Raw genomic sequence first — 288,358 nt, forward strand, 5'->3', positions numbered from 1 at the left:
CATGCAGAGTGGACTTATATTACCCGCTATTTTTAATAAAAATATTTCAGTGGAGTCATATTATTTAAGCATTCATTTAACTTACACATGTACAGTCATACACTGGGACAGATAAAGAAAGAGAGACAGAGAGGAAAATTAAAAATGTATATAATGTAGACAATTTAACTTACATTCACCTCACACAATGAGCATGAATGAGATGTTCATCTATTGTTCTCCATTCACTTTCAATGACAGTGTACCTTTTACAATGCAAGCATTTCACTGCACTGAATATGGGCTCTGGTATTTAAAAATATTCTTTGCATAATATGGCCTCAAAGACCACGGTAGGCATTAAGTTTATCTAGTAATCAACTGAAAAATCAGCAATCTCCTCCAAAGCTGGAGATTAAATTGGCTGTGTTGAGCTCACTCAGCAAGTGACTTTCACTGCCACGCACTTTCTTATGAGATTTTCAGAGAAAATTTTGACTATATGTAATATTCATATTCAGAGATCATTTGAAAGCCCATGTCTTGAGCAAGATGAAATTTGTCACTGTACATTTTTTAAAACTTACTAGAAGGTACTGAAGAGCAATTGAAAAGTTACTAAATCTCAAATTAATGTTGATTTACGAGAAATTTTATTTATGAAAAGTTTCTAATATGGCTTGGCTCTGTGTCCCCACCCAAATCTCACCTCTCATTGTAATCCCCACATATAGAGGGAGAGACCTGGTGGGAGGTGATTTGATCATGGGGGCAGTTCCGCCCATGCTGTTCTTGTGATAGTGAGAGAGTTCTCATGAGATCTGATGGTTTTAAATGTGGCAATTTCCCCTGTGCTCTCTCTTTTTCTCCTGCCGACTTGTGAAGAAGGTTGTTGCTTCCCTTTGCCTTCTGCCGTGATCGTAAGGTTTCTGAGGCCTCCCGAGCCATGTGGAACTATGAATCAATTCAACCTCTTTTGCTTATAAATTACCTAGTCTCAGGTAGTATCTTTATAGCAGTGTAAAAATAGACTAATACAGTTTCCAAAACAAAACACATAGGGTTGTTTTTTAAACTGTGCTTAGGATTCCTTTTCAATTAACCTATTTTATGTTTAGTTAATATTTATTAATGTAATCCTTTGAAAGACAGGGAAATTAACACTCATACTTCCTTCCACCATTCCTCTCTCAATTCACACTTTTTATTAGTTACGTGATTATTTCACCTTGCCAAGTCTTACAGCATTATGATCTGTCCTACAGTCATAATTCCCCATTTTTGTTTGGTCTCTGTTCTGTTATCAAGCATTCCACCAGTACTCCACACATCATGACATCATCATTCATCTCTTTATGTTTGAATTTTGTCATAAAGTCAGTTTTTCAAGATTGGCTTACAGAGATCACGAAGTTTAGAATGTCTATTTTATAACTTACCATTTGAATTACCAAGTTACTGAGTTACTGGTAACTAGTGTTCCATTATCTTTAGGCACCGAGTAGTGCTATTAAGAAGCCCAGGCCAGGTGTGGTGGCTCACACCTGTAATCCCAGCATTTTGGGAGGCCAAGGCAGGTGGATCACCTGAGGTCAGGAGTTTGAGACCAGCCTGGCCAAAATGGTGAAACCCCATCTCTATTAAAAATACAAAAAATTACCTGGCTGTGGTGGCGGGCACCTGTAATTCCAGCTACTTGGAAGGCTGAGGCAGGAGAATCACTTGAACCCAGGAGGCGGAGGTTGCAGTGAGCAGAGATAGCATCATTGCACTCCAGCCTGGGAAACAAGAGCGAGACACTGTCTTAAAAAAAAAAAAAAGCCCAAGCTCAAGGCCAAACATATTTTTCCCTTGTACAGGATTTCATTGTTTGACCACTGAAATTTTCTTTATTCCTAAAATTCAGTAATTTAGCTTACATATGTTTTACTGTTAGTTACTATATTAAGGTATTTTTTGCTTTCTAGAATAAATTGGTATTTTTAATCTGTAATTTCATCTTTTTATTTAGTTCAGGAAAGTTGTCTTTTATTATATTTTTGTTAAATACTTTTGCCCCATGTCTAAATTAACATAATAGGCTTCCAATAAATATTCCTTGAATGAATAAAGATGTTTGAATACTTTTTCTGTTTTGTTTATTCTGTTCTCTTCTTCAGGAAGTCAACTATATTTATGTTGATGATGTTTTCTCTGTCTTCCAGTTTGATCACCTTTTATAATCTTTTAAATATCTTTGTCTTTTCCATTTTGTTTTTGTGATTTCTGAAGCCTATCCAGCACTCCTATCTTTAGCTGTGTTTTCAGCATTTACATTATTCTTGTTGCTTCTAAAGTATGTTTCATCTCTATAATGATTTTATTTTCTTGCAGTTCTTCCTTAGATTCTACTGGTACACTATTAACTTCCTGCTTATGTATTATATTTTCTTCTCAGAACCCTTTGAGTTCTTTTTAGAGAAAACATCATCATTTCTTTGAAAACATTCAAACTTATTTTTCTGAACTCTACCCTATGTTTTAGGGTAATTCTTCTTGTGATATATTCTCTAGGCTACTTCCTTAAAATGAAAACAATAATTCCTCTTTAAATGGGGCCAACTATTAGCTAAGGAATAATGTGGGCAAGAGGATCTAAGGCCATTTACAATGTAAATTGAGGTTTATTGTTGTGGGCACAGTTTCACCAAGTCTGCCACTACCTACGCGGTAGGCAAGAAGCTCTTGAGTATATATATATATATATATATATATATATATATATATATATATATACATGTTAAGCTAACAGTTTTAATGAGAATAAAAGGAAAGAGCCATCTGGACACCTTCATCCACCTCACAGAGATGCTTGTCTTTAACATTCTTTGCTGATAAAACAAATAAAACGAGATTGAAATATATATAGTTCCTGTTGTAGACCCAACACTCCCAGAAACAGACAGACCTTTCTCTATCTTTTTCAAGTTTCCCATAGGAGCAAAATTCATGGAGGCAACACTTCTGCTCAGTGTTGTTCAGAATCACTGTGGAATATCTCCTCTTCCCAAGTGAAATACTGAAATGGTAATGAAGACAGTTGGCAAATAAGAAACCAGGAATAAACAAGGGCAAAATTATTTAGGACCAAAAGATGTGTAACTGAAAGGGATGCTTGAGAAAAAATGGGGATGACTCATGCTGCAAATTATGCAGGAGACAGAGTTAAGTGTATAAGAAATTTTAATATTGGGATTTAGAGTTTGAGTATGGCAGCATTTCAAAACCAATCAGTGCCACTAGTCAGACAATAAATTAAGCTCTGATTACCCACATTCATCCTCTTGCTCATATTTCCAGTACCTACACAGAACAGCCAAAAGCAGAGCAGAGATTCAAATCACAGCTTTGACTGGTCTGCTCCTTCCCCAGTGGCTCCACCTGCACCAGGACCTGAGGAGCCATGGCAAGAGCAACATAGACGCAGAGAGGGAAGGCCTGGCTGCTGAGATCTGCCAGAGGGCAAGTTCGCAGATGGAGGGACCCAGTGCTTTGCCCTTGAAGCTTTAGTGCAGCTGACAATCAAGTCCTTTCTATATTGTGGGTAGATGAACATGGTTTCCCTGCTCTCCATACTGCTCCTGGTGAGATGGATCTTAGACCATAAATAGTGTCAGTGAGGTTCCTTTTTTAGAGATGCCATCCCTGCCATTGAAAATCACTAAAGTGGAACTCCACAGGGGTATTCCTCACTTAGTAACCTGAGTCCTGACACAGCCATCGATATTCTACAAATCCTTAGAATTGTAGGATGGGGCTGCAGGTTTGAGGAAAATCTGTATGCCTCTGCTGTCCTGTTCCTACTTCTTCAGGTCGAGAATACACTTTGGGGCAGGAATACCTCATAGACTGCAGGCTGGAGTTGTGGGCATTTTCTTGTTTCTTTGAATATAAACAGGCTTCTCTTTTTCCTATTTTTCATTCTTTTTATTGTTTTTTATATGTTTTAAGAGAAGAAAGAGGAGCAAAAATGCTTTTACAAGAACACACTTAACCAGAAACGCTTTAAGTGTGATTTAAACATTTAGCACATTTTGATTACAATTCACAGTGTATGTGCGGAGAAAGTTTGGTGGCTCAGAGCATGGAGTCTCAAGTCAGTTTAAATCCTGCTTCTATCACACATGCGATCTTGAACCAGTGATTTAATCTCTCTATGTCTCAGTTTCTCCATATAAAAAAAAGTAGGTAATAGGATCTTACTGATAAACTTACTTTCAGGGTTAAACAAAATAACTCATTTTAAACATCAAGCATATAGTAGAGAGCACCAAAAAAATACCATTTTTATGAATTTTCCTTAACTGTTATCTTTTATTAGAAAATGCTGGCTTAAAAAACAATGAAGTATTGGTTGATTTGCCATATCTACATCTAGGTAGACTTTATTAATCATCTAATATAATTAGTCTTATATCCAAGTAAGAAAATACAGCATCCTTTTCCCCAGAAGGAAAAATATGCAACACTTCCCTGCAGTTCTATTCCACAAAGGTATCAATGACAGGTAGTACCAACCCTTTATAAAAGTATGGCACTTTATAAGTCACTTGCATATTTATTATCAATTTTGATGCTTTAATAACACTCTGCACTCTGAAGCAGACATCTATTATTCCCATTATATGTAGATAAAAAATGAAAGTGATCTGTTTGAGATTTCACAGTAAAGGTCTCAAACTAGAACTTTTCTCTTCCTGTTCTCATCAGGACACATGGACCCTCATAAGAGGAAAGCAGCGGTGCTAAGGAAACAAGTCATCCTCTGCCTCCCTAAAGTATTGGAGGAAATAAAAAACCAAAACAGACATGGTCCACATGCCTCTCCTCTTTATAATCATGCAACTTAGGAAGGCTTAGAATAAGTTAATAGAAATTGTCTCAAATCCTACATGAGGAAGGCAGAAGCGAGAGAAACAAACCCTACTTCTGTCCTTAAAAAGCTGATAGTCAATTTTAGGCTCTCGCAGACCTGAATGATTTAGTTTAAGAATTTTATTTTATATAATCTTTGTGGAACCAACCTATAGCCATGCCTGACGTTATCAATTCACTTCAAACTTCCCCCGGTACCTAAAAAAAAAGGACAAGGCTTGAAGAGATGGCAAGAAGAGATATTAGAAATGGCAGCCTACAAATTGCTCAATGTCAGGCTGTCATTGGGAACTGTGAGCTGTGTCACTAATGGGTAGCAGCTGAGACTGGCTGGGGCAGTGCTGCACGTGAGGTAAAAAGAATGAGCTTTATTAACTGGACTTTCCTCCTTGGACTCCAAAACTCTTGACATCTAGAGCAGGTTGAGTATAGACCTAGAGCAAATATGCCAGTCACAATAATTGGAAGAGTTCTTTAATACATGACTTTATGAAGATGCCAACAATTTTATGAGAATAACTGATTCGAGTTGTAATAAGATCTGTGTACAGTTTTACAGTTGTTAACTTAAGCATATGGACATGCAGAAAATATTTAAGTAGATTTCTCCCAAAAAGATGTTCTCTCTTGCTCTTCCACCTCTGTTTAGTCCATGTACCTGAATTAATTCATTTTACAGCAGAGAGGAAGTTTTAGTTTCTTAGCTTTGGGTCAAGAAGCATAATTCCCAGATTGAGTTTGAGTTGACAATAGGCTATCACTGTTAAACATCCTCCAAAGACGCTAGCACTTTAAATGTATAACTGTCCACTAATCGTGCTCATTAATCAAGAGCAACTACAGAACTTAAGAGATAAAAACAAAATAAGGGCTCCTAATAAGGAGAGAAGACGGTTTATTACTCCAGGCCTCAAGACTAAAACAGACTTTACTTGGCCATGGAAGAAGTAGCTTGGGCTCCAGAGTAGCTCTCTCTCAGCGCAGACTGCAGTCACTGGAAGGAAATACCAGCCCAAGCGCTCCCCAGTGTCCCCTGATTCTCAGAGTCCTCCCTAGCTGAGCAACACCATGGAGTCCCTTGCACACTCACAGCATCATCTCAGTCAGTCCTTTCAGGGCCCGTCCAACACTTCCAGTCCTTCTAGTCTTCTGTGGACCATAGGCTAAATCAACCACTGAAAATAACAAGACAGGCTCTTCCAGCAGCAGTTGAGGCGTTGCTTGTGGATCCATCCTGAAGTATCTATCCCATAATAGAACTTTGAGCTGCTACTTTGTACTTGTTGTGTGTTATTCCCCAGGCAGGCAAGTGCTGCCCTCTGTGACAACTTCTGAAATCAGTACCTAGGCCTTTACTATCCCACAACTCCTCATCATTGCCACATGCATTGCTACCACCCAGTACCGGTCTTGCAGGCATAAAGCTCTCTGGAAAAGTACAAAAGTTTTCATCTTACACTAAAGCTGAGAAGCACTGAAATAGAAATTAAAAATAAGAATTCTCCTTTACGCAAATAGTGGATTATTGGTCACTCTCTTCAAGCACAATGCTAACACCAGGTGATATCTATATAGAATAATGTAAAACCAACAATAAGTAACATTTGACGGTGGGGGAGGGGGGTTACTATAGGCCAAACATGATCTTAATTGTTTTTTATGTATTATCCGTTTTGATCTTTAAAACACTCCTAAACTGTTGGTATTGTTATCCATATGCTGCAGATGAGAAAGTCAGGCAGAGAGATTTTAAAAATTGCCCAAAGTCACACAGCCAGTAGGTGGTTGGGCAGGCATCCAACCCAGGTCTGTCTGACCTCATGCCTTGGGCTCCTACCCACCATGTTTACCATCTCCCAGGGCTTAGACATACATCATGGAATAACTTTACAAAGATATTATTAATGCTTTATATTTGTGCTGCATTTTATAGTTTATGAGGCCCTTACATGTTGGTTGTCATATTTTATGTTTCCAACCCCAAGAAGTAGCCTATCTGGTTTCATAAATGCAAGTTCTTCAGTGTTAGGTCATTGAGAGTCAAAGTAAAATTGACCAGTGAATCAAAGCTTTTAATAAAATTATCAAGTTAAGCCTCAAAAGGAGCTCTTCTGAATACCAGACCAACATTTTATTTTTACTGAACCACCATGTAAAGCATGTTTTTTTACATAGAAAAAATTATAGGAAAATTTAAAGCTTTCTATTTATAATGACTATTTGATTAACACAAGGATTAGAAACTAAATACATTTCCAAATGCTGAATAATGTGCATAGTCAAGAAAGATAGTGAAATTTTGTCATTGCTTTATCTTTGGTGCCTAGAAAATTGCCAGCACAAAGTCGTTGCTCAATAAATGTTTGTGGAATAAATGAAAGAATGGCAGGAGTGGGGGATCATGGTATAGCTGCACATAATATGCTGTGAGCAGCTCTTTAGTCATGTGACAAGAAAGATCTGATGTGCTAGAGAAAAGTCCTTGAATTGATCATAGTCTGATGCAATGGGACATGGCAGCATGGCATGTTGGGAGTTGGGAGGAAGCTTGGGTTTTAAAATCTAAAAAGCAGCCTTTGACTTGCTCCTACACCACTTCCTATATGGTCTTGGGAACTGATGCAACCACTCACAACCTCTGCCTTCTTCAGTAAAAAGAGAATTTATTTAAATCACATCACATGAGTGTTTATATTACGAGTTTAATCAATTATTTAGATGTAAGGCAATGGGAAAAGCACAGAAATTTATTATTTGAATTGTGCTGCCAGTCCATTAAATAAGCATATGCACTGGAGAGTTTTTTTCTTTGTTCTCTCTCTCTTAAAATTGTTTAACATTTTCATTTGCATATAAACTGTTTATTCTATAGTGTATATTAGGGTACATGGTTATTAAACTAGTCTACCTCAGTTGAATACCTGAAACCACGTTTACTTGATGGACAATTTAAAGGATTTTCAAGATCATATAATGATCTTTTCGTTTTCATTTCATATAATGACACTAAAACTTAAACTGTATGTAAAATAGGACTCCACTAAACAAAGCTATTCAGGAGGCTGAGACAGAGAATCGCTCGAACCTGGGAGGCCAGGTTGTAGTGAGCCAAGATCATGCCACTGCCCTCCAACCTGGGCAACAGAGCGAGACTCTATCTCAAAAAAAAAAAAAAAAGAGTTTATAGATTTGGGGATAACAATTAAATGAGGTAATACCCATAAAACACTGAGCACTAGGCCAATACTCAAGAAGTACTATTTTCTCCACCCACCTCCAAAATCTAATACAAAGTTCCCTCTGTCAATGGGAATTACAAGTCTGAGATCAAACCAGTAGAAATATAGTTCATGTTCCCTTTTCTGAGATTCATTTAGGCACCTTTGCTGGAAGACTTCTCTAAAAACAACTGAGGAAATAAGCTAGAGACTGCCAATAACATTCAACTGCTTAAATGTTTCTATTGGTTGAATTTTCATATTTTTTATTTCTCTTATTATTTCTTAAGCTAAATAAACTATCTCAAAAAATAATTCGGATAGATTTCTAAATTCATGGCATGATAGACATCAGAAAATTATTCATCTTCACAACTTCTGTCTGGCAATTTAATACAATGTCAAGACAATTTCAGTATCTTAATTTCTTTCATATAGCAATCACTTAAATAATTGAAACAAACTTTCTAAGTCATATCCTTCCCTATTTATTCATAATTATCCAATCAATTTAAATATTTTCCTGTAACTTCAACATAATATAATAAGTGCTTTAATAAGATAAGTTTAAAGTTTAATCAACTCAGACTTCTATGTCTATGGAAATGTTTTAATAATCTAAATTAAAATCACCTACAATAATTCACTCACTCCTCTCAATGGTATTTGGTAGTTCAAGGAGGGGCATATGCCATGGGATTAGCCTTCAACGGCTTTGTATTGTATTAAGCAAAAGTCATTTTCTTTAAACACAATGTAAATTGCATTTTAATATCTCTATAGATTTCCATATTTGTTAAAGTGGAAAGCACAACAGATTTACTAAATAAACTTGAACAGAATTGCCTAGTGTTATTAATAATTTCACCTCCATATTTTAAGGATATAAATTTGCTTGTTTAAAAACCACCTGAGGAAATTTTAGTACTTCTATTTTGAAAACAGGTAAGTTCAATGGCATTAGAGTCTTTGATGTCACAGTAAAGGTAAGCATATGCACATTGTTTGTGTTTTAAAAATAATCCATTATGTTGCAAAAATGCAGTTAGATTGTGTGTATATGTATGTGTGTATGAAAGTGATATATAATGTCTAAAATATTACACAAAAGCCAAAGATATTATTTGGTAGTGATATGGTTTGGCTGTGTCCCCACCCAAACCTCAAGTTGAATTGTAATCCTCGGTGTTGGGCCAGGGACTTGGTGGTAGGTGATTGGATCATAGGGGTGGAATTCCCCCTTGCTGTTCTTGTGACAGTGAGTTCTCATGGGATCTGGTTGTTTAAAAGTGTGTAGCACTTCCCCCTTTGCTCTCTCTCCTGTCACCATGTGAATATGTGCTTGCTTCCCCTTCCCCTTCTGCCATGATTTTAAGTTTCCTGAAGCCTCCTCAGCTATGCCTCCTGTACAACCTGTAGAACTGTAAGGCAATTAAACTTCTTTTCTTTATAAACTACCCAGTCTCAGGTAGTTCTTTATAGCAATGTGAGAACAGACTAATACAGTAGGCAAGTAATTACAAGTAGGTTAATTCAGGCCCACAGGGTTATTGGAAGCAAAAATCTACTAAGCCAGGAAGCCACTCCTCAAATGGTTCCTCAGTTCATAATGATATCAAATACTGTGACTTGATTGATGCTTTTTTCTAATTATATATTCTATTAACACTTGGAAAATAATCAGAAAAGGAATAAGGATAATCTGAAAATCCCACTTACTATTAAAAATGTACTTATTATAATATTTTGAAAATATGAAAAAGTATAAAATGGAAATAAAAATCACCTGTAATATCAATATCCAGAGATAATAACTTTTAACAGTTTGATATATACACACACACATATATGTACATATACATACATATACAAGGATATATACATAAATTTTTAAATTGGTATTAAATTACTATACATGTAGCTTCTTACCTGAAGTTCTTCATTGGAAATTTTTTTTTTCATATTATTTAACTTTATTTCCAAAACATGATTATTGATGACCGTAATATATTACTGTTAGTATACAAGCTCCATGAGCACAGTGACCAAATCTGTCTTGTTCTTATAACCAGTAACAGGTATGCCATAATTTATTTAACTACTTCCTTAATGTTTGATGTTCAGGTGGTTTCCAAGTTTTCATAGCCATAAATGTTACAATATTATTAATGTATGAATGTTCCCTTTCTCTGACATTCCCCTTTATCTGACAGATGTTTAATTTTCATCTTTCTCCCACCCTCAAAGGGGAGTTCTGTTTTGCATGATGATTATTTGAGCTTTTGTGATGCAGATTCAGAGGGAAAGAAGTGAGGCTGGAGTTGAAGAACGAGGTATGTGGGCAGGACTGGAAGATAAATTTTCTGAGAATTTTGAAGGATAAGATGTGGGAGTAACTGTGTGAGGGAATTAGATGGGAGAATTAAAAAAGATTACCATGGTCTATGTAACCTCCTCACCGAGGTTTTTTAATGCAAGTACAGAAATTATAGAATCAAATTTTGGTTTTTTGTTTTGTTTTTGTCTGTCAAATATACACCCTTGAATATTAGGGTAGCCCCATTTCTGAAATAAAGAACCTCCAAATCTCAGTGGCTTAACATCATTACAGTTTATTTCTCATGCCTCTTTCCGTCCAATGGTGGTACAGAGGGTAGACTTCATGTGATGACACAGAGAACTCAGCTCCTTCTGTGTGGTGGATTTGACATCCTGCAGGGCCTCTGAGCCCTGCGCTGATCCTTTTGCAACCTGCCTTGAGATGAAGAAGGAAAAGGAGCATGGAGGATCTGCAGGAGTTTAATGGGCCAGGCTAGAGGTGGTGTACATCACTTTCGCCCCCATTCCATTGCCCAGAACTCAGTCACATGGTTCCCACCTAGCTGCAAGGGGAATCAAGAATGTAGTTCGTTGTGTTCCAGAGATAGTCTCTGCTATCATTTCCTATGCTATGAAATCTTGATAAAACTGTTACTCGAGGTACCTATGTTCCCTTGGCCTAATGGTAGACATAGGGCTTTGGTAAGGCTATTTGGAAGATCTTTCTCAGGTATTTGAATCTTGAGTACAGTGACAGAAGAGAGGAAAGTATTTGCAGTTGGCTCATCTTGATGGTAGCGCCCTGTAAAAATCCTTTATGTGTTCCTAAAACCTACACCCTTAGTGCAGCCTCATACTTATCTTTCATAAGGGCTATTTAGCTTTTCCTTCATGTCTGTGAACTACCCACATCCTTCCAAATAATTCTTTTTTTTTGTATGTTATCCACAATTATTCTTTGTTGCCTGTAACCAAAGGAACCTAATTAATACTGAACTTACAGTGTTTTAAAATTATATTCAGTTGTTATTGATATGTGTTTCTCTGTTCACAACACTACTCTCAGATGATGGCTTTATAAGATTTACACAAATAATGTCAAGATTAATTGATTTGTACATAAATCTTTACCCTATTTTTGATTATTTTCTTAGGCCAAATGCCCAGATCAAATGTATGTTTATTAAAATATAGTAATACTAATTATGTACTTCAGTCAATTAAATATTATTATAGAATCTTTTCATATGATACCCATTCCATTTCAGCTTTAGAAAATTGTTTTCAGCATTAATATAATAGCAAACAGAAGAAAGTATACCTGAGCACTACACAACACAGTGCTCATGTTAAAGTTACATCGATGAACCTAACTGTGCCTTGAGGAAATCTGTACAGAAATTCTAGATACAGTATGAGCTTTCCTGGAGAGTGCTGCCCTCTGTTGCAAGAGAAAGGGAGGAAGGGAAGAGTGTAACTAGATCATTAGTGCATCCTTCTGTGGCTTGTTTGGTTTCCATTGCAGTCAGTTCAGATCTGGGATTTAGCAGAGGCCATTCCGTCCCCCTTCCGCGTTGCTTGTCTCTTTTCCTCTACGTAGTAACTTCTCAGCATCCATAAAGCACCAGGCCACAACAGAATCCGTCCACATTAGTCAGTCGGGTCTTTATGAAATTGCCCATGAGGTCTTGTTGTTGCATGTAGACAAATTCAGAGAGTATTTGGTTTGTCTTCTTGGCTTAAGAAATAGGAAATTTGGGGATATAGGGATTCATGATTTTTACTGAGAGAAAAAGCTTTTTCAGCTTTGCATATCTAGAACAATTCATATACAATAATATTCAGCTGTGAAATTGAAGTAGCGTACATTCTTTTAAAATTTACCTCAGGTGTGGCCAACCTGAGTGTTTTGTTGTTGTCTTACTTGTTGTGCTGTTTGAAAAATACATCCTTTACCAAAATATTACCATATATGTTTTGAATTAATATTTAATGCTAAAATAAATATTTAAAGAAGCACAAATACAAAATAAATTAAACGAAGATAACTTACAGAGTAATACAAAAGAAAGAGTATACACTTTTAATAAGAATAGGGTGGAAAAAGTCTTAATTTGATACCAAAGCCAGAAGAAAACAAAAAAGCTTTTTAAAAGGCACCTATCAAAAAGATCTGGTAGGATAATTTTGTGAGCAAATTTTAAAGTAAATAACATTTATTTACTTATATAAATAAACTTCTCTAATGAGCCTGGAACAATTTATAGAAAAATAGGAATATTTCAAAAATGTGTCAATACATGACACTATTGCCAAATCTTATTAAACAGAAAGAGAACTACTGACCAATCTCACTTATAAATATATTGACACCCAAAATCCTAAACATAATAGTGGGAAACAGAATTAAATAAGACACTGAAAGGATTTTAGATTGCAAAAATGTATTAATCATTCTAGACTGCAAAGATAATATTATATTAGTAAGTCAATTAATATACTTTCTTAGCTGCCAACAACATTTGTCTATTTCCAAATCTATTCCTGGTTTTAAAAATAACAAACTGTGAAATAGGATTGGATATATCCTGCCTGAATAAATTTTTTAAATGCATATTGCAAATCTAAGGCCAGCACTATGCTCAGGGAAGAAATAATGGAAGTATTTCCATTAAAGTTAGAAATAAAGATGTCTTAGATCATCATAATAATTTAACATTGTTCTGAACCTCAAGCCAATGCTATTAATTAAAGAAATGAAGTAAGAGGTATACATATTTAAAGGAAGGATGCAAAACTATTTCCAACCAATCAAATTTTATATAAGTTTTAAAAATTTATAATTTTCTGTGAAGCCCTGGAAAACTTCTGGAACTGTTAAGAGAATAAGTAAGGTAGCTAGCTTCAAAATAAATATACAATAATATGCAATCATTCTTCACATACCAGAGATAATCAGTAATAAAGCTACCACATATGCAATCATAATAAACACCAAAAATACAAAGAGTAAAAACTAAAAAGAAATGTGCAGTGATAAAAATTATAAAATTTTACCAAGAAATACACAAGAATTGTCAAATAAATGAAAGACATACCTTGTTTGTGGACAGAAAGACTTGGTGTTGTAAAGATGTCAGTTCTTTAGTTCTTTCTCTAAAACAGACCATAACTTGTATGTAATGCCAGTCAAAATTACAACAGGATTATTTTAAAATTTAACAAAAATTATTTTTAAATTCATCTGCAAAGATGGTAACAAAAATTACGAAAGGACTAGAAGAGAGGGGTACACACTTTTTCTATTAGATAGTAACACCTTGTATTTAACAGTAATAACAATAACAACAGCAACAACATGAATAGTATTGGCGCAGGAAAAGAAAAACTGCCAAGGGACAGAGGATCCCAGAAACAGACAGCAGTCTCACGTATTATAAGATTTAATGCATGACAAATGTGGCATTTTAAATCACAGGGGACAGATTGATTACTCACTAAATAATTGAAGACAACAAACTAGCCACATTAGGGGAAAAATTAAATTTCATAAATTCCAGTTAGATTAAAATTCTTAATAAATGTAAAAAGTGAAGCAAAAGTATGAGTAAACACTTTTAATAACTATAGAATGGAACAAGTCTTTCTAAACTTGACACAAAAGCCAGAAGCCATCGGTGAAAATGAATTTACATACAAATTAAATATTTCTGGGCAACCAAAACAAAAACTCATAATTATTACAGACATTTGGAAAACAGAAAAAAAGTTTAGTAACACACATATTGGACAAAGAATTACTACTGTACAAAGAGCTCTTGAAAATCAATTATAAAAAGAAAAATGGTCAAAGACTATGCATAGTTGATTTACCAAAGAAGAAATTAAAGTAGATCAAAAAATAGAGATGTTCAGTTTCATTATTTTCTCAAATACAAGTAAATTAATAAAAAAATAAATCTTTTAAAACCATAAGATTGGCATCAGATAAATGTCAAAAGCCTAACACTGGCAAAAGAAAAGGAAATTTGGCATTATCAAAAACTTTTGATGGAGTATGAATAGACACAATTTTGGCAGGAGGTCGGTCAATCCATATCATAATCATAAATGTTGCTATTTTTGTAATCCATGATAAATAAATCCCATCCAATCCAACAATCTTTTAACTACAAATTCTCCACAAAGAGATAATAACACAACAGGGAAAACATAAATGCATAAATATGCCTATTATTTTAGCATTCATAAAAGCGAAATTGAAAAGAAACAACAAAATGTCCATCACTGGATGATTGGTTAAAAACATGAGATACTCTGCTACCATTAAAAAATAAGAGTGTAGGTTTTTTTATTTACTGAGGTAGAAACATGATCTCAGCATGTTTTTTGTTTGTTTATCTGTTTGTTTGGTTTTGTTTTTGTTTTTTGAGACAGAGTCTGTCTGTCTCCCAGGCTTTGGCGCATGCAGTGGCGCGATCTCTGCTCACCTCAACCTCCACCTCCCAGGTTCAAGTGATTCTCCTGCCACAGCCTCCCGAGCAGCTGGGACTACAGGCATGTGCCACCATGCCAGGCTAATTTTTGTATTTTTAGTAGAAATGCGGTTTCACCATGTTGGCCAGGGTAGTCTCAAACTCCGACCTCAGGTGATCCACCAAAGTGCTGGGATTACAGGCGTGAGCCACCATGCCTGACTTCTCAGCATGTTTTTAAGTGTGAAAAAATTAACCTGCAATGTAGCATAAACTTATTTACAAAGCATTATGTCCACATAGCTATATGTGTCTACATACATTTAGGTATCTGGAAGTTTATCTCTGAAAGGTGAGATTTTTGTGATTTTATTGTCTTCTTAGTAGCTTTTTCCGCATTTAATTATTTTGTCAATGAGTATGTCGTCTTAACTACAAAATATTAGTTTTTCAAAATAAATAGCCTTACCAACAAGACCACTATTTGCATTGTCTTTGTCCTTCCCTTTACATAAATACTACCACACCTTATCAATCTTGTGATATATTTTCTTCACATTTTCTTTCACTAGGATGCATCTTAAAATAGATGGCATTGGCCGGGCACAGTGGCTCACGTATGTAATCCCAGCACTTTGGGAGGCCAAGGCAGGCAGATCACGAGGTCAGGAGTTCGAGACCAGCCTAGCCAACACAGTGAAACCCCATCTCTACTAAAAATAAAAAATTAGCCGGGCGTGGTGGCAGACACCTGTAATCCCAGCTACTCAGGAGGCTGAGGCAGGAGAATTGCTTGAACCTGGGAAGCGGAAGTTGCAGTGAGCTGAGATCACGCCACTGCACTCCAGCCTGGACAACAGAGCTAGACTCTGTCTCATAAAAAAAAAAAAAAAAAAATAGATGGCATCTCACAATTGTTGTTGGCCAGGAGGATGTCATGACATAGTTGTCATTGCCTGTGCACATACAAAGTTGGTCATGGTTATTCATATTGTCATCAATTAATTAATGCATTATTGGTACAGTTATATGTCACCTGACAGGGACACATTCTGAGAAATGCAATCATTAGGCAATTTTGTCATTGTGCAAACATCATCACAGAGCATACTGAAACTAGATGGTATAGTCTGCCACACATCAAGGCTATACAGGATAGCCATTATAATCTTATGGGACCACTGTCATGTATGCGGTCCACCCTTGAGTTATGCAACACATGACTGTACAGCATTTTTTGAGTATAACTGGTATTTAAAATTACTTTGGTTACTACTGGTACATAACTAATTACCTCAAACCTTGGTGGCTTAAAATAACAACAAGCAGTTTATTATCTCTCACAGTTTCTGTGGACCAGAAATTTGGGAAGGGTTTGGCTGGGTGGTTCCAGTTAAGAAATGTCTCATGAGCTCTTCAATACTAGCTGGAACTGGTACAGCAGAAGTGGAGCAAGCAGGAGCAGCTGGAAACTGGCAAAGCATCTTTCATCATGTAATTTCAGGGCTTCTCCATGTAGTCCTTCTGGAGTTGGGCTAGTCTGGGCTTCCTCACAGCATGGCAGCCATAGGGTGGTCAGACAGTTAACATGGAGGCTCTGGGCTTCAGAGCAAGCATTCCAGCAAGCACGGTGGAAGTTGTATCATCTTTTCGGACCTAGCTTCAAAAGTCATACTGTACCACATCTGAGGCATTCTTTGGTTACCAGCAAGACAGAAACTAGCCTGGATTCAAGTGGGGAGAAACCAAGCCTCCCCTTTTAATGTGGATATAGTAAGGTGCCAGAAGCATGTGTGCAACAAGAGCTATTATTGTAGTCATCTTTGGGGAAAAAAAAATCTATCACAAATGTTTTCAAAAATGTTACACCATATTTAGCATTGAAATGTAGTTATTTTAAATCCAGAAAGGTACTGCAAGATAAAAATAAAACCATTTCTTTATCTGTTGAACAGAGCTCTTTCAATAAGTGTAAAATAAAAATTCTAAGTGATAAGAAAGCAGTGCCTCATAGTTCAATCACCAGAATTTATTCTTGCTTAGTAGTTGTACCAGAGATGTCTTTCATTTCCCCTTGCAGATCCACTTCCCACACTCCTTGTGAGGCTAATGGTTAGACAATGTGGACGTGCTCCTGTGCCCTCTGGCTTCACATTGGGTTGGACCAATGAGGAGGCCTGGCAGGAGATGGGAGGGAGGGGGAGAGTAAGGGCAGAGCATTGGCTGCTCCCTTGCTCCCTTGCTCCCTCCTGGGAGCTTACCTGACCCACTCAACCTGCTCCACAAAGCTCTCCCCTTCCAGGTGTCTGTAACATCTTCCTCCTCTCATTCTTTTGTGGTGAGGTAGTGACAGCTTTTTAAATTCTAACCCCAGCTTCCTGCACATTTTTTTGTGGTTCCTCTACACCTTTGTAAATAAATCCCCTGCTGGTAGAGAGGTGCACAGAACAATGCTGCATCTTACAAGTAATGACATCTTAGAAAAAATTAAGTACAGCTTTAAAACTGACTCATTCTCTTTCACTTTACATGTTAGCAAGATGTGCAGAGACTGGCCTGTCCAAGGCCTTCCCACTGTCGGGAGGTAGGCTGGTGGTAGGCGAGAGCTAAGGGGAGAGACATGAGAAAAATTCCCCACTGTAGAAGGCTATGGCTACTGGACTCAGGGCAATGATGCACTGTAGTATCTTCTATGCTGGAATTCCCTTGTGCTAAAGCACAGTTCTCATGTGTTGCAGTAATATTTTCTCAGTGTTACAGCCTGATCTTATCTATGGCCTAAGTAGGGCCTAAACCCACCCTTGCTGTGTAACAGAAATAGAAAAACAGCAAGAAGGGGGAACTGGTTACCAGACAGCAAGCAGTGACCTAAAAAAGCAGAGGATGCCTACATAAAAACACCTGAGTGAGCTGACAAGTAACGAGCAGAGTGGAATAAGGACATGAATGCTCTGCGGTGTCCCCGACATCTGGGGTGGAAAAGGTAAAAGACAGTACCCCCTTCTGCCACATATGACTCAGGGTGCCAAAGGAGAGAAGAAGGGGATCCCTGCAGACTAGGATGCCTAGGTTTCCTACAGGTTTAATCATATTTAGGTGAATGTATTTCTTGAATGCTCTTGTGCATGAGCCCATTCTTAGCCAGGTATATGCATTTTAGTGGTGGGAGCAAGCTAGAACTTTCCAAATCACCTTGAAATCTGCTTCACAGTTAGCAATTTAATACTCCCAGATACACCAGACATTCATTGCATTGAAAACCGGGCATATTCTTTTCAAATAGGATTGGAAGAAGGGACATTTTCCTACTTTCATCTGATTCTTTTGAAAGTTACCAGAAAAGAGTATCCAGACTCTGATTGGTTGTGGGAAGTTGCTTTATAAAAAGTCAGTTAACTTTTTTGAATAAAAGCATTATCTCATAGATGACTGATAAGCTAATTCCAACAAAAATGAACCCTATTTTTTCTAATATAATAATTCTAATTATTAAAATTCATCAAGTAAAATGCACTGATCACTATAATTAATTAATTAATTAATTAAAAGGATCCTGAGGAAAGCCAGAGCTTTGTCACACCATGCACAGTTTATGGTGATAGAGCTTTTGCAACTTTCTCCTTCTCTACTCTCTCCTCTTTTATTTGCCAGATTATAAACATTTCTTCTACATGCAAAGATCCTCTGACTCCACAATTGTAGTCGATACTTATCTTCTTTCACCTGTATATTTATGGTGTCTCCTAAAGATAAGCTATGATGCTATATTTTGCCAAAGGTGTTCACCTCCTTTGAATGTGAATTTCTCCAGCATAATTCTTTAGTATTTCAAACGCAAATGAGAGTTATCTGAAAAATAATCCACAAGACACCTCCCCTCATTCTGAGGCTTTTCTACTTTCATGTGTTAATGGATTGATAACATTTGTTGTGGAAGGTAAGGAAGTAGATGTTTCTTTATACTACTGGGCCCCCACCTAAAATCATGCAGGTCTCCAAAACTCCACTTACCTACGGCAGCAACCCTGGGTAAATATTACCAGGAGTCTCAATTGTCCACATGTGCAATGTTTGATGTATACACTTTATATCATAATTAGTAGGTACATAAGTATAAAATGTTACACAATACAGTCAGTGAAGCAAAATGTTCACTCTTAAAATGCAAACTTTGAGATATTAGAAATGGAAAAACTGAAGGAGCTTTTGCCATGTTTCTTTCAGTACAAGTTCTCTATTAGGCAGAATTATTTTAGTTGCTGATGTCAGAAACCCAATTCCAATTAAAACAAAAACTGAAATCTACTCGCTTGTAAAACTGGGAAAGGTCAGGGGTGATGTGGGCCTCAGGCACCATGAATTAAATGAATAACTATGGTGTTATTTGAATTTGTTCACCTCCTGACTGTTTTTCTCTGCATGGGCAGCTGACAACCTCGGCAAGGCAGAAGTCACCATGAAAGCTTCCCTTTCTCAAGTATTTACCATTCAAAACTTTACGGAAACTCATTAACATAAATGGCAATGATATTAGATGACCTTAATTTTGAAGGCAAATAAAAGGTTTTTGGAGGATGCTGTTGCATTGCTGCTAGGAATATAAATTGGTCTAACCACTTTGTAAAACTATTAGGCAGTATTTACTAAAGCAAAATATACATGTGGTCTATGGCCCAGCAGTTCCACTTCTGGGTATGTTCCCAAAAGAACTGAATGCTTGTGTTTATAAAAAGGTATGTGCAAGAATAGTCATAGCAGCATTATATATAACAGTCTACAAATGGAAACGAAACAATTATCTACCAATAATAAAATGAATAAATTGTGTTATATGCATACAATGGAATATATATAATTTTGAAAAGAAACAGCTAGTCCTACACACAGCAAGATGAATAGATCTCATAAACATTGAGAAATTAGACACCAGAGAATACATATTATATTATTCTATTTATACAAAGTTCAAAAACAAGGAAAACTAACTTATGATAATAGAGGTCAGAATATTAGTTACCTTTGCAGTTATTGAGTGGTGAAGGTATAAGTGATCTGTTAGGGTGCTGGAAATGCTCAATAATAAAGAAATGGTAGTTATATGGATATGTAAAACTTCACCAAACTTTGATGTTCTTTATTGAATAAAATATACCTCACCAGAAAGTTTAAAGAAAGGAGAAAAAAAAGGTGCTTAGAGCAATAAAAAAAAAAAAAAAAATACCTATGCCTGATATGCGATTGTCTTCTGGGCATACACATAGTACTCATCTGAGTACCCATCCAGTTATTAAAAAAAAATTCCTAAGAATTGACATTTAATGTAACTTGTATATAAAATATTTGACTTTAAATACCTAATAAATGTTCGAACATTCACATATTTTACTTTATTATATTCTTATTTCTTCTTTACAATATGTCTTAGAGTTCTAATAATTATAATTTTGAGAGCCTGTTTCTACTGTCAGTTTTTCCTTCTGGTTCTTACTTATTTCATTATGTGTTTATATGTTTACTATGTACTGATAATGTCCTTGTAACAATATTAATGGGAATCCTTTGAAGACTAGACTTCTCCAAAGAGGATTTATGTCTGATAGTTTCAGGTGCCTGGAAGTATTAGCAACACACTCTGACCCACCTCCCACCAAATTCAGAAGCTTGGGGTCCCATAGACCACCTAGACAATGTGAACCAAGCCTGCAAATCTGTTTTAGAACAGACTATGGCTCCAACTTCTCAGGAAAGTATGTTTCCCCCTTTTTTCTTCCCTCCAACCAACTCAAGACAACCCTATCCAAAGATACCAAGGGGTAGAAATGGGAATTGAGTATTAGTGAGGCTGAAGTGGCTTTAGTTGTATTTAGTTTTTTCTCACACTGCTAATAATATAAAGGACTGCCTGAGCTGGGTAATTTATAAAGGAAAGAGGTTTAATTGACTTACAGTTCTACATAGTTGCGGAGCCCTCAGGAAACTTACAATCATGGCAGAAGAGGAAGCAAACACATCCTTCTTCACAAGGTGGCAGGAGAGAGAAGAGTGAGGAGTGAAGGGAGAAGAGCCCTTATAAAACCATCAGATCTCATGCGAACTCACTATCACAATAACAGCATGGGGGAAACTGCCCCCATGATCCAATCACCTCCCACCAGATCTCTCCCTAGATACATAGGGATTACAATTTGAGATGAGATTTGGGTGGGGACACAGAGTCAAACCATACCAGTTGTGGACTTTTACCCTCGGGATATCTCTGCTCTTTAAGGTCTGATCTTAATTTGGGGAGTCTCCTATTTGACTCTCCTTCTTCGGAGATCCCTTCATTTCTGTACTTGAAGCCCAACAGAAGTGAACCCCAGCTGCCCCTTACAGGCGGTTCCCTCAGAACAGAAGAGCTTTGGGCTCTGCTTACTTCTATGGGTTGGTTTCCCTCTCTGTTTCTTTACTATGTTGTCAGGTGCTCTCAAGGTGTTTTTCTATTTTAATTTTATCCAGCTATTTTATTTCTTTTTACTAGAATTGTTGGTCTGAATAACATAGCCCACAAATTATACTTGAATCTTTCATTTATTCTTATCAACTTTGGTATTTTTCTGATACAAAAAGAATTTCCAAAATTAGATCACAGTTCATGATTCTAAACTCATAAAATAGAAGGATCCTTCTTATTATAATGAAAAGAACATAACTCTTCTAATTATCATGGAATTTCAGAATAAAGCCCCAAACCAAAGACAAGAGGTGACTGTTTCCTCCACATTCTGAAGAGGAACTGTGGATCCACCAGACACCTCCACTCAAGCTTGGGTGAGAATTAACTGGTTCTTTGACCCTGCAAGCCCCTCCATTCCCATCCTACCTAGCCCTTCTAGGCAAAATACCAAGTATGTTTTAAGAGGGTCAGGGTGGTACTGACTTCCAGGCCTTAGGGGCAAGAATTTTGGATTTTGTCCTCTCTACTCATGAAGAAAGAAAGCGCTCTCCCTTCCAGACCAAATGACAGAGGCTCCTAGAGAAATTTTAAGAAACTGGAGGTTCTAGCAATAAGGTACCCCAGCAGGACGAGAGTGAGCTGCAGAAGCTTAGGGTGGATCCAATAGGGTGTTGTGAGAGAATTTGAGAGAGCCTTACATGAGTTCTCTGGAGTGCAGAGGTCAACCTGAATATAGAGACCAGCGCCTGCCTCTGGCCTACGTCAGAGTTTCTGACACTTTAATGTGCACATGAATCACCTGGGGATCATGGTAAAAAGCAGATTCTAATTCAGTGGGGCATGGGTGGAGCCTCAGGTTCTTCTGTATTTCTAGCAAGGTTCCACATGATGCTGCAGGTCCCCGACCACACTTTAAGTAGCCATGGCCTACGGAATTCTGAAAGTGGGAGGCTGTCTAGAACAATCCTCCAAAGCAAGGTGGAAGAAAAAACAGTAGTGCCCAGTGAGGAGCCACACTTCTAGCTCTTGGCATGGCCAAGATGTGTGACATTGCCCTTGTGCAAAATATAGGTCACAGAAGTAGGTAGGCTTGAGCTGGCTTGAATGTGACACCCAGAAGGATGGCCTGTAAGAAACAGAATCCCAGTAGTAGGAGGTCATGGAGCTTAGGGGGTCTTGGAAGAAGTTATCTGGAGAGCACAGAACCCACATCAGAATGGATGTGTGTCTAATTAAACCAAAACATAACTCACAAAACATCAGCCCGAAGACACCTGCCATATCAAAGAACAACAATAACACCAGCTAACTAAAAATACTTCTGTTCCTTTTCCTCATGTGTTCCATTTCCTCTCATCTTTCCTCCTCTTCCAACCAGGGAAAAAAGTGAAAGGTGGGATGTGTGAAACAAGAGACCACACTGTCTTTTGCACAAAAGGTCCCTGAGTTAAAGACCTCAGGTTAGGGCTGAGCTTCAGACAAAGGACTTAAACTGGCTTTGGCACTGAAGTTTTCATCTGTATCAGAATGGACTTTTTAATACTTCATTCTTTATCATTGAAAGGACATTTTCTTATCCCTGAAGGTGACCAGAAAGTTTTGGGCTTTGGCCACATTTGTGTTTAGGGACCAGGAAAAGAGATTTGATGACCAAAGAGAAAAGAATGGTGAGAAGAAAATCCTGGACATATCTGTATCCTTCATGAGGTTCAGCCCATTCCATAAACCAATTCTATTAATACTTCATTGGCTCAATTTATAACCATTGCCTTAGCCAATTTGCTCATAAATCAAGGATTACCTGTATTTCAAATAATCACTGAATACCTCAAGAAGCAAGCTTCTTTCCAAACAATTTCAGGTTTAAAAGAATGAGATCTTATTAAACCAATCAACATGACCCTAGGTTTTTAGTAAAGTGATCAATTGCTTTTATTTTATATTTTTTATTCATTTGTATCAAGTTACCTATATATCTAGGCATGTAAAAATATGTAGTCCTCTTCATGTTGTCAGAAGTGTCCAGATGGTTTGATGCCTTACATGGAAAGAAAATCAGCAGTTAAATTCTAAAGAGGGAACCCTCTGGGAACAGATCAAAAATAAGAATGTCGTGTTAAGGGGAATATTTTTGGCTAAGGACTAGATTGAGAATTAGAAGAGTAAAAGAAATTTAAAGGTGTTTTCCCCAAAATAAGCTGCAAAAGCCAACATCCTATAAAAACTAGTTCCTTACATTACGAATATGTACATTAATCAATTGAAAAATGGGTGAAGATATGAGCAGGCAGTTCACAGAAGAGGAACTCACTAGTAATCAGGGAAGTGCAAACTTAAAAACACAAAGTGATAGCATTTTGCACTCTTTGGACACGCAAAAACTTAAAAGTTGACGATACAAAATGTTTGAGAAAATACGGATATAAGAGAATTCCCATACACTGTTGTGGGAGTGCAAAGTAAGGCAACCACTTAAAATGTGGCAAAAAATCTAGGTAAGGATATACACACCCTCCTACATAACAACTCCACTTTCAGCATACTGTTGGGCATCTAAGCTTTTTACACATATACTCCATAAAATAATTTTGGAAAATTATGCAGTCACTTGAAATTTTTTAAATTGAGATGTAATTTTAATAATAAATTTAAATACTTGCAAAATATATAATTTTGAAATTGTTATAAATACTGACATTTACAAAATAAAACTGTGATGCCATTCTTTCAAAAGTGGTATCAGATAACCATTACCATCTATTTTTTTAAAATACACAAGCAGCTTTTCTTTAACATTTGGAAAAATTTACCTGGTTTCCTTTTTTTGTTTTGACTTGTATTTCCATTCCACTTTATTACTGAAGTTTATAGTAACATATTTTTATGCTTAAATATCTTTTATTGACCACTCTAGCATATTGTTACAGAAATGTGTATATAATGAAAAACTGAAAAAATATTTTTCTTATGACTTTAAGATGGTGAGGATTAAAAAATTTTTCTTGATTAAAAAAATTATTATCACTTTAAATGGTAATTTAATTATTAGCAATTCCTCTTTAATTACTACTAAATTACTATTGATCAAAAGCTAAATAAATGTATTACAAAGTTTGATAAGTAATTATTAAATATGAAATTTTATCGAGAATGCATCTTTTAATTAAATTAATGAGAATTTTTCATTCATTTAGTTTATATATCCAGAGATGAACATTGTTTACTGCTAAAATGAAACCAGATTCACTGTAAATTCATAGCAAAATAAACGGAAGGAAGCTACCAGTAGTACAAGGCTTACCAACAGTATGTTAATGATGAAGTGTATTTTTTACAGTAAAATCCATGACATATACCTGTTATGTAAATTTAATAAGTACATGATAAGAATGAACAAATGAGTGAAGAATTAGTTGATGGATAACAGTGAGCAGGGACATTGAGTCCAAATAAAAAGTGTATATAGATTTATAGTATCCAATAATTTTGTCAAAGGGAATGGAAATCTTTCTCAGTCTGAATAAATGTTTAAGAAAATATAAAACACTAATTTATTTTTAATGTATGTTTACTTTACTTAAAAGTGTAATATTGATCTACAGGAGACAAACATGGACATTTTTACCTCCTCCCTTCTCAAACTTGCAAATAATGCACGTGAGCCCAGTAAATAGGAGCAGTCACCAAAGTCTTTCTCCTTTCTCAGAATAAGAAATCCAGGCTATGCTTCTCAACACACTGGTGTTTCCCAGATTGCCTTTTGCAACTCCTGAATATTCTTACATGGGTAAATACCAAAATTTTGTGATGAGTTCACTGTCCCAGTGGAATACACACCAATGCCCTCTATATTTCTTACCAGTTTTGCTCTCACAGGACTCCCCACTCAGGAGTGATGTGTACTTTAACAATCAGGAGAAGTAATAGAAGAGATCATTAAACAAAAATTGTCCTCCAACCCACTGTACAATATATCTGAATTCAGATCATTCCTTCATGGGTCAAAAGACCATTTCTAATCCCACTAGCTTTGCCAGATTTACCAAACTCACACACGCATACAAATGTACACGATGTCCAGTTAAATTCAAATTTCAGTAAACGACAAATAATTTTCTAATGTAAGTATGGGAGAAGAAGATGGCGAATAAGAAAGTGGGAACTTGCATGTGGCTCTCAGGCTGTCAATATCAGGATCTGAAAACTGACTCCTTTAACAACCATTCATACCGAAAAAGCCTCTGTGTTTGTGTGCGCATACACATGTATAGGTAGGTGCTCTCATGTGTGTTTGTGTGTTTTTGAGTGCATGCATGTGAGTGTATGTTGGCAGGGGGGCGGCGTTTTTTCAGTGCGTTTACCCTAATTTGAAGACCAATGTCCTGGGAGGGGCACGGCTTCCCAACAGGTCTGCATTAAATGGGCACATGGGTTGTGATTTATGCCACAAGATACTGACCTCCTTAGCCCTTACGGCAGCCCTGGCTTAGAGGCACAGTGACATCTGGCAGGGCAATCCAAGTGAAAAAGGTTGGGAAGCCCCATATGGAAGCTATTCTCACTAATATGCAAGGTGACACATCCATAAATGCTCACAGCAGCATTCTTTATAATTCCAAAAAAAAAAATCTGGAAATAAAATGTCCACGAGAGGGAAAATGGATGAATGAATTGCAGTGTATTCAATTAACCAAATATTATCATAAATTAAAATTGATGAACTTGATTTACATCTCCCAATTTAAAGAGATCTCAAAATCCTAGCATTGAGAAAAAAGCAGGTTGCAGGAGAATGCACACAATATGGCAGTATGTGTAATATTTACACAGTTATATAAGGTTTTGAAAGACAAAAATATTGTATATTAAAAGCATTCAAGCATTGATTAGAAGGATGCACAGTAACTTCAGAGAAGTGCCTGCCACTGAAGGAAGAAGGGAGACTGGGAAGGAGGAGTAAACACTGGCAGCAGACATCCTTCAGACATCAAGGCATCAGGTTTTGTTCTCAGTTCTTTATATTTTTATTCACTTAATCCTCTCAACAACTCTATGAGGTACTGGATAGTATTATCTCCATTTTGCAGATGAAGTATATGAAGCCCAGAAACAGGGAGATTAGAAAATTTGTCTAAGGTCACACAGCTTTCATAAAGGGCACAAAATGGGTTATAAACTGTACATTTAAATTTTTCTTTTATTAAAATAATTTGAAGTAAATATGATAAAATGATAATGTAACAGATGAGTGGGTCTTAGATGCTTCACCCATTGCCATTTGTTTGAAATATTAAATTTAAAACTCTGCTTTATTCTTTCATAAGTTCACATTTGTCTAATAAGATCATTCTAAAATTCTGGTTATGGTTTCTTTAAAAAATATACATCTTTTCCTTAACTGTCCTCACTAATAGCAGGCAAATTAAATATATTAGTGTCCTTTTTAATGTTTGCTATGGTGAAATGGAAATAAAAACATTTTATCTGTCTTTATATTAGACAATTTTGCTGTAAAACTGCATCCCACACTAGAATTCGTGTTATAATATTTAAGAAGTGTTTTTTGTCCAAAAAATTTGTACTCTGCATGATCCAAATGGGTGGATGGAAATTAGGCCAAATTTTCCCTTAATTGATTGAATTAAGTAAAGTTTTTTTTACAGAGAAATTAAATGCCAATATGTAAAAGCTTGCTACAATTAAAATTTTAAGAGCCAAGAGAATAAGTAATTTGAAGAGTAATCTCTGATTTATGTGCTCAGAAAAAATTTCAGGTGTTAATTTTATCTCCTCACTCAAAATATATTCTAATATTTCATACAAAGTTGTTGATGAGGAAATTGATGGTCACTAGAATTGCTCTCTGGGGCTGGGAGAGCAGCCGAAGCTGCCCCACAGAAGCAGATCGCCACAAAGACCAGGAGCTGAAGGCAACTGGCAAATACTTCCTGACAAATCTCAGGAAGTAACCTAATTACCTTCATTCATTTTGCTTTAAAAATACAGGGAATTCCCTCAGTTCTCTGCTCTAATGTTGGCAGAAAACAGACCTGGCCCAAGTCATGTAGATCAGTTTAGATAACAGCAGGCTTTCAGCTTCTGGGGCCCCTGGAAGGTCTGTAATTAAACAATTCTAGGATTTACAGAATCCTAGTCAAGGAGGCACACACTTTGAGCTGCTTTCTCCACGACCAACTTGTCCCATTGTGAGAAGTTTCCATCAATACTCTTTGGGTTCAGACACTGATCAAAGAAGTTGCTTGCCTCAATGTAACGATATGCCATGTAAGAAGAGGATATTGCACCTGAATGGATTCAGGTATTTGATTAATTGGCAGTTAAGAGACAGCAGAAGATAGAATGGAACACAGGGCAGATAGGTTTCAATGAGGAAATTATAGAAAGGTACACACTATAGGGCAATAGAAGTTAGGGCAGGTTATTAGGGTTTTCCAGAGAAACAGAACCAATATATGAAAAGGGAGGAGACTGAGAGATTTATTTTGAAGTATTGGCTCACATGATTGTGAAAGCTAAGAAATCCCATGATCTGCAATTTGCAGGCAGGAGACCCAGGAAATCCAGTGGTGTAGTTCAGTAGGAGGCCAAAGGCCTAGGAACTGGTGTGCTGACGGTCCCTGTCCCAGGGCAGGAGAAACAGTCAGACACAAAGCAAATTTTCCCTTCCTCCACCTTTTCGCTCTATTCAGGCCCTCAACAGATTGGATGATTCTCACCCATACAGAAATGGGCAATCCGCTTTAATGAGTGAACTGATTGAAATGCTAACCTTATCCAGACACACCCCAATAGACACACCCGGAAATAATGTTTAGACAAATATATGGGTACCCCATGATCCAATGAAGATGATACATAAAATCAGCTATCACAGGCAGGCTGCAAAAGAAATGCATAACCAGGAAAAACCATCAGGATACCCAGGAAATTGAAAAACCCAAGAATAGGATGAGGAGGCAAGAATCATAATCTTTGTGCCCTTCACAATGATCTAGGATTTGACCCTGAACTTGAGGACTCTGTCGTATTTAGTATAATAAAGAAGATATCTGAACACCCTAGAGTGAGTCTCCTCAGAGTTCAGTTGCAGATTTCCAGGTCCACAAAACCAGTCATCAACCAGTGAGATGTATTTTGCAGGAAGGAAGAATATAATGAAAAGTACAGGCTGGGCGTGGTGGCTCACACCTGCAATCCCAGTACTTTGGGAGGCTGAAGTGAAAGGATTGCTTGAGGCCAGGAGTTTGAGACCAACCTAGGCAACGTGGTGAGACCCACCCCCCCATCTCTACAAAAATATTTTTAAAATATTTTAAATAATAAAAAATCATGACAATGAAAAGTACAAGTCAGCTGAACTCAAATTTTTCTACTTACAAGTTAATGTCATGAGCTCCTTTAGCCTCAGTTCCTTCACCCATAAAATAGAGATAACAGTTTTTAGGATTGTTGTGAAGACCATCAGAATGACTGATGAGTAATAAACAATTAAATGTGAGATGCTATCATTGACATGATACACACACACACACACACACACACACATATAAAATGGTAAAAGTGTACACCTTGGCCAATGTCAATAGTTTGCACTCAATGGCTAATATTCAACACATATTTTACAAAGATCTTATCTTTGTTTTGTTGACAAACATTTGATCAGTTTCTTGGCTATAAGGAATGTTATGTATTGATCCTCATTTGACCCTGTGCTGGTGCCAATATTATTCAATTATAAGAGGGGTTGATTGATGAATACAAAAATACAGTTATATAGTAGAAATAAGATCTAGTGTTTGGTAGCACAATAGGGTGACTACAATTAATAATTGTACATTTCACAATAACTAGATGAGTATTTTTGGAATGTTCTCAACACAAATTATAAATGTTTGAGGTGATGGATATCCCAACTACCCTGATTTGACCACTACATACCTTATGCTTGTATCAAAATATCACATGTATCCTGTAAATATGTACAATTATTATGTACCCATAACAACTGAAAATAAAATAAACTTCATTAACATGAGGAATCACTGAATCATGTGGGAATTTGCCAGCTCAGCACTTGTCATAAGTTTGTTTAATATAGTTGCTGCCTTGGCATCCATTTTTAGCTTTGACATAGTTATCTGAAACCTAGTCATAATCCGTCACCACTGGCCTAGTGAAAACTTCCCCTCCCTTTGTGGAACTGTTGATCACACAAAACCTAATTGTCAACACCAGAGTCATATAAATAAGTTCCCACCCCCCCAATTTTTCAGATATTTTCTTGAAACTAGCCAATCCACAATCCCCTTGGGAAAGCCTAAGGGATAACCATGGACCTTAATAAGGACAAAGTCCACAGGTCCTCTCTCTGTCTAGCTCCCCAACTGCTGGTTGAGCTCCCTGTGACCTCCAGACTTACCATGGGCCTCCTGTCAGCACCCCTAATTCTCTGGGTCCTGTAATAATTTCTTGCTTCATGCATTTTGGTTTCACCTCCTCATTGTGCCTCACTTGACCAACACACTCCAACCTAACTTTCCCCTGGTCAGGTCTCTTCTAGAGAGCAGCTATCTTGGCTGATGGCCACCCTCAAGAGAGGCCTTAAGACCAAATGAGAAAGAAACCATAACAATAGATGTCACTTAAACATCTATATGTCTTTAAATATCATATTTGTAAACTATCTAAGGTGATCTGTGGATTATTTTCCTCTACAAGCTTCCTGGATTTTTGGTACCAACAGTAAGTACTGAGCACTAAAGGGTATGTAAGAGAGAGCTTGTGAACAAATGGTGCATTTCTTTGGCAAGATTCTATAACCATATACTAATGATTTGGATATTATTTCACACTGAGCATGCTTTTCCCCACTAACAGCACACAGAACTGGCTAGGTAATTCAGTCTGCCAGCACGTTGGGAACAGCAATTTTTAACATATGGATCCCAGACCACCTGTACCAGAATCACCTGCTAGGCTGCCGAAAAGCCGTCTTCACTCTGCATCTCCTCACCCCCACCCCTGCACCAGACACAACATACAAGAGTCTCTTGAAGTGGGGCCCAGGAATCTTCATGTTTAACAAGCTCCCTAGTTAATTCTTACTCAGAGTGAAGTTTGAAAACTGGGCTTAAGATATAAAATGATGTGATTACTTGACAGTAACATTTCAATATCACAACATTTTGCCTTCAAACTGTTGGGGACATTTTGTCAAAATGTAGTCTTTAAGAAAAATTTCATTAATATGATCATTCTAAAAATAAAATACCTTTCAAAGCATTCAGATCAGCATTATGGATACAAGTTAATTGTAGATAACTAAAGAGGAAAAACAGGAAGAAAAAGTTTCAGTTGTTCGCAGGTTCTGCTTCCTGACTGTTTCAGAGCACATACTGAAGCAGGCAGCTTCTCTGCGTCAGTACTGCAGGTGTAGTTCTCAGGCACAAGGGGTTCCTTGCGGGTCTTCACTTTCAGTGAACAATGGTCAGTTTTTGTTGTTGTTTTTTCTTCGTTATATTTGTTCTGAATATATTTATTGAAATGTAGTTTTATGTCTTTTAAATCTTCTGTATGTTTTTGCACCTCATTTTTTTTGCCTCAACATACTTCAACAAGATTTTTTGCCTCAATGCATTTTTCTTATAACTCATTTTTATTAATACCTATGTAACAGATTTTAAAAATTACTTCTTCACCAAATATTGTGTAGAGCAAAGCACTGCTCCATACCATACTCCTTTAAATGAATTCAGACAAAACACAGCTCTAGTGTTTTAGTATTTTCTTACCTGCAAAAGAGTAGAGAGTTGTATTAGATCATCCATAAGATTCTCCAGCTCTGTGATTGCCTGTGGATATGGTTATAGCTCATTTTTCCTACAACTGGATCATGTACTTTGTGAATTATGCATAACAAACTTTTATATGTACAGCTGACTTTCTGCTGCCTCTCATCACAGCTTTGAACCACTTCTCCTACTGTGAGATTGTGTGGGTTTAAAGAATAAAGAGCATTTTAATAATAGCCCAATCAAAATGTAATTAGGAAAAGGTAATTTGGTACCAAAAATATTACACAATACCACATCAAAGATAAATTTCAGATATTTCTTATCATCTGCTATTTTAGATTACCATTTTCCCCCTCCACTAGTACAGGTATAATTCTTTCATCTTGGCTTTTTTAATGTACCAAAGACTAAACAGAACTGTTAGCTGCAAATCTACTTCTGATACTTGTCACCCTCTCTCACTTTGTTTCATATCAGCCACAGTAAATTTTCTTTTACATTTTTATTGATGACCACATCATATCTCTGTTAACATGTACTGCATAAGCAGGTTTTCTTTAAAAAAAAAATGTATTTAACCCAGCAGCAACTTAAAAAACAAAGTATTTTAAATTAAGACATTATATTCCTTTTTCAGAGAACACGTAGACAAAACAAATCTAAAGGGTGATCCAATTAAATAAATTTCTGTCTCTGGGGGCTAGGACCTCTGAGTTGGTTCTCAAAGTCTGCATGTTTCACATTCAGTACCTAACAAGATATTCCTCACTGTAAGCTTAAAGTAAGCAATGACATCACAATATGCATTACTCTGAGTTGTTTTCAAAACGTGCTGACCCTCTGAAAGTTTCCAAATGGCTTCTTTGTGTGCTGTTACAGACCATCTGGCTAGCTGTAGATAAACAAGTTTCAACATATGGGCCATAGCACATACATGGCTCTGCTCCACTAGCGCAGAAAATTAAGAAAGGGATGCTCTCATGATATGAGTAGCTAACTCATGCAAGAGAAGCAGGACCATGTAGTGGAGGGACTGACCTAAGTGGCACATAGAATAGCTTAATTCCAGTTCCTTCTCTTCCACTCACTGGGCATGTCGCTGGATCACAGCAAGTCTTCTTTGTTTCCCCATATAAACATTTTTAAAAAGTGCCAGTGAACTCTTGCCTCTCTCTCCTTCCCTCCCTCCTTCTCATTAAAACATACCCATTATGGGCCTACCATATATATGTTCCCAGCATGGTGCTAGGTAATGGGCATATTGTTGAGAAAAACAGACATGGTCCCTACCCTTGAAGATTTACTGGACAATAATGAAGGCATACATCAAATAAATGAGATCAGGAAGAATATCACAAACCAAGAGGGAAAGCATGTGTGAAGGTCCTGAGATCAGAAGGAGCATGAACAATTTTTCAAGACTCCAATATTTAGAAACATTTATAGCCATTAAATTGAAAACTAAATTGACAATGAAAATGCTGAAAGGGAAATTCCCACTATCTCCAGATGGTAATTCAATTATTATATTAGCATAAACTATTTGAAAAAATTGCCTGCATTTTCCATTCATATTTTTGACCCACTGCCTGCAATCAATGAACCTAATAAAACTACATGAAAGTATGATCATCAAATACATGCACAAGCATATCAAGCCCATGACAACATAATCAGTGCTTTCAGTTATGAAACAGTTGCTAGAAAACCTAGGAACTCTGAGTGTCTCCTGTTTAATATTTACAGAATAAAACTAAATGCTAAGGCAACAGTGATTCAGTTATCTCTTACAAGTAAGTGCTTTACTTCTCAAGCATGGTTTCCCAGTACTCAGCCTTGCCAGAAAATGACAGCTGATACCCTAGAGTGAGAAGAGGAATAGTCCTTCTTGCTTGAACAGTCATTATATATAAAATGTTCATTTCAATGATTTTCCCAATTCTTAGTTAAAACAAAAGCTGTGTCTTTGGCACAAATTATGTCATATGTGAAACTGTATTAATGATTTATTTTTCTCATCCCCTTTCCATTTCTACCTTTTCCTTTCATTTGCTGCCATATATTTAAAGTACAGTATACACATGAAGCTCAGCCTCTATAGCCAGAATGAAGCAGAGAGGTCAACAGTCGGGCATTCAAGTCAGGCAGGATAAAGAACCAATATGAATCAAGAAGGTCTTAATAAAAAATTAAACAACACATTTGAAAACCTGAATCAATCCAACTAACCATAGTGCCCTGTCTTACACTACAGGAAAGAAAAAGTCACTCCCTAAAACCTGTTATAGCACTTACTATACTATATTGTGACAAACCGAGACATGTCTGCCTTCTACCTGATGGCAAACTCTTAAAAGCAAGGACTGTGCCATACCCATCTTTGTCCCCTTGATGCCAGCAATGCTGAATGTGCCAGGAGCCCAAACAATGCTCATTAATCAGATCAAGTAATGAACAGTTATTGTTTTATAAAAATAAAGTCACTAAGTGAATGAATCCACAGTGAAATGTAATTGAAACCACAGCTGTCTTAGCTACCTGTTAGGATTTTAGCAAACATGTAAAACGTCTGCCCTTTAGCCATTCTACGGACAGCAACATGTATGACATAAGACCTTTAATTAAAAATTTTTACTTACGTTGCTTTATTTCAGCTACAAATAAACTTTATTTGATGTAATGTAATAAAACATTTTCAAGTTTAACAATATGTATCTGACCATAAATAATCATTTAAATTATGAATATAATATATACGGTCACTTTAGCAAATTTGCGGTTCAGGAATTTGTACAAGCTTTGTCTGAAAGGACAGTGTCCTCCTCCCCTTTCAGGAAAGGCAGCTTTTCCCCGTGTCTGGTAAGAAGCAATGTCAATGGGAGTTAGAAGAAGTCCATAATCCATGTCGGAATTCCACTTTATCCTGTGAGAGGACAGCTTGCTTTATTGTAGGAAAATAATATTCTCTTTCAGTTCAGTCTTATCAAATAAAGAATTGCATTCATTTTTCCCCTTGTAGGTACAGGTACTCTTCTATTCTCATCTACTGTCTTTGTCTCCTTAGCTCTTAATTACTACACAGTGCCATTTAAAAAATATATATCTGCAAAGAGACCTTTTCTGTTTCCTTATCTGCCTTTCATGTCTACCATTTTTTGGTGGGTAGGGGTGGGAATCAGAGGACAGAATTGCTTAGGCACACATCTGATTTAAGATACACAGAACACAAAAACAAATTCTCTAGAAGGAACAGACTGGTGTTCTGAAGCATCTCCCAAGAGTGGTCCAGGTGACCTCACTTCACACAATTTGGTTTAATACAATGCAGCTCAACAAGAATGAACATGTTTATGCCCCATCTCCAGACGCATCACATTTCATGGAAAACCCATCATTCCCACACTTCTTCCACATAACATACAGTTATGGGCCAGCCCATGGGTGGGCCCACTGCAGCCTTGTAGAAAATGAGAGTCAAAAACATGCCAATAATCATGTTAATTACAACGCAGTTGGGTACCACTTGAGCTTCACTGCGATAAAAATCCTCACAGAAGGCATCCCCCTCCCCTCTCAAGACCCTTCAGAGCACAAGAAAAAGCTTTGCTCAAGTTGTATGCTTCTCTCCATCCTGAGACCTGTTCCTGAGTTATACCATAATAAGTGAGTTAACAAAGAAAAGTACATTGGTGGGGAAATCACAGAGACCCTGCAGAAAAGCCAAACTATTTGACAGAAGCTTGAAACAAACACTGCTCTGGGAAATCATTTGTATTAGCTGATGACTGGATTCTGTTTTCTAACATGGACATGCAACATATTCAACACTACGCTCACTGCAGTTTGCTTGGAAAAGCCTTCTGTCATACAACAAAATACATTCTGTCTTATGAATGATTCTTGCATATTCACCACAATGCCTAGACTCAGAAGCATGGGAAGTGTGCACTGGAACTTTCTCCCACTTGCATGGATTTGGACATATGCAAAGCACCAGAAACTGCTTCCTTTCTGGAACTCAGTTCTGTCGGTGTGCTTACTGCTGACATGATCTGCTATCTTAAACTGAGAACACACAATAGCACTGATCCACAGAAAAAAGGAGAAGTCACCATCTCCCTCATAAGATAGTGTGTACAGCAGATCACCCTGTTTGTCACGTTTTAGACATCCCAAGAAAGGACAGAAGCTGCATTCCATTCTGCAGTCTCAGCAAATGACTTCCTTCTGTTTCCACCTCTATTTTGCCTTGTTTATTTCATCTCCATTGTTCTGCTTTCGATCATGAATCATGACCCTTTTTTCTACAGTAGTCAGCATTTTGTCTAAAAAAAAGAGAGAGAAAAATAGAAAATAATTTAGCAGAACTGTAAATGTGAGTTTTCATTTTGTGGTGGGTGGACTTAATTTTTACAGCAGTCAGTAATTTGAATCATTTGTGGCTTTTAAGGGATTATGAGTATCCTTCAAGGGAAAGAAAAAGTGTTGTGACTCTTTTCATAAATTTTATAACTTCCACAAGTTGCCAAGGCTTTAATATATTTGCAAATTAGCCCCAAATAACCCATTTAGAAATTCACCTTTTTAATACAGCTATAGCCAAAAATGACTTTGCTCTCAAAAATCCTTGCAAAATACTATTGCACCTGCCCTACTTGAAAAGAATAATGACTACATAATGATTACCAATGAGACCTGCTCTCTCCGTCAAACCTAGGAAGGTGTTTTATTGTAAGGTATGTGTGCAGGGACCAAGAAACTTCACTTCTCTCCCTCGTTCCTAGATGCACAGAAGTGACATTAGTGATAGAGAAGTGTCAGCCAAGGGCTGAGAAAAAGTCCCTTTCTCCTGATGTAAAGCCACTCCCCTAACTCTGCACCTCCACAGGCCTCAACTTACCACACTACATCATGTGCCTAAGAGCTAGGTCTATGAGGACCCAGAGACTGGGACTGTGCCTCTAATCTCCACCTACCCACCCCATCTAAAGCACCCCCTACCCTGCCATTTGGCTGTCTTGCCTGCAGTCCTGCTCTTCCTTCTTTGAGGTCCCCCTCTCAGCCCAGCCCTTCAGATGGGTGATCAATAGATGGATTTTGCTGGAGACATGGTTTCTGGCTTTTCCCCTCAGCCTTACACAATAACACCTGAGGACAAGTACTGCACTTCAGCCCAGACTCAGCACTCTAGGCTCCTAGGTATCTGAAGAGGGGACTGGCAACCATCTGTGCTCCACAGACATGTTCCTAGCCCAGGGCCACTGTCTCTTCCCCGCACAGGAGAGACCACACTTTCTCCAGCTCAGCACTGCTCTGCTCACATAGTTCACGTTCTGAATTCCTCCAGACCACAGCACTATCTCCAAAGTCTCCCTTTCCTCGCTACCCACCTGCTAACTAGTTGTGATGGTCTGAGATTGTAGCACCCACACAGACACCCATGGCCTCTTTCCTGGTCTCAACAGCACCCTCCTTGTGCAGGCCCTCCTGCAATTTATGGCAATTCAAAGCAAATCCATAAGTAAATCAAATTTAAAAAGAAAAAAAGAATTCTTGATTATATTTCATTATCACATTTGGTTTTATATTACCAATCTGTGAATACTTGTGAAAAGGATTAAAATTGATAGCAGTAAATTAAAATTACCAGTGCAAAAGTATTCACAGCTTTTCCTCCATCTATTCACTTCATTACCCCAGGGAAAATTTTCGAGTGCCTGATGAACTCCTGAGGTTCTGGTTATGCTGATCAAGAAAATGGGGAAAAATGGGTAAATATTTGGGAGTAGGAACAGTCTTATAGGTTTATACAGGAAAGAAAGAAACTATTATGTAGGAGAATACGTAGAGCCAAGAAGGCAGAGCAAGGTGAAAAGGTAAGAGAGACTAAAAGCCCAGAAGCTAGATGGGAGGAAAAGAGCTGGAGAAAGCCCAGAGTCTGGAGGAACCCAGAATGTGCAGGGTGGCCACAAGATGAGTGAGAGCTAGAGAGAGGCAGGGGGAGGAAAGGGTTCTGATTACAAGTCTTCTACTAGCCACCACTACCTCTGCAGCCATCCCAGCACACTTGATTAAAAGCTTCCAGAGACTGCAACAGTCACTTACTCATATTTCTGCCCTACCATGCCTGGTTCCATGCTTTGTACATAGCAGACCCTCAAATGCTTCTGGGAAAAACAAGCCAATGAAGAGACTCCTTACATCCATTTTCTACCTTCTGAGTTATCCACACAGTGCTACTACATCAGTCTTGACCATTTTGATGACTCTATTCCCCTACTTGCAGATTCACTGATGGCTTACTACTACAGAGTGTCCCAAATTTAGCATTAAGGACTAGGTACTTCTTTGTTAGGGGGTGGGTGGGGGGTTGCTGGCCTGTATACTGTAAAATCCTTAAGAGCAGCCCTGGCCTCTACCCAGTAAATGCCAGTAGTGTCCCACCCAGACTTGTGACAACCAAAAACGCCTCCAGAAATTGCCAAATGTCTCCAGAGAGTTGGGATGGGAGGCAAAATTACTCCTGATTAAGAACCATTTCTCAATACTAAAAGTCCAAATTCTTGGAGCTAGCACAGAAGATCCTTTATAATTTCATCTCAATCTACTTTTCTGCTTTGATCTCTAACAGTTCCTGTACCCAAATGCTTAGCTTCAGCCAGATGGTCCTTTGCATAAGCTCCCACATTGGTGCCTTTACAAAAAAAGTCCTCTTCACCTAGAATACCATTTCTGCTCTCCTTTCACTACAAATTCTTTGACCAACTTCATAGACATGCTTGAGTTCATATCCTTCAGGAAGTCTTCTCTCATCAGGGTTAGTGTAAGCTCTGAGTTATTTTCCTTTCCTTTGAATCCTATAGTTTTTCCTGTCTCCACCTTTCCTTATTACAGAAATGTTGCATGTGCATATGTCTTAGCCTAGCCAGGCTGCTGTCACAAAATCCCGTCAACTGGTAGCTTATAAACAACAGAAATTTATTTCTTATAGTTCGAGAGGCTGAGAAATCCAAGATTAAGCCACCAGTAAATCCCACGTCTGGTGAGGGCTCACTGTCTGCTTCATAGATGGTAACTTCTAGCTGCTTCCTCACATGGTAGAAGGTGTGAACAAGCTCCCTCAGGCCTCTTTTATAAGGGCAATAATCCCATTCATGAGGGGCCTGCCCTCATGACCTAATTACCTCCTAAAGAATCCACATTTTCATAGTATTGCATTGGGAATTTGGTTTCAAAAAATGAATTTTGCAGGAGACACAAACATTCAGGCCATAGCAACATATGTCTGTTTGTGTAAGGTACATCCAACAAAATTATACGCATAAGGACATGAAAGATATCATCTGTTTTCTGTATCTTCCTCAATGCATGGCAGCCATAGTAGACATTTCCTAAAGTTGATGGATATTTTTAGGCTAATCATCCTTAATGAAGTGGGTATTCTGTAATTATAAATTCAAACTGAGAGAAATGCAAAGAAAATACAGCAGACTATAGCCTGTGGGCCAAATACAACTGGTAGCCCCTTTTTGTAAATAAAGTTTTATCGGTACACAGGTCTATCCGTTTACTTATGTCTGTGACAAATTACTCATCAGTGAGATGAGTAGTTTCAATAGAGACCATATGGCTAGCAAAGCTTAAAATATTTACCACTTGGCCCTTCACAATTAAAGTTTGCTGACCTCTGTCTTAAGCTTACAGGAAAACAACACCCAAGCCTCCAGACTAGCTAAAGATACAAAGGCAAATATCTTTAGACTTTATGTTAGCTGATTTATTTTTATAAAAGGCACAGTAGCATAGAAGTTAAAAGCACTTTTGAACACAGATGTCCTGGGCTCAAATCCAGTTCTATCACTCTCTGTATGACTGTGGGGGAAATCATTTGACTTCTCCAAGCCCTTGTTTTGTTATTTTCAGAATGGAAATGAAGAAAACTAACCTATAATAAACTTTTGTGGATTAATTGATCAAATTCACATAAAGTGCTCAGCAAAGTGTCTGAGAGTGAATCCTCAGCAAACGCATGTTATTATTTTAAACTGGAAGACCTTTTTGTGTTACATTTTAAAGATTACCATTTTATGATCTATCTGAATTATCTATGAATTATTAACTAAAATAATCAATAAAATGATTCTCAAGTTTTTTGACCCTATGGATGCATGCAAATATAGCAGTGTTTCCTTGCTCATGACTTTATCTGTTCTTTCCTACTTTATACACTGGCTGCTTAACTGGATCCTCTGCTACCCATTTTTCCCTTGTCTGCCCTCCTCACTATTGCCAGGGAGACCTTCCCATGTTACTTCTGAGAACTAAAACCAACATGCTTTCCTTTTCCTGTGCTAAAAAATGCTGGAGCCAGGCAAAATAACCTAGCTATTTGTTCTAGGAAACAGCCACTTTCAGAAGACTATATGCCAACAAAAATAGCCTACTTATCAAGACTAGTTTGCTCATTAACACTCACTTCACAGCCCTCATCTAGCTGTACTTACCAGTCTAAAGCTATTATGTCATAAACTCTGCCTAATCCTCACCAGTTCCCCACCTTCAAATCACTCAGCCCAAGCCCCAAAACTCTATCAATATCCTTGCCTTATTTCCTTCATCTGAGAAACTACTAAGACTGTCTAGGAGTGGATACCACTCATAGTGCAGTAAGTCTAATAAACTTTACTCACTTAGAGTAACAAGTCATTCTCATTGTCTTCTTAGAGAGCTTATGGCTAGTCTCCAGCTCAAAAATATTCTGAGACTCTTCACTGCCTATATACTGAAGTCACTTGACAAGTATTATTGCATAACATTCAATACAAGCATCGGGGTGATTCATATCACAGCTACCACTTAGGGACTGTGTGAACACAGGTCAGTTACTTTATGTTCCCGAGCCTTAAGTTGTTCTTCTGAAAAGTGGGGATGCTAGAAGCACCTATTTTGCAGGTAGCATGCTGCATAGCATGTAGCGGGTGTTCAATAATGGTTACCAGTTACTACTTTTATTTTTCATCTATTACGTGTCAAGCACTGTACTAGATTCTGCAGAAAGAAATCTGACTAAGACATTGTTCCTCCTCTGAAGGAATTCAGAATCTGGTGGGAAAATCCTAATGGTCAATTCAATGAACTCTTATAGGCATAGTAAGATATCTGGGTTTGCTCATACTACATGTTCTAGAACTTAAAATTACATTATTTTTTAATGCTACTTTTTATATTGTGAACAATCTCATGTACAAAAGAGTATATAGAAGTAAACATGAATGCCTGTGAAGCTACACTCAGCTTAAGAATTAGCATAGCTGTAGTCTTCCAACTTTCAGTTGTAAGATAAAGGCAGTCCAGTATAAGAAAAATGAGTAGCACCGGGATTCAGATGATGTGGAATCTAGACTTAGTTGTGACACTAGCTAAGTGTGAGACATCTCACTTTTCAGTTGATGTTCTGTTGCTCTTCTGTTAGCTCTTCTGTTGAAAGAGGTGGACAAGATGACCAGGAAGGTCCCTCTCTGCTAGAGTGGTCCCTCGTTCTCTAGTCTACTCCTTCCTGCCAGGCTCAGTGAAGAAGGACACCTCCAACATTAATCTGCTCATTCTCTCACCAGAACCTTCCAATTTTTCATTCCGAGTTTATTTTTCCCCTGACTTTCAAACGTGAAGAAATCTCCTCTACCTCACATTTAAAACAAAGTCTTCATCTGACATGTTGACACCTCTAACTATTATACTATCTTTCCTTCTTTACAATGCCAAATTTTTAACATGTGGGTCACTTCTGAAATTTCCATTTCTCTATCACCATCAGATCCTTTTTCAGATCCCAACAAACTATTTTAATTGCTTCCTTGAAAGTCACTAAGACTTCTTAGACCAATTCTTGGTTCTCACCTGCCAAAATAGGCAGGAACATTTCCTAAAAGCTCCTGTGGCTCTTTTTCTTTTATTTTTTTAGAGGCAAGTCTTGCTCTGTCAACCAGGTTGGAGTGCAATGGCATGATCATAGCTCACTGCACAATCCAGCCCCTGGGCTCAAGCTATCCTCCTACCTCAGCCTCCCAAGCGGCTAGGATTACAGAGGCGCTCCACCATGTCCAGCTCTTGTAGCTTTTAAGACCTTGCCTCATCCTGGCATCTCCCCACACTAACCACTGTTCTTTTTCCTGGGCTGCCTCCTTTCAGCCCAGGTGAATGTAACTGCATACTAAAAAGATCATTGTGCCTCCTACCTCAAAAGAAGAATTTATCTGTGAAGGATGAGGTCATCAAAAAAGTTTTACTGGACAGAAGAATAATAACAACTAAAATAATAATGTTACACAAATTCAGATGTAAGGATATCATTTGGATGTCATTTATGGAGAAAGAAGGGAAAATACCACCTGCCTTGTTGTCAATCACATCAATTGCAATTCATCAGCAAATTAGTCTCATCTACCAATCCAACTAAGTACCTATTTTTGGCTTTTGGAATTTTACTGGGTGGAAGACTGGAGTCTATACTATTGTCAATTCAAATCTGGTATGTTTAGTAAAAACTAAGCTAGCTACTCGTTCAGGAAGCCTTCTGTGATGTGCTTCAAAAAGCTGCATAAAAGGGTTTGGGGGATAAAAGGAAAATAGTGATAAATGACCTTACAGCACAAACTCAGGTCTCTCTGGCCTCTCAGCAAGCTTCAGGGCTTCATGCATGCCTGCAGCCGAGAGCTTCCGGTTGATATTCCGGTACTGGCACTGGAGCAGGCTGCGATAGGTGGTCCTCAGGTCCCGGTTGAAGAAGGCATATATAAAAGGGTTAATGAGAGAGTTTGCATAGCCTAGCCACAGAAATGTCCTCTCCACCCACAGTGGGATGCAGCTGCAGGAAGTGCCACAGATGAAGGGTCTGGCTGTCGAGAGGAGGAAAAATGGCAGCCAGCACACGGTAAAGGCCCCGACGATGATCCCCAGGGTGGTGGCTGCTTTCTGTTCCCGCTTAAAGATGGAGATGTTTTTCCTTTCATGCTTGAGGAGTCTCGAAAGGTTTGCACACTCTTCCACCTCCTTCTGGAGCTTCACTATGCCATTCAGGGCGATGACGCTGTCTGGCTCCACTCGAGGGAAGCCAGGGAACTTGTGTTTGGCAGCACTCTTCCTGGCAGCCTTGTAAATCCGGTAGTACATGAAAAGCATGACGGACATGGGGATATAAAATGCCACTGCGGTAGAGTAAATCGTATAGCCAAAGTCCTGGCTGATCAAGCACACCTTATCATCATTTACATTCTGAGCCCATCCAAAGAGCGGAGGTAAAGTGATGGAGGCGGAGAGAAGCCAGACGGAGAGAATCATCTTCGCCATGCATTTCCCATTCTGCCTCACAGGGTATGTGAGGGGCCTTGTGATCCCAAGGTACCTAGTGGAGAGATGGAAAGATAACAGATGAACACTGTGATCATAACTGGTCAACTAAGCAAGTCCTGCCAGCCAGGTACCAGAGCCAGTCCTCACAACAGCCCTTCTAGGTAGGCATCATTACTCCCATTTTGCAGAAAGGTAAACTAAGGCTCTGAGATGTTACCTCTTTTATTCCGGGTCACACAGAGGCATTGCCAGATTGTAGCCTGAGAGCCCTCTGACTCTAAAGTCAGTCCATGCTTTGTGCATGCCTTATAGTTTTTCACAATCCATGTAGTCAACAAAGTTTAAAAAGCTCCCCCTCCCCATGACCACAGCCACCAAAATCAACCAGGACAACATATCAACTCTGATGTAGGATGTTGTGACACATTCTCAAAACTTAACCAAGGTCTACCACACTCTGGTATTATACACCCAGTGATCATCCCAGCTGTCTTAATTTAGGCCAGCTTTTAATTCATTTTAGCTTTCCCTTTGCATTACAGCAAAAGCATTTCTTTAAGATCACACAGATTCGTGAGATAGTTTGGGAATCCTAGAGTGTTGAAATGGTTAGCAGAAAATGATCATTATTATTATTATTATTATTATTATTTTACCCACAGAAAATTCTCACACAACAGCAATGTCAGAGGAACAATCTAAGAAATAAAAGCAGGCTGACTTCTCTCTCCAGTTCTTAGGAGAATCACAAAACAAGGGTGCAATTCTGAAAAATGTTAGGGAAATCCAATATTTTCTCTGTGCTTAGTTCTATAGGGGGAATAAATATTACTCCAAGTCTGTGATCAAGGATTTGTAATGCAAACAAGTCTGTGCACACAGAGAAAACATATACAGAAAAGATGTTCTGCCAAATGCTTAATATTTTTCAGCTTTTTAAACCTGTGTTTTCCTCATATTTAATAGTCTTAGATTCTTTTTTGGGAAGCTAGGAGCACTTGAGAAGCAAAGACAGAAAAAAAGCTGGTCATTTTGTTGTTGTTGTTTTTACTTCCTTTATGTGTATAAAAGATACATTCTTGAAACATAAAAAGGAAAGATACAGAGAGTCCCTAACTTACCAACAGGTTATTTTCTGAAAGTTAGTCAGTTAGTAGGTTAGAACTCAAAAAACAATTTCTGCTAGAAATATCCTTTAATACTTAAATTATCCCACAGAAATCCAAACTCATATTTTCACAATGAAAATTAGCATCACTATAACACTTACAGGAAGACAACACTGAAATATAGTAAAAAATAATGATCCAGATGTTCTTACTCCTCTAGAATTCTTTCCTTCAATAAGTATTAATGGAGCTTGTTTTACTGGACAGGTTCTGTTCCAGGTGTTAGGGATATGGCAGTGAGTAGAAGAGACAAAAATCCTGCGTGCAGGCAAATGGGGAAATCATGTCGGATGAAGGGGAAAACCTGAGGCCATGGTAATGTTGAAGGGAACTTCTGATCCCTTCCAAGGACTCAGGCGTTCATGACGCTGGTTCTTCATTTGCAAACTTCTGCCTCCCTTTTCCTTAATAAAGCTGACCTACAAGCACTACCCTTAGATTTATCAGCTGTAGTTAGGATTATGATGTGGCTCCCAAACAGAATGAGGGAAGAGAAAGAGGGAGGCTTTCCTGAAAATGCAAGAATAAGAGCTAAGAAAAAGGCGGGCAGTGTGGGGGAAAGTAACTCAGAAGAAGAGAGGGAGGGAAGGAGTAAGGAAGAGGGAAAACGGAAGAGGGAGGGAAAAGAAAAATCTAGTCCTTGTTCTCAACCAGCTCCTCTGAATGTGGCCTTTTGGGCACCTTCCTTATTTCCCCAGCAGCCTTTCCCAGATGTGGACTTTGATTTCTCGTCTTTCTTTGTCTACAGCCCCAGCATAAATGCCTGCTCTCAAGCGTGAATATGGCATCCAAGACATGAGCCCAGGATGGTGCCTCAGGTTCACCAAGGAGTGAAGTCCAGCAGGTAGAGGTTACTTTACACAATTCCCCAGGAGGCCACCAGATGGCATTGTCAGACCATTTTACACCTACTTACTGGTATTGGGGGTGTTTCAATAGGGTAGATGGTTGAAGTAACAGGTATTATGTTGGAAAAATTACTCACGACAAAAAAAGTTATATTTTATTTGTGGAGTATTTAAAAAATTAGCATGCCTGGAATTCACAACCTAGTAAACTATTTTGAAGAAATTTGTTTTCTCTCCCATTTCTTCACACTCTCCTTACTAGAACTATGCCTTCCCACTTAAATAACAATCCCATCTTTTTCCTGGCTAAGTAAATAATACAGAATTCACAAAGATTAATCCTGAGAGATTAATAGAGTACAAAGAACATTTCAGAATATTAGATAATCTCATTTAAGTGGTATGTTTATTCATTCTAGTACACTTAGGCTGACACATTATATTTCAATCATGGTGATTAGTCTATATTCAGTCTGCCCCGGATGTACAAATTGTATTTCATAAACTCTGTCCTACATTAGGCACCATTCTCTAATGATTTCAAGACATCCTACAATAAGGTAGTTATATTTACTTCTTAGACTCCTCACTTCCACCTGGTGAGACATTATAAGGCTAAAATCAACTGAAATATTACTAGAAAAAAAAATGAGTGCTTGCTAAAGTGTCTGGATATAAAATAAATAAACAAAAGTTAATATTTTATGTTTTAACCATTAACAATCAGAAAATAGTGTGGAGATCATGCAATTAACAACAACTAAAAACACCTAGGAAAAAGCTTTTTAAAAATAATACCTAGAGCCTATATGAAGAAAATACAAAATGCTACTGAGGTACATTTTTTAAAATACTTAAATCCATTGGGGAAAAAACTTATTTTTTCAATAAGAAAATCTAGTATTATAAAAGTACCTATTTCCCCTCTATCTATAAATACCATATAACCCCAAATGAATAAACTGGCATGGCTTTTGTTAATGATTTTAAAGCTCACCAAGTCAACATGCAAAAATGTACAGATAATCTGAAAAAGAATAATGAAGGGATACTTATCCTATTTTAAAAAAAGTATAAAGCCACAGAAATAAAAGCCCCAAAATAACTATTCAAAAAGATATCAATAAAACAAGATAGGTTCAAATTGATTCAAATATATAAGGGAATTCAACATAAAAGGAGTCACTTTAAATCACTAGTAAAAAATTGGATATTCATGAAGTCTCACAACTGGCCAGCAATTGAGGTAAAAGTATTACTGGCTTCTTATCTTTTGATTAAATATAAATCCCACATGGATCAAAGATTATCATGTAAACAAATTAAACCCTAGGACTATGAGAAAATATTGGCAAGTATTTCCACAATCCTGAGATGACAAAGACCATTCTTAACTATAATACAAAAGCTTGAAAGTATAAAACGAAACATCAATAAATGTTTGTAACAAAATAAATAAGTGACATTTATAAGCAACATTTAGTTTAATTCAGAAATCATTCTGTGAAGAGTTAAAAGTCAAATCATAAACTAGAAATCTAAATGGCAATATCACAATATTCACAGATTTCCTACAGGTCAATACAAAACACAGCCATCCCATAGTAAGAACTTCAGAGTTTGTAAAAGAAAAAACAAAAAGCCAACCATCCCAATAAAAATATTTAAGCAACTGATCAAAGAAGAAAAACTAATGGCCAAAGCCAGGCGCAGTGGCTCATGCCTATAATCCCAGCACTTTGGGAGGCCAAGGTGGAAAGATCACTTGAGGCCAGGAGTTTCAGACTAGCCTGAGCAACATAGCAAGACCCCATCTCTATTTTAAAGAGAGAGAGCGAGAAACTAATGACGAATAAGCACTTAAATATATGTAGAACTTCATTAATAAAGAGATGCAAATTTTTAAATGACATATTTTTATCATTTGCCAATATTTAAGAAAGACAAAATCCAATATTAGAAAACTGAAAAAGCAATCATTCTATTACGTTGCTATTGGGAGTGTCAACTGAAATAATTCTGGAAGACAGTTTGGCAATTATCAGACATCTAGGATTTTGTCTTAAGAAGATAATTGTACAAATGCAAAATGACTAATGTGCAGAGATGTTATTAAACACATAATAGAGGAAAAAGAATGCAATCTAAGTATTATCAATAGGAGATTAGATATGGTATATATATATACTGTATATAATATGTATAATGCAACCATTAAAAATGATGATGTATGTCTGTATTTACTAACACAGAAACAACAGAAGAGTGGATTAAAAACACATAGCTCTTAAAGATAAGTAATAGAATATCATATGACATATATTATTAACCTTTCTATATAAAACTGGATGTATGCTTATGTGAGCATGTCTGTGTATGCTCAGATGTCTACAAGAATATCAACTAAAATATCAATAGTAGTTTTACCTGAGATGAAGAAATTTTAATTTGTCTCTATATTTTTCTAGGCTTGATATTTTTGTAGTGAGCATGTAAAAAAAAACCACTATTTTAAGAACAAAATAAAAGATTTAAGAGGATTCTGAGATTCCTAAATTACTAAATGATTCTGTCAGTAGAAACAATCTGGTTCATAAAATCTTTAGAAAGCTGATAATTAAATCTTATATTGTTTTATTTGATTAGCTTGTCAAAAGTGCTTTATTATAAGTACTTTTTTATAAAAAAGAAAAAGAACTCATTGGCATTTAAAATCCCATAATTACTATATAAAGTAATATTGGTATTCAGGGAAGTGTTTCTCTAAATTATACATTCATTCTTCCAAACCTTGTATAGAATAGGATAAATCTTACCTTCAAAGGTGAGAAAGAAAAAAAGGAAAAAAAAAACTAGACTGATTTTTAATATTCCTTAAGTATGCACGTTTAATATTTAATCACACTAACATTTTATCCTCACTGTTAATTAGAAAGCAGGATGCTTATAAAGCCTTCAAAATTTTACTGTAAAATGCATACAAATGTTAAAGTACAGTAAATCTCAGAGACGAAAGCCTAAAGTATTATATAATTGAGGAATATATGCAACTCACATTAGGGGTGCCATTGAAGTACAGGTTCAGAGAAAAAGGGGATCAGGGAGTTATAATCTGCATAGAGAGGGATTGGAAGTAAATTAACTCTGCTGCCTGTCTTCCGTTCTAACTGTATAGAAATGGTAGATAATGGTTCTTTAATTACACGGCTTCTTCTGAGTTTCACTGCTATAGAATGATAATTTAGGGAGTAAAAGAAACTGGGTAGAATTATTCTGAAATATGGTGGTTTTTTAGAGTGTTCAGCTTAAAAAGGGTTCACACACTTAGAACACCTCCTCCAGGAGATTCCTCCCTTGCAGTTGGCAAAATCCACTAGAATCTCCGGCTGAGGTCAGTGGCTGCTGAAACTGCCAGATTATCAGAATCACTCAGGAGCTTTAGAAACATGCAGATTCCCAAGCCACTATTCTCATTCAAGAATTGGAGACCTAGGACTTTGTGTTTAGGATTGACTGTTCTGGGTCTTTACCTCCACACTGCTGTCAAAGCAGCTTTCTCCCATTCAATTACAAGGACTTTATACTTACCACATGAAGGGCTTTACTTTACTGTGTATTTCGTCTGAACAGTTTGCTTCCAGTTTAGCCTAACAAAATCATTATGAATCATGTTTCCATTATCTCAGCTATTAGATTTATTTCCCAGTACTGTGCTAAATGAGATATGTGTGGTCTTTATGTTTTAATCAAGTTGTAGATTTTTCTTAAATGCATAATACACAACAAGGTTTTTTAAAACCTTTTTGACCATAGTTCACAAAAAGAAATATAACATTTTATATAATAAGCTGATATATGTGTATATTTATATTTAGGAAATTAAACAAAAGTTTCACAAATCTATATTTACCATTATAAACCATTATTTACTCTCTTCTATTCTATTTCAGACTTTTTAAATGCTGGCCTTAACTCACTAAATTGATTTCATAACCCATTAATGGATCAAGTCCTAAAGTTTGAAAATTATTCACCTTCACCAAACATATGAAAAGGTGTTTAACATCACGAGTCAGCAGAAAAATGCAGATTAGCACAATGAAATGTCACTAACAGCCATCAGAGTGGTTAAAATTGATGATGATGATGACAAAAACTATAATGCTAAGAGTTCTGTGAAGATATGAAACAATTGTGATTCTCACATATTACTGGAGGGAGTGTAAACTGATGCAGTAACTTTGGGAACCTATTTTGTAATATCTATTAAAGCTAAATAATACACACTCTATGATCTAGCAATTCCAAGTATATAATGAACGTTAACCAAAATACACATACAAAAGTTTATAGCAGCACTGTTGGTAATAGCCCCAAATGAAACTAACCCACTCTACAAAAGTAAAATTAGTATAACTCTATAATAGTAGAATAAGTACATAAACTGTGGCATATTTATGCAATGGAATTCTATAAAACAATGAGAATGAACCCACTACTGCTTGTCAACATGGATGATTTTCACAAACATAAGGTCAAGCTAAAGAAGCTAAAAAACAAAAAAGAACATACTATTCAAAACCAGGCAAAACTAGCCGCTGGTGACAGAAGCCAGAATGGCAGTTACCTCTGGGGAAGAGGGGGTCCTAAGCAGTGAGGGTGCAGGAGGAAAGCTTGGAGTTCTGAAAATGTTCTTTTTCTTCCTCTGGGTGTGTTACATAGGTATGCTCACCTTGCAGAAAGTTAAGTGAGCTATTCAGTTATGATTTGTGCAGTGTTCTGGATGTATGTAAACCAGGTTTTTTTAAATACTAAAAGTAAATTTTTAACAATACACTGAACTTATCATTTGCCATTAACCTAGATGCTGACCAGTTCTCTAAAACCAATATTACAGTGGGGTTCCAATACACTTTTAAACCATTTCCATCAGTGTTTCTAAGCTGCACTTATAGTTAGGACCAATAAACAACTTAAATTCCTTATTCTGCCCTCAGCATTGAGGGAGAGAAGTAGATAAAAGAGAGAGGGGGGAAGAAAGCAACAAAATTCAACCAAGTTTGGAAACACAGTAGCAAAGCCTCCTCTTTAATTATTATTAAACAAAAAAGAAAGTTTCCCTTAAGAGAGAAAATCAGATTTAATTAAAATAAAATAAATCACTTACTTCTAAAAGTACCTGTAAAAATTCATATATTATATTTGTTAACTGTTGCTACATAACTAATTACCACACTTTAGTGGCTTAAAACACCACCAAGGAAAACCCTGTCGCAAAAAAAAAAGAAAAGAAAAGAAAAAGAAAAAAAAGGAAAACACATGTCTATTAAAGGATTTTTAGATAATGATACAAAGTCATGAAAATGAATAGTGTGAGAGATTAGTAATGACCCCTGAATTATACTTGTTAATTACTTCAGTTGTATATGGATTCACAATAAACTAAATTTTCCCAAAGAATCTGGCCTTTTATTCCTCAGAAAAAGGGGGCAGGGGTGGCAGCAAAGAAAGAACCAAAATTTATCGGCAATCATAAAAGAAATGAATGGCATAAAACCTTAGCTAAAAACTTTTTAAAGGTTAGAGGCAGGAAAATATTCTGTTTTCTGATGGTTCTGTGTGGCTTTCAACCCCATCCCATAGAAGCAGTACTGAAGAAAGGGGGTGAGTCAATCCTTAACATTCCAAATAATACCTTCATACTGGGGAGAAGCAAATCAAGAGGGTGAGAAGACAACCTAAAGAAAAGTACTGAAAAGCCATGAAGAGCAGAAGCCCCACATACCATTTTAGCAGAGTTAAGGGCCCACAGAACTTGTAATCTTTCAGGACACTGAGCTGAACCAGGGGAGTATGCCAACTTCCAGAAGACTGGTAAATCCTGAGCTTAGCGGGATGTTGTCTGGTCCAGGACATCTAATGAGTATTCAGAGTAAAGAGTAATCCTCCTTAACAAACTTCACTCAGCTGCGGTAGAATCTACTCCCTTCCTTTCCCTGCAACCCTACACTTCTGGGCAACTGAAAAGTAGATGCACTAAATACTAGCCTAAAAAGAGAAAAAATAGCATATCAAATAAGGCAGAATATCGAAGATAATTCAACCACAGTATGTGATAACAAACATTAGGGTTTAAATAAACAACTCATTTTAAGAATGAGCAAGATTAAACTGTTAAGCAACTACACAAACATGCTCCAACAATAACAACAACGAAAGGAAAAAAGAAAGAGAACATGGCTAAGACTTGAAGAACCAAGTCAAAAGGCAAACATAACATTCAGAATAGTTGTTTTCCTAAAAATACTTTTCACTGTAAGAGACCTTAATAAATATATGTGATCACTGAAGTAGAGGCTCAAAGATGTTAAAACAGCAGAATGAGATAAAAAGAGACTGCTAAGTTAAGAAAATAAATTGAGGCCAGAACATCATCAGGGCAGATCTAATGGATGAATGAGCAGGAGCTGAGAATAGAAACAGACACACCTGGCCAGGTGCAGTGGCTCACACCTGAATCTCAGTACTTTGGGAGGCCGAGGAGGGCGGATCACGAGGTTAGGAGTTTGAGATCACCCTGGCCAATATGGTGAAACCCTGTCTCTACTAAAAATACAAAAATTAGCCGGGCGTGGTGGCGCTGGCCTGTAGTCCCAGCTACTCAGGAGGCAGAGGCAGAAGAATCGCTTGAACCCAGGAGGCGGAGGTTGCAGTGAGCAGAGATCGTGCCACTGCACTCCAGCCTGGGGGACAGAGCAAGGCTCTGTCTCAAAAAAAAAAAAAAAAAAAAAAAAGGGAAGAAAAGAAACAGACACACCTGAAAAGCAAATCAATGGCATGAAGTAAAAAGGCTTGAGGTAATCATATCAATCCATATGGAAAAATTTATTCAAGCAATTAGAAGGTGATAGGTAAGGAGAACACACAAAGATAAGACATAATAATAACATCTCCCTGAAGAAAAGAAAGTACGTAACAAGTAGGGGGGAAATTGTTTAAGTAAATAGAGCTGCAACATGTAAAAAGTATACAGTGATATAATTTAGGACATTTTCCTTGAATCAGTGAAAGAGCTGAATCTTACCAGCAAAAGGACACATAACATAGTTGGGAAAAAGCGATACAGAATTATTATCCATGATACGTATCCTAGTAAAGTTATTGAACTTCAAGACATGGGAAGACCACTGCAGGCATTTGGGAAAGAAAAAAAAAATCAGAAAATATGCAAGGTAGAAAAAAAAATCAGGCTGATTCTCAACAGCATAATTCCATGCCAAAATTTAATAGAAAATGTCTAGAAAGATTGAGTGTATAAAATGTGAAATAGCAGCCGGGCGCGGTGGCTCATGCCTGTAATCCCAGCACTTTGGGAGGCCAAGGTGGGCGGATCACCTGAGGTCGGGAGTTGGAGACCAGCCTGACCAATATGGAGAAACCCCGTCTTTACTAAAAATACAAAATTAGCTGGGCATGGTGACGCATGCCTGTCATCCCAGCTACTCGGGAGGCTGAGGCAGGAGAATTGCTTGAACCCGGGAGGTGGAGGTTGCGGTGAGCCGAGATTGTGCCATTGTACTCCAGCCTAGGCAACAAGAGTGAAACACTGTCTCAAAAAAAAAAAAAAAAAAAAAGTGAAATAGCATTATGCCTGTTATCTAAGATTATAAAGCTAAGAAGTAGACATTCTCAAACATGAAAGAATTTGAAGAGTAAAGTACCCATAAACCCTATTTTGAGGGAGGAAATAAAATCCATCCAACCAAAAATGAATCAAAATGAAGAATTTAAAACCAGGGAAACAATGGCTATTACTGAACTTGTTTAAATGCAACAGTACCACCTATGGGAATTATATTAGCATAACAGAATGTAAATTTTACAAAGTAAAAATAATACAAGCCACAAGAATCAGGAGCTGGGGGGAAGCAAGGTAGGATACAGTGTTAGAGCACTAATCAATTCAACTTTCAAAGTAGAGATCAACTGATACTGCCTAAAGTTGTAACATTTTAAAATTGTAACATATAGTTTATACAAATCCAACCTCCTGACGGCTTTCATATTTTCCCATAATCTTTACACAATCTTTCAGGAACAGATACCTCTTAAAATTAGTGCTGTACAAAGGAAAGGAAATCAGTATATCAAAGAGACATCTGCATCCCCATGTTTATTGTAGCACTATTCACAATAGCCAAGATATTGAATCAACCTAGGTGTCCAACAACAGATTAATGGATACAGAAAGTGTGGTGTATACACACAATTAAATACTATTCAGCCATAAAAAGAGGGAAAGCCTGTTGTTCACAGAAACATGAATGAAACTGGAAGACATTAAGTGAAATAAGCCAGGTACAGAAAGTTAAACACCACATGTTCTCACTCTAAAATTAGTTGATCTCATAGGAGTAAAAAGTAGGACAGAGGATAACAGAGGCTGGGAAGGGTAGGAGGAAAGAAGGATATACAAAGATTTGTTAAAGGATACAAAATTAAAGCTAGATAAGAGGAACAAGTTCTAGTGTTCTATAGCACTGTAGGATGACTATAGTTAACAATGCATTATATAGTTTCAAATAGCTAGAAGGAGAATATCGAAAATATTCCCAATGCAAAGAAATGATAAATTTTTGAGATTATGGATATGTTAATTACCCTGATCTGATCACTACACATTATATGTATCAAAACATCAATATGGGCTGGATGCACTGGCTCACGCCTATAATCCCAGCAATTTGGGAGGCCAAGGCAAGTGGATCACCCGAGGTCAGGAGTTTGAGACCAACCTGGCCAACATGGTAAAACCCCATCTCTACTAACAATACAGGAAATTAGCCAGGCGTGTTGGTGGGCATCTGTAATCCCAGCTACTTGGGAGGCTGAGGAGGGAGAATTGCTTGAACCCGGGAAGTGGAAGTTGCAGTGAGCCAAGATTGCACCATTGAACTGCAGACTGGGCAACAGAGTGAGACTCTGTCTCAAAAAAATAAAATAAACATGTACCCTATAAATATGTACAATTATTATGTGTCAAAAAATAAAACGAAAAAATAGTAGCTCTGACTGAAAGTTCTACTTCAGTTTATTTTTCTTGTTTTAAATTCAAGTAAACTTAGCTTTTTTTTTCTCTTTTTATTATTATTATTATTATTATTATTATTATACTTTAGGCTCTATGGTACATGTGCGCAACGTGCAGGTAAGTTACATATGTATACATGTGCCATGCTGGTGCGCTGCACCCACCAACTCGTCATATAGCATTAGGTATATCTCCCAATGCTATCCCTCCTCCCTCCCCCCACCCCACAACAGTCCCCGAAGTGTGATGTTCTCCTTCCTGTGTCCATGTATTCTCATTGTTCAATTCCCACCCATGAGTGAGAATATGCGGTGTTTGGTTTTTTGTTCTTGCGATAGTTTACTGAGAATGATGATTTCCAATTTCATCCATGTCCCTACAAAGGACATGAACTCATCATTTTTTACGGCTGCATAGTATTCCATGGTGTATATGTGCCACATTTTCTTAATCCAGTCTATCATTGTTGGACATTTGGGTTGGTTCCAAGTCTTTGCTATTGTGAATAATGCTGCAATAAACATACGTGTGCATGTGTCTTTATAGCAGCATGATTTATAGTCCTTTGAGTATATACCCAGTAATGGGATGGCTGGGTCAAATGGAATTTCTAGTTCTAGATCCCTGAGGAATCGCCACACTGACTTCCACAAGGGTTGAACTAGTTTACAGTCCCACCAACAGTGTAAAAGTGTTCCTATTTCTCCACATCCTCTCCAGCACCTGTTGTTTCCTGACTTTTTAATGATTGCCATTCTAACTGGTGTGAGATGGTATCTCATTGTGGTTTTGATTTGCATTTCTCTGATGGCCAGTGATGGTGAGCATTTTTTCATGTGTTTTTTGGCTGCATAAATGTCTTCTTTTGAGAAGTGTCTGTTCATGTCCTTCGCCCACTTTTTGATGGGGTTGTTTGTTTTTTTCTTGTAAATTTGTTGGAGTTCATTGTAGATTCTGGATATTAGCCCTTTGTCAGATGAGTAGGTTGCGAAAATTTTCTCCCATTTTGTAGGTTGCCTGTTCACTCTGATGGTAGTTTCCTTTGCTGTGCAGAAGCTCTTTAGTTTAATTAGATCCCATTTGTCAATTTTGGCTTTTGTTGCCATTGCTTTTGGTGTTTTAGACATGAAGTCCTTGCCCATGCCTATGTCCTGAATGGTAATGCCTAGGTTTTCTTCTAGGGTTTTTATGGTTTTAGGTCTAACATTTAAGTCTTTAATCCATCTTGAATTGATTTTTGTATAAGGTGTAAGGAAGGGATCCAGTTTCAGCTTTCTGCATATGGCTAGCCAGTTTTCCCAGCACCATTTATTAAATAGGGAATCCTTTCCCCATTTCTTCTTTTTCTCAGGTTTGTCAAAGATCAGATAGTTGTAGATATGTGGCATTATTTCTGACGGCTCTGTTCTGTTCCATTGATCTATATCTCTGTTTTGGTACCAGTACCATGCTGTTTTGGTTACTGTAGCCTTGTAGTATAGTTTGAAGTCAGGTAGTGTGATGCCTCCAGCTTTGTTCTTTTGGCTTAGGATTGACTTGGCGATGCGGGCTCTTTTTTGGTTCCATATGAACTTTAAAGTAGTTTTTTCCAATTCTGTGAAGAAAGTCATTGGTAACTTGATGGGGATGGCATTGAATCTGTAAATTACCTTGGGAAGGATGGCCATTTTCATGATATTGATTCTTCCTACCCATGAGCATGGAATGTTCTTCCATTTGTTTGTATCCTCTTTTATTTCCTTGAGCAGTGGTTTGTAGTTCTCCTTGAAGAGGTCCTTCACATCCCTTGTAAGTTGGATTCCTAGGTATTTTATTCTCTTTGAAGCAATTGTGAATGGGAGTTCACTCATGATTTGGCTCTCTGTTTGTCTGTTATTGATGTGTAAGAATGCTTGTGATTTTTGTACATTGATTTTGTATCCTGAGACTTTGCTGAAGTTGCTTATCAGCTTAAGGAGATTTTGGGCTGAGACAATGGAGTTTTCTAGATATACTATCATGTCATCTGCAAACAGGGACAATTTGACTTCCTCTTTTCCTAATTGAATACCCTTGATTTCCTTCTCTTGCCTAATTGCCCTGGCCAGAACTTCCAACACTATGTTGAATAGAAGTGGTGAGAGAGGGCATCCCTGTCTTGTGCCAGTTTTCAAAGGGAATGCTTCCAGTTTTTGCCCATTCAGTATGATATTGGCTGTGGGTTTGTCATAAATAGCTCTTATTATTTTGAGATACGTCCCATCAATACCTAATTTATTGAGAGTTTTTAGCATGAAGGGTTGTTGAATTTTGTCAAAGGCCTTTTCTGCATCTATTGAGATAATCATGTGGTTTTTGTCTTTGGTTCTGTTTATATGCTGGATTACATTTATTGATTTGCGTATATTGAACCAGCCTTGCATCCCAGGGATGAAGCCCACTTGATCATGGTGGATAAGCTTCTTGATGTGCTGCTGGATTCTGTTTGCCAGTATTTTATTAAGGATTTTTGCATCAATGTTCATCAAGGATATTGGTCTAAAATTCTCTTTTTTTGTTGTGTCTCTGCCAGGCTTTGGTATCAGGATGATGCTGGCCTCATAAAATGAGTTAGGGAGGATTCCCTCTTTTTCTATTGATTGGAATAGTTTCAGAAGGAATGGTACCAGCTCCTCCTTGTACCTCTGGTAGAATTCGGCTGTGAACCCATCTGGTCCTGGACTTTTTTTGGTTGGTAAGCTATTGATTATTGCCACAATTTCAGCTCCTGTTATTGGTCTATTCAGAGATTCAACTTCTTCCTGGTTTAGTCTTGGGAGGGTGTATGTGTTGAGGAATTTATCCATTTTTTCTAGATTTTCTAGTTTATTTGCTAGTTTATTTGCGTAGAGGTGTTTGTAATATTCTCTGATGGTAGTTTGTATTTCTGTGGGATCGGTGGTGATATCCCCTTTATCATTTTTTATTGCATCTATTTGATTCTTCTCTCTTTTCTTCTTTATTAATCTTGCTAGCGGTCTATCAATTTTGTTGATCCTTTCAAAAAACCAGCTCCTGGATTCATTGATTTTTTGAAGGGTTTTTTGTGTCTCTATTCCCTTCAGTTCTGCTCTGATTTTAGTTATTTCTTGCCTTCTGCTAGCTTTTGAATGTGTTTGCTCTTGCTTTTCTAGTTCTTTTAATTGTGATGTTAGGGTGTCAATTTTGGATCTTTCCTGCTTTCTCTTGTGGGCATTTAGTGCTATAAATTTCCCTCTACACACTGCTTTGAATGCATCCCAGAGATTCTGGTATGTTGTGTCTTGGTTCTCGTTGGTTTCAAAGAACATCTTTATTTCTGCCTTCATTTCGTTATGTACCCAGTAGTCATTCAGGAGCAGGTTGTTCAGTTTCCACGTAGTTGAGCGGTTTTGAGTGAGATTCTTAATCCTGAGTTCTAGCTTGATTGCACTGTGATCTGAGAGATAGTTTGTTATAATTTCTGTTCTTTTACATTTATTAAGGAGAGCTTTACTTCCAAGTATATGGTCAATTTTGGAATAGGTGTGGTGTGGTGCTGAAAAAAATGTATATTCTGTTGATTTGGGGTGGAGAGTTCTGTAGATGTCTATTAGGTCCGCTTGGTGCAGAGCTGAGTTCAATTCCTGGGTATCCTTGTTGACTTTCTGTCTCGTTGATCTGTCTAATGTTGACAGTGGGGTGTTAAAGTCTCCCATTATTAATGTGTGGGAGTCTAAGTCTCTTTGTAGGTCACTCAGGACTTGCTTTATGAATCTGGGTGCTCCTGTATTGGGTGCATATATATTTAGGATAGTTAGCTCTTCTTGTTGAATTGAACCCTTTACCATTATGTAATGGCCTTCTTTGTCTCTTTTGATCTTTGTTGGTTTAAAGTCTGTTTTATCAGAGACTAGGATTGCAACCCCTGCCTTTTTTTGTTTTCCATTTGCTTGGTAGATCTTCCTCCATCCTTTTATTTTGAGCCTATGTGTGTCTCTGCACGTGAGATGGGTTTCCTGAATACAGCACACTGATGGGTCTTGAGTCTTTATCCAATTTGCCAGTCTGTGACTTTTAATTGGAGCATTTAGCCCATTTACATTTAAAGTTAACATTGTTATGTGTGAATCTGATCCTGTCATTATGATGTTAGCTGGTTATTTTGCTCGTTAGTTGATGCAGTCTCTTCCTAGTCTCGATGGTCTTTACATTTCGGTATGATTTTGCAGTGGCTGGTACTGGTTGTGCCTTTCCATGTTTAGCGCTTCCTTCAGGAGCTCTTTTAGGGCAGGCCTGTGGTGACAAAATCTCTCAGCATTTGCTTGTCTGTAAAGTATTTTATTTCTCCTTCACTTATGAAGCTTAGTTTGGCAGGATATGAAATTCTGGGTTGAAAATTCTTTTCTTTAAGAATGTTAAATATTGGCCCCCACTCTCTTCTGGCTTGTAGGGTTTCTGCCGACAGATCCGCTGTTAGTCTGATGGGCTTCCCTTTGATGGTAACCTGACCTTTCTCTCTGGCTGCCCTTAACATTTTTTCCTTCATTTCAACTTTGGTGAATCTGACAATTATGTGTCTTGGAGTTGCTCTTCTCGAAGAGTATCTTTGTGGCGTTCTCTGTATTTCCTGAATCTGAATGTTGGCCTGCCTTGCTAGATTGGGGAAGTTCTCCTGGATAATATCCTGCAGAGTGTTTTCCAACTTGGTTCCATTCTCCCCGTCACTTTCAGGTACACCAATCAGATGTAGATTTGGTCTTTTCACATAGTCCCACATTTCTTGGAGGCTTTGCTCATTTCTTTTTATTCTTTTTTCTCTAAACTTCCCTTCTCGCTTCATTTCATTCATTTCATCTTCCAGGGCTGACACCCTTTCTTCCATTTGATCGCATCGGCTCCTGAGGCTTCTGCATTCTTCACGTAGTTCTCGAGCCTTGGTTTTCAGCTCCATCAGCTCCTTTAAGCACTTCTCTGTATTGGTTATTCTAGTTATACATTCTTCTAAATTTTTTTCAAAGTTTTCAACTTCTTTGCCTTTGGTTTGAATATCCTCCTGTAGCTCGGAGTAATTTGATCGTCTGAAGCCTTCTTCTCTCAGCTCGTCAAAGTCATTCTCCGTCCAGCTTTGTTCCATTGCTGGTGAGGAACTGCGTTCCTTTGGAGGAGGAGAGGTACTCTGCTTTTTAGAGTTTCCAGTTTTTCTGCTCTGTTTTTTCCCCATCTTTGTGGTTTTATCTACTTTTGGTCTTTGATGATGGTGATGTACAGATGGGTTTTTGGTGTGGATGTCCTTTCTGTTAGTTTTCCTTCTAACAGACAGGACCCTCAGCTGCAGGTCTGTTGGAGTACCTGGCCGGCCATGTGAGGTGTCAGTCTGCCCCTGCTGGGAGGTGCCTCCCAGTTAGGCTGCTCGGGGGTCAGGGGTCAGGGACCCACTTGAGGAGGCAGTCAGCCCGTTCTCAGATCTCCAGTTGCATGCTGGGAGAACCACTGCTCTCCTCAAAGCTGTCAGACAGGGACATTTAAGTCTGCAGAGGTTACTGCTGTCTTTTTGTTTGTCTGTACCCTGCCCCCAGAGGTGGAGCCTACAGAGGCAGGCAGGCCTCCTTGAGCTGTGGTGGGCTCCACCCAGTTCAAGCTTCCAGGCTGCTTTGTTTACCTAAGCAAGCCTGGGCAATGGCGGGCGCCCCTCCCCCAGCCTCGCTGCCGACTTGCTGTTTGATCTCAGACTGCTGTGCTAGCAATCAGCGAGACTCCGTGGGCGTAGGACCCTCTGAGCCAGGTGCGGGCTATACTCTCCTGGGGCACCGTTTCCTAAGCCCGTCGGAAAAGCACAGTATTCGGGTGGGAGTGGCACCCCTGGAAAGGGAACTCCCTGACCCCTTGCGCTTCCCGAGTGAGGCAATGCCTCGCGCCTGCTTCAGCTGGCGCACGGTGCACTCACCCACTGACCTGCGCCCACTGTCTGGCACTCCCTAGTGAGATGAACACGGTACCTCAGATGGAAATGCAGAAATCACCCGTCTTCTGCGTCGCTCGCGCTGGGAGCTGTAGACCGGAGCTGTTCCTATTCGGCCATCTTGGCTCCTCCCCAAGTAAACTTAGTTTTAATATTTTGTTAAAATAACATGTATAGTGTGATATCATTTTTATAATTTTTTTAATCAATCTTCTATCTACCTGTCATTGAGTCAACTAACCAGCTAGCCAGCCATCCTCCTAAGTGGACATACGCATAAAGAAACATCTAAAATGATACTTACTACATGTTGTTTATTTTATTTTTCTGCTTAAGAGTTTAGATGATTTGTTTTCTTCTTCATATTTTTTATAATTGAATTTTCATAATGAGCACAGACAGTTTTCAAAAAATTAAAGAATTATTCTAAAATACTGCAAAGCTTTATTTTTTCTTTTTGGACTGATTCTACCTTATCACTTTCTCTTTTTTAATATACATATATATTGTGAAATGATTACCACAGTAAAGTTAGTTAACACATCTATTACCTCACATAGTTACCATTTTGTGTGTGTGTGTGTGTGTGTGTGTGTGGTGAGGTTTACTCTCTTAGCAAATTTCAAGTATAGAATACACTACTGTTAACTATAGTCACCATGCTGCACATTAGATTCCCATACCTTATTCATCCTACAACTAAGAGTTTGGACCAACATATCCCCATTTCCCACATCCCCATCCCCCTGCCAACAACCATGCTACTCTCTGTTTCTGAGTTTGACTTTTTAGATTCCACAAACAAATGAGATTATGCAGTATTTGTCTTTCTCTGTCTGACTTATTTCACTTAGCATAATGCCCTGAAGGTTCATCTATGTTATTGCAAATGGCAGAACTGCCTTCTTTTGTAGCTCAAAAATATTCTATTGTGTATATATACCACATTTTCTTTATCCACTCATCCCTTGACAGACACTTAGATTGCTTCCATAGCTTGGCTATAGTGAATAGTGGGCAATTAACATGGGAGTGCAGATATCTCTTCAACATACTGGCTTCATTTCCTTTGGATATATACCCAGAAGTAGAAGCACTGGATCATATGGCAGTTAGTTGTATTTTTATTTTTTAAGGAACCTCGATACTGTTTTCCATAAAGGCCGTACTAACTTACATTCTCACCAGCAAGTGCACAAGGGTTCCCTTTTCCCCACATCCTCAAGAACACTCATTATTTCTTGTATTTTTGATAACAGCTATCCCAACAAGTGTGAGGTGATAGCTCACTGTGGTTCTGTTTATGTTTCCCTGATGATAAGTGACGTTGAGCACCTTTTCATGTACCTGTTGTCCATATGTATGTCTTCTTTGGAAAAATGTCTGTTCAGGTCCTTTTCCCATTTTTAATGAAATTTTTTAGGTTTTTGTTGTTGAGTGATTGGGTTCTTTAAATATTTTGAATATTAACCTCTCATAAGATACATGGTTTGTAAATATTTTCTCCCATTCTGTACGTGGCCTTTTCATTTTGTTAACTGTTTCCTTTTATGTGAAGAAGCTTTTTATTTTAATGTAGTCCCATTTGTTTATTTTTGCTTTTGTTGCTTGTCCTTTGGTGTTATATTCAAAAATATCACTGCCAATATCAATATAAAGGACCTTTTACCCTGTGTTTTCTTCTTGGAGTTTTATGGTATCAGATACTACATTTGAATCGTTAAGCAATTTCAAGTTAAATTTTGTGAGTGGTGTAAGATAAGGGTTGGCTTTCATTCTTTTACATGTGGATATAGTTTTTCCAGCACCATTTATTGAATAGACTATTCTTTCCCTGTTGTGCACTCTTGGCATCCTTGTCCATTATCAGTTGACTGAATATGTGGAGGTTTCCATGGATTCCATGCTGTCAATTCTGTTACATTGATCTATGTGTCTCTTTTTATGCCAGTACCGCATTGTTTTCAGTACCATTTTGTAATATAGTTTTAAATGAGGAAATGTGATGCCTCGAGCTTTATTCTTCTTTCTCATGATTGCTTTGTCTGTCTGGGGTCCTTTCTGATTCCATATGAATTTTAGGATTGTTTTCTGTTTCTGTGAAAAATGCCATTGGAATTTTGATAGGAGTTGCATTGAATTTATAGATTGTGTTGGGTTTTATGGGCATTTTAACAATATGTATTCTTCTACTCCATGAACTTGGGGTATCTAGACATTTATTTGTGTCTTCTTCAATTTCCTTCATCAATGTCTTATATAGATTTCAGTACATACACCTTTCACCTTCTTGGTTAAATTTATTCCTAAGGATTTTATTGGTTTTGATGCTACTATAATTGGAATTGTTTTATTTCTTTTTTTTATAAGATGCATAGATAAAACTTAGTCATTTTTAAATTTTACTTTGAGTTCTGGGATACGTGTGCAGAACATGCAGGTTTGTTACATACGTATACACGTGCCATGGTGGTTTGCTGCACCTATCAACCCGTCATCTAGGTTTTAAGGCCACATGCATTAGGTATTTGTCCTAATGCTCTCCCTCCTCTTGCCCCCCATCGCCTAACAGGCCCTGGTGTGTGTTGTTCCCCTCCCCGTGTCCATGTGTTCTTGTTGTTCAACTCCTACTTATGAGTGAGAACATGCGGTGTTTGGTTTTCTTTCCTGTGTTAGTTTGCTGAGGATGATGGCTTCCAGCTTCATCCGTGTCCCTGCAAAGGACATGATCTCATTCTTTTTTATGGCTGCATAGTATTCCATGGTGTATATGTACCACATTTTCTTTATCCAGTCTATCATTGACAAGCATTTTGGTTGGTCTTTACTAATGTAAATAGTGTTGCAGTAAACATATGTGTGCAGCTGTCTTTATAGTAGCATAATTTACATTCCTTTAGGTAAATACCCAGTAATGGGATTGCTGGGTCAAATGGTATTTCTGCTTCTAGGTCCTTGAGGAATCGCCACACTGTCTTCCACAATGGTTGAACTAATTTACATTCCCACCAACAGTGTGAAAGCATTCCTATTTCTCCACAGGCTCACCAGAATCTATTGTTTTTTGATTTTTTAATAATTGCCATTCTGACTGGCCTGAGATGGTATCTCATTGTGGTTTTGATTTGCATTTCTTTGATGATCAGTGATGTTGAGCTTTTTTTCCTATGTTTGTTGGCCACATAAATGTCTTCTTTTGATAAGTATCTGTTCATATCCTTTGCCCACTTTTTGATGGGGTTGCTTGTTTTTTTCTTGTAAATTTGTTTAAGTTCCTTATAGATTCTGGATATCAGACCTTTGTCAGATGGGTAGATTGCACAAATTTTCTCCCATTCTGTAGGTTGTCTGATCACTCTGTGGCTTTATTTCTTTTTCAGATAGTTTGTTGTTACTCTATGGAAATGCAAGTAATTTGTATGTGTTGCTTTTATATCTCACAACTTTACAAAATTCACTTATTAGTTCTTACAATTTTTGCCAGAGTTTTGGTACAGTTTTTTTTGGTGGAGTCTTTAGAGTTTTCTACATATAAGATCATCATGTCACCTGAAAACAGAAACAATTTTACTTCTTCCTTTCTAATTTGAATGCTTTTTATTTCTTTTTCTTGCCTAATTAGTATGGCTAGGACTTCCAGCAGTATGTTGAACAGAAGTGGTGTGAGTGGACAACCCTGTCTTATTCCCAATATTAAAGAAAAAAATTTCAGCTTTACACCACTGAGTATGATGTTAACTAAAGGGATGTTGAATTGTGTCAAATGCTTTGTATTCATCTACTGAGATAATTATATTATTTTTATCTTTCCTTCTGCTAATGTGGTGTATCATATTTATTGATTTGCATATATTGGAGCATCTTTTGCTAGTATTTATATTATGCTGAGGATTTTTGCATCTATGTTCATCAGAGATATTGGCCTATAATTTTATTTTCTCATAGAGTCCTCGTCCAACAATGGTGTCAAGGTGATGTTAGCCTCATAAAATGGATTTGGAAGTGTTCCTTCCTGTTCAGCTTTTTGGAAGAGTTTGAGAATAATTCACATTAATTCTTCCTATTATTGATTCAATTGACTTACTAGTTATTGGTCTGTTCAGATTTTCTGTTTCTTCCTAATTCAGTTTTGATAGGTCATATGTTTCTAGCAATTTACCCATTTCTTCTAGGCTACCGCTAGAAGTATCCCTATTAATTACTTCATAATTATTCATCATAGTCTCTTATGATCCTTTGTATTTCTGTGACATCAGTTTTAATGCATCCTCATTCATTTCTGATTTATTTAATTATTCTCTCTCATTTTTAGTCTAGTTAATGGTTTGTTGATTTGTCTTTTCCAAAAAAAAAAAAAAAAAACTAGCTCTGGTTTGTTAGTCTTTACTATTGTTCATCTAGTCTATTTCATTTTTTTTTTTTTTTTGCTCTGATCTTTATTATGTCCTTCCTCCTGCTAAATTTGGTCTTTTTCTATTTGTAATTCCTTGACACATAAAGTCACATTGTTTATTTAGGTTCTTTCTTTTTTTCTTAACATGCAGGTGTTTATTCCTATCCTTTCTCTTAGAAATATTTTCATGGCATTCTGCTAGTTTTGGTATGTTGTGTTTCCATTTTTGTTTGTTTCAGAATTTTTAATTACTCTTTACATTTCTTCTTTGACCCATTGGTTGTTCAGAACTATGTTGTTTAATTTCCACATAGCTGTGAATTTTCCACTTTTACTCTTGTGATTGATTTCCAGTTTCATACCGCTGTATTCAGAAAAGATACTTGATATGATTTCAATCTTCTTGAATTTGGGAAGCATATTTTGTGGCCTAACATATGACCTATCCTGAAAAATGTTCTGTGTGTGCTTGAGAAGAATGTATATTCTGCTGCTGCCGGGTGGGATGTTCTGTATATGTCTGTTAGGTCCATTTGGCCTACAGTTCTGCTCATATCTGGGGTTTCTTATTGATATTATGCTTGGATGATTTATTCATTGTTGAGAGTAGGATATTTAAGTCCCCCACTATTATTGTATTGCTGTTTATTTCTCCCTCCTCTTCTATTAGTATTTGCTTTATATACTTACGTGTTCCAATGTTAAATGCATAAATATTTAAATTGTTGTATCTTCCTGATTAATTGACCTCTTTATCATTGCATAATGACCTTCTTTGTCTCTTGTGATTGTTCTGGCATAAAGTCTATTTTGTTTGATATAAGTGTATCCACTGCTACTCTCTTTTGGTACCACTTGCATGAAATATCTTTTTCCATCCCATTTTCCATCCCACTTTCAGCCCATGTGTCTCCTTAAAGCCAAAGTGAGTCTCTTGTAGGCAGCATGCTGTTGGCTTTATCCATTCAGCCATTCTATGTCTTTTGTTTGGAGAATTTAATCCATATACACTGAAACTACATATTGATAGGTAAACATTCACCACTGCCATTTTGTTCACTGTTTTCTGCCTGTTTTGTAGTTCCTTTATTCCATTCTTCCTCTCTTGCTGTCTTCCTTTGTAACTTGAAGATTTTTTGTAGTGGTAATATACTTTCTTTTCTCTTTATCTTGTGTGTATCTACTACAGGTCTTTCCTTTGTGTTCACCATAAGGATTACATAAAATATAGTTATAACATCACCCTATTTTAAGCTGATAACAACTTAACTTCCATTGCACATAAAACTCTACAGTCATCTTTTCTAACCTTTATAGGTTCACTTTGGCAGGGAAAGAACTTCACTACTCAGTCCAGCCTATGGTTCTCGATAGGCCAACTGGTAGCACTGACAGACAGACAGAGCTTCATGTTGGGGTCTCTAGTTGAATGGGGCCACTGCAGGTACTCTAAAGCTGGTTGGGTTTGCTGCCTGGGATCCAAGGTCAAGCAGGGCCACTGGCTGGGCTCCCTGGTCTGGCAGGGCTACTAGCTGGACTCTACCCACAAGCTGTGCTCAGCAATTGGGAAGAGCCTTAGGCTGGGCTCCATGGCCAGGCAGGGTCACTGGCCAGGCTTTCTTGTGGGATGAGGCCATGGGCTATGCTCCTCAGTTGAACAGGGCTACTGGATTGGCTCTTTGCTCAGTGGGGTCATAGGCTGGGTTCCACAGATGGGTGGGGTTGCTGGCTGAGCTCCCTGGTTAGGTGGGGCCTAGGGGTAAAACCTTCTTTAAAATTACAATTTCAGCCATTAATTTCATTTGTCTGCCAATTGGTCCTTCTTTATAAATCTCTTCATGAACTTGGCAAGTTTGGAATTAACAGCTGATTTAACCATATTAATTTCTCTGAAATTTTTGCAAATTATCTTTGCACTATGAATTCTCCTTAGCTTCTTAGCTTATTAAGTAAATGTTGGGAGAAAGTTCTATGCATCCTAATGGTATAATCTCCCAATGAGCTGTGGTGGACTAAATATGGCCATATATTCTTTGCCATCCCTCTTTGATAGATAAATTTTTCTCCTTCCCTTTATTCTGGGCTGGCCCTGTGACTTGTTTTTACCAACAGAGAGTACAGCAAGTGATGCCATGTGACTTCTGAGGCTGACCCTTAAGAGATGTGCAGCTTCCACCTTTACTGCTTGGAAAACTCCCCCTGCATTTAGCTGCTTTTGGTTGGGCTGTAGGATGCTTCACTCACATTCTCAGTGCTTCCCCAATTATGCTTTCCTTCTTAGCATAGTTAGCCTAGGCTTCCTCAGAGCACGACAGACTTCTTATGTATCAGCTGGCTTCCCAGGGGGAGTTTTCCAAGCAGTAAAGGTGGAAGCTTCTTAGATTATCCCCAAATTTGGATCCCAGCCAAGACTTCCCCTTGGAGCTCCAGACCCATGAGTCGACTGCCTCCTTCACATCTCTATTTGGGTATCTTTAAAGTGTCTTATTCACTCCCTCCTCTAACAAGTTTTTATTAAACACTTCTATAAGTCTGGCACCATCTCGACATGTCCAAATACATCATCTCCACAAAACTGAACATCCTTCCATTTCCCCAACTTAGTGAGTCTGTCCCAGAAACCTGAGAGTCCTTCTCATTTACCATCTTAACCCAGCTCTGCCTATGTTACCTCCTCAATATCTCTAAAACCTATCTACTTTTCTGTCTCCATTGCCATCACTTAAGAATCATTCTCTCTCCACAAATATTGCAATAGCCTCTAAATTGGTTCCCTCACAACTACTATTCTCCTTCCTAACCCATTATCCTCACGTATCCAGGGTGATCTTTCTTTTAATGTTATTTATTTCATCAAATAAGCAACATTTTCACACACTTCGAAGATATATAAGGCATATATTGAGAAACCTTGCTTCAAATTCTGTTTCCATCTTCTTCATCCCCCACCTCCAATATGTATCACTTTTATTAAAATCCTGTGTGCCCTTCATCTTTTCTTTGTCCAAATGCAAGCAAATACAAATATATGTTCTTATCTCCCTCTGTCTTATATGTAAGATAGCATACTGGATACTCTCTTCTGCATGTTGCTTTTTTCACTTAATATATCCTCAAGATACTTCCACACTAGTGCATCAAGAGCTCCCTCATGCTTTTTTAAAACTGCAAGTATTAAATTGTGGGACTTTGCCATCATTCATTTATCTAGTAATAAATAAGCAATGGGATAAATGAATTCAAATGATATTCACATCATTCTTATTCTCATGTCCACCAATCAAGGACAAAATGAAATCCACACTTCAGATGAGAACGATCAAACATAAAGAATAAAACAACTCCAACTTCTTCCTTGGTGATGTGAACCCTAAAACTTAGTGGCTGTCAGTCCTTCAGTTGGCCTTTGAAGAAAAGGAAGAATGTTGTTGGCCAAGGCTGGTGTTCAGTTACAGAAGGTACCACTGAAACAGCACAGTACTGATGATTCCTCCCACTAGCCAAGAACACTTTGATTACTATAGCCCACAGCACTACGTTCCAAAAAAAATCCTGCAATTACTAAGGGTGTGTGTCCCAGAGCCATCTTTGCAGAAAAGAAGAGCTTCCTCAAATTTCCTCAATTGCTGAATTATTTGAATGGAAACATTATTTTACTTCTAACTGTAAGGATACCATGCATAGTAATCTAGATCCATCAATATTCAAGTTTTTAAAAGCATATAAAACTATGGCACCTGGGTAAGCTTTGAGTAAGACATTTGTCTCCATATTTCATACTTTGATAAGACCATTTCTCTTTCTTAAGGAAGTCGTATGGAAAGTTTGGGATTAAATTTACTCCATACTCTCTTTTCTATTCATTACTTTTGATAATTGTTAATTAATTTGCCCATTTCCATTAATCTTCCCCCAAAGCAATCAACTAACATGTTTAATATTTAAATGCATGTTATATGTGCATATGTATGCATATTTTCAATGTGTTTTCTTTCTGAATTAAATTGCTTATCTGATCGAGGCCTATCAGAAATGTTCATATATTTCCACTAAAATAGAGTAAAATACAAATCCTTATATACTTACAAAATTATTTTCTGGTTTAAAGTTTAAATAATAAGCTTTAGACTTTACAACTATAACCAAATATGCACTTTCAAACAGCCATGAGGATAAATGAACAAAAGAATTTTCGGAATTAGAAAATCAATTATATATTCCAACCTAGAAAAGGAATTTTAAAAATTAGACTCCAAAAACCAAAGCAAAAACTTTAACAGCAAAACCAGTTGCCAAAATAACAAACATTATTGACAAAAATAAAACTATTATTATTGAAATTACTGACAAAAATAAATAAAACTGAAAATCCCTTTTACAGGCAACAAAATTGACAGCGGCAGCAGGCAGTCCACAGCGGCCGCTGCCATTACGCTGGCTGCAGCAAGTAGGTGCGAGTGGTGGCAGCAGGAGCCGCTGCGGGAGCAGCAGTGGCGGTGGCTGGACCCCTGTGCCCCGCATCCCCAAGGCAGCTGACTGCTCTGCACCCACCCTTGCGCAGCCAGGCGGGACCTGCCCCCAGGCCCACAGCCTCCGGGACTCTGAACCCTGGCCCAGCATGACCATTCTAGCATACCGCAGCTGCGGGGAGGGCACAAGAAGGAGGCAGAGCTGGGCCCAGGATGGTGCTGTGCTCCATGGAGCTGGAGGGAGCCAGGGATAAGAGGGACCCTCTGAGAGCCTGCCGCCCTGGGGGCCACTGCGACAGGGCTGAGCTGAGCTACCTGCCAGCGCCGGAGCAGCACAGTCGGGCACGGAGGGGCAGGCAGAGAGGAGCCCAGAGAGGACCTGGAGGCCCCACCCCAGGCTGCAAGGAAGCATAGCCTGACTGCCTGCATGCTCCATGGAGAGGGTGGGGCTAGCGCCCTCCCAGGCACAGGACCTGGGGTCTCTGACTCTGTACCTTCAGGGGCCCAGAAGGCCCACCAACCCCTGGGGTTGTCTGCTCCTGCTGCCTGGCCTCTCCCCACTCCCAGTGCCTGCTCCCATCTCAGAGCAGGATTGGGGCAGAGCCCAGGCACTGTCACAGCCCAGCCAGGTGTGCTCACACTCGGGACAGCACTGACATGCCAGTCCCCTGTCGCCCCGGCCCCCTCTAGACATTGGGCACCAACAAGCACTGCAGGGAAGCCAAGGTGGGTGCTGAGGGCAGCTCAGCACTGGCCTGCAGGTGCCCCTTGGCCCAAGCAGCCTGGGTGCCATGGACCCTAGCAGGAGGCAGACAGGCTCCTGGGCAGAAGGCGGTGGGTTCCCAGTGAGGCCCCACCTTCAGACCACGGAGGGCCTGAAGACTGGGGGTCATGCCGCCAGTCCCACACAGACTGAGATGGGAACCTGTGGTGCCTTTTTCAGACCCACCCATGGACTAATGGGCACACACTTCCTCCCATCTGAGGCCCATAAAAGCCCCAGCCTCAGCCAGAGCAGAAGGGATGGCAGGACCACAAGCTGTAGAAAGGAGCTACCCTCTCTGCTGAGAACTGAACACTCATCGGAATGACCAGCTGCAGACAGGAGCTACCCTCTCTGCTGGGAGCCAAACACTTGTTGGGAAGACCTGCCTGCAAAGAGGAGCTACTCTCTCTGCTAGGAGCTGAACACTCAATGGGACACCCTGGCCTTAGAAAGGAGCTGCCCCTTGTGGGTCTCTGCTGGTTGTTCTATTGCTCAGTAAAGCTCTTCTTCACCTTGCTCACCCTTCACTTGTCCGCATACCTCATTCTTCCTGTTTGCAGAACAAGAACTCAGGACCCACCAAATGGCGAGGCTAAAAGAGCTGCTATAACACAAACAGGGCTGAAACATGCCCACTGCTCACCAGGTTGCAGGCAAAGAGAAGGAGAGAAGAGCTGCGGCCCTGTGGGGAGACCAGACCTGAGGAGCTCCCTGAGCCAGGGCTGTGACTCCCTCTTTGAGACCCTGTGATTCCTGGTGTCCCCAAGCTTCTGGGTGCCACCACAATCCCCAGTGCCAGCCAGGGAAGCTGCTTGCAGTGTGCCTGGTCCAGCCACAGCCTCCCAGAGAGCTGACGCCCATGCCAGCACCTGGAGCTGCCTGCCCCATGGCAGCAGCCAGCATGTCTGACTGCACAGTGGCCAGACCTCACATTCACTCACACACCCCTCACCACTCCACACCTGACTCACAGTCTCCCTTGAAGGTGTGGGATCCAGGCTGGTAGCGCAAGCCAAGTGCAGCCTGCCAGGCCAAGTGGGCAGAACAAGCACAGCAGGCCCAAGCAAAACTCAGGCAAAGGCACCACCAGACAGAGGTTTCCAGCCAGAGAAATGACAACCCCAAAATCCTATAACAAAATGAAAGATTAATAGGGAAAGGAAATAGAGGGAAAAAAAGTAAAAGATACCTAACTTTCAAGGTAAATTTTTTAAAATAGACTTTTTTTTAGAAAAAAAATCCCTTTTGGTCAGAACTATAAGCCATTTATGTATACAAGTATTTAGGAAGTTAGTTGAAGTAGAAAATCAATGACAAAATTACCATAAAATTTATTAAGCATACTATATTCAGACAGTATTCAAACAGATTTCTAAAAATAAAACCCTAGGTCATAGCAGCATAATTTTTACTCTTACTCACTTAATACTTTTAAAAAAGCAAATAGTCATTAGATATTGAGTTTATTTATTATCTTCTTTCATTCTAATCCTTTATCCTCATATCCTTTTGATGTTCTTCTTTTAAAATGGAATCATTCTAATAGATGTAAATAATATTCGGTAGTAGTAGCCTATATGCGCCATTAGTTATAGTCTAATAATTTCAATGTCTTACTTTTCTTCTAGGAAATAAGAAATTTATCAATAAGAGTGGAGATTTTTCTTCTCTTCTACCTCTCCCATTTAACGTATTAGCCATTAAAAAACCATACAAGTTCAGTTCAAAGGATGTTGCTATTTATCTCCTATTTCCTTGTAGTCCCTTTTCACATGACATGTCTTTAAAATAAAGCAAAAATCTTCCAGAATTTAAAATTGTAGCTAATAAACTTACCGTCCATTTCTAAGTGTGTGTGTGTGGTGAGAGGGTTATATTCTTTTACACATGTATCTACCCAGAAACCCAACTGCTTTGTCTAAGTTTAATGAAACATGGTATATATTTTCCTTTTATGCCCAGAATAAGTATTACTAAAAGCAGAACAAGAACAAAATTAATTCTGCCTCATGTTTTTATTAAATACTAGCTAACTGAGCATATGTAACATGCCAGGGTCTGGGATAAAAGCTTATCTATAGCACTGGATTCAGTCTTTACAACCATCCAGATATTGTTATCATCCCTATTTTACAAATGAGGTTTAACTGAGGCTCAGAAAGGTTTACTCTCCCACCATCACATGATTAATAAAGCTCAAAACTAGGTTTCAACATGAATTTTCTCACTCCAGAGCCTCCTCTTAACCAATACACACACACATAATCATTTACAAAGTATATCCATACACATGCTCTTCTCATATAATCCCAATTTTCCATTTCCAGTTGAATAACTTAAATTTCTAGTTGGGAAAAACTTAGAAACCCTGACAGTAATTCAATATAGAAATACCCATTTAAAGCATCCCTTGCTTTCGGTTAAACTCATACATTGACAGAGAAGTCGCAGCTGCTTGAAGCAACCAGCTATACTGTGGGATAATCACAAGTGTTTAAAAGTTCTATATTAAGTCAAGAACAAATGCTCCTTTTAATGAATTTCCCTCTATAGGTGTCACTCTTTTTTTTATTTTTGTGGGTACATAATAGGTGTATATATTTATGAAGTACATAGGATATTCTAATACAGGCATGCAATGTATAATAATCACATCATGGAGAATGAAGTGTCCATCCTCTCAAGCATTTATCTTTTGTGTTACAAACAATCTAATTATACTTTGTAAGTTATTTTTAAATGTACAATTACGTTTTTATTGACTATAGTCACCCTGTTATACTATCGAATAGGATGCCTTATTCATTCTTTTTTTTTTTTTGGTACCCATTAATCATCCTCACCTCCTCTCCATCCCCCACTACTCTTCCCAGCCGCTGGTAACCATCCTTCTACTCTCTATGTACATGGGTTCAATTGCTTTGATTTTTAGATCCCACAAGTGAAAACATGTGATGTTTGCCTTTTTGTGCCTGGCTTGTTTCACTTAACATAATAACCTCGAATTCCACTCATATTGTTACAAATGACAGAATCTCCTTCTTTTTTTATGGTTGAATAGTACTGCCTTGTGTATGTGTACCACATTTTCTTTATCCATTTGTCAGGTGATAGACCCTTAGGTTGCTTCCAAATATTGGTTATTGTGAATAACAACAGCAACAAACATGGGAGTGCAGGGGTGTTCTTCTTTTAGAGCAATCGAAAATAAGGCTATTTTCTTTTCCAATCTGCCAACTATATGACTGCAGACATTTGTGATACATTCCTTTCACATCCTCTGTTCAGTTAGGTCCTTTCCATTAGCGATGATATAACCCTAAGCTCAAGCAGGAATAAGCAAGATGGCAAACATAATGGCTCACTGAATAGCTCAGGTTATCTTCAGGCCCATCTTGATCCAGGAGCTCAAATGATACCATCAGAATTTTCCACAGAAGATGGCATCAATTTTTTACAGAATTGAACTCCAGACTCCAGATGTGTCTGAATCAGCACAGATTACATGAAAAGGGGAGCAGCTTTCTACTTTTTCCATTTTTCTGTTATATTTATCAATCAAGTTTTATATAAATATGTTGATCATTGAAAGTATTTCTTCTTTGTTGGAGTTGTTCGTTCCCTTAATACTCAGTACTCGTTTTGTGTTAATTACATCACCAGCTTGTTCCTTGGGGAGAAATTCTACAATAGTACCTCTTAGTATGGCTTCTGCACTGTTATCTGACAGGTTTATAATTTGGAGGCTGCTTCACATGAATTTTGTTATGACATAGCATCAGTCAGATATACAGTACTTGGCTGGAAAAATTTTTCAGAAAACTCAACTCAAAATGGCCCAAATAAGAATGATTTATTAAGTAGGACAGATCGGAAATAGTTAATTTGGCAGCCCAATGACACAGTGAGGGACTTGGTTTCCTTCTATCTTTTTACTCTGCCATCCTCAGTGCATGGGCCCCACAGCCCCAGGACCACAATATGGCTACTGCAGTTCCAAACATCACATACAAACCAAGACCAGCAAAACTCTGACAAACCTTCTTCATAAGCATCTCTTTCTAAGAAATGAAACCTTTCCAAGATGGCCTTTTCAGCCCTCCACTCATAGCTCAACGGCAAGAAATACATCACATACCCATTCTTAAATGAATCACAGGTAGAAATATAAAATATATAAAATATAAAACAACCCTGAGTGGTTTAGTGAAACATGACCACGTGCAGCAGAGGGACTGCCTAAAGAAAATAAAGCTCTCTAAGGAAAAAGATGAGATGTGCTGTTGGGTAGAAAACAGAAGAAAATAAAAGTTACCCATACTCTCATCACTCAGAAATAGATCTTACTAATATTTTGATGTATATCTGTCTAATAATTTTTCCCTTTTTGTTTGCTTCACTTAAACTTATTTCATCCATATTCATTGATTTGTTTATTGAAGTCGAGGGCCTACTACATTCCACTACTCTTCGAGGCAATAGTGATAGGATGGTGATAAAGGCAAGGAAACAAATCATCATCCTTGGTGATTTCAGGCCGTGCTCAGTGCTGTGTAGACAATTACAAGGATAGAGGGAGGGGGCAAGGTGTGATGGCAAGTTGAGAGGTCTCTATCCCAGCAGAGTCCTGAAAGAGGTGAGAGAGGGAGCTGCGTGAAGATGCCGGGGAAGAGAATCCTACACGCAAAGGCCCACAGGAAGCACCACGTGGCCATAATCATGAAACAGCAGAAGTGCCAGTGTGGCCAGCATGACACACGCAAGGGGAAAGGGAAGTGATACATTCCAAAGTGGTCAGAAGCCAAACCTCACAGGGCCCAGCAGGCAACTATGAGGCCTTTTGTTTTATTCTAAGAAAGCCCTGGAGGGTTGAGCAGCGGAAGACTTGGCCTGACATATTTTTTAGTGCTCACTCAGGCTGTTCTGTGGATGGCAGACTCTATAGAGACAAAGTTCTAGAAAGTAGATTCTTGAAGAATTTGTGACAGCTTTTCTCGGTTCAATTTTTCTTCAGTTACAAGAACAGTGCTTTCTATTCACTGACTTTCTTCTGTATCTCTGAGAGTGTTTTAATTACTTGGTTGAGACCAGCACTGCCCAAGAGAAACACAACATAAACCACAAATGAGAGCCACATATTAAAGTTTCTAGTAAAAGAAAGAAGTAAAAATAAACAAGTGAAATTAATTTTAATAATATTTTTTCACACAACATATCCTAAATATAATTTCCACATATAATATAAAAATTATTAGAGAGATAGTTTGCATTCTATTTCTTGCATAAATTCTTTTAAATCTAGTGAATATTTTACACTGACAGCACATCATAATTCTCATGGGCCACATTTCCAATTTTTAAAAGCCCCACATGGCTATTGCCTACCACATAGGATATGGCAGGTGTAAACAATAGGGTCTACCTCCTATTTGTTTCCCCAGTGTGTTCTCAGTACTATTTCATGTCTGTAACAGTTGACTACTTAATTTCATAAATACTTTAATCATGAACGGTCTGGCTAATTTCCATATCCAATATCACTCAGGTCTGTTGGATGGACACTGTTTCCTTCTTCTGATGTCTCTAACTTTTCATTTTCAAATGTTTTAATTCAGATACACCCTCATATATACGTATGCTGACCAACTCTAATTCACAGATATTTATTTGAGAAAGCAGTAAGTAGGTAATCTTTATATCCTTTAATAAGTGAATAAATTCTATAAACCTTAGACAAGATGCGAAGCTTCTAACCTTTTCTTCTTTCTCTAAAGTTTGTAATTTAAATTTGATTTAGTCATACAGGTAATTTCCTAAACTTCATACCCCACATGTCACATAGGTTGAAAGAACATGAGTTTGCTCTGTTTTTTAAATTTTAAAACCAATATTTAAGTGGAAAATATCAGATTAAGAGTAATACGGAGTAAGATCATTTTCTTTTTTGAATCCTAAGATTAATGTTTTGCTCCTTAATGTGAAAAATCTTTCTAAAATATATTAGGTAGATTTCCACTTAGATAAGTATGGTATACAGACTATAATAGAATTTTCTTTGCTGATTACAGAGGCTACACGGTCTCAGTGTTGTTACTCCATAATAGCTGTCCACATACAGAGAGGCAAAGGAAAGAAAATCTAATTAATTGAAGGTCTTAGTTAGCTGAGGACTGGCAAGAATTCATTATGGCATGGCAAATGAGAGCAATTAATTCTGTAGAATAAGTGAGTATATATCAGATAGGAATGTTTTTGGGCTGAATATAATAGCCTTACTAACTGGCTTAAATAAATAAGGTTTTCCTCTGGAGGTCAGCAGACCAGGACAGGTATAGCCACTTACTTTACAATACTGTCAAGGACCCAAAGGACCCAACATCCTTCTAAATTCCCATTTTTAAAAGACTTACCTGTGGCCTTAAGATGCCTCCTACAGGCCGGGCGCAGTGGCTCACACCTGTAATCCCAGCACTTTGGGAGGCCAAGGCGGGTGGATCACAAGGTCAGGGGGTCGAGACCAACCTGACCAACATGGTGAAACCCTGTCTCTACTAAAAATACAAAAATTAGCTGGGCGTGGTGGCAGATGCCTGTAATCTGTTTTAGGATGTCTTAGCTTATTTGCCTCCTTGCTCAGGAGGCTGAGGCAGGAGAATTGCTTGAACCTGGGAGGCGGAGGTTGCAGTGAGCCTAGATAACGCCACTGCACTCCAGCCTGGGCGACAGAGCGAGACTCTGTCTCAAAAAAACCAAAACAAACAAACAAACAAAAAAAAAAAGATGCCTCCTACAAAAAGAGGTACATCATCCATGTTCCAGGCAAGAAGACAGGCAAAAGGCCAAAAGGCAAAAGATAATGCCAACCAAGTCTGTCCATTTTTAAGAACTTTTCCAGGTGCCACCTGCAAGAAATTTCATTTCGGTCTCACTGGCCAGGGCTGTGTAACCTGACCATCATAGCACCAAGAGAGGCTGGGAGGCAACTATCTCAACTGAAAGCACTGCTATCCTAAACAAAACCAGATAACCAGCAGTTGTGAACAATGAGGTTATTGCACAATTCAGGGAAACACGGAGTTGGGTCCTGAATTGCTGTGTCCTGTGACAGCTGATGGGAAGTGAAAGCACATAGGGTCAGTATGAGAGACCAAAATCTGTAGCAAGATGTAACAACGCCACTTCCTTATCCACCACCCCCAAATCCCACATACCCCTTCATCTCTTCCTCCTCTGTCCATGCTGAAAATTCCTCTATGAACACTTCCAAGGATACAATTTCCTACAGTTCTTCAATCTTCCATTTCCCCTAAAGTTGATTCTAACTAGCTGAACTATGGATTCCAAAGGACAAGGATGTTGACATTACTCTATCCACCCAGCCATTTCAGCATAGCAGAGTAGACCACTGGACATAATGAGCTCTTGATTATCCTCCTGTGCTATGGTTTGAACGTCTGTCCCTTCGGAAACTCATGTTGAAATTTAATCCCCAGTGTGGCAGTATTGAGAGGTCGGGCCTTTAAGAGATGACTGGGTCAGGAGGGCTCTGCCCTGATGAATGGATTAATCCATTCATGGATTAATGGATTAGTGGGGTAATGGGCTAATGGATTTATAGATTATTATGGGAGTGGAAGTGGTAGCTTTATAAGAAAAGGAAGACAGACTTGAGCTAGCATGCTCAGCCCCTCACCAAGTGATGCTCTGCACCACCTGGGAACTCTGCAGAGTCCCTACCAGCAAGAAGGCCTTCACCAGATGTGACCCCTCAACCTTGGACTTCTCAGCTTCCATAATTGTAGGTAATAAATTCCTTTTCCTCATAAATTACCCAGTTTTAGGTATTATGTTACAAACAACAGAAAATAAGCTAAGACATCCTAAAACAGAGACTGTACTAAACTAAAAGTCCCACTGCTATGACTGCTCAAACGTGGCTCCTTTAAATGAAGTGGGGTCTCCCACAGAAACATACACCATATACTCACTCTACCTCTGTACTTAATTTAGGTGGCTTTCCACTCGCTCACACTCACTGTTTTCCTGTCTCTTCCACTGTCTAAATGTGTCTCCATTCCTGGATACTATTTTCCATGTGATCTGCTTCTACCTCTACTCTTCCCAACTCAAGTCTGAACTTGATTTTTTTAGCTTTGATCCAAATACTCTCCAGATACAACTTCAAAACAGTCTTCCTTGGCCTCAGGCACCCTGACCTTTGCCTTGTTCCTGCATAACCCCCAGCTGGTGTGCCCCCATCAGGAGAAGAGATCAGGCACTCCTAACTTTCTGCACAATGTGCTAGATTGAGGGAGTCAACTACCATGAAGGGAGAGAACTGCTGCCCTGATTCTCACTGATGAAGGGCCAGGAGGGAGGAAGGATTTTAAACATGCCACTTCATAGTGTTGTTTCCTTGCACAGCCCCCAGGAGCCATCCCTGAAGAAACATAGTGCCTCTTGAAGATTTTTTAAAAGATTTTTCCAGTTTGTCCTTCTCCCCCTTTGGAGCAGAGAATGTTAGAACAGAGGAAAAGTTAGGACAAATAGAGAAAGAGGGACCAACATCACCAGGAATGACAAAATAGAATTCTCTATACTTCTTAATCTGCTAAGAAATAAAACCTGATGTGATTGTGAGAAGTGGGCAATGTTCTGTCCCAAGAAGGAAGACAAGGCCTTCCCTGCTCTGACCCTGAGTTTTGCTCCAGCCTCATTGCTGGGCTCCCTGCCTCCACCTGCTTTTTGTTTCTCGTATACTGCACTGGCCCAAAGAAGGTTATGGGCTGGTCACAACTCCAAAATCACAAGTGTACATTTTTCACTCGTCGCGTCTTCTCTAAGTCCAGGCAACTCTTTAGGCCAGCTCTCCTCCATGTTATGGCTAAGTAGCACATCTGTGTGTCAAGATACTCCTACAATGCCCAGGCCAGGGGAATAGTGCTCTGGAGAACTTGACACCCATAGTTAAATGATCTCACCCAGAAAAAACATTTGTCATTTCTCCTCACATTGCATAACCTTGATGAACCACAAGGAGGCAGGGAAGTGCAATTTGTCACGTGTCCAGATGGAGGACAAATGGAAATATTTGTGAGCGACACGAATGCCTAACACGCATTCCATGTTATTTCTTACCTCCATACTTTAGGGTAGTGTGGCCCCTGTGCTTAAGGCACCCCATCCCCAACCCTTTGCTTGGTTAATCTGTATTCTCATCAGTCATCCTTCACCCTCCAGCCCTGCATGCAAGCTAGGTTAGAACTCTGTCCATATCATTGCACTGGTCACATCATGTAATTGTCTATCTTACTCAAAATTACAAGCTTCTAAAAGTGTATCACTTGTCCTTTAAAATTTCAAGTATGAGGCCAGGTGTCGTGGCTCACACCTGTAATCCCAGCACATTGAGAGGCTGAGGCCAAAGGATCACTTGAGGTCAGCAGTTCAAGACCAGCCTGGGTGACATAGCAAGACCCTGTCTCTACAAAAATACATAAGTAAACAGTAAGAAAATAAAATTCGGCCAGGCGCGGTGGCTCACGCCTATAATCCCAATACTTTGGGAGGCCGAGGCAGGTGGATCACCTGAGGTCAGGAGTTCGAGACCAGCCTGGCCAATGTGGTGAAACCCCATCTCTACTAAAAATGCATAAAATTAGCTGGGCGTGGTGGCAGGCACCTGTAATCCCAGCTACTCGGGAGGCTGAGGTAGGAGAATTGCTTGAACCCAGGAGACGGAGGTTGCAGTGTGCCAAGATCGTGGCAGTGCACCCTAGCCTGGGTGACAGAGTGAGACTCCATCTCAAAAAAAAAAAAAAAAAGAAAATTCAAGAATGAAGCACAGTATGTGCCACATGGAAAGTGATTCATAAATGAGTGATAAATGATTAAATGAATAAACATATAGCAACCCAGAGAGTGCCAAGAAACAGTGAGAGGCACAACACCACAGGGCAGTGAAACAGACCCACACTCACACACACTCAGTACAAAGGTCAACCAACATTATCAAGAATGACAAAATCAAACTTTCCACATGTATAAATCTGCTAAGAAGTAAAATCCAACAGGATTGTTGGAAGTGGTCTGTTTCTTTATCCCAGGAAGAGACAGACATAATCCCTAGTGCCTGGAATGTTGTGGGACCACATGCTTTCGTTTCCTACCATTCCTAAGAGTTCCATTGGTTTGAAGAAGAAAACATATACAAAACTCCCGTGCAAGGAATAAACGTTTACATCTATGACAGATATGGCTTGAAATTTAATATTCTGAAACTTTTCTTAATTTTTAGATTAGAAAACATTATATGACCACAACAAAAATTCAAATAATGCAAAATAGTATGAATTGAAAAGTGAAAGTCCTCTCCCCCATTTCTACCCTAGATCCCCAGTACTGCTCTTAGAAGTAATCATTAAGTGTATTCCTCCAGAAATTCTCTATGCGTAATTTATGTATGTATGTTGATATGTAATCTTTTCCTAAAAATGAGATCATATTCTGCATATTCTAAAACTTGCTCTTTTCTCTTCACAGTATATATATGGCATCTCCCTATTAGTATATATAAACACATCCTATCAATTTTAAAGCTGAATTATGAGAATAAGGAATTTAAGCCAAACCCCTAACAAATGAGCAACAACTTTTTAAAGTTTTACTTTTAAATAACTCTTTCGAAGAGAAAAAAAGTCTTTCAAACATTCTCCTCTGAAAACAACTAGAAAACTAACTTCATATTCCACACAAGATCCAGAAGACATCAGAAGGGTAATACATGGTCAACACAATGCTATTATTTATCTTCTAATTGAAGATAAGAACTTATTTTTTAAAAAATCCTTTTCCTAGAAAATACTGTGTGTTATTCTACCAGGAAATAAAAAAATCTGATTTCAAATGTCCTTATTTCAAACATTTTGTCTTGTTATATAATAAAGCTTCTTCGTTATCTTAGGCAGAGAATCAGAACTAAAGTCCCTCCCCATCAACTTAAAGAAATATTCATCCTTCAGATTTTCTATATCAAAATCTAGATTTAGCTGGAAAAAGCCCTCTAGCCACTGTTCTTTGCCCATTACAATTTAGTTAATGGCATAACCCTGCCTGTGGCCATAGTAAGCACAGGCAGCAGTCAAACCACAATCGGTACCTTACTCGAGACTTTCTCCAAGCCCCCAGCCTTTCTTCCTTGCTTTGGGCACTTTCTCCTTTGACTGCAGACCTTGACTCACTCACTTCTCTGCCTGGGTTGGATCAGGCTGGACTCCAGGACCAAGCATTGGCCTCTGGCTCTGCTGGCTCCTGCCTTGGGAGGCCTGTCATCAATGGGACATCACAAATGCAGGTGAGAGAGCTCCACTCCTGGATACCACCCTAGCAGAGTTCATGGCACCTCCAATTCCACAGACATGGGCGAGAGACTGCACTCAATGCCCCAGACTCCTCAGGGTACCACACTGGCTGCTCTGCTTCAAAGAGAAGACACTGAGCAGCTTCCAGAGTCAGCAAAATGCAGAAATGTGTGCTCAGAAGTCTTAATCTTGAGCAAACCATTGACCCCCTCTAAGGCTTAATTATCTCACTTGTAACATAGGGTTACTAATAGTTATGATGTAATAAGATTATAATAAGTTTAAGTAAAATAATCCATATTATATTTTCAATACAATGCATGATACATAGTATGCCCCTAATAAGTATAAATGGGGATGATGATGATGATGATGATGATGACGACGACGGCAATGATGAAGCTAAATCTCTTCAAAACATCTTTGGAATTCCTGACTTCTTTGAGCAATCAACCCGCTAGAATCATGCCCCATCACCTTTCCTATACTTCAAGGAATGAGATCACCTAGATTCTTCTGAGGAAAGGCATTCTGAAAAATAAATAAATAAATAAATACATGATTGTGCCCTTAAATGGTGCCATAGACTCAACAAGGATCTTCCAAAACAAGGTAAACCCCTGATCCATGGAGATGCTTCTGAGGCTCCCCAAGTGTTCACTGACGTGTACAATTTTCTAATATTTTCTAATGCCACTCATTCTGGGGCCTTTTTCTCCTTTCCCACAAATCTGCTTCCTTTTTGAGGTGTTTTCTGTTTGTTTGCGTGTTTCTTGCTCATACCATTGATTCCATCTTTTATATATTTAAAACAGTGAACATGGCTATTTTATGTTTGGTATTTGATAATTCTAACCTGTCAAGTCTGCAGATCCATTGTGCTGTGTGTAGTTTTTGGTGGAAGTGCCTTGTTTCCTGATAAGTTTTATGATTTGGTGACTAGGAGCCCATGCTTACTGGGACTGGAACTGTGGGAATTCTCTAAGGCCTGTAATAAGGGTCTGTTTCTCCAATTACCATTTGCATCTATTTCTGTCAGGCCAGCAATGCTGTCAGTCCAGGACCCCTTTAAATTAAATTCCAGTTTGAAGTGTTTTTATTTATCTATTTTTTTCTGGACCTCAGGAGAAGGATGAACTTAGCCCCTAGCCCCATGAGTGCCTGCTATAATTACAGATTCTCAAGAAAGACTTCCCACTACCAGTGCCCAAGTTGAAAAGGCAAATTTCCCTGGCAAATTTTCCTCCCCTGGGTCATGTTTTTAAAAGCCCTAGATTTGGTGGCAGCTTCAGTCTCACTCCCCACTTTGTAAAAGCCCTGTGTTTATTTCCTGCCTCCAGAATGCAGCCTTCATATTCAAAGTTCTGGGTCGCCAGAAAGCATCTATCCCTAATGGAAGCTAACAGCTTCTATAGTGGTTTACCTCTTGGGCTCCTTGCTTTCTCTCCATTTCAGATCTCTAAGGATTCCTCTTACTTTCTTGCCAGCTCAGCCATGCAATTAAAATGGTATGTATTTTTAAAATTTTATCCAGGCTTTTTAGTGTTTTGCTTTTCAGTGATAGGCTTTTTAGAATATTTGATCCATCCATAATGCTACTAGAAATAACCTGGATTTTAGTTTCATGTTAAAATTTTACTCAGTATTTTCTCCAACCCATTACTTGAATGGTTTATGTTTGCCTCTCCTTGTCACCTGCTTCAATTACTGTGATGTTTCTGCTATACTTTGGAACCCCCACTAATGCACAATTCACCTCTGCCTGGGTCTTCTTTTCTCATCCTCCACTCGTGGTGTAGCGATGGCTCTTCACCATTACTTTTTCCAACTAGGTTGGTCCACCGGGGAAAGGTTACTATATAATTGTCCTTTTTATTCTGTGACTTCAAGCAAAATTTCTAGAACATATAGTTCTTGACAGCTACAATACAATTATACAAAGAAAGATGGGGATTAATTACATTCTTGCTAAAACAAGTCATATTAAATAGATGATGTGGAATAGTATAACATTTTATACATTATCTGTCATAAAATACACCACATACAAAACTCTCTAATCATGATGCCAGCCAGCTGCCAGCCAGCTGAGGAGATTTAACCATTTATCTCTTAAAATCCTTTCATTATCTTAAAATTAATTACAAAGGACTCTGAAAAGATCCATTAATAACTCTCCTTTCATCATGTGCTAAATACCTCTGTGTTCTTTCTCTGAAGCTCAAGTATTGGGGTTCTGTGCCCATCCTCTTAGCCTGGGTTTGAACCCTGCTCTAATCGTTCTTAGGCAAGCATCCCAGAGCAGGCCACTTCATCTCTTGGACTGTCTGGCCCTCATCTGCACAATGGAAATATAATAACTCCTCCCTTACAGGACTATGTCAGGGTTTAAATATGAACACTTTTAAAACCCTTGGTACAATGCCAGCACATAGGTCATCCTCAATAAATGGAAGCCATAAAAACAAATTCTACCACTATTTAGTTTTTTAAAAAATATTCACCCAATATTAACACAAATGCAGTAGTATATATAATAAATGAATTACAGCTGAGCCAGTATCAGTATAATGTCAGGAAGCCAAGAGGTTTGCTTACGGAATGGGGATTAATGTGAATTGACTTTACTACCTTCTTTCACTTTATCCTATGTGGAGCCAACACACTCTCAAAGACAGGCAGTCAGGAGAAGGCCTAATGATTCTCACCTTGATCCAGAACAATGTGTAATAGCTGACGACATGACTTGGCATCATTAGTTCCAGAACATACAGTTCTATATTACTTCCCAGTTTCTTAAGTCCTATTCACGTTGTCAACCACTCTGGAAAAGGCTCAAGCTTCCACCATTGCACAGGATGCTCCTCTGCTGAGAACATTCCATAGACTTCTTCAGGCTAAGACTTACTCATTTTTTAGATATCAGCTAGGATGCCATGTCCTCCAGAAAGACTCTGATCTCACTGAGCTCCCTGCTCTGAGTTCTCAGGAAATCACCTCATTATCCACTGCAGGAGGCTATAAGTGACCTGCTTATTTGTCTGGATTCCCAGTAATATCAGACGCATTAGCACAAGAACTGTGTTTTTCATTGTTCAGGTCAGCAATAAACCCAAACCCTGGTACAATGGTTGATATGACATAAGCATTAAATAAATATTGGTTGGATGAATAAATGAATGAATGAAACATGCAGAAAACCGTAGCAAAAATTGTACCTGTCCCATAAACATCAGAGGCAGCTAGAAACATCAAAAGTGTTTGATCACTCAGAAAGGCCTAAATATCTAATTGACGATCTAATTAAAGAAGTGGCAGAGACATGTATTTTGAACTCTGTCTTCTCGGTGAAAGTGAAGTAGAGTCTAGGGGATTTTCAAACCCTGTATGTAAATTCCTTTGATACCTTTGTAATGTCCGTCTGTCTGCCTCCTCACCTCCACTGCCCCCAGACATACACACTTCTCCATATAACACATGATTCAGTACCTGGTGCACAGGCACTAAATACATATGAATAACTGATTGCACTCCTGCATTCCCCCGCCAATCTTAACGCTGCCTGTGGCAATAGCCATTTCAGCCAAGAACCAGTACTGAGCGTCCAGAACTCCAACCTTGACTTTGTGATATATTTTAAGAAATACTATGGTTCATTCTCATACTTTACTTTAGTCCTCAAAACTATGTTGATTTTTTTCCCCAACAATTCTTACTCCTTCTCAGAACGCACCATAACACCTGATGACAAGAATTGAGCCAAGAATACAGCAATCCACAAAGTCTTGTGGCCTTGGCACCCCTTCTCGGGAGAGCTGGAAAGCAGCCATGGTACTGCCGGCTGAGCAACCCGACCTGGGAATGTATCTGCCCCTGAAGCGTGATTTCTCACCTGTGTTCATGTGACCACTGGGATGTGGCCTTTCTACAAGGTGCTTTCATACCACCTGGCTTCCTTCTTAAATACTGCTCATTCCAAGCATTTCTTAGGATGGAACTTCCTCAGCACATATGTCGGGTTTATCTCTGACCTGAGCCAACCTGTGTTTTCATTAAAAACACATAATCTAGAATAACAGGCAGATTAACACCTGATCTTTACTCAACATTATAAACCTCACACATCCCAACACAGAGGATAACCATCGGGGGGCCCTAACACTCAGTAAATGCCAAGTGGCCAAGGGCAGGCCTTGGCTAAGGATGGTTCATCCACTTCATTATCAGGAAAATGCTGTGGTTCTCGCCTGCGGCTAGGTATCTGTTCATGTTTCTCTATGCAGGCCACTGATTTTTTTTTCCCCACATATGTATTTTGGGGAATTTGAAGCTAACGAGGAAGCCAGATGTGGTGCCTGAGCTAACACTTCCACGTGTATTTGTTCCTAATATCTAAGAACCAACATAAGAATAGGCTATGAAATGCTTAAATAGATGGAAAAGTCATGAGACCAGGGAAGAGTAAGAAAACCTGACAGAGTTTAACTTCTCTTATTCTTGGTTATTACCTGAATTTTTATTTTTAAACTACAAAGCTTAAAATTCATGAATAATACAGGAAATCTGTAAAACGCCACTTTTCGGGAATAAGCAGGACATTAAAATGCAAATTGCAGTTCTACACACAGCGGTACTCAACGTGACAAATTAAGCTCTTCCTATTCCTTGTCTTGACATTTGCCTTCAAGATGTTTGTTCAATGTAGAGGGAAAGCATGAGGGCAAGAGGGAGAATCAGACAGGATGAGTGGTGACACCTCCAGGAGACCAGCCCCTTGTAAGAGGTGCCCAAGGCATGAAAGGTCTTCATGGAAGCCTTCCTCTCTGGCACAATACATGGGAAAAATCACTGTCTGCATTACTGCATTTTCTCAGGAAGACCTTCTTAGGAAAATGGCATACTTTAATAATAAGATACCTCTTTAGAATGAGTAGAACAGAAATCTAGAAGAAAAGTGAGTAAACTAGAAAGCTTCTGAGCTCCTGTTAGACCCTTACTTCCACACATCACTCACTCAGGTAGATTCACAAAGCCATCCTCTAACCGTGCCTTATTCATTCAACATGTTCACTCAAGAGGAGGGCCTACTATGTGCCAGACACACTGGGGATACATCAGTAAATAAGACAAACCGCCGGGCACAGTGGGTCACACCTGTAATCCCAGCACTTTGGGAGGCCAAGGTGGGTGGATCACAAGGTCAGGAGTTCAAGACCATCCTGGCCAATATGGTGAAACCCCGTCTCTAGTAAAAATACAAAAATTAGCTGGGTGTGGTAGCACGCACCTGTAGTTCCAGCTACTCGGGAGACAGAGACAGGAGAATCACTTGAACCCGGGAGGCAGAGGTTGCAGTGAGTGAGCTGGGATCATGCCACTGCACTCCAGCCTGGGTTACAGAGCAAGACTCCGTCTCAAAAAAAATAAAAATAAAAATAAAAATAGTAAGACAAAGCTCACTACCTTCACTGGACTTACATGCTGGTAGCTGTGGGTGGGGATTTCTGTCAGCTATAGTGCTAAGTGCTTTACATATTTAACTCATGTAATCCTCACACCAGCCATATGAAGGAGGTAATATTATCATTCATATTTTAGAGATGAGAAATTGTAAATGAATGAGGAATTGTAAATGAAATGTGAATATTACTATTCACATTTTACAGATGACAAAGCTGAGGCACAAAGAAGTGAAATAATTTAGCTAGTAAACTAGCAAATGAACAAGCTGGGATGTGAAACCAGGGACTCTGTCTCCAGAATGTGCATGCTAAACTACTTTATTAGACTGTCTCTCTTATGACCTCTTCCACTTGCTCCCTTGCTATTTCTGTATAACAATAAGAGTATATTCTCCCAAGGTCAGGGTCTGAGGCCTAGTTATCTTCGTAACCCACTACTCACAACCCCTGTAGGATCTGGTTCGTAAGTGTTAAATAGATATTAAATAAATGATTTGCCTTTGATTACTAAATTACCCTTACCCTGAGCCGGAGCTGCAACAGCAGGTGTTAGCACCATCTAGTGGAGAGAGGCCTGGCATGGAAGACTGCCATTATGGAATGGTTGACAGCCAGCAAGGGATTATAGTAATTACCTGGGTAACTCAGGTACACATCTTCATGTAGGTGCTTTGCCATCATTCTGCAGACCTCTGACAGCTGATCTGATAACCCCCCAGATTTACCAAAAACTAAACACCTAGTACATAAACAGTATTCCAAACCCAAAATAGATCCAGCTTTGGTATTTTTAAGGAATCACCAAAGAACATTTTAAACAGAGCTCTTCTGGAAAATCCATGATTATGGTCACAATACAATAGGGAAGAACTCAACTTCTTACAGGAAAGGCCTGCATATATACATCTACAAATAATTGCACTAAACTTGTTAAAGCAAATAAGATCAATCATTCGGAGACCAAGAATTAGAATGGATCCAGATATAAAGCTTAAAAGAAAATGGCTAATCCTAATCCCTACAGCTACTGGAACTCAACTCTCTTTGCATATTATTTTACTAAATATTAGCTAATTGTGATATCAATGTATCAGTATGACATAAGATTAAACAATGGCTCTACCTATACTTTGTTTAGAGTAAAACAAAACAAAAATTTTGAATGTACTTCTTTTAAGACCTCTTAGAAAAACAAGAAAAATAAAGGAGCATTTTATTTCAGTTAGTCATTTTTAGTTACTTTTCCCCTTTGACATAAAGCAAAGAAAAACAGAAGAGAGGAGGTTGATGAAAAAATTCAGGGAAACAGAGTAACAGGCCAAAGTGGAGAAGTCAGAAAGTGTCTGCACTTCTAGTCCCCACTTCATAGCCTAGCAAACTCCTATTTATCCCTTAAGACCTTGCTCAAGTGTCACCTCTATTGTAAAGTCCTTCCTATCTGCACCCCACCCCAGCTACTTACTCCCATTATTGTGATCCCCTAGCACTTGATCCATAACACTATGATGCAATATAATGTTATACTGTCATCGTGCACCGACTTATCCTTCTTCAACAGAGATGATGAGGCCTTTCTTAAGATCTCAGCACATCTACTGGCTAACTGACTACTGAAACCAGAAGTAAATAATGATCCTTTGAAACAAATACCATTTCCTTCCTCCTTCTATGCTTTGCATTGTTATACCACAAAAAGCTCTTGAAAGTAGCATAAAGACCAAGCAATTCTCAAGGCCTCTGCTTTGACTCTTTTGTGATTTTTTTTTGCCTACATGGTCTTCACAACTAGTCTTCTCAAGACACAAAATCAACAATCATTGAAATGTAAAGAAGAAAAATAACAAGGTCTCTGGTTTTAAATGCTATTTTTTCTCTTCTGCCCACAATAAAACTGTGTCAGGAGGGATGTGCCACACACACATCAGTGCATCTGCCTGAACTGAAAAGAATGTGGAAAGGCTCACTGGGAAAATCAAATGTTCTTTATAAATCCAAGTGCCAAGACATGATCTGTTTCTTTAAATGCTGTTAGCAAATGTACTGCTGAAGGTTAACAGACAATTAAGAATCATCACAGTTCTATGAAAATGATAAACAAAACAGAAAGATCAGCCTTTCGTGATTGCATAAAATCAGCCACAATCAAACAAAAAAAAAATCACTAGGGAAAGCACTGCACTTGCTGAATGCATTATGATGGTATACTGTCTGTGGTGGCTAAACATTTGGATTTGGGGAGGTCACAGAGCCAGATTTCAAATCCATGTTCTGCAGTGGATAAGCTGGGTGACCTTGAACATATTATGTAATCTTTTTATGTCTCAGTTTTCTTATCTGTAAAATGGAAATAATAATAGTACCATCCTGGGTTTGTTATGAGCACTTAGCAGAGTACCTGGCATGCAAAAAGCATTCCATAAAGATTCATTTATTTCATTATTTCATTATTTCAAGAAAATATTTAGTGCACACACTAGACATTGTACTGGAAACTTTCATATACATCATCACAGTTCACATCTAGAAAAATGAAAGGGTTAGACACAATGTACCTACCCAGTGCTAACATCCTTTTATCCTAGTCATGTGGAATAAAAATGTGTTTCCAGGGTTCAGCAAACATTTGATTCAAGTTTCATTGCTAAACATATTAATCATTTCTAAAACTGGAATAAAAAGTATCACCCACACTTCAGTTCTTTATCAAATTTTAATAGAAGGGAGACCCCAAATGACTTAATTTGTGCTGCCTGGTTAACTTTGCTTTTTTCTGGAGCCCTCAAAATAAAACTTTGCAGTAGATATATTTGAACTCCTTAAAAATGTGACACCGATTAAGAAGACTGCAGGTCTTTTTCTGTTTTGATTTGTTCTTTTAATTCAGACCTGTATATGTCTATTCACATAAAATCATACAGGTGAATACAATCCTATGGCATTTGTGTGTTCCACTCAATTAAGTGACAGGATACATTCATATGGTATTTTCTGCCAAACGGTGACAAATTAAACTAGCTGATGAATCCATTAATTGACTCTTTAAACTGAACATTTAACAATTAATAACTGCATGCACTTGTTACTTGCTGTGATTTTAATTTGAAACAAGCATTTCCTAGCCTTTTGAGCTACTGTTTCAGCTAAATTGAAGAAGGAGCTATTTAAAAATACTGTATCAATTACACTGAAGAGCAAGCTATTTTAAAAAATACTGCCATTTGTAACTACTCATCCATGTAAATCTAGATTTTCTTGATATTATGCAAAGAGAGAGAGAGAAAGGGAGATTGAGGGAGAGGAAAAGACAGAAAAAGAGAGTAAGAGAGAGAGAAAATTACATTGGATGCTTAGACTGATGTGACTACAACTGTCTTCCACGAACAACAATTTCATTGGAAGTTTGTTAAATCAGCCTCATTGCTCTTTTGAATGACAGTAAGAATCAAATCTCACAAATTTGAACTAATAAATTCATACAAATAAAATACTCCCCTTCATCTCTTCTATATATTTTTATCAATCCTACATATATATTTCATTTTGAAAAGCGGCAGTGTTCAGAAAACTTTGTCCTAAGCCCTTCTCTATTGTGAGAAATTACCATGGACCAGTAACTGTTATAATTTCTAGGTGGGACACAAACTCAAAAAAAATTATCAAATACCTGTACACAAGAAGGTTTACATTTAAAGAAGACAGATGTATGTATATTTAGAATGAGACAAATGTGGAAAGTGCCATCAAAGTGTATGTGTGTATGTACACATAAATAATGTATATTATACACAATACCTAAAGCAGTGAGGGGGAGTTAGATTGGGGGGTGAGTAATTTCAACTGGGAAGTTAAAGAAAGGTCATATGGATAACCTAATACTGAAGTTGCACATTGAACACTGAACAGAATTCAACAAGAGGACGAAGTGTAAAAGACCACAGAAAGATTCAGAGGTAGGAGACTGAAAATGTTCAAGAAAGATGAGTGCCCCAGGTGTATGTAAGCATTTTAGTTTATGTGCATTGAAGGGGGAAGAGGAGCGGGCAATGGCAAGGCTAGCCTAAATTAAAATGTCATAGCCCCCAAAATTGCACTTAGAATAAATACACACACTATGTCAAATGAGCCCAGAGAAAAATTTTTAAGGTTAATTGTGTTTATGATCCCTCCAAGTGTTTTATTTCACTTGGGTATGATTACAATTTCTAGTAAGTTGAAGCTCAATAATTTTCCATTCTATCACTATCATCTTTCTTAACCATTTCTCACAAACATGAGAATTATTACATTATTTGACAGGGGTTTTGGCTCCTCAAGTATGAAATACCTAGGCACAGCTGTTTCTTACAGTTCTTTTGGATTTACCTGGGAAATCTCCAAATCTGTTTTCAGTATACTCCAAAAAGACATCAGGAAATTAAAGAGCAGTAAAAAGAGCAGAAAATCTTGTGGCTCAAACTCCTCGTTTTCAGAAGCATTTACCATGCAGAAAGATTAGGTGACTCTGTTGCAAGGATGAAATAAAACAGAGTATGAAGCCACTTTATCGAAAACATGAAAAATTTTAAAAACTGTTCACACAAGTTCATTATACAATCTCTGAATGACAAAAACATAATTATGAATCCATGAATCAAATTTTCAAATTTCTTGCCTTCCAATCCAACATCACCCATGTGTAAGGCAAAGTAGTGCGAGTTAAAAATAAGATAACAACAAGTTTATAGTTCTAAAGGCTTCAGTGTCTAATTGGGTAAATGAAGAATACAGCCTGTAAATAGGACTCTTTTGGGTTTGTTTGTGGGTTTTCTTTGTTTTGTTGGGGTTTTTTTGTTTTGTTTTGGTTTGGTTTTTTTTTTGGCTGCAGCTATACCAGAGGGAATTAATCATAATTCTTGACTTATAGCATATTATAAACATATCTTTTTCATAGGATTTTTCAATGGTTACACTTTTAAATATATATATTTAAACTGTACATTATATATATATACACAAGAGAACTTTTTTATAAGTTGTAAACAGATTATGGATGGTCCCTAACTAACTATGGCTTGACTTACCATTTTTCAACTTTACCATTCAGTATGCTCCTCAACTTACAATGGGGTTACATGTGGATAAAACTATCATAAGTTGAAAATATCATTACACTGAAAATACACTTTCAGCTTTCCATTTTTACATCTAAAATGGAAAGGTTTATCTAAGGGTTCTGATAAACCCTTAAAATGGATTTATCAGAATTTATCAGAATGGAGAAAGAACAGTATTTCAACAACTGGTGCTTAGAAAACCATATATCTACATGCAAAAGAATACAGTTGGATCCTTACCTTATACCACACGTGAAAATTAGCGACAAAAAAAATGAACTGAAGACCTAAATATAAGCCCTAAAACTATAAAACTCCTAAAAGAAAACATAAAGAAAAGCTTCATAACATTGGATTTGACAATGACTTCTTGGATATGACACCAAAGCATAGGCAACAAAAGCAAAAAATAAACAAATGTGAAGAAACAGAACTTTAAACATCTGTGAATCAAAGAAAACAATTAAGAGGGTGCAAAGGCAACCCATGGAATTAGAGAAAATATTTTCAAATCATTTATTCAATAGAGTTAATATCCAGAATATATTCTGGATAAGAACTTCTACAACTCAACAAGAAAAAAGCAAATAACCCAATTTAAAAATGGGCAAAGGGCTTACATAGACATTTCTGAAAAGAAGATATACAAATCTCCAATAATCAGAATTATGATAGGGTAGAGAGGTGAAAATCACAATAATATACGGGCTGAACTTGAAAATCAACTAAAGGAATCATTAATAACCATAGAAAAGGATAATTCCAGGAATGCAAGAAGAGTTTAATATTGGGAAATTACTTATAGTAGTACATCAATATTTCTAATTTTATATATATATATTCACTATAGTGAAAATAAATTTAGTATTATTTTTAAAAAAACAATTTTTAAGAAAGCTCAAAACAAAAACAAAGATCACCTTGGAATTACAGACAAGTGTACAATATACCTCAACTAAGACACTGTATTAGTCAGGGTTCTCTAGAGGGGCAGAACTAATAGGATGGATGTATATATGAAGGGGAGTTTATTAAGGAGTATTGACACACACGATCACAAGGCGAAATCCCACAATAGGCCATCTGCAAGGTGAGGAGCAAGGAAGCCAGTCTGAGTCCCCAAACCTCAAAAATAGGGAAGCCCGAGACAGTGCAGCTTTCAGTCTGTGGCTGAAGGCCCAAGAGCCCCTGACAAATCACTGGTGTCCAAAAGCTGAAGAACTTGGAGTCTGATGTTCAAGGGCAAGAAGCATGAGGCATGGGAGAAAGATGAAGGCTGAAGACTCAGCAAGTCTAGTCCTTCCAACTTCTTCTGCCTGCTTTATTCTAGCCACACTGGCAGCTGATTAGATGGTACCCAGCCAGATTGAGGGTGGGTCTGCCTCTCCCAGTCCACTGACTCAAATGTTAATCTCCTTTGGCAACACAGATACAACCAGGAAAAAATACTTTGCATCCTTCAATCCAATCAAATTGACACTCAGTATTAACCATATTTAAACCATACAACCAATATTAACAGACACAAACACACACATTAGCCTTGGCCTACACAGGGTCAGGATCATCAATATCACTGTCTTCCACTTCCACATCTTGTCCCACTGGAAGGTAGGTGTTCAGGGGCACCAACATACAAGGAGCTGCCATCTCTTGTGATAAAAAATAGCTCCTTCTGGAATACCTCCTGAAGGACCTGCCTGAGATTATTTTACAGTTAACTTGTCTTCTATAAGTAGAAGGAGTACACTCTAAAATAACAATTAAAAGTACAGTATAGTAAACATACGAACCAGCAACATAGTTGTTTATTATCAAGTACTATGTACTATACATAATTTTTATTTTTGTTTTTTGCTTTTTTTAAATTTTTTTGAAACAGGATCTTGCTCAATCACACAAGCTGGAGTGCAGTGGTGCAGTCATAGCTCACTGTAGTCTCAACCTTCTGGGCTCAAGAATCAAGCAATTCTCTCACCTCAGCCTCCCAAGTAACTGGGACTAAAGGTGCACACCACCACACCTGGATATTTTTTATTATTATTTGCAGGGATAGGGTCTCCCTGTGTTGCCTAAACGGATCTCAAACTCCTGGGCTCAAGCAATCCTCCCACCTCAGCTTCCCAAAGTTCTGAGAACAGGCATGAACCACTGCACCCAGCCTATACATAATTGTATGTGTTATACTTTTACACAACTGGCAGTGAAGTAGGTTAATTTACACCGGCATCACCACAAACACGTGAGTAAGGCATTGTGCTATGACGTAAAGATGGCTACAACATTAGAAAGCACTAGGAACTTTTCAGCTCCGTCATAAGCTTATGGAACCACTGTTATATATGTGGTCTGTCATTGACCAAAAAAGCATTACTCAGCAGCGCATGACAGTATATACATTTTCTTTATCCATTTATCTGTTGTGGGGCACTTAGGTTGTTTCTATGTCTTGGTTATTGTGGATAATGCTGCAATGAGCATGAGAGTGCAGATATCTCATCAACATACTGATTTACTTTCCTTTGGGTAGATACCAGTAGTAGGATTGCTGAATCACATGGTAGTTCTATTTTTAATTTTTTGAGAAACCCCCATATTTTTTTCCATAATAACTGTACCAATTTACAAACCAACAACAATGCACAAGGATTTTCTTTTCTCCTAAATAAAAAACAAGATATGAAACTATAACTACAGCACAAACTCACTTTTCATAAACATTTATATGTAAGGAAAAAAATTAGCACCTCCTTCTACCATGTCCACCACCACTTTCTAAGGAGAGTAATGGCAGAAGTACAAAAATTTAGAGGCTCTCTGAATGATAACAATGAAACAAATGATAAAGGTAGAAGACATTATCAGTTTAGGTGTGAAACTAGAAGTAAGAAGACAGGAGATGGCAAGATAGGAGTCTACAACAGCAAGAGGAAGATTTAAAGAAAAATGCTCTGAATTGGTATAAAGTTGTAAACCCAAAAGTTATCTGAAACAGGTCTCAATCAATTTAGAAGGTTTGCTTTGCCAAGGTTAAAAATGCATCCGTGACACAGCCTCAGGAGGTCCTAATGACATGCGCCCAGGGTGTTTGGGGTACAGCTTGCCTTTTTACATTTAGGAAGACATAATACATCAATCAATACACGTAAGATTTACATTGGTACATTGGAAGGGCGGGACAACTTGAAGCTTGCAGGGATCGGTGGGGGTTGGGGGGTGCTTCCACGTCATTCATAGATTTTAACATGTTCTGATTGGCAATTGGTTGAAAGGGTTATTATCAATAGAAAGGAATGTCTGGGTTATCATGGGTTATAGAGAGCAAGGTTTTATCACGCAGATGAAGCCTCCAGGTGGCAGGCTTCAGAGACAATAGATTGTATAAATGTTTCTAATCAGACTTGTTATCTGTGTTGATGTTAATGCTGGTCAGCTTTTCCTGAATTCCAAAAGGAAGGAAGGTATAATGAGGCATGTCCGACCTCCCCCTTCCTGTCATGGCCTGAACTGGTTTTTCAGGTTAACTTTGGATGCCCTTGGCGAAGGAGGGAGGGTTCCATTCAGATGGCTGGGGGAATCTCAGGATTTTATTTTTGGTTTACAAGCAATAAATAGATGCAAGATACTGTCAAAACTATCTGAATTATTCTATCAAGGAACAGAAGTCCCTCAAAACAATGAGGAATATATCAGGGAAACTGTCCCACAACATAAATGTTCCAACCCATGGATGTTTAAATAACAAAAGGTTGAAAAGAGTGAAATCTTTCAAAAGTAATTTGTGTGCTTTCCTGCATTCTGAAACAGCGCTTACAAAACAAATTTTAGACCAGGTGTGGTGGCTCAAACCTGTAATCTCAGCACTTTGAGGCCAGGAGTTCCAGAACAGCCTAAGCAATATAGCCAGACCCTGTCTCTAAATAAGCCAGGTGTGGTGACAAGTGCCTGTAGGTCCCAGCTACTAGGGAGTCTAATGTGGAAGGATCACTTGAGGCTAGGAGTTTGAGGTTACAGTGAGCTATGATTGTGCCACTAGAGTCCAGCCTGTGTGACAAAGCAAGACCCTGTCTCTAAAATGATTAAAAAATAGACAAGGCCAGGCTCATGCCTGTAATCCCATCAGTATGGGAGGCCGAGGCAGGCGGATCACAAGGTCAGGAGATTGAGACCATCCTGGCTAACACAGTGAAACCCCATCTCTACTAAAAATACAAAAACAAAATTAGTCGGATGTGGTGGCAGGCGCCTGTAGTCCCAGTTACTCAGGAGGCTGAGGCAGGAGAATGGCGTAAACCTGTAAGGTGGAGCTTGCAGTGAGCCGAGATCGCACCACTGCACTCCAGCCTGGGCGACATAGCAAGACTCTGTCTCAAAAAAAAAACAGACAAATTTTAATCTTCTCCTGATGATTCAGTGCCATAATCACAAACATCAAGTAATGCACTGTCTATGATAAAGGTATGTCCTCAAAAGCAGCCAAATTTTCTAGGATTATTTCTCCAACACTGGGTCCAAATTTCTAGGTTTTTTTCATTTTTATGTGTTTTTCTGAAGCTTTTTATAGCTTTTATCTTAAACACATTGAGTTTTAGAGCTGGAAGGGGCCTCAGAGACCAGTTCAACCCACACATTTTACAGAGAAGGAAACTATTTTCTTCCTCCACCATGAAGCTCTGGCTCCAATGTATTGCTGTTTTCATATGTCTACTGTGAGCAACTCATCTCCCTTTTCTAATTTTCTGCTTCTAATCTGACAACTGGGAAACCAGATAAGCAAACTTGTTAGAATTGTCTCAAAAATAGCCATAATCTAAATGGAAAACTATTCTAAGAACAGAAAGTAAGAGTTTCAATGTTATTCTGCAGGGTCATACATTGTGGTAACTTGAAGCCTTCTTTTCCATTCTTTGCATTTTGGGAAGGTGTTTACAAGACAATACTAAAGGTTTCCAGGACTTTCACATAAATGATGCTAATTCTCTGAGAACGAGAAACTCTTCCCCTTATGGACTATGTGATCTTGAGTAAACTGTTCAATGGCTCTGAGTCTCTGTCTCCTCACATGTAAAAAAGAAATGAATTATCAGGGTAGATAACTGTTTAATTCAATGAGGTCACATGCTGTCTTTGTTCATTTTGTGTTGCTATAACAGAATATCACAGACTGGATCATTTATAAAGAAAATAAATTTATTTCTTAACAATTCCGGAAGCTGGGAAGTCCAAGGCTAAGGGGACTCATATCTGGCAAGAGCCTTCCTGCTGCACCATTTCATGGCAGTAGACAAAAGGGCAAGAGAGCATAAGAGGGTAAAAGAGGGCAAGACAGGGTGGAACTCACTTTTATCAGAAGGCCACTCTTACTATAATGGTACTAATTCACTGATGAGGGTAGATCCCTCATGGCCTAATCACCTCTTAGTGGTCCCACCTCTTAATACCATCAAAATGGCAAATAAATTTCAACTGAGTTTTGGAGGGAACATTCAAACCACAGCATGTGCTTTAAAGAAGGCTAAAAAAATGGGAGTTGTTGTTTTATCTCCACTTTTCCTCAAGCAGCAGCAGAAGCCATGTTTGCAAAAGCTAATACTATCTTCATTTTATGTAGCTCATTCAGGACTGGGTACAATCCTACTCAAAGCAATATTGGGTTTTCTACAGGAATTCTCAAATGTAGATGTCATTAGAATCACCTAGCAGCTCTAAAAACTCCTATAGCCTAAGTCCCACTTGCAGATAGTCTGGTTAAATTGGACTGGGTTGGGGCCCAGGTATAGGTACTTTTTAAGATATCCCCAGGCTGGACACAGTGACTCATGCCTGGTGCTGGGAGGCCAAGGAGGGAGGATCACTTGAGCCCAAGAGTTCAAGGCCAACCTGGGCAACATACTGAAACCTCCATCTCTACAAAACTAAAAATAAAAAATTAGCCAAGTGTGGTGGCACATGCCTGAGTCCCAGCAACTCAGGGACCGAGGTGGGAGGATCTCTTTAGCCCAGGAGGTTGAGGCTGTAGTGAGCCGTGATCATACATGCACTCCAGCCTGGATGACAGAGTAAGACTGAAACTACCACTGCAAAATTATAACAGAAAGTGACAGAGATCTGACCTAACCAACTCCACTTTGCTTCTAACCTTCAAGCTGTCCTTGCTCATTCCTGGGTATAGGCTGAACTAACTTTGGGAGGAACTTAGTTATAGTTTATACTTTGAAACAAACATAATAACAGCCCTTTCCCAAAACAAACCGCCTTCTTGCCCAAGAACTAGACTGCCTTTGTAGAGCTAACAAATTAGTCAAAAGATTAGAAATTATGGTTTAGGAGTCATGTAGCTGGAGGCTACAAGATTCTGACCCTCCCCAAATTGCTCCTGGGGATAACATCACTATTGTAAAACCTAAGATTAGTGCCTGAGATATTTTGCAAACCCTGCACTTAATGGATCAGCTGGCACCACACAGATTGATACACTGGCTCATCTGATCTTGTGGCCTCTATCCAGGAACTAACAGTGCAAGAAGACGGCTTCAACTCCCTGTGATTTCATCTCTGGCCCAACCAATCAGACCTCCTTCGACTCACTGCTCCCCACCCTGACACCCACCAAATTTTCCTTAAAAACTCTGATCCCTGAATGCTCCAGGAGACTGATTTGAGTAATAAAACTCATGTTTCCCGCACAGCCGGCTCTGCATGAATGAATGAATGAATGAATGAATGAAGAGATCCCCAGGTGATTCTCATAAAAGCCTGGGTTGAGAGCCAATGCTCCTGAGAAATACTTCGAGCCTTGCTAGGTGTCAGTATCTGCCTGCATTAGATCAAAACCCCTAACAGCCCCAGCTGTCCGCTGGTGAGATTCTAGGCTGGTTTCTTCTTTGTGCTTCCACACTGATACTTCTAGGACTCCCAGCGAATCAACTCCTGTACTCCTCAAATTGCTTGACAAAGATCTAAGTCTGATCTCATACCAGGTATATACACTGGTATAATGGTACCAGTCATTTAAATATAATATTTCCATACTTCCTGGCAAATAGCTGCTGTTCCAAGCTCCTGAGGGTCCCCCACTTTTCCATCATCCACCCTATGACCCAAATCCATTCTGACTGGTCAGTGGTAATAGTTAAACAGTGTATTATCCCTAGTTCTGATGACCTGGGGCTTTGCCCCACCACACTAAAACTTAGAGGTTGAAAGTATTTTAAGTAATGACTTTTAAAAACTAATAGATGGGAGAAAAAATACCTCCAAATCATATATCTGATAAAGAGGTTGTATCCAGAATATATAAAGAACTGCTACAATTCAATAATAGAGCCACAAACAATCCAATTAAAAAGTGGAGGTAAACTGTGTATGGATAGCTCATCAAAGAAATTACACAATTGGCTAAGATAACACCATTAATAAGAAGAAAAATACAAATTTAAATGACAACAGAAATTCTACACACTCACTAGAGTGGCTATAATCAAAACATCTAACATTACAAAGTGTGGTGTGAATGTGAAAACAAAACTGGAATTCCCAAACATTGATTTTGAAAATGTACAACCACTTACAAAAGTTTGGCCGTTTTCTTAGAAAGTCAAACACACATCTATTAGCAATTCTACTCATGGTAATCTATCCAAGAAAAATAAAACAATGTCCTAAGAAATGAAAATAAAATTCTAAGCCCCCAACTGACTGAATAGAACCCCTCTTGGCCAAAGGAACCCTAGAGAAACCTTGGAAGCTGAGTCACAGTGACAAGGGATAGGAGATTAGCCAAGCCTTATTATACTCCCACCCTCCCACCCTCCTAACAGCCATCAGGCTTTCTTCCCTAAGGGCTAAATAGAAACTAGTCCTTTCAAAAGACTACTACCTTATCTTCACTCGTACAGAACAAATACAACATGAGATTAATCAGTCCTTCATCCCTCCCTGAGATGAGATTAATCCTTACTTCACCCCTCCTTGAGACATCTGTTTTCTCTATTCTCTTTTTCTTCAAACGTTCACCTTATCTTACATAAAATGTAGATTTACTGGGCACTAACTAAACTCTCACAAGTATGTAATCATTTGTCTCACTGCTGTCCCACCCTTTCCCCTTTTTAAGGAAAAATATATAAATACTAAATATCCTGAGAACCTCTTTGTAAAAAAAAACCATAGAAGCTTCTGTTTTTCCTGGGCATGCCCTCAGGGTGGCTCAATAAAGCTCCATGATTTGAGACTTATGCCTCACACTCATGTTAGCAGTCATTTCATTAACTCTGACAGGATCTCGGAGAAGAGATCAGCCCCTTTGACCCGCAGCAATTCTCCTATCAGTGCTGGCAAGAGATTCTCTCTGACAGATTGTGCACATCACCAATGCTCAAAAGCTGCTCTCTTCTCCTGAGTTTCCCTGATCTGAAATTTTTGATTTCAGATCCCAAGGTTTATTTTCCCACAGAACTCCTCGAAAAAGGGAGTTTGCTCACTTCCAATGGAGAGCAGTCTTCAGCTTGGGCCCCATCTCCAGGTAAGGAGCTGGTTTGGGGTTTTATTTTGAGATTTGGTAGCTGAAGGTCAAGGTTTATTGCCAGCTGGCTGTAACTTCTCCTTAAGCTCAGAGATCTCAACTATATGTAAATCATGAAATCACTTTTTCTGTTTTTTGGTTTTGGTCTATCTTCCATTAGATTTAACCAACTCTTCCTCCCACCCACAATGTTGACTAAAACTCCATAGTTGCAGAAAGTCAATCTCCAACCCCAGAAACACCAGCTGGTTACAAGAAATCAATATTTTACCCCCAAAAATATATTTATTTGACATATTATAAAGTGGCCCAGCTAGACCTTCCCTAATTTGGATCTAGGAAAGATTATCTAAGAGTCTTCATTCTGAAGGTTCCCATGTAAACATGATTAAATAAATTGTATACTTTTTCTCCCATTAATCTGCCTTTTGGAAGTTAATTTTTCAGCAAAACTTCAGAGGGTCAAGGGGAAAGCTCTTCCTTTGGTATAGCCAGTGGGATCCCCAAAATCACTCTTCTCTTTTGGAAGCCAGAAAGAAGAGAACTCAGGAAACTTACAAGCCAGGAAATAGGTAAGAAATTCTTATCAGTGAGCCTCCTGGCCTCCTTGTGCAATCCGATTGAACAGATGGTTAAAAATCACCATTTTGTCTCAAAGTTTTGATTATTGGGAAAAAAGGGATTTGTGTGACTTGTCTTGGGGTGTAGTGACTCTGGTGTAGTTTTGGTACTTTATGGTATGAATGTTCATATTGTTTGACCCCCTTGCCTCTCAGATATAGCCTTTTTTGTTGCCATTTTCCTTTGTCTTTCTGTGTTGTTCTCTCATAAAGAGCAGTGTCATGGGGTAGAGAACATGGGCCTAGAATCCCTATAAGCCTGCTGCTCAGGCCAGCCCTGCAGATGAGTCCATTTTATGGTTCTGACTAGACCGGTGTCTGTTAAGACAAACTTCACTGTGGGCTCCTGAGAGGGAAACTGGATGAGTTTTCCCTCTTGTCTTGTTTTATGTGCTTGGGTTACTTGTCTAGTCTCTGCCATCCAGAGAGCATGATTTTTCACGGTCAGGCCAGCCAGCCAATCTGAAAAGACCGGGAGTCCGAGACACATAATATTTTAGGTAACACACTGTTCTGAATGTGTCAAGCTCTTGAGAGGAGTTTTGACTTAAAAGTCCCATCCCTCCGGGGCTTTTGCAGTCTTTTGCTGGCTTAAGTCTATTTCTGAGACAGAATTTTGGAGGATCACGGGGATTGCTTCCTCTATGCCCTCTCCAGGAATATATGGTAAAAACCTGGAAAATCACCACCTGGGCTTTAAATGAAGAGGCTTTTGAATTGAGTCACTACTGGAACTAAGTACACTATTGGAAATAAAAAAGATTTTAGAGATCTCTTATTCTAAACAATTGATGGAAAGGTTAAATTTTTAAAAGAATCCATAATAGTGTTATAGCTAGCCTTAAAAATTCTCTTTAAAGAGCAAAATCTGACCTAAAACAAAGTTAAAATCCCTTGTACACTCATACTGCCTGCTTTTGATTCCATGTGGGATTAACAATGGAAGCTGCTCCATTTTGTAGTCTGGTAGTTAAAATTCATGATCATGGAATCAGTCCTTTTGGTTTGATATTTGTATGACTTTTGCCACTTATTGATCCTTTTCCCTTCCATGGACAGCTTTTGATTTCCTGTCTTCCATCTGTGGGGGCATATGGTGGTTTTGGGCCTTTGTGTGTAGATGACCAGCTGAGATACTGAGACCATAGAGTATATGGCCAGACAGACAAAAATGAGTTGTACCCCATTTGTGGCCACCTTTTTTTTTTTTTTTTTTTTTTTTTTTTTTTGCTGTCTTTGGTGTCATTCTGTTACCAGCAGCAGATCCATATGGGCCTAAAGCAACCTCAGTTCTTGCCTCCTCAGAAGAAAGAATTTGCCTGAGGGGTATAAGGGAGAAGAAGAGACCAAGGCAAGTTTTAGAGTAAGACTAAAAGTTTATTTAAAAGCTTTAGAGCAGGAATGAAAGGAAGTAAAGTACACTTGGAAGAGGGCCAAGCGGGTGACTTCAGAGATCGAGTGTGCCATTCGACCTTTGACTTGGGGTTTGATATGTTGGCATATGAGGGTGTTGTGTCCCTTCTCTCCTGATCTGTCCCTTGGGGTGGGGTATTCACATGTGCAGTAGCCTGCCAGCACTTGGGAAGGGTGTATGCACAGTATGTTTACTGGAGTTGTACACATCTCACTTGAGGGGTTTTTCCCTTACTAGTTGAATATCCCTAGGAGGTCAAATACCACTTAAACTCCACTATTTGCCATTTGATGCACAAGGTTGAATCACTTCTGAGATCTTATCAGGAAGCTGCTGATCACCAGTTTCAGGTGTTTCTGTTTATCGGGAGACTGCCTTTTCCTGAGTCTGGCTACAACCAATTATTATTTTGGAGAGAGAGTTAACAACCGCCTGACCATCATCTGATGGTTGCCTGACATTCCTGGTGTGGGGAAGAGGAGCCCTCTCCTGCCCTGGTCATGTCTGACTACCTACCTACTGTAACAATTCTGGATCTTAAGAGGACTGCTTTGCTCTGCTTTGGAGATACTTTGTGTGTTCTTGGCTAAGCCATAATGGTACGAACAGGAGGCAGGAAAATACTGGATAGGAGCGGGTGGAGTCCCTGGCAAGGGTTCCACCTGCAAGCCTGTGCCTGTGGCCCTAAATGAGAACTTCACATCCCTGTTTCTCCCACCGAGTGTTGCTTTTTCCAAAACCACCTGGGCCTGCCATGCTCCCAACCTATACCCATAAAAACCCCAAGCTCCACTGGCAGAGAAGCAGAGCAGTGTGGCAGAGAAGGAGAAAAGAGAACAAGCAACTGAATGTTGAGACGAGAAGGAGCAACTGAGCATCAGAGACTAGGAAAAGATGCAGCTTAACTTCAGAAGACAAGACTTCAGAGAGGAGCCCAGCCAGAGATGGCTGGGGTTCAGGGAAAGATCACCTTCTTCCCGCACCATCCCCTTTCCAGCTCCCCTTCAGCTCAGAACCACCTCCATCACTCAACAAAACCTCCGCTTTCACCATCCTTCGAGTCTGTGTGACATGATTCTTCCTGGACACCAGACAAGAACCTGGGTATCAAGAGGGCAGGGTATATGTCTCCCCACTGAGCTAGTTAACACTTAGCCATCTTTGGAAAGCAAATACTAAAAGAGCATTGTTTGCAACACATGCCCTCTGGGTTTCCAGAGGTTGTTGGCAACTGCTAGAATCTGCCATGGGCTGGTACGGGTTCATTCCTGCCGGCGGCTAAAGTCACTTGCCCCAGCTCCTGCACCTGCTCACCTGCATGCTCCCCATCCCGCAAGAGGTTTGAGCTCAGCAGCTGAGCAAAATGAGCCACCACCCCTCCCAACTCCTTCAGGTTTGGTAAAGGAGTTCAAAGGCCAGAAATATCAGCTGTTTATCCCAGGTAATAAGAGATCTGAAAGAAATTTTTTCTTTTAAAGACTTCTGTGGTTAGCAGTCGGCTTCATTAAAAGCTGGTATCTAAGCTATAATTACAATTTTTTTTTCTTTTTTTTTAAAGAGCTTTATGCTGTTTCTCTTTTTGGATCCTGTCTTGGGGATTTTTATTTATTTATTTATTTCTGAATCCTGTCTGTTCCTCCTTCCTCTTGCAACCCCCAATGCCACAGAAGGGACCAAAAAGAAGGGGAGGAATTTCTGACAATCTAAGATCCTTTGGGGAAAACATAAAAGTTGACAAAGACTCCTCTGTTGAGAGGAAAATTTTGTTTTTCCTTATGAAAACCCAAGAGTTGTAAGCAGACAGATGCCTCTCAGGTCTAAAACTCTGCACTCTTTTATATTGCATTACCTGGTCTCTAGCTTTTGCGGGGTACCAGATATTACTTTGTACTATGAAAGGTCTTGACATTGGTGTGTGCACTGGCTGGTGAGTTGGGCAATAGCTACAATGTTAGGGGTGGCTGAAGACAGTTATTTACAGGAAATGGTCATTACTATAGGGGGCTACTCGTTTTTTTGCATGTTTGGATGTGAAAAGCATGGTTTGGGCCCTAAAAACCACATGCTTTATTGTCCCTGTTTCATAAAGGACTCCACCCTGAAGCCAGTTATCTAAATAAGACACAAGCTAAGTTGAAAAAGAACACCTATTAAATTAAATCAGTCTTTGAATCTCTTTGTGAAAGAAATTTACATCTTTAAAGGAAATCACCATTTGTAAAAGCACCTCTGTCTCTGCATCTAAACCACTAGGAAGTTTAACTACAGGGAAGAAATTAAATCAGTCTTTGAAGCTCTTTGTGAAAGAAATTTACATCTTTAAAGGAGATCACCATTTGTAAAAGCACCTCTGTCTCTGCATCTAAACCACTAGGAAGTTTAACTACAGGGAAGACAGTGTCTTAAAGTTAACATAACAAACCTTGCTTGCCTTTGTTTTGTTCTAAGTTCTGTGCCTTTGAGGTATACATTTTCTACTTTCTCTCCCCTAAGAGTCATGTGTTTGGAGATGCAAATGTAGAGTTGCCTAGCTAATAATTGTTTAAGGTATGAAACAGGTAATAAAGAGATTGATAGTCTAAAGTAGGGCAGAGAAATTTTTTGAAACCTGACAAATGAAAAATCTTATAACTCTGTAAGATCCGCTTCTACGTGTCTGTATGTTTCTATGTGTCATGTGTATGTGATGTTCCACTACCAAATTTTATGAAAGCGCTCTAATCAATAGGCTTAAAGAAAATTAAGTGCTTAAAACAAATATCAGAACAATATGCTAGCCCAAATGCCTGTTAGCTCATGAGACTTCAGGAATCTTTGATAAGTAAAACTAGTTGTAAAATTTCTTTAGTAATTTAAAATATAGAGATCATATTATATTAGGTAATCCCAGGTTTTTCACTGTAAATTAGGGTTACTTAGTTAGAATAGTTGTTAATAAATATAATTCAAACTACTAGATATAAGAGAATTCTACATGCAGAGTTCATAAAGAAACTAAGATGTGTTTTGGTAAAGGTTATAAACAACATGAGGATGTGTTTTTTTGCTAAAGAAAAAGTAATTTTGTCTAGTTTAGAGGCTACATAAAGGTTTCTTCAAAATGAAGAAAAAATGACACAGATAAAATTAAATGGATAGAAAGAGAAAGGATAAAAGGGTAGGGAATGAGGAACCCTTGATTCCTAAGTGGCCACAGCCACAGGGTCATCCATGGTATGGAGTTCCAGCTGTGCTGTATTAAGTTACTAAAGGTAAAAGTTACCAGTGGAGCTTAGCAATGGATCCAGCTCCTGGGGAACTGGTTCACAAGATACATGAGGAAATGCAAACTAATAAGGAAAAAGAGAAACATTCAATCCCTTGGTTATTGTTATTTATAACAGCTAAAACGAAAGTAAGAGTGTGCTTGGTTGGGCCTTGGCCAAACGAAGTTCAGATGAGGGACTGTCTGATCTCAGATCACCAGCCTCAACGCCACCCACAAAGGGGAAAGATAGACTGGGGCAACAAAAAGTACCTCTGAGACCTGTGATTACCAAGAAGGTAGCTAATGTGAGGGAAGGGCAAAACCAATTAACTACTGAAACCAGAGAGCATAATGTAAAGGAACTGTTCCATTTTGCACATCAGTATCATCAGCTTCCTAAAAAACCTTTACGAAAACGGATTGTAACAGTGACTGATTTTGGAGTAGTATCTTGCATTTTAAATACGACAGAGTGGAAAAAAGATGTGTAGGTTGATGCAGGACCCACAGCTCACTACTGAAAAATCACAGATGGGCATATGTGATACAGACTGACAGGAGGGTATTCTTAGAGAACAGCTGATATAGAAGTTAGAAAGAAATTATTGGGCTGGGCACGGTGGATCACACCTATTGTCAGGCCTCTGAGCCCAAGCCAAGCCATCACATCCCCTGTGACTTGCACATATATGCCCAGATGGCCTGAAGTAACTGAAGAATCACAAAAGAAGTGAATATGCCCTGCCCCACCTTAACTGATGACATTCCACCACAAAAGAAGTGAAAATGGTCTGTTTCTGCCTTAACTGATGACATTGTCTTGTGAAATTCCTTTTCCTGGCTCATCCTGGCTCAAAAACCTCCCCCACTGAGCACCTTGAAACCCCTACTCCTGCCCGCCAGAGAACAAACCCCCTTTGACTGTAATTTTTCCTTTACCTATCCAAATCTTGTAAAACGACCCCACCCCTATCTCCCTTTGCTGACTCTCTTTTCGGACTCAGCCCGCCTGCACCCAGGTGATTAAAAGCTTTATTGCTCACACAAAGCCTGTTTGGTGGTCTCTTCACACGGACGCGCATGAAACCTATAATACCAGCACTTCGGGAGGCCAAGGCAGGCCAATCACCTGAGGTCAGGAGCTCAAGACTAGCCTGGCCAACGTGGTGAAACTCCATCTCTACTAAAAATACAAAAATTAGCCGGGCATGGTAGCACACGCCTGTAGTCCCAGCTACTCGGGAGGCTGAGGCTGCAGGGTCACCTGAACACGGCTGGCGGAGGTTGCAGCCAAGATCATGCCACTGCACCCCAGCCTGGGTGATGGAGTGAGACTCCGTCTCAAAAAAAAAAAAAAAAAAAAAAGAAAGAAATTATTTAGACAGTGAGGGTTCGGGAGTCCTTGGTAAGGTTTTCCTTCCAATGAAAAGCAGCCCTAAAATCATTTCTTTTCTAACAAAGAGCAACCTGTAAAATCAAGCTGCAGACACAGACATGCAAGCTAGAAGCTTGCAAGGGTGAATGCCGGCAGTTGTGCCAATAGGCAATGGCTACCTGGGGCTAGGCAGGTTCAAAATGGCAGCTCCATCTTCCCTTCTCTTTGCCAAACCACATGTACAGTAAGGAAAAGATAGCATGGCGCTGGCCAGGCAAAGACTCCATTTGCCTAATACGATTAGGGTGGGACGATCAGCTTCCTCACCAGCTATGTAAACATCACACTTGGTCCAACCAATCTATGGGCCCTATGTAAATCAGACATAGCCTCCTCAAGCCTGTCTATAAAATCCGGTACACTCCACAGTGGGCCAGAAGTCCCATTCAGGTGCCCCTCTCTTTTGCAAGAGAGAGCTGTTCTCCTTTCTCTCTTTTGCCTATTAAACCTCTGCTCCTAAACCCACTTCTTGTGTCCACCTAATTGATTTCCTTGGCATGAGATGACAAACCTCAGGTATTTACTCCAGACAATGGCGCTATTTCATAGCCAGCCTGGTGGACTGGATAAAAGCCCTAAGAAGGGGAACTGTCCACTTCTACTTAGTAATGCCAAGTGGAGCATGCCAGATGAAGCTGCTGATGTGCTTCATATGCAAGCCATGAGGGACTCACTTTATGATGACAGGAATATTCACCCACTAAATATGCCCATTACCTAGTTCATGATAAATGCTGTGGTTAAAGGGGCTAAAGGGGCTCCTTCCAAATGGGCACCCCATGTAATGCTACTCCTACTGTTGTTCCAGAACAACATGAAAAGCTGTAGCAAATTGGCTGTTTCAGCTTCCCCTCATGGGTCTTACAGATGCTAATAAAACATTAAAGTAATTAAGAAGAGCATGGGGAAAAGCAAAAGAGAGAGTCAAAAGACTCATTCCAGAAAGGTGGAAATTTTTAAATGGTTATTCTAAAAAATAAGGTGAAGAAAGAACACAATGATAGGAAAACAATGAGACTCAGAGAAGAAATGAGAGAGAAACATGGGATTCATCCCATCAGGGTAGAAGTCTTTAGATGGTTATTAAGAAATTAAATGAATAAAATAGAAACTGATGGGGTTAAAACAAAGGTCTTAGTACAACATTACCAAGGGTTGGATGGACCAAAGGGACTTTGCTACTCCCCAGCATTAAAGGGCCCCAAACCTATTTATTCTCTTTACCCCAGATTGGAGAAATTTTTTTAAAAAGTCAAAAGACAAAGATTACAATGAGAAAGTTGGCCAATAATTGCTGGGGGCATAGTGAGGCAGGTGAACCAAGATATGGATTGACAAAAGGGCCTAAGTCCCTTGGCTCAACCCCCTGCTGGGAACCCAGGTCCTTTTCAAAAGAAAGAGTAAAACGGTCATAAAAGAAGTTCCTGGGACCGGAATGTAAAAATGTAGGATTGCAAAAGTTGGATTTTTTTTTTTTTTTTTTTTTTTTTGGAGATGTAGTCTCACTCCGTTGCCCAGGCTGAAGTGCGGTGGTGCGATCTCGGCTCACTGCAACCTCTGCCTCTTAGGTTCAACCGATTCTCCTGCCTCAGCCTCATGAGTAGCTGGGATTACAGGCGCCCACCACCTCACCTAGCTAATTTTTGTATTTTTAGTAGAGACAGGGTTTCACCATGTTGGCCAGGCTGGTCTTGAACTCCTGATCTCAGGCGATCCACCTGCCTCGGCCTCCCAAAGTGCTTGGATTACAGGCAAAAGTTGGAATGTTTAAACAGGCATTTTCTAAAGTGATTGTGTCTCCTTTACCTAAATGTTTATAAAAATGGATCTTGTATCTGACTGGGAGATGTTTCCCCTACCTAGTACTATAAAACAGAAAGGATGTTAATGCGCCCCTCAAGCAATATTAAATGGACATGTGCGGGGAGGAGAACAACACATGCTGGGGCCTTTTGTGGGGGGCCTGAGGGAGAGCATTGGGAAGAATAGCTAATGAACGCTGGGCTTGACACCTGGGTGACGGGATGATACGTACAACAGGCCATAATGGCACAAGTTTATCTACGTAACAAACCTGCACATCCTGCATGTGTACCCCTGAACTTAAAAGTTGAAGAAAAAAAAAATGGACATGTTAAATGAGAACCAGTAAGATTGCCCAAGCCCACAGAGTGGAGAGTAGAAGCTAGAATGCTGGGGGGAACAAATTCTGTACTTTGATAGCCCTTTGCAGATCATTTATTGCAGGTTTTGGCAAAAGTCTGTGAACATCTCCCAACGATGACTACTGAGACTTTAAGAGAATTTCCACTTGCGGAGCATTTACTGCCTTGCTAAGAGACATTAACTGAAGCTACCCCTATGCTAACAGGGACAGCAGTGCCCCAATGAAGTGCCCAGGGTTCCCTAATAAAATGGAAATGGTTTATACAGGATGATGCTATCTGGAGTGTACAACGAGGAGATACTCACGAGCAAAGAGCTACTTTCTCCCTAGGACTGAGTCTGAAACTATACGAGGAGCTCCTGGATTTTACAGTACCCAATAAACAGCTCTCACCTGACTGACAAAGAGCTGCTTGGTTTGTGGATGGTAGCTCCAAGGTGAAAGGACAATGTCCTGCTTGGAAGGCTGCTACTCTGATTGTAAAGCATACTTTTGTGAGCAGAATATACCTCTCTGAGTTCTCCAAAATTTGGAAACTATTTGTGAGTATTCCTGAAACTTATTTTGCACATACATTGGCCATACTATAAAAAGGAGGGATTAAAGACAGAGAAATTCTATTTCAAAGGAAAACTATAACACAATTATTATTGGATTCCAGCTGTGAATTTTGTTTTGAATTATTATTTTTCTGCAGTGGGTCTCTAAAAAAGAACCTAGTTATAATTTTCTTCATGATGTTTTTAGTTAGCTCTCTAATGGAATGAGTTCCTCTTCCATTCTGACATATAAATTCTCTTTTATCAAATTATTAATGTTATTTATTTCCCCGTTGTTTCACTTCTTCTGAGAAAACTGAAGTTGTGGTGTTTTGAAAACTATAGATGAGTCAAGAGCCTATGAATCTCCCTAATTTGAAATCCCACCGGGCCTGATCTGTTTCTCCTTGCCAATCCCCTGCTGCTAAAACTATACAAGCACCCTCCCCCTCTAAGCCCAGGGACTATCGTGGAAGAAGGGGGCACATGAAACTGTTAGGTCTGGTTCTGAGGGATATAATTAATTCAGACCCTACAAATAACCTGGCCTTTTGGCTTTGGTTTTTAGCTCTTATATTGCATAAAAGGTTTTAAACATTGATGAGTGCCTGCCCTCTATGCCATCTGGCCTAGAACACTTAAATTGGCTGTAAGTTTTTTGGTTCCATGTCCCTTGGCCACAAGGGCCCCACCAAGGGACAGGACGGACCTGAAGCAGATAGCCATACCACCTCAGCAACAACATGGGACAAAATAAAAGTTTGGCCACTGATGCTGCCTCTGGCCAATATTAGCCAAAAGGGGGAAAAATTAGAAATAAAAACAATTCTAAACCCCCAACTGACTGAACACACCTCCTCTTGGCCAAGGAAACCCCAGAGAAACCTGAAAAGCTGAGTTCACAGCCACGGTGAAATGGGAAGTTGGACACACTTCCTGATACCCCCACCTTCAGGGGAGCCATCAGGCTTTCTTCCCTAAGAGCTAAAAAGAAACTAGTCCTTTCAAAAGACTACTAGCTTATCTTCACAGGGACACAACAAAGACAAGATTAATCATGCTTTCACTCCTCCCTAAGGTAAGATGAGATTAATCATTCCTTTACCCTTCCCTGAGACATATGTTTCCTCTATTCCCATTTTCTTCAAATGTTCACCTTATCTTATGTGAGATGTAGATTTACTGGGCACTAACTAAACTCTCATAAGTATGTAATCATTTGTCTCACTGCTGCTCCATCCCCCACCCTTTTTAAGGAAAATGTATAAATACTAAACTTCCTGAGAACCTCTTTGGAACAAGTCATAGGTGCTTCTGTGACTCAAGATTTTCCTGGGCAAGCCTTTAAGCTGGCTCAGTAAACCTCAATGATTTGAGACTTGTGCCTTAATCACTCATTTCGGTTGTCAGTCCACAGAAAAACTGGTATATAAATGTTCATAATATAACCACTCATAATAGCAAGAAAGTGGAAACATTTCAAAATGTCTTTCAACTGTTGAAAGAATAAACAAAATATGCTATACTCATAAAACAGAATCTATTCAGAAAACAAAATGAGCTACTGATATATACTACAATATCCATGAACCTCAAAATTATGTCAAGTGAAAGAAGATATACACAAAAGAATACATATTTTATGAGTCTATTTATATTACATTTCCAGAAAAGGCAAATCTATAGACAGAAAGTGAATGGTTGCCTGGAACTAGAAGACAGAAGTGGGTATAGACTATAAAAGAGCACTGGGAACCTTTGGGGGTTGCTGTGGTTTAAATGTGTTCATATGTTGGAATCTTAATCCCCAGTGCAACCATGGTGGGAGGTGGGGCCAAATGGGAGGTGTTTAGGTCATTGAGGGCTCTGCCTTCATTAACGTAACATTGTTCTGCACTCATTAATGTAACACTGTTATCACAAGAGTGGTCTTGATATAAAAGTGAGTTTGCAACTGGTGCAGTGGCTCAGGCCTGTAATCCCAACACTTTGGGATGTTGAGGCTGAGGTCAGGAGTTCAAGACCAGCCTGGCCAACATGGTGAAATCCTGTCTCTACCAAAAACACAAAAATTAGCTGGGCATGATAGCGCACACCTGTAATGCCAGCTGCTTGGGAGGCTGAGGCAGGAGAATTGCTTGAACCCGGGAGGTGGAAGTTGCAGTGAGCCGAGATTGCACCATTGCACTCCAGCCTGAGCAACAGTGAGACTCCATCTCAAAAAAAAAGGGGAGTTTGGCCCCTGCTTCCTCTCATGTTCTCACACTCTCTTGGCCTCACACTCTCTTATTCTTCCACCATCTGCCATGGAATGATTCGGCACAAAGGCCCCCACTAGATGCTGGCACCATGTTCTTCAACTTCACAGCCTCCAGAACCATGAACTAAATAAACTTCTAGTGTTTAGAAGGTATAGATTGGATTTGTGTTCCTACCCAAATCTCATGTCCTATTATAATCCCCAGTGTTGGAGAAAAGGCCTGGTGGAAGGTAACTGGATCATGGGGGCAGACTTCCTCCCTTGCTGTTCTCATGATAGTGAGTGAATTCTCATGAGATCTGGTTGTTTAAAGGTATGCAGCACTTCCCCCATCTCTCTCTTCCTCCTGCTCCAGCAGTGTTAAGACATGCCTACTTCACCTTCTACCATGATTGAAAGTTTCCTGAGGCCTCCCCAGCCATGCATCCTGTACAGCCTGTGGACCCATGAGCCAATTAAACTTACTTTCCTTATAAATTACCCAGCCTCAGGTAATTCTTTATAGCAGTGTGAGAATAGACCAATACATATAAATTACCCAGTCTCAGGTACAGTTACAGCAACACAAAAGGAAGTAAGAGATATTAAAAAATGTTCTAAAACTGAATTGTGTTGATAGATACAAAACTCTAAAAATTAACTCAAAATAACTGACCTATATACTTATCTATACCCACTTACCCTGGGTAATTTTATGATCTTGAAATTATACCTCACTGAAGCTGCTAAACAACAAAAACTTTTTAAAAAAATATATAAATATAAGTCTACATTTCTATCCCTTCTTAGAAATTCTCTCCTCCTCCCTTATCACTAAGCTGCCTCTTTAAACAGAGATGCCTAGGGCTGGGGATGCAAAGCCCACAGGAATCTGCTGGGTTTCAAACCTTTTGTTTGAACACAGTACTTCATCCTTTTTTAATTTCTCCTAAAATATCCATTGATTTGTAGGTAATGTAGTGTTAGAACCCCAAATTGCCTCACGAAGGCTTTGCCTGATAGTTGGTTTCTATTTCTGGGGCCAAACCACTTCTAATTGTCCTCTTGGTTTCTGAGATCACTTTTTCTCTGACACTGGATTTAGTTCAGCCTCATTCCTTAGTACAAAATCTTGCAATAAGAAACACAAATACCATCACAGACCCCAGACCAGGAATCATTCAGACTGGCATCAGCTAGTTTCCCACTGGCTTTGAGGAAGGGTGGAGTTTAAGAAGTGTTTCACAAACTAAAAGGCTTATCCCAGAGATTCCCATCATAAAAAAAAAAAAAAAAAAGAACATCTTTTAAATGTCAAAACATTTTTGTAACCCACTTTTAGTAGTGATTTTACTTTTAGTATCAGTTGATTGAAAAAAATACAGAATGACAAAAAGCTACTATAATAGCTTAAATGCTCTTAAGTAAATTTGCATTTTATTAATCATAACCATATCTACATTTATCAGGAAGGAAAATCTATTTTAAAAAAAGAAAGAAATTCTTGCACAAGCTGCTTCTGCATTCTGGGAAAGTGCAGAATTCACCCCTGGGGGAATAAGTCAGTCTTTTGTTTGGGATGGCACAGTCTTTAGGCTGTGAAAGGGATGGCTCTAGGCTAGTCTGATGGGTGAGTCAGGCTGAAAAGAGATAAACTGTTCTGCATAATGAAATAATAAAGATTTTTAGGTGGTCCCCTGGTAATTTAAAGGAGTGATGGCTTTCTGATTTTCTTTTTATTTAGTTGTTGTTGGCAGGGGAGTAGGGACGAGAAAGAAGAATCTGAACACAGTGTTCAGAAGTTTTGAGGAGAAAAGTTTTGATGGGAAGAGTTGTTGAACATAACTTCAGACCACCATTAGTGCTTAGTGCAAAGATCTGGACACTCCCAGACATCCTGGTTTACAAAGGGGGATACCTGCTGTAAGAAATGTGCCTTCTAGTAATTTTCTTGAGTTAACCCTTTGGAATCAAAAGAACTAAAAATGAGATTTATACATACAGGAAGAAGATCCCAAGCAGCTGAACTAGTACTGTACACAGAACAAAATGTCAACATAGGTCCTACAAGACAGTCTCACTGAGTCTGTCAATTCAAAGGACAATTGTAACATTCTAGCACTACAGTAAAGGCAATACAGATGTTCCTTGGCTTATGATGGGCTTACAAAGCATTTACCCAGACAGAACCCCATCATAAGATGAGGAGGTACTAAATGCATATTGCTTTTGAACCACTAAAAAGTTGAAAAATAGTAAGTGGAACCATCCTAAGTTGGGGACTGTCTAGAATCTCTTTACAACTTATTTTTATAAAGCTCTCTAGCATATACATTTTTAAAAACTCAACCATCAAAAAACCCTATGAGGAAGGTATTATCAACCCAGTTTTATAATGTGGAAATTGAGGCTCATGTGGAATAAAATTATGTGTTGTATCTCATAAGAAAGTCACAGAGTAGTAGGAGGTGGAACAAAATGGATGAATACAAGCTTCCACCAATCATCCTCCCTGACGAAATATCAAGTTTAACAGCTATCTACACACTCACACAAACACACACACACACACACACACACAAGCACCTTCATAAGAACCAAACATCAAGTGAGTAATCACAGTGCCTGATTTTAACTTCATATCACTGAAAGAGGCACTGAAGAGGGTAGGAAAGACAATCTTGAATTGCTGATGCCATCCCTTCCCCAACCCCCAGCAGCAGCCCCAAAGCATAGAGAATCTGTGCACTTGGGGGAGAAAGTGCACAGTGATTGTGGGACTTTGCATTGGAAATCAGTGCTGTCTGTCACAGCAAAAAGCAACCCTGGCCAGAACTCAGCTGAAATAAATGGAGGGAGCATTTAAACCAACCCTAGCCAAAAGGGAACTGTCCCTGCCAGCAGTTAGAACTTGAGTTCCAGCAAGCCTTGCCACTGCAGGCTAAGGTGCTCTGGGGTCTTAAACAAACTAGAAAGGCAGTCTAGGTCACAAGGACTGCAACTCCAAGGCAACTCCTAGTGCTGTGCTGGGTTCAAGGCCAGTGGACTTCGGGGACACATGACCTAGTGAGACACCAACCAGTACAGCCAAGGGAATTGACATGGTTTGATGTTAGGTGTCCCCACCCAAATCTCATATTGAATTGTCATCTTCAGTGTTGGAGAAGGGGCCTGGTGGGAGGTGACTGAATCATGAGGGTGAACTTCCCCATTGCTATTCTTGTGAGAGGGTTCTCATGAGATCTGGTTATTTGAAAGTATATAGCACCTCCCCCTTCACTCTCTCTCTCTCTCTCTCTCCTGCTGGCAATGGGAAAGACATGCTTGATTCCCTTTACTTTCTGCCTTGATTTTAAGTTTCCTGAGGCCTCCCCAGCCATGCCTCCTGTACAGCCTTTGGAACTGTGAGTCAATTAAACCTCTTTTCTGCATAAATTACCGAGTCTCAGGTAGTTCTTTATAGCAGTGTAATCACAAACTAATACATAAAATTGGTACCAGGAGTGGGGCATTGATATAAATATACCTGAAAATGTGGAAGCAGCTTTGGAACTAGGTAATAGGCAGAGTTTAGAACAGTTTGAAGGAATCAGAAGAAGACAGAAAGATGGTAGGAAAGTTTGGAACTACCTAGAGACTTGTTAAATTGTTGTGACCAAAATGCTGAAAGTGATGTAAACAATAAAGTCCAGGCTGAAGTGATCTCAGATGGAGATTAGGAACTGAAGTAAAGGTCACACTTGCCATGCTTTAGAAAAGAGACTGGCAGCATTGTGCCTACCCCTGCCCTAGAGATCTGTGGAACTTTGAGCTTGAGAAAGATGATTGAGGGTATCTGGCAGAAGATATTTCTAAGCAGCAAAGCATTCAAGACATGGCCAGGCTGCTTCTAACAGCATATGCTTGTATTCATAAGCAAAGAGATGATCTGAAACTGGAACTTACATTTAAAAGGGAAGCAGAGCATAAAAGTTTGGAAAATTTGTAGTCTGGCCATATGGCAGAAAAGAAAAGCCCATTTTCAGGGAAGGAATTTGAGTTGGTTGCAGCAATTTGCATAAGTAAAGAAAAGCCTGATGTTAATAGCCAAGACAATGGGGAATATGCCCCTAGGGCATTTCAGAGACTTTAACAGCAGCCCCTCCCATCACAGGCCTGGAGACTGGGAGGGAAGAATGGTTTCATGGGCCAGGACCAGGAACCTGCTGCTCTGTGCAGCCTTGAGACATGTCATCCTGTGTCCTAGCTACTCTGCCCCAGCCATGGAGCCACATCTAAAAGAGGCCAAGGTACAGTTCAGGCCACTGCTCCAGAGGGTGCAAGCCAGAAGCCACCAAGGCTTCCACGTGGTATTAAGCCTGTGGGTGCACAGAAGGCAAGAGGTGAGGCTTGGGAGCCTCCACCTAGATCTCAGAGGATGTATGGAAATGCCTGGATGTGCAGGCAGAAGTCTACTGCAGGGGCAAAGCCCTCATGCAGAACCCCTTCTAGGGCAGTGTGGATGGGGAAATGTGGAGTTAGAGTACCTACACAGAACCCCCACTGGGGCACTGCCTCGTGGAGCTATTAGAAGAGGTCCACTGTCCTCCAGACCCCAGAATCTACCGACAGCTTGTACCATGCACCTGGAAAAGCTGCAGGCTCTCAACACCAGCCCACAAAAGCAGCCGAGGGGGCTATACCCTGCAGATACACAGGGGTGGAGCTGCCCAAGGCCTTGGGAGCCCATCCCTTGTGTCAGTATGGCCTAAAAATGAAACATGGAGTCAAAGAATATTATTTTGGAGCTTTAAGATGTAATGACTGCCCTGCTTGGTTTCAGACTTGCATAGAGCCTATTTGTTTTGGCTGATTTCTCCCTCTTGGAATGGGAGCATTTACCCATTGTCTGTACTAACATAGTATCTTGGAAGTAACTAATTTGTTCTTAATTTTACAGACTCATAGTGGAAGGGACTTGCCTTGGTTCACATGAGACTTTGGACTTGGAATTTTGAGTTAATGCTGGAATGAGTTAAGACTCTGGGGGACTGTTGGGAAGGCAAGATTGTTTTGAAATGTGAGAAGGACATGAGATTTGGGAGGGGCCAGAATGATACAGTTTGGCTCTGTGTCCCCACCCAAATCTCATAATGACCTATAATCTTCAATGTTGGAAGAGAAGCCTGGTGGGAGCTAATTCAATTACGGGGGTGAACTTCCCCCTTGCTGTTCTCGTGATAGAGTTCTCATGAGATCCAGTTGTTTGAAAGTGTGTAGCACCTCCCCTTTCACTCTCTTTTTCCTGCTGGCCATGGGGAAGACATGCTTGCTTCCCCTTTGCCTTCTGCCATGATTTTAAGTTTCCTGAGGGTCTCCCAAGCCATGCCTCCCGTAGAGCCTTCAGAACTGTGAGTCAATTAAACCTCTTTTCTTCATAAATTACTGAGTCTCAGGCAGTTCTTTACAGCAGTGTGATCACAGAGTAATACAGGAGGGCTTGTACTAACCATCCCCCAATCCCAGGCAGTGCAGCTTGCAGCTCTGAACAAGATTCCTTCCTTCCACTTAAGGATAGGAGAGTGAAGAGCCAAGAGTTGTCTTGCAATTTGGATATCAGCTGAGCCACAACAGGATAGGGTACCAAACAGAGTTCTGAGGTCCCCATTCCAGTTCCTAGTACCCAGATGACATATCCAGACACACATTGGGTCAGAAGGGAAAACACTGTCTTGAAGGAAAGGATGTAGTCCTTGCAGGATTAATAACCTCCTGACTAAAGAGCCCTTGAGCCCTGAATAATCAGCAGTGGTATCTAGGTAGTACACACTGTGAGCCTTGGATGAGACTGAGATGTACTGGCTTCAGGTGTGACCCAGCACATTCCCAGCTGTAGTAGCCAAGGGGAGGGATTCCTTCTTGGGAAAAGCAGAAAAAAGAGTAAAGGGGACTTAGTCTTACAGCTTAGATACCAATTTGGCCACAGCTGGGTAGAGCACCAAGCAGGCCCTTGGTGTTCCCTAATTCCAGGCCTCAGCTCTTGGATTTCTGGACCTGTCCTGGGCCAGAGGGGAGCGTATTTCCCTGAAGGGTGAGTCCCAATCCTGGAAACATTCACCACAAGCTGACTGAAAAGCTCCTGGGCCTTAAGTGAACATCAGTGGTAGCCTGGCAGTATTCCCCATGGGCCTGGGATAATGGTGGCTATGGGGAGAGACCCCTCTTCTTGTGGAAGGGGGAGGAACTATTGGGAAAGACATTGCCTTGTGGCACCAGCACAGATTTCTTTGGTTTCTGACTTCGGGTCCTGGCTCCTGGGTGGCTTTTCTGGGCCCATGTGGGGCCCTGGGGAACTCTGCTCCCTGAAGGGGAAGCCTGGCTGGCTTTACCACCTGCTGGCTGTAGAGCCCTAGGGCCTTGAGTGAATACAGGCAGTAGCCAGGTAGTGGTTACAGTGGGCCTTGGGCAAGACTCAGTGTTTTGACCCAGGGCAGTCCCAGTGGTGGTGAATACAGGGGTACTTATATAACCCCTTTCCCAGCTCCAGGCAACTCAACACAGAGAGACAATCTCCATTTGTTTAGGAGAAAGTAAGCCAAGAATATGACAGTCTCTGCCTGGCAATCCAGAATTCTTCAGGATCTTACCCACAACCACCAAGGCAGTGCCTCTATAAGTCTGCAGGCTTATACCTCTATAAGGCTGCCACCTAATGCAGACATGGTGGCAGTGACCAAAAACTTAGATCACAACATCCAAGTCCCTTCAAATACCTGAAAAACCTTCCTAAGAAGGATGGGTACAAACAAGCTCAGCCTGAGAAGACTACAATAAATACCTAACTCTTCAATGCACAAACATCAACATACATCCACAAGCATCAAGACCATCCAGGAAAATATGATCTCAAAAATGAACTAAATAAGTCACCAGGAGCCAATCCCAGAGAAATGGAGATATGTGACCTTTCAGACAGAGAATTCAAAATAGCAGTTTTGAGAAAACTCAGTGAAATTTAAGATAACACACAGAAGGAATTTAGATCTTATCAGATAAATATAACAAAGGAATTCATAATTTAAAAAAATCAAACAGAAATTCTAGAGTTGAAAAATGAAACTGACATACTGAAGAATGCATCAAAGTCCCTTAATAGCAGAACTGACCAAGTATCAGAAAGAATTAGTGAGCTTGAAGACAGGCTATTTGGAAATACACAGTCAGAGAAGACAAAATGAAAAAAGAATTTAAAAAATGAAGCACATCTACAAGACTAGAAAATAGCATGAAAGGGGCAAGTTTAAGAGTCACTGGCCTTAAAGAGGAAGTGGAGAGAGACATAGGGATTGAAAGTTTATTCAAAGGGATAACAGAGAGCTTGACAAACCTAGAGAAAGCTATCAATATCCAAGTAAAAGAAGATTAAAGAATGCCAAGCAGATTTAACCCAAAGAAGACTACATCAAAGCATTTAATAAACTCCCAAAGGTCGAAGATAAAGAAAAGATCCTGAAAGCAGCAAGAGAAAAGAAACAACATACTATGAGCTCTAATATGTCTGGCAGCAGACTTTTCAGTGGAAACCTTACAGGCCAGGAGAGAGTGGCATACATATTTAAAACACTAAAGAAAAAAAAAACTTTTACCCTAGAATAATATATCTGGTGAAAATATCCTTCAAATATGAAGGAGAAATAAAGACTTGCCCAGACAAACAAAAGCTGAGGTATTTTATCAACAGCAGACCTGTCCTACAAGTAAACGGAATTTTTTCAATCTGAAAGTAAACGAAGTAAATGAGCAATAAGAAATCATCTGAAGGTATGAAATTCACTGATAATAATAAGTAAACAGAAAAACACAGAATATAATAACACTGTAATTGTGGTATGTTAACTACTCACCTCTTGAGTGGAAAGACTAAAAGATGAACTGACAAAAATAATAACTTTTTAAAGCGCAGACAGTACTATAAGATATAAATAGAAACGACAAAAAGTTTAAAAGCAAGAGGATGAAGGTGAAGTGTAGAGTTTTTATTACTTATTGCTTGTTTATGCAATCAGTGTTAAGTTGTCATAAGTTTAAAATACTGGGGTAATCCCAGCACTTTGGGAGGCTGAGGCGAGCGGATCACGAGCTCAGAAGATCAAGACCATCCTGGCTAACGTGCTGAAACCCCATCTCTACTAAAAATACAAAAAATTAGCCAGGCGTGGTGGCGGGCGCCTGTGGTCCCAGCTGCTCAGGAGGCTGAGGCAGGAGAATGGCATGAACCCAGGAGGCAGAGCTTGCAGTGAGCCAAGATCATGCCACTGCACTCCAGCCTGGGCGACACAGCAAGACTCCATCTCAAAAAATAATAATAATAATAAATAAATAAATAAATGAATGAATAAAATACTGGGTTATAAATTATTATTTGCAAGCCTCATAGTAACTGCAAAACAAAACAAAACATACCACAAATACACAAAAAATAAAAAGAAAGAAATTCAACCATACCACTAGAGAAAATAACCTTTACTAAAAGGAAGACAGAAAGGAAGGAAAGAAGGAAGAGAAGAACACAAAACAATCAGAAAATAAATAAAAAATGGCTGGAGTAAGTCCTTACTTATTAATAATAACAATGAATGTAATGGACTAAACTCTCCAATGAAAAGACACACAGCAGGCTGGGTATGTTGGCTCACACTTGTAATCTCAGCACTTTGGGGGGCCAAGCGGGGAGGATTGCTAGAGCTCAGGAATTTGAGACCAGCCTGGGCAACAAAGCGAGACCATGTCTCTACTAAAAATAAAAATTAAACCAAAAATTAGTCAAAAAAGACACAGAGTGGCTGAATGGATTTTTAAAAAACAGACCCAGTGTTCTGTTGCCTACCAAAAAACACACTAACATACTTCACCTATAAAGACACACATAAACTGAAAAAAAAGAATGGAAAAAGACTTTCTAAGCAAGTGAAAACCAAAAAGAGGAAGAGTAGCTATACTTTTATCAGACAAAATAGAATTCAAGACAAAAATCATAAAAAGAGACAAAGAAGGTCATTGTATAATGATAAAAGGGTCAATTCTGCAAGAGGATATAACAATTGTAAATACATATCTACCCAACACTGGAGTACCCAGATATATAAAGAAAATATTAGAGCTAATGAGAGAGATAAACCCCAATACAATGATAGCAGGAGACCTCAACACTCCACTTTCAGCATTGGACAGATCACCCAGAAAGAAAATCAACAAACATAGAACTTAATCTGCACTATGGACTAAATTGACCTAATAGATATTTACAGAATATTTCATCCAATGGCTGGAGAACACAATCTTCTCAGCACATGGATCATTCTCAAGGATAGACCATATATTAGGACACAAAACAAGTCTTAACACATTCAAAAAAACTGAAATAATAAGTATCTTCTCTGACCACAATGGAATAAAACAAGAAATGAATAACAAGCAAAATCTTGGAAACCACACAAACACACGGAAATTAAATAATACACTCCTCACTGACCAGTTGGTCAATGAAGAAATTAAGAAGCGAATCAAAAAATTTATCGAAACAAATGATAATGGAAACACAATATATCAAAACCTGTGGGATACTGTGAAAGCAGTAATAAGAGAGTTTATAGTTATCAGTGCCTACATAAAAAAAGTAGAAAGACATCAAATAATCAACTTAACAATACATCTTAAAGAACTGGAAAAGCAAGAGAAAACAGAACCTAAAATCAGTAGACAAATAATAAATATCAGAGCAGAAATAAATGAAATTGAAATGAAGAAAACCATGCAAAAGACCCACAAAATGAAATCTTGGTTTTCTGAAAACACAAACAAACTTGACAAACCTTTAGCCAAACTAAGGAAAAATAGAGAAGACTCAAATAAAATCAGAGATGAAAAAGAAAGGCATTACAACTGATACTGCAGAAACTCGAAGGATTATTAGAGGCTTAATATGCCACTAAATTGGAAAGCCTAGAAGAAATGGATAAATTCCCAGACACATACAACTTACCAAGATTGAACCATAAAGAAATCCAAAATTTGAACATACCAATAACAAGTAATGAGATAGAAGCCGTAATAAAGAATCTCCCAGCAAAGAAAAGCCCAGCACCCAATGGTTTCACTGCTTCATTTCACAAAACATTTTTTAAAAAATCAATCCTACTAAAACCATTCTGAAAAATAGAATACTTCTAAACTCATCTTATGAGGACAGTATTACCCTGATGCCAACACCAGATGAAAACACATCCAAAAAATAAGAAAACTAGATAGGATGTAGAAGTCTTAGGGGGTTGAAAATTAAAAAAAAAAAAGAAAGAAAAAAAAAGTACAGGCTAATATCCCCGATGAATATTGAAGCAAAAATCCTCAAAAAAATCTTGCAAACCAAATTCAACAACATACTAAAAAGATCATTCATCATGACCAAGTGGGATTTATCCCAGGTATGCAAGCATAGTTCAACATATGTAAATCAACCAATGTGATACACTATATTAGCAGAATGAAGGACAAAACCCATATATCATTTCAGCTGATGCTGAAAAAGACATTTGATAAAATTCAGGATCCCTCAGCATGATAAAAACCCTCAAAAAACTGAGTGTAGAAGGAACATACCTAAATATAATAAAAGCAATATATGACAGACCCATAGCTAGTATGATACTGAATGGAGAAAAACTGAAAACCTTTCCTCTAAGATCTAGAACATGATAAGGATCCCCCCTTTTCTTTTTTTGTGGTTGTCAAACCTTTTTTTTATACTTTAAGTTCTGGGATACATGTGAAAAACATGCAGTTTTGTTACATAGGTATACACGTGCCATGGTGGTTTGCTGCACCCTTCAACCTGTCACCTACATTAGTTTCCTAATGCTATCCCTCCCCTAGCCCCCACCCCCTGACAGGCCCTGGTGTGTGATGTTCCCCTCCCTGTGAAGGATCCCCACTTTTCGCCACTGTTATTCAACACAGTACTGGAAGTCCTAGCTAGAGCAATCAGACAAGAGAAAGATATAAGAGGCATTCAAATTGGAAAGAAGTCAAACTGTCCTTGTTTGCAGATTATATGAACTTATATTTGGAAAAACCTGAAAACTCCACATGCAAAACAAAAAATTATCAGAACTGATAAACTCAGTAATGTTTCAACATACAAAATCAATATACAGAAATCAGTAGCATTTCTATATGCCAACAGCAAACAACCTGAAAAAGAAATCAAGTAATCCCATTTACAATAGCCACAAATAAAATTAAATAGCTAGGAATTAACCAAAGAAGTGAAAGAAATTGAAGAGAACACACACAAAAAAAGGAAAAATGTTTCATGTTCATGGATTGGAAGAATCAATATTGTTAAAATGTCCATATTAACCAAAGCAATCTACAGATTCAATGCAATCTATATCAAAACACCAATGACATTTCTCACAGAAATAGAGAAAACAATCCTAAAATTTGACAAATATTTATTGACCATTTATCTTGCGCCAGTATACCCACAATAGTCAACCTCAGTAATCTAAACTTGAATACCACTCAGTAATTGTTACCAATAAACTGTAACAACAGTCTTCCTTTGAAGAAGATCCTGATTCACTGCCATTTTGGTTCATGGGTGTTATTAAACTGATGAATACTCTGCAATTATTAAAGAACAAAAACCATTTACCTGAAGGCATTAATTACACTCACACACAAACCACTTGCTTACACAGTTTCTAAATTTGTAACCAGATAAAACACAGAAGCCCATTCATGGAATTTTTTATTCTGGAACACCTAAGAAAAGGCAAAAGTCATAGCTGAAAAGTTGCCTAAGTACAGCTGAGCAATAACGTGGGCAAAAGTCACTATAGAAAGATTTGGCCAGCCAGGCGCAGTGGCTCATGCCTGTAATTCTAGCACTCTGGGAGGCCGATGTAGGCAGATGGCTTGTGCCCAGGAGTTTGAGACCAGCCTGGGCAACATGATGAAACCCCATCTCTACAAAAAATACAAAAATATTTACCAGGTGTGGTGGTGCGTGCCTGTAGTCCCAGGTACTTGGAGGGCTGAGGTGGGAGGATCGCTTAAGCCCGGGAGATGGAGGCAGCAGTAATCCAAGATGGCGCCACTGCACTCCGGCCTCGGTGACAAAGTGAGACCCTGTCTCAGAAAAAAAAAAAAAAAAGCAAGCAAACAAGCTTTGGCCCAGTTAGGATGCTCCACAAAAAAGGCAAAAATAAAATAAACGCCTACTCCAACTAATGTTGTGCCGCTCACTGGTCTTTCCACCCTGGGGTTATATTGGAGGATCTCCAGACAAGAGGTCAGTCCGGTGCACCTTTAGAGTGCAGGCTCTGCCACTTAGCAGTTGCTTCAAGCAGGCACTTACTCTCTATACTGTGGTTTTCTCTTCATAAAATGTGGAGGTTGTACTACATAATCTCTAAAATTCTGTATCAATCAGGGTCTCAGCAAGAAATAGATTGCACAGTCCAATTAGGGTAGTTCAAGAAGTCTATTTGCAGAGCCATGGGCTGGAGGTAGTGTGCCCGAATTGGTAGGCTCTTGGTCTCACTGACTTCAAGAATGAAGCCGCGGACCCTCGCCATGAGTGTTACAGTTCTTAAAGGCAGCGTGTCCGGAGTTTGTTCCTTCTGATGCTCGGATGTGTTGGGAGTTTCCTCCTTCTGGTGGGTTCGTGGTCTCGCTGGCTCAGGAGTGAAGCTGTAGACCTTGGCGGTGAGTGTTACAGCTCTTAAGCCGGCACATCTGCAGTTGTTCGTTCCTCCCAGTGGGTTCGTGGTCTTGCTGGCTTCAGGAGTGAAGCTGCAGATCTTCACCATGAGTGTTACAGCTCATAAAGGCAGTGTGGACCCAAAGAGTGAGCAGTAGCAAGATCTATTGCAAAAAGCAAAAGACAATGCTTCCACACTGCAGAAGGGAACCCTAGCAGGTTGCCACTGCAGGCTCCGGCAGCCTACTTTTATTCTCTTATCTGGCCCCACCCACAACCTACTGATTGGTCCATTTTACAGAGAGCCGATTGGTCTGTTTTACAGAGAGTTGATTGGTCCGTTCTGACAGGGTGCTAATTGGTACGTTTACAATCCCTGAGCTAGACACAAAAGTTCTCCACGTCCCCACTAGATTAGCTAGATACAGAGTGTCTATTGGTGTATTTACAAACCCTGAGCTAGGCACAGAGTACTGACTGGTGTATTTACAATCCCTTGAGTTAGATATAGAGTGCCAATTGGTGCATTCACAATCCCTTAGCTAGACATAAAGGTTCTGCGAGTCCCCACCAGATTAACTAGATACAGAGTGCTGATTGGCACATTCACAAACCCTGAGCTAGACGTAGGGTGCTGATTGGTGTGTTTACAAACCTTGAGCTAGATACAGAGTGTTGATTGGTGTATTTACAATCCCTTAGCTAGACATAAAGATTCTCCAAGTCCCCACCAGACTCAGGAGCCCAGCTGGCTTCACCCAGTGGATCTGGCACCGGGGCTGCAGGTGGAGCTGCCTGCCAGTCCCACGCCACATGGGCGCACTCCTCAGCCCTTGGGCGGTGGATGGGACTGGGCACCGTGGAGCAGGGGGCAGCGCTCGTCGGGGAGGCTCAGAAAGTGCAGGAGGCCACGGCTGACGTAGGGGAGACTCAGGCATGGCGGGCTTCAGGTATCGAGCCCTACCCCGTGGGTAGGCAGCTAAGGCCCGGGGAGAAATCGAGTGCAGCGCAGATGGGCCAGCACTGCTGGGGGACCCGGCACACCCTCTGCAGCTGCTGGCCCAGGTGCTAAGCCCCTCACTGCTCAGGGCGGCAGGGGCAACAGGGCCAGCCAGCCGCTCGGAGTGCAGGGCCCGACAAGCCCACGCCCACCCGGAACTCCAGCTGGCCCGCAAGCTCCGGGCGCAGCCCCGGTTCCCGCTCGTGCCTCTCTCTCCACACCCTCCCACAAGCTGAGGGAGCCGGCTCCGGCCTCAACCAGCCCAGAGAAGGGCTCCCACGGTGCAGCGGTGGGCTGAAGGTCTCCTCAAGCATGGCCAGAATGGGCACCGAGGCCGAGGAGGCACCGAGAGTGAGCGAGGGCTGCGAGGGCTGCTAGCACGCTGTCACCTCTCAGTAGGAAAACCCTAAGAGTTCAGCAACAGAACATTCGCCATCCCAGGCCCACAGGGAGGAGGGAAGAGGACAAAACATGGTCCAGAAGGAAGGAGTCACGCAGCAAAGGTCCTCTGAAAAAGACCAGTGACTTCCAGACAAGGGCACAGCCAGTGCGAGGTGGGCCTACAAGCAGGGAATCTACTCTTCACCTTCCCACTCCCTCTGATATCCTTCCCTGGACTCTCCACTGGCTGAACCCATTGAAGCCAAACAGCATGTCAGTTTCCCAGGGAAGAGGATGGAGTGGAGGAAGGTGGAGTAGACTTGGAGACATGAACTAGCACAGGTCCCTTCCAGTTTTAACATTCTCTGGTAGTTGTGAGGATAGCTCGACCTCAACTGACCTCGGGCATGCGAAGCCTGAAACTCCTAGGCCATTAGAAATGGGTATGAACCAAAGTACACACCAAGGTCAGCCCCTACTCCACCACTGTAGAGAATATTCCAGAGTGTCGAGATCATGCCTCTAGGGGACCTTCCAAGCTCTAGATATGTTATTTGATTTTTATCTTTTTAAAAGAGGATACATGATTTACCATGAATAGACCATATTTTACATTCCCTTCTCTGTGAAGCTTAAGAGTTAAGGCACCAGCTCTGAAAGCAGACCCATGCTGGTTCGATTCCAGGTTCTGACTCTAGGTAACCTGATTAAATTATCTAAGCCTTTCCTCATTTGTAAAAGGAGGGTAATAGAACATACCGCATGGGGTTGTTGTAAAGATTAAAAGAGATATTCAGCATGTAACACAGGGTCTGACTAATAAATAGTAACATTTATTATTAATCTTACATTGAGGATCTATTTGACAAAAATTTCTTGGGGAGTTGTTAATGGCTTTTATCTGAGTTACCTTCCTCTTCCTTCATTTTGTCTCTGGGGGCCTCCTTCACATGACTTCCTGGGGTTCCCAAAATGACAGTAATAATCAGGGATTTTAGTGAAGAGACACAGTAAATGATTTATCACCTTAGACAAGATGAAATTAATAGCTTTCATTGGGAAGATTGTTCATTTTGAAAATATGAAACTTGCACACTGAAAATAAAATTAAATCTAAATGAAATAAAAATCAATCATCACATAATGCTATTTGAAAGATGTAATTTAGAAAAAGGAAAACTTGGATTATTATCAAAAGGCTTTATTTTGGCTGGTGTCTTTTATGACTACATAATCCTATTTTGAAAAAATTTGGGGGCACTTTGCTGTTGTCTATCTATAGGTACACTAAGAAATTATAAGGATAGGTAAAAGGCATGCTTACTGCAAAAGAGAATGTGAAAATAGAAAATTTCAAGAATATAGCAAACATCAGGTTTTATATACCCAGCTGAGGAGTAGGAGGGAAATAAATAAAGGAACTACTGGTGACACAGAAGCCAAGATTCAAAAGTTGAGCTGCACACATACATTCATGGACTCCATCCACATTTCCAGAGCACATTCTTAGTCCCTGGCACTGGGCTAGGCCTTAGGTGTGCAAATCCTACTAGTCCTCCAGATAGTGCTCCTACCCTTGGAGTATCCAAAGTCTACTGGGGAGGCAGACTCATGAACGACCATCCAAAGAACATGATGGAGATGAACATTGTGTTATAATCTGAATACATAAATATGGGGACATAAATTTGGGGCGTAGGGGGAATTCACTAAAGGCCTGCTACATCAGTTAGCTTTTTCTGTATAACAAACTACTGCAGAACCTTGCGGCTTAAACCACAGCCTTTTATTCAGCTTGCTCTTCTGTGAGTCAGCTGGGCTGTTCCAGTCCAGGCAGGTTCAGATCACCTCAGTTGGGTTTTCTCTGTGTCTGTGGTCAGGTGATAGATCTGCTCGTGTCTGGACAATCTATAATAACGTCATTCATTCACCTGACTGGCGACTGGCAGCCAAGGAAATAGAATGAGTAGGCCATGGGTCTCTCATTGTCCAATGAGGGCTTCTTCACATGGTAGCTAGCAGTCACAGGGTCCCCAAAAGAAGCAAAAGAAGGCCAACTCCAATGAACACCCCTTTTCACGTCTCTACCTGTGTCATGTTTGCTAAGATCCCATTAGGTAAAGCAAGTTATAAGGCCAATTCTAAATTCTGTGTAGGAAGGGGTGCAAAGTCACCCTTCAGAGGGGTGTGCATGTAGGAACAGGAAGAACTGGGGGCAGTTTTTACAGTCTATCACAAGGCTGCATACAAGTGATATCTTGGGACAGGGAATGTTATAGTCTCCTAGGAATTTTCAAGGAAAAATCTGCTATTCCTTGGAAGAAGAATCAAGACAAGAACCACTGTGGAAATGTAAAAATGCCTCTGACTCACCCAAGATGTAGTAATGTGTATGTTTTGGGAGGTTCTGGAGATAAGGTTAGAGTCCATCTTATGATTTCCCATTCTGTATAGGTATATTTGAAATCTCTATAGCTATCATACTATTTCCAGTGTCTAGTCTTGCCTCTAGGGCTTGGAAAGTAACCCAATAAGCTAAACTATCCCCATGCTGGAGATGTTCATATAATGAGCTATAAAGGTAAAATCCCATTGTACTGACCACCCTTACAGGAAGACCTTAATGACAGAACATCCTGGGAATGAAATTGGCAGTGTCCTCATAAATCACATAAAGCAGGGCTAAGCCTTCAAAGTCACAGAACAAATGGTCCTGGCAGCTATGATGAGGTCTCCACTCAGGGAAGAAAAAAACACAACCCACCAAGGCAGAACTGGGTCATCAGTGGTGCAGCTTCTATGTCTCTCTTTCATATTCCTCTGCCTACCTGTTTTATACCAAGACCTGATTAAACAGCCAACTATTGCTTGTTTTCTTGTTTCATTCATTCATTCACTCAACCACTAATCCACCAAACATTTATTGAGCACCTTCCACATACCAATAGGAGCTGGAAGAAAACACAGATAAATAAGATGCCCTGTCCCGAAGGACCTCAGCATTTGGTGTGCAAGGGACCCAGAAATAAAAACAATTACAATTCAGCATGATGAGGGTAGAGAAGGAAGCTCCAGGGACTAAGGGAGAGCTTAAGAGGGACACCTAACCCAGACCTCAGTGTCAGAGACAGCTTTCCAAAGGCTGTGGCACTTTAGTTGAATCTCAAAGAATGTTTAGGAAATAGGCAGACAAGGGTAGAGCATTCCAAGCAGAGGAAACAACTTGTACTTGGGCATGGAAGCACAGGAGAACACATGACACTCAGGAAGTACAGAAGGAAAGGGCAAGAACAACTTGGATGCTATCTGAGGTGTGATGATGCACCCGAGCCCTCCCTATTTGCTAAAACATTATATAAGACACAAATTATGTATGCTTCCCGACTGACCTACTGATACCACCTCAGCATGAATGAATTCAAGCCACTGACTTACCTTGAGCAGCATCTGAACTCGATTATTGGATACATTTTGGCCCCCATTGCTGACATTAATAAACACATAGGGTGCTTTGGAGGGCAGGATGGCATTCCCTGAAGCCTCATCAAGCCCCAGTACAGGTTTTTTCCAAAGGTAAACTTGATTTATTTATTCCTTTTAGGATGAAAACGGAGAGTCAGAAGAACATCAGCAAGCCCTCCCATTCAAACAACTCCTTAATCCCAGAAAGCTGCCCTAACTGACTGGTGGTAGAACCTAAGTCCCTGGTACAGGTCAGTATCGAACAATGTTACCAATAGTATTAATAACAATGCTGCCTGTCAGTGGGTGTTTATATGAGTCAAGCCATTGACTAAACTCTTTGTGAATACATATTGTTAATTAAAATTTTTTTAAAATTTGAAACAGGGTCTTGCTCTGTTGCTCAGACTGGAGTACAGTGGTATGACACACCACATTGTAGCCTCAATCTCTGGGGTCCAAGCAATCCTTTCACCTCAGCCTCCTGAGTGGCTAGGACTTACAGGCGTGTGCCACCACACCAGAATTTTTTTTTTTTTTTGGAGAGATGGTGTCTTGCTATATTGCCCAGGCCAGTCTTGAACTCCTGAGCTCGGCTGATTCTCCCGCCTTGGCTCCCCAAAGTGCTGAGATCACAGGCATGAGCCACCACGTTCAGCTGTGAATGTAATCTCATTAAATCCTCACATTAACTCTACAGAGATATCATCATGAGGAATATGGTTTAGAGATAAGACATAACAACTTATGTAAGGTCATAGTTAGGGAGTCAGAGACAAATCCAGAAGAACCTGTATCCTATCCCCTGTCTTCTACTTCAACAGATTTCTATGCCCTTAAACCTCAGTCCCAGGTCTTACCCAGTCCTATGAGAACCTTGGTCTAAACAGCTCCCATCTCTGACCTTTCCTGGCCCCAGCTTCCCTACTATACCCCTCAGTTCATTAGAGTCATTTATTCATTTAGAAATATTTTTGCATCCTGACTAGTTTGCATGGCCTGTGGAAGATTAATCAGACGTGGTCTTGAGCCTAAAGTGTTTCTACTGTAGTAGAATATTCATTAATTTATCCATCCATTCATTCAACTAAAATGTGTTTAAGTATTTACCGTGTGCCAAGAACTTTTTAAGTATTAGGAAGTTGAAGTGAATAAGGACCTCAAAGTATTTGTGCATTCTAAAGGAATATAAGACACTTACATAAACAATGATATGGTTGAATGTGTTGCCTAAAAGTTCATGTGTTGGAAACTTAATCCTTCTGCCTTCATGAATGGATTAATGTCACTACCATGGGAGTGGCCTCATTATCTCCAGAGTGGCTTTGTTATAAAGTGAACTCTCTCTCTAGCTCTCTGGCTCTTGCCCTCTCAACATGTTATGATGCAGCAAGAAGGCTGTCACCAGATGGTGGCACTAAGCTCTTGAACTTCCCAGCTTCCAGAACACTGTGCTAAATAAAATTATTTTCTTCATAAGCTACCCTATCTGTGGTATTCTGTTATAACAACAGAAAATGACTAACACAAACAATTATCATCAGAGTACGGTGCGGCACATCTGGGCTGGAATCTAGGTCGTTTGATTTCCAGGTGAGTGCCTATCAGCAAAACTTCTTGGAAGAGTTGCTTTTGGCTGCCATCTCTCCTTTCCTCTGATTTTCTCTTTAACTAACTCTTGCTGGCTTCCATCTGACTGCTTCACTAAAACTACTCCAGATCACCAATGACTTCAAGGTCACCAATTTGATTATATTCCATCTTTGTCAAAACACTTTCCCCTTAATTTCCATGACAGGTGTTCCTCATATCACACTGACTAACCATCCCTTTTTAAGCTTTGCTAGGTCCTTCTCTTAACCTCCAAACATTTTATCTCCTCAAATCTTGGTGTTTAAACCCCTTTTCCTATCTGCTCTCTCCCACACCATTGCCTGAAATATCATTTACAATGACAACCAATTTTTTACCTCTAGTCCTGACTTCTCTCTGGAATTCTAGACTCATATCCAAATGTCTATTGATATAAAATTTATCAATCAAAATAGAACTCTTGATTTTTACCACCAATTGTACTACTGTCATGTCTTGGTAAACAGTATCACCATCTACTGAATTGCTTGAGCCAAAAGCACAAGAGTCATCCTTTATGCCTGTCTCCCTCAGTGCCTACATCCAGTCCATCAGCAAGGCCTGCCGATACACCTCCAAGACAGATCTGGAATTTCTCCAGTTGTCTCTGTCTCCACTACTCCAACCCAGTCCAAGCTACAATTACCTCTTGCCTTGACTAACGTAGAAGCCTTCCCATTGGTCTCCAAGTTTTCATTCTCATCCTCCTCCATTTCATTCTCCACAAAGTAACCACAATGAACCATTAAAATTAAAAGCCAGACCATTTCACCCTATGTTTCAAAGTCTCCAGTGGTTCTGCCACACTTAGAATAAAGTCCAAACTCTTTAACTGGTCTGAATCCCAATATAATTTGCAACACTTCTCTAATCTCATCTCCTTCCAGGTTTTCCTTTTATCTCTCTACTCCAATCACACTGGCCCAGGGCCTTTCTGCCAGCTGCTGCCTTTGCCTAGAAAGTTCTTTTTCCTGATCTTCACACAGCTGGCTCCTTCATGTCATTTACATCTCAGTTACATGTCACCTCCTCAGAAAGGCCTTCCATGATCACCCACTCTTACACATTGCCCTATTTTAATTATGTGTGACACTTATTACTAACAAATTAATGTGTGTGTGTGTTTTAACTTATCTGTTTCTTACCTACCTGTTTATTCTTACTAGAATATAAGATCCTAGAGAGCAAAGATGTTATTTGCCTTGCTTATGATAAGGAAGAGTAACCAACATAGATTAGGTAGTCAATAAATATTAAAGAAGCAAAAAGATAAATCCCCTATAACTCACATAATAAGAAAAGGCAATTTTATTATGCTAAGGAGTTGCTAATAAAGGGCTATCACCTTTGTGGCCCAGAAAAGAAGCTCGATTAGTAGGGGCCTGTGGAACTCAGAAAACTATCAAATAAAAAATTGTAAGACAATCCTTTCATCAGTATGAAAGAATTTTCAAAGACTTTTACTGAAAATAGCAGACACTTTTCAATCCAGACATACAGAATATACATTTCCCAGAACACAGTTCTGAAATATTCAGGCAACTGGACCAGATTGATTATGGATGGATTGGAGCATGCCTTTTAAGTCTCCCCATGTTTGACCATAAATATTGATAGCCCCTTTTTGGTAGATGGTTCTGCCTCATATTTCAGATGAAAAAAAACCATTTAAAAGGAAGAAAGCTATGTAGCTGCCTCTCTTTTAGAGAGTGAAATATGTTATAAGCATGCCCAGAAAAATAGAATACTCAGGGATTTGCATCAGAACAGAGGCCATGATGAAAGTGATAATACAAACTAGATAAATGGGTGAAATAAAGCTCCCCAAACAGATGCACTAGAGATAGTCCCCAATCCCAGATTTACTTTAACATACAACATCAGAAGAGTGAGCACTTAGGTTTGACCTAGGAGCCATCATTTTGCAGGGGTCCTTAAGAAGTCTTCAGGCACAAAAAGGCTGTTGGAAAACAGACCAGAGAATACCAGGGTTTTTATTGATGGAAGTGCTAATAAAACAACACAATTGTTTGCAACCAGAAGCTAAATGACTCATCTGTTTCAAGAAAGGTCATATCACACAGGAATTGTCTGTAAAGCAGTATCTATAATATAACCTAACTTTCAAAAGTTCTAAATTTTCTGATGTGAACGAAACAGTCTTAATTTACCCTCAACTAGATAACATGTTAAGGATGGGAATGTGTCTTTATCCACTTTTGTATCCTCATAGTTCTTAAATATCTAGTAGGCAAGCAGTAACAGTTTGCTTATTAAATAAATCTCACCACTACCATCTTCTCTAACTTGGTTTGCATGCAGTCATCTTTTCCTCTCTCCTCTCCATCTCTCCATCTGTCTGTCTCTCCATCTGTCTCTCTCTCTCACATACACACATACACACACACACACACACACACACACACACATCTGGCCTCTCTGTTAGAGGTCACTGCTTAGATTCTATCTTAAATCTGTGAAGGACTAGATCTGATAGTCCGTAATACCTTAATTGTCATCGTAACCCAAAATCTAACTGATGGCAGGGAGTGAGATCAGCTTTCTCATCTGTAAAATGGGGATAATAAAAGTGCCTGGAATGACACTGGAAAGGAGTAAAGCCAAGTGATCAGATAGGCTGCTTCATTCTCCCACCCCAAACATGCAGAAAACTTGGCTGCAGTATGCAATGCAAGTGTCCTGAACACCCAACACTTACAGCAGCCACCAAAACCAAGAGAAGGGAATCCTGTGTGACAAAGGCACGGAGTTTGTCTTATTCTTTCAACTCCTTCAATTTTTAAGAACTGTTCAAATTTTTCTTAGAGACCTGACTCCTCTATTCACAACAGTATGTTCCTTACTAGAGAAGCATAATATTAATACAACAACACTACTAATAAGTGTAACAGCTCACATTTATCAGCACAATTGGTGTTAGCCAGGCATGCGACAAAAGACTTCACCTACACCAACCCAATTAACTATCACAAACTTATGAGGAAGGCATTAGTATTACCTATGTCATAGATGACTATCCTGAATCTCAAAGAAGTTAAATAATGTCTACATGGCCACAGAACTACAAATGTCAAATTTGGGACCTGAACTCAGGTCTGTTGACTCCAAGGCCTGGGCAGTATTCATCTTTAACTTTTTCATCCTTATCCCGAGCATTAAGTACAGTCCCTGACACTGGTCAAAGCTTTAAGCCTCAAATCTAGGCACCAACAATTGCTTAGAAGCAAGCAGTCTAAGAGCACAGACCATGAAGCAGAAAAAGAGCCATGGCTTCAAGTCCCAGACTGGTCACTTATTAGTTCTGCAACCTTAGGCATATTTGTTAACCTCTTGGAGCCTCAGCTTTCTCATCTGTAAAACAGCGATAATAAAAGTGCCTTCAATAGGACACTTAGTATCTTGAGTAATGCACAGTAAGACTACTTACAGGTCCACAATTTCTTAACCATAAATCTAAAGCCCGAAAAGCTCTGAAATCAGACCTTGTTCTTAAACTGGTTGTATTAATTTCTATTGGTACTATAACAAGTTCCCACAAACTCAGTGGCTTAAAACAACAAAAATTTTTTATCCCACAGTTCTGTAGGTCAGAAGTCAAATGTGGGTCCCTGGACTAAAATCAAGGTGTCTACAGGCTGTGTTCCTTTCTGGAGACTCTAGAGAGGATTCATTTCATCACCTTTTCTGTCTTTTAGAGGCTTCTCCCATTCTTTGGCTCATGGCCCCCTTCCATCTTCAAAGCCACCATTGGTGGACTAGGTCCCTCTCACATCACATCACTCCAACCTCTGCTCCCTTTGTCACATGTCCCTCTCTGACTCTCTTGCCTCATTCTTTCACATTTAAGAACCCTTGTGATTACATGGTATACATCTGGATAATCCAGGATAATTCTCCAACTTTAAAGTCAGCTGATTAACAACCTTAATTCCACCTGCTACCTTCATTCCCCCCATTTGCTATGTAAGGTAATACATTTACAGGTTCTAGGAATTAGGACATAGTTAGGAATTAGGGGAGCTATGATTTTGCCTGTCAAACTTGTGGCAAACTGATCTGGCAACAAAACCTAACTTGAATTGATATGACTATAGTCTTAATTTTCTCCACTAAATATAAATATTCATACATTTGATTTAGGATGCAGCCCCAGATCCCATTGTGGTGCTATGTAATATACAGTATATTAGCTGAATTACATTTCTAAAATCCAAACAATTCTGAATTCTGAAATACCTCTGATCCTAAGGGTTTTAGATGAGACTACAAATTTATATTCTAATAATTATTATTAACATCATCTTCTTCTCTGAAAGGCAAGAGAAAATGGTCCATGGTCAACATGGTTCATAAATCATGTTCACAAAGCCAGTGCCCCCTTGAGCCTTGGAAGACCCTGCTGGCCGGGCATGGTGGCTCACACCTGTAATCTCAGCAATTTGGGAGGTCAAAGTTGGCTGATCATTTGAAGCCAGGAACTCAAGACCAGCCTGGCCATCATGGTGAAAACTCATCTCTACTAAAAATACAAAAATTAGCCAGGCGTGATGGTGCATGACTGTAATCCCAGCTACTTGGAAGGCTGAGGCAAAAGAATCGTTTGAACCCAGGAGACAGAGGTTGCAGTGAGCCGAGGTCATGCCACTTCACTTCAGCCTGGGCATAGAGCAAGACTCTGTCTCAAAAAAAAAAAAAAAAAAAAAAAAACAACAGAAAAGATCCTGCTATGGTTTGAATGTATATGTCCCTCAAAAATTCATATGTTGGAACTCGAACCTCAATGTGATAGTATTAAGAGGCAGACTTTTGTGAGGTGATTAAGTCATGAGGTTAGAGCCCTCATGGATAGGATTAGCAACCTCATAAAAGGGCTGGAGTAAATTTGCTAGGCCCTTTTGCCCTCTGTTCCTTTTGCCACATGAGGATGCAGCAACAAGGCACCATCTTGCAGGCAGTCTTTACCAGACACGGAACTTGACTGTGCCTTGATCTTGGACTTCCCAGCCTCTAGAACTGTGAGAAACAAATTTCTGTTGTTCATAAATTACCCAGTCTTGGGTATTTTGTTATAGCAGCATGAAGGGGTAAGACAGATCTGGAGTCAGACATTCCCCATGGCCAAACCTGATACCACTCCTTTCTTGCTGTGTACTCCTAATCTCTATCAGCCTCCCTGTCCTCATCACCCAGGGGTAGGGGTGGGGCTGTGAGTGTGCCCACAGAGTGGTCATGGGGATTAAATGAGATGAATCATGCATAGCCCTTAGCACCCAACAATGGGATTGCTACTGCCAGTTGTTATGCTCCTCTATTTGGGTATTGCCTTCATGGCTGACACCCAAGGCTTTCTTTCTAGGATGTGTGGCCTTCATCAAAAATGTGTTTATTTAGTGAAAAAAAAAAAGGACCCTGAGATTTTCATTTAATTTTGCCTATGTTCTCACCCTGCTCCATAGCACAGCACTGATGATACTAAAAAGCTAACTCCTGGATTTAAGCTGCTAAGACCTTCACATCACTGGCAGCTTTGCTAATGTCGGTGTTCTGCAGAACAGGAAGTAACTCACCAGCCTACTATGTTCTCATGAGGCCATCCCTTGGGACTGTCCCACTGCCTCTACACTGCTTCTGTTTTCACCAGACATCTCCTGATCCTAACTTGGTTTCTCAAGTAAACTTCTCCACTGCCACCAAGAGGAATGTCTTATAGGAAGCTGCAGAATAAGAAGTCAAGGCCAGATGTGTGGATTTGAGAATCAGAGACACCATTCCCTTTTTTCTTCCCTTTCTTCCCTCCTTCCCTCCTTTTTTTCCTTCCTTCCTACTTCCTTCCCTCCTTTTTTTTTCTTTCGTTCCTTCTTCCTTCCCTCCCTCCCTTCCTTCTGCAGTCAATCCACAAAGATTAACTGAACACCTACCAAGTACAAAGTACTATGCCAAGGGGCTGGCAATGCAGTCTTCAAGATAAGGCTGGGTCATGCTATGCAGAGTGTACAGATGATCCCACAAATCGTGACTTTATTACAGTTAATTTTACAAACCATTAATTACAAATTGAGGTGAGAATTAGGAAGAAAAAGTGCTAGGTGTTAAAAGACTGTTTAAGATAGTCAGGGGATTCTAGAAATGTGTCCATGACCTAGTAATATCTAATCAAGGACCTGCCTGAAAAGTGATAAAAATTACCCAGCTAAAGAGATAGAAGAGTATTCCAGGGGAGACATGAATAGACGTGTGAAGATCCTGAACATCAAAATGTCAAGGAACTGAAAGAAGACCAGAATTGCCAAAATACGGGGAGGAGAGGCAGTATGGTACGTGACTGGTTAGTTGGTGGTAGGTAGGAAGAAAGGAAGGAAAGGTGGCAGAAAAGAAAGGGGGAAAGAAGGAAAGGAGGGAAAGAATTAAATGGAACCAAATCAAATCTGGAGCAGAAGCTGGCAAGCTCCAGTAGGACCAAATTTGCTCCCAGTCTGTTTTTGTATGGCCCCCAGCTAAGAATGGTCTTTGTATTTTTAAGTAGTTGAAAAAAATCAAAAAGAAGAATACTATTTTATGATATGTTAAAATTATATCAAATTCAGTTTTCTGTATCCATAAGTAAAGCTTTATTGGAACACAGCCACACCCACACATTTACATATTATCTATGGCTGCTTTCATGCTACAGTGGCAGAGTTGAGGAGTTGCAACAGAGACCTTACAGTCCACAAGCTTAAAATATTTACTATCTATACCTTTACAGAAAAAAAGTGTTTGCCAACCCCTGATTTAGTGAGATTGGCAGAGGCCAGATCATATAATATTTTAGGTCACATTAAAGATTTACTATCTTATCCCAAGACCAGGGGAACCCAATAAATAGTTTGAACAGGAGAACAGCATGACCCAGTAGTGCCCAAACCTATCTGCACATTAGACTAGTGAGCTTCCAGAGTCCACTTCCAGATATTATGAATTAATTAGTCTTGGTATGGCCAGTGCTTTGGAATTTTGAGGGGATTCCTGGGTGACTTTGATATGCAGATGAGTTTTGGAACCGTGGATATAATCACATTTTTATGTTTTAAAGATCAGTCTGGCTCAGGGGTTCTCCCTCTGGCTGCACATTGGGATCATCTGGGGGATATTTTCAAATACACTGATGTGACGCCCAGGCCCACCTGGCATCAATTAAATAAGAATCTCTAGGGGGTCTCCCCAAGCATTGGTATAAAGTTGCCCAGGTGATTCTAACACGCAGCCAGGGTTGTGCACCCTGCATTAACAGGGGCCAAGGATGAAGACCCAGAGACCCCCAAGAGGCTACTGTGAGTGCCCAACTGAAAGATGATAGGGGCTGAAGTTGAGTTGCTGGGGGTAGGGGGCTGTGTAGGCACAATCAGAAGGACTTGGTGATCAGTAAGTGAGAGTGGAAGGCTGAGGTGGAAAGTTTCAAAAACGATACTCAAATGTCTAGCAAATCAACTGGGTGCAAACTGATGGCACTTATTGGTGTGGGAACCTTGGACGAGGAACAAGGTACGGAAGTAAGAACACTATTTCTGTTCTGATGTAGTATTGAAAAGGAGGATGTCTTCGGAGAGTTGGCCAGATTAAAGCTGTAAGGGACCGCGATCAAATGATAAAGAGCCTTGAATGCTACATTCATTCATTCAATGTACATTCATTCATTCATTCATTCATTCAATGTGACATTCATTGAGTCACATACAATGTATGTGAGCTTCCTCAGCTTCCTCACCTATAGAATGGCATTAAAAGTGTTCATATATGTCTTTTTCATCTTTGGCCAGCAGAGTCACTCAACGACAGACACTCGAAAAACACCCTCACAAGGATATTGTAAAGATTCGATGAGATGCCATGTGTCAAGTAGCACAAGAAACTTAAGTAGCACAAAACGCGTTCATAAAATGTTAGTGTTATCCCTGAAGGGTTTCCAAAGAAGCATAACCCAGTGACACTCTCACAATGAAGTCTTAGAAAGTATAGGTGGTGCCCCAGTGGTCACCGCCCTGCATCTGGAGACTTCCTGGCACCGCACATGATGGCTGGCCGCCAAGAAGACCACCGCCTGCCTGGGATGGCCACCCTTGGTGCCAAGAAGCCATGAGCTTTCCCCCTAGACCCTTCACTCTGAGATCTTCTGCCCAATAATTTTGTTTCCATGATACCTCACCCTCTGTTCCAATGCCACCCAAGATGCTGTGGCTGACCAGCACTTCAGACACATTGTTCTCTTTTGCCTGTTCTCAAAATAGAATCATATGCCAAGGTGGAAAAAAAAAGTGTATATGAACAACTGTGGGAAGGATGGGTGACAGGGAAAAGAAATGTGTACAGGTTGAGTATCCCTGATCCAAAATGCTTAGAACCTTTTTTATATTTTGAAATATGTGCATATACATAATAAAATATCTTGAGGATGGGACCTGAGTCTAAACACAAAATTCATTTATGTTTTATATTTACCTTGTACCCAAAAATCAAAATATTTATCAGTGAAATGATATGACAGTAATCTTATACAATATTCTAAATAATTTTGTGTGCCCATCACATGAGGTCAGGTGTGAAATTTTCTACCTGTGGCATCATGTCAGTACTCAAAGACTCTAATCTTGGAGCATTTTGGGTTTCAGACTTTCAGATCAGGGATGCCCAATTTGTACTAGGTTTAGCAGTTGAGATTAAGTTCAGCTGCATGTGATAAACAACATAATGGTATTAGTTCATCAGTTAGTAAGAAGTCAAGGTTCCAGCAATTCTGTGGAGTTGACAGTCCTCCACCATCCAGGCTACCCTTCCAGCATACTGCTCCTCTTTAACAAGCATGGCCATTTTTGTCCATCTTGACTAAGATGGCCAGAGCTCTAGCCACCATCTTCATATTCCAGGCAAGAAGATGGAGGAAAGGACAGAAAAGAGGAAGACGGCACACACAAATTTTCTTGAAGGCAGTTTCTGGGAAGCTGAAACATAATACTTCTACTAACATCTCTCAAGCCCAAATTTAGTAACATGGCCACATCTAGCTGTAAGGGAGGCTAAGAAATGCAGCCTTTATTCTGGGCAGCCATATTCCCAGGTCAAAGCAGGAATTCCCATAACTAAAGGGGGAAGGGGAGGATGGAGATTGGGGTAGGCAACCAGCAGTATCTACTGCTAGGGGTGAAGGGTTATTGACTTGTGCTTCTCCTATGCTATTCCCTCACTCAGAATGCCTTCCTGCTCCCTCTCTGTGAGTTCATTCAAAGACTGATTCACTGGCTCTGTGTTCCTGGCATCTGCTGCTCCTTTGACTGGAATGTTCCATGTCTCCACTTTTATTATTTTCCTTAGATATATTTACACGCATAGATATAAATAAATACACAATATTTGAACAAGCTTTGAACACAAGTTCCATCCATACAAACTGTATGTCCTTGTCAAGTCACTTCTACCCTCTGAGCCTCAAGTTCCTCCTACATCAAGTGGGGATACTGATGCCCACCTCACAATGTTGTAGAGGGGATCAGTGGAGATTTCTGTATTTGGGAGTGGTCTGTAAGCAATAAATCATTAAACATCTATTAGCTATTATCATTTCTACCCTGAAGCATTACTTCCTGTTAGTTAACATGAGAGGAAAAAAAAAAGCAGTTGGTGGCTAAGTGTTACTACACAAAAGAACAGGGCAAAAGACCCATTTCATCTCCTTCTCACTTTCCCATAGCAAAGCCAGAAGAGGATTCCATCAATTCTTAAAATGTATCTACAAGCAGAAAATTAATTTTAGAGATGAGCAAGGATAACTTCCTTTGAAGTGAAAGGAGTCTGGAGAAGCCAGAATGCACCCTGCCCTGCTGATTGAAGCAGAATTAAAGCCAAAAGCAGAACTCAGATCATCAGAGGGAATGAGTCATAGTACCTGGCGAGGAAGCAAGGCTTCAGCCAGACACCAATCAGAGCTAAATATTACAGCTCTTGCAAATAAGGCAGATGAGTTCCTGTAACCATGAACAACCCAAAGGTGGCCCCTGCCCTCATACACAAAGCTAAAAACTAATGGTCGCTGACAGTATTAAGACAATAACTGTATCTGCTCAGATTAATCATATATCTGACTTAATCCAAATATACCTCAAGAGATGTATCAAATACATACTTTTGCCCCTTTCATTATAAAATAAAATACATATACAGGAAAGTGCCTAAAATATACATGGACACTTTAACAATAATTAAGTCAATCCTTGTGTAATTACCACTGCAGTCAAGAAAGAAAACACTACACCACCTTAGAAGCATGCCGCTCTGATCTCAGTTTTCTCCATCCCATCTAAAAGCAATCACTCTCTTTGTTCTACTTTTTTTTTTTTTTTTTTTTTTTTTTTTTTTTTTGGCAGGGTTTGCTCTTGTTGCCCAGGCTGGAGTGCAATGACGCGATCTCGGCTCACCGCAACCTCAGCCTCCTAGGTTCAAGCGATTCTCCTGCCTCCTGAGTAACTGGGATTACAGGCATGCGCCACCACACCCAGCTAATTTTGTATTTTTAGTAGAGACAGGGTTTCTCCATGTTGGTCAGGCTGGTCTCGAACTCCAGACCTCAGGTTATCTGCCCACCTCAGCCTCCCAAAGTGCTGGCATTACAGGTGTAAGCCACTGTGCCTGGCCTCTTTGTTCTTATGATATATATTTCCTTCCTTTTCTTTATAATATTACCACTTATGTACATCCCTAAAAATATTTTTGTCTATTTAAAATTTTTATTTGAATGGAATCACATATGTATATACTTTATACTTTGCTGCTTCTGCTCAGCCTTACATTTGTAACCACAAAATATTTATCAGTGAAATGATATGACATCTGAAATTTGATTTAAAATAATTGGATGAAGGAAGAGTTGCAAAGTATATTTTGAATAAATTGACCATAAGTTGATCACTGTTAAAGATGGATGATGAATACATCAGACTCATTATAGTATACTTGACTTTAAAATATGTTTCAAAATTTATATAACAAAAAATCATTTAAATTACTTCATGAGATTCACTTGGTTGCTGTGTGTAGTTAGAATTTGTTCATTTTCATTGCTGTATAGCAATACTTCTCTAAGTAAGATCCCAAGACCAGAAGCATCAGAATCACCTGGGAATTTATGTGAACTGTAAATTCTTAGCCCAACCCCAGACTTTTGAAATCAGAAACTCTTGGGGTAAGGTTTCTGATTTGCTAAGGTCTGGGGTGAGGCCCAACAATCTGTGTCTTAATAAGCTCTCCAGGTAGTTCTGATGCACATTCAAGTTTGATAAACACTCCTAAATAGCATTCTGTTGTATGAATATATCACAATTTATTTATTCATTCTACTACTGACACACAGGTGTATTATTTCAAGTTTTAAGGTTTCAAGTTTGTGGATGCTATAAATATTCTTGTAGAAGACTTTTGGTGGACAAGCATCTTTCTGATATGTACCTGGTGATAAAATAACAGGGTCTTAGGGTGTATGTATTTTTAACATTACATGATAACACTAAACTATTTGCAAAGTAGTTCACCAATTTATAATCCCAGTAGTAATGTATGTAAATTCCCTTTGCTCCATATCCTTCCCAACACTTGGTAGTTTTTTGACATTTTAATTGTTGTCAATCTAGAGGGTTAAACACTTAAACTTTCCAACTTAGAATAAAAAAAACACATATTAGAGAACAGAACTTCAGATGTAAAATCAGTTTCACAAATATATTAGTTGGTGAGTTTTCATGGAGTAAACCCGACGCAGGAAAGAATCTGGTACAATAGAGAAACTGAGAAAGGTCAATGTGACTGGAATGTGGCGAACAAGACAGAATGCAGTTCAAGATGTTGAGGAGTGAGGCAGGGACAAACCAAGGACCTCCTACATGTGCTAAAGAGTGAATTTTATTCCAAGTGAAATGAAAAGAAAATTAAAAATTTTAAGCAGGAAATTTACATAATTATATTTCTATATTAGCATACATTTAAAATATTTCAGGCACATAGCCACTTCTAGCTATGATGGGGTTGTTTGATACTTCAGACCAATGCTTCTGCTGAAAGCCACTTTAAAAGCTGGATAAAGCACAAATACGCACACACTCACACACACCTGCACGCTATGATGCCCGAAAGCATCAAGCAGTTGTTAAGACAACCAGGACTTCAGGGAACAAAATCCTAGAGAAGACAGAAGCACAGGGAGGCAAGCCAATATTGTGCAGCTGCTCTTTCCCTCGGGGCATTTGCCAAAATTGGGTGAAGGGTAAGGGGCTAAGGATCCAGGTAAAGAGCCTCCGCAGAGAGTTGCTAATAAGGGGCAAAAACACCAGAAGAGCATTTGGCAGTCTCTTGGAGATAGAGAGGCAAAAGTCAGAGGCCTAAAAGGCAAAGATGCCAGTGAAACCTAAGCCCAGCACCTGTTTGATATTTCCCTCAAAACATTTGCTGAATTCTGAGACTGCATAAGGCAGGAGGCTAAGAAGCCATGCTTGATAGTCTCACAGTTTTGAGGAAAGAACATTTAAAGTTCTGAACTAGCCAGGGGTAGAAGTCATTGGGCTGAAATCCTAAGAAGGCTACATCCCAGAAAGAGGCATCTGCCAGTGGCAGAGCTCTATCAGAACTAAAATACAGCCTATGTTCAGCTCAGTCCCTAATTGGATTAAAATAATCAGTTGTCCAATATGCCTGCCTAGCATTTTCTCTGGAACAAAATAACATCATCTACAGCATCTACAATTTTTCATGCAATATGATGAATATACAATCGACATTTGCTAGGCATGCCAAGACACAGACCAAAAACCCAGAGAAAAAAACAGATCACACAAAGAAACAACAAGTGACTCAGATATTGGAGTCAGGAAACAAAGAGTCAAACTATGATTAATATACTAAAAAATATAACAAGATGAAGAAATTAGATGAAAAGGTAGAGAATTTCACCAAAAAAATCAGAATCAATTTAAAAAGCTTAAATGGAATTTCTAGAATTGTAAAATACTATTATGGAAATTAACTCAATAGATAAGGTTGAACAACAGATTAGACATAGTAGAAGAGACAATTAACAAATTGGAAGGCTGGTCAAAATTTTTTCAAAACTCAAGCACAGAGGTAAAACATAAAATGGAAAATACAGAAAAGAGTAAGAAATAGGTGTGACAGAGTAAAAAGGTCTACAATACATATGTTTGAAGACATAGAAAAGTAAAGAATGGAACAGTAGTAGTGTTTGACGAGATAACAGCAAACTGATTAAAGATATCAATACACAAATTTTAAAAATCATTAGGAACCCCAAACAGGGTTAACAGTAAATAAACAACAATAACAACAAAAAATCAATAAAGCCAGACCTAGAGACATCACAGAAAAACTGATAAAAATTAAAGACAAAGACAAAACCCTAAAAGTCAGGGTAAAAAAGACACATTACCTTCCATGGAGTCATAATAATGTTGGCTAATGGCTGATTTTTCAACAGAAATGATGGCAGTCAGAAGACAATGGAACAATGTTTTAAAGTTCTGGGGAAAAAAACTAGAAATATAAAATTCCATACTCAGTGAAAATATCATTCAAAAATGAAGCTGAGGCTGGGTGCGTTGGCTCACACCTGCAATCCCAGCACTTTGGGAGGCCGAGGCGGGCGGATCATGAGGTCGGGAGATCAAGACCATCCTGGCTAACAAGGTGAAACCCTGTCTCTACTAAAAATACAAAAATTAGCAGGGCGTGGTGGCAGACGCCTGTAGTCCCAGCTACTCGGGAGGCTAAGGCAGGAGAATGGTGTGAGTCCAGGAGGCGGAGCTTGCAGTGAGCTGAGATCACGCCACTGCACTCCAGCCTGAGTGACAGAGTGAGACTCCGTCTCAAAAAAAAAAAAAAAAAAAGAAAGAAGCTGAAACAAAGACATTTTCAGACAAGTAAGAATTGAGAGGATTTGTCACTAGCAAACCCTCAGTAATATGGTTTGGGTGTGTCCCCACCCAAATCTCACCTTGAATTGTAATAATCCCCACATGTCAAGGGCAGAGCCAGGTGGAGATAACTGAATCATGGGGGCGGTTTCCCCCATACCATTCTCCTGGTAGTGAATAAGTCTCACAAGATCTGATGGTTTTATAAATGGGAGTTCCCGTGCACAAGCTCTCTCTTGCCTGCTGCCATGAAAGACATGTCTTGCTTCCCCTTCACCTTCCACCATGATTGTGAGGCCTCTCCAGCCATGTGGAACTGTGAATCAATTAAACCTCTTTCCTTTATAAATTGCCCTGTCTTGGGTATGTCTTTATTAGCAGCATGAGAACAGACTAATACATTCAGTAAAAAAATCATGCTGGGCCGGGCATGATGGCTCATATCTGTAATCTCAGCACTTTGGGAGGCCAGGGTGGGAGAATTACTTGAGACCAGGAGTTCAAGACCAGCCTGGGCAACATAGCGAGACTCTGTCTCTTTATGTAAAGTAAAAAAAAAAAAAAAAAGAAAAAAAAAGTTTTTAATTTAAAAAAATAATAATGCTAACAGGCATCTAATTGGGCAGAATAAAATGATCTCAGATGAAAAATGTAGTAATGCAGAACAAAATAAAGAACAATGGAAAAGATAAACATGTAAGCAAAGAAGAATGAATACAGACTGTTACAACAATAAAAATAATATCTAATGGGTTTTAATAATCTGTAGACCTAAAATGAATGACAATAATAACATAAAAGGTGTGAGGGGATAGATAAAATTAAAATGTTCCAAAGTACCTTATTACCTAGGATTGTATTTCCCCAAAATAAATTTAAACGTATCCACAAATGACTTGTACACAAATAAATGTTCAGAGCAGCACTATTAGAGATAGCCAGAAACTAAAAAAAACTCAAATGTCCATCTATGGTGAATGGATAAGCAAATTATGGTATATTTATACAATGGAATACTACTTATCAATAAAAATGAATGAACCACTGATAGGCTAAAAACTACAGATGACTCTCACAGACATTATGTTGAGAAATAGAAGCCAGATTCAAAAGAGTACATACTATACAATTCCATTTATATGAAGTTCTAGCCAAGCAAAACCCCAATGCATGATGCTAATGTCAGGACAATGGTTCTCTTTGCAGGCAATAGAAACTAGAAAAGGAGAGGAGGGGACCTCTGGGAGGTTGCCAGTGTTCTATTTCTTAATATAGTTGTTTACATGGATGTGGAAATTTATCAAGCTTCATACTTAGAATTGTGCACATACATATACTTTTCTATATGAATTTCAAAAAGTTTTAACAAATATTTCAGTCATACAAAAAGTTATACAAAGGATAATAAGTCTATATCTGCCACCAAGATTAAGAAACAAAACATTACCAATATAGGTGATATATATACTGCTGATTACACCTCCACCCACCCCACCAGAGATAAACCACTGTCCTGAATTTACTCCCTTGCGCTATTTTATACTTTTACTCTTTCTACAAGCTTCCCTAAATGATATGTAAAACTATTTTTCATGTTTTAAAACTATACATAAAAAGTAATTTGATTTCTTTTCTTTTCTTTTTTTTTTTTTTAAGACAGTGCCTCACTCTATTGCCCAGGCTAGAGTGCAGTGGTGTAATCATGGCTCACTGCAGCCTCAACCTTCTGGGTCAAAGTGATCCTCCCACCTCAGCTTCCCAAGTAATTGAGACCACAGGCATTTGCCACCATGCCTGGCTTTTTTCTTTCTTTTCTTTTTTTCTTTTTTTTTTTTTTCCACAGAGATGGGAGTCTCCCTATGTTGCCCAGGCTGGTCTTGAACTCCAGGGCTCCAGCAATCCTCCAGCCTCACCCTCCCAAAGTGCTGGGATTACAGTTGTGAGTCACCACATCTGGCTGGTAATTTGATTTCTATTTTTAAAAGATCATTCTTAAATTAGCACAAGGGAACTTTCTTGGATGACAAGATATTCTATATCTTGATTAGAACATTGGTCACATAGATATATATATTTGTCAACATACAAATTGAATATTTAAGATCTGTGCATGTCATTATATGTAAATTATCTCACTTTAAAAAGTTTCTAAATAGACCATTCTTGCTTCTTCTTAGGGAATAGATTGGGGCTGGACAGAAGTGGAACCAGGAAAGCCAATTAGAATATTGCAGTAAACCTGATGAGCATCAAAGTCATCTATCTAAAGTGTGAGGAAGAAAAGATAACTTATGGATACAATTCTTTGAGCAGCTTAACTGTGAAGCAGAGCAGTGGCTGGAAGAAGAAGTGAGGCCAGAGGCCAAAGAAGGGTTTTAAAAGATAGAAAACCGAACTTGACACAGTAGAAAGGAAAAGCTGAAGAAAGACCATCAATGAGCTGGGCATGGTGGCTCACGCCTGTAATCCCAGCACTTTGGGAGGCCGAGGTGGGTGGATCAGTTGATGTCACGAGTTTGCCAACATGGCAAAACCCCGTGTCTACTAAAATTCAAAAATTAGCCGGGTGTGGTGGCGTGCACCTGTAATCCTAGGTATTTGCAGGGGCTCAGGCACCAGAATCACCTGAACCCAGGAGGCGGAGGGTGCAGTGAGCAGAGATCGCACCACTGCACTCCAGCCTGGGTAACAGAGTGAGATTCTGTCCCCCCCACCTCACCCCCCCAAAAAAACAACAAAACAACAACAACAAAAAAGACCATCCATGAAGAAACAATGAAGGAACAAAGTCCTTGAGAAGGTGGGGAGATGGAATATAAAGTCCAAGTAGTTTGGTATTTGCTGGCTCACAATGTCTTTTTGCTTTTTAACTGGAAAGAAGTAAAAAGAAGGGTATATATGCAGGACAGATTGTTTGGTGGGGGAAAGATAAAAGTTCTCCTCTGATGGCTGCTACTTTTTCAATGAATACAAGTCATTTTCTGAAAAAGACAGGGGATGGGAGCTCTGAAGCCTGTGAAAAACAGTATGGCATTACATTAGAAAAGCATCCCAGTGTGATGGGGAGTGGTTAAGAAAAATGAAAGGTTCCATTTTAGACAGGCTAAAATGCCCAACAGATATCGAAACTCTCAAAATACACAAAAGCCTGTAATGAGCACAAAAGCAACAATATTGTAATTAATCTTTGATTATGCTGCACAAAGCACAGTGTAACCTATATTAGGTACTCAAGAAGGAATGAACAAGGGAATGAATGAAGATAATTTTTTTTACATATTTTCACAGCACATTTAATATCATCTGTCATATTCTACAACGGAATTGCAGAAAACATGCTTTTCAGAAATAATATATTTTCCTTTTTTCTCATTTTTAGTTCTCAGTGTTCTTGGAAGAAAATCAGTCTGTGTCTTCCAATTTTATCAATTCTTCGTTTTCTCTAAAGAAATGATATGCTGATCTTCTAAAATAATTTTTAAGCAGAATTCACCAATGGGGCAATTCTCCTAGGTAAAAGGAAAATCTATATGCCTATATTACCACAATTTGTGACAATCATAAGAATATAGTTAACAACAAAATTTTAAGCTCTTGCCAAGAAGGATTAATCTCTTCTCGGTATTCAGGACATGCCTGCCGATGCTAAGTCACACATGCACGCTGAGTGAAGAATGCCTTTAGCTAATGTATAGAAATCACAAGATGATCTCAGCCAAACCTCAATGTAGCCCAGAAGAAGAGAAACACTGGCTGTCTTAGGAGACAAATCAGCACAAGGTACTGTTTATGTATCATTTATCAACTGTGAAATTTTTAAAAATGGTTATAAATACAGTACTTGCAGCATAAACCGTTATTTGTTTTATTACACTAAGTTCCATTTAAAAGGACTCCATTCATGCAGGATGCTCTGTTTTGGTTGGCTAAGCAGTCAGATTTCTGTGCTTATAATTCATGTATATACTTACTATGTGTATTGAGTGCACTCTCCTAATTCCAGTTGCCACAGTCAGACTGTAAATGCATATGTTTTTGTCATTCTTAACTACTGTAATTCAGAACTTCAGCTGCCAAATTTGGTGCTAATATTCTCACATATGCAGTTTATGCTCTGCTCTTAAGTAATTCCTTGTTTGCTGTCAGCAGCTTCTACCATGATATATAAAATGGTAGAATCAATTTAAAGAAAAATAACCTAAATTGTTAGCTAAATGGAGCTACAATGTGTTTTTCTTCTTGAAAATATTCCCTTTTCTATTATTTGCTTTATTTAGTAATTATAAATCCTGGTCAAGCAAAAAATATATACAGCAGAACATTGCAGAACATTGCAGAACATTTTAAGGACCAGCAAACCACAAACAGCAGTGTTTTCAAGAAGAAAAAAAGGAAAATCTCAGTTTCATGCTAGACCATCCTTTGAGGCACTGTCATTTTAAGTGTGGAGGCATCAATTATTTCCCCTAGGCTGAAAGGTCTACACACATAAAGGTTCTGTAGATCCACTAAGAAAATAAGCAACCATTTCTCTGTATCATTAAACATCACAGGATACTAGTCCTGAAACACCGGCAAAATTCTGAGTGTGAATATTAAGGTCTCATATTTCAGTTTCAAGTGAAATAGAGTTGTTTTAGGCCAAAGAGGATTGAGACGATACTTGAAGTTGTCAACTGCATAATATTTCAAGGGTCAAAGACTAGCTCCATTTCAAGAGCCTGTAGCCTTACAGTCTGAAGAAACCCTGTGGGTCTCCCAGTTCAATATGACACCCAAAGCAGGAATTTTTCCCCTAGCATCCCTGACAGATGGTCAGCCTGGAGTAAGTTTCACTTACTCCAGTGGGGGAGTTCTCAAGAGAAGGTTCCCAAGGGCTATGATGAAAGGCTAGAACCAGCCATTCAGATCTGGAGTGAGGCTGCAGTCAGTAAGCTCGCAAGATACAGACAGCATTACCAAACATTAAAACCAGACTTCCACAAGCAAGAATGCGATTCTGAACTGACCATCATAAGGATGCAATGTCTAAGACATGCAGACCCCAATTCTAGAACCATCCAAGATCCTTTCACTAGCCTAGGGAGTAGCTCCCACAATGGGGGAAGCAAGGTGGCTTTTCTCCGACTGATTTTTTTTTTTTTTTAATGACACTTTAAGGCTCACAGCAAGGCTTAATCAAGTCAGAGAGCATCAAATCCCTTCCTTCCAAAAACCAAGGCAAGGGACCCCCTGGTGGAAATGCTAAGGCTTAAAATACTCTTAACTTTGGTCTTAAATTCGTCACTACAGTAAACCAGAACATTTCGGGTTTTTCTTTTAAAGATGTACATAGGCTATGCCGTAACCGAAGTTTGGTTGGTGTAGGGTGGATTGGGGGGGGGGGGCGGGGAGCGGTGTTTTAAGCGCAGCCCTTCATCCCGCCTTGAAGTCTGGCTTGATCCTCCCAGGAAAGGCGAGCGCGCGGGGCTGAGCTGCCAGCCGGTCCCCAGCCGGAGCCTGGGACGGGGCGGTCCGGCCCTTACCTATCAATGCTGATCACGCACAGGGTCATGATCGAGGCCGTGCAGCACATGACGTCCATGGCGATGAAGACATTACAGAAAAAGTGGCCAAAGATCCACTTGCCCCCGATGAGGTCGGTGACGCTGACGAAGGGCATGACCGCCACAGCCACCGAGAGGTCAGCCAGCGCCAGGGACACGATCAGGTAGTTGGAGGGCTGGCGGAGCTTCTTGACGAAGCACACGGAGATCACCACCAGGCAGTTGCCCGCGATCGTCAGCAGCGTGATGAGCGTCAGGATGGAGCCGATCACAACTTTCTCGGCTCTGCCGTAGTTGATCTGCTCCCCACAGCCCGAGGCATTGTCCGGGGGCGCGTCCCAGGTGGGCGCCGGGCTGGCTGTCACCTCGATTAGCAGGTGCGGCGCCCAGGAGCCCGCGACCGGGTCGGCGCCACCGTCGGGGCTCAGGTCGGGCAGCCCGCGCCCCACTTCTGGCAGAAGGAAAGAGCGGAGGTGACCGTAGAGGTCCGGGCGGCCGCTGCTGTTAACGTCCATCATCGCGCCGCCGTGTGCCGCTGCCCATGGAGCCGGCGCCCCGGCCACGCGCTCCGGCTGCCGGCCCCGGGGCTTCACCTCGTCGGTTCCGCTCCGCCCGGCCCAGCCATGGGGCCCGCGCCGACCGCTGGGTGGCGCCTGGCTCTGTCTCGGAGCCCCGCACTCCCCGGACCCCCGGCCGCTGCGGGTAACGCGGCAGTGCGGCCTCACGAGGACTCCCTGCGGGAGGCGCCTCGGCCCCCGACGGACGCCTGGGACGCGCGGAGTCGAGGGAGCTCGGGCCAGGCTCCGCCGGCAGCTCCACAGTTCTCAACAGCAGCTCGGCTGGGCCGAGAGCGCCCGGGCGGCAGCGGCAGCGGCAGCGGCAGCGGCAGCGGCAGAAGTTGCGGAGTGCGCCCCGCCCCTCGCGCCCGCCGCCGCCGCCGCCGCCGCCGCCGCCTCTCCCCTGCGGCAGCCGTGCCGCGTCCCCGCCGCCGCTGCCGCCGCCGCCTCCGGCCGCTGCCCGCTCACTCGCGCTCCTGGGACGGGATACCCGGGCTGGGCAGGGACCGCCGCCTCTCCCGCGCCTCCCTACTGTGAGGGGGCGGCGCTGCACGCGCCTCCCGGGATCCCGGGTCCCTTCGCCAGGGAAGCTGTCCTTGCCGCATGATAGATACTCAGAACCCCTCCAGTGGACCCCAGCCTCCGCACAGTAGTCAGCCACAGTTCAGTGGGGACATTTTTCTTTTGTTAAGAGGCCTAATGAGCCAGCGGATGTTCGGGTTCATTGCGAAATGAAGAACCTAGAGGGGGATTTTATTTTTCTTAATTAAACAACAACAAAAATACCTCTCTGAGCACTACACTAAGCAACAAATAGGTACTTCCGTTTTCTATTTTGAACTCTTATGGGAAGAAGCGAAGACAGAAAAGAAGCCGAATGGGGTGAGGGTGGGAGCTCTGAGAAGAGGAAGAAAGAAAAAAAGGAGGGAGGGGGATTCCTTAAGCCCCTGGCACCTAGGAGATGAGGATGCTCTGGGGACAAGGCCTCCAAGGGGGTTACACCCATTTGGACTAATCCTTCCTGGATGTCTAGAAACAGTCCTCTCCGCTCTGAAAATAGACCCTGATTGCCTTTATATTTAGACTTCAAAGCCTAATATATTGAAAAGAGAGTTAATTTTCCCGTAGCATTCTGGAAGTCTTACACATAAGCAAAGAAATGACCGGTTATACTCTTCTATAAAGGAATCCTGGAGGTGTATGTTGATTTAATACCTATTGGCTAAAATTCCCTTGGTATCCAAACCCTGTCAGAGCGGCTGATTTTTATTATTTGTGAGACTTGCTTCATTCCATTTTGTTTGAAGTTTTCATTGGAAGCCAGCAGTGATTTCTTTAGTTTAAGACTCTAAAAATAATCAAATCTGTTTTCTTGTTAGGCCCTAGCGGATTATAAATAAGAAGAAAAGGAATAAAAACCTCAAAGTATATTAATCAGAGTGCTGAATAGTACTTTCATTCTTCAAGGTGGGTATTAGCCCTGTTTTTCCAGATAAAGAAGTTTGTTAGCTCTTGCAATCAGCTGGTAAGGAATAGTTATGTTTCAAACCCAAGTTTATCTGATTACTATGCCCATATTCTTCCCTGTACACATTCAAAAAAAAGTTTTAATGAAAAAAAAAAAAAGCCCTAATAGTGGGCCAGCGTTCACAGCTCTTTCGCGGTGATCAACATTTCAGAGGCCCCTCTCTGCCTAGGATAAGCAAACCAATCCAATGAGTCAGAGGAAGAATGGAATATAATACCTAGGCCACAAACCAATATTATCTAACAGTTAAGATGGATGAGGAAATTTCTTCAACCTTACTTATGTTAGTTATTCTCTGTTTCGCTTTTCTTGGTTTCAGTTATCTGTGGTGAACCATGGTCCGAAAATATTAAATGGAAAATTTCAGAAATAAACAGTGTGTAAGTTGTCAATTGCACACTATTCTGAGTAGCGTGATGAAATCTCTATCTTACCCAGGATATGAATCATCCCTTGTCCAACATATCCACACTGTATATGCCACCCACCATTAGTCACTTAGTAGCCCTCTCTCTTATCAGATCGAAAAAAACATAGTATATATACGATTGGGCATCCACTGGGGATCTTGGGAGATATCCCCTGAGGAAATCTCAGACAAAAGACAAATAGTTTGTTGCTGGAATGCATCTAAGAAACCATTTGTTCACCCTTCAGTGCAGAGGAGGAAATAGAGGCTGGGAGAAATTTTATAACTTATCCAAGATCATATGTGACTGCATTGAAATGTCTCCATTTTTTATTTTGAGGTTTGGAATTATCTTAAGGTCTTTTAAAAATTGCTTCATGTAGTATATTCCCCAAGATACTTTAGACATTTTTTTCATTTTAACTTTTCAACTCATTTTAACTTACTTTGACTTTTGTATTCTTCCCCTTGAATATCCTCAATCAGTTCAGCTTATATATTCTGTCTTGGCTCTGTCAAATAATATTCCACAGTAATTACACACAGATTTTGAAAATTAATCACTTTATTTGTATTTAAACCTCTAGTCAACATGATTTACCACCTACACTCTTACCAGCTCGCACGTAGCCCATTTATATTTCACAACAGCTTCTAGTTTTTGCTTTTGTCTTGTTTCAGTCCCTTTGGGATGCCATAACAAAAATATCATAGCCTGGGTGGCTTAACAACAAACATTTACCAAGATCAAGGCAACACTAAATTCAGCGTCTGGTGAGGGACAATTTCCTGGCTTATAGACAGCCATCTTGCTGTGTCCTCACCTGGCAAAGGGGGTAAGAGAGCTCTCTGGGTCTCTTTTTTTTTTTTTTTTGAGACAGGGTCTTGCTCTGTCACCCAGGCTGGAGTGCAGTGGCGCGATCTTGGCTCACTGCAACCTCCACCTCCCAGGTTCAAGCGATTCTCCTGCCTCAGCTTCCCAAGTAGCTGGGATTACAGGCACATGCCACCACACCTGCCTAATTTTTGTATTGTTTTTAGTAGGGACCAGGTTTCACCATGTTGGCCAGGCTGGCCTCAAACTCTTGACCTCAAGTGATCCACCTGCCTCAGCCTCCCAAAGTGCTGGGATTACAGGCGTGAGCCACCACGCCTGGCCTGGGGTCCCTTTTATGAGGGTACTAATCCCATTCAGGAGGGTTCTGCCCTCATGACTTAGTCATCTCCTGAATCATCTCCCCTCTCCCATCTGACAAAGGCCTAATGTTCAGAATCTATAACTTAAATGAAGGAACAAGCAAGAAACAAATAACCCCATTAAAAAGTTGGCAAAGGACATGAACAGACACTTCTCAACAGAAGACATACAGGTGGCCAGCAAACATGAAAAAATGCTCATCATCCCTAACCGTCAGAGAAAATGCAAATCAAAGCCACAATGAGATGCTCTCTCACACCTAATGCCATCACAATGGGGAGCAGGATTTCAACACACCAATTTTTCGGAGGAAACAAGTGTTTATTCCATAACAACTTTTAAATTGTGTGACATATAAATACAGCAAATAATCATTAAAATACTATTTTTTAAATTACTTCCTCCTTCATTGTCAATATAGCATCAAGTCCAAGCTCCCTTTTTTATAGAACAGTCACCTCTATTATATTATCCCTAGTGATGGCTGAGTGTATTTCCTAAGAGTTGCTAGGTTTTTAATTTATAAGCTGTCACAATGCATAAACATAGTTATTGAAAATCTCGGCTTCTGCAGCATTACTTTGCTTATGTTGAGTTTAAATTTCATCTATCGCTGTGTTATTCCAAAATCCTGACAGAGCAATCTGGAATTCTTTCAGTTTCCCTTTAACCTTCACTAACAAATAATTGTGTCCTCATAAAAATGCCAAAATCTAGTGTATACTTTTCCATAATTTTCTCACAAAGAAATGCTAAAGATATAGCTTCACAAAATATTCATAAAATATCTAAATATTCATCTAAATTTGTTGTTTGTTCTGCCCTTAGTTTTCTGGTGTTTAAAAGCCATATCAAGGTGTTGCTTCCTTCTTCCCTCCTGCTGCCTGCCCACTCTTCGACAGTTATACCAGAGACAGTAAGTAAAGTGTTGGCATCTAAATCAAATCGTGTCTTTAGTTTTTATCCCTTTTATTCCTTGCATTTAAAAAATTACTGCATTTAGAAGTACTAATTCGTATCTAGACTTTCATTGCCTACAATAGCATTCTCATAAAATTGTCAGTGAGGGCACCTGAGAATACAGCTTTCTGAGGTTTCCAGCTGGCAATCTCCTGCTCTAAGAACTGCTCTGGGGGAGTGCAGAAGAGCTGTGGAGTCCTACAGCATAGTTACTGTCTTTTTATCAGCCCTTCTTCCCTCTAGGTACTCATCTAGCTCATCTAAATGCGTATGCGTAATCCCATCTATGAAAACCCACACATATCCCTCCATAGGACATAAGCTTAGGATAGTTTGTTTTCCAATAAACCATCATACCCTGACAACCTAGATGTACTTTAAGAAGCACAAATAAAGCTTCCTAAGCCATAGGGTTCATTGGCAACTCACTAGTCAGTCAAGCATGCTGATATCATGTCTACTGGGGGTCTGATGGCCTCCCATGCCCACTGCAGTGGACTTCCACAGGGCTACTCTTTCATTTCTCCAAATTTTTCAGTCTCTCACATTTGTACCCCATTTCCTCACTCAACTAAACTAATTATCTGGGTGTCCCTTGCCCCCAGAATTGGGTGAGAAAAGACTAGGAAAACCAGAATGCTTAGACAGTGTAGTACTAAGAATATTGTATATAAATATCCAGATACTACCCTGTGGCCGTTATTGGGTCTACAGATCGCTAATACGGAGAACACACATGCTAGAGACAGGGACTCAAATCCATCAACACAGACATTTTTGAGGCCCAATTAGGGTAAAAGCAGTTAGTCTGGGACACCTGAATGTCTCCTTCTCAGTGACAGCACCCCTCGCCATAGTTAATTTCATTCTTTCTAGGCTTTTAAAGCACTTTTAAATTATCTTTCTTATAGTACTTACTGTTGCATTATGCTTCATATTTCCATGACTGTCTTCGCCATTAGACTGTGAACTTATCAAAGGTAGGGATATTTCCTTACTCCTGCCATATACTAAGTGTTCAATAAACATTAGTCAGTTGAACTGAGTGTAGAATAATGCCTATAACCGAGAATCATTCAGGTTTTAAAGTAATTCTTCAGCCTAAAAGTGAATTGTGAGTTTTGTTTTAATTTAGACATACTAAAAATAAGTACATTTTTTCTTTGATTCTTTCCATTTAGAAAATTTTCATTCTCTTTACAAAATAAATGTAACCTTTAAAAAGTTTCCTCCAAACAAGATAAATGAAAAATTAGACAACAGCTACATCCAAGAGCCCTTATTTATTTTATTAATCACTCAATTTTTCTTAACCACGACTGTTTTCGAAATGTATGTGGTGCATGCATACCCCCTAGTGGGGAATCTATTCAGCAGTGCAAATTCCACAGAGACAACTTTCATGGAAAGTTTTTATCAATGAACACATTTGACACTGTCAGCTCCCAATCCTTCCTGAAAGATTTCTAATGAGAAGAAAATTTAAATTCCTCCATTAAAAAATAGATTAAAGTAGCAATCATTCATTGAGTCAACATTAATTAATGAGTGTCTAATGCAAACCAGATATTGTTTTAGGAGCTCTGTTTTAAAAGGACACATTAAGTTTAAGATACTATTGGATTATTCAAGTGGAGATGTCAGCTATGCAGATACAATTTCAGAGGAAAATCTCCCAAGAGGAAAAGTAATTACAGAAGAGTCCTGAGGATTTAACCGTGGGATGCACCAACATCCTGAGATCTTGGAGAGGAAAAGAAACCAACAAAGACTGAGAATGAGGGGGCAGTCAGGCAGGAGAAGAACCAAGAGAAATTGGATATTTAAAGTCAAGGGAAGAAAATGTTTCAAGGGGGTAGAAATTGACTGAGTTAAGTGCAAAGTAAGGCAAGAACTGTTTCAGTGCAATGGTAGGGGTAAAACAGATTGGAATGGATTCGAGAGATCAAGAGAGAACATGGCAATTCAGAAGGTGGATAACTTTTGGAGTAGTTTTACTCAAAAGGGCAACCAGTAATTGGGGCAAAATCTAGAGAGATTTGTGGTATTTCAAGATAATCAAAATAGAAGTAAGGCTTTCATTGAAGAAGTGATAGGATACATCTTATTCTACAGTTTCTTTAGAATTTTATGAATCCTTCTATATTCAACAAAATGATATCTTAAAGTAAAATTACCATCACAGTCATATCCCATTTCTAGGAAAAACTATGCCTAATCCATTATTTTATTTTATTTGTTGCGACTTTTTTTCTCAAGATGGAGTCTCGCTCTATCGCCCAGGCTGGAGTGCAGTGACGCGATCTTGGCTCACTGAAACTCTTCCTCACGGGCTCAAGCACTTCTCCCTGCCTCAGCCTCCCAAGATGCTGGGATTACAGGCTCCTGCCACCGCACCTGGCTAATTTTTGTATTTTTAAGTAGAGATGGGATTTCGCCATGTTGACCAGGCTGGTCTTGAACCACTGACCTCAGGTGATCCACCTGCCTTGACCTCCCAAAGTGTTGCAATTACAAGTGTGAGCCACTGCACCCAGCCTGATCCATTCTTTTAGTCATTCAATAAGCATGCCCTAGCTACATATTAATAGGCACTGTGCTAAGTGCCTTATTTATTGACATAAATAAGGCAGGTTCTCTGCTCTGCAGATGTTCATTGGTAGAAGAGACAGACGAGTAAATAATTACAATACAATGTGAAAGTCTCCTAATATAGGTATGAACCAAAGGTATGAGAGCCCAGAGGAAAGAGGTATTATCCCTGCTTGGAAAGACCAAAAAATTCACAGAGCTAACATATCAGCTCGAGTAGAAAGTTCATTAGAAGACTGAGGAAAGGAGAATGCAATGCTGACAGGGTCCATAAACACGTGGAAGACTTGCCATAGCTGTGGAAAATGGCAAGGGTAGACCAAGAAACCTGTGTGCCATGCAAGGTAGGTATGAGTTTTACTCTGCGCAAGAAGGGTCACATTATTTTTCTAAAATAAGTTGTCAGTCGACACTAATTGTTCAATAACACATTTAAATGTTTTTTCAAATACTTAAAAATCTAAAAATGATTCTTAGCTTGCGAGGCATACAAAAACAGGTGGCAGACCAGATTTCACCCATGGACCATAGTTTGCTAATCTCCAATTTAGACTACCTACTGGCAAGATATTTGTAAAATTCTAGTGTTCCAATATTATCATTTTAAGTTCTCAATACAATGCACTGCTGTTCAAAAACTTCCTTTTGTAATTTTTATTCACACTAGCAGTAGCAATTGAAAAAGGCAAATTAAGCAATATTATCATCAAGTCTAAGGGTTTAAATCAGAGTGTCTTTTTTGGATCATAGTCTTCGACTTCACAATTTGGTGCTGCAATAAAGGGTTAGTCCATAATTTTCATATCTGGAAACCAGTTTCAGTGCAAAAAATGGGCTAGATCATTCCTACCCAGATGAGTTTCCCAAAGATATAATTTTGTTATATATGAATAAATCTGTTTATATGATTTTTTTTAAGAGGCAGGGGTTATATCATCAACCACAAGAACTAAATCTTTGATTCAGCCATCACTGGTGAGCCAAGATGGATATTTTAACCTTGATGACATTAATAAGTAAATTTCTTTGAGCAGCTCAAAATTGAGTTCTCAACATCCACTATAGCTATTTGGAGCATGAACTGTGTGGGCCATGGTTAATGCCTTAGCTATTATTTGTATGGCTTTTAAATTTAGAGCTCAAAGTGGTTTCTTGTTAATGGTACAATAAATTGGCTTAAATTCTGTGTCTTGACAAAATCTTGTCACATCGTGCTTATATTTCATAAGTCTGATGGTAACACTGACCCCTACTGGAGTCCCATCTGTAGCCATGGTTACCAATTCTGAAAAGTCTACTTTAAAATTCTAAAAAAAAAAAAAAAAAAACCTCTTCTCCATACACAAAAATAAGCTACTTCCTAATGTGCCTTTTTGAAGCACCATTTCCAAAAAAAAATTTTTAGTCATTTCAAAATACTCTCCAACACAAATAGCTTTTAGGTTTCTATACACTTATCAGCTGCAATGAAAAAATGCCAGAAATAACTTAGGTTTTTTCATATAACTTGTCTTGCAAGCTCTAAGCCATATTTACAACATACGGAGCAGTAAAAGCTACAGATATTACATTTGTAAATGTTAGTTTCTGTTTAGGACTTGTGCTTTCTTTTGCCTCCAATAAACTTTCTTTTTAAACTTGCCTTTGATACAAAGTTTTTGTTGCCTGAGCAATTTTTTTTTTCACTTAATATGTAAGCATTTCTAGACAGCATCACTGTGAAAGTTAATTTTATATTTCAACTTGACTGGGCCATGGGGTGCACAGATATTTGGTCAAACATTATTCTGGGTGTGTCTGTGAGCATGTTTCTGGAGGAGATTGACATTTGAATAGGTAGACTGAGAAAAGCAGATTGCCCTCCCTAATGTGGGTGGGCCTCATCCAATCAGTTGAAGGCCTGAACAGAAAGCTGACTGTCCCCTGAGAAAGGGAAGATTCCTTTTGCCTGACTGCCTTTGATCTGGAACATCAGCTTTTCCCTGCCTTTGGACTCAAATTGAAATGTCAGCTCTTTCTTGAGCCAGCCTACCTGGAACTACACCATCAGCAATCCTGGTTCTTGGGCCTTTAGACTCAGACCAGAACTACACCATCAGCTGCCCTGGATCTCCAGCTTGCTGACTGCAGATCTTAGGACTTGTCAGCCTCCATAATCACTTGAGCTAATTCTTTAAAATAAATCTCTCTCTCTTGCTGTCACCCTACACACATACACAAACACACGTTGATTCTTTTTCTGTGGAGAATCCTAATACCATCATTTATTCTATTTGATTTTTAAAATCTTGTTGAAATTTCAGTCCTCTTCTTTACATTTAAGTCTATCATCATGCATCTTTTCCCTATACCAGTCATAATTCTTCCTTTGATTTCTTTCATAATGGCTCCTTAAATTGTATTTTTTTTTTAAAAATCAGGCACACTTTGCATCTTAAAGAGGTAGGACTACTCTTTATTTTCACAATCGAGCATGTTCTTATGCAAATTTTTGTAAATACAAGCCTACATCTGTCTCACTTTCCAATTTTTAATAGAAACATGGGTGTAAAAAAATTTCACTTTCATTTACCTGCACTTCAAAAGAAAACTAATATTGTAAGCAGGGGCAGATTACCCCAGCACAGAAAGTGGACACATTTTTATGATATCAGGTCAGTAACAAGAGTTTCTGGGGGAAGGTAAGAAGATGAGGAAGGAATTACTGTGAGCTTTGAGCAGCTCCCTGGACTGGTGATGTCCTATGGAGTGCCACTAGAGTTCTAGGTTTAGCAATTAACCCCTGTGGTCTGCTTTATGAGGGCTTCTGGGAAAGGCTGGGCAGATGGTTCACTGCACAAACTTCCAGATATGTGATGAATAGGGCAAGTGTAATGTCAGCCTGGAGTTAAGGCATCTTCTTTTAGTCTCCCCAAGAACCCAAGTCCCTATGATGGGACACTGAGGATGGTTCTGTTTCAGTTGCTGGTGTATCATACTAGTGCACCATGTGCACAGTTCAGTGAATTTCTGGCCAGGTGATTAAATAATACATCCAACAGTGCTACAATTCTGTTGATGTGGGAACAAAGTCAAACAAGAGGCCATGAGTTCATTTATTCAATCAGTTACTTTTGGCTGAGTACCACCTACTTTGTGCCAGCTCTGGATATAACCTCAACACTCTAGATCTCTGCCTCATGTATGTTCCTCTTCCACTTCATCTGCCAAAATTTAATTCAAGCATTACTCTCTCAAGGAAACTGCCCTTTTTCCTCTTCAGATCTCCCAAACTTCCACCCTCAATCTGGGAGACAAATCTCTGCTTTGTGCTCCCAATACATCTGGCTAAATCATTTTATAATATGGTTTTCTTGCCTGGCTCCCCCTCAGCCTTAAGCTGCAAGAGGACAGGGGTTGGGTGGAGCATTTTTCAGCTCACTCAGGAGGGGTGAATGGAATAAAAGTAGGATAAGGCCAAAGACTAATCAAGCACACACCCAAGCCCACACACAGCCCAAAAAAGAGAGCTCTTCTGGGAGGATGAGAAGGGCCCAATGATTGCATTGGATGTAAAAAACCATCCTCTTTTTCTAGGCTTCCCGCAGAAGAAGAAATGACTCAAGAGCCATCCTGTCTGAGCCCAGGACTTCTCCTTGATATAATGGGAATAACAATATCTCTCTCATTGGCTATTGTAAGGATCAAATCAGGTAACTGACGTAAAATGCTTATCATAATTATAGAGTGTTTTTTTTTTTTTTGAGACGGAGTTTCACTCTTGTTGCCCAGGCTGTAGTGCAATGGTGCAATCTCTGCTCACTGCAACCTCTGCCTCCTGGGTTCAAGAAATTCTACTGCCTCAGCCTCCCAAGTAGCTGGGATTTTTAAGAGACAGGTCTCATTCTGTCACCCACACCAGGGTGCAGTGGTGCAATCCATAGCTCATTGTATAATAACATGGAACTCCTGGGCTCAAGGGATCCTCCCACCTCAGCCTCCCCAGTAATTCAGACTACAGGTGTGTGCCACCACTTCTGACTACCATCACTTCTGCCCACGCTAGTCTTGAATTGGCTTCAAGCGATTCTCCTGCCTCAGCCTCCCAAAGTGCTGGGATTACAGGTGTGAGCCACTGCTCTCAGTCTTATACAGTACTATTATCTTCCAATCAGAAATTTCTATGGTCTTCTTCAAGGTGCAGATATGTGTTGCCACAGCCATCCCTTCAGGCCAACTTCTGATCCCTCTTCCCTGTTCATCTCCCCTATTCTGTCTTGTCTTTTTCTTCTTCCCACTTCTCTCTCCCCTCTTCCACTTCTTTCCTTTCCTTCCTTCTCCCTTCCTACTTCTCCTTTCCTCCACTCTCCTTCTCTCCTCTCCGGTCTCCCTTCTCTTCTTTTCTCTTCTTCTCCTCTTCCCTCCCCTACAACTCTGGTCTCTGCTTGCTTTGCTCAGAAAGCAGTACACTAGGCAAGAACTGAAACAAATTGCCTCCATCCACATGTAGTTCTACCACTACTAATGCCTTAGTTTTCTCAGATATAAAAAATGGATATTGATTTAAAAACAAAATAACAAAAAGTAAAAAACAGTACTTCTGCAAGTCTAGATCTGAAAACAGTAATAAAACAAAAATAAAAAACAGCATTTAACACATGGCTGCTTTGAAAATAAGATACATACATAAGTACTTAGCAACTTTGCTGGCCCTCAGTGTAGTGCTAAATACTGATTGTTATCTATTCCTATTCTTTCTTACCTTTTCTCTTCCTCTTCACCCAGGCTTAAGGTGCAGAGAAGAAAAGAAGTTTATATGGTACAGTCCACAGCAAAAGTTCTGTGACTTTCAAAGAAGCCCACTTTAGTCTCATACTAGCATCAGATAATTAAACAGTCTCCTAGCCAGAGCAATTAGGCAAGAAAAAGAAATAAAAGACATCCAAATTGGAAAGGAGGAACTCAAATCATTACTGTTTGCAGACAACATGATCTTATACATGGAAAACCCTAAAGGCTCCACCAAAAAACTCCACCATTTAAAACTAGCAAATTCAGTGAAGTTGCAGGATACAAAATTGACATACAAAAAATCAGTAGCATTCTGTATGCTAATAGGGAACTATCTAAAAAAATCAAGAAAACAATTCCATTTATGATAGCTGAAAAAAAGATACCTAGGAATAAACTTAACCAAGAAGGTGAAAGATCTCTACAATAAAAACTATAAAATATTAAGGAAATAAAGATGACACAAATAAGTGGAAAGATATCCCATGTTCATGAACTGAAATAATTAATATTGTTGAAGTAGACATACTATCCAGAATGATCTACAGATTCCATGCAATCCCTATGAAAATACCAATGACATTCCTCACAGAAATATTTTTTAAAATCCTGAAGTTTGTGTGGAACCACAAAAGTCCTCAAACAGCAAGAGCAGTCCTGAGCAAAAAGAGCAAAGCTGGAGATATCACAAAGCCTGACTTAAAAATATGCTACAAAGCTATAGTACCCAAAACAGCATGGTACTGGTAGAAAAACAGACACATAGACCAATAATGTAACAGAATAGAGAGACCAAAAGTAAATTCATGCACCTATAGCCAACTGATTTTTTAAACAGATACCCAAAACACACACTGGGGAATAGACAGTCTCTTTAATGAGTCATGCTGGGAAATTGGATATTCACATGCAGAAGAATGAGACTAGACCCTAAACCCTCACCATATTAAAAAATCAACTCCAAACAGATCAAAGACTTAAATGTAAGAACTGAAACTATAACACTACTATAAGAAAACAGAAATGCTTCATGACAAGCCTTGGGCTGGGCAAAGATTTTTTAAATAAGACTTCAAAAGCACAGGCAACAAAAGCAAAAATAGACAAATGGGATTACATCAAACTAAAAAGTCTCTGCACAACAAAGGAAAACTTTAAAAGTGTGAACAGACAATGAAGATATTTGGAAACTATGCATTTTACAAGGGCTTAATATCCAGAATATATAAGGAACTGAAATAACAACAACAACAAAGCTAAAATAAATAACCCATTAAAAATGGGCAACTTGGCCAGGCACGATGGCTCACACCTATGATATCAGCACTTTGGGAGGCTGAGGTGGGATCACTTGAGGCCAGGAGTTTAAGACCAGTCTCAGCAACATATTAAGACTATTGCTATAAAAGGAAGTTTTAAAAATTATCTGGGCATGCATATAGCCATGACAATCCTAAGCAAAAAAAGCAAAGCTAGAGACATCACTCTACCCAACCTCAAACTATACTACAAGGCTACAGTAACCAAAACACATGGTATTGGTACAAAAACAGACACGTAGACCAATAGAACAGAACAGAGATCTCAGAAATAAGACTGCACATCTACAACCACCTGATCTTTGAGAAACCTGACAAAAACAAGCAATGGGGAAAGGATTCCTTATTTAATAAACAGTGCTGGGAAAACTGGCTAGCCATATGCAGAAAATTGAAACTGGACCCCTTCCTTACACCTCATACAAAAATTAACTTGTTTGTTTGTTTTGTTTGTTTATTAAAATTAACTCATTTGGATTAAAGACTTAAACGTAAAATGCAAAACTATAAAAACCCTAGAAGAAAATCTAGGCAATACCATTCAGGACATAAGCATAGGCAAAGATTTCATGAAGAAAACGTCAAAAGCAATTGCAACAAAAGCAAACATTGACAAATGGGATCTAATTAAACTAAAGAGCTTATGCACAGCAAAAGAAACTATTATCAGAGTAAACAGGCAATCTACAGAATGGGAGAAAATTTTTGCAGTCTATTCTTCTGACAAAGGTCTAATACCCAGAAGCTACAAGGAACTTAAACAAATTTACAAGAAAAAACAACCCCATTAAAAAGTGGGCAAAGGACATGAACAGACACTTCTCAAAAGAAGACATTCATGCAGCCAACAAATGTATGAAAAAAAGCTCAACATCATGGATCATTAGAGAAATGCCAATCAAAACCACAGTGAGATACCATCTCATGACAGTCAGAATGGTAATTACTAAAAAGTCAGGAAACAACAGGTGCTGGTGAGGCTGAGGAGAAATAGGAAGGCTTTTACACTGTTGGTGGAAGTGTAAATTAGTTCAACCATTGTGGAAAACAATGTGGTGATTCCTCAAAGACCTAGAAGCAGAAATACCATTTGACCTAGCAATCCCATTACTGAGTATAAACCCAAAGCAATATAAATCATTCAATTATAAAAATACATGCACATGTATGTTCATTGCAGCACTATTCACAATAGCAAAGCCATGAAATCAACCCAAATGCCCATCAATCATAGACTGGATAAAAAAAATGTGGTACATATACATCATGGGATACTATGCAGCCATAAAATGTAATGAGATCATGTTCTTTGCAGGGACATGGATGGAGCTGGAAGCCATTATCCTCAGCAAACTAACACAGGAACAGAAAACTAACTACTGTGTGTTCTCACTTATAAGTGGGAGCTAAACAATAAGAACACATGGACCATGGAGGGAAACAACACACACTGGGGCCTCTTGGGGGTGCAGGGGGAGGAAGAGCATCAGGATAAATAGCTAATGTATGTGGGGCTTAATACCTAAGTGATGGGTTGATAGGTGCAGCAAACCACCATGGCACAGGTTTACCTGCATAACAAACCTGCACATCCTGCACGTGTACCCTGGAACTTTAATTTAATTTAATTTTAAAAAATTATCTGGACACAGTGGTATATAACTGTAGTCCCAGCTACTCAGGAGGCTGTGGTAGAGGAATTGCTTGAGGCCAGGCGTTTGAGGCTGCAGTGAGCCATTATGAAGCCACTGAATTCCAGCCTGCGTGACAAAGGATCCTGTCTCAAAAAAAAAAAAAAAGACTTTAACAGGCATTTCTCAAAAGAAGTCATACAAATGGCCAACAGGTATATGAAAAAATCATCGGCCTCACTAATCATAAAGGAAATGCAAATCAAAACCACAATGAGATACCACCTCACTCCAGCACAATGAGATACCACCTCACTCCAGTTACAATGACTATCATCAAAACAATAAATGAAAATAAGTGTTGGTGAGGATGTAGAGAAAAAGGAACACTTACTGTTGGTGGAAATGTAAACTAGTATAGCCATTATAAAAAATGGTAGATGTTCCTCAAAACATTAAAAATAGAACTACCATATAAACTGAAAGTTGCACTACTGGGTGTATAATCCAAAGAGAGTGAAATCAGTATGTCAAAGAGATATCTGCACTCCCATGTTTATTGCAGCGCTATTCACAATAGCCAATATATGGAATCAACCTACATGTCTAACAACGAATGAATGGGTAAAGAAAAGGTGGTATACACATAATGGCATACTATTCAGCCATTTAAAAAGTATGAAATCCTGTCATTTGGGATAACATGGATGACACTATCTTAAGTGAAATAAGCTAGACACAGAAAGACAAATACTGCATAATCTCACTCATATGTGAAATCTGAAAAAAATTAATTTGATAGAAGTCTAGAAAGTAAATAGTAGAACAATGGTTAACAGACTAGGGAGGGATTGAGGGAGGAGGATGGGGAGAGGTTGGTCAACAGGTACAAAGTTAGATAGGAGGAATAAGTTCTGATGTTGTATTGCACAGAAGGTGACTATGGTTAACAGTAAGGTATTGTTTATATATCACGAAACAGCTAGAAGAGAGTTTTTTTTAATGTTATCACCAAAAATGCATGAGGTGATGAATATGCTAATTACCTTGATTTGTTCATTATACAACATATACATGTATCAGAACATGAAATTGTGCCCTATAAATATGTATAATTACAATGTGTCAACTAAAAGTGAAAAAATAATTGAACTATCACCTTATTCACCTTTACTACACATTGGTCATATTTCTGACCAATCTAGATTGTTATGGTCGTAGGTGAAGATGCCTGTGTGACCCTGCAAAATTAACACTAGATATTCTCATGAAAAACAAAGAGGTTTGCTTCATATGACCTTATTCTATTTGCAGAAGTAATATTCTCTTCTACTCCTACTTAGGAAATATCAAGTACTGGAAAAGGCAAAATATCTCTTCTTTACAAAAATTAACCAAGAAGAGAATTGCATGCTACTGCATGGAACAGATCCTTCTTCCCTTCTGAGACCGACAAGAAAATCGCATAAAGGAGTACTAGTTAAGGTGTGGTCCACAGACGAGAGACTATCTGTGAACTGTTTGTGATCAGTAAATAGAGAAATTGATGGGTGGAGCATGTGGGTGGGCTCCTGTAATCACAGCTAGGAGAGAGGATTGCTTGCGTTAGAGTCCATCCTGGTCAATAACGAGCTACTCTCTCTAAAAACAAAACAAAACGAAACGAAAACTCAGCAGGCCACCAACAGGGACACTCCCCAGGTCAAATGACCGAGCCTCTAATTCTGTGATTGTTGTTGCTGTGCGCACGTTATTAAAACAAACAAACAAACAAAAAGTGAAGATGTTTAGAAAGTTTACAGTACTTTGGCATTGTCCTGATATCCAAGCTCCTGATCAGCAGATTCTATTCAGCCAGGTATAGGGCAGTTCGAGTGTTGTCAAATTTGTGATTCCCATGAGGCCAGGCTGCTTACTGGTAATGCATAAAGGACCACATCCTGGTTCGCGAAGAGTTTGGGGGTAGAGGAAAAGAAGGGAGAAACTGATCCTTCATCACAGGTAGTTTGAGAGCACTGATGTAAACTATAGTCACACTTTTGTAGTATAATTAATTATTATCCTCAATAGGTCATTTACACTAAGTCGGAAAAAAGTGGAAACATCAGATATGTGGGATATGCGTCACCTTGAACATTTCTCAGCTGGAAAAGTGTAGAACATCTCAATTTTGCACCTCCCTTTTCAAACGTGTCTGGCTAAATCAATGTTGGCTCTAACCGCTCGTCCTAGAGCGAGTCCTGCCATCTTGTGGTTGAAGATGTTGACTGCAATAGAGAATAGCGTGCTTTGACATCAACAGATCTGAATGGGTAAAAAGACCCTCGTCTTGGGGTAGTTCTCTTTTGAAGTCCTAGAGTCAGTCACACACAAACGCCCTCTTCCCGGTAAGTCCATTGTAAACAACGGAATGGACTTTAGGGAAAGGAAAGGAAAACGTGTTCTTTAAGACTCTTTAAATAGCGTTTTCACCCATTAGCAGAATTCTCTGATTCATGAGCAGCGCTAAGTAGATACTGTGTGCGTGCATTTTGAATGAATTCATTTCTACACTATTTTATAGGAGTATTGAATAGTTGGGAATTGGAACCCCTCCAGGGGGAACCAAACATTGTCATTCAGAAGAAGACAAAGAGGGATTGAAATGAAGCTGTTGATTTCAACACACAAATTCTGGTGGTAGTTGAAAGCAAAGCAAGTAAGTTTCTCCGAATCCCTAGTCAACTGGAGGTAGAGACGGACTGCGCAGGTTAACTACAGCTCCCAGCATGCCTGAGGGGCGGGCTCAGCGGCTGCGCAGACTGGCGCGCGCGGGCGGTCATGGGACTTCAGCATGGCGGTGTTTGCAGATTTGGACCTGCGAGCGGGTTCTGACCTGAAGGTTCTGCGCGGACTTGTGGAAACAGCCGCTCACCGTGAGTTGCCCTGGCTTCGCGCCTGCTCAACCTCATGCCACCCAGACCATCGGGCCACACTCCGGAGGAACTATTTCCTGATGGGTCTCGGTCAGGTCTCCCAGAGTCTCTGGGATGTCCCTGGAGGCTGATGCCCGCCGAGGTGTTGGTCTGATTCCTAGCGCGGGAAACTCGAAGGTTCTGGGGGTTGTTATCTGGTTCAGCTACTTTCCTGCAATGAGGGAACTGAGGCCCAACGAGGGCGAGGGATTTGCGTAGGGGCCTACAGCTGATAGATGACAGAAGCCGGAGCTGGACTCCAAGGGTACAATCTTCTAAGCTTCTAAGTTACTATCAGCCCTTCCTGACTCTCACGACAGTATCTAAACAAATGCTGGAATTTGGGGCACGGACGGGAAGCGCCGTGGAGGCTTGGAGAAGGAGGAGGATGTGGGAGTGTTGGAACAATACTATCTAGACAGAGAGAGGGTAGGTGGGGGCAGAGGACATAGACGGCGGAGTGGAGGTGGAGGAGGAGGCTAGCATGGCCCAAATCGGAAGGGAAGCGAAAGCCTTGAGAGACGAGAACCTGTTTTAACTATTGGAGTTAGTCATGGGTTCTGTATTCCGTAGACTGTAAAGTGTGGGAATAGAGAGATCAAAAAGAATCAAGAGGTTCGTGCAGTAACATCTCCTCAGACAGTTTTCAGCTCATTGTGAGTTCTGTTTACTGATACTGTTCAGAGGTGGTGCTAGAAATGACAACCACTTCTTGGCAAAGTGAATCACACCACTTTTTTATTGTCCTCTTTATGAAGTATCCGTGGCGAAATGACTGTCCCTTTCCACTGCTGCCACTAAATGAACGTTACCTCTGTGGTACTTTGCTCATCAGCACGAAGAGGAAAGTAGACATGATGATCTGGGCCATTTAGCGCTAATGTTCTTTGATCCTGTAAAATAAGTTTTCCTGGGTGTAGTTCGTCGCAATTATTACCTCCTCAATGAGGCTTTTCCTGATTCCATCCCATTTTTGAATAAATCATGAGCTTCTTAAGAGAATTGCCATGTCTTATCCTTTTATTTACTGTGCTTAACACGTTCATTCTGCAAGCACCAGTACATGGCAGTTACTCAGTTAATGCTTGTGGAATAAACTGAACACATTAAAAAAATTAATACAAAAAAAGTTAATAATGATTTCTTTAGAGAATTTCCCCCAGTTTAAAATACACTTGAAAGAGATGTGGTAATATAGGTACATTGTTAGTGGTTGTTTATAAATTAAATGGAATTCATGGCATATGACAAAGTTGCCTCAACTTACAAGTCAAAGACAAGGGACTGCTCTGCTATTTCATGAGTCTGAAATAAATAGTGGACATTTGCAAAGAATAGGGAAGACAGAGCCCTGGTTCTTAGTTTCTGATGTGGTATAAGAAACCAATAATAAGCTTCAGAAATATACTGTGTAAATTAAAATACCCTAAAGCCTGATTGGGGAAGTAAGTACTCCTAAGCTGCCAGATGAGGAGTAGTCTAGGAAAAAGTTTTGTGGAGAAACAGATCCTAGTTGACATTTCTGTAGAACGGTAGGGACGTTGTTTAGTAGCCAAAAGGATATCCTAAATGGATATAACAAGGAAGTTTAGAGCAGATTTGGGAGTGTGGTAAAGAAGAATAGGGAGGAGGTGTGGCTGGTTGATTTGACTAACTGAGTGCAAGGTGAAGCCCAAGATACAGGCATACTTGTGATTTTTTTGTTTTTAAGGGTAACTCTTCAGGGAGCCTTTTGTGACCCCTACTCCAGGTTTCACTGTGCTATGTACTTCCATAGAATCCTTACTTATAAAAAACATGTATTTATGTACAATGACTTGCTTAATTGCCTTATTTGCCTTAGTTCTCCAACAGACTAGGCTGTAAATTTCTTGTGGAGAAGGATTATATTATTTATCCTGTATGCTCAACACCAGTTTAGGGCTTGTCAAGTAATGGATGCTCAGTAAATATTTGAGGGAGGAAGGGAAGAAGGAAGTTGGACAAACTGTTGAGAGTTTGGCATTGATATGTATTTTAATATTAATATCCTTTCATCCCCATTGGTATTTTTAAAAATTAAAGATGGGAGTCATGATTTAGATTTTATTTTTGGTAGCCCAAATGTCCAGAACAGTGCTAACTGATGAGGATAATAAAGCAAGCCCTTGACCTCAAGGAGCTCCCAGTCTGTCGATGGTGTGCAGCTTAAAATGGGAAGTGGTCAGTGGTGTGAGGGAGTTATCATTCCATTTCTCCTTAGAAAAGGGGTCTCTGAAGGAAGTAGAAGGATAAAAAGCAAAAGAAATGAACGAGAATAAAAGTGACAGTGATAAAGTAGGAACTTGATGGGATAAAAATGAATACAGGGACATGAAAGAGAATGACATTTGAAAAGAAGAAGCACAAAGTTAAGAGTTTTTAGTATCATTTTAATAATAATTCATAATGGTTAAACAAAGACCTGTGTGCCAGGCACTGTTCTCAAACACCTCATGTGTATTATGTCATTTAAATTTCATGACAGGTGTATGAAGTAAGTGTTGTTATTTTCACCATTTGACAGATGAGGAACCTGAAACTTCATGTTAAGTAACTTGTAAGTGGTAGTGCGTAGACTTTAAATCAGGCAGACCGATACTAGAGTTCACATTCATAACCACTCCTCAAATGGCCTCCTACTCTTGACATCTAGAGTCAGGATGGACCTGTATTACAGGAAGGAGAGGTTGTTATATTTAACAAAAGTGTTCAATTTTTCTTTTTCAGTTGGCTATTCAGTTGTTGCTATCAATCATATCGTTGACTTTAAGGAAAAGAAACAGGTAAAATAATATTTCTAAAGTTAATAAGTTCATAAATAAGTATTTGTAATTCTGTTTATATTGGTAATTTGGAAGCTACAGATTAGAATATTTCTTAAATGCACCCCTTTGTGCACTATTACTTTTCTATTTTATATGTTAACAGTTGAGCTGATGCATATTTATACAAACAATGAAGATTTTTGTGAGGTACTATGACATAGTGTTCAGGATTCTTAAAGTTGATTTGAAATTAAGTTACTTTCACTATTCAAAAAGTGCATTGTTACTGGCTGGACAGTAATCAAAATATTTAGTCCTTTTTATTTTATTGTCATGGGCTTATTAACTACTTTCTCTCTTAAACATTACTAATAAGTATGTATATTTCTCTTTAGGCCAACAACTGTATCCTTTAGATTGTTTCAGTCTAAAAATTAGTTTTCATTCTTCCTATTCACTGATGTTTACAGTTGCTTCTCTATTTAGCTTTCTTTTTGAAAATAATTTTAAAAAGTTTTTTTGAATACCAGAAATCACCTTGCTTTCTTTTAAAAAAAATGCATGTCTTTTTCTGAGAACCCCTCGTAGTTTTTCCATTATGCCTTGTGCTATTAATGGATACAATCTGCGGTAACTATTTATTGTTTGTTGTAGGAAATTGAAAAACCGGTAGCTGTTTCTGAACTCTTCACAACTTTGCCAATTGTACAGGTAGGTGTTTTGTTGTTTAAGAAACATAATATCTATTCAGTTAAAAGGTACCTAATTATTGTGCTATTCTCTAGCTTGAGCTGCACCTTACTCTGAGTACCAGTCTTACGTTTTCCTCAAGGCTCAGCTCTTCAGGAAACATTCTTTTACTATCGATTCAGTACTGCTTTGATGATCTTCTTTCCTGAAGTCCTACAACTTTTAAATTATCTCATTATGTAGTTTAAGATAGATACATCTCTTTCTGTGGCTGTATTGTAAATTCCTAGAGAACAAGGACTGGGTTTTATTGATCTTCACTATCCCTTATAGCCAGTACCTTTTAATGAATACTTTCCGCTGGTAAAAAGGAAAATCAATTATTGTCTTTTGTGCTTTTTTGACATCATGTTTTTTTTAAATAGGGAAAATCAAGACCAATTAAAATTTTAACTAGATTAACAATTATTGTCTCGGATCCATCTCACTGCAATGTTTTGGTAAGTTAATTATTTTTCTTCTCTCCTTTTGGCCTTGTAAGTTGTATTGATTTATGTCGAACAATGTTGCATTTTGTCTTCCCCATTTTACATTTTCCCTCGCCCCCCCCAAACCATGACACCTGCCGGCTCTCCTTGTCCGCAGAATTCACACAGTGTAATATGTCTGTTCTACTTACTCATGGCACATGTGTCATGATACCACAATTAAAGAATCCTTTGGCAACTGTTATTCATTGAACTCACGTGCACCAGACTTAAGGTGGGTGCTGGGGGGGTATTGCCATGAATAATAGCACAATCCTTGAACTTATGAAGCCTAAAGTTTAATTGGCAAGACAGGCACTGAACAAATAATAATTACAAATGTAAGGAATGTTCCAAGGTAGGGAAGTGGTAAATAAAGGATGCTCCGGTAGTATGTAACCTGAGTAAGTTGATATTCAAGCTGCGAGACAGAAGAGTCAGTAAATGTTATATAGGTGACAAGCAGGGAGCTAGTGTTCCCAGATAGGATGGATTATGCATAGGTCCTGAAGCTCAAGAAAACATGGTATTTTCTGGGAAGTGAAACAAAACAATAGGGCTAAGCCTAGCGAGCCAGTTACGTGGCATGAGGTTAAAGATATACACTTGGGTGAGGATTCCAAGAGCAGTTAAAACCTTGAAGGTTTTAACTAAGGGAGTGAAATGAGGTTTGAATTACAGAGAATGGATTAGAGGGAGTTAAGGAGGGACTTAAGAGTCATCCAGGCGGGAGAATTGATGGGATTTATTGGTTAATTGGATGTAGGATGATTACTCCCTAGGTGGCCTGAGCAGCCAGGTAGGTAATGGTACCATTTCTTGAGATGGACCATACAAACAAGCAGGTTTGGGGGCATCCTGATGAGTTACTGTGAGAGTTTCAAAAGAGCCCGTCAAAAAAGATGCGCACGGTGGCTCATGCCTGTAATCCCAACATTTTGGGAGGCCTAGGCAGGCAGGTCACTTGAGGTCAGGAGTTCAAGACCAGCCTGGTGAACGTGGTGAAACCCCATCTCTACTAAAAATCCAAAAATTAGCAGGGCGTGGTCGTGGGCACCTGTAATCACAGCTACTCAAGTGTCTGAGGTAGGAGAATCACTTGAGTCAGAGAGGCAGAGGTTGCAGTGAGATCACACCAGTGTACTCTAGCCTGGGCAACAGAGCCAGACTTCATTTCAAAAAAAAAAAGATGTGGCCTTCAGAAGAGTGATCCCAATTACAGATGGTGCTTTGGAAGTGGTCACCTGCAGTGAGTAATAGAAATCACGGGAATGGATAAGACTCCCTGACCAGAGTGCATTGTGGGAAGAAGAGGTTTAGTACAGAGTCCTAAGGAACTTCACTATTTGATGGTATAAAAGAGGATGAGCTAGGATTGGAGACTGAGAAGGGACTACCCTAGAAGTAGAAGGACAGCAAGCAAAGGGAAAACAGAAAAGGAGGAATGAAAGGTCTGCAGGGTCAGTATACCTGTGTAGTCAAGCAGAAAGGCAAAAAAAAAAAAAAAGTCTGTCAGATTTATTGATGTGACAGTCCTTGGCTGCCTAAGCAAAAATCATTTCAATGGATGTAATAGGGATGTGAAAAAATACAGACTGTGCTGCTGACTTTGCTTAAGAAATTTGACTCCATAGGAGAATGGGAGGCATAGGGTGGTTGGTGGATAAGAATCTGCTGCATAAAGAGATTTTGTTTCTTAAATGAGAGAGGTTTGGGTATGCCTACTATCAGGGGAGAGAGACAGTGAGATTCCCTGAGAAGGTGAACTGTTTTATCTTTAGCTGGGATGGACAGCTCCATCATATAATGGAAGTAATTAAGGAAAGACCCCCTTTATAACAGTTACTATTGCTAAAGAAATTCTGAAAAGCCAATTTTTGGTGTCTTATACACCTGCAAGGCAGCATTCTGGTTCCTTAGGCCCAAGTAGACATAAATGGAGCTGACTTTTGATAGGTTGTAAAGACTTTCATTTACTCTTGTTACCATGAACATCTTGGTGGTTCGTTTTTGTCTCCTTCACAAGTGGGAGTGGGCAGGTGAAGGAGAGCGGATCCCAGATCCTGGCTATTTCTAAGACCTGGACCCTGCCCTATCTCAGCACAAGTCTGCCTAGCAGGCCCTCTTACCTGCTCAAGCACAGCACCTGCTGCTTCTCTTATACCCTCCTAAATTTTATTATACTTTTTCTTTTTACAAAATAAGATACTGCAAAATTTTAGAAGATGCCAACAAGCAGAGAAGAAATACCACACTTTATTCCATAATTCAGAGATTGTATGTTTGTGTATAATTATATTTTTTTCTAGTCTTTTCATATACAGACTCACACAATTTAGGTTTGAGATGATATTTTCTTTCTTCTTCGTTTTTGTTTTGTTTTGTTTTGAGATGAGGTCTCACTTTGTTGTCCAGGCTTGAGTGCAGTGGCATGAACGCGGATCACTGCAGCCTCAACCTATGGGACTCAAGAGACCTTTCTGCCTCAGGCCCCCAAAGTGTCTGGGACATAAGTGTGTACCACCACACCCAGCTAATTTTTAAATTTTTTTGCAGTGATGGAGTCTCACAATGTTTCCCAGGCTAGTCTCAAACTCCTGGGCTCAGGCAGTCCCTCACATCGGCCTCCCAAAGTGCTGGGTTTATAGGCATAAGCCATCATACCTAGCGTAATTTGATTTTTACATCTCAAACACAATGTTTGGTACATGGTTAAAGTATAACAAATGTAGGAAGGAAGGAGGAGAATGATTGGTGAGATGGATATTTGTATCTAAATTCTCATGTGCTTAGGTCTTTTCTGCCAACATACAAAGCAAAGCAGAAATGTCAATAGTATATTAGAAGTGTTCCATGATTGAAATATAAGTGTGAGTCAGTCACTAGACAGAATTTCATGTGTACGGATTTTTTTATTGTATGATAACATTCTTTTTGTATTCCTAGAGAGCAACTTCTTCAAGGGCCCGGCTCTATGATGTTGTTGCAGTTTTTCCAAAGACAGAAAAGCTTTTTCATGTGAGTAACAGATAAGTAAAAGAAAGTAGTATTTATATGTTATATAAGAAGTCTGATGTTCTGACTTTGTAGATGACCTGTTTTCACTCATCTGGAAACTTTTAGGATTTGTTATTTATACTTGGAGTTTCTAGAACCCCATAAGGGTATATATAACCGGCATTTGTGTTTTTTTGTTTTGTTTTGTTTTGTTTTTTTCATCCTGCTAACCTTTGATGGGCTCAGTTTGAAAGAGCCCGTTTTCTTCTGTTTCTTTATCTCTGCTTCATTCATTCAAAACTTCTCTTAGCTAAGTGTTGATCCATCTCTTTCTAGCTCTAAAATAACTTCAGTTTCTGCCCTTACCATTTGCTGCTCCTTGGGAGGGAAAGGAGCAAGGTTCTATTGTAGCATGAAAGTTTCTACCTCTGTTTCGGCTTCCTCCTTTGCATGCTCTGAGGTATAGCCCATATGCCAGCATGATTGTCTAAGCTTTTAGTCTTTCAGAAATTCTTCAAAATCAGCCATTTGCTAGTATAATCCCTCTTCTTATCTTGAGAGCCTTTATGAATTGAATTTCTTTTGTACTTGTAAAATTGCCATTTCATTGCCTTTGCAGAAGGGAAAGGAGCTTAACATGTATGCTTGTTTGTCACCTTGAGACAGAACACCCTGGGCATTTTAAATGATTACATTAGGGAAAAAACAATTGTAATGCATTTTACTGTATAAAATGAGGTATAGCTACTTTTAGAAAGTTCGAAAGTTGCCTTTATCTAGGTTCACTAGTGTCCATCTGCCAAAAGTATAAAATGAGGTATAGCTACTTTTAGAAACTTCTGAAAGTTGCCTTTTTCTAGGTTCACTAAAATGTCCGTCTGCCAAAAATACAACCACCAAAGGTACTACTCTTTGATTTTTTTTTAAAGACTAGTCAAGTGTCCTGTTGAGAAGAGGGGAAAGAGTAGAACAAGGAGTTCAATCTGTGACTGTGAATAGTCAATTAAGATAACTGACTGTGAACAGTCAATTAAGATAACTGACTGTGAACAGTCAATTAAGATAACTGACTGTGAACAGTCAATTAAAATAACTGACTACCTTCAGACCAGCCTGGTCTTTGAGGTTTTAATGTTGCATCAGTTTTTTTTGTAAGCAAAATTCGACTAAAATTGCAGAAAGATGTTTTTCCTAGATGTATCCAGTAGATGGAGCCATTGACTAAGTATGTTAATGTGTGTGGTAAACATAAATAGTTTTCAAGACATACTATCAATTCTTAATTATTTATATTAACAAAGGGAAACCGCACAAATTATTTATGGGTGCCTACTCTTTTTGTTGTTGTTGTTACTTCCTTTAAAAAATGCAATTGTAGGCCGTGCACAGTGGCTCGTGCCTGTAATCCTAGCACTTTGGGAGGCCAAGGCGGGTGGATCACTTGAGGTCAGGAGTTCAAGACCAGCCTGGCCAATGTGGTGAAACCCCATCCCTACTAAAAATACAAAAATTATCCAGGCGTGGTGGCATGCGCTGTAATCCCAGCTACTCGGGAGGCTGAGGCACGAGAATTGCTTGAACCCAGGAGGCAGAGGTTACAGTGAGTTGAGACTGCACCACTGCACTCCAGCCTGGGCAACAGAGTAAGACTGTCTAAAAAAAAATTTTTTTTAGTGCAATTATAGATACTCTCAAGAATTTTGTTTTAGTTAAAGGGGTAAGTAGAAGCAAATGATTTTTAGTCATAAAAGACACCTGTAGAACTTTTTAAAATCAGGCACATTCAGCCCTCGCCACCGGAAACTCTGGTCCAGTAGATTTGGGGTTGATTCTGGGTATCTGTTTTTTCATGTTCTGTAAGAAAGTATAATTCAGTGCCGAAACCACTAGTGTTTAATATAAGGAAGACCATGGGCATTTCCAAATTTGTTAAACAACCAACAGCAACTTAGTTTGCTCATTAAATAATAGCAACTCAGGTGTGATTTAGAATAAAAGTTGCTAATGTACCAAGTATTTTGTTGTACATTTGGTTTCTGGATTAATTTTGAAGATCATGCAACTTACATTTCCATATCCCTTTACTGATGATTAGAGAAACAAAAGAAGGTATACATTTGTAAAACCTTTCAAAAACTTTTACATATTTATTTCCTTTAACTTTTACAACAATCCTGTAGGATAATTGGGACAGATATTTATTACTATCCTCATTTTATAGAGGAGAAAATTGAGATTCAGGCTGAGTGATTTGCTCTAAATCTCCCAGCAAGTGTGTTCTAAAGATAGGACTTTGGGTTTTAGACTATATTGTAATTTCATATAATAGTTTTACTTGTTTATCTTACTGTTTTTCTCAGACTTAAAGTTTGAATTTGCTGAACACATGCTTGATGATAGTAGATGGGCCTGTCAAAAATACTGTGGAAGATGGAAGAAAGCACAAAGTATTGACTTTACACATATACTCAAAAGTTATATGAAAATGCAGTTTTAAAAATTGGAACATCTTCTTCTTCTCTATCCAAATGTTACCCATTCCTTAAGATTAAATTGAAATTAGAGTTCTCCTTGTTTTCTATAGGAAATCAATTTTAAAAGACATCTTTCTTTTAAAGCTTTGATAGGTATATCATGGTTTGGAATCAGGTCAAATGCAAGCAGTTTGTGTCTTAAGTTACATTCTATAAGTGATTTTGTTTGTTTTGTTTGTAAGTTGATTATCTAGAATTCTAACAGGTATCTATCTCTATAGGTACGGTATTTTAAAACTAAGTTAGGTCTCCAAGATGAGTCATCAAGCATACACACACACACAGACACGTTTATGTCAATAGTAGTATAAAATCTAACCACCTTAAATAGCATCATTTCCATGGGACATAACATACCATTATATTTTCTACTCAGAGTATCTGGAAGATGTCTCATAGAAACTCCTTCTCCATAGCTACTTAAGGAGATAAGGCAGAGATTAAAGATTTTGAGGGGGTCCATTGGTTAGGGGTCCTTGGGATGGGGGACAACGTGGAATATGACACAGAGAGTTGCATAGAAGCTTCTGGAGCTTCTGGACCAATTCCCATTTAGGATTTAAAGCAGCTGAGCAGGTTGAGGAGAATTCAGGTTATTTAGTCCAGTGGTCTCTAACCTGCTTTGATTGTGCACCCTATCAGTTTAAAAAATTTTTGAGCCTGCTTCCAAATATATATATTGCTTATAAATTATTTGCATCTCTCATTATGCCAGTGTGCCTTAGAAAAACTACATACACACAAAACAGATCTTAAGATAGTGAATTAAAAAGTAAATGGGCCAGACGTGGTGGTTCACGCCTGTAATCCTAGCACTTTGGGAGGCCGAGGCAGGCGGATCATGAGGTCAGGAGAAGGAGGCCATCCTGGCTAACACGGTGAAACCCCGACTCCACTAAAAATACAAAAAATTAGCTAGGCGTGGTGGTGGGCACCTGTAGTCCCAGCTACTCAGGAGGCTAAGGCAGGAGAATGGCATGAACCCAGGAGGCGGAGCTTGCAGTGAGCCGAGATCGCGCCACTGTACTCCAACCTCGGTAACAGAGCGAGACTCCGTCTCAAAAAAAAAGTAAATGGTGGCTGGATCCAGTGCCTTGTGCCTGTAATTCCAGCACTTTGGGAAGCCGAGGCAGGGTGACCACTTGAGGCCAGGAGTTTAAGACCAGCCTGGGCAACATAGTGAGACCCTGTCTCTATTTTTAAAAAATAAAAGTAAATGGAAATAAAAGTTTTATTTTCTTCCTGCTCCTGAAATTCATGCCTTTCTTTTACAGAGGACTGTTGTAGTATCTTGAGGAAGGGGGTGTCCTAGTGTTAGTTGGAGTATGGTCTGGCTCCACTGGCTTTAGAATTACCTGGGATATTTATTAAAATGCAGATCATTAGGCCATACTTAATGAATCAATGGAGGTAGGGCCTGGTTGTCTCCATTTTCGATACATTCTTTAGGGGAGTTTTATGCACATTAAAGTTGAGCACCACTGTTGATGGGCATCTCTCTTTTTCCTTGGTAAGCCTGATTGTCTCTTCATAATTTATCAACCTGATATCTTTGAAAGGGATTCAGGGAGGAATATGAACCCCTACAGTGCTATTCCTTTTGTGCCATAGAGGCAAAGATGTGTATATATGTGTGCATTTTTATGGGAATACGCTTTCTTTAAATTGTCATAGGAGTCTCTGGCCAAAAAAAAAAATTGGTATGGACAACTGATGTGAATTAATATGTGACCTACTAGTTTTCAGAGAAAACCATTATAAGATTCTTAACTCCAAGGCTCTATTGGACCTAATTTAATCTTTTAAAATGATATAGAAAGCATTTCATTGCAGTGTGAACATTAACTCTTATTTTGTGGTTATCTAAAAGTATTGATTGAACATTTTGGTTAATAGAAAACTAAATAACAAATTAATTTAGTTTGGGGCATTCTAAGATTGAAGTGTCAGAGGGAGCCATGTGGAGCTGTCCCTTGTAACTAAAAGTTTATTATAATGCATGTATTTGCACGTACTTCAACCAACATAGAGCCATTGTTTAATTGGCCACTCATATAGGAGAAGGGAAGAAAGGAACAATATGTAAGTAAAAAGTAACCTAATTTAGCTTTATTCTGGGGAGAATGTTTAACAGGCTTTTAAAGAATTAATCAGCTTTTTAAACTGAAGAAATAATCTACATTCACGATGATTAATTTAAACAGTACAAAGGTACTGAAAAGTATGCCTTACTTCCACCTAAAATTCCTTCCCCGTTTCTTCCAGAAGCAACCACTAGTAATAGTTTTTGTGTATCTTTTTAGAAATATTATTTACCTCATCTTTTTTTCCTTTGTTCTCCCCTTTCTCCCTTCCTCTTTCCTTCCTACCTAACACCATGCTTCTTTTACCTTACAGTTTCTTAGACGTTGTTCCATAATATCCATTAGAGATGTACATCATTTCCTTTAATGAGTTGGCATATTCCATCATATAAAGGGATCATAATTTATTTAAGTAAAATCGAGGGATGTTTAATTGTGTCTAGTCTTTCATGATTGGTATTGCAATGACTGTCATTGTACTAATGTCCCCTGAGCCTTTGTAGGGTATATAGCTACGTAATATATTTTTAGAGTCTCTACACTTATAGAGACTTCTCTACAGGAGACTCCACTTACACCTACTACATACCTATAAGTAGAATTGTTGGTGTGTGCATTTAAAATTTTGGTAGCCATTGCTAAAATGCTTTTGAAGACCTTATACTGATTTAAAGACCTTGTGAGTGCCTGTTTATTCATTCTCATGTCAGCAAGGTAGTACCAAACTTTTTTATCTTTGCCAGTATGATAGATAAAAAATGGTGAACAGAGCTGAATTTGTTTCAGCTGTCATTCAGAGCTTTTCTTCATCCACTCTTATTAAATTTTCAATGACTCTTTTATGAGTTGGACAGCTATGGCAGTTGGGATGGGGCAGATTCTTTATGAGCCAAGTATTTCTGCCAAAACAACATTGCTTCCCAGGCTTACTAAGTTACTATGACTGTCTTAAAGCTAGCCAGCCTCTGATCTCTACTTCCTAAAGCCCTGGGCTTGGAGTAGCAATGACTGAAGTGGGGATTCTGAAGAAAAAGGGCAAGATATGAAATTCCTGTCATTGCTGAAGGTTGGCACCAATCCTACAGGTCATTATTACTCCCTCTTCTCCACTCTTCCTTACTCTGCCCTTTCCCCTGGTACGTGCCACTGATGTTGTTTGTCAGTGTAGCCATCCTGGAAGTTTGAATTTGTCTGTCAGGCCTGTACACACTAGCATTGTCAGTAAGCTTTGTTTTTAATGTAATACATAACAGCCAAATATTTTTATCACTATAAATCAAATAATGGCAAAATCAGAGCCAGGTATGTTTCTTCCAGCAGTGTCTTCTGGCTTGCCCTCTACGCTAGTAACCTTTTCCCAGCTTCATTTTTCTTCCCTGATTTTCGATTTATCCTGATTTTCTTATCTGTTTATTTTATCTTGTATGTGGTTTTTATAAGGAGTTTCAAATCTCTTTGAGAAGAAAATGCAGAGTATTACTCAACAAGTCATAGCAAAAATTAAAACAATGGAAAGGGAAATTAAAAGTTGAGAAAATGAATTCATTATCATTTGCTTTATAATAGCTCTGCTTTAACTATTTATGTAGATTCCTTCTATTAGTATTTGAACATATGTCTTGAGGTGCTGTGTTCATATTTCTTTAGCTACTCAGTAGACTTGATAGGAGCCACAGCCCTGGGACAATTCTTGGCACAGAGTTGCTCAATAAATAGTTTGTGGGATAAATGGACCATGCATACATTCTATTTGGCTTATTTTTTTCTTCGATTTTAGAGTAGTCAGTTTCTTCTTTCTGCAACAGTCTGAAGTAACCTTCCAGAAACAGCCTCACTCCGCAACCCATCCTTATGTAGAAGACCATATATGAGTTAGAGAGTCTCCAGGCCCTATCTTTTGAGAAAGTCTATGGACATATTCCGCTTTTGCTGGATTACAGTTAAACCATTTAAACCAAACCTAAAAGAGTGGCAAAACAGTTGACTATGTAAAAGTTCAGATGTATTTCAACACAGAACCATCAAAACACCTATGGAGTGAACCATACTTTGTATCGAGTTTGCCCCTATCTCCCATTCTTACTTGTGCCAATTTTCCTTTTGGCCTTACCTATTTTTTTCTTCTTTACAGATTGCTTGTACACATTTAGATGTAGATTTAGTCTGCATAACTGTAACAGAGAAACTACCATTTTACTTCAAAAGACCTCCTATTAATGTGGTAAGTGTTATACTTTCCATTCTGTATTTGAATCTTAGAAACTTACATTAGCAAATTGGAAAAGAAGCAGAAGAAATCAGTGTTCTTAGAAGGAAAAACAAAGGCTAGGGAATAGGAGGCAGTGTTAGAAAAGAGAATTTTCATTTTGAAAGCTGAACAAAGGTAGAAAGAAAGTTTAAAATTAAAAATATCCAGTTAATTATTAAGATGTTTTTAAAAGGCCATAGAACCCAAAATTTATAAAGGCTATTTCTTAAGAGGATAGCTAATAATCATGGGTACTTATAACCTGAACATCAATTGTTAAGGGAACAGGGCAGTCAAAAAAGAAGAGGAAGGGAAAAAATAAAAAGCAGAGGATCCTTGAGGCACCAGCAAGCTAAAGAGAGTCAAGAGGGAACAGGGCATGGCGTCACATAGACGTGGTCTATGCAAAATTAAAATCTGTGTTGAAGCATGCTTATTCACAAGGAGCCCAGAGTTACTTTTATATTAACCTAATAGGATGGCCATGTGTTCAGAAAACTTTTTTGTTTCTCCCTCTGCTATAGAATTTTTCTCATTCCCCTTCTACATAGTTTTCTCTTGTTTTCCCATACCCTTCATCTTCCATATGTCATGCCTTCTTCTAAGTCTTAATTTCCTCCCATTTCCATCATAAGGTAATATTATTTCACACCAGTAACTATTTTAGTAGCATAAGGTCAGCACAGCTGTTAACTATTGGCTTTGCCAATCAGATCCTAGGAAGAGTTGAGATGCTATTTTAGAATAGTGGCTTCCAAAACCCTACTTGGTCTCCTGTTCTCAAAAACTGGTATCTAAGGAGAAAAAAACAGTTTAGCAAATACAGTCCAAATTACATATCCAATCCTATCAGAATCAGAAGATTAATTTTTTTAAGAAGTTTTTCAAAGGATAATTCCCGTGCTCTTTTGCCTCTGTAGAATCATAACTTTCTCAATTTTAATTCTCTTTGGTGCTAAGGAATTGGCTTGAGAATTAGTGGGAGACAATAAGAGGAGAAAATGGAAAATTGGTATGTGAAAATTCAATGTGGCAAAAATTATTATCATTATTATTATTATTATTATTATTATTATTATTATTATTATTAGAGACAGGGTCTCACTCTGTTGCCCAAGCTAGAGTGCAGTGGCATGATCATAGCTCACTGCAGCTTTAACCTCCTGGAGTCAAGTGATCTTCCTACCTCAGCCTCCTGAGTAATTGCGACTACAGGTGCATGCCACCACACCTGGCTAATTTTTTTATGTTTTGTAAAGTTGGGGTCTCACCGTGTTTCCCAGGCTGGTCTCAAACTCCTGGGCTCAAGCAGTCCTCCCACCTCAGTCTCCCAAAGTGCTCAGCTTACAGGCATGAGCCACCATGCCTGACCCACCCAATGGGGAAAGGTTTAAGTTAGCTTATGTTCTACCCCTAAAAATATGCTACTCAAACTAAAAATATATAATCATATATTTCAAGGGAAAAACATAAAAGCTCTTGTTGGGTAAATTTTTTTTTTTTTTTTTTTTTTTTTGAGACGGAGTCTTGCTTGGTCACCCGGGCTGAAGTACAGTGGCACGATCTTGGCTCACTTCCACCTCCGCCTCCCTGGTTCAAGCAATTCTCCTGCCCTAGCCTCCCGAGTAGCTTGGATTACAGGCGCACGCCACCATGTCCGGCTAATTTTTGTATTTCTTTTTAGTAGAGATGGGGTTTCACCATGTTGGCCAGGCTGGTCTCAAATTCCTAACCTTGTGATCCGCCCGCCTCAGCCTCCCCAAATGCTGGGATTACAGGCGTGAGCCACCACACCCGGCCTAGGGTAAATACTGGCAGTGCTAGTGAACATAACAATATTGGCTGAGCTCAAATCATTGGTTCCTTGTGTTGTTGCCAGTACTTATAAATAAATAAGTAAACAGTGAAAAACCCCTGAATCACCACATTTTCGAGTTGGAAATCTATGTTGTGCAACAGCTCATTTATCAAATGTGGGGAAATGAAAAACTACAAGAAGTCATTCAGTTCTGTAGTCACACAGGGTTAGGAAAGTTCTGATTGGTTGTCTGTCAAGATCTCTGATGTGCCCCAGGTACCTATGATAAAAGCCACAAATTAATACAGTACTCAAGGTTATGACAGTCTTGTTGGCCTCACATATTGTTTCTCTCCAGAGGTAGCAATCTCTGTCTTTAGAAGTTTGCCTAACCTTTTTACCAGCCTCAAACTGCCAATACAGTTTCTGTGGAAGTAGCACCCCCAGAGTTGGGCACTATAGACACTCAGCAAATTGCTAGTGAACTTACAACTTTTTCACCTTTTTCTTCACCTTAATGAACTAGGAAGGTCATTTTCTAGATGGCTTTGCCTGAATAAGCCCACATACGATACTGTGACCTTGGCTGGGAGGAGCTAGCATGTGATGCTAAGGCCAAGTCCATGGAATGGACAGCAATGCACAACAGATAATTCCTCATGTCTCATGACAATGGTAAGATTCCCAGTGGCTGCTTTGGTGAGAGCTTTTAATTGGGGTTCTTAGGAACTTGTATTATTGTTTAAACCAGAGTGTGAGCTCCTAGAGAACACCAGCTGTGTCATGGTCCTTTTTTAAGTACTCCACTATCTTGCCTGTAATGAGTCCTCCTTACAGTTCGTTGAGTGAATAAGTACATGTTGAACTTAGCATAGCAGGGTACAGCATAGGGGACCCGGCCAAATTCTGCTCGTTGTTAGTCACTAGCTGGATGTACACATTCAGCAGGAAGTATATACAGTGAGGGAAGTGGGGCAGTGAGGCAACATGAGGAGGACAGTGGCACTCGAGACAGTGACACCAGGACACCCCATCCCCTGATTCCATTGGGAAGTTCAGGAAAGCTCCTTTTGTTTGATGGGCATTTTCGGCTTAATTCCTACATTTTTCAATTTAAGAATTCTGAAAAGTAAAAAATTTTGTCAAGTGAGAGGAATATGCAGTTTAACATGGTGTCTGCTTTAAAAAAAAATCTGGTGTGAACATTTTGCATATGTTGTTTAATAAAAACTAGATGATGGAGTGGAAAGAAAGGCTGCACAAGATTATTTTTAGTCTTCATCTAGTAAAGGAGTAGGCTGCACTGTGAGTTGGTCAGGAAGCAGAAGCGTCCCTGTTAATTTATTCACCTATTTTTTATTAGAGAAAGTTGGAAACATACAGATGTCCAGCTTGTTGTTCAGAGTGAATAATAGTTGTGGTATAGGTATGTATGTATTATTTGTAACATAATATCCAGTCTGGCTGTGGAGCTGTTTGTCTACATGAAGTATGAAAATGTGTACATTCTGACAGCACAGTCTTGGTCCTTGCATGTTCCCTTGGCTTTGAGGATAAACTTGTTTTTGGCCTTGAGAAGTTCATAGATTGGCTTTAAAAGGATCACTTTATAAGGATTACCTTTTTTTTTTTTTGAGACAGAGTCTCCCTCTGTCACCCAGGCTGGAGTGCAGTGGTGTGATCTCGGCTCACTGCAGCCTCCGCCTCCTCGGTTCAAGCGATTCTCCTGTCTCAGCCTCCCAAGTAGCTGGGATTGCAGATGTCTACCACCACACCTGGCTAATTTTTTTTTTTTTTTTTTAGTAGAGTTGTGATTTCATCATGTTGGCCAGGCTGGTTTTGAACTCCTGACCTCAAGTGATCCACCCGCCTCGGCCAGGATTACTTTAAGCACAGATCTTAATTTTGTTACCATTTGGGCCCTTTTCTTTGGTTGTGGTGAAAAGCAGTATTAAGAAAGGTAAATCATTCATCTTTTACCAATAGGCCAGATGCCATGTGAGAATCATCAGCTTGGAAGGTTGGGATTGTGAAGAAGGGCCCAGGAGCTCTATAGCATACCAAACACTCCATTTGTGTACTTTGCAGCTCTTTTCCCTTTTGTCATCTTCACTGCATGCTTAGGGCACCATAATTTCAATTATGCAATTTCCTCTAAAATCTCCCACAAACCTCTTCTGGAGTCTAAGTACCTTGTCATCGCATTTCTGTCATGTGATAGATGTGTTTCTAAAAAATTGGATCGCACTCATTTTCTTGAATAATCACATGACTTCAGATTATTTAGCATTTTATGACATAAGCAGTTTTGATAGCTGCTTTGGCCCAGCAGCTTTGGGATGGGGTAGATGTTAATTATCTCCATATGCAGGTAATACAGTAGAATCTTAGGTAGTTCATGGTTCACACAGTTAAATGACTCTCTCAAGGGGTTGACTAGGGATTTGTACTCAAGCTTTGATTCCAAATCTACTGTCATTTCCTACTGGGAAATACTTTTTAAAGTTACTTTACAGCAGAACTCTTTGTTAAGCACAGAGTAATTTCATATTTTAAAACGTGAGCTTTATGAATTCAGGTTGTGAGAAGAAGGATGTTATGTTCTTAAGGCAACACGTATCTCTTTACTTTCCCTTTGATTTTTTTACAATGTTATTTCCATTTCAATGTTATTGTCACTTAACAATGACTTCAAGCTTATTGAGTTATTTTAAGGGATCTTATATTTTTACACTCTCTCTGATGTTTTCCCCTCAGTCCTTCCTTTAACCCTAATCCATTTCTGTCTTCATGGTCTGATTAATCCCCACTGAGAGATGTTTAGTAAGTAATATCTAAAGCAGTGAGGTAGTTCCATGAATCATGCTATAAATACTTGATTTGGATGTGAGTGTTCTGTAAACTTTGTTTTATCACACATGAATCTAATGTGTTAAGTACTTGTCCATTCAGTGCCAGCAAATTGTGCCAGTATTAAAAATTTCTGTGGAAAAAAAAAACACACAAACAACACCAGAAACAAAGTTAAAAGACAGATGACAAACTGATGGAAAATTTTCACTCATGTCACAGACAAAATGCTTATTCCCTTAACACATAAAGACCAAAGAGTGCCTAGAAATTAATGTTAAAAAAAAAAAGATGAGCAATACCAAAAAATGGATTAAGAATATGAAAAAGGCATTTCACAGTAAAGGAAATGCAAACAGGCCTTAGACATATGAAAAGATGATTAAATTTATCATAGTAAGAGATTTCACATTAAAATCACCTATGTGATTAGAGATACATTCTGTTGTAAGGCTGCAGGAAAGCAGACATTCTCATACTTTGCTCGTAACTGTGTAAATGGGAACAATCCCTATGCGGAGAGTGGGTAATTTGGCAACAACTATTCAAATTACAAATACGTTTACTGATTTAAACAACAGTTTTAAACTGTATGATCTCACAGTTCTGAAGCCTACAAGTCTGAAATCAAGGTGTCAGCATGGTCTTGTTCCCTCTGAAATCTATAGGACCACCTTCCTTGCCTCTTTTTAGCTTTTGGTGATTTTCTGGCAATCTTTGGTAATCCTGGGCTTGCAGCTACATAACTCCAGTCTCTGCCTTTATCTTCAGTGTGTTCTCCATTTGTCTCTATGTCTTCACATGGCCATCGTCTTATAAGGACACCAGTCATATTGGATTAGGGGCCTACCCTATTCCAATCTGACTTCATCTTAACTAATTACATCTACAGTGATCCTATTTCCAAATGTAAGATTACATTCTGAGGTACTGAGGTTTAGGGCTTCAACATATCTTTTGTGGATGAGGACACAGTTCAATCCATTATGCCTAGCATAATGGATTATGCTAGTGTTATTCTACAGATACACTGAAACAACCCAAAGGCTATCAGTAGAGGTTTGGTTAAATACATGCTATACCTCTACAATATGATACTCTGCAACTGTAAAACAGAGGAAGTTATGAGCTGACTTGGAAAAGCTTTCATGTCAGGACAAGAATGCGGCAGACTGCCTTTTGGATAAGAAAGAAAAACAGTATCTCTTCATATTTGCTTATAGTTCTATGAAGAAACTCTGGAAGAAGACACAAGAAATTAATAAAAGTGATTATTGGAGGAAGAGATAGGGCAGATAGGATTGGAGGTGCAGGTAGTACTTTTTATTGTTTCCTTATGTCGCTTTGTGAGTCGTGTGGACAAATTACTTATCTTAAACACTGAAAGGGTTTCATTCCTTTGAATTGAATAAAGAACTAATTTTTATGAAATTAACAGGGAATCAGTATATTCTCCCAGTAATCAGCTCCTTATTTTCTTCTTGTCTTTCTCTAAGGCTTTGCTTAATACTTGGAATTTTAGTGCCAGTGTTATCTTGATTCAGCTGTCACACACCTGTCCTTAGTAGCATCTTTATGACCGTTATTTCTCATTAGTAAAGAAATCTGATCATCCACCCATGCCAGAACCTTTGGTCAGACATGAGAACAAAAGCTAATCAGGCAGGCACTGTTAGGAAGAGGCTGTTATGAACAATCATTTGATGAGCTTTAGGCAATTTGCATCAAAATGGTCTTACAGCAAGATCCCAGGTAATGAATCTGTATTTTATCCATCTAAAAATTTAAAATAAGATGCTATGAAAGAAACATTCACAACCTTCAATAGCACATTATTTTTAATTTTTCTTTTTCAAGAATTCCTATAGCAGTTTTAAAGTGAACTTGATTAATGTACCAAGATGAAAATCAGAACTTTTTCCTTAAAAAATAATTATGCTGATAATATCCTTTTTTCCCCCCTCCCCCCGCAAAAGTTGTTTTTATTTTGATTTGGTCCCTACAAGGGTCTAGAAATCTAGATTCAGTCAATTAGGAATATTTCAAGATCTAACCATCCAACTCTATATATCATTCACCTCTTTCATTTATTTCCCCTCTTCATCATCCTATTGCCTTGTATTATAGTTCCACAACTAGAAGGATAAGGAAAAGAAATACAGGTCAGCCTCTTCAGCTAATTAGTAGTTTTGGTAAAATATATAGCCAAGGAGATGGCTGACAATATGGCTAAAAGGGATGTTTTTACTTATCTGTGGCTTTTGGTTAGCCAGGTGCATCGAGGTTCCTTTGATGATGGATCATCTATAATGAACAACGTTATCACAGGACATCTTCTCCATAAGCTGCTATTTATTCACTCAAAATATAAATATATTATACACTTTTTATGTAAAAGGCAGTCTAGCTCTCAAGAAGCGTACAAGCTTGGCAGAGAGAATGAGATACACTTTCAACTAGGACAGAAATACTATGTTAACAAATGTCATTCCCAGAAATAATCAACACAGGTGAAAGAATTAGAGATGGGGAAAAGTCAAAAAATGAGAGAGGGGAAGGTTGCAGTGTGGAAAATAGCATTTAAATTCTAATCAAACTAGAATCAGACATATAGGAAAATCTAAAATAAAATCTGGGAGCCTTGAAGCCAGAGGAAGAATTAAGGAAATCTGTGTTCAGGAGAGAAAAGCAGAAGGGGCCTTCAAATACAACTGAATTAAATCAAGATGGACTGCCAGTTCTAGAAAAAGACAAGTTTCTCCATTCCTGTAAATGCTCAGGAGTAAACCCCAGTAGTCACAGCTGGGCCAGTCCCAACTCATACTCTGGGCAATCGAAACTCATTTGCCAAGCAGAGGCTTGGACCATACTGCCTAGAACATGCCTACCATTCTTTCTTTATTCATTTGAAAGAGTACTGCCACTCAAGTGGCTTTTGCAATTGAGAGTCTTATTATCATCTCTATGCTGAAAATCCTTCAGATGTTTTCTCCATTAGGAATAATCCTCATCACCAGCTCTAAAGGCCTGCACAGTTGGCCCTTCCCATCCTCTTTAGCCTGTCTTCCTCATTATTTTTCTCCAGCATTTGACCTTCCCTATGTGCTGCCATGCTGCAACCTTGAAGACTTTTGCATGCTCTGACCGCCCTCTGAAAGTGCACCTTCCTCTACTATTTAACTGCTTAATTTCTTCCTCAACCCCGTCCAAACTTCTTGATAGCACTTAACACAGTTGAAGTTTTATATTTTTGTGTGGTTATTGATCATCTCCCCCACTAAAATGTAAGCTTTTAGAAGGGAGGAACCATCTCAGCTTTTGCACATAGTGGGCTTAAAACATCTTTTGTGAATGGATGCAGACATTTAGGTGCTCATTAGGAAAGCTGAACAGTATGGTGGTTAATTTCAATCTCATTTCCACTCATCTACTTACCTGTGGATCCCTATGTAGTAAGAGTACATTAAATAAAGAAGTTTCTTTTTCTCATGAAAAAAGCCAAGCTTGTATGGTGAGCTGGGCAAAATCTTCAAGGGCAGTTCCATCTTTTCTGCTGTGCGGCTATAAGCCCAGTGAAAAATCAGGGGCTTTATTACTAAAGAAAAAGGAGAGGACAGATATCTGGGCAATTAGCAGTCTTTGCAGTAATGCTTTATAAAGGTATTGTAGTAAGGATTAAATATTATATATAAGACTCTCTTAGCATATAGTCAGCACTCAATTAACTATGGCTGCTATTCTCTTTTCAACATATAGGTAATAAATTACTTACCTGAAAGACCTTCCCACCCTTGGTTCTTTGGGCTTTTTTCAGCTCTTCATTTCTTTGTCTCTTTGTGCGTTCATAGGTCAGATTACTTGGTTTACTATGTTTGCAAACAGTTTACTCTAAATGTAGGGAGTAGATTTCTGTTTTCCTTTGATAGTTCATGGAGTAATAGCCCCTCTCTCACCCCATTGGGACTTCGTTCTTCTTAGCCTCTTTATAATTCCTGTTTATGTAAAGTCAGCTTCCCCACAGCCAAGTTAAACTCTTTTGATCAAGTAGAGCCATGGATTTATTTTCTTCTCCTTATGGGTGGTGCCATTTGAGTGTTAATCTGTCTTTCATAAAGCTGTACCTTGACATGTAAGGGGTGAGTGGTAGGGAGTGAGGAAGGATGTGAAGAGAGAATCAGTGAAAATGAAGTAGGCCAGTGCATGCTTATCTCTGACAGTTTTCCTTATTTCCTGTGAAGGCAATTGACCGAGGCCTGGCTTTTGAACTTGTCTATAGCCCTGCTATCAAAGACTCCACAATGAGAAGGTATACAATTTCCAATGCCCTCAATTTGATGCAAATCTGCAAAGGAAAGGTATGATTCTATAATTTTAGGATGTTTTTCGCATCTGGCAGTTTATTATTAGTAGTACACTGGAATTGTCAAACTGACTCCTTTTCCTTAAAGCAGAATGTTCTCATAGCATTAGGAATAAATTCTTCCATTTCAGTGAGCTCTGCAAGTTTTAAGGGAAAGAAAAATACCAAGGGAAGAATAATGTAAGGGAGAAAAAGATGTGTTGGAAGCCATATCTTTTGATAAAAATTTGCAGTTTACATACTGTGAAAGAAAAGTCTAGAATAACAGTTGTCCTCACTGAGTTGAATTAAGATATGTGACCTTTTCATCTTGTTTTTTAAACTTAATTCATCTTTACTAAGATCTGTTAGGAAAACATATTTTGTTTTTTATTACAGATTGCCTTTAGTTTGACATGAAGTCTTTCATTTTTTTCACCTTAATTATTTACCATATCTTTAAAAGAAGTTGGTATTTGAGCCTTAAATGTTAAAATATGATTACTGGCTATTTATATTATGAAACTCCTTTTTTTGCATTTATCTAAGATTAATATTAATCACTTTCTATTTTGTAGAATGTAATTATATCTAGTGCTGCAGAAAGGGTAAGTCTAGCATGAAGTACTTTGTTTTCATCTTTCAGGTTATAAAACTTTGCAGTTTCTAGGGGATAAATTAAAATAGTAAATGAATATTTGTTGCATTTTTTTCTATTTTAACTGCATTCGCTCATTGTAATTGCTAAATAGTAAAATTTATCCCCACTTTCTTTAGGCTTCAACTTTTGTTTATATAATTAGTTTTTCTTTTATACTGTTACAAAATGCCTTTCAAGCTTCTCTTATATTTTCAAAAGCTATAAAACCTATCAAAATTATAAGGACTTAAATTTATGTAATTTTTTTATTTTTGGATACTTAAATATTCCATTAATTAGCTATATGTCATTGAAATGTTATAAATAATTTTCACATATCTACTCTTTGTTCATTTCATTTCAGCCTTTAGAAATAAGAGGGCCATATGATGTGGCAAACCTGTATCCTTTTCTGAGTAAAAAGTTGTTGACGTTGTCTTTCAGGAAATTTTGAATTTGAGGTCATATTATAGTTGAACATGTATTTTTCTCAACCTTTTACTGTAAGTTTACCAATTAAAAACTTCAAAAATAAATTATATAACATTATAGAGAGCTTTATGCTTCTGTTTTTTAATTAATCGTGAGATTGAAAAGAGGGAATGAGGGACTTCATATGATAAAAGCTTAGAGTTAAATGAGTCTTTTCTCAGATGCATGTTCCAGTTGGACTAAGAACTGCTGTTGAATTAATTAGCCTCTCAAGATGACCAGGTTAGCTGGCACTTTCTGTTGTGTTTGTGTTAGTCTCGTGTTCTTGGCTGACTCTGGGTTGAAATCTTTAATGCTCCCGCAAGAGGCTTGCTGTTTGGGCTCTCTGAAAGTGATGCCAAGGCTGCGGTTTCCACCAACTGCCGAGCAGCGCTTCTCCATGGAGGTAAGCAAGTTCTTCCAGTACAAACTGAATGGTCATGTTAAAAGCAAGTCATTTTTACAGCCATACCTATTTTTATTGCCCTACCCTACAGAGTTCCTTTGGGGTCGTCTTTTCGCAACCTGTTCTAACCACAGTCATCAGTGTTTTCTCACCCTCACTTCAGGCTTTACTTTCTAAAGTTTGTAGAATGAATATAGTTTTCATTACAGAAATGAGTATTGAATAGTTCCTCCAGCTATACATGTGTGCTCCTGCCCACATTTTGATAGGCTTCTAATCTCCCTTCCTTCTTCTTCCTCACCAGAGGGCCATGCTTTCCCTGTTGAAAATCTCTGTTTTAGAGAACTGATATGTTAAAAATATATGTTAAACTATTAGGAAAACAAAACCAGCAAATACATATTTAAAAATCCAACTAAAAAAACATAGACTGTAACTTTTACATTTATTATAACTCAGAATGTTTCTTTTCCCATGTTTGCTTACATGGTCAAGTTGTGTCCAGACTGTACCTTTTTTTTTTTTTTTTTAAGTAGAGACAGAGTCTCACTGTGTTGCCCAGGCTGGTCTTGAACTCCTGGGCTCAAGCAGTCCTCCTACCTCAGCCTCCCAAAGTGCTAGGATTACAGACATGAACCACCATGCCTGGCCAGACTGTACATTTTTTACTCACGTTTTGTATATGTACCTTTTCACTGACCGAATTTCCTGCTCATCAGATGTTAAAAATTGAAAGCATGCTGAAACTTTGGAAAATGAAAATGAAATTTTATTAAAACAACTTAAGCTTTTGATCACTGTTTTGTCTTCGTTATCTTTATAATTCTTAGGACAAGTTGTAGTGGTTAAGAAGCAATTTCATTGATATCATCCAAATGAATTGTAAACTTCAGAGTAGATTGCTACATATAGACTGAGTTATTTGTCATATGAATAGCTAGGTTATTGAGGGCTCGTATGTTGGGCTTTATTGATCTGATTTCCACTTGAGAGAACTGCTTATGTATTTGCTTGCCATAAATTAGATGATTTTGCTTTTAGTTTCAACATTTTTAGTTTGAGATTTTTTTATTATGTAGCCTAGAACTCATCACCTAAGCTTTGGGAGTGATCAAATTAATGGAGATTTTTAATAATGATTTTCTTGAAATTAGGGAACAGTTGGTTCACACTTTGGTAGTTCTGTCATTATTTTGATCTATTTTAAATAAACAATCATCAGGATTTTGAGTAACAGTTGGGGTTCCAAAATGGACTAAACAAGAAACAGAAACTAAAATATAAATACATATATAATTTTATGTATAGGAAAATAGGAAGTCCTGCATTTGACTTTAAGAACTCAACTATTCAGCATATAATACATAATATGTAAAGTATTTTTTTTAGGATTTCTTTTTGTGGATACATAGTATGTGTATATATTTATGAGGTACTGAGATATTTTGATATAGGCATGCAATGCATGATAATCACATCATGGAAAGTGAGGTGTCCATACCCTCAAGCATTTGTCTTGTGTTACAAACAATCCAATTATGCTATTCTAGTTATTTTTAAATATACAATTAAATTATATTGACTATGGTCACCCTATTGTGCTATCAAATACTAAGTCTTCTTCATTCTGTTTGTTTTGTACCCATTAACCATCTTCACCTCCCTCTCAGCCCAGCACTACCCTTCCCAGCCTCTGGTAACCATCCTTCTACTTTCTGTCTCCAGGAGTTCAGTTACTTTGATTTTTAGATCCCATGAACGAGTGAGAACATGTGATGTTTGTCTTTCTCTGTCTAAAATCAGGCTTTTATAGAAGCTAACCTTAAGACTTTTGAACTTCAGGTAGCATTACCATTCACCCCAGTGTACCCAGGACAGTTCTAGTTTATGCCTGCTGTTTCTGTGACCTTATTAGCACTTCTATTCCCTGAAGAGTGTCCTAAACTAGATGATAAAATATGATTACCCTGGTTTTCGTTGCCATTGGGATCCGTATGAGACAGTAGTATGATGTGTTCTTAAGATTGCTAATTCAGCTTAGGTAATATTAGAAGTAAAGGATTCTGAGGCAAGGAAATTCAAAGCCTCATTATTATACTGTCATTGATGAAATCTCAGCCGGCATCTGTATCATTCTGAGTGCTACATTTAAGAAGGACAGCAGTGCACTGAAACACTATTGGAAAATGTCTACTCGGTCCTTAAAGGGTCTGGAAGCCTCATGATGAGACGAATCACGAGGGTGGTGCAGGCATGGATACCTGGCAAGCAGAAGACTTGGAACACATAGTAGTTGGCTTTCAGCTTGGAAGGCTTGCCACAGGAAATCAGAATTAGGTTCTTCGTGGGTCCAGAAATCCAGAAACCAATGAATAGCAATTCTGAGGAGGTTGTGGGGAAAGGACAGAGGAAAGAGGCCCAAGGTCAGAGTCTTTGGCCTGTGATTGATAAAGTTCATGCCCTCAATCAGCCCCTGGACCAAAATGAACCTGTTGGGGACACCTGCCTTAGCCCCTTGTGAGCAAAATTATTCACTCGTAAATAATCCTTTAGATTTTCCTTGGCAAGATGATTAAAGGAAATACTATATGTGAAAACATTTTATAAACTAAAGCATACACAAATGTAACTTCTTGCTGTTACCAAGAAATGCATTTGTCTTTAAAAGACACTAAAGAAATTAATGCATTTTGTTAAAAAGTGCTGATTTTCATAATGTTTATATTTCAGTTGATTTTTAAACTATGGGTACAGAATCAGTGATATAAATTAATAGCTGTAAGTGTGACGTTTTTCGTTTGGTGAAATGGAAATCATTAACGGTTTTTATTTTGAGGTTCTTATTATGTTGGCATTTTAATGACCTTGAGAGCAGTTTTATCCCTTTTATAAATAAAAGTGTTTTAAAATAATTGGCAAAGTAGATTTACTAAGTTTATCTTGATAATGCTTAACACTTTATGGTTGACTTTACGTTTATTACTTGAAATAAGAAATAATTCATAGCTAAATTTCTGTTCAAGTTCTTTTGATTCTGCCACCTTTGTAGCTAATGGGTGTCTCTCTCCTTCTCCATAATCCCTTTCCATTTCTAAGGACAGAGTTTGAGTCTGTTTTCATGACACTATGGCCTTTCATAAGTTACCCTTCCAGCCTTATTTTCTCCTAATTTTTTCATATTCCTCCTTCACATCAGCCATATTGTCCCCTAAACTATTTTACCTAGGTTCTTCTTACCTTTCTCTCCATGCCTTTGTAAAGGAATACTTCTCTTTTTCTTATTCCGTTTACCCTATTCCGAGTAGTGTCACCTTTATATAATACCTCATTGCTTTATCCAGGCAGTTAAGTCTTGTGGATGCCTCCATTCCTATTATATTTGTGCTTCTCACATGCATGTATTTAGGGAAAAGCACTGTCTGTTAGGCATCTTAATACCCTCTGGATATGGATACAGTGCCTAGCCTATTAGTAGGTTTCTAGGAGAAATTGGTTAAATTTGAGTTGAACTCTGCCAACCTAATCTTTTAATAATTTCTGTTTATTCTTTGTTTATTGTCACCAGTTAAAGAGAGCAATAAATTTATGAGTTTGATTTTATTCATTAACTCAACTAGTATTTATTGAACACATTTTGCATAAGCAGGCCATTGTTGAGTGTTGGCAGTATAATGCAATTGATTCTTCAGAGGTACCTTGATGTTCTAATGAGAGAGATAGGGTACATGCTGTAAAATGAGGCAAGCATGTGCTCCACATGGGAGCTGTACACTTGATTGCTGTGTTTGCTCTCTTGATTTGTCTGTCTACCATATATAAAGTGTCTGCTACACCAATGTCTGTGACTGGGTTCTGGCTACGTAAGATGCCATGGACAGACCATTAGAGATAACGCTGTCCTGCAGTTTTACTCATGAGGTAATCTTTAGGAATGAATTAGATGTTAATAATATACTGATATTTGTGTATGTTGGGAAAAAAGATAATGACAGTAAATGGCACTAGCACCCATAGCAGTTCATTATGGCTTATCATTTACTATTGCTGTAAGCCAAAGTCATATGTTAAACCACCTCATTTTAAATTATGTCTTAACTTCAAGCACGATGGTTTCCCTGTTTTACAGAAACTAGAAAAACTGCTTTTGGAATTATTTCTACAGTGAAGAAACCTCGGCCATCAGAAGATGAAGATTGTCTTCCAGCTTCCAAGAAAGCCAAGTGTGAGGGCTGAAAAGAATGCCCCAGTCTCTGTCAGCACTCCCTTCTTCCCTTTTATAGTTCATCAGCCACAACAAAAATAAAACCTTTGTGTGATTTACTGTTTTCATTTGGAGCTAGAAATCAATAGTCTATAAAAACGGTTTTACTTGCAACCCATTAAAACAACAAACGAAACCTAGTGAAGCATCTTTTTAAAAGGCTGCCAGCTTAATGAATTTAGATGTACTTTAAGAGAGAAAGACTAGTTATTTCTCCATTGTGTAAGTGATAAATAACAGCAAATATACTTGAATAAGATGTTTCAGGTATTTTTGTTTCATTTTGTTTTTGAGATAGGGTCTTGCTTTGTTGCTCAGGCTGGAGTACAGTGGCATAATCACAGCTCACACACAACCTCAATCCTGGGCTCAAGTGATCCTCCCACTTCAGCCTCTCAGGCAGCTGGAACTACAGGTGTGCACTACCACACCTGGCTATTTTTGGTTTTTTTTGTTTTTCCCTTGTAGAGACATGGTCTCACTATGTTGCTGAGGTGGGTCTCAAACTCCTAGGATCAAGCCATCCTCCCGCTTTGGCCTCCTAAAGTGCTGGGATTACATGAGCCACCACATGCAGCCAGATGTTTGAATATTTTAAGAGCTGCTTTCAAGAGTTTCTTGTTCATACTCAAATAGTTATTTTGAAGATATTCAAACTTATATTGAAGAAGTGACTTCAGTTGATCTTGTTTTAAGCTTCTTTCATGTATTCATCAAATCAACATTTTTTTCTAAAAGAAATTGTTATAGAATTTGTGGAAGGAGAGAGGATACACATGTAAAATTACACCTGGCCTCTTCCTTCACTGCTTCATACCTACGTGAGGTCTTTGAAATAGGATTCCTTACTTTTAGTTAGAAACCCCTAAAACCCTAATATTGATTTTCCTAATAGCTGTATTAAAAATAGCAAAGCATCGAACTGAACCAACTTTGGAAATAATTTATTTTTATAATGGGATCATGTTAAGTAGAAGTAGCTTTTTATGCAAATATGTACATTTATGCAATATTAATGTAAGGGCTCTAAAACACAATGGAGTAGAGCCAGAGGTATAACTGAATAAGAAACTTTTTTAAACAAGAGAAAGACAACTGTTCTGCGGGTTGGAGAAAATACAATTTTTTTTTTTTGAGACGTAGGCTCACGCCGTCCCCCAGACTGGAGTGCAGTGGCGCAATTTCTGCTCACTGCAAGCTCCACCTCCTGGGTTCACGCCATTCTCCTGCCTCAGCCTCCTGAGTACCTGGGACTACAGGCGCCCGCCGTGTATTTAGTAGAGACAGGGTTTCACCATGTTAGCCAGGATGGTCTCTATCTCCTGACTTCATGATCCGCCCGCCTCGGCCTCCCAAAGTGCTGGGATTACAGGCGTGAGCCACTGCACCCGGCCCAAGAAAATACAATTTTAAAAAGAGAAAGCTTTATAACCTCACCAATGAATACAAATGTTTAAATAAAATATTGATTAAAAAAACATTAAAACAAAGTACATCATGACTAGGTGAAATTTATTTTATTTTTTTTTATTTTTTTCTTTTTGAGACAGGGTCTCACTCTGTCACCCAGGCTGGAGTGCAGTGGCACAATCTCGGCTCACTGCAACCTTTGCCTCTTGGGCTCAAGCCATCCTCCCACCTCAGCCTCCCAAGTAAGTGGGACCACAAGCATGCACCACCACATCCCAGCTAATTTTTGTATTTTTTTGTAGAGATGGGGTTTCGCCATGTCCAGGCTGGTCTCAAACTCCTGGCAGATTCAAGCAGTCTGTCCGCCTCAGCATCCCAAAGTGCTGGGATTGCAGGCACAGGCACGAGCCACCATACCCAGCCTTCCAGTTCTTTTTAATGCAGTATCCTTTATCTTATTCATAGGTCAAAAGAGAAAAATCAGAATATTTTTAATAGATGCCAAAAAGACATTTAATAAAGTTTAAAATCCACTCCTGATTTTTAAAACGACAATAATAAAAACCCGTGGCAAAATTAAAGTAGAATATTGTATGCATACATATATATGTTCGTATGTGTCTGTTTTTTGTGTATATTAAATGTGATGGCTCCAAAAGCATTTTTGACTACCACTTGGCTGATTTGATGGATTAACCTACCCATTCCTTCTGTAAAACTGAGGCCGGTGCTGCTGAGGCCACACACCAAAAGTCTGCCATTTCCTTGTGTGCCAGTTTGACCAAAAGTCAGCTGTGTTTATTCACAAATCTGTTTATGCCAGCTGTATTTAGCATTGTAAGTAAATTATTTTTTTAAATATGAAAATTGATGAGCTACTGGGGGCAAATGAAGAATTCCCGGGAAAACTAAGTCAGCACTTTGGAGAGGTTTGGAAAAGAGTCATGACAAAGAACTGCTGTCAAATTAGGTGTGAGAAGGATAACAAATTTGGGGATGATCAGTAAAAACTCTGCACTTGGACTGGTTCACTAATGTCAAGTTCCTTTTCTGCTTTAAAGGAACTAGAATTCAAGAAAGACAACTTTGGATCTCTCGTCAGAGAGATCATACTCCCAAGAACAGGCTTTGACCCTTCTGTAAAAGATTGGTACCCAAGTATACATTTTACTATTTTAAGCTCAAAATGCTTAACAGGATGTATGTTCAATTTTTTGGGGTGTCCCATCTTAATTTATGAATTAGTGATGTACCAGCTACAGTTGCACCAGATACAATAAGATTTTCATGTTATAGAAACGAGGTAAAATTATTTGCGGATATGACTGTCTTGGAAAACTCGTGAAATAAATGGGAAAAAATAGAAATATAGGTACCTTTCAGCTTACGTCCATTTACTACACATTTGTGTAGTATGTGTTTGCAGTTGTGCCTGCTTTCTATTCATCCGTGTTTATGCCATTGTACACAATAGTAGGGCATGATGGCTGATCACCAGTGAATAGCAGAGGCAAGTTTCCTTCTAATATTTACTTTGGTTAGAATGAACCACGAATTTAATTGCTACAAGATGACGATACCTCTGCCTAACCAAGATGAAGTTTGGCAGAGTGGCCAATTATGTATAAATACACAAAAACCAGTTTTGATTAATAACCTGTTCAATAATTTTAAAAGATGACACTATTCACAGAGACATAAATTACCAAGAAATGTGTAGGGCCTCTATAAAGAAAACTTAATGAAAGTAATAAGAGAATAAAGGGAAAATAAAGACTAGAATACATGGAGAGAGACATTGTTTTCTTGAATGAGACAAATTGTAAATCAAATTCTCCCCCAAATTACGCATTTAACAAAATTTAGAATCAAAATGCCTATAAGTATTTTTTGTTTTCTTGTTTATGTATTTGGTCTTTGGACTTGGTATTCTGAAAGAGTAAATATGAGAATTGGAAATTTCAGGGAAAAACCTAATGGGAGGGACTTACAATGCAGAAATTACAGAGTATAACAAAACTCTAGTACTGTAATTAAAACTAATTGGTGCAGAAATTCAGAAAGAACAGTGAAAAGAGCAGGAAGTCCAAGATCACACTTTAGATATAAGAAGAAATGATGGATTGATTGTTCAGTAAGTGATACTGAAATAATTGGTTATCTATTTGGGAGAGGCAGTACAGCATACCAGTTAAGTGCATAGGGGAAAGAAAAACTAAGTGCGTTTAAAGCCCAACTTGCTAGTACTCATTAGCTATGACCTTGGGCAAATTATGTAACCTCTCTGTGCCTCACTTCATCTGTTCTCCCTACCTGTGACATTATTGCAAGGGTTAAGTAGGTTAGTATTTGTGGAAGGCTTACTTTGATCAGGGCCTATCATAAAATGTATGAACTACGGCCGGGTGCCATCGCTTACACTTGTAATCCCAGCCCTTTGGGAGGCCAAGGAGGGCAGATAACTTGAGGTCAGGAGTTCAAGACCAGCCTGGCCAACATGGCAAAACCCCGTCTCTACTAAAAATACAAAATCAGCCAGGCATGGTGGCCCATGCCTGTAATCCCTGCTACTCGGGAGGCTGAGGCAGGAAAATTGCTTGAACCCGGGAGGTAGAGGTTGCAGTGAGCTGAGATCGCGCCACCACATTCCAGTCTGGGCGACAGAGCAAGACTCTCTAAAAAAAAAGAAAGTACCAACTATTTTATTATTTATTATTTGATTATATTAATTTAAATATTGAAGTGTCAGCTATTATTTAGGAAAAAACTAAGTCAAATCTCTATCTCACACCCGATACACACCCGTAGTAAATCAAGGTAGATTAAAGATTTAAATTTTTTTAAAAACTTGTAAAATACTAGAGGAAAATATAAGCTAATTAAAAAAATAATAATCTTGGATTGGAATAGACCTGCTAAGCATGGTCATCAAAGCCAGAAAACAAAGTTTGATTGATTTCTCTCTACATAACAACAAGTAGGAAAGTACATTTACAATGCATATTCCAGGAAGGTTTCATATGCTTAGCTTTTAAGAATTTTTTTTTTTAAATACCCAACATGACATGCTGTTAGCATCCACAGAGATCCCCATTCCCAGGGTGGTGTACCTATTTTGCCAGTGCTTCAGATGTTGGGTACTAATGACTTATCTTCACCCTTTTCCAGAGGATTGTCCTGGGCTGATGAGAGTCACTTTACCTGAAGATACCTGGGAAGTTTTGTCTCCTCTGAGGTTGGCCCATGGCCAGTGACTGATGCAGGACATTACAGCCCGGCCCACTGGCCTCGGTGGTACAATTTATGCTCCTGAGCACCCCATGGAATTACACCGTGTGTGGATTTCTCCTGAAACCACATACTTGCCTCTTCTGCCCTGTTCTGTTTTTTCTCATTCCCTTATAGAGGACTCTCAGTAAGTCACTTGCACAAGAATCCTAATTTGAAATGCTGCTTCCGGGAGACCTGACTTAGAAAATTGGACAAATAAAGTTGATTTTTTTAAATGTCCAGTAACATGAAGATGCTGAACTTTCCTAGTCATTTAGGGGAATATCACCACAAATATATCTGGCTGATCAGGTTGAAAGTTAAAAGAAAAAAAGATTTATAAAGTGGGTATTTTCAAGATGGTGTGGAGGGAGATACAATTTGATGCAAGTCTTATATTTTTGATGTCAATTTATTCTTCAGAAATAACTGGTTAATTATAAAGGGTGGATGGATAAGGATATTCACTGCAACAATGTCTTAAATGTGAAAATGGAAACAACCTAAATACCCAATAATAACAGGATTAAATAATTCATTGTACATTAAAACAAAAGAATACTGTCTATAAAGATGTCTAGAATAAGTTGTTCAGTTGAAGTTGTAAAGCTAAATACACAATACCCATAACGTGCACAGAAATAATCAGAATGTCGTGAAACCAGGATTATTGGTGATGTGTTGCTTCCTTTGTTACTCATTTCTGTATTGGCATAATAAGTATTGGGTGTTCAAGAGGAGGGGAAAGGAAGTATGACAGATGTTATGGGGAAAAAGCAAAGTGCAACAGGAAGACACCTGGGGGAACTAATAGAATCTAAGGACTCAAAGATGGCTTCCTGGAGGAAATACAGCTAGACCAAAGGGGAGGAATGAGGAGAAGTGATGTGATGGGGTGGAGTGGGCTGTAGTGGGAAGAAGAGTCTTCAGGGAGCTGGCACAGTATGTGAAAACAGTAAAGCAAGTGCCTGGATTTTTTAAGGAACTGAAAATTTAGTTGAGTTGAAATTTAGAGTTTGGCTAGGAAAGTTATGAGAGATAAGAATAAAGAGTTAACAGCAGCCAGATTTTAAGGATTTTATAAGACATTTTTAGGAGTTTTTATTTCATCCTGAGGGAAATGTGAAGCCATCGAAGGGTTGAAAGAGGAGAGTGAGTTGATCAGCATTGCATTTTAGAAAAATCACTCTGTCTGCAACTTGAAAAACATTCTGGAGGTAAGCAAGCCTGGAGACCAGGAGCCTGGGAGGGCTATTTGAGTGATCCAGATGAGAAGTAATGGTGACCTGAACTAGGGCAGAGGCACCTAGGATTGGAAAACATGGACAGATCACAGCACTACTTACGTAGTATACTTGGTAAGACCTGGTGGTTGTTTATAAGAGAAGGATGAGGGAAAGAAGGTCAAAAACAACTTCTAGGACTCTCCATTGGCCAGTGTGGTGTGCCCTTCACTGAAGAGCAAACACAAAATGAAAGATTGTGGGCAAAGAGTTGAGTCAGTGAGAAAGCAAGGAGAGAACCTTATAAAAAAATGACTATGTGATTAAAAACTTAAAAATTTCCCCCAACGTGTTTATCTTTTCCATTAGCAGAGATGACTAAGAGTTGTCTTATTCTAATGGGATTTATTCCATATTGTCTCTCATGCCTTCTACCTAGTTATTAGTGCAAATATTTATATGTGCAACACAAAACTTTTTAACTCTTTATTCTCTTCTCTCGTGTACCCTCCCAGTTCTTTAGGGGAGGTGGATTTGAGGCAGATACCATAAAGAAAAGTTGGTCACATGATGGTAACACGTTGAAGTTATGCCACATGAAACATCAGCACTGGCAAGAGAAATGTCTGTGTTGTAGGTGTTTCACTTGGAAGAAATTGAAGGACCCTGGGCCTTAAAAGTCTGACAAACTTAAGCCAGGACCCCTGTGGGGAAGGTAGAGGGGCCGACAAACAAGATTGGGAGTCAGAGATAACAATGAAATCCCCAATGCCTGTGGGAAGTGGACTCCCTGGATTGGTAAAACACTAGATAGAAAAGGTACAAAAATATTTCAAACCATTCTCACAACTCTATATGTGTCTATGACCAGATAACTGGAAGACCTTCTGATTATGGACTATGCGTATACACTCTCCCAGATGGTTAGAGGCATATCTAAGAGGTTAACATATATGATCTTATCCAAAATGGGTCTCTTGGTGCTAGTGTTTCACATCAGACTTCACTGGCTTTCATGTGTTTCCACAAGTGCCAAACATTTCTCATATCCTTGCTGTATTCCATAGAGCAGTGTTCCTGCTACCTGGAACACTTGATTCTTGAATAACTCCTGTTTACCTTTCAGACAAACCCCAAAGGTTACCACCTCAAAGAAGTCTTTATAGAAGCCTCGTCATCTTAGACACTCAGTACTCTGTATTGTTTCCTTCATCGTATTTACAACAGACAGATACTATGCACTTATGCCTCACTTAACGACAGGGATACGTTCTGAAAGGTGCATCATTAGGCAGTTTTGTTGTGTGAACATCACAGAGTGTTACTTACACAAACCTAAATGATACAGCCTACTACACACCTAGGCTATATGAGCAATACAGCCTATTGCTCTTAGGCTTCAAACTTGTACAACATGTCACTGTACTGAATACTGTAGGCAACTATAACACAATGGTAAGTATATTGTGTATCTAAACAAACATAGAAAAGGTAATGCACTGTACTACGATGTTACAACAGCTAGGATGTCGCTATCGATAGAAATTTTTCAGCTTCATTTTATTTTTATGGGACCACCTTTGTATATGTGGTTCATTGTTGGCCGAAATATCATTCTGTGGCACATGACTATGTATTTATTCCTCATTATTCCTTTAATATTCATATCTTCCAGGAGGGCATGTCATGGACAATCTCTTTTTCTTACCACAGGTCTTAGGACCTGGCTTAGCACCTAGCCAAGAACTACTGGCGTACCTCCTTTTATTGTGCTTCAATTTATTGTGTTTGCAAATACTGAATTTTTTACAAGTTGAAGATTTGTGGCACCTCTGTAAACAGCAAGTCTATCGGTGCCATTTTTTCAACATCATGTGCCTGTTTCCTGTCTCTCTCATGTCACATTTTGGTAATTTTCACAATATTAAAAACTTTTTCATTATTATTATATGTGTTTTGTTGGTTAGTATTCTTTGATTTTACTATTATAACTGTTTTGGGTAGCCACAAATTGCACTCATATCGGACAGTGAACTTAATCCGTGAATGTTGTGTGTGTTCTGACTCCTCCATCGACCAGCTTTCCCCATTTCCTTCCCTCTCTTCAGGCCTCCCCATTCCTTGAAACAAAACAATATTGAAATTAGGCCAATTAATAACCCTACAATGGCCTCTAAGTGTTCAAGTGAGAGGAAGAACCACACATCTCTCTCAATCGAAAGCTAGGAATGATTAAGCTTATTGAGGAAGGGCATGTAGAAAGCCAAGATAGGCTGAAAACTATGCCTCTCACTCAAGTTGTGAATGCAAAGGAAAAGTTCTTGAAGGAAATTAAAAGTGCTTCTCCAGTGAACACACAAATGATAAAGCAAAACAGCTCTATTGCTGAATGGAGAAAGTTTTTGTGGTCTGGATAGAACACCAAACCAGTTACAATAATGCCTTAATCCAAAGCCTAATCCAGAGGCCCTAACTCTTCAATGCTATGAACGCTGAGAAGTGAGGAAGCTACTGAAAACAGTTGGGAGAACTGCAGCAGAAGTTTGTTCATGAGATTTGAGGAAAGAAGCCATCTCTGTAACATAAAAGTGCAAGGTGAAGCACAAGTGCTGATAGGGAAGCTGCAGTGAGTTATCCAGAAGATCTAGCTAAGATAACTGATTAACATGGCTACACTGAGCAACAGATTTTCAATGTAGATGAAACAGCCTTCTATTGGAAGATGCCATGTAGGACTTTGATAGCTAGAGAGGAGAAGTCAATGCCTGGCTTCAAAGCTTCAAGGCTTTGACTCCCTTTTTTAGCTGGTGATTTTAAGTTGAAACCAATGCTCACTGACCATTCTGAAAATCCTAGGGTTGTTAAGAACTATGCTAAATCTACTTTGCCTGTTCTCTATAAATTGTACCACAAATCCTTGATGATAGCACATCTTTTTACATCATCGTTTATTGAATATTTTAAGCCCATCATTGAAACCTACTGTTCAGGAAAAAAATATATTCCTTTCACAACATTACTGCTAATTGAAAATGCACCTGGTCACCCAAGATTTCTGATGGAGATGTGCATCTGATGAGGATGTACAAGGAGATGAATGTTATTCTCATACCTGCTTACACAACATCCATTCTGTAGCCCATGGATCAAGGAGTCATTTTGAATCAAGTCTTATTAAGAAATACATTTCATAAGGCTATATGCCATAGATAACGATTCCTTTGATGGATCTGGGCAAAGTAAATTCAAAACCTTCTGGAAAGGATTCACCATGCTAGATGCCATTAAGAACATTCGTGGGTCATTGGAGGAGGTAAAAATATCATTAACTGGAATTTGAAGGAAGTTAATTCCAACCTGTGTGGATGACTTGGAGGGGTTCAAGACTTCAGTGGAGTAAGTAACTGTTGATGTGATGGAAATAGCAAGAAAACTAGAAGTGGAGCCTGAACATGTGACTGAATTGTTGCAATCTTGTCATAAAACTTGAACAGTTGAGAAGTTGCTTCCTATGGATGAGCAAAGAAAGTGGTTTCTTGAGATGGAATCTACTCCTAGTGAAGATGCTGTAAACATTGTTGAAATGACAAAAAAAGGATTTTGAATATTACATCAACTTAGTTAATAAAGCAGTAACAGGGTTTGAGAGGATGTACTCCAATTTTGAAAGATGTTCTATTGATAGTAACATGCTATCAAATAGCATCAGATGCTACAGATAAATCTTTTATGAAAGAAAGAGTTAATTGATGTGGTAAGCTCATTGTTGTCTTCTTTCAATAAATTGATGCAGCCATCCCAATCTTCATCAACTACCACCCTCATCAGTCAGCAGCCATCCACATGGAGGGAAGACCCTCCACCAGTAAAACGATTATGACTCACTCAAGGCTCAGATGATCATTAGCGTTTTTTTTTAGCAATAAAGTGTTTTTAAGTTAAGGTAGGTACAGTGTTTTTTAGACATCGTGCTATAGCACAATTATTAAACCACAGGATAATGTAAACATAACTTTTGTATGCACTAGAAAACCAAAAAAAATTGTGACTCCCTTTATTGTGATATTAGTTTTATTGTGGTGGTCTGGAGGTCAAAAATCATGGACCTGTGTGTTCTCTCCTGGGAGGTCTTTGACATTGCCAGTCCCTGTCCACAAGAATTGTTAAATCTCTAGTTAATCTGCATTTTTCTAATGATCAGTAATATTGAGCTTTCTTTTCCAGATGTTTGTTGGTCACATGAATGTCTTCTTTTGAGAAGTATCTGTTCGTGTCCTTTGCCCACTTTTTGATGGGGTTGTTTTTTCTTGTAAATTTAAGTTCCTTGTAGATTCTGGATGTTAGAGCTTCGTCAGATGGATAGAGTCTGAATGGCAATTATTTAAAAAGTCACGAAATAACAGATGCTGGCGAGGTTGCAGAAAAATAGGAACACTTTTATGCTGTTGATGGGAATGTAAATTAGTTCATCCATTGTGGAAAATGGTGTGGTGATTCCTCAAAGATCTAGAACCAGAAATACCATTTGACCTAGCAATCCCATTATTGGGTATATACCCAAAGGAATATAAATCATTCTACTACAAAGATACATGCATGCATATGTTCATTGTAGCACTATTCACAATTGTAAAGACATGGAACCAACCCAAATGCCCATCAATAATAGACTGGATAAAGAAAATATGGTAGATATACACCATGGAATACTATGCAGCCATAAAAATAATGAGATCATGTCCTTGGCAGGGACATGAATGCAGCTAGAGGCCATTATTCTTAGCAAATTAACACAGGAGCAGAAAACCAAACACCACATGTTCTCACTTATAAGTGGGAGCTGAACAATGAGAACACATGGACACAGGGAGGGGAACAAAATACACTGGGACCTGTATGGGGGTGGGATGGGAGGAGGGAGAACATCAGGAAAAATAGCTAATGCATGCTGGGCTTAATACCTAAGTGATGGGTTGATAGGTGCAACAAACCACCATGGCACACATTTACCTATGTAACACCCCTGCACATCCTGCACATGTACCCCAGAACTTAAAATTTAAATTTAAAAAAAATCACTAGTTAAGCCTCAATGGGAATTTCTTAAGGAATGCGGGTTTACCATGCAGAAATCATTCTGAACACCAGGGGTCTCTTTTTACACACCACTGGGACTGAAATCTCGCTAGAATTCCTTTGTGTCTTTATGGCTCTCAGCCTAGCTGCTCAGTGTGGTGGTGGCATTTCGTGGCCCGTCACCTGGGAGCTTATCAGAAAAGCAGAATCTCAGGCCCCACCTGAGACCAGCTGAATCAGAAATCTGCATTTTAACCAGATCCCCAGGTGATCTGTATACATATTAAATACTGGAAGTGCTGTTGTACGGGACATTTCTAATCTGCAAAACTTGGAAAACAATGGAAAAAAAAAAACCCTCCTACATAGCTTTTTTTTTTTCATATAGGACATTTCCACCACACTTATAGAAGGACTTAGAGGTTTAGAGTTTGATTGCCTTTATTATGAATATAAAATGTACATACAATACAATATACATTTATACATTTACAGTTTGCATTTCCTTTCATCTTTTTTGAGCAAATTCAATTCTGCATGTCCCAGTTTGCCGCTCCTTCCACTGACTTGCACTTACACTTATGACGTTCTCTTCACCTGGGTACTCTGTGTACTCAGTAAAAAAAAAAAAAAAAAAAATCCAGCCTGGGGGTAAAATAGCTGGCTTCACTGTCCTTTTCACAGAATCACTTTCCTTCCATTGTTTTCTTTCCTGTCCCTACATGCCTTCCCTTGCTTCATTCAAACTTCTGCATTAAAAATTCAGGAGAAAAGAGGGCTGTGATAATCAGCCCTCTCTTAAAAACTCTTAAATGAGCAAATGACACATAAGTAGGCACTTAAACTTTGCTCTTTCACCTGGTTTAAGAACTACCTATGGGTGGGAAGGCTCTGAAAGTGTTATATACAAATGAAGCTCTGCTCACCAAATGGATGATCATGAAGGTCTGAATATCAGTAGCATGGCAGTAAATAAATAAATAGGAATACATAACAATAAATAGAGTTTTACTAAAGGAAATTTAAACACCTATAACCCTGTGCTTTCTTAAAACTTCATTAGGTACATCTTCACAACACGTTGATAAATAGAAACTAGATTTTATGGCTAGTGTCTCTTCTCTTGGGCCATGCCTTCAAAATGCCAGTGAACATTTACTGATTAAGAGTCTGTCGTTTGCCTCAGAATGTAGCTATGCGAGAGGTCTTGTAGGAGTTCTCTTTGAGGCTGTCAAATATTGCTTTGGTTCCATTCTGCCAGTGTAGCACCAGATCCATCGGCGTCTTCCCAGCCTAATCAAATGAGATAAGGAAACTTGACTTTCAGGCGGGTGACATCTGTAAATTCACGTTCTCTGTGTGTTTCATGAGGTAAGGATTAGGTATATGTTATAACAGTGTTTTACGGTTTCCACTAGGAGTGATCTGCAGTTTATACTCAAACCAGCCTTTCACTGTTTCTCAGAGGGATGCTTTTGCCATTTTACAGCAAAAATCTTTTTCACGTGGGACCATCCCAGGTATTGGTAAAATCCCTTGTCCCTAGACGTTAAGTGTCAAGAGCACCTCAAGTCATTTTGAAATTTATAAAATGTCTCCATACATCTTCCAGTGTCCTGTGGAATGGACTCCCGGAGGTGGGAGCATGCCTCTTGGACCAAGAATCAGTGCCTATCCATTTGAACGATTGTTCTTTGATTGATAAGAATTGATGGTAAATGAGCTGCATCAATAACTTGGCTTAAGGACTCAGGTACTGCTTGGGTACTATTACTGTTCCTGGGAGCAGATTTTTCCTAACTTGTCAGAATTTTCAATGGACTGTCCCAGGAAATGTATTTTTCTTGGAGTTGATGGCAATGACATGTGTGAACAAATAATTTTTGAGACAAAATTTTGATTTCCCTTATGCACATGTCTCAAGATTTAAATATATTAAAACCATGTCATCTCTCAATTCTTATCTATAGATAAGAATTTTTCCATCTCTATTCATTGAGAAGTTTCTTTTTAACCCAGCGACTGCAAATTGGCAGCTTTGAGATGCAAACCAGAATAGAGACCTGTTTTGTTTTGACCCAAACAAAACTTAGATTTTTGTTAAGATTAGCATGAATTGGCAACAATTGGAAACCAAGAGATTTCCCAACTGGATTTGTGACTTCTATGAAAAAATCAGAAGAGTTAACAACATGGTACCCATGGTTCCACAGAGCAACATAGACTGGGTTGGGGAAGGGCCACCTTTAAAAGAGTTATGTGCACAGACCCTGACAGCCACACATTGAAGTCACTTATGCCATCTCCCCGGCACAGTGTGTTCAGTCTGCATTCAGATTATGAGATTTGTAGGTATTTAAATTAGTGGCCCTATAACCTTCATTTTGGAACTTCCCCACCTCTGTAGTGTCTTTCTCTAGGAACAATCATCAGTAGACATGAATATACAGTTTTGGATAATGAGAAAATATTGTATGCTGCTCCCAATCTCCTTAAGATGGCATCAAAAGGGTATTGATCTTTGGGGGAAACATCAATCCATTGAGTCAATGACATTAATAGTTCCATAAACCTGATGCTAAGATCTAACTGATAATTCAGAACCCTGAGCCCTATTTGTATATTTTGGGCTACTCTTCCATAAATTCCTTGCACTTCTCTCCATTGAAATTTATATTGTGATTTTTCTGGCTACTTACACAGTCTCCCTAAACCTGTATGCTATTTGTCTCTGCTGGTAGTGTCTCACTATCTGAAAAAAAAATCCTCACATTTTCTGCAGCTTTCAAGATTTCATTGAACCTGCTCTTTTTCTGATAGTTTAAAAAATTATTAGATAGGATCAATTCTAATATCTAGACTGAGGAAGCCCTACTGTTAACACTTTCCCATCCCAAGCAATCTTCATTTATCACCATTCTTTGATCCTGTCACCAAGCCAGATTTGTTTTAAACGATAAGATATTCCTCTCAGTCTTTGCAACACAAATAAGGGGAGAAAATTATTTGCATTTATATGATGACTGAGTTTCCCTCCACCCTACCCACTCTTTTTTGTAAAGTGATTCTTCAAAAGCTTCTTTAAAATTATTTCTTCAGAAATTTATACCTGTTCCTCTGGGCAATATTTTTTAAGCTTATATTAGATGATGTTTGTCTGGAAATTGAGACCATGAGGAAAAGTTGGTTATGTTCCCTGCTTACAGATGAAGTTAAATTAATATGTACTTATACAAGAATTTTCAGGGCCTAAATATAGGAAATTATTTTGAGAGATGTGAAGACAAATCCAAGTGGAGAATGGATAGAAATTATCTGAAAAAAATACAGGCAAAAGCACAGCTACCCCTGGAAGAAAATGGTGACATTTCACATTGCTATAAGGAGGAAAGGGACTTTCTGAATTACTCAGATTGGATATTGATTAACCTTAGTTCACTGGATGCACTGACCCTTGTGGAATTTTAGGACATTTTGGAAATGGTGGATGCCTTTATTTCTAACTTCCTCAGCTCTTGCACAGACAGAAATGGCCAAGGCAGGTTGGACTTCTAGGTGTTTGTGGGGATGAGCAAATTTTGACTATCTTTCATTTCCAATACCAAATTGTAAAAGAATTACTATGCACTGTATCAGGCACTGAGGTCATAGCAGTATCTATGGCTTCCCCCATATCTGGCCATGTGACCTGAGTCCTAGCCAAGATAAACATTGTCCTCAGGGAAATGGTCAGGGGCATTTAGACCATCGAAGACCCCTCAAATACTGCCATTGTGGGAGTAGTTTCACCTATTTAAGAAATGCTCCTGGAAATTGGAAAGCTTGCAAGTGGTGTTTCTTGTTTCCAGTACTTACACAGTTCTTGATGTTGAGATCCGCGCCATACATAATCAGGAGTCGGATCATCTTATAGCGGTTCAGTCTCACCGCATCATGCAACGGGGTATCTCCTTCCTAGAGAAGCAGAGTCAACAGGTTCAAGGTGGGTCTGAGGCCAGGAAGTGGGTCCTGCAAGGGCACCCAGGCTTGGGGGAGTGATTCCAAATAGAAAAGCAATGAAGCTTTGGGAAACTCGAGCGTGTCCAGCTACTCACTCTGTCTTTGGCGTTGAGGTCTGCCTCACAGGCGATAAGATGCTCCGCGCACTCATAGTGGCCAGTCCTCACCGCCACATGCAGCGCTGTGCTGAGCAACTGGAAAATTGGAAAACGCTGCTGATTCGCTAGGAATGAGGACAGAGGCTGTCCCAGACCTCAAGACATGTGCGAGGGGGAGAAGTGGTCACTAGGGTGCCTGCACACAGCATGGGCCTCCAGATGACTTTAATGGAGAGGCGAGGTTAGGAGATGGAGGGGTGGGGGAGGAGGGGAGGTCGGGTGGGAGAGGAAGGGAGGGCGGGTAGGGGAGAAGGAGGAGGGGGAGGGGGAAGAGTGGGAAAAGTGGAGAAGGATGGGGGGCAGGGAGGGGGAAGGGGTGAATGAAGGGAGAAGGAGAAGAAGAAATACCTTATCTCGGGCGCTAATTTTTGCTCCTTTGTTCAGCAACAATTTTAAAACATCCAGGTTTCCTCCACGGCTTGCCCAGTGGATGGCTGTGGATTCAAGCTATACCGGGAGACAAGAAGACCCGATAATGTGAAGGAGAATGTGGTCTGGGGAATTAGAACCTGGTTGCTAGGGCATCCGTGATAATAATGAGTTGTCCCCATCTAGATTGACAATTCTAACTGGAGTCGAAGGTTCTTACCAAATGTGTTAGCTAAATTACGTGTGTGTGTGTGTGCATATGTGTGTCTTATTAGGAGGCTCTTAATAAATCTAATAATGTTTTAAAAGAATAAGAATGGCCATTTATGGAGACATTTCTCATGCCAACATGGTGCTACACTCTAGACACCTTGATTCTTCCAGCAACATTTTGAGGTAGGTGTTACTATGCACATTTTGCAGATAAGAAAAACCAGGTTCCAAAAAGTTCAAGTTTCTAGCCCAAGGAAACACAATTAATAACAGGCAGAATACATAGTCAAACTCCCCTCTGCCTGGAACTTCTAACTTCTTTTGTCAAATGTACACAAAAGTTCTAAACACATGTATTTAAAAATTTTGGCAGAATAAAAGTAGTCCCTTCCAAAATATTTTAATCTGGATCTGACACCTCATCTAAGGTCCCTGTCACTCTTTCTCTACCTCTGTGGGTTTTCTGCTCTCATTTTTGCTAGCACAGCCTCTGTACCTCAACTGTAGTCACTTGTGTCTACAGTTGTAATGTGTGTAGTTACCCCTAGGAGACCCTCTCCTCACTGATCTATGTGGTTGGTATGCCCCTGGCCTTAATCCCACATTCATGATTTTTAGTTTCCATGCAAACTTCTTATTTTCTTTCTTGATTTTTTTTTTTCAATGTGTTTATGTTTTGGATTCAATTTTGGCCAAGTCCCTTGGATTTCTTTGATATCCCGTTTCCGCTTTGCTATAAAGTCAAAATGAGCTGCATTTAAATACATAAAGAATTTTCCCAGCTCAATCTTCAGTTCATAAATTATGCTGCATACTGGTCTTTGTAGAAATCACAGTGATTGAATTATTGAGGTCTGAATAGCAGCTACTTTCCACAGATGCAATTCATTTCATATGCAGTCTAGCCCCAAATCTCACTGGTAACAATTGGCATCTATCATATAAAGTGTGCAGCTAAAGAATTCTTATATGTTGCTGGCAGCCAACCATGAGCAGGCTGCCCTGTGAACAATGGAGGGACAAGGCTGTTGAAAGGCAAGTGTCGAAAATGAATGACTAACTCACTGATGAGGATATTGAATTCAGTTTAACAGCTTTCACTTCCTTCTTTTCCCTGAAATATTCCTCTATTTTCAGTATGTATGGAAAATATTTTCACATGACCTACTCTCATCTCCCAACTTTTCTTTATTTGGAGAAATGAGCTTTTGCCTAGTTCTCTCAGATCAATTTTCAATCCAATCAGCTCGGTTTTGCATTGGAGGTTTTCCGGAGCTTCATGTAGTCTACTTCTTTTGGCTCATTCCCAAGCAAAGAAATATATTTACCATATCACGGAATTCGATCTGGGCTCCAGCTTCCATTAACTTCTCCACAATTGCCAAATGTCCTTCCAAGCATGCTCTATGAAGAGCTGTCCGTTTATACTATCAGAACAGAGATTTTAAACAGAGATAGCAATAAATATAAAAATGTGCGTAAACCCTTTTAAGAGCTATGAAGCTGGAGATTCTGATGACCTAACTGATAGAAACTCAAGTGCTTCTTTATGAATAGAAATGTCAAAGTTAACTAAAATTGCAGAATCAGAACAATTATCCTGCAACTAATATTTGAGCTTCCGTCAACATACATTTCTAAGGGCTCAAAGGCCTACATTGAGGAGTGTGAACTTAAAGGCTCAAAACTATCTAAATGCTGACATCTCCGTTTCTACTATCTTGCACCTTCCTTGTTCATGTAGCATTACCATGCAGATCAGACAGTTTTCTTGCATCTGGGACTGTTGCTAGACTGACTATCAAAAAGTTTCCACTCATTTTTAGGAGAATGGGAGACATGTTTTTAGTTCAACTTCAGAAGTGATCCCCAATTTCACTTCATGGGGGAAAGAATACAAAAGGATTAGTGATTTTTGATAAATTGGCTTTATTTGAATGGGCTAATGAACTATTAGAGCTGGAACAACTTTAGGCATTATTTCACTCCAATGCCCCATGTTTACAGATAAGGAAACTATGGCCCAGAGGATGCAAATTAGCTGCTCAAAACCAAATAGCCAAGTAGTGGTACAACTGGCCCCTGAACTCCAATCTCCAGATTTCTTAGACAGTGTTGACGTGTTTGGTTTCAATCAAAGATGATGCTAATAATATATCTCTAAAGGTGACTTTTTGGCCCACCTTAAAAGTCTTATCACAAGGATCTAAGAAGTTAAAGAAAAACTGAAAAATCAGCCAGATGTATATGAGTGCAAAAAGCAATGCAATCTGTAGCACTGATGCAATATCTATTTATTTTTTGGACCACTGAACTCTCTTATTAGGCCCCTGGCATACACAGCAACAGCTGGGGAAACTGTTTCAGGTGGAAGGACTTTGGCACTATATTAGCAAGACTAGAGTAAAGCATAAGAAACATAAAATTAATGAGCTGGATTTTGCAGTGCTTTGCATGAGTCTTACCTCATCACAAACATCTGGGTTGTTCTTGTCTGACAAGAATTTTTCTACTACTGGCAGTTTATTCTCCAGAGCAGCCTTCAGAAACATAGGCACATCCACAGGTTCCGTCTAAAGCCAAAAAAATATAGATATATAGCATGAGAGTTACCGTGAGCTTGCCAACATTCAGTAAAACCCTCCACAGGTATTTGCTCCCCTGTAGCACAACACTGGACATGTATTACTGGAAACCAAAAAAAAGCCCTTACAATGATTTCAGGTTCTGGTTCCTTTACAACTGGAACTTTAGTTTTCCTGTATTTTTTCCTTTTCTTCAGTTGAATGATTATTTCAAGGTCTTCTAAATTTTCAAGCTTTGATCTTTGTTCTAGTTTTTTCTTTTTGAGCTAAAAAAGAAATTCGTATTTCAAAAATATGGTGAGTTCTACTGACAAGCATTCTTGTTGTGTCTAAACTAAATCTGCAAGGTCTCAGATAAACATGTGAACAGTTTGAGCAAAAACATTTTTTAAAAATTATATAAATCTTTGACTTCATTTTAGGGATTTCTTATTCAGATATTTATCTGGGGGTCTAATTTTCAGCTAATTGCCATCATCTTTACCTCTGTTGCTTGTAGAATCAACCCTTGACTAATTGAGGACACGATCTTGTCTCTAAGTGATGACTTTGTAATTAATGCCATAAACAAGTCCTAGATTTTTAAAGGATTTTTAAAATTGTGCTCAAAACTTGGTTTAATTTTTGAGCATGATAAAAAGAATCTAGCAGTAAATGTTAAGCTCTGAAATATCAATGTCATTCTCTTTCACTAAGCAGAGCCTTCTAAAACAGACTGTCCAGGGACCACAGCTAACTAAAGCAAATTTTATCTGTGTTAGTAATTAATGAAAATTCACCCAGAAACACAGATTGTGTCAACACAGACAGCAAACGGTTAAACAATGATCTATGGACCACAGACCATGTTATTGAGAAAAAGAGACCTCCCTTGCTTGGGATTAACTACATGGTGTGTAACATCAGGAATTCACTGGACATGTGTATCTTTCAATCAAAACATGGTCACAGCACATTTATTCATTGATTCAGAATTCAGAGGTCATAGTCTTGTCAAAGAATTATTTCCCAAAACCTGTTCCATACAAGTTGCCTCTTTATGGGTTAGAATCTGGTAAAGAAACATCTTAATGATTGGGTTTGTTTCTCTCTTCTCCTTCCCTGACATTTCCATTCCCTACCCCAGTCCCAACATCCTACTAGTGGATTCCACAGACAGCTCTCACCTCTGCCTCTCGTTGTTTCTCACTTTTCCACTGTTGCTCCCCCAGGGTCACAGGGTGGGCTAGAAGTGTCTTCAGATCCTCCTGCTTCTCTAAAGTAACAGCAGCTTCATACTCTCCATCTCTGAAATCCTCAGGAAGGAATTCCCCTGCCTCCCCATTGCCATTCTTCTTCCCAGTGACCTATGAGGGAAGAAGATGGCAGGGTCAGAAGTAGCAGCCTCGTCCTGGGTCATTCTTCACAGACAGTGCTGCAGGAGGCTCTTGGTCCTTCTCCCCTGGGAACAGCCACCTTTGAGCAGTGCACTCTCAGATCTCAAGCTGCGATGCACACTGCTACAATTGTCCCAGAATTACCTTCAGGTGCTTGTCCTACTCTCTTGGTTAAATCAAAGTTTGGGTTAGGTTGACATATTTAAATCTACTTTTAGTCTGCTTAATCACATTTCTTTTAGGAAAATCACAAACCTTCTCTACTTAATTAAAACTCAACTTTAGGCACTTTTGATGAGCTTAGCCTTATTGTAAAGTTTCCAGGTTTACATTCTTTCAATAACACTTCTTCCCTAAGACATTTTGATAACTACATGTGATTCCACACTGTAGTAATAAAACCAAAGGAGAAGATATTAAATAGGAAATATGCAGAGAATTCATTACTGGTAGCTCTATTTTTTTTTTCCAATTTCACTTGTTTCATCACATCAACCTTTTTCCATATATGACATTTTCAGAGTTCCTTTGCATTACATCTGAAAGCAAAGGGCATTTCAATTTTCAAATAAAAACCAAGATGAACCAGTTTTCATTTTATAAAATTAATGCATCTTACATACCAGTTCCTCTACTTTCAGTACCATCATGTTGGCTGAAGGAGTCTTGTATATTTTTCTGTCGTGGAAGGAATCCCTGGAGTTGGCCCTGCTGGGCCCCTCCACACCGGTCAGCTTATATAGCTGGGGCCGGGTGAGATAATCTTCCAACCTGGGAACCCAAGTAACACTCCCGCCCCCATTAGGAGCAAACTCAGAGGCAGGTGAATTTTCATTCCAGACTCAGTGTCTGGGAAGCTGAAGAGGGAGGGGAGGACAAGCTAACCCCGCTGAATATGTGAATCAGGAAGAAATGTGAGAGGGCCATTCCTTTGGTGGTGATCACACCGCTCAGCAATGCAAGTCATCCTATTTGTCAAGAGGCAGGGGACAGCTGTCTGTTGACATTGCACCACATCACTGCCCTTTTTTTTCTTTGTCAGCTTTCATATGACTACCTATCAAGAAAATGTAGATGCCCTACATATCACACCCTCAGTAATATCTTTCCGATAAGCAGACTTATCAACACTTCACTTAGGGGAAACTTGCCCCAGGACATCCTATTCCCTGGGTAAACAGCCTGAGGGGAAGGGATCTGGGCCCTAAGGGCACTTGTCTATATCTGTTTGGAATTCTTTGGAGTGATGTCTGGGGCTAAATAGGCCCCATGACATGCCACCTTACCATCATTATAAGAAATTGAAAGCATTCAGTAATGCACTTTTCTTTTATGATGTCACTGGCCATAATTAGCACATGACATGCTCACTGTGTTCTAAAACAGCATAATAATTGGAGCATTTTTACTTCAAAATGGATCAGAGTGGTCAAGAAATAGAGTATATGAAACCAGCTATTGGCCGGGCGCAGTAGCTCACACCTGTAATCCCAACATTTTGGGAGGCAGAGACAGGAAGATTGCTTATCTTAGGTGTTCGATACTAGCCTGGGCAACATGGCAAAATCCCATCTCTACTAAAAATACTATATATATATATATATATATATATATATATATGTATATTTCATATACATATATATATATATATATATGAAAAAAATGAGACCAGTTATTAGCAATGGCAGGACTCTGATTAGGTCATTGAGCTGAAGTTCTCAAATGCTATGGGGAAAGGAATCACCTGTGGGAGCTTGACAGAAATACAGATCCCTGGGCCCCACTCCAGGGGATTCTGAGTTGATTTATGGTAACTCGTAGGAATCATCTTGAATTTCAAAGCACCCAGATGATTCTGATGCATCAAGATTTGAGACACGTGGCCAGAGGGATGATGCACTTTGCTTCAGGAAGGGTTGGAAAAGGTCTCTATTTCTGGTTTCTAATCTTTGAGGTGTAAATTATGTAAAAATTCTGGGGTCTTTTTATAGTTTCAGGAAAAACCGGGTTTTTTTCAGTAAAAGAAAGGAGAGAAGAATGGGAGAAGGGAATCGTGAATGGAGGGAAGTGTTAATTAGGAAGTTATGTTTGACCTTTGTGTGTCTATTTCTCCCCAAACTCACCCAATCAACAAATGTGGCTGCCATTCTCCTCTTCCCCCTTGAATGCTCAGTCAGTGGATGGTGTTTCTGAAACTTTCAGAAGACATCGACTGCCCCCACCAAGACAAAACACTGACAAAGAGGGACCCTCCCAGTACCTCCTGTATCATATGTTCTGGTCTCCTAATGTTCTATTTTAAAAGGGGGTTAATTAAAGGAAATCTCCTGGGCTTTTCTTTGAGATGGACACAGCTATCACTATTTTCTTTTCTTTTTTCTTTATTATTTATTTATTTTTAATATATGGAATGTTTCACAAATTTGTGTGTCATTCTTGCACAGGGTCCATGCTAATCTTCTTTGTATAGCTACTATTTTAGTATATGTCGTGCTGAAGCAAACAGAGTCATTACTATTTTCATTGGTCTCTTCATCTAAGTCAGAAGTAGTCATGGACACTTTTTCTACCACTTCTTACGCCTTTTTGTTCCAGGCCTGACCCAAACTGAGGGTGGTATTAGGAGGAGAAGTCTTTGGGAGAAGGATTGTGGGATGTTTAAGGGTCTTGGATATGAAATCCCAGAGCTGTCCATGCCCTCAAAGTTGGAGCACGACTAATGCTCTCATTTTACAGAGAGGATGCTGAGGCACAGAAACATTAAGGAACTTGCTGCGGATGCACAGCTAGTTGGTGAATGCTAGGTTGAAGAGTTTTGGTTCCATCCAACAGAAGCAGACAATCATCGAGCCCAACAGATTTCCTAGGGCAAGTCTCACCTAGACCCACTCAGGATGCAACCAAAACTGATTAAATGGCTCTTTACTGTTTCAATCACCTCAAAGAATGCAAGTGAAAGTGGGCAGGGAGGCTTACCAAGCCCTTTTTGTTCTCCAGTCATTTAATTATCCCTTGAAACCTAGCTGATTCTATAGAGAGGCTCCAGGAAGTCTTGAAGAAAACTTTGCACAGGATGACACTTGAAGATGAGTTGACGAAATGGGCTGAACTTAAAGGAGCACGCTGGTGGTTGCAAGGATGTCAGGGCTGGTGAAATCACTGCCAGTTCAACCTTTTCCCATGTTGATCCAGCTTGTCATTATAAAACATGAGAGGTACAACTTGAGGATAAGTGGTCAGAAGATGTAAAAAGAATATGACAACAAATAAAGAAAAAAATATGAAAGAATCTGCTTTTTGAAAAGAGATTCTAGGCACTTTTAGCTCTCTAAAAAGACAAAAACAACAACCATTGTATTTTCAAATCATTCTTATTCACCAAAATTGAGAACAAAATTCCCCTGGCAGAGAGTTTTTTGTCATTTGTTTTTCAGGAGCATCCTTCCCATAAAAGTTCACCCAGTGGTGTAAATTCTGATATTTGTGTATTTGGCTTTATCATAGCCTCAGTCTGGACATAATCTATCCTTACTAAGATGAATTAAAACAATGGAGGTCCTAATTGGTTCTACAGTCATGAAGCAACTTGGCATCACCCATCTCCAACCAGAAAGAGGAAAGGAAGAATCCCTGAGCTTCTCCAGTGTCACCCCATGAGCCTTTTCCCACTCCCCTCAGGATTTATGCATTTCCATGGGTGAAATGACATGTGACTAGAATTATGACCATGGTTATAGCTGGAGAAAGTGAGAAGCAGAGAAGTAGCACCTAAAGCACTTACTACTGTCACCTAGGGATTAAAAGAGGTGCTTGGACCCCACCCAGATCCATGTGCCATAGTTCAGCTCCAAGTTCAAGGGCAGTTTTAACTTTCTGTATAAAATACGAAGTTCAAGACATTCTACTTCTACTCCAACTTTTCATTCTTATATTTTAACTATATAATAGACACATTATTGTTAAAAATAGCACAGAGAATGTTATTTAGTTGAGATCTTACTGTAGATTTGATACTTGATTATTTTTCACTCCGTAACCATGTCTTGGAGATTGTCTCCTATCCGCACAAACAAATCTATGTTGCTATTTGAAACAACTGCATGAATTTCCATGTATGGACATACCATTTCTTATTTAACCACTTTCTTATTTGTGGACATGTAGGCTGTTTTTTAAAACGGGCATTTTTATTTTCTAAAAAGGCATTTTATAGCACATAAAATTTTATTGTTATTAACACTCCTTGTCCTTAGAACACCCACCTTGATACTAAAAGGAAGTACTCCAAGGACTGTAGCCAGATTCTGCCTTGGAAACCTCCTTGTTCCACTGTTGTACTTACAATTGCTCATTTTGCCATCCCTTTTAATAGCCTTCCCAGTCCCAGCTGTTACTCACCTTCCTTGGCCCAGAGAAGTGGCTGACTTAGCCTGACCAGCAAGCCATGGCTCAGTTACATGTTTGAAAATGCCAAAGGAAGGTCATAAAAGTGAAGCAAATAAGGTTTAATGTTGTTTCCCCTCCCCTGCCAGGAATGGAATAACCTGTATTTGAAAAGCAGAAAAGTACTGGAAACATTTTCAGCAGGATTGTGGCACCTGCCTTCCTCGCCTCTGGAAAGGCAGAGTCAAGACTAAAGTCCTTCTGCCCAGGACTCTGGATAGAAAGGGCACAAACTGCCCTAACACAGTTGGGCTGCCCACAGTAGGTTACTTTTTATGGATATCGGTGGCCTCCTGACGTTAGAGGCAGGTGAAGGCTGTAGGTCTCAACTCCACACCTTACAGCAGGTGCCTTGTTACAGTAAATAATGTATCTCAGTGCAAATTCTGCCACACATATGAACTCAGGCCAGCAACAGCACAAAGGGCCACATGGACTATTCAGTAAACTCATGAAGCCCAGCCCTTTGTCCATTTAGGCCCTTGGACAGTGTCCAGCACAAAAGATTCACTTGGCTAGGCACAGTGGCTCATGCCTGTAACCTCAGCACTTCGCGAGGCCAAGGCAGGAGGATCACTTGACCCTAGAAGTTCGAGACCAGCCTGGACAACATAGCGAGATCCTGGCTCTATGTTTTTTTATTTAAAAAAAAATAAAAGAAAAAGTTTCACTTGAAGCAAATGAAACCACAACCACATTCTGGCAGCATATTTCAGCTAATTTTCTGGTCCACTCAAGGTGATTACAGACTCCTCTACATATGGCCTAACACAAGATAGGATGGAGTCTTAGCACTCACTATAAGCCTAGGACTCCAATTGCATAGAAAAGTGCCTGACACATAGTGGGGCTAAATAAATATTTACCTGAGACTCAGCAGGACTCATATTCTTTTCTAACCAACCACATATTTCAAATTCTCCTTTCAATGAGAAATAATTGGTAACATTTCTCATGCTAATTAACCATTAATCCTGCAATACTATCAAAGGTAAAGATAGGTAAAGTGCTTGGGATTACCTCCACTGGAGTGGGAGCAGCTCATTAGCGTCTTTCAAATGCTAACTAAGCCCAACAGTTGTAATCGCAGAGTTCGGGCTTCTCAGGTGTGAACTAACATTTCTTGGAGCAGTGATTCTCTAAGCTGGGTACATCTTAGAATCCTCTGTGAAGCTTTTAAAAAAATGCTGACACCCAGGCTTCACCTCAGGCACATGAAATCCAAATCTCTGCTCTAAGTTCAAGTTTTCCAGCTGATTCTAATTTCCTCCCAGCATTGAGAATACTGCTCGAGGGTGTAGAATTAAATGAATATATATCTAAATGCACGTGTATTTTCTCCAAGTTGTAGTGAACAGTCAAGCTATTGTTATCCTGGTCTCAGAATTTTGACTGTTGAAGACTCTGCCTATGCTAAGACCATGGGAAACACACACATACAATTTACTCATTGAATTTTTATTTTATTTTATTTTATTTTTTTGAGGCAGAGTCTTGCTCTGTTGTCTAGGCCAGAGTACGGTGGCGCAATCTCAGCTCACTGCATCCTCTGTCTCACGCGTTCAAGCAATTCTCTTGCCTCAGCCTCCTGAGCAGCTGGATGCATGCCACCACGCCCAGCTAATTTTTGTATTTTTAGTAGAGATGTGGTTTTGCCATGTTGGCCAGGCTGGTCTTGAACTCCTGGCCTCAAGTGATCCTCCCACGTTGACCTCCCAAAGTGCTGGGATCACAGGCATGAGCCACTGTGCCCGGCCTACTCATTTAATATTTATTTAGCTCTACTTTGTGTCAGGCATTTTTCTAGAGCTGAGATATACTTATGCTCTCGAGAGAAAAACAACTCTGCCCTCATGGCATTCACACAGTTTTACTGAAGTATTTAACAAAAACTACAGACAATATAACATGCTTCTTCTGCCACAAACCAAGAAGAGTGAGGCGAGACAGTAGTTTTGTGGGTCTGGTGGGGATGGGATGAGGAATCAGGAGGCTTGCCTCTAAATCCTGGCTTTGCCCTGTGTTCACTTGAGCAAGTCCTCTCACCTCTTACCATCTCAAATCCTGAAGTTATAAAAGGAGAGCTGAGAACAAAATGATTTCTAGGGCCTAAAGTTTTACTGAGGTCTCAAAATCACTGAATCAAAAGGTAGAAATAAACATTCATAACTGCAGCATCACGTGCAGACAGTGAAGTTGATTCTCCAATGCCTCTAAAAGAGGAAATGGTCCATAAAGCTTTCACTAGCCCAGGGTATTTCCACTATCTTTAAGACATTCTCCATTTGATAAACATAAAAATTTCACACTCTCTGTTACATGGATAGAAATTTCAAGATCAACTTGGGGTCAAGATGAAATAAAAGTAATGGCAATTTTGATTATGCCTCTTCAAACCTTCTAAGACTGCACAGATTTTTAAAAGGCCTCGTCCTCTTTCTTCCCCTTCTGAGAATCCCTGCCCAAGCTCTTGCCTAGGCTGGCATCTGTCCCCATAGAAAAGGTAGTGATAAGTGGCCAGGAAGGGATGTCAGTGACTTTCTATTACATTCTTATTTCCCCAAATAATGGGTTCTTGTTTAGGCCCCCTACACTGATTCCCAGAATGTTAGGAAGGCAGAGCCTCTAACAATCAACATTCTGGGACTGTGATAAGGACAACTGGCCTGTCTATTACAACCTCAAGAAGAATGGGTGTGAGTGGGAGAATCAGTTAAAATGTGAATGCATAATGGTTCCCCTCCCACCCCTCAACTTTCTCAAAAGCCAAATTTACTTCATGAGATTAAATTTCACTCAATGGACGGTGGGATGATGGAAAGTTTGCATTGAGATGATTTTTTAAAAGGAACTTTGATTGTCATAGTAACGCTCTGAAAAGATTTTGATGCAACTTTGGAATTACTTCACACCCAATTACATAGGACATCTACTTGGAATGAGAGATAAGTGCTTCTGTGACTGCAAACATAGATAGAAAATCCATTAACATTTTTAGCCATTTATTAAAGCATAGGAAAATTATTTTTAAAATGCAATTCCTGACTTCAAGAAGAAGTACTGAAAAAAATATTTTCTTGGTGTAGTTTGGAGTTTCCTAATAAAAGGAAAATGCCACAGAATATCTTAACTATGGATTCTTTGGGAATCAGAGAAATTTAGGGCCAGTAACACACTGAGTGATCATTGAGTCCATTCCCTGACCAGGAAGGGCCAGAGTTAGGCAGGTAGAACCCTATTACTTTAAAAACTAAAACCTCCCTTTGTCATTATCCTCATATTTAAAAATCTTACTGCAATACAGTTTCTTGTGGCTTACTTAAAGCTGGGCAGCTTAGTCTGTTTGTCTCATTCTAGCTTCAGGAATGATCACCACCAAAAACACGTATTGAGCATTTTTTCCGATGGCTTTTGCTAGTCAAAGGGAAAAAAGCTAAAAGGTGAAATTACTGCCATTGAAATCTTACTTTAACTACCTTCATCCACTGGATCAAAACCCTTTTCATAACTGGGTATTGTTAAGCTCTTCAGAACATAGGCTTTTGGACCATTAGAAGGGCGTTCACATTGTCTAGTCCAGTTCTGTAACTGTACACATTGGAGCAAATGACACCTGAAGAGGTTCTATACATATGTATTATCTTACTCATTCAATACGTTTGTTTAGTCTGTTCCTGTGGGACAACCTGACATTATCCATTTCCTGAAGTGTTGCAACAAGAAATACCGTACACACCATCACTTAGGTTCTTACCAAAAATTTTACCCTGAATCCAATTTCAGACAAATTCAGAATGTAGGACATTCAACGGGGCAACTATCTTGGGCTCTTCAAAAACGTAAATGACTAGAAAAACAAAACAAAAAAGAAGTGAGGAATTGTTCTCTCTTTGATTAAAAGAGAAGAAAGAGCATGAACCTTGGTGGGATCCTGTAATTCAAAACACAAAAGCTGTAAAACACATTTTGAGGACAACTGGAGAAGTATGGAAGGTATTTTAGACAATATTATTAACTGAGTGATGGTTTTCTCATGCATGATAATGGTTTTGTGGTAATGGAGGAGAATGTCCTTATTGTTAGGAGATGTATTCTGAAGTATGTAGGAATGACCTATGATGCTTTCAAATGGTTCAGCAAAAGACGTATGCATGTGTGTAGAAAGAGGGAAAGATGAGAGAGAGAGAAAGAGAGTACAACTGTAAAATATTAACAATTGGTGAATCTAGGTGACAGTGCTCATTCTACTATTCATTCAACTTTCTGTATATTTCAAAATTTAAACATGAATAAAACATTTTAGTAAAACGGACACCCTAGCACGTAAGTTCCACGAAGCAAGAGATGTTTGTTTCTCCCACTGATGTACACCAAGTGCTGAGAGCAGTCCCCAGCACATAGTAGGCACTCAATAAATACGTGTTTAAACGGAAAACAAAAAAGGAGGTGGCCCCAGCATGGGGTCAGAGGGAGGGAGGGGACAGAAGCCAAGAAGTGGGCAAGTCTGCTGGCACACCACCCTGACATCAGCGTTTTTCAGAGGCTTCCCTAGAACCACAGGAATGCTACAGAATAAGGCTCCTGTGGACAGTGCCCTCTCAGCTGCACCTGCTTTTGGTGCAGGCAGCTGGGCAGAAGATTAGGTAGAGAAGACTCACTCAGCCAGAATGTCTTACCCATGTCCCCACCCACCACGATCGATCTGGAAATGGCATGGAGATGTTTCTGACGAGAGTATAAAAATGTAGGCATCCGTCAGCTCACACTGGTTCAGCCATCCCATGTACACAAGGGAAAGCTTGAATATATGTGAAACCTCAGGGATCATGAGATCCATTAGAACCCACTTAATATTATGATGCAAATGGTGAAATGGAAGGTCTTACAATTAGGCTAGAGCTGACTGCTTTCTTCATTTGATTTTCTTTAATGGCACCAAAATAATATACTGTTTTTAAAAAGATGGGTTTTCTAAGATTCTACTAGTTGATGATTTATTATCTCATTTCCAAATTCTAGGGTTAAGGAAACACGTATATTAAGAAATGGCTAAAATATTAATGAAGCACAAATGCTCTGGGAGGCTGATGGAGGACGGGGAGGGTACCAGGGTGGGTGTGCGAGGTCATGGTCCAGCTGAAGGCCAATGAACTGAAGGTTTCTTTCTTTTCTCCTCTTTTTCTTTTTATCTTTCTTTTCTCACTTTCTTTCAATGTCTCTTTTCTTCTTTCCTCCCTCTTTGCTTCTTCTCACCCTTCTTTCTTCTCTTCCTCTCTTCCTTCCTTCCCTCCTACCTTCCTCCCTTCCATCCTCCCATTTTAAAAACCACAGTGATTGAAACTAAAGAGCTGGCCTATGCAACTGAGGGCTGAGGACTGGTTAGCTCTCCTTGCCTCCTGGCAACCATGCCCCTTCTAATAGTGACTGGTTGAGAAAGAGGCTCAGAGTCTTTTAACTAGAATAATCCCCCCAGGCATGTCATCTCTTTCCTGTGCAGACCTGCAAGGGAGGTGATCTTATTTCTCCCACTGAGAAGGAGCCTGGCAGTGCTTCTAAACTGAATTCTCATAAGAAAGGGAAGAGCCTGTTTGCAAAAACATACTCTTTTGCTGCCAACACAAGCAGATCTTTCAGGGAGGAGGGGAACTGTAACCCCTCCAAGATCTTTGCTCTCCTTCAGAGCCAAGGCTCTCAGGTTTCACAAAGGAATTTATAGAGCAGACTGACGCCTCTGGGGTTGGAATCAGCTCAGGACTAAGTGGAGAATGAGGAGAGGGACAGGCACCCTTTTCTGTTCTGTGCAGGCTGGGGATTGTTTACCAGGGGATGAAAAGGTCCTCTCCCTGAAAAGGAATGTTTGGCAAGGAAATGACTTCTGGAGGCACAACTGAATGGCTCCCCAGGGAGTCAGTTTGGGTTAGTTACAGATCAGACCCACCACCCTGGACAAATCTCACTGGGCAGGGGCGGCGGGGCTGTGATTATAAGAGCTTGGGGATGTTTAAAGCAACTCCTGCCTTCAAAAGACAGCTGTCCTCTTTTCCAGAGAAGTTCTGTATGGTAAAAGAAGGAAAAGGAAAAAAAAATAGAGGTTAGAAATCATATTGAAAAATTAAAGGAATGTTTGATTTGTCCATAAGCATTTCCTGACTGTGCCACTTTGCTCAGCGCTTGTCCTAGGTCCTTCCAATATCACATTTAGTGGGTAGTGAGAAGGCGTGGAGTAAGTGACTCTGGTTGCTGACATTCACACTTGGATGAAGTGGAGAAAGATGATGTCCTTCCTTATTTGGTGGCTCTGGAAACCACATTCCCTCCTCATCTGCCTTTCCAAAAGAACCTTGTGGCTGGCCAGCGGAAGCCAGTGCTTTCAGCGGCCCCCACCTTTGGCATTTCCTTATCTAGGAGTCTTCACTGTGGAATTCCAAGGCCCACCCCAATGCTCCGGATGTGTTTCAATCCATGGCCTGCCACTTTGTTCCTCTTGTGATGACAAGCAGATAACATAGCTCACATGCCTTCTTTTCCTGCATACCAACCAGACCCCAGTTCTGAAAAGGAAACAAACCACAAACCAAGAGAGATGTGTTATTTTTATGTAGACATTGTTAAGACGCTGCAATAAGCCTAGAATTGTGGAGAGTGCTTTCCCATGTTGCTCCAGTTAATCCCCTCAGTCACTCCGGCATTTATACAAATGAGGAAACCAGTGAGTGTGGAGGTTAGTTAAATAGTCAAGGTCTCATAGCAAGTGTGTGTGTGTGCATGTGTGTGTGTGTGTATGTTCGGGGGTGGGGGTTGCCAATTCAAAGTCCAGAATGACTCCAAGTCCACAGCACCTTTGTTGCAGTTAAATGCCTTTATAACTAAGCTGACCCCTTTGGCAATCATTACTAAGAGGCTTTACCAACTTCTGACATTGTTAACTTCAAGACAAGTATCCTTTTTTCAAGACATGGCATCAAAAACTGTATTTCTGTTATTCATCATCACCATGGTTACAACCACAACTCATCTGTAACTTTCAAAGACCCTCCATCAGAGAAACAACAAAAACGTGGAGAAAATATTTGCTGAACATATCAGTAAATAAATAAGTATAAAATATGAAAGTGGCCAGAATATACCCAAATCAATAAATATGAATGAGTTAAATGCCTCTTTTGAAAGACAGATAATGGCCGGGCATGGTGGCTCACGCCTGTAATGCCAGCACTTTGGGAGGCTGAGGCAGGCGAATCACGAGATCAAGAGATCGAGACCATCCTGGCTAACACGGTGAAACCCCGACTCTACTAAAAATACAAAAAATTACCCAGGCGTGGTGGCAGGCGCCCGTAGCCCCAGCTACTCGAGAGGCTGAGGCAGAAGAATGGCGTGAATCCGGGAGGTGGAGCTTGCAGTGAGCCGAGATCGCACCACTGCATTCCACTCTGGGCAACAGTGTGAGACTCCATCTTAAAAAAGAAAGAAAGAAAGAATGAAAAAAAAGACAGATATTCTTAAAATCCAACAATTCCACTTCCGGGTGTATACCCAAAAGAATTGAAAGCAGAGTGTTGAACAGATATTTGCGCACCCATATTCATAGCACCATTATTCACAATAGCCGAAGTATGGAAGAAACCCAAGTGTTCATTGACAGATGAATGAACAAGCAAAATGTGGTATTTACACACAATGGAATATTATTCAGCCTTAAAAAGGAAGGAAATGCTGACATATGCTACTACATGGATGAACCTTGAGGGCATTACACTAAGTGAAATAAACCAAAAAGACAAATACTCTATGATTCCACTTACATGAGGTACTTAGAGTATTCAAAATCATAGAGACAGAAAGTAGAGTGATGATTGCCAGGAGCCGGAGGGAGGGGGAAATAGAAAGTTATAAAAGTTTGGAATTTCAGTTTTACACAGTGAAAAAAGTTATGGACATGGATAATGGTGGTGGATGCACACTATGAATGCATTTAATACAATTGAAATATACTCTTAAAATGGTTAAGATAGTAAATTTTTGGGGGGGAAGAACTAGAACTCTAAAAATGAAAGAAAAAAGAATTTTCTTAGAAAGATACTCTTATATGATGTAAAACAATACAAACAATAAAAGTCTATGCCATTTATAAGAGATACACCAGGATGACACTGGAAGGTTGAAAATAAAGGGATAGAAAAAGGGACACCATGTAAATGCTACCAAAATATGCAGAAGGGACAGTATTAGTGCCAGACAAAATCAAATTCAAAGCAAAAAGCACTAAATGGGACAAAGAAGACTGAAAGACATAATCCAACAAGAAGTTATACCAATAATTAATTTTTGTGCAATAAACAACATAGCATCGAAATATCTAAACACCAAGTCTGTGTACTTAGGCATGCTAAGAATGGGTAAATACAGTAAAAAGTACTGTTTTGCCCTGATAGGAACTTGCTGTCTCTTCCAGTGGATAATTTATCTGTAGTGTATTTAAAGCAGGGAGCTTAAACTCAGACTTCCAGATTGGAAAGAGTCAAAGTATTTCAGGGAGAGGTTATTTATGCTGTATGAGTATTTTACGTCAGGGAAGTATTATAACAAATAGACCATAAAAATCATACCACATCCAAAGGAAAATCAAAAAGCCACAGTAGGTTCTTGGAGTGTCTCTTCAGGAAATCCTCCACACTCAAGGCTCTTGCCAGTTAGGGTAACGTGTTCATAAATTTCCTCTAACAAACCCATTCCAGCATCAGAAAATGACAAATCAATCAAATTTTGGGGGATTGATAGCTAAACCCTTCCAGGACTGTGGGCATAAATCCAGGAAAGGAATTTATGCCAAAAATTGAACCCTTTCCTGACAGAGATGGAAACACAGACAAAAATAAAACCAGTTACTTCATTTCAACTCATATCTACCGTGTTTTAGGCAAGACAATGAGGATACAGCTTACAGCTTCTCACAGGTAAGATAAAATTTCTAGCAAAAGTAAGGTGCTGGCCAGGCACAGTGGCTCACACCTGTAGTCTTGGAGCTTTGGGTAGTTGAGCTGGAGGATCCTTTGAGGCCAGAAGTTCAAGACCAACTTGGGCAACATGGTGAAATCTCATCTCTACAAAAATAAAATAAAATAAAATATTAGCTGAGTATGGTGGTGCATGCCTGTAGTCCCTGCTACTCGAGACGCTGAGGTGGGAGGGGGATCACTCAAGCCCAGGAGTTCACGGTGACAATGAGCTAGGATCGAGAGGTACTGCACTCCAGCCTGGGTGACAGAGTGAGACTATTTCAAAAGCAAACAAAAGTAAAGTACTAAAACACTCTAAAGCACTCGGTTGTTAAACAAATCTCATCTCCAGTAGGGATTGGGTTAGTGGAGCAAAGGGGCCAGGGAAGCCAATGACACGGAAGGAATGGACCGGGAACCTGGGTTTTGAAATATCTTTCTCATAATTTGAGTTTATATTAAAGAAAAACCTAAAACTACTAAGTGCTAATCTAGCATTTTTTAATTCTGAAAAGTCTAAATTAGACGTAAGGAATTGGTTAGAAGTGCTGGATAATAATTTTCCAAGCAAAGAGGGCTTTTTTCTTCCTGATCCTTTGTCAGATATACTGAGGCATGATGCCTGTTCTTGAAAGGCAGTTGTTGCAGCTGAGCTCACTAGTACCTTATGTTCTACATCCTAAACAAATGCATACCTCTGAACTCTGAGGGAATGTGGAGTGGAGACCCTACTAGGTCGCTGGCCAGCAAGTTTTTTGGTGTGTGAATGGGTTGAATAAACATGCATGTACACATATATATTTATGCATATCTAAATGGGTAGATAGAAAATAGATAGATAAATGACAGATAGAAAATAGATAAATCATAGATAGATGGATAGATAGATAATAGATGACAGATAGATAAATAGATAGATAGATAGATAGATAGATAGTGATATGGTTTAGCTGTGTCCCCATTCAAATCTCAACTTGAATTGTATCTCCCAGAATTCCCACATGTTGTGGGAAAGACCCAGAGGGAGGTAGTTGAATAATGAGTGCCGGTCTTTCCCATGCTATTCTCATGATAGTGAATAAGTCTCACAAAATCTGATGGGCATATCAGGGGTTTCCACTTTCTCTTCTTCCTCATTGTCTCTTGCTGCTGCTATATAAGAAGTGCCTTTCACCCTCCACCATGATTATGAGACTTCTCCAGCCATGTGGAACTGTAAATCCAATTAAACCTCTTTTCTCCTGCCAGTCTTGGGTATATCTTTATCAGTAGCATGAAAACAGACTAATACAGACAGATACACAGAGAGATAGACAGATAGATAGATGATAGATGATTGCTAGCTAGCTAACTAGATAGATAGATAGATAGATAGATAGATAGATAGACAGACATTATTTTCACGTCTTTCTATCTCTCCCTCTTTATTCCTGGTATTCTCTCTTCACTTCCTCCTCTTTCTGGTCTGTCTAGCTGTCTGCCTCTGTTTCATTTCCTTTGTGTCTGCCTGTACGTAGGTCTTGTCTCTCTCTGAGCATCTCTCCATGGGACTTGGTGTATTTCTTCCCATCTGTCTCTGGCTGTCTGTCCTTCTTTCTTTCTCTCTCCATCTCCCTGCTTCTTTTTGCCTTTCTTCTACTCTGGTGATGGTTGCTGCCCTTGCTGCTGTGATGCATTTTCTATTGATGGATTGAGCATTAAGGAGGCCCAAATATGGTCATGGGTTTCAGGCGGAGTTGAGGTCACGGCAGCCAGGCAATGCTCGCCCCCAGCATGGTCGTTGGGAAACTCAGAGCTGTCACAAACACTGGCCCACCTTATATCCAGACACTTAAGGTCAGGAAGAGACAGAGTGATTCAGCCAGAGTCCCGTTCATAAAAGGCAGCAAAGGCTGTCTGCTGTCAGCTGCCACTTGTTACAATACAGTCAATTTTCCATCCCACAGCAATTTACATTCATGTCTCTGTTATAATCACTTTGCTGTGCGCTTACTGGAAAGGAAACCATTTTCCTTAGTATCATTCAGTTAATTAGAGCAAGTCCTCTGGATGAGGAAAGCTCAGGTACAACAATGAAACTATTGAAATGTTTTTAAAAAACCTCTCCTTTTAAAAGAATGTTCAAAGAAATTGCCACATCAGAGTTCTGAATGTCAAGAATTCCTATAATTTCCTTCTGTGGCTAATGCCAGGAACTTTCTAGAATACTACAATTTCTTATTCTTTGGAGTACAGGATAAAGGATAATTTTGTTTGCCTGAGATTTAACCCACCTGAGAAGTATTTTTCCAGGGTTATGCTTGAGCAAAAGACTGTCCAAGAAACTTTCAACCAACCTATGGGGAAATAACTTTTTTATTAAAGAGCTTTGATTAATTAAGCATTCCTCCATGGACTTTTAGGGAATTCATTCTTTACTGAATTCTTCTAGAACTGCAGAAAATCTTCAGAATGGGCCGCAACAACTTTGGTCACAGAAGACAGCTGCAGCTGCACAGCAGAGAGACAGGCTAGAGAGCAGAATGGCAAGGGATCAGCTCCATTTTTCCATGTTTCCTTTTTGCATGCTTTATTTTGCAGTGGAGTCTAAGCCAGAAAAGTAGAGATGCCTTTCCCTTAAATTCATGGTTCATGAAATTATTAGAAAAGGTCTAACAATCTCGTGGAAAGGTTATGTAGGGTGTAAAACTTTCCACCCAGGACAAATTCTAAACACTGTAATGGAACTTTTCCTTCAACCCAATCTATTTGTTACCATTTATTGAGCACTTACAATACATGGCAAGCCCTGGGATAAAGGTTCAATGTGCTCATTTAAATCTCCCAGTAACTCTTTAATGCAAATCTATTATTTTCCCCCATATTACAGATGAAGAAACTGAGCCTGATGTGTTAAAGTGGTTTGTTGAAAATCACACAGCTAGGAAGAAAGAGATCTTGGATTCAAACCCAAGTCAGCTGGCCTTATAGGCTGTGTTTTCAAATACCTGCCTCATGGCCAGGCTCGCTACTCTGACTCCAACTACAGAGAGAAAATGAACTCTGAAAACTGGCAGAAAATCAGCAACAAATGTCTTAGATGGGTAGCCTGCTTACTCTCCCCTGGGCCTGTACAGTAAGTCTATATAGTAAATCCTGCACAGAATGTTACAGAGACCATAGAGTAGCAGGAACTATTTAGATTGGTCCAGCCCTATACCATTTGCAAAGCCTGATATCTATGATCTCAGATGATCTTTTCTTTTTTTTTTTTCTTTTTTTTAATTTTTTTTATTTTTTTATTGTAAGCATAAGTGTTTTCTTCAAAGCTGCTCTTCTTTTTCTGTCAAATGCGTCTTTATATCACTAAAATGAATTTGGGTTTGGGGAAGCGCCTCTATTTTTAACTTTTTTTTTTTTTTTTGGATACCATTTTCTTTCTTTTTTTTTATTTTCTTTTTTTATTTTTTCTTTTTATTATTATTATTATTACACTTTAGGCTGTATGGTACATGTGCACAATGTGCAGGTAAGTTACATATGTATACATGTGCCATGCTGGTGCGCTGCACCCACCAACTCGTCATATAGCATTAGGTATATCTCCCAATGCTATCCCTCCCCCCTTCCCCCACCCCACAACAGTCCCCGAAGTGTGATGTTCCCCTTCCTGTGTCCATGTGTTCTCATTGTTCAATTCCCACCTATGAGTGAGAATATGCGGTGTTTGGTTTTCTGTTCTTGCAATAGTTTACTGAGAATGATGATTTCCAATTTCATCCATGTCCCTACAAAGGACATGAACTCATCATTTTTTATGGCTGCATAGTATTCTATGGTGTATATGTGCCACATTTTCTTAATCCAGTCTATCGTTGTTGGACATTTGGGTTGGTTCCAAGTCTTTGCTATTGTGAATAATGCTGCAATAAACATACGTGTGCATGTGTCTTTATAGCAGCATGATTTATAGTCCTTTGGGTATATACCCAGTAATGGGATGGCTGGGTCAAATGGAATTTCTAGTTCTAGATCCCTGAGGAATCGCCACACTGATTCCCTATTTAATAAATGGTGCTGGGAAAACCGGCTAGCCATATGTAGAAAGCTGAAACTGGATCCCTTCCTTACACCTTATACAAAAATCAATTCAAGATGGATTAAAGACTTAAATGTTAGACCTAAAACCATAAAAACCCTAGAAGAAAACCTAGGCATTACCATTCAGGACATAGGCATGGGCAAGGACTTCATGTCTAAAACACCAAAAGCAATGGCAACAAAAGCCAAAATTGACAAATGGGATCTAATTAAACTAAAGAGCTTCTGCACAGCAAAGGAAACTACCATCAGAGTGAACAGGCAACCTACAAAATGGGAGAAAATTTTCGCAACCTACTCATCTGACAAAGGGCTAATATCCAGAATCTACAATGAACTCCAACAAATTTACAAGAAAAAAACAAACAACCCCATCAAAAAGTGGGCGAAGGACATGAACAGACACTTCTCAAAAGAAGACATTTATGCAGCCAAAAAACACATGAAAAAATGCTCACCATCACTGGCCACCAGAGAAATGCAAATCAAAACCACAATGAGATACCATCTCACACCAGTTAGAATGGCAATCATTAAAAAGTCAGGAAACAACAGGTGCTGGAGAGGATGTGGAGAAATAGGAACACTTTTACACTGTTGGTGGGACTGTAAACTAGTTCAGATGATCTTTTCTAAAACTCTGTGACTTAGAGGTTATTGTTTCCATTTTAGCAGAAAAAGAGACTAACACCCGAGTTGGTTAAGTGACTTGGTCAAGGTCTCATAACTGGTAACTGACAGAGCCAAGACTTGGGCCTAAGAAGGGCTTGACTCCTTACTCAATGCCCTTTGAGCTCCTGCTCCTGGGCCAACTCTGGTCAATTGATCATGACAGGCCTGTGGTGTTATTTGGGAGAAAATAGTCCCAGGATGTATTAAGACTCAGCAAGAAAAGTGTCACAGGCCGGGCATAGTGGCTCACACCTATAATCCCAGCACTTTGGGAGTCTGAGGCTGGAGGATTGGCTGAGCTCAGGGGTTCATGACCAGCCTATGCAACGTGGTGAGACTGTATCTCTACAAAATTTTAAAATTAGGCAGGCATGGTGGCACACACCTGTAGTCCCAGCTACTCAGGAGACTGAGGTGGGAGGATCACTTGAGCCCAGAAAATGGAGGCTGCAGTGAGCTGTGAAAGCACCACTGCACTCCAGGCTGGGCACCAGAGCAAGACTCTGTTTCCAAAAGAGAATTTAAAAAAAGAAAAGGAAAGAAAAAGAAAAAGTGTCACTGTTGATTAAGCATGTCTGCACCGACACCACCGTGAGGAGCGACAGCATCCTTGCCACAATGACGTCATCTCTAATCTATTTAGTGCAGCCCCTTAATTCTACAGAAAAGGAAATGGAGGCCTAACTCAGAAATTCTGAGACTTCTGCAGGTTCTCTCAGCAAGTTGATGACAGTCAGGACAAAACAGCATTTTGAGAAGTTGTGCAGATTTCTTTTCATAGTACTTTAAACCTGGGACTTAGGCTTTTCCATGCTCATGCTTGCTCGACTCTAAGTCCAAGAGTCCCTCATGAGTCAGGGACAGAAGGTGTTAAGCAAACGTAACAGAGAGGACAGAGAAAGCTGGGATTGGTGCAAGACATGGCTTCCACTTAAGACTGCTCAGCCTTCCCCTGACACCTGCCCTTCTCTCTCCTTCCCTCACTCTCACCATCGCCGACACCGACCTCTCCCACTCCTGCCCTGAGCTAATCTTCCTGCCTTTGAGAAGGAGTTTTATCCTACCCCATCTCTCCCACAAGACTGTAAGCCATCCAAGGTCAGCTGATGACACTGTCTTGTTCATTCGTATAAAAGCCTGGCATCTTACTCCACATAAGCTTGGCACACATGCTTATGGAACTCAATTGATTCTGCCCAAACTGGAATCGGAGTAAACTGAATTGAACTAAATGTACCTGCACCAAAGTGGGTAATAAAATAGGCCTACTGACTAATTTATTACAAAGTGAAAAGTGGAAATAAAACAGGAAGGAACTGGAATTCGTGAGACGGAAAATAGCACCTTTCTATCTCATATTCCCAATATCCTTCCCGAAATCATCAACACAATAATAGCAAATATTATCAGCTAATTTATACCTATAACAAGACATTGAGTGGCACTTGTCTTCTTGTCCTAGTTTTGGTATCTGGGGCCTATAGCTAAAAAGCAAAGAGAGCATCCACACACGGTAAGATTTGGGGCCAAAAATTGTATCACAAGGAAGAGATGGTACAAAAATTGTACCACAAGGAAGAGATGGTACAAAGGTAACCATCCCTTTCATCCTCCGTTCTCAGTCTATATCAATGACTATCAAACCCATTGGACTGCAGGTCTTCATTTAGTGACAAATATCATGCAATGCCAATTTGCAAATTGAAATGTAATGGATAGACAATAAAACTTTCTATTACAAATTATATATGTATATAATTTTCTCCCAAAGCCAATATAATCCCTAACTTTTTAGAAATAATATAAATAAAGGAGAGGTAAGTTATTAAAATAATATGTGTTTCCTGGGGCACCACAACTCTAGGAGACATAACAAAGTAGTCAGTGGTTTGGGCCTGTTTGTAATGAGTAAGTTTGCATTGAAAAGAAAATAAGCCAATATAAAGTTGAATATCATCAACACTTTGTCTTTACACATATTGAAACAAGGGGTAAATAAGTAAATTTGTTTTTATACATAGACTTTTTGCCAACTGAACAGATAAAATGCAGACTGATGTTTTGGCAACTAAACAGCACAACTGGCTTTGCCATCAGTGATGGGATTGTTCGAATGCTGAACAGTCTTTGGTAAGTTTCCAAAAGTAACAAGTACTGTATAATCTTCCCTTGATTTACATGGTAGGTATGTTTCTGGAAAATTCAAAGTATATCAAAACTATACAAAAATACCTTGTGTTTTTTACATAAAATAGAATTGAGTTCCAGGCCTATGTCATTATAAAATGTCTGAGAGGACACCAGAAAGATGTATAGATGTGAGATGGTTCTTCTCCATGTGGAATTGTCTTGTGCATTGCAGGATGTCTGGAATCCCTGGCCCATTAAGTATCAGAAGATCCCCCAATCACTGTGACAACCAATAACAGCTCCACATATTTCCAAAATGTCCCTAGGAGATGGTGTGACCCTCGCTTAGGACCACTGCCCACTATAAAAAAAGACAGGGAGAAGAAGGGGAGTCTAAGAGATGGTCATCCTTCTCGTGGTTGGAAATCCACAGCAGACTTGCTCTTCTACATCAGCGTCAGAGACTTGGAGAGATGTGGAGGTGGGGAGAGGTGGTGCAGCAGCTGCATACCTACCACTGGGTGTGACAATGAGCATGCGTTTCCCATGGGACCACTGGACACAGGGCATCACAGGGAGCTGGCTTGAGCCATCTTGCTATTATCCCACCCAGGAGGGTTGTCTCTTGGTGAAGATGCACTACAACAAGAGGATGTTGCACACAGGGACCCTGTGGAGCGGAGGTGGGCGGGGAGCAGGGGAGCAGATGAGGTGGGGCTGGAGTTGGATCTTCTGGTCAGGGAATTAGGCAGCAAGGGAGGGGAGGGGGCCTTTAAGGGTCTCCAAAGAACTGCTGCATGAACTCCGTCACACTGGGGGCATGGACGTTGGCTAGAGTGTGCTGGCTCCTCAGCAGCCATTAAAAACAAGTTGATTCTTTCTCCCTCCCTCTTCCCTATCCTGACCCAGTGAAGGAGTGGGAGCCCTGAGGAGTGGAGAGGCTTTGAAAACATAGGAGATTGAAGTTTTCTACTGTACCAGACCTTTCTCTCTCTCTCTCTCTAATTTTTTTTTTTTTTGAAACACGGTCTCACTCTGTCACCCAGGAAGTGCAGTGGCACAATCACAGCTCACTGTAGCCACAACCTCCCAGGCTCAAGCAATCCTTCCACCTTAACCTCCTGAGTAGCTGGGACTACATGGGATCCACGTGCCACCATGCCTGGCTAATTTTTTTTTTTTTTTTTTTTTTTTTGGTAGAGACAAGATCTTCCTACATTGCCCAGGCTGATCTCAAACTCCTGGGCTCAAGTAATCCTCCCACCTCAGCCTTCCAAAGTGCTGGGATTATAAAAGCATGAGCCACTTTGCCCAGCCCAGACTACATTTTAACTGTTTAAAATGAAGCAAACGTTATGAAAGATGTTGATAATTATACCTAAGATGTTGTTAAAGCATAAAGAATGATTTGATGGAGTATAACTGGGACTTGGGAGCAGCTAGTGAAAGAAATTAAAATGTTTCATGTCTGTCCCCCAACAAGTTAAGATTCCTCCATAACCCAGTTACATACTTGACTTTGTCCCACAATGGATTTAAAACAGCTAATAAGAAGCCATTCAACAAAACAGAGAATGAAAACTAGACCCAGAGGAAATATAAACTGAATAGAATAACAACCAAGCAAAAGGGAACATTAGGTCAAAAATCCACAGGACTTTCAGTCCTGCAATGCCATTATGGTTAGGCCACCAATTTTGGCTCCCTCGAAGCCAAAACAGAAAGGAGAACATGATCCTTTGGCTGGTAAAAGGGATACAATATGTTAACAGCTTCCAAAATAAAAATGGTCTGGGATGTACACAAAGTGGTCAAAGAATGAACACCAATGACTACCACTGTCCAATGCTCTTACCCCGATTGTTTTAATGATTTAGGTAGGCTTTCCAGTTAATCATATGCTTTAGATTAATAATATGTGCTGAGTATAGTGCTAGTATCTCTGTTGTCACTCCTATTTTATAGATGAGGACCCTGAGGCTCACAGAGATAAATAACTAGACAATATTGTCCCAGCTAACAAGTGGAAGAACCAGAATTCGAAGTCAGGTCTGCTCGTTTCTGCACCATGCTCTTCATTAAACCCAGCTCTATAATGCTGTTATGAGAAGTGAGAAAATACTGACAGTGCCGGCTTAGCTGGAGCCCTTGAGGATTGGAGCACTCTGGTAAACTGAGGAGTGAACCCACTTGTGCCATCTCACAGTTTGGAAAAGGCAACACTATGATGACAGTGGGTAACACTGGCCTGGCACATAAACACAAAATGTTTGAGAACCCCACCTGGTGAGGGGCATTCTCCATCATAGCTGACTTTTCATGCTGTGAAATGAGAGTCCATACACCTCGCATCATATCCACGGCAGAAATTTGAAGATTGTATTTTGTTTGTTTGTTTTATCAAAGAAAGCACAAGATTGCTTTTATTTTTAAAAATTTTTTTAAGGATACTCATCATTGAGCTTTTACAGTGAAGTTTTGGTTTCACAACTTAATGCAAGATCTGATTTACCTGATTCTGTGGTCCAATCAGTTTTAAGTTCTGAGATGCTTTTGTTCAGTATTAGGGAGGCTGCAGAAGTGTAGTAGGAAGCAGACTGAGTTTGGAATCTGAAGACCTGGGTGCAAGCTTTGTGACTTAAATTGATTATGTTGAGTGACCTTGATCTTCAATTCTCTCATCTACAAAATTGAGACAACAAATCCTAGTATCAGAACAAAGATGAAAATAGATATGTTAAAAAATCTTTAGGCCGGGTGAGGTGGTTCATGCTTGTAATCCCAGCACTTTGGGAGGCCGAGGCGGGCAGATCACGAGGTCAGGAGTTCAAGACCAGCCTGGCCAACATGGTGAAATCCCATCTCTACTAAAATACAAAAAATTAGCTGTGCGTGGTGGTGTGTGCCTGTAGTCCCAGCTACTCGGGAGGCTGAGGCAGGAGAATGGCGTGAACCCGGGAGGCGGAGCTTGCAGTGAGCCGAGATCGCGCCACTGCACTCCAGCCTGGGCTACAGAGCCAGACTCCGTCTCAAAAAAAAAAAAAAAAAAAAAAAAAAAAAAAAGAAAGAAAAAAAACTTTATGAACCCTAAATTGAAATTAAAATATATAGTATTACTTTTCTGAATTGAATTAAAACGGCAAGAAGCTGGTTGAAAGAGCATTAGGTTAAGGTTAACAAGATCACAGTATTTACCTAGCCTGGGTCCCAGTAAATCACCTACCACTCTGTCTAACTTCCTGGCTTTAGATAAATCACAATTTTTTTTGTTTTTAATTAAGATGGAGTCTTGCTCTGTCGCCAGGCTGGAGTGCAGTGATGCGATCTCAGCTCACTGCAACATCCACTTCCTGGGTTCAAGCAATTCTCCTGCTTCAGCCTCCTGAGTAGCTGGGACTACAGGCATGCACCACCATGCCCAGCTAATTTTTGCTTTTTTAGTAGAGACAGGGTTTCACCGTGTTGGCCATGATGGTCTCGATCTCTTGACCTTGTGATCTGCCTGCCTTGGCCTCCCAAAGTGCTGGGACTACAGGTGTGAGCCACCGCGACTAGCCGTAAATCTTTTAAACACCGTTTTTTTTTTCAGCTATTAAATAAAGTTAGATTGGTGTTACCAAAAGCCTCCTCTTTTTTCCCCTTTCTTTTTTTTTTTAATTCAACTTTTATTTTAAATTCCAGGTTACATGTGCAGGATAAATCGGTTTGTTACATAGCTAAATGTGTGCCATGGTGGTTTGCTGCACAGATCACCCCATCACTTAGACATTAAGCCCAACATCCATTAGCTATTCTTCCTGATGCTCTCTCTCCCATCACCTCTGACAGACCCCAGTGTGTGGTGTTCCCCTCCTTGTGTGCATGTGTTCTCATCGCTCAGCTCCCACTTATAAGTGAGAACATTTGGTGTTTGGTTTTCTTTTCCTGTGTTAGTTTGCTGAGAATAATGGCCTCCAGCTTCATCCATGTCCATGCAAAGGACATGATCTCATTCCTTTTTATGGCTGCATAGTATTCCATGATTTATGAGTACCACATTTTCTTTATCCAGTCTATTATTGATGGGCATTTGGGCTGATTCTGTGTCTTTGCTCTTATGAATAGTACTGCAATGAACACATGTGTGCATGTATCTTTATAATAGAATGGTTTATATTCCTTTGAGTATATACCCAGTAATGGGATGGCTGAGTCAAATGGTATTTCTGCTTACAGATCTTTAAGGAATCGCCACACTGTCTTCCACAATGGTTGAACTAATTTACATTCCCACCAAACAGTGTAAAAGCGTTCCTTTTTCTCTGCAGCCTCATCAGCGTCTGTTGTTTCTTGACCTTTTAATAACAGCCATTCCGATTGGCATGAGATGGTATCTCATTGTGGTTTTGATTTGCATTTCTCTAATGATCAGTGATGTTGAGCTTTTTTTCCTGTTTTTTGGCTGCATGAATGTCTTCTTTTGATAAGTGTCTGTTCATGTCCTTTGCCCACTTTTTAATGGAGTTTTTTTCTGGTAAATTTGCTTAAGCTCTTTGTAGACTCTGGATATTAGACTTTTGTTAGATGGATAGGTTACAAAATTTTTCTTCCATTCTGTATGTTGTCTGTTCCCTCTGATGATACTTTATTTTGCTGTGCAGAAGTTCTTTAGTTTAATTAGATCCCATTTGTCAATTTTTGCTTGCGTTGCAATTGCTTCTGACGTTTTCATCATGAAATCTTTGCCCATGCCTATGTCCTGAATGGTATTGCCTAGATTTTCTTCTAGGGCTTTTACAGTTTTGGATTTTACATTTAAGTTCAACAGCCCCTTTTTAATCCCTAAACATTTTGGTCTTTGACTGTCAGCTTCCACTTATGTTTTCATATTTGTGTAAGAATATCAATTAAAATCAAGAATATTATGGTCTGAATTTCTATTTTGGAAAAGTATGAAATGTGAAGATTCTTAGTATTTGTAACTAACACATGTAAAATCTCTCAAATTGACTTTTGGAATAGTTTTATGTGTTAACAGATTTGAATAGTGGCATCTGGGTGATAAACTTCAAATTGTCAATGTGGTAAAACCTTTAGCTGATTTCCAGTTAGAGTTTCAGCTCTTGAAAAATTGCTTTTTTGCTTATGTTTACAATATAATTTCCTAAGGTCGCCATAACAAAGTACCACAAACAGGGTATTTACACAATAGAAATTTGTTTTCTTACAGCCAGGAGGCTAGAAGTCTAAGATCAAGACATTAGCAGGGTTGGTTCCTTTTGAGGGCAGTAAGGAAGAATTGTTCTATGCCTTTCTCCTAGTTCCTGGTAGTTTCCTAGCTGTTACGGATCTCTACAAAATTCATTTTTTGAAGTTCTAACCCTCAGAACCTCAGAATAAGACTTCATTTGGAAAGAAGGCCTTTACAGAGTTAAGCAAGTTAAAATGAGTTCATTACGGTGAACTCTAATCCAATACGAATGGTGTCCTTATAAGAAAAATAAATTTGGATACAGACTCATACTGAGGAATGATGATGTAAAGACACAAGAAGAAAACAAGCCATCCACAAAACAAATAGAGAGACCTGAAACAGATCTTTCTCTCACAGCCCTCAGAAGGAACAAGCCCCACTGACACCTTGATCTCAGACATCTAGCTTCAAGAACTGTGAGAAAGTAAATTTCTGTTATTTAAGTACCCAGGCTGTGGCATAGTCAACCCTCCATATCCGGGGGCTTAACCAACCACAGATCAAAAATATTCAGAAAAAAAGTGATGGTTGTGTCTGTACTGAACATGTATAGACTTTTTTTGGTCATGATTCCCTAAACAATATAGTATAACTACTATTTACATGGCATTTACATTGTATTAGGTATGATAAATAGTCTAGAGATGATTTAAAGTATACAGGAGGATATATGTAAATTATATGCAAACACTGAACCATTTCTATAAGAGACTTGTGCATCCGTGAATTTTGGTATCTGAGGAAGGTCCTAGAACAAATTCCCTCAGAATACCGAGGGACAGCTATACTTTGTTACAGCACTCCTAGCAAACTAAGAATCTGGCAATCTTTAGCATTCCTTGGCTTGCAGATGCATCACCCCGATCTCTGCCTTTGGGGTCACATGGTGTTCTCTCTGTGTGCATGTCTGTTTCCAAATTTCCCCTTTGGATAAGAACACTAGTCATATTGGATTAGGGCCCACCACAGTCTAGTGTGACTTCTTCTTAACTAATCACATCTGTCACAACTCTGTTTTCAAAAACAGAGGTACTGAAGCTGAGGACTTCAAAAATGAAGGGGAGACGCCATTAAACCCATGACAATTACTCACTGTGGTAAACTGAAAAACTCAGCCACAATATTTCACAGCTCATCTCATCATGAGGTAGAGTCAGTTCCCTCATCCCTTGAGTCTGGGCAGGACTCGTGACTTACTCTGACTGAAATGGAGCAGTGGGGATGCTGAGTGAGGTCTGGAGCCAGCCTCAGAAGTCTTGCAGCCTCTCCCTTCCACCTCTTGGAATGCTGCCCTGAAAGTGCCATGAACAAAGCCAATTTAGCCTTCTGGAGGATGAAAGGCCTTGCGGAGGAGAACCAGGGCGCCCCAGCCAGCTGCAACTGCCATGCCTGCAAGCAAGACTACCGTGGACCTTCTAAACTAGCGGCCAGATTTGGCCTACTGCCTAATTTTGTATGGCCTGCAAAAATAAGAAAGTTTTTTACAATTTTAATGGTTAGAAAAATTAAAAGAAGAATATTTTGTGATATGTGAAAATCACATAAAATTCAAATTTTAGAGTCCACAAATAAAGCTTTATGGGAACACAGTCACACTCTATTGTTTACATATTGCCTGTGGTTGCTTTTGCGCTATAACGGCAGATTGAATATTTGTGACAGAGACCAAATGGCCATCAAAACATAAAATATTTATTATCTAGCCCTTTACAGAAAAAGTTTTTCTACCCCTATCCTAAGCACAGCCAGTTCTCTGCTGATTACAACTGCATGAGTGAGGTCCAAGGGCAACAAGCAGAGGAACTGTCCAGCCAATCCACAGATCACAAGAAGAGTAAGTCCTTATTTTACTTGACCAAGTTTAAGGATGGTGTGTTATGCAGCAATAGATAACCACTTTTAGATAATAGTTACCTGATTTCTAGTCATGTAAATTTTTTTTTTTTTTTCAGGCAGGATTTTTCTTTGTTGCCCAGACTGGAGAGAAGTGGCACAATCTCAGCTTGCTGCAGCCTCCCTGTCCTGGGCTCAAGTGATCCTCCCGCCTCAGCCTCCTGAGTAGCTGGGACTACAGGTGCACCCCACCTTGCTTGGCTAATTTTTAAATTTCTTGTGGAGACAAGGTCTCATTATATTGCCTAGACTGGTCTCCAACTCCTGGGCTCAAGTGATCCTCTCACCTTGGCCTCCCAAAGTGCTGGGATTACAGAGGTGGGCCACTGCACCCAGCCTAAAAAGTCATTCTTAATATGAAGACAAAACAAAACATGTCTGTTTTTGGGAAAGAAAAAAAAAACGTTAAGACATTGAGAATTTAAGAGTCAAACTTCTCAAACCTTTTTTCATATCCATAGCATTTTTTTCAGGTATTTCTTTTTAACTAACACTTTAAAGAGAAAATGACTAGTGGAACTAAAGCTCTCCACTAAATTTTGTTAAATGCCCTCAGTTTATATTGGATTTTATACTAGATTCTGATTTTCAGAATTTCATGCTATTTGACTAGTAGCTTAAGATTTTGACCAGGTCTACTGAAAAGAGCTTTGAAAAGCTCACTCTTTCCTTTGCCTACTGGTAAAAGAATTGAGCTGCTCTGAAATGAGCCTGGGAAGAAATAGATTGTCAGTTTGTTTTCTAAGTACGTCTATGGTTAACTGACTTCCTGTGCCGGAGACACAGCCATAGCCTAACCACAGAGACATGCAGTTTCCAGCTCTAACAATGAGAGCTAGGACCCATGAGGTCTGGGAAAACCTGGGCCTGCATCTTCCCACTTCATTTGGAGCTCCTGCCTCAACAACAGCAGCCAAGTTCCCACGGGGTGCCAGGGAAATGACTGAATGAAGAGTTAAAAGACCCAAGTCTCATCTCCTGCCACCTTAGGTGTCTTCTCTACAAGTGAGGAGTATAGTAATACCTAAAACGTCCTTCATTCAGATGTTGAATGTTAACAATGTGTCCAGTATTGTTCTAGGGACAGAACAGTAAACAAAACTAAGCCTTTTCTCTTACAGAACTCCTCACAGAAAAGAAAAAATTCTACAGTGAGAGAAGCTAAACAATATACATATAAACAAGCAAATACTGCATGGCGGTAAGCGCCATGAAGGAAAACAAAACAAGGTAAGAAGTGGCTATGTGTTACACCAGGTGATGAGGTAACAGCTGAACACAGGCCTGAAGGAAGAGGAATCCATGTACATATCTGCAGAAAATGCCTTCCAGCCAGAGGGAACTGCTTATGAAAAGTCCCTGAGGCAAAAGCATGCTTAGCGTATTTGAGGAATAGTGGAGAGGCAATGTGGCTGCAGTGGAGAGAGAGAAGAGAAGTAGTGAGGGCCAGATCCTGTTGGAATTTTTATGTATTAGTTTATTTTTAGAAACAGGGTCTCGTTCTCTTCCCCAGACCGGAGTGCAATGGCACAACCTTTGCTCACTGCAGCCTTGATCTCCTGGGCTCAAGCAATTCCCCCACCTCAGCCTCCTGAGTAGCTGGGATTACAGATGTGCACCACCACGCCCAGGTAACTTTTGTATTTTTTGTAGAAACAGAGTCTTACTATGTTGCCCAGGCTGGCTTCAAGCTCCTGGGTTCAAGGGATAGTCCCTCCTTGTCTCCCAAAGTGCTGGGATTATAGGCTTGATCCAGCCTGAGCCTCATGTAGGACTTTTTTTTTTTTTTTTTTTTTTTTTTGAGACAGAGTTTCACTGTTGTCGCCCAGGCTAGAGTACAATGATGTGGTCTCGGCTCACTGCAACCTCCGCCTCCTGGGTTCAAGCAATTCTCCTGCCTCGGCCCCCCGAGTAGCTGGGAATTCAGATATTAGCCACCACACCTGGATAATTTTTGTATTTTTAGTTGAGTGGGGGTTTCAACATGTTGGTCAGGCTGGTCTCAAACTCCTGACCTCAAGTGATCCGCCTGCCTCAGCCTCCCGAAGTGCTGGGATTATAGGCTTAAGCCACCATGCCCGGCCATGTAGGACTTTTTTGATCTTTGATAATACTTTGGATTATTCTGAATGAGATGAGAGATCCTGGAGAGCTTGAATAGAGGAGTGACAATTTTTTATTTAAGTGACACATTTATTTAGGTTTAAAAAGAATCTTTTGGCTGCTGTGTTGAGAACAGATGGCAAAGCAGCTAGGGTGGAATCACAGAGACCATTAGAAGGCTAAAACAATAACACAGGTCAGGATTATTGTGGCTTGGTAAAGCGGAAGTGTAAAAGGTGAACACAGAATGGGTATGTTTTGGAGGTAACACCAACCAAGATTTTCTGATGGAAAAGTGGTGGGGTATGAGAAAATGAGAAGAGTCAAGAATGAACCAAGGTTTTTCACTGAGCAATTGGGGAGATGAAGCTGCCATGCACTGAAGTGGGGAAGGTTTTGGGAGAGACATGTTTTGGAAGAGAAGGAATCAGGGTTTGTTTTTGGACATGTTGAGCCTGCGATGTCTATTAGACCTCCAGGAAGGCATGTTGAGGAAGTAGTATAATTACAGGAGTTCGAAATTTAGGGGAACAGTCCATGCTTGAGAGACGCTTGAGAATTATCAATATGGAGACGTTACGTAGAGATAAAATTTGCTGCTTTATTGGACTGGTTACCACTTTGGGCAACTGGTCCCCGGTCTTGCTGGATAAACTCTGAGGAGCTAGGTAGAAAGTATGTCAGAACTGTCTAAGTGAGACATGGTACAGAGGACTAGCCATGAGCTCTTGCTCCCCTTGGTCAAGGGTTGTTCATTAGGGTATCAATTCTTTCAAACCTCCAGATTTCTTTTCTTTTCTTTTTCCTTTTCTTTTCATTATACTTTAAGTTCTGGGATACATGTGCAGAACACGCAGGTTTGTTACATAGGTATACATATGCCATGGTGGTTTGCTGCACCCATCAACCTGTCATCTACATTAGGTATTTGTCCTAATGCTATCCCTCCCCTAGCACCCAACCCCCTGACTGGCCCCGGTGTGTGATGTTCTCCTCCCTGAGTCCATGTGTTCTCATTGTTCAACTCCCACTTATGCGTGAGAACATGTGGTGTTTGGTTTTCTGTTCCTGTGTTAGTTTGCTGAGAATGATGGTTTCCAGCTTCATCCATGTCCCTCAAAGGACATGAATTCATCCTTTTTTATGGCTGCATAGTATTCCATGGTGTATATGTGCCACATTTTCTTTATTCAGTCTGTCACTGATGGGCATTTGAGTTGGTTCCAAGTCTTTGCTATTGTGAATAGTGCTGCAATAAACATACATGTGCATGTGTCTTTATAGTAGAATGATTTATAATCCTTTGGGTATGTACCCAGTGATAGGATTGCTGGGTCAAATGGTATTTCTGGTTCTAGATCCTTGAGGAATAGCCACACTGTTTTCCACAATAGTTGAACTAATTTACACTCCCACCAACAGTGTAAAAGCGTTCCTATTTCTCCACATCATCTCCAGCATCTGTTGTTTCCTGACTTTTTAATGATTGCCATTCTAACTGGTGTGAGATGGTATCTCACTGTGGTTTTGATTTGCATTTCTCTAATGACCAGTGATGATAAGCTTTTATTCATGTTTGTTGGCTGCATAAATGTCTTCTTTTGAGGAGTGCCTGTTCGTATCCTTCACCCACTTTTTGATGAAGTTGTTTGTTTTCTTCTTGTAGATTTGTTTAAGTTCCTTGTAGATTCTGGATATTAGCCTTTTGTCAGATGGATACATTGCAAAAATTTTCTTCCATTCTGTAGGTTGCCTGTTCACTCTGATGATAGTTTCTTCTGCTGTGCAGAAGCTCTTTAGTTTAATTAGATCCCATTTATCAATTTTGGCTTTTGTTGCCATTGCTTTTTGTATTTTAGTCATGAAGTCTTTTTCCATGCCTATGTCCTGAATGATACTGCCTAGGTTTTCTTCTAGGGTTTTTTATGGTTTTAGATGTTATGTTTAAGTCTTCAATCCATCTCGAGTTAATTTTCATATAAGGTGTAAGAAAAGAGTCCAGTTTCAATTTTCTGCCTATGGCTAGCCAGTTTTCCCAACACCATTTATTAAATAGGGAATGCTTTCCCCCTTGCTTCTTTTTGTCAGGTTTGTGAAAGATCAGATGGTTGTAGATGTGTGGCATTATTTCTGAGGCCTGTGTTCTGTTCCATTGGTCTATATATCTGTTTTAGTACCAGTACCATGCTGTTTTGGTTACTGTAGCCTTGTAGTAGAGTTTAAAGTCAGGTAGCATGATGTCTCCACCTTTGTTCTTTTTGCTTAGGATTGTCTTGGCTCTACAGGCTCTTTTTTGGTTCCATATGAAATTTAAAGTAGTTTATTCCAATTCAGTGAAGAAAGTCAATGATAGCTTAATGGGGATAGCATTGAATCTATAAATTACTTTGGGAAGTACGGCCAGTTTTACAATGTTGATTCTTCCTATCTATGAACATGGAATATTTTTCCATTTATTTGTGTCCTCTCTTATTTCCTTGAGCGGTGGTTTGTAGCTCTCCTTGAAGAGGTTCTTCACATCCCCTATAAGTTGTACTCTTAGGTATTTTATTCTCTTTGTAGCAATTGTGAATGGGAGTTTACTCATAATTTGACTCTCTGTTTGTCTATTATTGGTGTATAGGAATGCTTGTGATTTTTGCACATTGATTTTATATCCTGAGACTTTGCTGAAGTTGCTTATCAGTTTAAGGAGATTTTGGGCTGAGATGATGGGGTTTTCTAAATATACAATCATGTCATCTGCAAACAGAGACAATTTGACTTCCTCTCTTCCTATTGGAATACACTTTATTTCTTTCTCTTGCCTAATTGCCCTGGCCAGAACTTCCAACACTATGTTGAATAGGAGTGGTGAGAGAGGGCATCCTTGTCTTGTGCTGGTTTTCAAAGGGAATGCTTCCAGCTTTTGCCCGTTAACTAAGATATTGCCTGTGGGTTTTTGGAATTTTCAGCCTTCTGCAGGATATGTTTTTCTTGATATGATGCCATAGCTGAGCCTTTAATTGAGCATTCCACCATTCTATCATTCTGGCTTCTTCCAGGTGATTTAGTATATAGTAGGACAAATGAATTCCATAGTTATATGCCAGAAATCACCTCCTCTTCACTGTAAAACAGGTCTGTTGGTCTGATACAATGTAATATGTAAATTTCATGTCAATAAATCAGGCATTCTATAAGACCCGGAGCAGGGGGTGCTGGAAGAGGCACCACAGGCAGCGAAGGCAAACCCATACCCAGAGAGAGAGATATCAAACCTGGTGAGGATGAATCATTGACTATGAAGGGATCCAGCATATCCTAGCCAATCATAATACTGAATGCCACAATCCCAAATGTTGAAATTCCAAAAAGTCTGGAAAAACTAATATTTAAAATTATTTAAAATATACTTATTTATATTTTTAAAAAGGGATTTATTTGAGAAACATATAAAACACATCGGAACATTTCATGGGCCACTTTAAACAATAAAATGGACAATAATAACACACATATTTTTGCAAGCATAAATACTCAGATATGCTAATGACAGTCACACAGATAAAACAGGTATGAATAGGCCAACTGTATGGTAAAGAAATAGGTCAAAAAGGGAAATGTATAAACAAATGTCACTATGGTTGGTAGTAGTGTGCACTCAGCTTTATAATTGTGGTCATCTGAAGTACTGTGATGAACAACCTAAGTCTTTTGACAAGATCAATCAAAAATCGCCATGGGTCACCACCGCATATGGGGTTACCCAAAGAGCTGAGGTTTCGAGAAATTTTATCTTTCACAAATGCAGATGTATGAAAAGAAGGTCCCTTAATTTATTGAGAAAGTTTCAATGTTTTTATGTATACACATAATGCTCACACATAAAGTTGTGATAATGAACTTTTATGAGTTAAGTTTGCAATAAATGCGTAAAACAAATTAGAACTCTCAAAAAATCTCTACACAGTGTCTACCTCCCATATCAGAAATGACGCAAAGATGAAACACATAGCATAAAAAATTGTAAAAAATAATGTTCACAATTTAAATTAGTGAAAAAAAGCTAACAAATAAAGAAACAACATAAAAAGAAAATTTAACATATGAAAAAGTATATTACAGGAAGAGATTATGGGCAATTGCATGGCAATCATTCATAAGACCTAGCTAACTTTCACGATCATCAACTATACGTTGAAATCTTGCATCATGATGAATAGCTGCTGTTTTTCTTTTTGGATATGGCTCTTCTTGGAGAATACATTCATATTCATTTTCTACGTGGCATAGCTCTGTTTGAACTTTTTCTATGAGTCACCGACATGAACGTTCCCTATTAAATTTTCCAATATTCTGTGTCATGCTTCTGTGTTGTTTTGGGTACTTGGAAGTCCATACTGCATGCATTCATATACAGGTCACAAATTTGGTGGAAACAATACTGGTGATTGAAGAGCAACACCCAAAATAATGCTTTACCAGGTTTCTACGTATTTCCCAATCAAGTCAAGTTGACACCTAAAATGAAGCCCACAAATCTGCCCCTTGTTAAATTGGCACCCATACACATCTTCTTAAGCCATACTTAATTTCCAAATAAAGACAACAACAAGGTAATAGTTCTAACATGATGCAACTATTCTGTGATTGTGATCTTCAGAATTTTAGGCATCAGGGATTTTAGACTTCAGGGATTTTGATTTTTCGTGATTTCAACATTTGGGATTACAGTGTTCCAGACTGTGTCTTGCAGGATTATGATCCAAATCTCCCCTTCTAGTAATATAGTAATCACGTGATCAATAATAAATGCTACCATGTGGCTGGCTGGTTTCATTACAATAATAGTGCCATAGCAAGTGCTCAGTGTCAGTCTTTGCAGCTGTCAGGAAGGGCATTCATGAATGCCAGTGGCTGGAAGAGCCATAATAAGAGGAATGCCATAATCTTGGGCTCATTGATAGCACCATCCCTACAACAATGGCCACTCATGGGCCCATTGCCCAAGTACTGAGGTGGCTGAGAGGAGATGCTGGCTTAGATCCATAGGACAACTCATCCTGCCTACCTATTCAGTGCCTCCTCTTCAAAGATACAGGTGTGTTGCTCCCATTTCCACGACTCTTTCCCAAACTTCCTTTTCTCTGGTCTTTCAATCTTTCTCTTCCCAGGATCCCTACTAGCCAGCCAAGCCATTTTTCACTTCTCTAGGTTCTGTGTATGTCTGTACCTCAAGCTGTTTTTTGCTTTATTTAAACTGAATGACCAATTACACTGCTGAAAGTCTTGCTGACTGGGAGGATTTTCCTTTTGCACTGTCCTTTGGGACTACCTGTGAGTATTTCTGAAATGTGATAGCTGTACTTAATCAGATATTCCATCTCTATGCCAGGCTGGAGTATTTTCTTTCCTCTGTTAGTTGATTGCAGGGGAATCTCCATGAGGTCATAGGTGAGAACTGAGGTCGAGGAATTTGTGCAATAGAGCTAGGTAACATGAAGGTCTGTGTAATCTATTCATGTAAACTTATTTGTACCTTTTGGGTCTGCTTGGATCCAAGTCTAAATGTACCATTTCTATCGTACAATGGATTGCCTGACCTCATGAAGTGGTGAATCTGATAATACCCATCTCATGATCTGTAATTTTATGTCCCATGTACTTAACCTCTGCTCAGGTACTTAACCTCTGCTAAGGCCCAGAACTACACCTGATGCTGCTTTGCAAATGGTAACTAGCTCTCTGCCATAGATGGCATGGCCTTGCTCCAGAACCCTTGGGTCTGTGATATGACTCTTCTGTTGGACCTTGGCAGAGACTCCACACAGAATTGGTATCTGCCATAGCTATCTTTAGCACTACTGATCTGATGAGTCATATGTCCTGAATGACAGAACACTTTTCACTGCATCACAGCCTGAATCTGCTGCAGATTCTCTTGCTCTGGTCCCACTCAAACCTGGAAGCATTCTGAGTCACTCAATAAATGTGTTGAGAATTAGTCCCAAGTATGGTATATGCTGCCTCCAGAATACAAGGAAGCCTATTTAGTGCTGTGCCTGTTCTTAGTGGTAGGAGAAGCAAAGTACAACTTGTCCTTTACCTTGGATGGGATTTCTCAGCATGACTCAAACTGTTGGACCCAAAAACTAGACCAATGTGGAGAGTATATGAATCTCCTTGGGATGTAGCTCCCTCCCTCTGATAGACATGTATTTTTACTACATGTCTATCATGTATGTATTTTTACCACAGTATCCAAACTACTCGCCACTTCCCACTTATTAAGTTCAATCAATATGAGGACCTGAATTATGCTCTCTGGAATGTCAATATGATCAAGGCCCTTTGGACTTCATTGTAACAGAGAACAGGAGATATTCCTGGGACCTAACCCTAGATAAAACAGTGGATATGTGCCACTCTCCAGCCTGAAAAAAAAAAAAAGCAAGCTATTTTTGATCCTCTTTATTGGTGTTTGTTGAAGAAAAAGGTTTTACCAGGTTAACTGCAAGACCTAGTAGACACCCCATGATTATTTTGTAGATGAAGAAACTGAAGCTCTGGAGGGTTATAAAACTCTAAGCATTGACCAGGCTAGGGCACCACACTACAGGATCAGAGACATCTGGGCCATCATAAAGTGGCCTAAAGTTACCTGGAGAGAGAGAGAAAAATGATGAAGGAAAACCGCTGACAGATTTTGCTTGCTGCACAGAGAATCATAGATCCTGGCGCTGAGGGTACTTTGGAAGTCATCTAGCACAACCTCTTACCCTGACAATGAAGTCCCTCTGACACAGTGTTGGATTTAAGGTTATGCGTTTCATATAGTAAGGAGGAAAAAACACAGGTGTGCAGGTTTGGAGACATACTGTATCCAAAAGCTATTGCTGTTAATAAATCACCCCAAAACTTACTAGCTTAAACAACACTTTTTATTATTTTCTTTGAACCTATAGGGTTGGCTGAGGGGTTATACTATGTTGAGCTGGGATCAGAAGGGCCTGCTTGCTCATATATCTGTAGTCAGCTGCAGGTTGGCTAGCTGGATGGCTTGCTGATCTTAGCTGGGCTCTCTCACTCATCTGTGAACAACTGGGCTGGCCTGGTCGTTCTCTGTCTGTCTCATCCTCTAGGCTACCCAAGCATATTCTTATGGTAAAGTCAGAGAAACAGGAAGAGTATAAGGGCAAGAAGTATAACTGGCTTGTATTCCATATGTTAACAAATGGAGTAACAATGGCTCATTAGCCAAATATGTCATGTGAGTCCAAAGTCTGGCAGAGCAGAGTGCCCTGGCCACAGTGGGAGCAATGAAGACTCAGGGCCTTGATGCAGGCAGTCTACCACATATAACTCAATTCCAATCCCAGCCATGGCACTTACCAGATAACTCACTCTTCTGAGCCTTAGTTTCCCTAACTAAAAAAAAATAAATAAACAATAATAACATCTATTTCAAAGCATATTATAATGATCAAATAATATTTATATAACATATCCAGTATAGTGCTTGGAACACGAGGGACCTGAAAAAAATGGATGGTTCTTCTGATTATGAAGAGCGGTGTCTGAGTTGATAGGCCTTTTGCTATCTACAGCTCAGGATGCTCTGCAGAGGCCGCCAAGGTAGCCCAAAGTCTCTCCCCAAACACTTGGTCAAGGGCGGCTGACCTTCTGAGGACCCATATTGGCCACAGCTAAAGGGTCTTAGGACTTTGGAGACTGAAGCTTACCACATCCCTGGGATGCAATATTCTCCAATGTGCTGCCCCCAACCTGACCCAGCCACCAGATGGAGAAGATGGGGAAAGCTCTGTGCCTCCTTCTGAAAAAGGCAGTGTGAGTATTGGTAAGAGTCAGGCAGGCCAGCATTTAAAATTTGGCTTGGCCACTTACTGGCTGTGTAACTTTGGGCGACTTAGGTAATGTCTTTAATCCCAGTTGCGTTCTATTCCACAGGCCTTCCGTGAGCACTAGTAAGGTGACATCTGTTTGGGATACAGGATTACAAGGATGATGTATATGTGGGGAAATGGAGGGTTGGAGACAGAGATAATGATCAGGAAGACGTGGGCATGATTCTATTTTTCCCTGTGGATGAGAATATGGTCTGCCTGACAGCAAGTTTAGTTCAAGAACCAGGAGAATCCAATATTCATAAACAAATCCTTAAATATAAGCACTTTTTAAAATTATTATACTTTAAGTTCTAGGGTACATGTGCACAACGTGCACGTTTGTTACATAGGTATATACATGTGCCATGTTGGTTTGCTGCACCCATCAACTCGTCATTTACATTATGTATTTCTCCTAATGCTGTCCCTCCCCCAGCACCCCCCTACCCCTGACAGGCCCCAGTATATGATGTTTCCCGCCCTGTGTCCATGTGTTCTCATTGTTCAGTTCCCACCTATGAGTGAGAACATGCGGTGTTTGGTTTTCTGTCCTTGTGATAGTTTGCTAAGAATGATGGTTTCCAGCTTCATCCATGTCCCTGTAAAGGACATGAATTCATCCTTTTTTATGGCTGCATAGTACTCCATGGTGTATATGTGCCACACTTTCTTAATCCAGTCTATCATTGATGGACATTTGGGTTGGTTCCAAGTCTTTGCTATTGTGAATAGAAGCACATAGATTTTAACTGCATGTTTTTGCAGAATAGTAATACAATCTCAGGTATAAAAAAGTGATGGCAGAGCAAGCCAAGAGCTTCTCAGATCTGTACAGACTTTGCTTTGTATACATGCTGTCACCAGAAGTTCACCACTTGTTAGAGACTCTGGAGGCCAGGATCAAGTCTACAGATATAAAAACTGCACCTCGTCCCACCCTGTTGTGCTATCTGCTTCTCAAAGTTTCTGGATTCTTGGCTAGATAAATCAGGCACATGAGATAAGCACATGGTGGATTTGAATCTATTTTTTCTTTGCTCATCCATCCATGACCCACCATAACTGCTGCAGCATACAAAACACTTAGCATAGTACAAAACCCAGGAAGAGCACTCGGTCAATGTTGGCACCTTCAAACCCTCCATTCCAGGGAGATAAGAGCATCATGGTTAGATTCTATACTTTCTCATCACTTTTAGTTATTGGAAGAGCCTTATCAGGGTCTTCAAACTTAGATCTGGCCGGGTGCAGTGGCGCATGCCTGTAATCCTAACACTTAGGGAGAACAAGGCGGGCGGATCACGGGGTCAAAACATTGAGACCATCCTGGCCAACATGGTGAAACCCCGTCTCTACTAAAAATACAAAAATTAGCTGGGTGTGGTGGTCCGCGCCTGTAGTCTCAGCTACTCGGGAGGCTGAGGCAGGAGAATCGCTTGAACCCAGGAGGCGGAGGTTGCAGTGAGCCGAGATCGTACCATTGCACTCCAGCCTGGCGACAGAGCAAGACTCTGTCTCAAAATAAACAAACAAACAAACAACAACAACAACAAAAAACTTAGACCTATTCATTTTGAAACAGCCATGCCTTGTTCAATTCAAAGTTCTCTTCCTCCCAACCCTGCTGTCCAGCTCAGGCTGCTGTGGGGGCTCTGGTTGCCTGGGATGGAACAGTGGAATGGAGGGGGAAATGCAGCTGAAGAATGGTCTGCCCTTCACTTCTCTGCACTTAGTTTTCTGGTACTGGGATGTGGGACAGAGAAATGATAAGCTCCCCAAGACAACCTCTCCAGATGTGGTCCCTCTGGCAAGCTCCTCTCCTGAATCCATTCTCCTTGTCCAGGGGTTGGACAAATTGGAAACACAAGGAACCTCACTGGCCAGTTATTCAGCCCCAAGCAGCCCCTTCCACACCCAAAAAGCATTAGTAGCCCCTTTCGAAAACCCATTTCCTCCACCAGCTAGGGGCCTTGTGCCTTGTTTTTCTCTGCGCCCTTGACTGTGGTGGGCCAGAAGCCCTGGAGCTCCTTCCTCTGTCCAACCTTATCTCTCCTCTGGAGACTTTGGCACATGAGGAATTGATTTTTTTCTGCCTTTAAAGAAATGAGAACCTGAGGGAGATGTTCTTTCCCCTCTTTGTCTCCCTATCCTGCCTCTGGTCTCTCCCCAGGGCTCAGCTACCACTGGGGTGGATCAGCATATCAAGAGGCTGAGGAGACATTCAGCTAGGGGTGGAAATGACCATCTGCCCACCATAGTTTACAAGGCAGTTCTCTTGAGCATCACTTCAGTGCCTCTAGGGAGAAACTAGTTGGTGGCCTTCTCCTTGAGAGGGGGGTAGCCTCGCTTTAAATCTGAAGGATCTCCCCAAAAGCAACCTCTTTCCAGCTTCCAGTCCGTTTATATCTCTCCTCCCCAAGGGGCCCCAGGGTGGCCTCTACTGCACCCTGTGGTCAGTGGTGACAAGTGAGGGGGCATCCTGTAGCCAGAAGTAGGACTTTCTTTGAATTCCAAAGGACTTGGATAACTTACACCTCCATAGTTCATTATCTCTGTGTCATAAATCAAAGTCAAGAGCAGGAAAAACCTCAATCAATACTTCACAACATCCTATCACATAGAAATGAGTTGTTGGCAATGAAAAGACCCCCATTTGTCCCTAAAGACTTGCATCAAAGATGGGATCCCCTGCCCAAAGCAATTAGGGAAATTCCTACTGACAGAAGAGATGTAGAAACATCTGTTTTCCCCTGATGTCAAGGCCAGGGATGGAGGCGCTGGCCTAAAATAACCTTTCCTGGGCCAAACAGCCTAATGGGACATTTAACCTCTCTGAGACTCAATTTCCTGATCTGTAAAATGACAATTGAATTAGTCTGTATGGCATTCCCAGTTCAGAGACTTTAAGAGTTAAGATAATGGAATGTGGTGATACTGTGTAAATAAAAGAAACAAGTAATTTTTTTAAAAGCTATTTGGAAACCCCCTTCACAATTTGTGACTAGAGATAGAATTCAGATTTATAACTGAAGATAATCTTTTCCTATCTCCCCAACTACTTGCAATTTACTTTTTGGCTTACTGTTATATTCTATTGTGGATAAGCCAAATGTATTTTGTTCTGATTACATGAAAGCAAAACCAAGTAACTACTCCAATTAGGTAAGTAAACTCATAAACCTAGAGCGGTACAGCAAAGATGTAAATGAAAACTCACAAAATGTAATAAAGGACTCTAGTGACAAATGGATAAAGAACAATGATGTCTGTGTTCAGGACCATTAAAATGATCTTAAGACTAAAAGTGGAACCCAAGGGCAGACAGGACAGCAGGCCCCATGGGCACTGGCATCAGCAGCTGGGCCACCAGGGCATCCCTCTTGCCAGCAACCCAGGCACATGGCCTCTTATCTCTACATATCTGCTTCCCTCTTATGATGAGGGGGTGTGGGCAGAGTGGACAAACTGATGAAAAATCTGCTACAAAGTACAGCTCTCTCAGTGAGGCTTTTCCCTAACAACACTGAGTCTTGGGTTTTAGTTACTTGTGGTTCTGGTTTTAATAGACTTCGCTGCTGTGGGATGCCTAAGAAGCTTAAATTTGGGGTGCCTTAGGATCACCGTAAGAAAAACAAACAAACCAATAAAGATTTGGATAACAAGAGAGAAGTTGATTGAAAACTGTCAACTCCCTGAAAGTTTTAAATTAGGCATGAAGCCTCCTGTGTCCCTCATTCATCATGTTTCTGAAGACAGTTGACCTGTTGACTTAAACACATCATTTAAGAGAGTCAGCCAGAAATAATGACAGTGTGAAGACCTGCTAACCATGCTGAGTATTGAGAAAGAGCTAGCTCAATAAGAAAAAGTGGACCTTGGCCTATTACTCAGACATCTTTGGCTTAAAAAAAATAATTTCCAGATCTCACAATAATTTGGACCAGGAGTTAGAAGATCGGACCCTAGTCCAGGTTTGATGCTAATTTTTCAGAAACCTTTTTCCTGGAGCTATTTGGTTAATGCCCCAGAATCCCTTCCCTACTGCCTTCCTTGGCTAAGTGTTTTGATGTTTTGGAGAGTGCTAGAATCCTGGTTTCATCACTTACCATCTATATGCCTTGTGTATGTGACTGAACCTCTCTAAGCTTTTCTCATTGTAAAGACTTAAATTGTTAGCTTTCTTTTTATGTCTATGCGATTTGTTATTTTTGTTATATTTTTTAACTCTTTAAGAGCAGTATTTCTCATCTATGATACTTTGTCCTGTATCTTCTACCACCATTAGCATAAAGCCAATCTGGGAGACTGCTCAATAAATGTTATTATTTTTTGATTTTGGCATAAATATTAATAATTATTTATTGAAAAGTCTCTCTGGGCAAGATATTGAGTCTGGTTACTACATAAGGGGAGACAGGAAGGACAAACAAGGAATGAGCTTTTCCTTAAGGAAGGTTCAATTCATTGTGGGACCAGACAGGTAGACATGCAGCAAACTACTTGGCAGTCTTTCCTCTTCTCTCCCACAACATGTGACTCTAGGGAGCCATTTGGGAAGTAGAAACTGTTGGAACAGAGCTATTTTCTGGACAGACAATCCTGGCTTCCTGGATTCTGTTTCTACCGAGACACAGGAAAGGAGCTGCTGATGCTCATTCGATGCCCATGCCCCATTTTCCTAAAACAAACACATATTGGACATCAAAGAAGCTATGTAGTCCTTTTCTAAAACTTTCAGTTAGTTGCCTTAAAGGTCCCAACTAAAGGCTGGGTTTAGTGGCTCACGCCTGAAATCCCAGCACTTTCAGAGGCTGAGGCGGGAGGATTGCTTGAGACCAGGAGTTTGAAATCAGCCTGAGGAGAATAAGAGACTTGGTCTCTATAAAAATAAAAACAAAACCATTAGCCTGCTGTGGTAGTGTGTGCCTGTAGTCCCAGGCTACTCAGGAGGCTGCGTGGGGAGGATCACTTGAGCTCAAAAGTTCAAAGCTGCAGTGAGCTATGATTACACCACTGCACTCCAGCCTGGTGATTGAGTGAGACCCTGTCTCTAAAAAAAGAGAATAAAAAACGATCCCAAGTAGAACAAGCAGTGATAAGCAGGGATGTGATGAAGAAGAGAGTTATCCATGCCTTGTCCTTCTGGTCCCCCCATCCTCTAATCACCTTGCAGTCCTTCCAGCCTGCGGGGACCTGGGGCCTCATGGTGGATGCCCCACTTGCCCCAGCTCTCTCTCTCTTCCTGCCATTCCATGCTGATCTTGCAGAGTAGAAGGTGAGGTTGGGAGCATGAGTTTTGGTTTTCATGGATGAGGGGAGAGGATGCGGCTGAATGAGAACGGAGTGAAGGTAGAGGGACAGAAAAGACAGACTTCCATTTCAGGTTACCATTAGTTTCCTCCTTAATATTCTAAAATCTGACACTATTCACCAGTAAGAGGACTTGTTTTCTTCTGGTAATACCCCAGTAGCCTATGTGAGGAGATCCTATTCCCGCCTGAACAGAACTTTGGTCCTCTGTCTTGTGAAATAATAACTCTGGACTTATGGAGCTCAGGGAGTGTTTGTCCCTTCCATGCTCAGGGTTATCGTGAAGCTTTCTGGTGTTAACTGACAATGATGAATGCCTGTTATCCCTAATTTCTCCCCTTCGCAGGTGGGGGAAAGGAGGCAGAGAAGAGTAAAGATTCAGCCAACCTCGTAACAATGAATTACAAGCGCTAATGTTAATTCTAGCAGTATCCTTCTATAGGAGTCCAAGAAGTGTTTGTCCCCTGAGCCACTGTGAAGATATTAGCAGATAGTTGAATCTGAATGTTAATTACACTGCCTTCTTCGTGATTTCTAGAGAAACTGCTCGAGTGACACTTTCCTATATTCTGAGAGTACAGCACAAATCCAGTGTAATTGTTTTATTCATTTCTACCACTCCCTATCTTAGACTGCGAGCCAATTGGTGGCAAAGGCTGCCCTATCACCACCAGCAACTAAGGGCATTCAACCTTCCAACTTGCCTCTGGCATACAACATTTGTAAAAAGAAAAGAGGTAATCTTTTGCCTCCATTGTAAATGTTTAATTGGTTCAACAGCATCCTCCCTACCCCTCAAGCTCTCGGAGTCAAATATAAATTCAGCCCATGATTGATGTGACAAAATATATACAAAGACAAATAAAAGACAGGTTGCCTTTCCGGTCTGAAGCAGGAAGGCCCGGGAATTCTAGCAACACTGGGTTGTCTGAAACAGCACAGAGTGAATAGTATTATCATAACCAAGAGGGGTCAGAATAGCTGGACAACAGTAGCTGTATAAAAGGAAAGTCCAGGAAGCAAGCACCTGCAATTTGTCTCCGGGGCTGACCCACAGATGTGATTTATCTGTTCCTAGTTGCACTGACAGATGATTCAGCCCTTAAGAGCCCAAAGCCATAAAATACTTGAACCACACACACAATTTCCTTTGTTCTGATTTTATTCTCTCTAAGCAACTGACAAATTATGATTTGATTTCCCATTTATTTTTCAATGGTTCACTTTGTTCTAAAAAGTTTATAAGGGGCTTATAAAAGTGTATATGCTTCAGTTTAAAAGTTAAAATTGAATGTAAATGGACACAGTGAGTTGTGGTTTTGCCTGCCTCATATCCATTTTACCCTTATTATTTTCTCTGGGGAAATGATCTACTTCTCAAGTGGAACTGGTACCATTTCATCACAAGCTCTGAGTGAAGGCGTGTAACCCACACCTGGCCTATCGGTAAATTCCACCCATCTGGTCGCAGTGGCTTGGCCAAGTGACTCACAGAAACTCAATCCTGGGGACTTTGTCAAAATGATGAGGAAAGAGAAGCTCTTCTTCCACTGGAACTTTTTTTTTTGAGACGGATCCTCCCTCTGTCCCCCAAGCTGGAGTACAGTGGCTCGATCTCAGCTCACTGTAGCCTCCGCCTCCTGGATTCAAGCAATTCTCACGTGTCAGCTCCTGAGTAGCTGGGACTACAGAAATGCACAACCACACCTGGCTAATTTTTGTATTTTTAGTAGAGATGGGGTTTCATCATGTTGCCCAGACTGATCTCAAACTCCTGACCTCACGAAATCTGCCCGCCTTGGCCTCCCAAAGTGCTGGGATTACAGTTGCGAGCCACCACACCCGGGCTCCGCTGGCACTTCTAACTGTAGGACGATAGCCTGGTGCAGCCAGAGCCCCCGGGCAGGGAGGCAGGAATCTGAGAATGGAGTCAACACAGGAGAGAGAAGAGCTCTGAGATGGAGAGAGAGACAGCTTATAGCTGAAATGTGGGATTTTTTGGTTTTCTTTGTTTGTTTTTTAGTTCCCAGATCCAGCCATGGCTGAAGCTAGATTGATTCCTGGGATTTCTTAGTAGATATCATATATTCTCTCTCTCTCTTTTTTTTTTTTTTTCAATTATGTTGAGTTTCTGACCTGGCTAAAGGTCCTGATTAATTCAGTATATGAGAAAAGTAGGGTGAAAAAAACATAGTGAAGAAAAAAATGAAACTAGTAGTCAAGTGAGCACACATTCACAAAAATGTTTGCCATGAATTCCAGGATACTTGCTGGTACAGGCTGATCCGTCTACTCAAACTTCACAGCTATCAGTACAGGGCAAAACCTGCTTAGTCATGTTGGCCCGAGTGTCCACAAGATTAAAACTCACCCAGATACTCAGAAGAAATAAAACTATATTCCTGATTATGATACTTGAAAAAAAATTCTACCTTGGGCTGCTTATAAGGAAGATCCTGTGTAAAATGGTGATTCACACCCTCAACCATATTCCTACAATAAATATGACAATGAATTAATGGATTTCATGGGATTGTTTCTTATAACATCCTGGTGACAAAACACCAAAGCACAGTTTAATGAGAGCAGTTTTAAAGTCGGGAAATGATGCAGGCCACTTGTGTAGGCACTGCTAGAATGGCTAGTCAGAACAAAGGTGACACCTCCAGGATAAATGAGTGCAGGCTTGATATGGTTTGGATCTGTGTCCCTGCCCAAATCTCATGTTGAATTGTAATCTCCAATGTTGGAGGAGGGGCCTGGTGGGAGGCGACTGGATCATGGAGGCAGATTCCCCCCTTTGTGCTGCTCTCATGATAATGAGTGAGTGCTCATAAAATCTGGTTGTTTAAAAGCGTGTAGTGGGCCGGGAGCGGTGGCTCACTCCTGTAATCCCAGCACTTTGTGGGGCCGAGGCGGGCAGATCATGAGGTCAGGAGATCGAGACCACGGTGAAACCCCGTCTCTACTAGAAATACAAAAAATTAGCCAGGCGTGGAGGCTGGCGCCTGTTGTCCCAGCTACTCGGGAGGCTGAGGCAGGAGAATGGCGTGAACCCGGAAGGCGGAGCTTGCAGTGAGCAGAGATGGCGCCACTGCGCTCCAGCCTGGGTGACAGAGCGAGACTCCGTCTCAAAAAAAAAAAAAAAAAACAGCGTGTAGCACCTTCCTGCTCTCTATCTTGCTCTTGCTGCGGCCATGTAAGATGTGCCTGCTCCTCTTTCACCTTCCAGCATGATTGAAAGATTCCTGAGTCCTCCTGACAAGCCGCTCTGCTTCCTGTACAGCTTGCAGAACTGTGAGCCAATTACACCTCTTTTCTTTATAAATTACCCAATCTCAGATATCTTTTTATAGCAATGCAAGAATAGACTCATACAAGGCTGTACCCCTAGGTGACCAAATGCTTTAGGGCCATAAAGCCACTTAAAAATTCATTTGCTTTGAGCAGCTGATCTTATATTCTATGGCAATTAGTTGACAGGAATCTTTGTCTATTGAAGCCATTTTTACTCTTACTCTGATTCCAGAAAACCACATCTCAAGCAAAGAAAAGGTTGTTTGTTGGCCGGGCGCGGTGGCTCATGCTTGTAATCCCAGCACTTTGGGAGGCCGAGGCGGGTGGATCACGAGGTCAGGAGATTGAGACCATCCTGGCTAACACGGTGAAACCCCGTCTCTACTGAAAATACAAAAAAAAAAAAAAAAAAAAAAAAATTAGCCGGGCGTGGTGGCGGGCGCCTGTAGTCCCAGCTACTCAGGAGGCTGAGGCAGGAGAATGGCGCGAACCTGGGAGGCGGAGCTTGCAGTGAGCAGAGATCGCGCCACTGCACTCAAGCCTGGGCAACAGAGTGAGACTCCGTCTCAAAAAAAAAAAAGTTGTTTGTCTTTCTCTTTCTTATGAGGGGAGTGGGCTTCCCATCTAGTTTTCCTAGAAGAAATCCCTCTCTGAGTTAAAAGAGCCTTCCTGCCTACAGTCTGGCTGAGATAGAACATTTTTCATTTGTTTGTTTGTTTGTTTGCTTTAATCTTATGACTGTCACCACTGAGTGACTAGCATGCAAGTAGGCCCTGTGAAGTTGAAGGACAGTTCAGGCAGCCCCTGCTTGCTTACATAAAGTGTTGGAAAACACACCCGAGTTGGACATGTGATGATCACACAGAAGTATATGTAATAAAAGTTTTCTGTTCCTACTGAGATGGAAAAGTCTATAAAGTCCCTAATAACACTTGACCCTCTGGATGCAATTTTGGAAGCTGGGTTTCTAGCATTTTGTATGTCCAACCAATTCTTCTTATTTATATGACCATTATTCATTTAAAAAAATGTATGACAAGTTCATTTTAATAATCACAAATTTTAATTTGTTCCTTTTCTCCCTTGACTTGTATTTCCATTCCATTTCTTCTGTATAATTTCATCCTAATATATTTTTAAATTTGTAAGTTCTTTTGTTGATAGTTATCTTGAACAAATATACTTTTGTCAATTGAAATTCATTATTTTTATTCTTGTGACTGTAAAGTTCTTAGTGTTAAAATTTTCATCGAGATTCAGTTAACATACAATAGATATTAAAACCTGATTGATCAAAACAACAGAACTGTATTATAAATTTTAGTGAGTACTTATTAAACATAAGAAATAAAATTTTATTGAATAGTCCTCTCTTATTGAAACTTAACAGGACTATTTTTACAGTAGGTTTACATATTTATGGATAAATATCACTTATTGCTACAATAAGAGGATTCAACATCAATTCTATTTCTCAGTTTTGTTTTTATAAATATAAGCATTAAGAAACTTGTTTTACATAAATAATTAGACGGAAATTAGATGGAAAACATTTTGCTTTCTCAATGCAACTTAATCATTTGAGTGCCTTCTAAGTTATATTCAGAAAATCACATAGTGATCCATGTTAAAGTAATTTTTAATGATCTTTGAAAAAAATATTTGGCCCTCTTTTAATTTTCCTGAAGCAAATCATTAAACACCATAATGTTTGGGAAAAGATTTTTTTAAAATCCTGTCATTAAAGTCATTTACTTTTGAAATATTTTATTTTTAATTGCCCCATTTTTCCAGCCCCAGACTTTTTTATACCCACAGTAAGTTCAGGCTTGAGTGGCATGTACATAAGAGAAGCACGACTGTGACCGGGGAATGGGAAATGGAGAACCAGCGTAGCGTCTCCATTGCAGGTCAGTTTCATATGGAAATTAGGTATCTGGAAAAAGATTCCCTTAAAACTGATTCTTTATACCCTTATATCCTTAGAAGGCCTCATGTACCTCAGGAGGTCTGTGTATCTCAGTTTGAGGGCCAATATTCTCGTAGAGACAAAAATGTATAAAAATATATACAATGTGATACTTCTTGATACTAAAAAAAAAGTGCTATAAAAGGAAGCATATGGTAAAAACCTGGAGGGAGAGTGCTATGTGAGATAAGGCAATGAGAGAGGCCCCCGTGAGAGGGGACACCTAACCTGAGCCTGAAGGATGAGCATAGTTGGCTTGCAGAGCTGGTCAGGCATGTTCTAAGTGGGAGGAACAGCATGTGCAAAGGTCCTGTTGGAAATAAGCTTGGCATGTTTGAGTGGCAGAAAGAGGATCTGTGGGGCTGGAGCATGATGACCAAGGGGAAGAGTGGAAGAAAATGAGGTCCAGAAATGGGCAAGGCCATATTTATGAGGCCCTGAGGGAGCTGCACATTATTTTCAGCATGATTCAAAGCCATCTGAGGTTTTAAGCAGGAGAATGACAAGAGCTGAGTTTTGCTTTAGAAATATCTTTCTGGGTGCTGTGAGGTAGGGGCAGTGGATGATAGGGAAGTAAAAATAAGCTAGCAAGTTGCAAGATAGCTATAGACTACTGCTGTCATCCACGAGGGAAGTGACTGCAGCTTAGAACAGGGAAGAACACTGAGGCTGATAAGAAGAACTCAATTTAGGAAAGCATTTGGAGAAAAAGCCAATAAGAATTGCTGATGGGTTGCATATGCAGTGTGAAGAAAGAAAATAAACTACCTGTAGAATAAATTCTAGAGGTGGAATTGCTTAACCATGTCTATGACATATTTCAAAATAAAAAAAAAAACATAAACTGAAGTACTGGGCAGATATTTTGGACAAGGCACTAAGTGATCAAGAACTCCAGTCTGAAAATCTACCTGGATAAGCAGCGATATGGACCCTACTCATGGGCCATTTTTCCATATCACCATACATGCCCCAGGCAGTGAAAACTGCCAAATAAACCTTCTTAAAATGAGGTCCATTTTCAAGGAACAACTCTTATTGAGACAGTTCTGATCAGTCCAAAGTGTGCACTATCTAGTCTTAAGTACGTTTTATTTCAATAATGCCAATAGGGAGTTGTGAAGCTAAAATTAATGTTTTAAAACTATCCATAATTTTTTAAATGAATTTTTTATTAACCTTGCAAGAGACGTGATCTAAATTTTTATCCTTTTCTTGCTATAGAACATATTATAAAATTGTTGTTACACAAAAAGGCAATGAAAGAGCAAGCAGCCAAAGTGTAGGGAAAAAGTATTATAGACAGTTGTCAGGCAGGTAATTAATAAAATTTAATGTTATCTTGCTTGACTTTGTGATTATTGTGGTATTTTTCAGTAATTAAAAATTTGTAATTCATTGTAGTTTCCTTTTCTCAGACTAAACAAATACTTTTATACTAAATATATATTTAAATTTTGTATTTTTTATGTGAAAGAGGGCTCCCCAAATTGTTTAAGCTTCAGGACCATAAAACCTGGACCTGCTCCTGGCAAGCGTCATCACTTAATAACATAGGAAAGACTTGACATGGAGCAAATGATTGTTGTTGTTTGGGGAGATGTAATGTAGGGGGCAATTAATAGGGCTTTTTTGGCTAGGTTAAGCTAGAAATGTCCATTTACCATCTTAATGCATGTAGGCAGTTGGATAAATGGGTCTGGATCTCAAGAGTTCTGGGTTGGACATATAAGATTGGGTATAATTAGTGCATAGTTAGTATCTTTAAGAGACTGTGAATATTCCTAAGGTAAGGGTTTATAGAGAAGGAAAAGAAAAGAAGAGGATTCCTGACAAAGCTCTGAGGTCTCCAACATTTAGAAATTTAGTATAAAAGCAGAATCAGCAAAGAGGGCCAAGCAGCAGCAGGCAATGCCATAGGAGGGAAACTAGGCAGGTGGTGGCCCAGAAACCTAGAGAAAGGATTGCATGGAAGAAGAGGAGTCAGTCAGGCCAAGCCCAGCTGAGAGGTTGTCTTAGTTCATTTAATGTTGCTATAACAGAATACCCGAATCTGGATAATTTATAGAGAAAGAAGTTTATTTAGCTCATGATTCTGGTGGCTGGAAAGTCCAAGATTGGGCAGCTGTATCTGGTGAGGGGCTTATGCTTCTATAACTCATGGCAGAATGCAGAGCAGAAGAAAGCACATGCAAACAAAGAGGCCATGCAGGAGGAGTAATCTCACTTTATAACAACCTGCTATTGCAGGAACTAATCCATTCCTAAGAGAGTGAGAACCTACTCACAACATTAATCTATTCATGAGGGATTTGCTCCCATGAGACAAACACCTCCCACTAGGCCCCATCTCCCAGTACAACTGAATTGGCAATTAAATTTCAACATAAGTTTTAGTGAGGACAAACCACATCCAAACCATAGCAGAGGTCAAGAAAGACAAAGGTGGGGTTGGTCAAGAGCCTCAGCCATTGGTGACTCTGACATGTGCCATTTTCTTAGAGTGGTGGATGAACAACTCTGGAGAGAATTTAGGATAGTCTGGGAGGTAAGGAAGCAACGGGCCGGGTGCAGTGGCTCCCACCTGTAATCCCAGCACTTTGGGAAGCTGAGGTGGGCAGATCACCTGAGGTCAGGAGTTCGAGACCACCCTGACCAACATGGTGAAACTCCGCCTCTTCTAAAAATACAAAATTAGCCAGCATGGTGGTGCATGCCTGTAATCCCAGCTATTCAGGAGGCTGAGGCAGGAGAATCGCTTGAACCTGGGAGGCAGAGGTTGCAGTGAGCCGAGGTCACGCCATTGCACTCCAGCCTGGGTAACAGTGTAAGACTCTGTCTCAAAAAAAAAAAAAAAAAAAAGAAGACGAAAAGGAAAAGAAAAAGAAAAAGGAAGCAATGACAGTGGATATATTCATCCTACTTGAAAGTATGGCTGCAAAGAGGAACAGAAAAGGGTGGTAGGAGCTGGAGGAGGTGTGGGTCCAAGGGGTGAATTTGGTTTTGGTTTTTTAATGAATAATATTAAGCATATATATTTGCAAATGGAAATGAGCCACTAGCAAGGAAAAACTGATATTGCAGGAAAGAATGGGGATAATTGCAGAATGATCTAGAGTTTGAATGGAAGCCTTTGCCTGATCTATTTTCTCTATACAACATGGAGAGAATTTGGAATCACAGAATGACTATTCTGACTATCGGGGATGGGGCACAGGAGAAGGAGTAATAAAGATTTGAGGTGAGAAAAGAAATGTGAGGTATTCTTGAAGGGAAACATGACTTTGCTATTTCTATACTTTATTACAAAATTATAAACTCTGTAGGGGAGGCCCTGTGTGTTATACATTTATGGAAACCCCATAGAGTCAGCATAGCATCTTGAATACTATAGGCCTTCAATGTGCTCCTGTTGAGTAGGTGGATGGGTTGGATGAATGAGAAGTGCCTTGTAGGAATCCAAAGGAATAAATTAAAAGACTTCATCAAATGGGGGAAATTTCGAGTGATGAGGAGGATTCCAGATAGGAGGGTGGCATGAGTAAAGATGCAAGTGTAGCTTCTCCTGGGAGGACTGTGCCTGGATCTGAGGAGAGATATGTGTGTTTGAGATGATGGGCGATGCATTCATATGTGTTGGTGGGATAAGCCCAAATAGGTTATGCCTTGCAAGTAATGTTAAAGACTTTGGATTAGCATGTGATTAGCATGTAATGTGGTATCCAGGCTGAGACTTTTTGAAACTTAGTTAATACAACCTGGACAAACAGAACATTTAAAGCCACAAGTAGTTTTCAGTCATTCAAAATATAGAAATTTAAACTAGAAAGATAAAGACTTCTGTTTTTTGGGATATCATCTCAAGAAGTCTATAGTACAAAAATGTAAAATAAATACTACTTTCTAAAATGCAGCTACTGTTACCCCAAGAGGCTGGAGATTAGCCTAGAAAGTACCATTATTAGACCAATGTGTTATCATGCAATTGCCTGGTAGGGAGTGGGGCACAGAGGAACATGTAAAACCCCAATAGATGGAGGGTGTTGTTTCTCTTGAAAGGAGTAAACATCACCACTGTCAATTGCCCTGGGAAGAAGTAGGTCCTATGACAGGAAGTAAGGATTGAGAAGGTAGACCACAGACTAGAGAGGAGGAGAAACTCATCTCTTTCTGTGGGCCTCTGGTGATGAGCCTGACCAGGCTTTGAGTACTTTCAGTGGTGGGCATGAGCGTGTACTTCGTAAGCAGGTCAACATTTAGGCAGAAGGCAGTGGGTTGGCCTGCAGATTCAGAGAAATCACATCTAAGTTCTCTAAGTTCTCTTCTTCTCTTCTTGTGCTTCCCCAACCCTCGAGTCAATTTCAATTCACTTTCAACCTGGCCTAAGCAAGGTGGTAGGGAGAGAAGAACATGCCTGGGACATGTTTGGGCCCTGGTGGTGAAGGGCAGAGTAGAGCCCTTTCCTGAGGCCTGAATGGTAAACACATCATACATGTCACCATGCGCCACAGGGCAGTGATCTCTTGGGACCACAGGCAGTAGTGGCAAGGGAATGAAATATCATTATTAAACATAAGAGTCTGTCATAGGGGATTTTCTGAAATAACTGAGGGAAACTCTACAAGAGCAGGTGGTGGCCAAAGTCACAGTTTAGCAATTTAATGAAAAAAATCTTAGTGTTTAAGCAGGTGATGATAAGTCATTCCTCTATCCCTCCTCTCTGAATTTGGAACCTTTAGAGATTTAAATACAGGAGACTAAAGATGAAAACATCAACTTTATTACTAGTAGCACTGGCTTGGAAATTGTCATATACACACAGTAAACAACCAGACAGCAGACACACTTGCTCTGTTGGGGCAATATTCCTGGGGGAGACCACAAAGACAAGAATAGCAGCAGGTGTGTGGGTCCCCAGTGCCCACTGCCTTCTAAAGAAGAACAAAGTGATTGGTGGAATCAGACATCAACTTTCAGGAAAGGGACTCTGCCCCTTGGGCTGAGAAATTTTAGAGCTGCATTAATAAAGAAATGCCAAGCCCTCCTCTGGAGTAAGTAGAGGTCACAGTACAATATAAGGATAATATAAGGTTCTGGCATGGCAGCTCAGGGATTGTGGCTGGGGGAACATGAGCTTCTCCCACTGCATAACCAGAAAGCTAGGTCTATGCCTGGCCATTGCTGCTGTGTACTGTGGCAACTTCGCAGTGTGAAAGAAAAATATCTTGGGCTCCCTAAATCACTAAGCTAAAGGGAAAAGTCAAGCTGGAAACTGCTTAGGGCAAACCTGCCTCCCATTCTATTCAAAGTTATCCCTCTGCTCACAGAGATAAATGCATATCTGATTGCCTCCTTTGGAGAGGCTAATCAGAAACTCAAAAGAATGCAACCATTTGTCTCATATCTACCTATGACCGGGAAACCCCCTCCCTATTTTGAGTTGTCCCACCTTTCCAGACCAAACCAATGTTCATCTTACATATGTTGATTGATGTCTCATGTCTCTCTAAAATGCATAAAACCAAACTGTGCTCTGACAACTTTGGGCACATATCAGGACCTCCTGAGGCTGTCACAGGCACGTGTGCTCAACCTTGCTTGGTAAAATAAACTTTCTAAATTAACTGAGACCTGTCTCAAATTTTCTGAGTTCCCATTAGCATGACCTGCTCCCCAAGCATTCATGATTGGGAAGCCACCGCCTTTCTCCTGGCCTGCTCAGGAGGCTGGGTCCAACCCTTGGGATTCACTGGGATTGGCTGCTTTCCACCCACCGCTATAATTCATTTCCATGGAGCTTTGCATCCAGCTCCTTTTCTAGAAGGCTGATGAGTGAGAATCAGTCTTGGACACATTACGGCTTACCTTTCTGAGCCACCCCAAATGAGCTTCTCACACCTTCCTCCCAAATTGCCCTCACCTTCTCGGATCTGCAGGCCTTCCAGTGCAGAGGGAAGATCTGCCTAAGTAAGTTTACTGGTTAGAGGAGCAGAAAATATGTGTGTCCTGAAGCAAGATTCTGTGAAAGAGAAAACCCAGAAAAGGCTGAACCTCAGTCCTTCTTCCAAATCATCAGCTTAGTCATTCACCTACCCTTGGAGAGGGGAGCAAAGGATAGAGAAGCTGTCAGAAATATTCTAGTTTTTCCTCCTGGGGAGGGAAGCGCAAGTTTCTTGTCCTCTATGGAAATGTGCAGCAGCTTTGGATCAAAAATAAACTGGACATGGATGGATGGTGGTGATGGCTTCACAACAGTGTGAATGTAGTAAATGCCACCAAACTGTACACTAAAAACTGGTTAAAATAGTAAATTTTATGATATTTACTACAATCACTCAATCACTGTAAAAAAGGAACTGGATCTAATCATGTTTTTGATTTTATTTTTGCTTTGTTTTGAATAGTTAATATATTCATATGATTTTAAATGTAAAAAACACAAATGGCCCCTTCATAATCTTTTCCTAGCTAATACAGTTTCTTCTTCAGAGGCAAACAATAAAAACAGCATTTTCATATTCTTCCAGAGATATTTTACGCATTCTCTAGCAAATACGTGTTTTAAAAATTTTTGACACAAATGGTATTATATGTTACACACTGTTCTGCAATTTGCATTTTAACTTAATGAAATTTCTTCGGGAATGCTCCATATCAGTGTGTCAGAGTTCCAGCAATCATAGAGCTATATGTTTTCCTAGAGCACAGATTTCCGTAGTTGGTTTAACCAGTCCCCCTTATGTGCAGATATAGATGTTTCTACTCTTTTGTTGTTCCAAACAGTGAATATCCTCTTATGTGTGTCATTTGTCACATTTATCTACTCATAAGATAAATTCATAGACATGGAATTGTCCAATCTTGGTTTTAATAGTTTTCATTATAGGCAAACTTGACTTTAATGCTGTTGAGTAGACATTTGGAATGCAGTACTAACTGACCAAGACCTCTAATCTAACAAGCTATCCAGAAAACTGATGATGTCTTTCCTACTCACAGATCATTGTTCCACAGTTTCATATGTGCACTAAGGTGGGAAAACTGTCAAACAGACCCCAAGAAAATAATGTCCATTTTCAAAAAGCAACTCTTTCTGGCAGATGTCTGATTAGCCCATAACACATAACCATCTGATTATAAGTGAGCTTTCTTAAAATAATTTTAAATATTTTTCCCACTGTAATTTTTCCATGTTTCTATGTATGCTATACGTTTTTGTTTTGTAACAATTAAAGAGCCCTGACAGGTTAGCCAGAGAAAGTAATATTTATTATCTGTATATTAAGGTGAGAAAACAAGGAACATAGGCCAAGGGAAGTTGCCACCTGTCCAAAGTCACCCAGCAAGTTTGTGGGAGAGCCTGAACTAAAATGCAGGTCACAACCTAATTCCATGCTCTGTTCACTAATCCATATTTGTCCTTTTTGCCAGTTCTCAAAAGTAAGTGAGCTGTTCCTGAACCTATTGGGTCTAGGAGAGGTCTCAGTTTATGGGCAGCTGACGATGTCTCACTATGAAGAACTTGTCCTGATGGTGTGCAGCTGTTGAAGATGTATAGCAGGGATCTTCCATGGGAGGTCCAAGAAGGCTGATCTCTTCCAGGCTTACCTATAGGTTTATGTGGCTCACATGCCAAGATAGGAACAGGTAAGTCTGAGCTTGGAGAATGTTTGATACTGCTAAGCAGAGAAGAACCAGGGGTGAGTGAATTTTGTGCAATGGGGAAGAATTTTTCACATTGTGTGTACCAAAATGCTATGAATTATTAATATAGTCATGCTTTGCATAATGATGTTTCAGCCAACAATAGATCACATATACTATGGTGGTCTCATAAGATTATACTGGAGCTGAAAAATTCCTCTTGTCTAGTGAAGTAGCCATCATAACGTAGTACACAATGCATTATTCATGTGTTTGTGGTGATGCTGGTGTAAACAAACCTACTGCACTGCCAGTCATATGAAAGTGTAGCACATACAATTATGTACAGTACCTAATACTGGATGATGATAATAAATGACTATGTAACTTATTTATGTATTTACTATGCTGTCCTTTTTATTGCAATTTTAGACTGTGCTCCTTCTACTTATAAAGGAATAAAATTAACTGTAAAGCATCCTTGGGCAGGTCCTTCAGGAGGTATTCTGGAAGAGGGCATTGTTATCATAGGAGATGACAGCTCCATCCTGTTACTGCCCCAAAGACCTTCCAGTGGGACAAGATGTGGAGGTAGAAGACAGTGATATTGATGATCCTGACTCTGGTAGGCCTAGGCTAATGGGTGTGTGTCTTAGTTTTTAAAAAAGTTTAAAAAGTAAAAGACAATTTGAAAAATTTTATTAGGATAAAGCTTAGAAAATAAAGCTATAAAGAAAGAAAATATTTTTGTACAGCCATAGAGTGTTTGTGTTTTAAGCTTAGTGTTATTACAAAAGGATCAAAACTTTCAAAAAATTTAAAAGTTTATAAAGTAAAAAGTTATAGTTGGCTGAGTGCGGTGGCTCACACCTGTAATCCCAGCACTTTGGGAGGCTGAGGCAGGTGGATCATGAGGTCAGGAGTTCGAGACCAGTCTGGCCTGGCTCACACCTGTAATCCCAGCACTTTGGGAGGCTGAGGCAGGTGGATCGTGAGGTCAGGAGTTCGAGACCAGTCTGGCCAACACGGTGAAACCCCATCTCTACTAAAAATACAAAAATTAGCCGGGTGTGGTGGCTGATGTGTGCAATCCCCACTACTCAGGAGACTGAGGCAGGAGAATTGCTTGAACCCGGGAGGCGGAGGTTGCAGTGAGCTGAGATGGTGCCACTGCACTCCAGCCTGGGTGACAGACCAAGACTCTGTCTCAAAAAAAAAAAAAAGTTATAGTTTAATTTTTAAGGTTAATTTATTATTGAAGAAAAACTTTTAATGAGTTTAGTGTAGCCTAGGTGTACAGTGTTTATAGAGTCTACCATAGTGTACAGTCATGTCCTAGGCCTTCACATTCTCTCATCACTCACTGACTCACACAGAGCAACTTCTGGTCCTGCAAACTCCATTCATGTCGAGTGTCCTATGTAGGTATATTACTTTATATTTTTTGTACTATATTTTTACTGTATTTTTTCTTTGTTTAGAAATGTTTGGATACACAAACACTAGTGTGTTACAATTGCCTACAGTATTCATTCAGTACAGTAACATGCTGTTGTAACCTAGAAGCAATAAGCTACACCATATAGCCTAGGTGTGCAGTAGGCTACACCATCTAGCTTTGTGTAAGTACATTCTTTGAAGCTTGCACAATGACAAAATTGCCTAATGACACATTTCTCAGAACATAACTCCATCATTAAGCTACATGACTTAAACCCCTCCTATGCAATGAAACTCAGGTGGCATAGAAAAAAACAGATAACTCAAGCATTGCATAAAGAGAAGCCATTTTTGGAACACCGGAAAATAAGCATTGCATTAGATCAGAGCAGCTGTGGGTACATCTATGGTCAACAAGAAATATTCTCAAAGTCTGAACTTTGAGCTATAGTAGACAGACAAACTAAGAATTCCTCGAAGTTAGTATTTCCAACCTTGATGTAAGAGTCTATTCTGAGTGTTTTAACAAACTATCTCCAGATCTCGCTAGAGTAACACAATAAAGGGTTGTTTCTCACCCATCACAGTCGGGTATGGCTGTATGAGGGAGGCGTGAGGAAGGCTCTGCTCCATGCACTCATGGAAGTGGCCTTGATCACCAGCCTAGCACTTCACTGGCAGGGCTCAGTCAATGACATCTAGTGGCTGGGAAGCTCGGAAATGAGCTTTCCTTTGTGCTCAGAAGTAGGACTTGGGTGAACACATAGCAGTATCTCTGCTCCATCCACATAAACTGGCTCAGAACTTAAATGGAAAGAGACGCTGAAGAGGGCACCAAATATATGAGAACTGGAACAGGGAAAGGAACAAAGATCTGAACAGGATCAGATAGAGATATTTGCCTACAGACAAGTCCTTGGTTAAAAGACCGTGGAAATTGATTCCAGAACTCTACTCTATATTATTTATGGCTCGTGGGACATAGAAATGTCTTCTGGTTACCTGTGTAATAAACTGTACATACTTCTCATTTCAGAGTTGGAGTCAATCACTCTCTGTTGGCCTTTTTTGCTGTCTTTACAAAGTCATGGGTTAAAGAACCCTACCGGGTACTTCTAACATGAGGTGTCTGGACTGGGAGAGTCTTATTGGCAATTGAGGTCAAGATTCTTCGTCCAGAGGCACAGAGCAGAAAGGTTCTTGGTCCACAGACATCTTAAAACAAGGCCACCCTGGCCAGGTTTATTCCTGTCTGGCGGCCTACACATTTCTTATATCCTGGAAAAACTAGTGAGCAAGCAAGTGTCGACCTCAGAGTCCCTGATGGGGCTATTTTGAAATCACACACCATGAAAACTCTCAGGGAAGTTAAAAAACAAACAATCATAACCAAGGCAGTTGAGCTGTTTTGAAAAGAGATGGAGCTTCATTACTTCAAACCCAAATTTCTGCAAGCCTGGCAAACACCTTACATCAAAATAAACGTCCATCTGCTAGCTGAAATGTTTAAAAACACAGGTGAGCTCTATTCTCTGAAATACACGCCTTCTCTAACCTGAGGAATGTAAATACCTATGAAGGTGGGTCCATGAAGAGGAGGTTGATGAGGATGGGCCTATGTAAGAGTGTGTGTCGAGGTTGTTACTTGTATTTGTGTTACCCTGTGGATGTGGATGTGTGTGTTTGTGTGTGTGAGAGAGAGATTCCGAGCAGGAAGAGGAAGGCAACTCACATGGATCCATGTTTTTCATAACATTGTGTGAAACTCCAGTTAATTGACTGTAAAGAAATAGGAACCCACAAGTAACTGACATTAGTACTGCTGAAAGGCTCCCAGAAGACCTAACTCTTGCTGGCTCCATAATCACAAGCACCTGCAAAGCTCTGCCTTGGTGAGGAGAGGGCAGAGCACACCTGCTAACCGACATCTGCCTGGAGGAAGGAAAGACAGAGCTTCAACCCTGAACACAGAGTGCCGGTCTCTCTTATCTGCGTGACTGTCATGCTCAGTTGCATTGTGCGTGGGTCTGCCTGTCAGCCTGCACTGAATTTTGCAGCACTGTTCCAGGATTTACTATCTGCACTCTGTTCCCAAAGACCTGTTGCCCCTACCTGTGTGCTCCCAGAGGAATCTGGTTTCTATAACAACAGACCCCATCACCAGCGTGGTGCACAAGGCCACCTGCCAATCCATGCTGATTAAGCCCAGCCCTCAGCCTGTCCCCTCCAGACCTGTCACACCAATTCCCATTCAGGCACCAGCACTGATCATCAGTATTTCCCAAGAGTGGAAAGGGGAAAATAGAGACTCAGTAAATATATGTAAATAAAAGCAGAGGTTTCGTAAGCCATTCTAATCTTGATATAGTTTGCATTTCCTTCGCTGTTGCTTTATAAAAGCCCTTTTAAGCTTGCAGCAAGAAGAATAGGAAGTCAGCTGTCAATTGGCTTACTATGATGTTTTCTCAGTCATATTTTGAAAGAGAAGTTGAATTCAATATTTTCTAAAAATCTGCAAACAGCAGCATGCTGCTTTTATGGAGATGACACCTTTTGTGGATTTTTCTCTTTCATGGGTAGGATTTTTCTGAGAGACCACATTGGGAGAAGAGGATAGGTGAGGAGTTGCTCTGTGAGCTTGCTGCAGTCTGGAAGGAATAAAGTTGCAGAAATAGGAAATTAGAAGCAGAAATAGGATATAGGAAAGTCTTAAGGACTACGATTTTTATATTGCAACTAGATTCACATTTGCAGCCATCCTTTTAACAAGACAAGCCACTCGACTAACGCATGCTCTGAAGGAGCGAACAGAACTGACCAAACTAATGCAGAAGCAGGGACTCAGTGGCTGCAGGTTGCATGAAAAATTGCCCCTTGCAGTTGCAGGTCCCCATTGTGAGCACCAGTCCTCTAGGAGAATGCTGGGCTACTTCTTTCTTTACCAATTGTTGCTAAGAGCAGGTGACCTCACACACTGTTTTAGCAACTCTTACTGCTGGGAATTATTCTCTTGGGAAGTTCAGAAGCTGGCAAAATAAATCTTTGTATTCACTCTGCTTATATTCTGACAACACTGGCTAAAATCCTCTACTTTGAAAAGGAAATATTCTTCCCAGTCAAATGCAACCAATGGAATAGATTCTCTGTGTGTGGCTTTGAAGGTGTTAAAATAATGATAATAGTTGCTTTCATTTTGATAAGCTTTACAGGCTCCACAGTTCTCTCACGAGTTCCATTTCATTTGATATTTGCAGTTACCATGTGAGGTAAGCAGAGCTGACCTTGACTGGCATCTCTATCAGAAGCTCCCTGGGATTAAATGGCTTGCCAATGTCACAAGGTGAGAAGTTGACACGAATTGCAATGCAAATATTCTGGCAAATAAGTTAGCAGACTTTCTAGTCTACCATTCTGCTCAACTTAAAAAAGAATTCTGTGGATTTTTAAAACTGTAATGGCCACTCATGCACAAGCCCCTGGAATATTCACAGGCTGATGAAAGCAATCTATTTTGGTGATTCAGGGAATATTGAGCTGCTGGTTTTGAGCAAAAGCAGCTGATGCAAATAAGCATGATATATTCATATATTCATCCGTTTGAAAGAAATCTGATGGCAGGAATTTTCTCCCAACAAAGCAGATTCTAGGATGTGCAAGCATCTGTACAAACGCATGTCATTCTCTGCAACCTCCATGCTTATAGGGGGACAACAGACTCCTTGAGCATTCAGACTAGACAGAATCTTAGAGGTAATTTTATTCAACTTCACGCTACAGGGGAGGAAAGCAGGTTCAGAGAGCAGCATTTGCCCCAGGTCACACAGTTTATAGTTGTCAGAAGTAGGACAAGACCCCAGACCTTCAGATATCACACTCAGTTCAGAGTGATTCTTCTGAGTTCCTGGGAGGTTCCAAGTTATTACAGTACCACTAAATTATATTCAATGCAGTATTTAAGCAGATGAGGCCTTTTAGCAGGATTTAGAGCAACAAAGGCTGAAATCAAAGGCCTCTGATTAGCTTAAAGTTGTTCTGACAGTGGATCTCTCCGGAGTATGGGCTCACTGGAAATCAGTGTCCTACAGCCTCAGCATTGGAGTGTGAAGCTGGAGTTGGCTGATGCTTGGTGTGGTGTGATGGCTGGGATAGGATTTGGCTCTGTGATCCTGTGCTTTCTACACGGCTTAGTTGATCAGCCAGGGCACAGTGTGAGTCCCAGAAAACCTGGCCAAAACAATCCTAACCCATGTAGCAAGGGGCTACGGTATTTATTCAGGGGCTTTCTCAGGAGGCTTTCCAAATAGTGCCATTGGAAGGTCTATTTTCAAACCTCAGTCTAAGACCAAACCACTTAGAGTTATGTCAGCAGCTTTGCCCTAGGTGTCCCTGAGCTGTTGTCAGCAGGTTTCTAAAAGAATCACACTAGCTTGGGACTCACACTGTGCCTCTGAAGGAAAGTCCTGAGAGGAGGGTCAATAAGAAACTTTCCCTTACATCTCTGCATCAGGAAATTTATCAGACAAAATAGGGTTGAGGGATGCTTCTACGGTGTAGCAGATACTGTGTGGTGTGCTGTCCTGACCCATCTCGGGACAAAAGCACATACCCTCCCAGATGCTGGGAATGTAGCCTGCTGATGGCCCATAGCTGAGTTTCACCCCAGGGATTGTCCTTGGTCAAAGGTTGCTGCCTCATGCAAGATTACAATGCCTTCCCTGGGAATAGCCTGCATCTGACCACAAGTCAATGTAGGGGTACAAAAGTTTGGCCCCTTTGCTCAATTTGGGCCATCTTTGAAGGACTACCCCAGCTCCACAGCTCCCTGGGGGTTGGGCTGAGGCCTCTGTGCTACTGCATCGGAGTGCAACTCTCCATCAGTTCAAGCCTTCATCACCCACCCTTTTACAGATGTTGTTTCGCCACAGCACTCCCCAGTAAACACCTGCATGCAAATCTTTGTCCCAGAATCTTTTTCCCAGGGACTTTGACGTACCACAGACACACAGACATGCACACACTCAGACATATTCTCTTTTGCCTTCTTTGGTGCCAGCATCTTGTCACCCGATGGAGAATACTCCATCAACAACTCCATATCAAATGTCTGCAATGCTCTTTTCTATCCAAACAGCCAAAGACATCTGTATTCCTTTCCTATGGCTGCTGTAACAAATGACAACAAACTTGGCGGCTTCAAACAACACACATTTATGCTGTCATAGTTCTGGAGGCCAGAAGTCCAACATCATCACTTTTACTATGCCAACATCAAGGTGTCAGCAGGGCTGGGCTCCTCTGGAAGCTCTAGGGGAGAATGCAGTTTCTTGCCTTTTCCGGCTTTTAGAGCTGAATTCTTTTCATTCCTTGGCTTGTGGTCCCTTCCTCCATCTTCAAAGCCAGCAGCGTAATGTCTTGCTTCAGTGGTTATGCTACCTTCTCCTTCTGTGTCAAATCTCTCTCGGCCTCTGCTTTGTAAGGACATTTATGATTGCATTTAAGACCCACCTGGATAATGCAGGCTAACCTCCCCACCTCAAGACCCTTATCTGATCACACCTGCAAAACCTCCTGCCATGTAAGGAAGCAATCACAGGTTCTGGGGATTAGGACCTGGAGATCCTTGTGGGCCATTATTTAGCCTCCCACAGAATCATAGAGCAAGTTCTGAGACACATACATTGTGATTTCAATCTGTAGTTTATCTTTGCCCCAAAGTGAGGTAGCCTCAGAATCTTCTTTTTGCCATCCATTTGCTATTGTCCTGGGCAAGCTGGTCTCAGCTGGGATGGCTACTTCTTGATTTAGGCCTTTATTAAGAAACACCAGTAATTGTTACATTTTTACATGCTGCTGCTAGAACCCCTCTCTCTGTCTCCCTCCCTAACCCCGCCGGGTGGCTGCCTTTCTACCCCTCTACTCACCAAATTGTATCTGCACTCACTGAGCGACCCTGAATAACACTGTGGCCACACTATGGCATTGGGTGGGGGGCGGGGGGTAGGTGGAAGAGGGGAATAGAATACTATTTTAAGCCTAATCAGCAGATTCCTGTGTCACTTCCTTAAAGCATTCTCTGTCAGTAGCAATTTGGGATGACACTGCATGACCCTTCAGAATGGAATTGGAATGGCTGATCTTCACATACTCATTGACCAGAAATAAGACCAAGAAATCTGCAATCTCATTTTTTCCCACCCCCAATTATCTATTTTTTAAAAAATTGTATTGATTGGTTGAAAAGTCTTTTTTTTTGAGAGAGAGAGAGAGAGAGAGTCTCACTCTGTCACCCAGGCTGGAGTACAGTGACATAGTCATGGCTCACTGCAGCCTCGACCTCCTGAGCTCAAGTGATCCTCCCAGTTCAGCCTCCCAAGAAGCTGAGATCACAGGCCAATGCCACCATGCCCAGCTAATTTTTTGTATTTTTTGTAGAGACACGGTCTCACATTTTTGCCTAGGCTGGTCTCGAACTCCTGGGCTCAAGTGATTCTCCCGCCTGGGCCTCCCAAAGTGCTGGGATTACAGACGTGAGCCATAATGCCCAGCCTCCTACCCCCCATTCTTTTAGCTTGTTGTTTCTACCTCCTCTCTGGACCATATGGCTTGATCTACATATTTGTCTCCCCCACTAGAATGTGAGCTCCTTTCTTCATCTTTCTGCTCCAATGTAGCAACTACCAAGGGGCCACCTGACAGAACATGGCCGCTGCAGAGGAACCCTGCTACCTGCAGTCAGTGACATGGCCTAGGTCCCAGAGGCCTCGTGGTGCCAACACACACAAGAACAGGCACCAACACCCAGTGACATTTTGACAGTCAGATGGAACCTGTGACTGCCATCTGTAGATGTGCCAGCCAAGAATGTGACCCTGGGGAAAGCCCTTCACACAGGTCTTTCCTTGGTGTATTTATATTTAGTTCCAGCGAAAAACTGCAGTTGTTTTTCTCAGTGACAGGCATCAAACGATAACCGAAAAGAATGAGAAATAATTGTTCCCTTTCTCCCCGTTAGGAGATTGTACTCTTTGAATTTGGGACCACAGCTCTCTGACAACTAGCTCTCCCGTGCCTGGCTCATGAGACATCATAAATGTTGATTGTATTAAAGACAATTTAGAGGGAAAGGACTTGAATTCTGTTTCTAAGCTATTAAAAAATATTTCTACATTTTAATTTTTAAATTAAGAAAGATTTTGTACATATGGAAAGGTGCAGAATATAAAACAGACAACCATATGCCTACCATCCAGATTAAACAACTGTTAACGTTTTCTCATATTTACTTCAGATCACTTGAAACAAAAGAAAGACAAAAAGATACAGCTAAAGCCTTGGCCCCCTTCACTCACATCCCTCCCCTCCTCCCCTCTGCAGAGCAACTTCTGCCTGAAGTTGGTGTGTGTCATTTCCATGCATGATCTTGTGCTTTCACTACATATTTGTATATCCAAAACAATATTTACTATTCTTTTGTGTGCATTCTTAATTTACTTCAATGGCATCATATTGTAAATTCTCTTGCAACTTGGCTTTTCTTACTCAACAGTACATTTTAGGGACTTATTTATGTTGTGTGGATACAGTGTAGACCTAGTTCATTCATTTTAAGTTAATTGTGAAATACCATAGTTTACTTATCCATTTCCCTATTGGGTAAAATTAGTTATTGCTTTATTGTCGTTGTTGTTTATTGCAATGAACATGCCTGTGCATGCATCTTTGTGCACGTGTTTGTTAGTGTAAATGCCCTGAAGTGAAATTGCTAATTAGTAGGAAATATACTTCTGCACCTTCCTTAGCAGAGACAAATTGTTCTCCCAAGTGGTTGTACCTATTTGAACTCATGCTAGATTAGAAATTCCTGTGTTCCTACATCCTTACCATCATTTGTGAGGCTTTCAATTTTTCTTATCCAATAAGTACAAATGACATTTTATTGTTTTAATTTACATCTCTCTAATTATTCATGAGCTTAAGCATTTTTACATGTTTACTAAGCAGTTGTGTATGTGCATGTGTGTGCATGTGACAGAGAGAAATCAGTTTTAATCCTTTGTTCTTTTCTTATAGTTGTATTTATTCTGAAGTTCTTATCTGAGTTGAAAAATGTTCTCACAAATGGTATCTTGCCTTTTAATTTTGTTTATGTCATGTTCTATTATAAATAGCTTTTTAATTTTCATGTAGTTAAATTTATATGTCTTTTCAAGGTTTGTGGGCATTTGTCCCTTAGTTAATAAATCTGTTTCTAACTCTACATTCAAGATATTCTCCCACATTGTTTTCTAAAAATTCTAAATTTTTTTTCCCTTCACATTTAAATTTTTGTCCATCTGGAATTTACTTTTGCTTATGTGATGAGTAGGGATCTAATTTTATCTTTTTCCAAGCAGAAAGTTAATTGTCAAGGATGATCCAGACTCCCGCTGTTTGAAATGTCATTTCTGGTGTTTTTTTTTTTTTAGATGGAGTTTTGCTCTTGTCACCCAGGCTGGAGTGCAGTGGCGTAATCTCGGCTCACGGCAACCTCTGCCTCCCTGGTTCAAACGATTCTCCTGCCTCAGCCTCCTGAGTATCTGGGATTATAGGCGCACGCCACCACGCTCAGCTGATGTTTTGTATTTTTAGTAGAGACGGGGTTTTGCCATGTTGGGCAGGCTGGTCTCAAACTCCTGACCTCAGGTGATCTGCCCACCTCAGCCTTCCAAAGTGCTGGGATTACAGGCGAGAGCCACCGCGCCTGGCTGAAATATCATTTCTGTTAAATACAAATTCCCATATATAAGTGGATCAGTTCCTAGACTCTACCATTCTCTTGGTTTATTTGTCCATCCCCACACCCATACCAGAATTTTAACATTATTATAGCTAAAGAGCAAGTCTTAATAGTTGGTGTGGTGTTTGCCCTTATTTTTTTTTGTTTTACCTCACATTTGTTTTGGTTTTCATTAGTCTTTCCTCTTCCAGTATTTTAGGATCAGATAGTGGATTCCTGTGAAAAATGCTATTGGAATTGATAAAGGAAGTGTATCTAAATAGGTTAATTTGGAAAAATTTTGCCATTTGTACTATAGTTATCTATGGTAAATGTGATATATCTCTCTATTTAGGCCTCCTTTTTATATTTATATCATTTAATATGGATTTATTAACTTTTTCTGTAAATATTTATACATTTTTATTACCCATATTATGAGGTATTTATAGTGCTTGCTACAACTGTAAACAGTAGCTTCTGAAAAATTATATTTTCTAATAATTTATTGTAGGTGTCCGGGGACCATCTTAAAAATCAGTTTTTAATTAGGTAACTTGTTGAATTTTCTTATTTCTTTCAATAGTTGGCTGTTACTTATTTTGAATTTTTTAAACTAGATAATTATAGCATCCAAAATTAATAATACTGTGGCTCACGCCTGTAATCCCAACACTTTGGGGGGCTGAAGCGGGCAGATCACCTGAGGTCAGGAGTTCGAGACCAGCCTGGCCAACCTGGTGAAATCCAGTCTCCACTAAAAATACAAAAATCAGCCAGGCATGGTGGCAGGCACCTGTAGTCCCAACCACTTGGGAGACTGTGGCAGGAGAATTGCTTGAACCCAGGAGGCAGAGGTTGCAGTGAGCCAAGATCACCCCACTGCACTCTAGCCTGGGCAACAGAGTGAAACTCCGTCTCAAAAAAAACCACACACACAAAACAAAAAACAAATAAAGAAACCCCCAAAAACAAAACAAAACAAAACAAAATTAATGATACTTTTATTTCTTCCTTTTGAATCTTGCTTTATTTTATTTCTTTACTTGTTACCACTTTACTGAATAGGACTTACAAAGCAATGCTAAATAAGGGCTTTTGATAGTAGGCATCCTTCCCTTATTCCTGAACTTAACTGGAATTATTTTAGAGATTCACAAAGCATAACTTTCACTGTAGATTTGTGGTAGATCACTTTATTGGGTTATTATTTTTATTTCTAACATGCTAAAATATTTTGGTTATTAATGGGTATTGAATTTTATCAAATGCATTTTCTGCACCTTTTGAAGTGATCATATTTTGTTCTTCTTTATTATGTCTGTGTAGTAAACTACCTTAATAACTTTTCTATCGTTAAACTTTTACTTCTTAAGTAATCCAGCTTTGTCATAATGTAATATTTTTAAACACTACTAGATTCAGTTTGCTAATATTTGATTTCAAAATGTCACATGTTTATAAGTGACATCAGCCCACACTTTTCCTCTTCTGTATCGTCTTTTCCAGTTTTTGTTTCCAATGTTATGTTAATATCATATAACGGGTTGAAAAACTTTCAATCTTTTTTCTGTATCAGATTGTACAAAATAGAAATCAAATTTTTCTTGAAACTTGGGGAAAACTTACCTGCAAAAATATCTGAGGTAACAGCCATTTTTTTGTGACTAAATTTTTAATTATTGATTAAATATTTAAGGCCATAGGTTTATTCAGCTTTTTTATTTTTTAGTTACATTTTCTAGAAATGTTTTTATTTTATCTAAAAGTTAAATATTAGTGGCATAAAGTCATATATATCAGTCTCATGTTTTTGTAAATGTGTGTTACATCTGTTGTTACATATTTTTCTTTCCCAGTATGGTTCGTTTGTACCATTTTTCTTTTTCTTCTAATCTTAGACCTTTGTTGGCCATCTCAGTTGCTTAATTGTTTTCTGTTTCACTAATTTTTGCCCATATCTGTGTCTTCTTTCCTTTGTATTTTCTTAATTAACAGTTTTTTTTCAGACTTCTTGGATTGATTACATGTGTTCATTAGTTATCAACCTTTCTTCTTTTCAGGTGTGTGTATGTGTGTATGTATATCTATAATTTTCTCTCTAAATAAAGTATTGCTTTAGCGACATCTCCAAAATTTCTATGTTCTGTTTTCCCCTTGTCATTCAGGTCTATTTTAAAATCTCCATTATGATTTCTACTTTGACTCATTAATTATATAGAAATGTTTCAAAATTTCCAAACATATGGTTCCTTTTTTTGGTTTCATTTTTGTAATTTATTTTCAGTTTAATAGCATGTGAAAAGGGAATGCGGTCTGTAGGATTGATTCATTTTTTATTTTTAGATACTTTTTTGTGGCCAAGTATGTGGTCATCCAAAAATAAGTTCAATGTGTATTCTCTAATTGTTAAGTACAGAAATGTTATGCTCGAGTTATTAAAAATGTTATTTCAAATTTTGGTATGTTTACTAATTATTTTGTTTGCTTGAGCTATTTAGTATTGAGCATTGTATTAAAATATCTTACTGTGGCTGTGGATTGCTTGACTTTTTTGTGATTCTGGTCATTTGTGGTTCATATATTTTGAGAGTACATTCTTAAAAGTCTACAATCTTGGACGTTTTAGATTTTCATGTGGAGCAGTGCCTTGCCTACCTGTATGATTATACCTCCATTGTCTTTAACTCTTCTTCCTCTTGGAACTAAGTCAGGTCCAGGGGGACCTTGATGCCATTGCTTATGCCCCATTCCCGCTGCTCTTGGATTGAGGGTTTTTGTTTTGTTTTGTTTGTTTTGTTTTGTTTTCTTTTGTTTTTGAGACAGAGTCTCACTCTGTGGCCGAGGCTGGAGTACAGTGGCACAATCATGGCTTACTGCAGCCTCACACTCCTTGGCTCAAGCGATCCTTCTGCCTCAGCCTCCCAAAGTGCTGGGATTACAGGCATGAACCACCACACCTGACTAGATGAAGTTTCATAGCCCACTTTTGAGAAGCTGGTTTTGCTAACTTTGCTCCAGGATACCCTTTATGCTGCCACCCATGCACTGCCTTGCTCCATGTCCACTGCTGTAAGGGAGCGTTTCCACTTATCTTGTGATTAAACTTTTAGCCATCTCCAAGCTTTGTTAAAATTAGAGATTGAATTTTACTTTTCATTCTTCTTGGTGCTTTTAGATGCTTTCCATGAAACACTGATTTTTGCTGGCATCTTCACACTGGAATTTTGACATGAAGCCTAGAGTTAATCAATATCTTTGCCCTCCTGCTGGACGTTACCATAGTACCTATTCATTCTGGTCACTCCTTCTTGAATCACATGCTCTCTTTGTCTAGCATGTTAGTTATACCTCGTTTTTATAACCCCAAACTAGTCACCATTATATTGTTTTGGGATCAACGCCTGTTTAGATTTGCCTTTATATTTAATATTTACCAGTCTCTGCTCCTCTTTGCTTCTCACTTCCTGTGCCTTCTCCCAGAGAAACAGAGCTTTTGGAATTCTTTCAGCAGGGGACTGTGAGTAGTAATTTATTTAAATCTGTGCTTGCTTGCCTGATGATGTCCTTATTTTGCTCTCAGTCTTGAATTTTAGTTTAGCTGAGAATAGAATTCTAGGGTGTCAGTTATTTTTCCTCAGCCCTTTGAAGTTGTCTCATTACTTGTTTCTATTGTTGCTATGAAGAAATCAGCTGGCAGTTTAATTTACAGTTTTACAAACTTTGTTTGATTTTACATTCGTATAAGTAAAACCAACTTTGTGTTCATCCTCTAGAATAAGTAAATATTTTACACATAAATTTATCTATGTATTAATGTACAAATATGTACATAATACAACATATGTAAAATAAAAACATAAATGACTACATATATGAAAAAGTTTTAAAATCAAAATAAAAAGCATTTGCTAAATTGTTATTAGTTATAATTAATAATATTTTAAAGAGTTAAATGTAGATATTCATGCTTCACTGATTTTAAAATATCTTGATTTAACATTTAATTTGACACTGCTTTAACATACAGCAATAGGAAGATCTGGGTTTATGTTTGGCTTATTTTGATGCTGGTTTCAGTGGCAATAATTGCTAATAACAAAAAGTTTAATTACCTCACAAAGGCATGTGAATACAAATAAGAAAAGCAATAGCTGCACTTACTAAATCATGATGTTTATTTTTTAAAATCCCATTTACTAACTGTACCAAAGTTTTTGTTTAAAGTCAGCTATTATATTTCTGTTTCCCTTTATGTCAATCAATTCTTGCGACAATTTGGAATTTGTTGCATTTTTACATATTTAAAAAATGCGTTCAACCCACTAAAACTCTCATTTAGAAGCAATACAGACAGATTAGAAAATTCTGTTTCTAAATTTTTTTGTGTTCTTTTTTTTTTGTAAATATGAGAAAATGCTCAACATCACTAATGATCAGGGAAATACAAATCAAAACCACAATATGATATCACCTTTCTCCTGCAAGAATGGCCACAATAAAAAAAAAAATGTTGGCGTGGATGTAGTGAAAAGGGAGCACTTCTACACTGCTGGTGGGAATGTAAACTAGTACAACCAATATGGAAAACAGTGTGGAGATTCCTTAAAGAATTAAAAGTAGATCTACTATTTGATCCAGCAGTCTCACTACTGGGTATCTACCCAGAGGAAAAGAAGTCATTATTTGTAAAAGATATTTGCACACACATGTCTACAGCAGCACAATTTGCAATTGCAAAAATATGGAACCAGCCCAAATGCCCATCAATGAATGAATGGTTAAAGAAGTTATGGTGAGTACTACTCAGCCATAAAAAGGAACTAATTAATGGCATTCTCAGCAACCTGGATGGAACTAGAGACTATTTTTATAAATGAAGTAACTCAGGAATGGAAAACCAAACATTGTATGCTCTCACTCATAAGTGGGAGCTAAGCTATGAGGATGCAAAAGCATATGAATGATACCATGGATTTTGAGGACTTGGGGAAAAGGGTGGGAGGGAATTGAGGGATAAAAGAATACAAATTGGGTTCAATGTATACTGCTTAGGTGATGGATGCACCACAATCTCACAAATCACCACTAAATGACTTACTCATGTAACCAAATACCACCTGTTCTTTAAAAACCTATGGAAATAAAACATTTTAAGAAATATGTGCAAACATGAGGTCTGTGACACCTTTACATTGTTTTGGTGATCAAAAAAATAACGTAATTATGGAAAATGTTTGACATCCCTAACAGCAGGAACTACTTTTGTTATGTTTCTGGGTCACTTTAGGCAAAATGCTTCCATTCTGTGTACCAGTTTTCCTCACGTGAAAAACAAGAGGGCTGGCAGATGAGTTCTGAATGTCCTACCAGCCCTAAGGTGCTCAGATGCATTCCTAACCTGCCCTAGCAGAGCCCCGCAGAAAACACAGGCTCTTGGATAGATCCTGTTACATGAAACATTGCACATGCACATGGTGGAATACTGTGCAGCCATGAAGAAAAAAAGAACACTCAGTGTGTGCTGGTCTGGATGGAGTTCCAACGTAGTGTTTAAAGAAAACAGCAAAGCAAAGAAGAGTATGTAAAATGGGACCCCTTTTGTATACTCTTTTTTTTTTAAAAAAAAAGAACAGATGGATAAATGGATATGGAGTTGCTGGTATAAACAGTTTTGGGGTACAGAGATTTAGTGGTTAACTGTTAAGAATGGTTGACAGTTATGAGAAGAGAAGTTTAAGGCATGGAAGCTCGCTCTTAGTCACTCTCTTTTTTCTTTGCACTTTCAAAAAATATTTGAGGCCAGGGGTGGTGGCTCACGCCTGTAATCCTAGCATTTTGGGAGGCTGAGGCAGGTGGATCACTTGAGGTCAGGAGTTCGAGACCAGCCTGGACAACACGGCAATACCCCATCTCCACTAAAAATACAAAAATTAGCCAGGCATGGTAGCAGGTGCCTGTAATCCCAGGTACTCGGGAGGCCAAGGCAGGAGAATCATTTGAACCCAGGAGGTGGAGTTTGCAGTGGGCTGAGATCATGCCACTGCACTCCAGCCTGGGTGACAGAGTGAGACCTTGTCTCAAAAAAAAATTTTTTTTGAATGGTGTAACTCAGCATATATAATACTATATACATATACATGTATATGTATGTTGTATGTGTATGCATGTGCATATATATTTCAGATATCATATATACTATATATATGTATATATCAGCAGGAGTTTTCACAACAGGGACACTGAAGATCTTTTTTTCTGCTTTAT

The 288,358-nt window shown here is 39.6% G+C and overlaps 3 protein-coding genes, 1 long non-coding RNA gene and 1 other non-coding gene across 8 annotated transcripts; 2 read left to right on the forward strand and 3 right to left on the reverse strand.

Moving 5' to 3' along the window:
* Positions 1–33,800: 33,800 nt before the first annotated feature.
* HTR7 (5-hydroxytryptamine receptor 7) lies at positions 33,801–150,916 on the reverse strand. The gene is made up of 3 exons (XM_024254307.3): positions 149,986–150,916; positions 41,802–42,557; positions 33,801–35,481 (listed from the first exon to the last, which is right to left on the reverse strand). Exons 1-3 carry the CDS (start codon positions 150,522–150,524, stop codon positions 35,439–35,441), a joined length of 1,338 nt encoding a protein of 445 aa, XP_024110075.1. The 5' UTR covers positions 150,525–150,916; the 3' UTR covers positions 33,801–35,438.
* A 256-nt stretch (positions 150,917–151,172) lies between these two features.
* LOC112135235 (uncharacterized) lies at positions 151,173–165,166 on the forward strand. Of its 2 annotated transcripts, none has more exons than XR_010141595.1 (4): positions 151,173–152,471; positions 154,527–154,614; positions 160,827–160,942; positions 162,015–165,166. It is a non-coding gene; the product is annotated as an uncharacterized LOC112135235 (long non-coding RNA). The 2 variants fall into 2 exon arrangements; XR_008510546.1 differs by having other exon boundaries at positions 151,173–152,030.
* Positions 165,167–167,748: 2,582 nt separating this feature from the next.
* On the forward strand, positions 167,749–201,101 carry RPP30 (ribonuclease P/MRP subunit p30). 3 transcript variants are annotated; one of them, XM_054521754.2, is made up of 13 exons: positions 167,749–167,885; positions 170,673–170,728; positions 171,365–171,421; positions 171,826–171,900; positions 174,874–174,945; positions 181,674–181,763; positions 190,677–190,793; positions 191,356–191,385; positions 191,782–191,819; positions 192,215–192,294; positions 196,421–196,516; positions 198,106–198,207; positions 199,027–201,101. In XM_054521754.2, the coding sequence occupies exons 1-13, from the start codon at positions 167,804–167,806 to the stop codon at positions 199,095–199,097; spliced, it is 966 nt and encodes a 321-aa protein (XP_054377729.1). In that variant the 5' UTR covers positions 167,749–167,803; the 3' UTR covers positions 199,098–201,101.
* Positions 201,102–207,957: 6,856 nt separating this feature from the next.
* Positions 207,958–217,165, reverse strand: ANKRD1 (ankyrin repeat domain 1). The gene is made up of 9 exons (XM_002820967.5): positions 216,858–217,165; positions 216,025–216,204; positions 214,987–215,124; positions 214,739–214,846; positions 213,602–213,700; positions 212,040–212,138; positions 211,629–211,727; positions 211,390–211,488; positions 207,958–208,827 (listed from the first exon to the last, which is right to left on the reverse strand). The coding sequence occupies exons 1-9, from the start codon at positions 216,882–216,884 to the stop codon at positions 208,717–208,719; spliced, it is 960 nt and encodes a 319-aa protein (XP_002821013.2). The 5' UTR covers positions 216,885–217,165; the 3' UTR covers positions 207,958–208,716.
* Positions 217,166–218,633: 1,468 nt separating this feature from the next.
* Positions 218,634–218,738, reverse strand: LOC112135276 (U6 spliceosomal RNA). The gene has a single exon (XR_002916579.1). It is a non-coding gene; the product is annotated as a U6 spliceosomal RNA (small nuclear RNA).
* Between the last annotated feature and the right edge of the window lie 69,620 nt (positions 218,739–288,358).

The sequence above is a fragment of the Pongo abelii genome, chromosome 8 (genome assembly GCF_028885655.2).
Source record: "Pongo abelii isolate AG06213 chromosome 8, NHGRI_mPonAbe1-v2.0_pri, whole genome shotgun sequence".
Lineage (NCBI taxonomy): Eukaryota > Metazoa > Chordata > Mammalia > Primates > Hominidae > Pongo > Pongo abelii.

What these genes read in the sequence shown, in the direction of transcription:
- HTR7 (XM_024254307.3), bottom strand. Translation starts at nt 150,524, where the DNA reads ATGATGGACGTTAACAGCAGCGGCCGCCCGGACCTCTACGGTCACCTC. An exon ending in TGCGTGATCAGCATTGATAG is followed by an intron (nt 42,558 to 149,985) that starts GTAAGGGCCGGA and finishes TCTCTCCACTAG; the next exon opens with GTACCTTGGGATCACAAGGC. An exon ending in GAGAGACCTGAGTTTGTGCT is followed by an intron (nt 35,482 to 41,801) that starts GTAAGGTCATTT and finishes TCTTTTTTTTAG; the next exon opens with ACAAAATGCTGACTACTGTA.
- RPP30 (XM_054521754.2), top strand. Translation starts at nt 167,804, where the DNA reads ATGGCGGTGTTTGCAGATTTGGACCTGCGAGCGGGTTCTGACCTGAAG. An exon ending in ACTTTAAGGAAAAGAAACAG is followed by an intron (nt 170,729 to 171,364) that starts GTAAAATAATAT and finishes TGTTTGTTGTAG; the next exon opens with GAAATTGAAAAACCGGTAGC. An exon ending in AGACAGAAAAGCTTTTTCAT is followed by an intron (nt 174,946 to 181,673) that starts GTGAGTAACAGA and finishes TCTTCTTTACAG; the next exon opens with ATTGCTTGTACACATTTAGA.
- ANKRD1 (XM_002820967.5), bottom strand. Translation starts at nt 216,884, where the DNA reads ATGATGGTACTGAAAGTAGAGGAACTG. An exon ending in TACTGAAAGTAGAGGAACTG is followed by an intron (nt 216,205 to 216,857) that starts GTATGTAAGATG and finishes CTTCCCTCATAG; the next exon opens with GTCACTGGGAAGAAGAATGG. An exon ending in AAATTAGCGCCCGAGATAAG is followed by an intron (nt 211,728 to 212,039) that starts GTATTTCTTCTT and finishes CCAATTTTCCAG; the next exon opens with TTGCTCAGCACAGCGCTGCA.